Source organism: Tachypleus tridentatus, chromosome 9 (genome assembly GCF_004210375.1).
Source record: "Tachypleus tridentatus isolate NWPU-2018 chromosome 9, ASM421037v1, whole genome shotgun sequence".
Taxonomy (NCBI): Eukaryota; Metazoa; Arthropoda; class Merostomata; order Xiphosura; family Limulidae; genus Tachypleus; species Tachypleus tridentatus.
The window spans coordinates 79,421,326-79,709,683 of NC_134833.1; the positions used below are offsets into that span (position 1 = coordinate 79,421,326).

At 33.0% G+C, this 288,358-nt stretch overlaps 3 protein-coding genes and 1 long non-coding RNA gene across 5 annotated transcripts; 3 read left to right on the forward strand and 1 right to left on the reverse strand.

Moving 5' to 3' along the window:
* The first annotated feature begins 15,547 nt into the window (after nucleotides 1–15,547).
* On the forward strand, nucleotides 15,548–83,894 carry LOC143225578 (bestrophin-2a-like). 2 transcript variants are annotated; one of them, XM_076455275.1, is made up of 11 exons: nucleotides 15,548–16,419; nucleotides 29,008–29,113; nucleotides 54,056–54,292; nucleotides 56,195–56,329; nucleotides 56,825–56,991; nucleotides 65,066–65,223; nucleotides 65,588–65,665; nucleotides 71,048–71,204; nucleotides 73,653–73,729; nucleotides 81,722–81,879; nucleotides 82,598–83,894. In XM_076455275.1, exons 3-11 carry the CDS (start codon nucleotides 54,114–54,116, stop codon nucleotides 83,673–83,675), a joined length of 2,187 nt encoding a protein of 728 aa, XP_076311390.1. In that variant the 5' UTR covers nucleotides 15,548–16,419; nucleotides 29,008–29,113; nucleotides 54,056–54,113; the 3' UTR covers nucleotides 83,676–83,894. The 2 variants fall into 2 exon arrangements, with proteins under 2 accessions (XP_076311390.1, XP_076311389.1); XM_076455274.1 differs by lacking the exons at nucleotides 15,548–16,419; nucleotides 29,008–29,113 and adding an exon at nucleotides 30,590–30,922.
* An 18,510-nt stretch (nucleotides 83,895–102,404) lies between these two features.
* Nucleotides 102,405–191,379, forward strand: LOC143225579 (DENN domain-containing protein 5A-like). The gene is given in 31 exon segments (XM_076455277.1): nucleotides 102,405–102,641; nucleotides 116,821–116,930; nucleotides 118,846–119,016; nucleotides 123,183–123,506; nucleotides 123,508–123,559; nucleotides 127,664–127,789; nucleotides 130,194–130,378; nucleotides 131,091–131,395; nucleotides 131,397–131,434; nucleotides 145,802–146,007; nucleotides 147,566–147,751; nucleotides 148,283–148,379; nucleotides 151,708–151,867; nucleotides 152,556–152,646; nucleotides 153,138–153,173; nucleotides 154,469–154,594; nucleotides 155,480–155,632; nucleotides 156,703–156,799; nucleotides 160,593–160,628; nucleotides 161,395–161,499; nucleotides 166,926–167,055; nucleotides 169,736–169,864; nucleotides 173,131–173,252; nucleotides 173,757–173,902; nucleotides 176,881–176,999; nucleotides 177,330–177,427; nucleotides 177,955–178,026; nucleotides 187,539–187,621; nucleotides 188,133–188,256; nucleotides 188,444–188,633; nucleotides 189,215–191,379. Coding segments are annotated over 31 exon segments (4,101 nt in total). The 5' UTR covers nucleotides 102,405–102,541; the 3' UTR covers nucleotides 189,399–191,379.
* A 4,055-nt stretch (nucleotides 191,380–195,434) lies between these two features.
* Nucleotides 195,435–217,362, reverse strand: LOC143225580 (uncharacterized). Its single transcript, XR_013013934.1, has 2 exons — nucleotides 217,232–217,362; nucleotides 195,435–196,510 (listed from the first exon to the last, which is right to left on the reverse strand). It is a non-coding gene; the product is annotated as an uncharacterized LOC143225580 (long non-coding RNA).
* A 43,453-nt stretch (nucleotides 217,363–260,815) lies between these two features.
* LOC143225581 (uncharacterized) lies at nucleotides 260,816–264,202 on the forward strand. Its single transcript, XM_076455278.1, has 2 exons — nucleotides 260,816–262,351; nucleotides 263,158–264,202. Exon 1 carries the CDS (start codon nucleotides 261,664–261,666, stop codon nucleotides 262,330–262,332), a length of 669 nt encoding a protein of 222 aa, XP_076311393.1. The 5' UTR covers nucleotides 260,816–261,663; the 3' UTR covers nucleotides 262,333–262,351; nucleotides 263,158–264,202.
* The last annotated feature ends 24,156 nt before the right edge of the window (nucleotides 264,203–288,358 follow it).

Here is a 288,358-nt window from a genome sequence, read left to right on the forward strand (position 1 = left end):
TCTATCTAACAAAGTGTTCAAAAGCATGTGATATACCAAACTAAGAAGCTGAAATATTATCATGGAAGATAGTTAATTAGTTGGTAGTGGAATGTCGAGGTATCAGAAATTAATTTGAGTCGAAGATGAAATCTAGAACAATTTTTGTTCTGAGGAGTAAATATATGGTGATATAACTTTGAACTTCAAACCAACTATATGTGGATGAGTAACCAGAAACAAGAAATTGCCCTGTATTACTGATGTTTAAAGGCTACACAACTACACTACGCATTGTAACAGTTTTAACTCCAGGTTGTTTGTCGACAAATGAAGTATTGTAGAACTTCCGCCATGCTAGCTCTGAGGATCACCATGGAGACTCAAAAGACACAGGAAACTTAACATTCACGTGAGAGCAAGATGATATATGCTGCTCAATAAGTTTTTTAATGCCATTAAAATGCATGGTGTGATTCTGGATTCATGGACAAAAGAATGTTTTTAAGTTTGTTCATGACATCAGCCAATTCACTGTTTGTTATGTCTTTAAGAGTTTTCTCAAGCTAATTTGTGCTGGTTGTCAGATCATACACTACGACTAAAACAAACAACAACAGCGTAGACTTAATTTGTTTTATCTTCTGCAACAACTTCGATCAGTTCAGACGAATATATTATGATACGGAAGAATGATAATAATCTGATTCAGTATTATAGCATTTCCTCTATTGCAGTTTCCAAGCTGTGTTGAAACATGACTTACTAATGGCTTGAATTCACATTACACATAATTGGAGAACTCTTTCAATAATAATAATAATTTTTTATTAATATTTACCCTAGAAATCTGATTTCTATAATCTTATATAAGATTAATGAGAACACTATGTAACACAAATTTTGTTTCTGGGTAGTAAGTATTATTTTTTAATTGCTTATGCTCTAAAAGTACAGAAAATAGCCGTTATTCCCTTCAAACATAGCTTTTGTGACCTGGATAATGAAATTTAAAAATTAACCTACTTTCTATGTAAAAACGGACAAATTTGCACATTTTTATTTACATAAGGTCTGAATAAAACAACATATGAATCAAGATTTACATGTATTTATACTAAAGTTATACAAAAATGAACAAAATGTTTAGAAGTGAGTATTTTTTTTAGATTTGCGACTGTAATGTAAATCATTTTTACGTATCAGCCCCCAAATATAGTCTCCCATCATGCTTTTGTTCTACGCTCCTTGGTAGCGGCATTCAAAGTCCAATATATCTTGGTAGAAGCACTCGCCTTGCTTTCATGTTCTCCTTGAATTTATCAAGATGAGCGTCAAGGATATGGACTTTTAGGGATATCCCGCAGCCCATTTTGCTGTAGTTTTTCACATAATTTTCGGCCTTGTGATTGCCCAAGATGCCCCAAACAACTGCGACAAAGCTGCTCCAAGCTTTTTTTTCCTTCCTACTGAGCTTCTTGGGGAATTCTGTGCACTTCAAGATCTTTATTTGTGGTCCAACGAAGACACCAGCTTTGACTTTTGCCTCAGACAGCTGAGGGAAGAAGTCTCGAACGTACTTGAAGGCTGTAGGCTCCTTATCAAGAGCTATGACAAATTGTTTCATAAGATGCAATTTTATGTGCAATGGTGGGAACAACACCTTCTGGAAGTCCACTAGTGGCTCACACTTGACATTGAGCCTCCTCACAGAGAACTCGGTCCGTTTTGGCCATTGCTTGCTGTTGTAATGCGCTGCGGTGTTCTTGCTGTCTCAAAGGCAAAGATAACAGGGAAACTTGGTAAAGCCTCCGCTAACCTCCCAGCCATACTCATCATACTTCAAGGCTTCTAGCAAGGTCTTGACGCTGTTGTATTCCTCTTTGAGGTACACCGAATGAGCCAGGGTAAGAGACGGATACTTATTCTCGTTATGGAGCAGCACAGCTTTGATGCTTCTGGATGAGCTATCAATGAAAAGGCGCCACTCGTTCGGGTTACAGGCAATTCCAATTACCTCGCACAGACCAGATACATTATGGCAGAAGCAGGCATGCCGAAATATACCTTGTAGGCTTCACACGTTTTAGCAGATGCTGTCACAGAGTACTTTCTCGCTCCTGTCTTTATAAATTGGCCACATACATAGCAGAATGCGTCTGGAGAATGCATGCAGCTTCTTAATGCCATCTCTAATAAAATCAGCTAGGTCTATGTGTTTACTTAGGCAGCTAGAACTAAACTGAAGTGTTAAGTGTTGTGCTCCTGTATATATATTACTATGGAAAGTTTTAGAAAATTTTAAAAGGTTCTTGAAAATTCTCTTAAGGTCTACAACATTCTATAAATTTATTGTAAGTTCAAGAAAATTCTCTATCAGCTACTCAGCACTGAATCTACCTGGAATGTTCTGGAAAATGGGTCAGTTTTAAAATTTCATTACCCAGGTCACAAAAGCAAAGTCTGAAGATAAAAACAGGTCTTTTCCATTTATTTTAGGCATAAGCAATTGGGAAATAACACTTTCTGCCTAGGAACAAGAAAAAGTAATAATTTCGTTACATAGTGTAATTGTATTTCATTTGCTTAATGTGACGTACCTCATACCATAACGGTCGTTATTCACGAAAACTGATGATATATATACACACACACAGCGTCCAGGCCACTGTTATTTCTGTCGTGTCCCAGCTAGCTTGGTGATTGCTAGTATTGTGGTAAAGGCCCCATCGTTACAGGTTATGGTTGATGTAGCGTGGTTGACATATTATAATGTTTTACTAGCTGGAATACCCGTTCCTTGAACGGAAGTTATGTAAATTAATCATTAATGAAATATTATCTTATGACATGAAAAGATGCTTTCCTTATATTTTATTATACAAAACGCACAAACGCCCATTAAAACTGTGAAACCGCAATTTTGTATTTATCTCTGCACGGACCCATCAAACCTTCATGTTAAGTTTGGTGAAGGGCCGTCCACAGGAGGTGAGTTAGGGCAAAAAACGCCCATTACAACCGTAAAATACAAAATGCAAGATTCTAAATTTCTAAGCACACCCGAACGGGCATAATGAACATCCATACTAATTTTGGTAAAGTTTCATTCACACCCTGCAAAGTAGCTACATAAACATACAACAAACGGTATTGTTATATTTATATATATTCCACTTAATAGGTTTTTCACAATTGCTTGCTTAACGGATCACTAACAATTAGAATCGATTTTAAGCACAAATGACAGCACATCAAAATTCTTACCATGTTAGAATGTTTGCAACAGCGTACGGTGTATAAAGGAGAATTAGTATGCCAAAACCTTGATTGTTTACCTTCAGTTTAGAATAAAACCATTTATTTACATTGGTACTGTTATCGTTAGAATGCATTTTCCAGCGTTAAATATAATGTATATATAATTTTGCCATATGTTCCTTGCAAAGTTTTATCGAGATATTCATAACAGCCTCGCAGCTTTTAGTTATTGGCCTCGCTGAGATCAAAGTGTTGCACATACAAAAGAAATTGTTTTCACTACTACAGCTTGCCATTTTATAACTTGTTTCTGCCACATGTCGACATCGTAACCTACTTCTGTTGCCACCTTTTAGGCATCTTAACTTGTTCCTGTTGACACATCTTGATGTTTGATATTTTTGATGTAATTTAGTGGTGTAAGACTAGAGGGAAAGCAACTAGTCATCAACATCCACCGTGAACTCTTTGGCTACTCTTTTATCAACGAATAGTGGGATTAAAACGCCCCCACGGCTGAATGGGCGAACATGTTTGATGCGACGGAGATTCGAACCTGCGACCCTCAGATGACGAGTCGAACGTTTTAACCCACCTGGCCATGCCGGGCCACATCTTAACATCATAACCTGCTTCTGCAACCATAGTTTGATATCCTAACTTGCCTTTCGTTAATTCTTCGGTGCAGACTCTGACAATTAACATGTCTTTATTACTCCTCTTTGTAAATATTTATTAACCAAGCGGATAAGAGGTGTTCTAACTTCATTTAACTCATCGATGCCGCTTAACATGAAACCAAAATCGAGAGAAAAAAGACGCCTAAGGGATTTAGTGCTTGAACAAGTTAACAGCTGTGAAGTAATAATTAAGAGAACTGTCACTAAGATTTGCTATTGTGAAGAGTGGGAAGAGATGTTCAAATGATTTGTGTTGTTGATATAATATGAATATTTCTTGATCGTATTTTGTAATAATGTGTCTGAGTTTTCAACTGTGGAAATTGTTATATAAACAACGGTAATTGGTGACACTTAATTAAGGCCCGGCATGGCCAAGCGCGTAAGGCGCGCGACTCGTACTCCGAGGGTCGCGAGTTCGCGCCCTCGTCGCGCTAAACATGCTCGCCCTCCCAGCCGTGGGGGCGTTATAATGTGACGGTCAATCCCACTTTTCGTTGGTAAAAGAGTAGCCCAAGAGTTGGCGGTGGGTGGTGATGACTAGCTGCCTTCCCTCTAGTCTTACACTGCTAAATTAGGGACGGCTAGCACAGATAGCCCTCGAGTAGCTTTGTGCGAAATTCCAAAAAAACAAACAAAACAAACAGACACTTAATTAACCAAGACAATTGTAAAAGTATAAAGGTAATTGAAACATTCATAGGAAGTGGCGACAAACTCGAATGTGTTTGTGTGCGTGTGTAAAACTGTTGATCTTAGTGGAAGAAATAGTTGCTATTTGATAAGAGACCGTTTGACAAAGTTTAAAAGTTCTTTTTTTAACTAAGCAAGTCACTATGTGAACATTATTTCTATTTAGTGTTAGAGTTAAAAGGTAAATTATATTTTTTTAGATCAACGTAAACTTTAAACATAGCGTAAATGGGAATTAAAACAATAAAACAAGTGTTATCGAAATAGCAATTTTTTTTGTATACCCTCTTAGAAGTGAAACTTCAGCGAGTTCTTCAACTGAAATCAGGATCACTTAAGTAACTGAATTTTATGAATTAAAGTGTGTGTATTTTTCTCTTACAAAATAATTTTGTTTATTACTGTGTTATCATTTTTTGAGGTGGAGACCAAACATAGGAAATATTTTGTATGAAATAAACAGTTTGCCTAACATGTTAGGTATTTCAACATAGCGTGAAGGTCTCACATGTTAACTCTACTAACCCCAATATTACTGAAGAGGTCATTATCCTTAAAGGCTTATTAAACTAATTTTTATAAACCCTTTGTTTGAACACCAAACTGCTTATGGGTCCACTGATTCTGTTGATTGTTATCTCTTTAATTAGGGTTAGGTTCTTCTGTGAATTTTAAGTAAAAACATACATGATTTTGTCCAGTTTCTGTGGATAGGTTTTTGCTATGAGTATTGTAGCAGTAAAAAAATGTAAAATTATTCAACGGATGCATTATGCGGACCCTACCGGTAGTCATCAACATAAACACAACTTGGTAATTTGAAGGTTAAAGAATAACGGTGCACAAGTAGCTAAAACCGCAATCGCCAAGAGTGGGTGTAAAAACGTGTTTGGAAAGAGACAAGGCTGAAGCAATTGTTCAGCACAAAAATACTTCACTGGAAACTCACAAGCAAGAATTGTAATTGAAGTTTTCATCCTCAACGACACCTTCTGCAAACGTGGTCTAAACGGCCATGATCTCAATGCCCGACACCGTAACCACCAGGCCACATTCGGTCACCGAGACTAAATATAACTAAATAACCAGGTTTAGAGGAAATGAACATGATTAATAGTAACTGAGAAAAATATAATCAATTGGAATATTACGCGTTGTTTGGCTGGCGCTTTATTTGTGTCGTGGAGTAAGAACACTAGACAAACTTTACTAACTGGTGCTCTCACAGATCTCCAAGTCACAATTTAGGAAACTTTTTGTCAGCAAGGCTATAGCTCTCTAGAAGTTGGCCAGCCATACTGGAGAAACTGGGCAATAAAGCTATCTCTCTGCCCACTTGTCTCAACCGTGTAGGTAGGGGTTACGTGAGAGAATAGATACTGCTGTATACAATTTACCCAGGTAATTTAATAAGGAATGGAAGTCATCATAAAGGTTACATCTCTATTGCTGCTTTTTTACAGGGTCGTAAGAAATTTTATGGTTCACGTATACACCAAGTAAGGAACATACTTTTTTCCTTTTATCCCTAATCTTGATATTACTGTAGAATAATAGAATAATGTTAAAAATCGAAGAAAGGCATTCTAAACACACTCTATAGCAATAACTAATTTTTAATTACACGGATTATTATTATTTTCAAAAGAAACAATTAACATGGCGCAGGATTTAAGTGTTTGCAAGCTCAGTAGTTAAATAATCCCTTTAATTAAATCCCGAATAATTTCGTGGCCTTAATGGACTTTCTACAATTATATGAAGCCGATCTGAACGTTAACATTACTGATAACTTGTATATTAGGAGATGCTGACAGAGTGGCATAAATTTGTTACTGTTAAAGGCTTAAACAAACTTCTTTGTTTTTCGGATATACTAATAAACATTAGATAGAAAGCAAGTACCCGCAATTTGCAGATTCCAGGAGTTCGTTTTGCGCAAAATTAAACAGAATAAAGACAGAGAAGAGAAGAAGTACCGATATCAAAATGTGCGTCATCCGATGGGCCAGTGGACATTTTTGGCCTTATGACGCTACCATTCGGAGTTCAATTCCATGCGGTGGACAGAACCCAAATAGTAAATTATGTATGTATACGCTAAAAATTAAAACAAACTTGAGTGTGCAAATAAAATCAAATGTATTCAATGAATACGTCATCGCTCAGCTGGCAGACTTTTCATCCACAATGAGGCTATAACTGGCTACTGTGGTAGAAAGATTTGCGACAGCACAGGACAAGGACAGGAAAACAAAACAACTAAGTGCTAAACTTTCAACCCAAATAGAGGAACTAGTTTCGCATCCCGTAATCCGTAAATAGTCTACGTCAGTGATTATTCCAAATAAATTCATTCAAGGGAGATAAACAGTCATACTATATTATTACTAACTTGTACAAATTTTCATACTACCCCTTGGAATGAGTGTGATTCCATTCCAAGAGAGCATGACAAAGAAACAGGGCAAGGCAAGTCTAAGTCTATGTAACAAGCTTTATTTTTATGAGACTTTTGTACAATATACAAGATTAGTGCAACTGGTTTACAGAGATGTTATAGCTACATAAAAACTTCTACACTGAAATTTAGAAGTATATCTAAATAATCAGATATTCTATACTTATGGAAGAGGGGAATCAGCAATCATTTTAAATGGTTGTGGTTTGTTTGTTTGGCGCTAAGGACATAGTTGCACAATGGTCTATTTGCATTCACGGGCGTCTGCAGAAATATTTCCAGGGAAGGGCAAAGTAATGTGAAATGGTGAATTGAATAAAAAGTTTATGCACATATATTGAGTGAATAAAGAAAAAATTATGCTTCTCATATTATAGGGGGGAAGAAGTGTCCCATCTTACTCCTACCCTGCAGATACCCATGTTTGTACTGTGCCCACCACGTGTATCGAATCCAATTTTTAGCATTATAAGCTTTTAGATTGAGGGGTATATTTATTGTGATATTCAAAACTGGACCTGCACTAATGATATTATACTTTTGTAGTAAGTTTGAGGGCCTGGCATGGTTGGGGGGGGGGGTTAAGGCGTGCGACTCGTAATCTGAGGGTCGCGGGTTCTAATCCCGGACGCACCAAACATGCTCGCCCTTTCAGCCGTGGGAGTGTTATAATGTGACGGTCAATCCCACTATTCGTTGGTAAAAGAGTAGTCCAAGAGTTGGCGGTGGGTGGTGATGACTAGTTGCCTTCCCTCTAGTTTTACACTGCAAAATTAGGGACAGCTAGCGCAGATAGCCTTCGAATAGCTTTGCGCGAAATAAAAAAAAAACAAACAAACTAAGTTTGAGTACACGGGCCTTCAGAATGTTAATATATACATTCATTTTAAGCTATAAGTACGTATTAATTTTTGAGACCTCTCTTTTCTTTGCTCATTCTTGACGCCAAAGTTTTAAAGTTAAAGCTGAATTATTTCTCAAGTTACAATTTGACAAAAATGACTGTTTCTTGAAATGGTAATGCAAGAGGTGAACCTTTCATACTCACGGTTCACAGATATACTTGATAATTATTTAATTGCATTGCACCTACTGTCTAAGATATACAAAGTCATCTATATATTTATTTTTGTGTAAATGATGATACATTTAATATGTTTTAGATCAGTTTTGTAATTAAATTCGAAATCCAAGTCACTCTTGAAAACTGGTTCTGAGATTTTAATGTGCACTACAAGCAGCCACGTCATATAAATTGTCTAAATTACGTTTAAAACATTATAACTATGTGCTTTCTGCTGTTGCTTAGAAAATTCTTCCTTATACAGATAAAAGATAATGTTATATGTGTCGTCTCATCAGTATCAGTGCAATTATACAAACAAACACTAATAGAGAATATTCAGAATTTTGTGCAGATGGTCTTCACCAGAAGGAAAGATGTTGCGGTAGAGATCTTATGTATATTTCTCTCGTATTCAGCTTAACACAGGGCAATGGAAACATAAACAAAATATTAATACTTATTTTTTAAATAACAGCTATGTTGCCTAATAACGTTCTTTAGTAAGAGCTTTTTTGTCGGCATTATCAAACAGAAAAACAAAATCCTGGCAAAGGGTCAACGGCACGCACACAATTAAATAAAAAAGAAGGAAATATTCCTGGAACAGCAGCGAGAAACACCAAGCAACCAGGCACCATTTTATATGTATGTGTGTCTCGTGGCAGGTTCAAAAGGTCAATAGTGAGGAGTGTCTTTTTACTTCTCAGTTTCCACACAACAAAGACACCGCAAGCTGCCGAAAACACTGCTAGGTACTCTTCGTGGCTTTCCTTGGCACAATTCTTGTTATGTTTTATTTTGGGTTACAAAACATATTAGGTTTCAATAAAGGGGAGCAAAAGATATACAAATGACAGTCGTATATAATTTGAGGGTCTTTTCCATGTTTCAAAATATCACTGTATTTATTACCGTTGCCTTTTTTTTTTTCACTGTAATCTTTCTTTACTTTCTTTAGAAGAGGGATTATAAAATTACTTTGTTTTCTCAATTACTAAATGAAAGTCGTTTGTTTAAGGTATTTGGTTTCAAGAAAAGAGTTATCACTGTAATTGAACTTTTCTATTTGCAGAAAAGGATTTCTAGAGTAAGGTTTTATTTTTAAGAAAGAAGTAATGGTTGAGTCTAGTTTTCTGTTAATAGAGTGTGTTTATGTGTTTTCTTATAACAAAGCCACATCTGGCTACCTGCTATGTCTATCAAGGGAAATCAAACTCCTGATTTTATCATTGTAAATGCGAAGACTTACCGCTGTCATAACGGGACACCTGTTAACAGTGTGGCAGATTTTACTCTTATTATTTCGGGGAGCTCAGCAGATAGCCCGACGTGGCTTTGGTAAAAGGAAACACACACACACACATACTCTTATTAAAGGGGTAATGCTTGCAGTGTAGATTTTTATTTTCTTTCTGAATAAAATTTTTTTTGTTTTTTTTTACTTTTATGAAGAGTGATACTTACAGTGCAGTTTTTATTTCCTTCATAGGATAAAGTATTTATAGAATGAAGTTTTTCTTTACTATCTGGAAAAAACTGCTTTTAGAAGCCTTGTGGAATGACTACCTATGCTTTAATAATATTTATACTGGTGTGGCAGTGTAAAATATCAACACATAACTAGATTTTGGTGCTCTTAGTTTCCACATGATAAATTGTCAGTAATACTTTTTGTTTGTTTTTGAATTTTGCGCAAAGCTACATGAGGACTGTCTGCACTAGCCGTCCCTAATTTAACAGTGTAAGACCAGAGGGAAGGCAACTAGTCATCACCACCCACCGCCAACTCTTGGGCTACTCTGTTTCCAACGAATAGGGGGATTGACCGCACATTATAACGCCCCCACGGCTGAAAGGACGAGCATGTTTGGTGCGACGGGGATTCGAACCCGCGACCCTCAAATTACGGGTCATGCCAGGCCTAACGGCAAAACTTTAATAGTTGTCTTTAATTTCACTACTCCGAGTCGTTTTTCCATAATTATTTCCAACACTTCATATCATTAAAATCAAAAGTACTAGCCAGACACTGTATAGCTTTAACGATATATAAACATATGTACCTACTTAATCGAGATGCTCGTTCTACACCTTATTTTTTCAATCAGTAAACATTTGTGAACTTTATTAAGAAAGTTGAAGGACAGAGAATGATCGAGATCTTGTGACGACGAAAATAACAAATAAACGGAACTAAACGTCATCGTCTCGTATTACTTACTGGTGGCAAAGTAAAAGGAATTGTACACACGTGTTTCAAAACGTAACCATAGTATGCGAACATTTTCTAAGAAATAGAAGACAGTTTGGGCCTCCTTGATAAAATTACGAAGTCTAATATAATTAAACCAGTTAAACAAAAGTATAAAACAAATAAAAATAAATGAAATACCACAGTGTTTCCTCACACGAGACAATTTTAATGTAGACTGGCGCCAGCATTGTTTGACTTCTTCTGTTAGTTTACGGGTTTTGGAGACGTTGATTCAAAGTGTAAACGTCCAATTCCCTCTTTTCGCCAACGCTCCATCAGAACTTCAAAAGCCCAGCACTTCTTATGAAGAAATATAAGTTTATATAGAACTAAAAGGAAAATATTCATGTGAAATTGAATATTAGTATGTATTCTGATTATAATATTCCGCATAAAAAGCCATATTTTATCTTTATGTCCAGTTAATTAAAAAATGAAACAATTTTAGAATACAGAGCTCAAGGATTTTGTACACGAGTTAAGGATTACATGATGATTATAAAAACAGTGATTACCTATTGCTTATATCTAGCAGTTCAATTTTCACACGACTGATTGCTTTTATTAGGAGTAAAATGTTAAGTTAAGCGTTAATAAGTATGTAAAAAAAACACACACACTGAAATCTTATGAAAAATTGTGCAATTAAACAATCTACTAGAGCAAAACTTCACCTCCGTGGCTCTTAAATGATAAGAAAATGTCCAACACTATCGTCACTTTAGCCTATTTTTATGAATCTGTTTTTCTACTCTTATCTTATGAAGTGTTTATCTCCTTCAAAATCTTGTCTTATGAAGTGTTATCTCCTTCAAAATATTGCCTTATGAAGTGTTTATCTCCTTCAAAATCTTGTCTTATGAAGTGTTTATTTCCTTCAAAATCTTGTATTATGAAGTGTTTATCTCCTTCAAAATCTTGTCTTATGAAGTGTTATCTCCTTCAAAATATTGCCTCACGAAGTGTTTATCTCCTTCAAAATCTTGTCTTATGAGGTGTTTATCTCCTTCAAAATCTTGTCTTATGAAGTGTCATCTCCTTCAAAATATTGCCTTATGAAGTGTTTATCTCCTCCAAAATCTACAATTGAAATTTATATTTTTTTCCTCATGTATTAATGGATGTTTTCAGACGTAATAAGTCGCATTTCTCGTATATTTGTTTGTCGTGTATGTGGAGTTATTGTAATACACATAATAAACGTTTGACATATAAAATTCTTATAATTCAGGATAACTATTCCGGGATATCTTGAATAATTCTTACTCAACTATATATATATCCATTATTGTGTTATGATTAACAGAGAAACTAACTTCGATTCATAAAATGTACCTCCCATTAAAAAGAGAGAAGGATATCAGTGTTCTATTAATTAATGAAAAAAAATCAATTTAACTAATGATATACACACACATTTCATAGCACTTTATAAAATAAACTTCATTAGCCCTTACACACGGATAATGTTTTCAACTTTTAGCCTTAAGACAATACCAGTAGTTAGAATTTATTTTGTGCTCCACTCTGAGTGATAAAAATTCCGTGTAATCCTCTATACAATCAAAAGAAACTCGTTTGAAATAGTCATTTAATAACAATACCTAACCTGCGAATTCTTAGTGACCCCTATAAAGGAAGCTACGTGTAGTTTGTGAAACAATATTATCACTGTAGGACCCCTGGCCGTAAAAACAAACTGCCCTAGTTCACTTAATTTGTCTGGCTCCAAGCTCGTCATGAAGAGGACCACCTGTGATTCAGTGTGGAAGACTGGCCAATCACAAGCTAACTTTATTATAAAGCTAATATGTACAACTACATGGGTGGTCGCAGTTTATCTTCGGGTGAACGTAGTAAAATATTTTATGAATAATTGGTTGTGTTTGTTGGTTGAACGTATATTTCTTGTCATATGGAGTGAAACACAAAGTAATAACTGTAAATGTTAACACTATAATTACGACATGTACTTATATGAACACCATTCTCTCAAAGTGTTCAGCTTTTAATGACATGTACGAATTTGATTCAGTTTTAACTTGATTTATGGTTTTGAAATCAAGACTATGAATATGCTATAATGTGTAATAAAAGTTGCTGTGTGTTTAGAATTCCAAGAAAATAAAACGAAACTACATGGCATTTGAGTGGTTGAGAGGGTGATTTACGCCCTCATCGCTGTCAATAAATAAATGAAAAATAAGAATTTAGCATTTTAACATGCTATCCAGATTAACGTATTACCTGATTATTAAACTCTGCAGCTTAAACAATGAATTATTCCTGCAAAAACACTTTGTAAACGAGAGAAGACACATTTAATCATACAGTATTAAGAAATTTAAAGATCAAACTTCATGTCTGATATTGTATGTGACGCCTGTACATAAATCTATTAGAAGTTTATAAAAAGTAGTCCTTGTTCTTTAACCAGTCTCTTCAACTATTGATGTATAATATCATGAATAAAAATTAATTTGTTGATATTTTATAGTTTTTTAGTTAGAAGTAATTTGTACGCAAAGTTTAATGGTATGCAACACACAATTTTACCATGCAAGCACACTTTTAAACAAACAAACAGGACATTGTTTAAATGCTGAGCTATTGTATATGTTTTATAGTCTTCTTAGTAAACTCTTTTAATTTTTTCAGGGTTTTGATCAAAAATCGAATGTCACTGACATCTTATTCATTAAAAAATACATTACATTATAAAAAGCAACACTGGTATCGCTAACACTACAGTTGCTTCCCAATTTTTGACGTATTTGCAAAGCATTTTTCTTTTTCACGTCTCAGAACAACTAAACAGATATTGTGTTTCCTTGGGTTTCTTACCTATAACAATAAGCATTTTGATTTTATATAGCACAGATCTGTTCTGCACATTTACTAAAATAACGGATTTACACAGATCAGGATACGATACCCTCAGAAGTGATGGATTAATACTGCCAGCTGTCTGGTTGTTTGGTCTAACAACAACAACAAAATCCCATTACAGCAAACGTATGTCATTAGTTATCTCAGGATTTTTTTTTCTTCTATTGGAGGTGGAAGGGGTGTATTTTGTTTTTGTTTCTAGAAGGTTTGAATTCACGTATGTTTTAAACATCTATAAGAAAACAACATATTTGCCAGTTAGCTAATAAATCTCGACCAACTGTCAGAAGATTTGGATAATATTTCTTCCATGTATATTATTAACATCTTTCTGAACTATGAACGGACACTAATTGCCCGTTTATTGCTGTCAACAGCAACCAAACATGACCAGCTGCACAGCTGATGAAAATAAGTTCAACAGCTAATACAAGATGAAAATAAATCGACATAATTAATATTGATAAACGAGTTTTGACTTTTTACAACTCATGATAAATATATATATATATATATTTGTACTAAATTTACATCACTGAAACACTACTAAAAATATTACAATGTTAAAATCAAACAACTTATATTTAATATTATAACGGTGATTTTTGTTTATAATATGTTAAAATATAATAGTCATACTTAATAAGGCATGAGAAACCCGAAAATTATTTATTTTAATCACTTAAAAGGTCTGTTAGTTTATTCTTTGTTCTGTGTAAGTTGATGGTAGAACTTTATGAAAAAGAAAAAAAACAAACATTAGCATCATTTGGTTTGATGAAGAATTTGTGAGGATAGCTTCTCGATGCTGACAAGCAATTTGTACACAAAGACCCGGGCCATTCGTCGTAATCTCCTACATACAAGATTCAAAGTTCACCATGTGGTTTGGCGTTGCCAGGCAAGAGCTTAGATCCATAATTGACGTACGTCATTCTTTAATGAGTGTTTGGTGCTGATAGGAGAGCGGGTACGACAGTTCTCACAAGACGATAGAACTAAACATGACCTCTTGTAGACAAAAAAGAAAGAAAGGAGAGAGACGATAGAGCACGTGCTGCCTTTCAGCAATTCTCTATAAACAGGACGTTCAAAGAGCAACACTTCCCCCCTTCGTTCACCATTCCACGAGTCATGAGTAAAATATTGAAAAGAAAAGTTAGGTCAATATGGAATACAAGGAGACATTGTTATAAGTCTTTTGTAAAGAATTACTTTTAAGTTCAAGAAAGGATAGTTTTATTATGAAGCAAGTTTTATTTGTTTAAATCATTATACTTGAATTGCTTTCAAAATGGAAAACTTGTTTTAATAGATAGAGTAGGATTAGTTAAGGATATTTAAGATATATATCTTTTTTATTTGCTCATTGAAATATTTTTGTTGCATAACTACGAAATATAAGGGATATGAATGAACAGGAAACTTCAACATAAACATTCATTTGTAAACTTAATTTGCTTACAAACTAAAGCAAACTCAATAATGATCAGTGATGACGAGAAACCCACTTGTTGAGAAAATTTATATGCAAAAACGGCTCGTTTGGGCTGAGAAAAGTGTTTTATCAGCCCAAACGAGCCGTTTTTGCATATAAAACTCAATAATGAGCTAAAAAAGTATAATGAATTGTTTTAAAATAGCAATTTCTAATATAATGTCTCTGAAGTTTGTAGTATACCCTCATTTTGTGATAAATTCTCAGACAGAATTAATTTTATGATTTAATTAGCATTTTTCAGTATGTATGATACCAGGATAAGTTAGCCATCATAAAGAGCTATTAAAGTGAAAATCCGGATATTTTCACTTATCCACATTATCACTTTATTACACATATATCATTGCATTCATTTAGGTACAACATAAATTATATTAAGAATACAAAATTGATAAACAGAGTTATACCAGCTGCAAAAAATAAACAGATAAATTGAGACTGCTGTAATAGCACCCACACAAAAAGGCGTTCGTATACCATGTTCCGCCGGTATCTGCCAAACATAAATGAAGAACCAGCAGACTTCCAACACAAATTCAATAAGGGGGTGGGATTCAGATTCTTAAGCCCACATCATTCTGAGTCAACTACCATTCACTGTACACGGCCAGTTGTGGGCGTGCCAATAAACTTCCTTCGCGCCAGATACTTGTACAGCTAATACATCAAGGCAATAGATCTCATGATCACTATATAAAAAGGCTGAGTATGTTATATTAAAGCGATTTTGAATATGTAAATCAATAAAACCACGTGTCAAACATAGCCGATGTAGAAGTGCGGTGAAATAACGCATGTCAGGATTACACATTGTCATTGTTTATAGTTCTGTACTTAGTGTGATGCCACGGTAAATTGATGGATAATAGAAGGCTATGTTTTTGTTGTTTTGCTTGTTATTAAGCACAGAGCTACACAATTAGTTATTTGTGCTTCGTCCACAGCAAAAGCGAAACCTAATTTTTAGTGTTATAAGCCTGAGCCAACGAGAGAATGAAAGGTATGTAACAACCACTTCCGACACCAAATATTATTGTACTCGGATGAAAAAGATGTGTTTCAATCGAGAATTTCTAATTTTGAAAATGGGATTACCCTTTATACTTAATGGCGTAAGAAATCAATGTACTATGGATCAATTTCGGACCTCAAGATCACCGAGAAGGAGACCTGCAAGAAGTCGCACTCCAGAGACAGCAATCAAAGCGTGTTTCTTGTAACAAGTGAAAATATAAAAACACAAAAGTCAGCGACTAAGGTTATCCACGTGGTCCTATACGTACCGTTCTAAAGAAGGACCTCCTTCCATAAAATTGCCTCAAGTTACGGTTGCATAATTTGCTTCCGTAAAATATCCACTTAACTACCGTATACCTCGAACAGCTGGATTAAGGAAAGGGGTATAGCACATGGAATAGCTGAGATACCAGACGAGTCGGATGCTGGGAAATAGTCTTCTTAGTACACCAGATGAACTATGGAAAGCAGCTGAAAGGAGGGGTGTGTTTACAATAAAACAGCCTCACGATAGAGCCTCTTTGAATGAAACATGCACTACAGAGATATCGTCAATACACACTGTCGTGAAATAAAGCTTGACCAGAAGTGTCGACATATATGGAGTTCAAGGACATGGTGAGTCTCCAAATATAACGTATTCAACCTATTTATGAAATTATCCAATATTGGCATATGAAGGACATTCAATCAACTTCTACACTTAAAATCTTAAAAACTACAAACTCCATAAAAAACACCTACAAATCAGCTAAAATTTAGTTATCCAATTCCCAAGTAGCACTTGGTGTTTCTCTGGTTGGTAATGCATATAAATAGGTACAAATAAAAATAATAATTACTTTGCCACCAAAGCAGCCTGAAACTATGCATTATTACACATTCCATACCATTGTTTGGGAACAATATAATCGAATAGAATTTTTTTGAGTTGAATATGAAAATAATACATGAAGTAAATAATGATCATAAAATGCAAGTTAAGAAATAGTATACATGTTAACATCTGATATAAAAATGCACTGTTTCATTTAATATCTCTAAGATAAAGCTTTTTCTGTTGTAGTTTAGCAATTGTGTATAAATTATGAAGCGTTTATTTTTCTCCTTTTCAATCACGTCTAACATTTCGAACAATCAGCAAATCTATATGAAAATATAATGAAAAGTAACACTTTTTGTGTGCTTGATTCAAAGTTTAATATGACATGCACGCACACACATACATATATAATAAGCCTGGTGTGTAACGTCCAGTAATTGTTCTCTACAATAAGCACAATTAGGCATTGAAGAATTTCACCAACATATGAGTTAATCCTGCCATCTATTGACAAACTTGACAAATATTTGAATAATGTCTTTCATGTTTAAATATTTGTGATGAAGTAACATAAAACGTGATTGGATCATATCTTTTTTTTTTTTTTAAAGCTAAACTTTAGTCAGTAAGTAATTAGTTAGTTAACCATTAACAAATAGTAAATAAAAGGAGATATTACTCGTAGAGAATGTTTATGAGAAATTAAATGGTTTTAGGTTGCAACGAAAAAATGTAAACCAGTTGTTTTGAAATATATACTCATTTAATGATAATAAAAGTTTTGAGATATGCGATGCTTTTGGAGTGAGATTTAGTTGCAAAACATATCGCGATTTAAAAGTGTAAAAGAGGTGACGGCTAGAAAAATATGTTTCAGAATGCTTTTCTTAGTATAACATATTATGACTCGTGGTTACTGGGAGAAAAGTTTTCATTGCAAGTTAATTATTGCTGTTTAAACTGTTGGTAGAGTGAGGTTATTTATACAAAAAAGAAAAGAAAAGGTAACTGCGGATAATGGGAAAATTTTGGACCTGAAAAATAAATACCGAAAACAAGAAATACAGAAGTTAATAAAGGGCAGGTGGTTAAGACATTCGACTTGCAATCTGAGGGTCGCGGGTTCGAATCCCCATCACACCAATATGCTCGCCTTTTCAGCCGTGGTAGGTGTTATATTGTGACGGTCAATCTCACTATTCGTTGGTAAAAGAGTAGCCCAAGAGTTGGTGGTGGGTGGTGATGACTAGCTAGCTGCCTTCCCTCTTGTCTTACACTGCTAAATTAGGGAAGGCTCGTGTAGCTTTGCGCGAAATTCAAAACAAACTAAACCAGAAGTTAATTCAAGAGAAAACAGCATTTATGATATCTGTAACAGTTGAAGTTCTACCATGTGAACTATTTATAAACATTTTTAAAAACAAAAGAAATAAATGGTTCTGCATTACTATATCGTCTTGTCTGAATCTACTTTGAAGATGCCGTAAGATATAGTCAGAGTAACACAACACTTCTGATTGACTTAAGAAAGAGAACAGAATTTACCGCAGCGTTTTGATCGACGAAATACAGTGGATGGAGTTAGAGAAGTGCTTGGGATGGATGTAAGAAACTGGATAGTTGTTTGTTTTTTTTATTTTGCGCAAAGCTATACGCTACTAGGAACACGCTAGTCGTCCCTAATTTAGTAATGTAAGACTAGAGGGAAGGCAGCTAGTCATCACCACCCACCTTCAACTCCTGGACTACTCTTTCACCAACGAATAGTGGGATTGACTGTAACATTTTAACGTCCACACGGCTGAAAGTGCGAATATGTCTGATGTGACGGGGATTCGAATCTGTGATCCTGGGATTACGAGTTGAGCGCATAAAAATTGTTATTTCACAAAACTAGTTCAAAAAAGTTCATAATAAAGTGGTAACTAAGTATTAAAGTTCTAATGTTCAATATTGGAAAAGGTAGATGAAAAAGAAGTATGTTTGGATAAACAAAGTGTACTTCTCTCAAATTTTGCGAAGTAGCACATAAAAGAAAGTAAAAAAAAAAACCGTTCAAACGGGTCAAGAAATTACTGCTATTAAAAATATTAATAAAAGCCAGAGGTATTACTTCATTCTACGTTGTCTTAGATGTTGAGGAAATCGCAGCTTCTCAAAACAAAGACAAAAACTAAAAATGCACGTGCATTTAATTCAGGTGAAACAACTACACGAGGGCTATCTGTGCTAGCCGTACCTAATTTAGTAGTGTACGATTAGAGGGAAGGCAGTTAGTTATCACCACCCATCGCCAACTGTTGGGCTATTCATTTACCAACGAATAATGGGATTGATTGTACATAATTGCTTCCCCACAACTGAAAGGGTGAGCATGTTTGGTGTGACGGGAATTCGAACCCGCGCCCTTCAGATCACGAGTCGAGCGCCCTAACTACCTGGTCGGGCCGGGCACAAGGTGGAAAATTACACCAGTACTTGTGTTAAACGTAAGAAATGGGATAGGTTTATAGTAATGTGGTGGACGTAAGAAAGTAAACAGAATACCATTTATGCTGATGATGTACGTAATAAAATATTTGAAAGAGAAACGTTTCAAAGACAACTTTTTTTTTAAACATATAATCTTGGAAAGTTTCCCAAGGTTGAATTTGTGTTTATACTTGTAGTGTTTTCGAAGATATTAGAGAAACCACGCAAGTGATACTGGATAGTATAACGTAATGAATAATTCAGTGTTCTCATATTTCTAGTGTGAACAGTAGCTTTTGCTGTGCCTGTAGGTTCATATACTTTGGACTCATTTGTCAGTAATTCTTTATGTCATTTATGTTATCACAAGTACAGGTAAACTCAAATAAGTTCACAAGTTTACTGGATAATAAAGAACACGAGAACCCATAAAGAGCTATTTGACGTCATCCCAGATGTAATTTCCATCTTTTCTTGAACGAGTACATCTTTATCTTCCAAAATGCTCATCAGCATGAAAATGCTTACCAGAAATTTTGTTATCAAAACGGCTGAATGGGAAACTCGTTTATTTGTTTTTTTAATTTCGTGCAAAGCTACGCGAGGGTTCTCTGCGCTAGCATAATCTAGCGGTGTAAGACTAGAGGGAAAGCAGCTAGTCATCACCACCCACCGCCAACTCTTGGACTACTCTTTTACCAACGAATAGTGGGATTGACCGTAACTTTACAACGCCCCCACGGCTGAAATGGCGAGCATGTCTGATGTGAAGGGGATTCGAATCCGCGACTCTCTCGGATTACGAGTCGAGCGCCTTAACCACCTGACCATGCCGGGCCCTGAATAGTAAAACGACCAACCAAAGTTCCAGAAATATGGATTAGTATTATGCATAATCATTGCCAGAACCATGTACGTCTTAACTCTTTCTGAAGGAGACTGACATGATAATCAATTAGACTATTGTTGATGAATATAGATAGTTCAATAAACAACTCTAGGATGCTCAGACCGAAAACTTCGGTGCGAAATCTATTATACATGAAACAAGCATCAAGCAGAAAGATCATTTCAGCAAGTATCAGCTCCATATAGTTAATGACCAGAGATATATTGGTATCAGTGATATTTGTTTACTCTTTTATGACAATATCTTGTTCGAGAAAGAGAAAGACAAGAAATCAAAGCCAATTCGTATTAATAAGAAGTACGCCATGACTTCGTCAATCTTCCAAAAGCTGATGTTAAGAAGTATTTGAAGTAAGCGCATAATGTATTATAAAAGGCTGGTTATGTAGTTTTGTAGAAGAGATGAAACGGTTTGGTTTATTTTGAATTTTGCGCAAACCTGCACGAGGGCTATTTGCTCTAACCGTTCCTAGTTTAGCAGTGAAAGAATAGGGGGAAGGCAGCTAGTTATCACCACGCACCGTTAAATCTTGGCTACTCTTTTACCGACAAATAGTGGGATTGATCGTCACATTATAATGTTTCTATGGCCGAAGGGGTGAGTATGCTTGCTTGTACGGAGGTTCGAACCTGCAGCCTTAATATTGTGAGTAAAGCGCCTTAACTACTTGGCCATGCTGAACCGTTTACAACGAAAAACATCTGTTGAGGAACAACAATTAAAACAGTAATATATTGAAGTGGCACTTGGAAAATAAGTGCAAATCCACAATTAAAGTATCTAGAGGAAAGTGTTGTACTAAGGCAAGACCCTCGATCGCAAGTTGTTAAAACTTTGCATATAGTTATCATGATGGAAATAGAACATTAAACCAAAGATGTTTATTGTCGATAAAAACAAATTTAGACAACAGTACACACTGCTTCTTCAGTTTGTGTAATAAAATAATACAGTCACTTAGCAATAAACGAGTAGAAAATATAAAATGAGATTAAACAATCACCACTTGTGGTAAGCTACAAAGCCACAACACTAGAATGTTTTGCTTAAATGTTTACTTGTTAAATTGATGGTACCTTTGGACTTTAGTTAACTATGCAAAATACATTATTCGCATGACAATATAAACCTCACTGGCGAATTTGTCTATGAGTAGCAGTGGTCAGTCTATGAGATAGTAAAAATCATAAGATGTCAACACTGGAGATATGATGTTGTTATATAAAGAGAACAAAAATTATGTTCTCAAACTCAAGCTAACGATGGTAAAACCTATATATTATTGAAACAATATAACGTACTAATGGAATACAGAAACTTCACATTCACTTTCGTGGGTGAGCTACATTTCAAACTCCAATCCCACTACTTCCTGGTATGTGGTTGCCATCAAGCCCAATGTATCACCCAGGAGTCTTTTGAATATAAGAGAAGCGTTGATGCAATGTGCCGAAAAGAATATCGTATTCGAATGAATTTATAAAGTGAAGTTATTGTTATGACGACGATTTACTTAAATAAAGAAGATACCTGTATTCATCCTGCCATTAGTACTCAGTGACGTTACTGATGGCTTTCCTTGTTATTATTGACAATGAGCAGCAAAGTAAAACAATTCTTTCAACTCTCCTTCATGAGTTGTTGAAGGATTGACGAGCTTTAGAGGAAATGAAAGTACGGTCGATCACATTATGGTTCGTGAATTTGCAGTAGAATAGCTTTACTGTACAACACCAACCAGATCAGCAGTAGGGAAATGCAGATGAATGTTTTTATTAACAGTTGGTATCTTGTCTATGTGTAGAGTGTGTGAATCCTGAACAAAATTTTGTTGTAAAATTTGAAGTATCAGTTGTGATGATAAACCATACAAGTAGTATAAATACTATTAATGAATGTCTGTGAAAATATGTTTAAAAAAAAGTACAGAAAAGAGCAATTATATAACCCAGATATAGCCTGGGTCATACTTGCCTTGGAACAAGGTGAAGCAAGATATTTAAAAAATTGTAAGCATAGTACATAAGCATATAACCTCTAGTAATTGTTCATTCTATTTTGGGCAGAGGAAGGGGGTTATTTCAGCAATATAACCCATGGAAATATGTTACCCAAACTTTTATGCAATTAGCAATCCCAAAATCTCCAAGATCCGAGGATTTTTTAATGTTGAACAATACACGGGTCAATAGAACATCAAGGATTGTCAATGTCTATTCATTAAAGGCTAGGAAAACAAGAAACATTACTGAAATGAATATTGCATTTTACCACAGCAATGCAAATTTTAGAAATATCTTCGAATAGCCTCTCAAGTTATAGAATAAAAAGCGCAACACATAACTCAGTTTAATGTTCTGTTTTTCACTCCAGCTGATTAGACAGCACGAAAAATTAGGTGAAATTTTATTTCTCATACTTCTCAAAATCCAGTGCTTTATCTGTAGGGGCAACTCCACCATGTGTTACACATTACAGTTTAAAATGTCCTGAAACTGAATTAAATGGTATTTTTAAATTTAGAAGATAAATATTCGAAATGTGTTCAATTTATGATACAAGATTGATACACACAGTTTTCTTCTTTAATACAAATATTTTTTCATATACAAATAACAGCGCAATTTACAATAACAGTGATTACATATTATGATTAATCAATAAGGGTTTTACAAACTTACAAACAATATTGGTTACTCTGTCGGGTCTGAAACCTCCTTGGTATCTATCTTACCGAGGGATCACGGTGAACAAATTATTTGGAGGTGTTGCAGATCCAATTCACTTAACAGGTAGCTAGATAGCTCAGCGTTTTTCATTCTCTGCTGATCACATGTCGAGTTTTTTTCACTGCTGAAGTTAAATAATATCTTCGTAAAAATACTAATGTATGAGGTAAATCCGCTGAAGTTAAACGGTTTGTAATGTTCGAAATTTATAAACATTTCTGATCAAATATTTGAAGTTTGCTATTAATAAGCGTTATAACAACTACAGTTATAGCTTCCGAGGTTTATAGCACCCCAACTACAGCAAACCAATAATATATACTGTCTCTTGGCGCGTCGTATTGGTTATATTCATAAGTGTGAAAAGAGTTTCTAGAAATTTCAGCTTGCCTAACAATACAGACGATACACTAGCGTTTATGTGCACACGCATATTGTTGGTTCTAACACTCAAGAATCCTCTATAATTTTAGTGAATAGGCGCGAGTTTTGCAATACAGATATAACAGTATAAATTATATAAATTTTTACATATAAATTTGACTTGAAGCAAACATCAATATTAAAACAGATATATGATAGTAAATCTATCACACATGTCAGTAAACATGAGTATGATAAAAAAGTGTGCTGAAAGACTCCATTACTGATGGCACATACGAAACCTTTACTTTTAACTGTACATTGAAAATTATAAGAAAGTTTCTGTACAAACTTGTTATGTGGGTTTTACCAATCACCATCTTCTACTAAAGCTTGAATTCTATATTGTAACAAGTTCATTGATGTTTGAATTGAAGAATCATCGGCATTTATGAAGTTAATAGAAAATATTCATACTGGACAACTCTTCTAGCGCCATGTTGGGGAGAACATCAATGTCTAGAATATTTAATTAGTACAAATGAATTCTATCACAAGCACAGAAAGAAAGGAAGGCTTGACTAATGAATGGTCAGTGTAAGAATGGTTTCTCTGTATTGTTCATTCAAGCCTTCCATCCTTTTTGTGCTTGTGATAGAATTCATTTGTACTAATTCTTCTATGATAAACAAATTATTTTCGTCTTAATGGCTGACTTCTCAGTTTGCAGGAACAGCAACTGGACAAGTGAGTTAGGTGACTCAGATCTACAACTAATTTCAGCTGAAATTTCCCAGAATGCCACGTTGGTCTCTCTGCTGTATCCACCATCGAACCTCTAATTTTAGCGTTTTAAATACTGAATATTATTAAAATGAAATAAAGATGTAATATAAAGATAGATTAAAAAGAAAATGTTAAGTATATAGAACTAGAAGCGTAATAAAGAAATGTGTAAAATGATCATAACTAAACAATAAGCATACAGACACAGTAGGTGTAAAATGATCATAACTAAACAATAAGCATACAGACACAGTAGGTGTAAAATGATCATAACTAAACAATAAGCATACAGACACAGTAGGTGTAAAATGATCATAAATAAACAATAAGCATACAGACACAGTAGGTGTAAAATGATCATAACTAAACAATAAGCATACAGACACAGTAGGTGTAAAATGATCATAACTAAACAATAAGCATACAGACACAGTAGGTGTAAAATGATCATAACTAAACAATAAGCATACAGACACAGTAGGTGTAAAATGATCATAACTAAACAATAAGCATACAGACACAGTAGGTGTAAAATGATCATAACTAAACAATAAGCATACAGACACAGTAGGTGTAAAATGATCATAACTAAACAATAAGCATACAGACACAGTAGGTGTAAAATGATCATAACTAAACAATAAGCATACAGACACAGTAGGTGTAAAATGATCATAACTAAACAATAAGCATACAGACACAGTAGGTGTAAAATGATCATAACTAAACAATAAGCATACAGACACAGTAGGTGTAAAATGATCATAACTAAACAATAAGCATACAGACACAGTAGGTGTAAAAATCAAATACATCACACAACAGAAAGATAAAAAATATTTTTCTAACAGAGAATTTAGTTACTCTCGAGGTTTGTTTGTAATAAAGCACAGAGCTACATAATGGGCTATTTTTACTCTGCCCACCACGGGTATCGAAACTCGAAGTTTAACAGTGTGAGTCCGCAAACATACCACTATGGCACTCGGAGGCATTTACACTAGAAGATCGCTAACATAAGATGTAGGTTTATTCAAAAATAGTGAAAAATAATTAAGGTAGCAATAAAAGACTTTTTATTCTCGTCAAGAATTCTCTTGTGTTTGTTTGTTTGTTAGTACGACTGAAAGCAAGATTTCTCAAAAATAACTCAATGCATATAGATGAAAGTTGGTGTACCTTTAGAATGTTACCCAACTTAGAAGAGCTCAGTTTTCGGAAGGTTAAGGTCACAGTAAGATCACGAAAATCCAAAAACTCCCTAAGTGTTAATACTAGAATTGATTTTTAAAACTATTTTTACTTTATAGCTCAGTCAAAACTAATCAGATTTTGATGAAATGACAGACATATATAAAACATCATTACTCACTGTCCTGCCCAAAATGATCGTGCCTGTTGATAACAACAGACATTGACAAATTTTCGTATGTTTCGAGAGCCGAGTATGATCAAGGCTGTGTGGGGAATGTATACACTCTACTAAGTGCCCCTATGGCTTCATTTCTTTATCAGTGTTAGTTTTGAAAATGGGTCAATTCCTGTGAGAATTATATCTTTAATAAGATCACCAGGCTGGTTGAAGTGGTGGGCAATATGGAGGTCTTTTCTTTTTTGGTGATGATAGTAAATTAATGGGTGTTGAAATGCTCTTTAAGAGTCTTTTAGGTTTGTCCTACATACTTGTAATTGCATTTCTTACACCCTGTGTGGTATAAATGGTGTTTTATGTTGTGCAAGTAATTTCTTTAGAAATTTTAACGTGTTTTTGGTGATATCTGTCAGTAAAAAAAAAAGAACCATCGTATTATGGACTTGTATGTTCAACAACAGGCTTTATTACATGAATAACAACCATTCTGAGGAGGAGTTTAATTCTCTTTTGTATAAATGATGATATCTTCTGCTCTTCCAAAATGAGACAAAGTGAACTTCAGAAAAATATTTGTTTTAATCGACCATCAAGTTGCAGTAGGTGGAAATATGTTTTTTCAGAATATGCGAAACGTTCCTGAATTTCAAGTGATGAATAATAACAAGATATATTTTATTTGATTCTTTACTATTACACTGTTTAAAAATGGTTTGGTTTTCCTTTAAGTGTTGTTAGTTTTTACAATATCTCTATCAATTTCAGTAGATTTATTGCCTCGTTGTAAAACAGTTTGCTTCAGATCCTTGGCGTGTTTCCTGTCGTTTGTTTAATTAGAACAAGTTTTCTTAATCCAGAGAGCATGACTGCGAGTAACATCCAGTTTATTGTAGGTGGGGTGTCAAAATTTGTTAGGAAAATATTGTGGCCTCTTAGTAATTTTCTGTATAAGTCAATGTGTAAAACTCATTTAAACAAACAGTGACGTCAACAAAGTTAATTTGGATAGGGAGTAATTTAGTAATTTTGACTGTTTTGTGAAATCTTTTAGTATAAAGTCATTAAATGATTCAGAATCGGTTGTCCAAACAAACAAAATGTCATCTTATGTAACGTTTCCAAGTGTGGCTATGCTGTAAAAAGTGACTTATAAGTATTGCACAATTAGGAGCCATTTTGGTACCCATAGTAGTGCCATTAATCTGAAGGCAATGTTCGCAGTTGAATTTGAAGCTTAAAGATAAAATAAGAGTGAAACGATTGGTTACGTTTTGAAGTTCTGATTGACTGGAAAGGTTTAGGACGGATTTTAGAATTTCAAGTCTTTTATCGTGTTTAATATTAGTGTGCATGGAAGAAACAACCATTCTTAAAAAAATATTTTTAATATAAATTCCGTTGGCACTGATTTCTTCCATGGTATTCATGGCATGAACCATTCCCCTTATGTAATAAGAGAGAGTATAGAGAATATCTTTCATGTGGTGAAAATAAAATCACAAAGCTTCTTAAGAGCCATATTTATGTTAGAAATTATGGGTTGGCTGCAATTTGTGTATAAGATATACATTCTAGCTGGAGAAACCTACTTGGTTGTAAAGAACTGAAATATTTCTTTGTTAATTTTTTTGTTTTGGAGGAGTTTTTAAGTTTATTAGTGATGACGTTATTAAACTGAGTTGCGGGGTCCTGTGTAAGCTTCTTGTTCTCAAGTTGGCGACTAGCTCCAGCGATATAAACATCTTTGTTAAAAATAAGGGTGATGCCCCTTATCTTCTGGCTTTATTTTAATACTGTTATTAAATTTAAGATTCTGTAAAACAGTTCTTTCATTTTGATTCAGATTATTGTGATATTGTCTGGTGGATTTTAAGGATTTCAGAATTTCATTTCTGCTGTTTTAATATATATATATATCTGGTAACTGGTCAAAGAAACCTTTTTTTGTTAACTGGAGTATTTTGATTATGAGAAAGGTGAAATTTCCTGTGATAAAAAATCGCAGTCTAAGTTTTCTAGAGAATTCGTATAGGTCAGAAAGGAGTTTAGGTTAATTTACAAATTTGTTGTCTAGATACACGCTGAAACTTTAACTAAAAGGACTGAGTTCTGCATCTGAAAGAGTTATGTTTGAAAGATTAATTATATTGGAAACATTGAAAGGAAATCGATATTGATACTTGTAAGATTTATAAGTTGATATTGATACGTGTAAGATTTATAAGGTCATTGCTATTCTTTGCAATAAACGATTAAGTTTTTCAAATCTTTGTTTCAGATGCTGATTGTTATAAAATGAAGTTTCTATAGTTTCTTGTGGGTGCTTGCTACTATAATAGCTTTTTGTCAAAAAAGGGAAAGATTGGAAAAAATATCGCTAGAAGCGTTCCCAACTTTTGAATTAATGCTATTGCCAAGAGGCTAGTTTTACTATTGTTTTAAGTAAAGAATGAGTCAGTCTTGTTTTCAAATTTCTCATATTATTTTTCCAGTGAGGAATTGTAGAAGTGACAACAGTTAAAGATTTCCTTACCTAGGACATCAATGGAATTTTTACAGAGGTTCTTAGTAATATTCATGGGTTATAAAAAAGTGTTTTAAAGATTCTGGTGTCACTTGTTGTAGAAATTTTAGTGTTCAACCGAGGAAAAATATTTTGGGGTTCGATGCCTTGCGCTCCTATCAAAGGTAGGTTACAATATTTTCCTTGTGCGATATTACAGTGGTATACCCCTCAATATGGCTTGAAATTTAGTTTTCCTTTCATGTAATGGTTCTGATTTGGTTTGTTTAGAATGTCGCGCAAAACTACGCAAAATTAAGGGGAAAAATATGTTAGACAATAACTGGATGTTTTGAGAGCTACTAGGAAATGAATTCCAGTCACTTAACTTATTTAAATATATATTATCAGTGTTACTAGGGAATTCGAGTTATTCGACTAGTATGACGGCGTCAGAACAAAAGGTGGGTCTGGCATGGCCTAGCGCGTTAAGGCGTGCGCTTCGTAATCTGTGGGTCGCGGGTTCGTGCCCGAATAGCGCCAAAAACATGCTCGCCCTCCCAGCCGTGGGGGCGTTATAATGTGACGGTCAATCCCACTTTTCGTTGGTAAAAGAGTAGCCCAAGAGTTGGCGGTGGGTGGTGATGACTAGCTGCCTTCCCTCTAGTCTTACACTGCTAAATTAGGGACGGCTAGCACAGATAGCCCTCGAGTAGCTTTGTGCGAAATTCCAAAACAAACAAACAGAACAAAAGGGATCAGTACATTCTTCGCCCCCTCATAAATTTACGTAGTTTCATGAGTCCACCAACTTAAATTGAGTTTTTGCTCAATGTAATGACTCAACATAGACAAATTTTGGCTGTAAAATAAATGTATAAGCTGGAGATAGAGGTGAAAAAATAAGATAAAAGCTATTAAGGTGAAACATGGGACACGTAAGTTGGCAATTAAACTGTTTGTTTTCATATTTTGGTTCTCTTGTGTCAAAATAAACCTAAATTACAAAAATAGTTTCAATATTTTCTCGAGGAAGTATCCTCTCGGAACCACCTAGTTTCCGTTTGCCCTATTTAAGTACATTTATGAAAAAATTAATTCACTTCCATCTATACAACTCCCAACTCACACACACAGATAAAAGCTTCCAACGCTCAGAGTACGTTTTATCAGTTTCAATAGGATAGGTATTCCAGTTATTAATTTGTTTTAGTACTGAGTTTGTGTGTATTTGTGTTTTTCTAAAAGCAAAGCCACGTCGGACTACCTGCCGTATCCACCGAAGGAAATTGGACGCCTGATTTTAGTATTGCGAATCCGTAGACTTACCGTTGTCCCAGAGAGGTACTCTAAGGTTGGTACAAACAATAAGATATACAATATTATTTCATTTTCAATACGCCACGGTAGTGCGTGACAGTTTATTTAAGCGAACATAACTACACGAGATATTCTACAATATTAACTGGAAAATTTGCTTGTGATATAAAATTGCTTTGTCATTTTTAACATGTTTTGTATGTTGTTTTCAACAAATATTAATATAATAATATATTCAGTTTCAATTTTTTTTCTCGTTCAAAAATTAAGAATAACAAAACACAGCCGAATCCCAGGTGTGTCTTTATGTTATAATGACTGTTTGTTTGTATGGAACTAAGCACAAGGCCGCACAATGCCCGCCAGAGGTATCGAAGCTTGTTATCTAGAGGTGTGATGTGCTAGTGTGGGCCGTTATAATACATCTTGGAAACTAAACTCGATTTTAAGATTTTCTAAGTTTTTGTTTCTCGTATTTAATCTAAAAGAGTTAATCAAGGAAAAACATCATCCTTTACCAGCTTTAAAAGATTGGATAATATAATAACCGATTAAATTGAACTTTCCTAACCAAGTTAGGATTTGTTTGTTTGTGAATTTCGCGCAAAGCTACACGAGGGCTATCTGCGTTAGCCGTCTCTAATTTTGCAGTGTAAGACCAGAGGGAAGGCACCTAGTCATCACCACCAACTCATGGGTTACTATTTTACCAACGAATAGTGGGATTGACCGTCACATTATAATACCCCCACGGCTGAAAAAGCGAGCATGTTTGGTGCGATCGGGATTCGAATCCGCGACCCTAAGATTACGAGTTGAGCTCCTTAACCCACCTGGCCGTGTCGGGCCTTTAAGTTAGAAACTTCCAAATAAATAAAGGATAAATGATTTTTTTCACAAATCATTTCATATAAATGATTAAAGTGTTTCCACCGTAATAATCGTTTCTTTAAAGGTAAGCACAAAGCTACACATTGAGCCATCTGTGCTCTACATATCAAGGTTATTGAAATATGGTTTCTAGCGTTGTAAGTCCGCAGTCATCTCGTTGTGTCACTGGGGCTGTTATAATAAGGAACATCTTAACGTTTCGCTAATAGTATATTTTCAATAAATTCTACATTTAAATGTAAAGAAAATTTAAATATACTTTAACAAAGCGATCCTGTTTATTATTTTTGAATATTTATACACAGATTCCAGTTTTATTGGATGATACTCAGTAGTTTTGGAGTTGCAAAATTATAAGGGTGCTTTTTTCTCCCAGATGGCGTTATAAGATTTCAGTTTAAGCTGCCTCTGAAAATTTACATAACATTGTGTAAATGACAGATAAAACAAATAACACACACAGCTCTAATTTGATGTAAATATATATTATAAATTCACATTTATTCAACGGCTGTTTAACAAATGTTTTATTTGTGTTGTAAAATCATGTGCATGAACATGTCGGAGTTTCAACATGTATCTGTGACCTCTAGATTCCTGACGTCATACTTGGTGTCATTTTCGAAATTGAACCCAAGCGAAAGTACGTACGTCACACAACTATCACTTGTCGGCTGGTTTATAGGCTTAGTGCGTTGACGTGTAGTTTATTCTGTATTCGAGAAGTATTATCAATTTTACCTACCACATTGAAGTGAAAAATTCGTTAAACGTGCAAAATGAAAATTATTCATGTGTGTCTACGATGGAATTTACTTTAATAGTAACTTTTATCTGTTGATGGATTCACTATAAGTTTGGATGAAGTGTCTGTATATGTGCCCCTGTAAAGTATTTTATAGAGAAAATTTGGAGGTCGTGCCTGGCTCCTCAGATCTGACTACACATGCATGTAAGTAAAGTACATCGTTTCTTATTTCTTTTTATATATTACCATTCATATTTTGGGAGCGCAGTACAGAACGAATATGTAACGTGTGTTTCAGTGTATAAATAAATAGCTGATAACTTCTTGCGGACAATAAATCTTATGTTTGATTTTAAAGTTACGAAAAAATAGCTATTTTATTTAATTACCCTCATTTGTGAAATAATTATAAAATTTCTTACTAAGATGGAAGTAACACTAATACAAATTTTAAATAACGGATGTTAAAAGAAAACCAATATTTAATGACGTAAAACTATAAGGCTAGATAATTCTCCATTTTAAATACTTGTGTATTGTCAAACATCCATCGCAACCACTTTAACGTATTTTTATTCTATTTTAATAAACGTGTGAACTATTTGATGTAACTTCGTGACGAGACCAACTGGTAGATTGTATTAATGCAACTTGACTATTTTGCTTTGGATTTGATGTAAAATTGAAAATTGTATTAACCCTGACAATTTTTTCTTAAAAAATCATCAAATTCTTATGTTCATATAAAATATAATCCCTGTCGTAAAAGTGCCATAATCTAGCTTGTAAAAATTTCAGAATCGCTATCTTTCAATCTGTTAATTACTAGATTTTGCTAAAATTTAATAATTTAAATCGCTGAATGAGAAGTGTATCTTCCCAACTAGTCGCCAAAACGCAACTCGTATACGAATAAACAATAATATTAAATATACCAGGCATATAGAACTACGAAGAAAGAATATTCGTAGTCGCTGTTTTATAGCAGCTACAGCCTGTGGTTAAATATATTTTGAAATTAAATTCTTATTTGTTGTTGTATGCCCAACGTACTTGAAATCAAATGCGAAACTTGTACTTTAGTATACTGGAGGTTAAACCTCAAAATATCGGTGTCGTAGAGTACCAAAAAATAACCTAAGTCCAATTAGTACCTTTTTCTAGATAGTATTGGTTAAGTTTCAGTTGTTGGTTTACTGCCAACTTCAAAGAAGTCCTAGAAAGAACTGTTCCTGGTGTAGAAATTGAAATTTGACCCTGTTTTGTTTTTTTTCATTACAAAAGCTAATGTGCTCTTTATTCACTCAGTCTCCCTTAAAACTAAAATCAATTGACTACTTGAATGGTTTCAAGAGGATATCCAGGTTTTGCTGACTTGGTATGCTGGATTGATTGGGTTTTAGCAATTAGGCGTATATAAGGCACCTCGTGCCTTTCTTTTTATCTGTGTGGTTGAGGTACCCGTTTTTGTGCGGGTTATTAACTTTAAAAAAATTATGGTTGTATACCTTGATAAAAAGAAAACAAATCCTCAAATATTCTCACTTTCATAGTGTTGTTATTTATAACAACGCATTCATACGTATTCACTATTACCTCACCCGAAGCTTTCTATAAGGTTTAAGAACTCGCTATATGTACACTCAAAACGTGGTGTAAACTGCAACGGTCGGGGTGACTTTGTACTTGTGGGAAGAGGTACCAGAGGTAGGGGTGGTTTGTTGCTCTCTTGCAGCACCTTAGTGACCTCCCACACTGTTTCATGTTATTAAGTGACGATCATTGACCGCAGAAGGGCCGAAGTTGTAAGGTCACGGGTCAAAGTTAGAAATGGGTATAACTCAAGTAGCTCTTCAAATTAACCTTATGGTGCTTGTTGGAGTAGAAACTTCATTTGAGTTCGTATACGACTGCAATAGTGGTGGCCATGTTTTTAATAACACTCCTCAATAGACGATACTAGCGCATTCTTTTGTGATGCATAACTATTGTAAGACGTTAATGTGCCCTCTCCCCACGCTGCGTATATGGTGTTATAGAAAATTAATAACGTTTTTCCTGGTGTAAAGAAGTGTCGTCATCTGTAGTTAGGGTAAACTTACGACAAAGGTGTTAAATACTCAATAACAGTAATAATTAGGGATGATGATTGTCAACTTCCTCTCTCCATTAATATTGTCCCTTGTTCAAACAATCATTCCACATACTTTGAGATTTGCCCAGCGATGTTGAAATAGTTAAATACTGAACAAAGACAGAGACAAAAATATTTGTCATTTTATTGTATGTTCTCTGAAATAAGAAGCTATTGCAAATAGATTGATATTAATTTTATATGCCTATTACACTCCTGAATTCTGACTTGGAAATGTATACCTACGTCTGCACAGCAAAGAGCTATTACCTGATACCACTGCCTTGAACAAAACTGTCACCCCTACATGTATTAATGTGCATTGCACCAGCCTATAATGTAATTATCATTAGACTTTAACCCCCTCCCACCACTACCACCACCACCATTAGGAGGGTAACGCATCCTTAACGCTAGATTATCTCCATAGCATTCCCAAGAATGCTACATATGAGGGTAAGAGCTTCATTGAAAGTTTGAGTGCACAAAATCTTTACGAAAATGGCGCGAGGTGACAGCTCTTTGTTGTGACTATCTATTTAAGAGATTTTCAGATAAGGAAAATGTTTTTGATTTTTTATGATTTGTTTCTGCTCTTCATTGGTCCTGTAAATGAATTGGAACATGTTAGTTGTTATAGTTTCTGAATATGGTTCTGATTTTATGATACTTGCATATTTTCTATATTTTGGAGAAACCTGTTAAATAGTGTTGGGGTAGTTTGCTCTGTGGTAGAGATATTACCAGTAACTATAGGTTTCTTGTGAACTAATAATAATAATAATGAGTTACGTTTTGATCATCATATCTAAGAACAGAATACTTTTTGTTTTTCAATTTCTGTTCTAACTGTTGCTCGAAGTTGTCTGTTGAAGTGACACATGAACTATGGGATATTGTCTGTAGTGTACAGACATTATATAAATGCATACTATTAATGTATATGAACCGAACACTAGAAATTAGCGTTTTGATTGTGTTACTTTCAAAATGTTCTATATAAAGGATTCTGAGAACTGGTGATAGGGATTAGCCTATGGGTGCCATTTCTTGTGTTTATGCAGAACGTTGCCAGTTCTATTATTATGGAGATTGTTGTTTGGGTGGATTGCTTAGTTATATCACTTTAAAACACTGGGTACTCTGCCAATACCATTAAAGTTAGGTACATTATTGAATAGGTTAGATATATCAAAGTTTATCATTGTATCGTGAGGTAATCGTGGTTAATTTTATAATATCTAAAAAGTGGGAAATTCTAATGTAAGGTTATTTTACTACTGGTAATTTTATTCATATAAAGTTGTTCTAGCTAATGAAGGAAGTGGGTGAACCTCTGCACGTAGCTAAGAAAAAGCTGTCTAATGACAGAGCACAGATTTACTTATGGAGTTTAGGTAAATCATAGCTGTGCTCTGGTGTACTCTTAATGCTGGTTTCTGTTTCAAGTTTTAGTTGATGTTTCTTGAGAAATTGCTTATCCTGTGTTGGTTGTTAAATTCAGTTTAATCTTGCAGTGGCTATCTTTAACTACAGTTTGGAGCTTAATGATATATTCTTCTATTTCCGTGATTATTGTGGCACTACATATGCCTGCCGATAGGACTCGTCTGGTACTTTAAGTTATTTTCTAAAAGGGTAGTGTTATAGTTGTTAAAATTTTATTGCTTTCTGGAAAGCTAACTTTAATTTGATTCTCAATTTTATTTATTTTTCAAGTAGATGCAACTTCTGTAGTTTCAGCTATACTTAGTCGATGTTTGTGATGTTAAGTTAAATGTTCCTTTGCTTAATATACTTTAGATTTTGATAATGATCTACATAACTTTATTGCTGCATGTTAATTGTCTAGAGTTCAGAGGCTTGTTATTTAGACAAATGATGAATTTAGATTATATGAATATAGTATAGTAAAGTAGAGTAAAATAAGGTCTCAGCAGAATAAATATTTAGAATAAATATACTCTTCAAAAAAAGAAAGGCAAAATATGAGACACATTGTTAACAAGTTTATTCCGGGTAGTTCTGTATGACATGTGTGAAACTTTGCACATTCACTGCTGAACATCCAAAGTCTGCAAAGGCGAAGTCCACGCTCAGTAGGTGAAGTTTAACGTCACTCAACGTCAATAACGAGTATGCCCCCCGTGAGCATCAATAACTGCTTGGCATCTCCTGCCCATGGAAGCGATGAGATGACGAATCACGTCCTGTGGAATGGCTGTCCACTCAGCCTGCAAAGCTGCTGCAAGCTGAGGTAGAGTGCGGTTGAGGTTGTCGCCGTCGCAAAAGTCGGTCCAACTCGTCCCAAAGATGTTCGATGGAGTTTAAATCTGGTGATCTGGAGGGCCAGGGAAGAACGTTGATGTTGTGGTGTCTCAAGAAGACAGTGGTGAGTCGGGCTGTGTGAGGACGGGCGTTGTCATGTTGAAAAACGTTGTTGACGTTCACCATGATGGGTTGCACATGGGGCCTAAGAATCTCGTAGACGGTTGCGTACGATCTGATCGGAAATCCTACGCAGCCCTGGTATGGTTGAGGCAATAGACGTCGCAGTGGTGGTCCTATCCCGAAGGTGACGTAACTGGATGTTGCGATCTTGTGCGGACGTGGTCACACGAGGTCTGCCAGATCGTGGACGGTCACGAGTTGATCCATGTTGTTGGTGACGATTCCATAGCCTTGTGATGGTGCTTGGGTGGACATTCACAGCTCTGACAACATCTGATCGAGATTCGCCTGCTTCCAAGCGACCAATGGCGTTGTTGCGTTGTGCTTCAGTCAGTCTTGGCGTAACTGTATTGCGTGTCGGTGGCTTAACACTGAGCTATGGAAACCGAGAACCCGTCACTTTTATAGGGATTTTGCACATGTTGCACTTTCAGAACATGCAGATCTCTCAAATAAATTTCTTGGACACGCATGCGTTTTGGCGAAAATTCCAATGTTTTCCTGCGTTTTCAAAGTGCACAACTTTTATTGTCATTTTGGTTTGACAATCAGTGCCTTAACACGTGTAACATCACATACTCTGAGCTTGTAACGTTATTACATATATTTCTATTTAAAATAACAAAAATAACCCTTTTGCGTTTCTTTTTTTGAAGAGTATACTTTATATTTTTGTTCAAACACTTTTTATTTGTATATTTGCCTTTATTATTATCTGTTATTTTATTATTTTACAAAACATTTTTTAATCTGCCGTGTATTACAGATATGTATAATTTACCAGTATGACATAAATGGACCTGAATACAGAGGGTTGAATACATTATATTAGATGTTTTAAATCGGTAAATCATATGATTATCACATATATAAACTCGCTGTAGAACAGAAAATATCACAACTACATTTTGATAGTTTTGTGTTAGATAGGTGGTAGAATGCCACAACAAATGTATTAATATTTGGAACAGTGCAACAGATTATTTTGATAAGATATTCATACACTTGAATCATCATGTTTTGAAACTGGAGGTTTAGAATTTCCACGATTGAAATATTCTTCTACTTAACTGTTTTGATAAGCAGGAGTATGAACGAATTTAGGGCACGAAAATCCTGCAAAAATGACCAATAAAAAGTTGCATCGCAGCTGTGGTGAGCAAAGTTTAGCATTTTGTAACAGGTGATACTCCACAAATACAAAGGTGGAAGGAAGACTTCTGATATTTTCCACATAACAGTATGTAAAATAATCAAGATGGATATTCATTTGGAAAAGCAACACAAATCACGTGCACATAAGTATCTTCCAGAACATATTCAACTGTCACATACCCCAAATAGCTGGAGAATGAAATGGATATATGAAGACATACTGATCAGATTGCTAAATGTAGCATCAATGGATTTCTGTGCAATTAGGCTGTTGAAATGAACACTAAGAAACTGTCATTCTCACATCGCTGATGGATCACGGAAAGCTTGCAGGAAGGGTGCGTTTTGAACAAGAGTCTTACAACAGTGTATCCCGCAATGGAAATCACACTGCAGATTGAGCATGGAAATGTGCACTGTACAGATTTGGTGAGGTTCAAAATTCATATTAGTATAATTTAATCATCCTAAGTTAAGTAACAGTTTGATGCTATAACTTTAGGATTTGTTACTGCAGAGTTTATTTTAAACTTTTTTATTTGACTTTTTTTCTGTAAAGCGCGAGAAGGGCATTTTGTTAGACCATGTAAAGAAACTATACCTGAGGTAAGCACGTGGTAATAGAATGTCGTAAGTTCTATAAGTATTTTCATGAACGAAGAATTTTTGTAAGCAAGAGTAGAAACTTTGTTTTTGATCATTCCTTTGAAGTGAAATATTGATAAGTGGTTGTTGCAACTTGATCTCAAAAGATTAATTATTTCATGCAGAAACATAGATGATAAAAATGAATAATGGTGGTTATGAGCAGATTGTATTTCTCGAAGCTAACTGAGGTTGTCTCTGTGGTATTTGAAATGGTGTCCTGCGTTTAAAAGGATAGGTTTCTAATTTTAAATTTATAAATAAGCCCACTTGCATTTAGGCATGGTTTAGTTTCATGTAAAAAGAAATTAGCTTTGGGGCTGTAGCAACCTTTTTCCTTTCGCTAGTTACATACTTTTAAATATTTTTCACCTAGAGTATTTTTAACTATCGTAGGAGTTAATGAAACGTTATTCAGGACTCTTACTATATTTTCTCAAGTTATACTAGTCATTAAAGGTTTGGAAATACCAGGAACACAACTTTTGTTTGTTTTCTTATGGGATGACAAATTGACGTTGATATTACATGGACTGTAAGTGATCTACCCTATTTAAGTATATTGCTATTAACTTTCTGCCTACTTTGGAATTTCGAACTGAACGTCTTAAAACTTTGTTTTGTTAGTGTTGCTGTCCTGCATCTTGATCAATTCATCACATGTATTTTTGCTATAGATATTTGTATTACTTTCCCACAGCTTGTGTCTAATGTTACAAATGGGATTTCTTAAAGCTCGTTTACTAAAACATGAATTACAGATTCAGGTCTGTCTCGTATTACCACGGAGAGTAGTAAGGTGCCTGTAGTAAATGAAGGAAGTTCACCATGAAGAATTGTGCTGCCATAGAATGCAGCAGCCACCATCTCACTGTGACCTTACTGATATTTTGATCAATCATGAGCTTTTTTGGTAAGCCAATAATACTTACTAAGGGCAAATGTGGGAGGTAATAACATCATGCATCCTTGTATATCAGAGTATTTTACTAACGACTCTGCCAAATATTCATCACGATGCAAGTGCATTTTTTGTTGAGTTTGAATGGTCCAGCACTTGATAGTAAAATATTTGGATGAGGGATAATTGGATGACTGGGACACAGTTGTCATTATGTTGTTAAGCAGATTCGACCCTGTGGAAAACCAGGTAATTCATAGGGGCAAGTACAAGGCTCAAAGGCTAAGAACTTAACCACTTGCATGTTTTATCTCAGTAAACTGCATCAAAAGGTATTCCAAAATACATTATATGATCAAAAGTATGTGGACACTCGACTATCACACCCATATATGCTTGTTGAACATCTCATTCCAAAACCATGGCCATTAATATGGCCTGGGAAGGCTTTTCACTAGATATTGAAACGTGGCTGTGAGGATTCGCTCCTATTCACCCACAAAAGCATTTGTGAGGGAGAGCGAGAAGGCCTGGCTCGCAATCGGCGTTCCAGTTCATCCCAAAGATGTTCGATGGGGTTGAGGTTAGGGCTATGTGCAGCCCAGTGAAGTTCTTCCACACCAACCTCGGCAAACCATGTCTTTATGGACCTCGCTTTGTGCACGGGGGGCATTGTTATACTGAAACAAAAAAGGGCCTTCCCCAAACTATTGCCACAAAGTTGGAAGCACACAACTCTTTAAAATGTCATTGTATGCTGAAGCATTAAGATTTCCCTTCATTGGAACAAAAGGGCCTAGCCCAAACCGTGAAAAACAGCACCAGATCATAATTCATCCCCCACAAAACTTCACAGTTGGCACTATTCATTCAGGCAGGTAGCGTGCTCCTGGCATCCGCCAAACCCAGATTCATTTGTCAGACTGTCACATAGTGAAGCGTGATTCGTTACTCCAGAAAACGCGTTTCCATTGCTCCAGAGTCCAATGGCGGCGTGCTTTACATCACCCCAGTCGATGTTTGGCATTGCTCATGGTGATCTTAGGCTTGTATGTGCAGCTACTCGACCATAGAAACCCATTTCATGAAGCTCCTGACAAACAGTTCTTGTGCTAACGTTGTACTAAAGGCAGTTTGGAACTCGGTAGCGAATGTTGTAACTGTGGGCAGACGATTTTTACGCGTTACGCACTTCAACACTCGGCGGTTCCGTTCTGTGAGCTTGTGTGGCCTACCGCTTCGTGGCTGAGCTGTTGTTGCTCCTGAACGTTTCCACTTTACAATAACAGCACTTGCAGTTGACCGGAGTAGCTGTAACACAGCAAAAATTTGACAAACTGACTTGTTGGAAAGGTGGCATTCTATGACAGTGCCATGTTGAAAGTCACTGAGCACAGACCCATCCTATTACTAATGTTTGTCTATGGAGATTGCACAGCTGTATGCTTGATTTGACGCACCTTTTAATAATGGGTGTGGCTGAAATAGCTGAACCCACTAATAAGAAGGGGTGTCCACATGCTTTTAGCCATTTAGTGTACGTCATCTACTGTACACGATGAGATGTCCATGAAAAGGCTGCCAAGTGAACTCTGTATTACCAAATTGCTCTTGGGAACATTTTCTCTAACAGACTTAATTTCTATTGTGACTCCTGTTTAAAGTATTTATACGTAACCATATACTGGAGTGAAAGGACAGTTGTAGCTACTGACAGCCCCGAACATTGACTGCAGTATAATCTACTTTCATATGCTTCATGAAAACGGACACATTTCAAATATGACAACAGGGCTGCCCAAGTTAACTTGTCATGGTTAAACCATCCATGAAGCAGTAATTAGCTTCATGATTCGGGCATTGATATATTATGAATTGAATTACTGCAGAAATTATCACTTTTCTTGTACAGTATGAACTGCAGATCTGTGGAAAACCATTCCATATTGAGGAGATTGACCTTAACAACAAGTGGCAGAAAGAGTTCTAATATTCCATAGTTTCATGATGTACTATAAACTTAGTCGTGTGTAGTATTGCTTTATATTATTGTGATAAAACTAGTAAATACAATGATGTCTGGAAAGTAGGATGCATTTGTTTAAACGACTATACTTGTGTGGTGGTATTTGTCTAATTATGGATATTTACTTATTTAGTTTCTATCCAGAATTATCACTGACATGGTAACAGGTAGGAGTGATGAAAACCTAAAATAGTGTCGGTTTTACAGCCACTTTATCAGTCTGAGAGTTACGTATGAACGAAACACAGGGACATGAACTCAGTGAATTTGTTATGGAGTATGCTTATGTGTTTGTTTAATGATGGGTTTGACAACAATTATTGCATCATAACATAAAATAATTGATGCATGTTCTGTAAAACACCACTTGTGCAGGTTTCTTTGGGGAACCCCTCGGTGTGGATTCCTGTACATGGTGAGGGGACCTCCCAGGGATGGTTCTGTTTTGTCTGGTTACCTTCTTTGGGACCTAAACATTCACTCACGTGTTTGCCGTGCTTGGCGACCCGTGAAGGGGAGGAGAGGATCCTGGTGGTTGAGGGGTCCAACCCTAACACACCACTTTGGCCTTGAATTCCTGTAGACGGGCGGCCTTTGGGTGGGCCTCCTTGGGTCAATTGGCTGGTCCACTTGGGCTTGAGTCAACCAAGTACCAGTGTTGGAAGTTCTCAACGGGTGTTGTGGACATTGTGTCTGATGCTGGTGTTTGAGTATAGTGCTCATGAAACCCTGGCGTTGCTGCATTGTCCTTGCATGACATTGTAGTGCGTCTCCTCGCAGGGTTCCATGGTGGGTGGGGTCAGTGGGTACCGAAATTTTTCTTTTTCCCTATGGATCCTCCAAAAATTTTAAATAAAATAGTGAAAAAACAGTCAATAGTTAAACGACCACGTCTAGAAGACTGAGCAGCAATCTTCAACATCTGTAACACACGTACCCCATTTTATGATTTTACATTCTCTTTCAGAAAAATCTTTAGGGCAAATGTCCCCCTTTTTTTATTCAGAAGGAACTGGAGGGTCTTGCTGGCACTCCAAAGTCAGTAAAGAAGCTTCGATCTGGAGACATATTAGTTGAAACATCCACAACCCAACACAGTGAACTCCTCTTGAATTCAACGGCAATTGGGGATGTACCTATTGAGGTTACCCCTCATGCTACTTTGAATTCATCACGAGGAGTTATTGTTGAGAGGGATTTGAAGAACGTCCCCCGAATCAGAGATTCTTGCTGGTCTCTCCACTCAATGAGTTTCTGCAGTGAGGCGCATCTCCACTCGCAAAGATGGAGTTACACTGCCAACAAATACCCTTGTTTTGACATTTACATCATCACGTGCACCTGCCACCATCAAGGCAGGTTATCTAATTTGCAGGGTACGGCCATACCTTCCAAACTCTCTTCGATGTTTCCAGTGTCAGAGGTTCGGCCACTTGAAGACATCATATCGTGGTTCCCTGACATGTGCTCGTTGTGGTGGCAAGGACCACGATGCCTATGAATGTGACATGGATCCACATTGCGTCAACTGCAATGGTTCTCACCCTTCCTACTTTCATTTTTGCCCAAAATGGTTAGAGGAGAAAGAGGTGCAGCGTCTGAAAACGACTCATAACATTAGTTATTCTGAGGCTCGGAAATTGCTGCCTGCCACTCCATCTCGGACATATGCTGCTGCACTTCGTTCCACAACTACAGTGGGAGTGCAGACAGATCTCTGTGCCTCCAAGAGAATTGTTTTCTAAACAAATGAAAAGCCTTTTGACCTACATGGTTAAAAAGGTAGATGAATCGACTTCCACACCCATCTCTGTTCCTCCCATACATTCCAACAAACCTCAAGATCCACATCGTTTAGTTTCAAATACAGGCATTTCTTCTGATACATCTTTTTCTCCCACTCCAAGAGGCAAAACAATCATTCGTTTGTGTCCTCAGTTACTGGAATCCACTTCCAATAACAAAGACCTGCCCAATCGACCCAGGGCAGGATCCATGGAGGTTGATAGACCTCCTTCGACTGAGGACAGTAAGGAAAAGAGACGTGGTTGTAAACAGAAGGGTTCTCCAGCCACTTCGCCTACCTGTCATTAAACATGGCCACCTTGATACAATGGAACTGTCGAGGTTTACGTTCTAATTTGGATGATATAAAAACACTGATTGCTTCCTGCCATCCTGTATGTCTTTCCTTACAAGAAACATTTCTAAAACCTGCTGATACAGTCACAATTCGGCAGTTTTTTCTGTACAGAAATGACAGGCTGTGTGATGGACGAGTACATGGAGGGGTGGCACTGTTGGTTGATCACCATGTGCCCACCCTGTTTTTGTCACTCAACACACCCTTGGAGGCCGTAGCCATCCGTGTTTCCTTGGGTCATACCATCACTGTTTGTTCTCTCTACCTGTCCCCTGGAGGGACATATGATCAATCAGACTTTGATCCTCTCGTTGAACAGTTGCCGTCTCTCTTTCTACTCCTGGGGGACTTTAATGGACATCATCCCCTCTGGGGAAGTGCTGTTATTGATGGTAGGGGTCGCTCTGTAGAGCGTATGCTCTCTGATCACAACCTTTTTCTTTTCAATACTGGTTCTTCCACTTATTTTCATGCATCTAGTCAGTCCTTTACCGCTATTGATCTCTCAGAAAAATATTCTCCCATTTTTCATGGAGGGTTGATAATAATCCACTAGACAGTGGTCATTCTCCTTTACTTTTGAGAGAGACTGGTCGTGGTCGATGCCACCCTACCAGCGTGCCCCGGTGGAAGCTGGATCAGGCAGACTGGTCCACTTTTACTGCTCTCGCTGAACTTGATGGCTGATTCACGATGGCAGGATCAATAGACGACTGTGTGGTAGCTGTAACTGGCTGTATTATACAAGCAGCTGCTCAGTGTATTCCTAAAACCTCGACACGTTTTCCACGATATCCTCGTCCGTGGTGGAATCCTGCTTGCCATTTAGCACGGAAGGCTCAAAAATGGGCCTGGGATACTTTTTGTAGATATCCCACACTTTCGAACCGTGTCGCTTTCCAATGGGCCCGTGCATATGCTAGGTGGATAAGATGTCAAAGCCAGAAGGAATCTTGGATTAAGTTCACAACTAGCATATCTTCTACCACCAGTTCTAAGATCATATGGGACAGGATTCGAAAGGTCATTGGGCACTACAATTCTGTCCCCCCCTCTCGATCTTGCTCTCTGATGGTCAGGAGGCACCTGATGTCCGGAGAATTGCTGATACTCTAGGTGAAAGCTTTTGCCGGGTATCTAGCACTTTTGCTTGTTCCTCCACCTTCTTGGCCATCAAGACTCGGGCAGAGCGTTCACCTCTTTCGAACTGACTGTCTCTTTGACTATAATTGTCCCTTTACACTGGTGGAACTGAAAATGGCCCTTCATCGGTCTGGCAGTACATCTGTTGGACCTGATGATGTACACTATGACATGCTGCACCATCTATCTCCTGCTTCTCTTGATGTCCTTCTAATTGTCTTTAACCGGATCTGGCAGGAGAATGTTTTTCCTGATGCCTGGTGCCAGGCTATTATTTTACTTTTCTCTAAGCCAGGGAAGGATGCAAAGATTCCTTCAAACTACTATCCAATTGCTTTGACGAGCTGTCTCTGTAAGACCTTAGAAAGGATGCTTAATGCTCGTCTTGTTTCGTTCCTTGAATCAAAAAACCTCCTCTCGCCCACCCAGTGTGGGTTCTGACAACAGCTCTCCACCAGACCACCTAATTCGACTTGAAACATCAATCAGAGAAGCCTTTCTCAAATGCCAACATCTTGTGTCAGTATTCTTTGACATCGAGAAGGCTTATGACACAACATGGAGGTATGGCGTTTTGCGAGACCCCCATACATATGGGTTACGTGGCCATTTATCCATGTTTATTAAAAAATGTTTAATGGACAGGAGATTCCAAGTCGTGTGGGTTCGACACTTTCCCGTTCTTTTCTACAGGAACTTGGAGTCCCTCAGGGCTGTGTTTTGAGTGTCACACTTTTCAGTATAAAGATAAATGCCATCACTAAACAACTCCCTCTCACTGTTGCGAATGGGCTGTATATTGACGACTTTCACATCTCGTGTCAGTCGTCGAACATGAGATATATTGAGCGGCAACTACACACTGCCCTCAATCGTGTACTGAAGTGGAATATGGCGAACGGCTTTAATTTTTCTCTCTCTAAAACCGTTTGCATGCACTTTTGCCGCCAACGAGGTATTCACCCTGATCCTGAACTTCATATTGGTGAAGTTTCGCTGCCAGTGGTCCCTGAGACCAAGTTTTGGGGCTAATCTTTGACCGTAAGCTGACCTTTATACCACACTTAAAGTAGCTATGGGTCAAATGCACAAGAGCACTGAACATCCTCCATGTCCTCTCTACTGCCAGTTGGGGAGCAGATCGATGTTCTATGTTACAGGTATATTGTTTTCTTATTCGATCAAAACTCGACTACGGATCAATGGTCTATGGCTCTGCCAGACCCTCGGCCTTAAAGATGCTGAACCCCATTCATCACCAAGGACTTCGACTCTGCACTGGGTCTTTTCGCACCTCTCCAGTTCAAAGCTTATACGTTGAATCTCATGAACCTTCTCTGCACCTTTGCTGTTTGCAACTATCTTTACTATATTCTTTGAAACTTCGTTCCTTACCAAAGCATCCCATATGGGGATGTGTTTTCCTTCCTCAGTGGGCCGTACTTTTTCAGAACAGACTATCTTCCATTGCTCCTTTTGGCCTTCGCATCCAGGCGCAGTTGGATGAATTGGGTCTGTCCTTGAATAACATTTCAGAATCCACAGGTCAGCCCATCCCACCATGGCTTATTACAGCCCCCCAAATGTGACCTTTCTTTCAGTCATCTGAAAAAGGCAGATACTCCAGATTGGAAGTACCGTCTTTTATTTAATGAACATCTTTCAAACAATCATTCCATTCCAATTTATACAGATGGTTCCAAATCAGGTAATTCAGTGGGCTCTGCCATGGTTTGTTGTGGTTTGGTGGTTTTGTACAGAATCCCCTTTACAGCTTCTGTGTTCACTGCTGAACTGTACGCCATATCTCTTGCCCTGGATCATATTGAAGCTGAGCAGTACTCCAACTGCACTATTTATACTGACTCCCTTAGTTCTCTACTGGCCTTGGAATCGCTACATGTTGGCTCATACCCTGTTCTCACTGATTTTCAAAACCGACTGGCCCATTTCTCATTAACTGCTACTTCTATCCAGTTTTTCTGGATACCAGGCCATGTTGGTATTCGCAGGAATGAGCTTACAGACAACACGGTAGCGAAATCTATCTGCTCTGGCACTATCACCACTGTGCCTATTCCGTACATGGACTATGGTCATGTATTCAAGGTTCGGCTCCGTGCCAGCTGGCAGTCCACTTGGAGTGAGCAACGCGACAACAAGCTTTTCTAAATAAAACCCTTTATTGGGCTTTGGCCATCTAGCTTTCGTAAGGTTCGGAAGGAGGAAGTTGTTCTAACTAGACTATGCATTGGTCACAGTTTTTTAACTCATCGTTTTCTTTTATATGGAACTGTTGCGCCAGTGTGTAGTTTATGTAACACTCAAATCACTGTGAGCTACATTTTACTTTCTTGCCACCGTTACGACTCTCAACGACGGCACTATTTTAAACATGTTTTTTCCCAGGGTTTATCTGTCACATTGGACAGTGTTATTGGTCATGGTGACACTGTCCACCTTGATAAAGTTTTTAGTTTTTTTAATGACCATTAATCTTTTTAATCTCATTTAAGTGTTGGATATTTATTCATTACACCTTTTTAATTGTGGTTCCCTTTTCAAAGTTTCAATTTCTCTAGTTCAATTTGAAATTGGAAAATGGCCAGAACATTAAATAACTCGACACCAGGACTGGAAAGGCCAACTTCAGGTGGCTAACGCTGCTGTTTGAACTATCCGTTTGAACTACCCGTTAGTCGTCCTGGCGAGTTGTTATTCTAATTTTGCTGCATGTCTTTTAAACTTTTATTACTTTACCCTTAAACCGGAACCAGGACTGGAAAGATCAACTTCAGGTGACTGACGGTGGTTCTAGTACTTGTTTGTTAATCTTCCTGCCGGGTTATGATAATTACCATTCTGCTACAGGAAGTCTTTACAACTTTGTAGACTGGATGTCAACATCGGTTTTATGCAATTTTCTATTTTTAATTGCTGTTTTGTTTTTACCTTCGCTTACTTTTACAAATTTTACTACATTTACTTTACTTTTACCTTTTTACTGGACATTTGACTACTCATTATTACGATTTTGCTATGTGTCTTTTAAACCTTCTATTTTACATTTTGATAATGGCTGCTATGACGCATAACCCGGAACCAGGACTGCAAAGACCAACTTCAGGTGATTGATGGTGGTTCTTGAACTTACCTGTTAGTCTTCCTGGCGGGTTATGATCATTACCATTATGCTACAGAAAGTACTTTACAACTTACTTTACTCTGCTTTCTCTCAACATTGTAAAGTAGGTGTCAACATTGATTTTATGCTTTATCTGTTTTTCAATGATGTTTTGTTTTACCTTCATTTCCTTTTCTGTATTTTACTACATTTAATTTGTTTTTACCTTTTTACCGGACGTTTGGCGCAGATAGCCTAGCTGCTTTGTGCCATAAAACACTAAATCAATCAATCTTTGGGGAACCATATATATCGCTAATGCTGAAATCGAGTGGATGGTTAAGGATGATGGATCCTTATCTGTAATTATTTTCAGAAAAAAATAAAGGAATGAAAAAAGTGTATGGAGTTTAGATCTTTCAGTATGATATAATGTATTGATGTTTTCCCACTACTATATATGAACGAATGTCTGGATGTATCAGATGGCACTCAACATGCTAACAATGGATTCTACTCTCTAGCGAGCTTAACTGAATGAATGGAGTACTGAGTAGACCAAAAACTATTTTCAGCTTCCAGGAGGGATTGTGTGAATTTTGTTGCACATAACAATATGTAAGTTATGAGTGTAATGAATTTTACATTTAAAGATTACAATGCGAGAGAGAGATGTCATTTATTTAGATTATATTTTGATGTTTGGTCACATAATTTATGCCATTAGTCTGCAGCATAGGGTCAGATGTGGTATTAGTGTTTATCAAATGTTTGTCTATTGTTTCTTTATACAACTCAAAATGTACTGATTATGGATGATGCCACTTCGGCATTTTCGAGCATTTTGAGATATTCAGTAAATAATAAGTTCAAGATGGCTGCTAATACACAATAATAACCCATATTTTTCGTGCCATGAAAGATGCTGGAACAACTTTGTGTCTGTACCTAGATTTTGATACTCCTGACTTCAGCGTTACCATACGTCTTTTATTGTTTCTAATATGGTGACCAAAATGGCAAAAAAAACATCACTGTACCATAAAATCAGGATATCACTAAGAACTGGGGTTCTGTTCTGAGGTTTTCGATTGTAAGGAGCTCATTCATAGATATCGAAATGCAATTAAGGTGGGTTTAATCCCACTATACTGTTGCGCTTTGTTTATGAAACTTCCTCTGTACTATACAATAACGAACTTTCTATCGATATTACAGATTTCACTTCACCAAAAACAAAGTTAAAATGAAAAATACATGTGACAGTAGTCTAATAAATTTTTGATTTGCCACACTCTGCTGTGGACTGTTCGACAGCTTCAACTGTATAACCCAATAGGGCTTCCAGTTGAGCGGATATTCGCATAGAAACGGGAACAAATACATATAAAAGCTGAGCTTGATTACATGTTGTCAGAATAAGAGATGTTTGTGAATTATTTCCGCCGCAGTTACAGTTCTGTATTCTTTTAAATTTTGCTTTAGCATTTTATATTTCACTTGAATTAGACGTTAATGCAAGATAACAAAAAGGTTTTCGAGGAACGTACATATATAGGCTAATTTAACTCATTTTGCGCTCGACTATATCAAGTTTCGCCGTCAAGACCGCTGTGTTAGACTTTGTTTACATAAGACCTTATCCTCCTGAGTAGCTGCTTGAATTGGGCAAAGAAAGTCGCCGAAAAGAAATGAAATATTTTTTATAAATAAATATAAATAATTTTAAAACTTGTCCATATTGAGTGAAACCTTCTGATTAATGACTTAGTCTCTTTTATAAATTCGGCATGGTAAAAAAACGTTGCTTTATTGTACATTGGAATATGCCCAGTATGGTAATCTGAGTAAAACTGCGTGTGATGTTTTGCGAATCAAGAGAAATATAAAATTTAGTTTTGCAAATTACAAACTATGAATGTTGTTTTACAAAGGTAAGAATTTTTTAATTTTACACTTACTAGAGAAATGTTTGAAATCTCCAATGAAGACGGTCAGTGTAATAAGAATAAATAACTCGCTGTCATTTTAAAAACTGTTTTATATTTTTGTTCAACCACTTGCATTTGCTTCTTCACGTTTGGCAAATGTTGAAGAATTATAGTCTGCAAATACATTTGTTTTTGCAAAACACTTCCCGAATTTATTAGTTGTTTTATAAGTTAACGGTTTGGTTGGAATTTCGCGCAAAGCTACTCCTGGGTTATCTGTACTAGCCGTCCTTAATTTAGCAGTGTAAGACCAGAAAGAAGGCAGCTAGTCGTCACCGCCAACTCTTGGGCTACTCTTTTACCAACAAATAGATTGACCGTAACATTATAACGCCCCCACTGCTGAAAGGGCGAGCATTCGAACCCGCGACCCTCGGATTACGAGTCGAGTGCCTTAAGCCTATGGTAACGGTATTAGGGTTTTATCTTTTAAACACTACATTCTTTATTCACTCTTCAGGATTTTATTAAAAAAAACAACCAAAAAAACAATCAAACAATATACTGTTTCAATTGCACCATGTCCGCAGTTTACTGAATACCGCTAGTTTGTATATACGTATTAACATTTAACACCACAGCTCATCAAGCCGGCTAGCATACAACAAACACAGTGATAGGCGGAACGCTATTTATATAAGCCATTTGTTAGAAAAAAAATGGAGTTTGAAAAGTAACAACAAGCCTAAACCTATTGACTTGTGACAATTTATTATAATCACGCTCTGCTATCAAAAGGCATACACACCATAATGTTCTGAGTTTGTCTAGGATGAGTAGTTTATTAAATTACCTGTAGGACGTCGGTGTACCTGAATACTACAGCTGTTGATTGGTACTTTCTTTTGCTTTAGAAATTATGTTCTTCCTCCTATTCGTTAAAGAAATCCAAGATAGGGTACGAGATCTTTTCTATGGTATTTTTACGTCATGGTTTTTAATATAAAGTTTATAGTTTTGGGATGTCAAAACGGGCTCATATTTCTTGTGGCTCAAAATATAGTTGCAGTTACTAAGAAAGTATTGTTGAATATACAGTAAACATAACAAAAGACATGGCTGCTGTAATTAGACTTTGATCATGCACAAGTTTGCGCTCCAAATGACACTGATAGACTTTATCTGGTATTACTGAGAATTGAGTAGCGGCAATCTAGCTAGTATTGTTTCAACGATTGATTATTTCTTACTTTTTTTTTTGCATGGACATTTATTCGTTCTTTTCAATCTGAAATATATAGCTCTTAAGCCTCGCACTGAGTTTTTAACTGTTTTTGGTTCTATTTATAGAAATTTTGTATTTGACGTTGTAGCAGCCTTATTATAATAGCTATTTCGGAGTCATTTCACTACACTTTGATACATTTTGAACATGTTGCAGAAAAGATGTGGTATAAAGAAAGCAAAGGTTGATTAATAATAGGTATCTTGTTTAAGTGCTTTAATTCTAGAATTACTGAAGAAGGCCCCATCTAAACTTCATTGCTTTTTAAATGCTTTTAAAACTGTCCACACAACTAATTACTTGTAGATCTCTGACTTCTATTTGTTATAAGGTCCCGAATATCTTCATCACAAAAAATAGAACAAAAATACTGTTAATATTAATTGTTGCTGGAGTGTAAGTACTTCACATAGAAATTAAATGGTTTTATTATTATTACTTGCGTGTTACTTCCTCTTAATGTTGTTACAGAGGGAAAATAATTATTCGGTTATGACTTAAGTTGTCGGAGATAAACCAAAAACTTCTGATAGGTGGAAGTTTGTCTAATTCATTAGTTGAATTTATATCCTAAAAAGTATTGATGTTTGAGTAACCTACTAAATTTTCACAAAGACATAACTTTCTTACGCCTTATGGGACCTATAATTATCCACTAAATTGTAACCTCTTTGTTCCAGCTAACTTATCATTTACGAGGAAATTATAGAATAATTTTGATAACATTCAAAAGGCTTCTCAATCTTTTATACGTCCCTCAGAAGTCAAGGGGTGTTTCTACACTAGAATTTGTTAAATATTAAAAGTTCAATCGAGAGACTCCAAAAGAGGCTGGTTTTGTGATAACTACGAGACACGTTTTGCATTTGTTAATTTATAAAAATTTAAGTACAACATTCTCAACTCTTCGTATTAACTGGAATTAAGGTTTACCTGCTTAGAGCAAATTCAGTATATAATCGATAAAGTAAGATAAAGCAATATTAAACAATTGCTATCATCTTTTTATGTTCAGCTTTTAACTGAGATATGAAATATTTCACCTGCGATTCGGTTTGAAAGACTCAAGCATCACGATAAGTAGCAGTAGATGAGCAGACAGGAACACACTAAGAATCTACAGGCATAGTATTGGGTTGAGGAATAATTCGTGAGCGTTTTATCAAGTTAAAAAAATATATTCATAAATGAAACGCTTTCGCAAAATATTTCATGTCATTTGGTAGATAATTTTTTGCTCTAATAGATGGTGTGTTTGATTTTCATGTCTTTAATTTTTGCTTTCATTTTCAGCTCATTAAATGGAATGTCAAGTGGACAAAATCGAGCATTTTCGACACCATCTGCTTTTCGCATTTAATTTCTTGCAATTTCGTTTAAAACAATGCATACTATATACCTAGGTATTACATGAAATAAAGTATCATAATAAATGTTTTGGGTGTAATGTGTTCATGCATTGAAGTATTGTATAGTCTTGCATGTAATGCTTGAATGAAATTATTTAAAAACGCTCACGAATTATTCCTCAACCTAATATTATGCTCGGCTTGCGGCACAATATATAAGATGGTTCTCAACGGTTCCTGAATACATTGTGCTTGGCCATTAAACTCGCGATTTGCTGACGGATTTCAGTCACGTTACAACTTCAAAAGAGTGCGGAATAATATCATGTTAGACAATAAAAAATGTCCAAAACATTTCAAATTAAATTAAATATTAGATTGGATAGTTTCTTTAAGAAAATTCTCTCCTCACTAACTCGTGAGAGGAGCCTGTTAACTTTGTTTTTTGAAAAAAGATGTATTTAAATTGACTACAACGTCACATCGCACAATAGTATATTGTGTTCTTTGTCTTCGATTTCTCTCTGTGTGTTGGCAATGAATTTCGTAATTTGCAATGCCATATTAGTAAAGTTTTGCATTTTGTTTGCAGATTTTAATTTCTTACTGGGGGTAATTTGACACTTTTAAACGTAAATATTTTATGTAATGTGTATTTTGAAACGTATTTAAATATTATGCTTAAAGTACCTGCCAGTTTGTATAATTAATTCTGAGATATCAAAAGAAACTTTTTAGTTCGAAATTTATAATATTATTAAAGTGAACAAAAAAATTTCACTGGCATGAGAAGAACAATTTTATTTGCTTTTATATTCCAGTATTGAGATTTTTATTAACTTCAGATGGTTCTCATTTTAATTATTTCTGACCGTAGTTGAATTCTAATTGAGGTTATAATTTGAACCATGCATAGTAAGGTGGCTAGTACGTTTGGTTTTACCAGGTGGTTAGGTTGCTCGACTCGTAATCAGAGGGCCGCGGGTTCGAATTCTCGTCATACCAAACATGCTTGCCCTTTCAGCCGTGGGGGTGTTTATATGTGACGGTCAATCTCGCTATTTGTAGGTAAAATAATAGCTCAAGATTTAGTGGTGGGTGGTGATGACTAGCTGTCTTTCCTCTAGTCTTACACTGCTAAATTAAGGACTGCTAGCGCAATAGCCCTCGTGTAGCTTTGCGCGAAATTCAAAACAAATAAATGTGCTTGGCTGCCTACAGAAGGGTTCAATGTTCGAATCTGATGTCGCTGAGCATAAAACTTACTTTCTCCTGTCGGTATATTTTATAAGTTGGTTAATTCCGTTATTCGGTTCAAAGAGTCATCAGAAAAAAAACCAAAAAAACTCCTTGTAACAGTTAGGGCTGCGACGATTACGGACTTTTGTAACCGCTTAATCTTTGCCTCGTAACCGAACCGTAACCGGTTAATCGTGTAATCGTCACAGCCCTAGGAATTTGCGCGTGACGGCCGCACCGAACGTTAACAAAAACTCCTAAAGGCTTTCAACAACAACAACAACGAAAATTCAACCAAACAAAAAGGCAAGCAATTCGTAAAATTGCGATAGGCAAACATACCAATGTCAAGGTCAAATAATGGAATATTTACACGCAAATGTCGATAATCGTATTGTTTTCCCTCGTTTATTTTTCTCGGAAAAAAATCTTAGATTAACCGGTTGGGAAATCCGTAACCGGTTAAGAGCAGTAACCGAACCGTAACCGGTTAATCGTGCAATCGTAACAGCCCTAGTAACAGTAGAATTGAATGGCTGGGAGACCTTCCCTCTGGTCAATTGTTTAACATTCAGGAGGGGCTCTGTACCTGAACTCAAGGACTTCTGATCTAGTTGTTTACTCCATGTACACAAGGTGCTGTTCAGATTGAGAATTCAAACTCAAAGTTTTACTTTTTCTCAATGATGCTTAAGAATACTACGCAAGTAATTAATAATAAATAAAACTGAGGCGCTTATTATGTTACGAGGTTAAAAAAGACCCCTTAAAGCGATATTTTATTGCTACAAACATAAATTCAGATAATTCTGTTTATTAAATACGTATTTTCCTTAAGGCTTCATTAAACATGTTTTATGCTCCTCTATGTTCTAGTACTTTAGGTTTTGTTTGTATAATTTATAATTAGTACACAAAACTTCCGAGGATTAAATTTCATGACGTTTAGTGACGAATATAATTTTCTGAAGCCGCTCATGTACAGAATAGAAAAGATGGGTTCTATGTATTTTAGCTTTAGTGGGAATTAGTAGTAAGAGAATAATATACATCGATATTACAACTTCAGAATCAAAATTGTATATAAAATAAGAAAAAAATCTAAAGTATTTTTTCACAAATGCAAACAAGTTACATGAAAGTTTTATAACTTTAAGTTTCTGTTTTTGTTTTTCTATATTATAACTTAACTCATGTTGAGATTGTTTTCATTTGCGGTGGCGTAGGGCATAAAGTGGGTGATTTAGAAGCCCATTAACTAACAAATAATAGGTAAATGGAGAGACACAAGAATTTTACCTTTTAACTTGAGGATGACTCTACAAATAGAATTTAATTTTATGGGAAACTGTAAAATGATAGGCTAAAAAGAAAGCTGTTTTTGCTATATTTTTGTTTCATTTTTAGGACATTGTTTATAAATCAGTTTAATCTGGTATACATTCATTTGAGTTAAATATGAACTAGTTTATCATAATCCACTACATCATAGTGGATTTTTATATAAATTAATTTTTGATAAAATTCCAGTTCTAAATAAATGTTTAGTAAATAGATGCAACTAATAACTGCTCACTTATGGTACTTATGCAGCTATAAATATAGGCTTAATTCAGTAAGAACTTCAATTAAAATGTGTACAGCTGATTTCAGGTAATGTTAAAGAAAGTAAAAGAAGTCATGGTTAAGTAAAATGACCAAATAGTTTAAAATTTGATTGGAATAAGAATATATCTTGAGGTCTATAATAAATTGCAGGAAATTTTATTAATCATTTTGAATGTGCTAAAAACAATTTTGATTTTCCGCAGGAAATTTTATGGACTACTGTGCTACAATAAATAAACTGAGCGTGATTGCTGTACCAGAATGACGATCACTTATTCTCTGGAAGTCTCCAATGCTAGACTCTGCGGTTTTACCAACTTACTGTTAAGATGGAAGGGGAGCATGTATAAATATCTGTGGAGAGAAGTGATAATTTTCTTAATTTTTTATTATTCTCTTAGTGTACTATATCGATACTTACTGGCTCAAGCAGAAAAAAGGTAAAAAGTATAATAATTATTCACTTTTCAGCCGCAAGACTCTAGTTTTGAGTTATCATTTTGATTAACTTAGATTTCCTGCCATTACATCTGTTCTTTGATTTTTTGTTGTTGTTTTAAAGAAGTACTGTTGTCATTGAAATAACATTTCAATGTTATGTTTGATATGCTTGATTTATTAAAAGATTAACGGAAATATTAGTGGATACTGTTTATTGAACTCGTAATTCCTGTTGTGAACCATTGCAGGTCACGCAGATCCTAGATAGTGGTCGAACTTAGCACTGTTAACATTTAAGTAACTACAGTACAATTAGTTATATTTAGTGCTCACAAAAAAAAAAAAAGGACGGCAGTAAATATTTGCATTTTTTTCTTTTGAAAATGAGATTATATTTCTTCAATTGAATAAATCACTCTTGAATGGATTGTCATTTATGGAAGTCTTCTCCTGGTGGAAATTAAAACAACTATTGTAAATCTGTTAAAAGATAGACATTAAAAAGGCTATTTTAATTTTAGTAGGAAAACCGTGAACTAATTTTTAACTTTAGTCATTAGTTGTTCTTACTTAAAGTATATTTCTAAATTTATCGAGTTTTTATAAAATTAGCTCCAATTAATAAAACTGGGACATGTGTATGAAATTTCCAAGTTTTAAATTATCAAACAAATACCATCCCAATATGGTGATTTAGATGGTGCCCTACTTATAAACCATAATTAACAAGGTAAAGAAGAAACAAAAGCAGTGTTTGGGCTGTGTAAAATGAAATACATTATGCAAGATCAAAAGAATAATTGCAACCCCAGTGGAATACAAAGAAATTAAAATTGTTTATAAAGTTGTAAAAGTTGGAGATTTTATGTCCTAGAGAGAAAATGAGCATGTTTGTATTCTCAATAAATAACTGATTTCTTCAATACAATAGGAAGAAGTAAACTAATGCAATATTCACTGCATTTAGCTGAACGAAAATTATTTCTTCAACCAAACAGTTCAAGTTCTATAGGTTGCATTCGTTGATAGCTCAAAGTCATAAACAAAACTAAACAATCACTTGCAAGCTGTCTATTTTAGTGACAACCTGATTGTAGGTAAATTCACTGAGTTAAAAGCGCTGGCATATGGCATCGACACTCCTACTAGCATAACTTGGTTATTCAACACTAATCAAGATACTCGTGAAAGTTCTAGATGGCACACTCAACCACAATGCTGAAAGAAAATACAAGACCATAACGTGCTTTCACATCTTTAGTCATGACGGATGTAAAAATCTAAATTAAAATATTATAATCTAGCTCACAACAAAAACTTACCCTTTTTTATCTCTCAAGATTCTCGACAAAATTTAACATTCCTAAATTTAATTTGAGGGATTATGAATCAGTGTTTGCTTTGTATTTTTCCTACTCGGAGTCAAATTTAAAGCACTTCTAACAAATCATTACTAGCCAATTTAGAATGGGGAAACGTAACATGTTTATGATATTTAAGAAAATAAAGTTCATCAGATTGCCTTATAGGGTATGAGAAACATCATATTATAACATAATGAGTGAATGTATACAGTTCAATTATTTATTTTTACCAATAAATAAGAGAGGCTACATCAAACTTGGTGATATTTATAAGATGATTATCACTTTATGCACAGCAAGTACGCAGAAAACAATCATGGTGTTCCTCGCCTCCCTCATAAATGTTTAATGTTACATTGATCTGTATTAGTATGATACTGGTTTGAAACGTTTATATAGTTGATACTTGAAACCAGCACTACTTGTTTGTTTTTTTCAGCTATGTTTTTGTTGATTTATAAATTTGATAACTGCCTTTTAAGAATTTTTTTTGTTATAGGAAAAATGTAGTTATCAAATAATATGTAAACTTTTCAGGGTTTTTGAAGAAATATCAGTCTATTGTGCAGCTTTTACAGATCTCATTCCTCTTTCATTTGTTTTGGCTTTCTATGTCTCTCAAGTTGTAGCAAGATGGTGGGCTCAATATGAAGCAATTCCATGGCCTGATAGGTAAACTGTTTTCTCAGTATTACATGTTTCAGTTTTCTTAGAAAAGAGTAATAAATCATGCAAGAAACCAGAGCAATAAAATTTATTTTATAATACAATAAGCAAAATATATTTTGTTAAGAATGATTTAAGGAACTACAATCCAAACAGCAAAGCAAAAACACTATGAATTAACAGCACAGAAAGAAAAGCTGAATTTTTGGCATGAGTACAAAGATAAAGTAGTTTAATTTCTATAAATACCTGATACATTAAGTAGATTTTGAACATTATAAGTTAATTATAATAAAATAGGCAATAAGCAATATACTGCCAACATTCCTTTGTTCTTTAAGTTATAATCTTTGCAAATGTTCAGGCCATTTAATATTAAAAGGAGGGATATCTGATTTCATTTTGCTCTATTTACTATGTAATGTTTCCGCATTAACCATAGTAGATTATCTTTATTGTATTAAGTAAATATTGATGTAGTATTGAACTCTTGTATTCCAGAACAGCACTTATGATAGCCAGTTTTGTTCATGGTACTGATGAACGAAGTAGGATGATCAGGAGGACTTTAGGCAGGTACCTAATATTGATGCAAGTAATTACCTTTCAAGCTGTAAGTACAGCCATCAAAAAACGTTTCCCAACTGAAGATCACTTATTAGAAGCAGGCAAGTAATGTATAAAATATTTATGATAGAAATCATGTAAACTTAGAATTAGATATTTAAAATTGTATTTGTTATAATACCAGTTAAAATACTAATGAGCATTGTTTTCTACCTTTCACCCTTAATTTTCAACAATTTCCAGACGAAATGTGTTTCTAAAACCATCTAATTAAACCCAGTAAGTATTCAGCTGGTTTTAACAGGCTCAATGTAGTATAATTTTACCTATTTATCAAATATTTCAATTATTATTTATGGGAAAAATATTGCCTGTTTATTTTTTATTATTAAACTTGAAATGATGTGAGAAACCACATAAATACACTTTAAGGAATAACTCCTAGTTATGAAAGAGTTAATAGTCATAACAGTAAAACTCTGTTAAGTACCTAAGAATATCTTTGGTACGTTCAAAGTGAAAGTTTGAGCTACTGAATAAGTGCATAATAATTGAAGATTTGATCAAGATTTTGAACATAAATCTCTTATTCAATTGTGGTATTAAACACAATAATGAAACTGCTTAAAGTGAAATACAAAACAAGCACTCATTATTATAACAGTAAAACACATTGTACAATGTGTGTACTATTTTTTAACTTGCATGTGGTTACCACTTGCATTAGATCTTCTATATTCAATTGTTAAAGGTATCAGATTGCTCAAATCTGACATTCCTTAGTTTACAAGAAACATCTCTTATCCGGTAACTCACCACAACTTTACATGATGTGCACTTTTGCAGAAATATTCCACTTTGGCAGAACAGGTATCAATTCTTCAAAACCAATGCATACAAGATAGTAGGGGTAGCACTTGCATCATCCCTACATAATATAACGGGCACACAGTGTAATGGAATGTTAACAAACAAAAATTGGATAAATTAAACTCAACTGCTATGTGTTAAATCCTGCCTGTCAAAAATGTACAACTGTCAAATGCCAATATAAGTGTGAGTAACATTCTGATGTATTTCAGTCTGTTATGCAAGGTTTAGTGCATCGTGTACCTCAAAGTGCTAGTGAACATGAGATGTAATATCGGCTGAGAATCATTTTTCAATGGTTGATAACAATGGTACACAACACATTTTAACATGCAGAAGTACTCATACAAGTGCCATACACTACATGTATCTGTGCTATGTAGCTCGGTTGGAAATGGTTTATCTTCCTGTATGGCAAGAAGTGTTTCAGTTTCTTTTCCTGAAGCATTAATCATGGCATTTATTCACTCATATCTTCTATTTTGTCTTGCTGATCATAGCAAAAATATCAACTCCCATAATCCAAAAGTTCAATGAACAGGTAGTGTCTTATCATTCAGTAAGACAATCCAAGTGTTTCAGTTTTGTAGGTTTAGGAGATTAAAATATGTTTAAATCTCATTTCTATGCAAATGCTGTTGTCCAGCATGGTATCATTCTGATGAGGATTTTATTATTAAAGTTCATAAATCACTAATGCATATCCCACTCAGAGTGAATGTTTAACTATTTTAGTGGTGCCAAAAGTGTTATATGAAGACAAGTACATTCAATTCATTTTCTTGATTGTAAAGTATTTGGCTTTAGGAGCTGTGAGTGTGTGTTACAAGCTAATGCAATTACATGTTTTGTTTCATCTACAACCAACAACACTGATCTGATTCCACTCACTTGCTTTGGTGTTTAGCAGGGATTCACAATTCTGTGTATGCCAACATCAGGGCGTCTACTAAAATACAATTCAGTGACTGAAATGTTTAATTGCATTTTCGTTACTCCATCTGAAGTACATATCTGTTAGTAAGGGATCATGATGGTGAGGTTATCTTGGAGAAATTGGCTACAAACTGTCAGTGATATGATACAAAACCAACTAAACTACAGACATTGTTGGTCACAGGTTGAAGTCTATCTTGAATGTGTGCTATATTAGCAGGATCTGTCGAGATTTCTCTTCTACCCACAATATGACCCAAGATATTTACTTCCATGCACATGAGTTCCCAATTCCCAAATTTCAATTTTGAGTTTGTCATTTTTATTTGCTGAAATTCAGTTTTAATGATGTTAACCACAAACCTAAATGTTAATTAAATACCAAGATATCATGATGTAGATTTAGAAATCTTTCCCATTGCATGCATCCCATTGCATCACTTGCACACCATCTAACTTGTATACCTTGTCTAACTAATGCCTCAGATTTTCTTTTTTAATACATATATATGTTAATTTACAAACTAATAGAATTTACAATAATTGGTTTTACAAATGATGATCTATGTATAAACGTTTTTCAAACTTGCAAACAATATCGAGTCTTCTTTCTCATCTGGAACTTCTTTTATGTTATTGATGGTTCACAATGTGTGAGTTAATTTCAAATTGATGTTGGTAGCTAGCTCTATTCTAATTTTGCTAGTCACATGTCAAGTTATTCCACTGCTGAAGTTATGGTTTTGTAAAAATACTAATGTCCAATATCCATACGGTAAAGTTAAAAGATTTGTAATGTTTGAAATTTGTACATGCTCCTTGTCATATATTTGAAGATCCTGAATAACAGGTGTTAGTTATAGCTCCCAAGGTTTATAATGTTTCAAGTATAGCAAACCGATAATATATAGTCTCTTGGTGTGCCACATTGGTTACATTTATAGGCATGAGGAGAGCTTTTTAGAAATTTTGGTTTGCACAACTACACTAACAATAACTAGTGTTTGCATACACATTGTGAATTCCTACACTTAAGAATGTTGTACAAGTTTAGTGAATAAGTGAGAATTCCACAGTACTGATTTAACAGTCTTTGTTATGTATGTTTATTTATGACTTTTTCTTCCCTATACACCAATGCAATTTACTTTCATGCTACAGTCTGACAAACATTGGATAACTACTGTAGAACATCACTGTTCTAGTTACATTAGCAGAAATAGCCAATACGTGCCACAGTACATCTGTTACAAGGGTGCTGATGCAAGAACATGGTCGGTAATAACTACATTAATTCTTTATGCCAAATCCTCTGGACTTGATTGGAACATAGCTTCTTAATTCACAAAACAGAAGTTTAGTTGAATGGGTTACATAGTGGTTTCACTTGAAGTACCTGATATACTGTAAGATCAACCAATGTTATGGCTACTACTGTATCAACCAGGAATACTATTTCCCACCCCTGTACTCTAACAGGCACATACCAAGACCTGATCTTCCTGAAACATCTAAGGCAAATACCACTTTTTTTGATCAAAGCTGTTTATTGCACTTCCATGAGTCAGTAGCTAAGTGTAAGTTGAGATCCTCTAGCTTTCTGGAGCCACATCAGCAAGTATTCATTAACACTTATTAATTCCTCTGTACCTTTTTGTACCAATGATCAGAATCTGTGGTCTTGTCTTGCTTGTTACTCAGCAAGTTATGAACAGTTCACTTGAAATATGACCTAATGTTCCACAGGCAAAGTAATGCTCCATCTTTTTCTTCTTGTAGAAAGATTTAGTAGAAATATAGTTTGTATCATATAAACCATGGGAGAACCAAAATAACCCTTCTCATCACAGGGCTTCACAGTGGATGTGAACCTGATGGGACATGGAGGCTGGGGTTGGATGGTGTATTTGAGATAAAATCAATACAGCTGCTGCTTCAAGTTTCTTGTGATTGGCTCAAAATTGCTATTCACAGTTATAACATCACAACAGCATTTGCCTTAGTATGGGTGAAAAAATATTGAATATTAAGGTATTGGTACATCATTTCATTGGATAGAATTTTCATAAACTTGTGAGGATATTTTTATGATTTTCTGAGGTTTTTGCAGGATAAGTATTTCCATTTCCTTGACTGTATAAATAGTCAAGCTTTTTTTATTACCCTATAAGTTTCACCAAGTAGACTGCACTGTTTCTATCTGGATGATTTCTGGTGTAACTTAGTTGTGACTGTCCTGCATGATGATGATAATCTTCATTTAAGTGTTCGATAGAGTACAAGGTTGGCCAATTTAAGTTCAGAACCAGGTGTTGTACATCATGTTCTGGAGTTTTGCCATTTTAGAAAGCTACACTTTCTGAAACACATCGGAAAATGGTTCAAAACTTCTTTTTCTATTTCTTCTAAATGTGAGCAGAGTGATACATTTCACTTGGTTCAACAAGAACCATGATCATAGCAAGACATTCTTCTTCTCAAATTTCTGGCCATTACTTGACTGTACAATGTTCACAATGAACACTGCAGAGTATAGACTTTCAGGAATCTCAACACTAACAAACAGTAAGACACTGCAGAATGGAAACATGCATTCAGATCAGTTCTGCTTGACCCCAAATCCTCTGTGGTTACATGTTTATCCCTGAAATGTACTTCTTGACTTGGGAAGGGTTGCTGTACAATCCATCCATTTCACATTACATGTCTGCCATCTTACTTGTCTGTGAGATACTTGAAGTTGGTAGATGTTACTCGCCAATGGCACTTCTAGTCTCAATAGCATTTCCATTTGGCTTTATTAGAGTTAGATTTGTATTACTTTGGATGGAATAAGTATGGGATTTTATACAGATTTTCTCACCTGGTCTGAAATTTTATCAGGCACCACACATCCACAGTGATCCATATTTTTCCTCATATAAAGATCAGTTTTTAGGGAAAGAACAATGAGGAAAGTCCTCTACACCCAGCAGAAGACTTCTCAGAAATCCATTTTTTCCTTAGTAACTTACTCCATTTTGGTCATATCCTTCTAGTTGTAGAAAATGCCATTTTCTTTCAACCTAAAATCATTTTTACACTTCATCCATAAGAATTCAAGTAAAGGGCAGTATACACATTAGCAGATATAGCAAACTCTACAACAACAGTATCCTTTAGTTATGACACCAAATTTCCTCCTACCTAACTACTCTGATATATCCAGGTAACAGCTATTAAAAATGCTGAGCTACTGAACACAGAAAAACCTAAATTAATTAGGTTATTAATAAGTATCTGCTCTTTTTAGCCATTTTTGAGTGTATGAGGAAAAAAAGAGGAAATGTTAAGTGCCACATTTAAAATTGAAAACAAAGGAAAAATAACTTTCAAATATTGCTTAGTTGTATGCAGAAGTGCTCATTAAAGTTAGATTTATTGGCTACTTATTACTTTTACGTTTAGGACAAAGGCTTGTCTAAACTAAAGTATTTGCTCTATGCAGCTGGAATCAATAGTCTGTTCATCTAAGTAGCTCGAAATGTGTTTAGTGTGCAATTATAACCCCTTATTAATATAAAGGAACTAATATGACAGTTTTGTGAATTCCTAGGATGAGTTGTCTGAAGCAAAACAAGAACCTTAAGGAATTGCAACCCAAAGCTTTGAACTAGATACCAATTATTCAGAAGATAACCAAAGAAATGCTATCATTGTGTTGGCCAGTGAAGACATTATTTCTTCCATGACTGCAGAGGATGAAAAATCACTCAACACTGATGTTGGGAATTGATTTGAAAATTGTTATCACATGAACAATTTCCTAGTTTACACTTTGTACATATATATTTTATCAAAATCATTGGTTTTAAATTTGTAAAGCATGATGTTCAGGTGGCAAGCTCATCCTAGTTTCATGTCAGACAGAATAAGTTCCAAGAAATATGTCAGGCCTTCACATATTTATAATTATTTAACAACTGTCCATGTTGGCTGGGTTTGGTGACTGCAAACTTATGAGGACATCTGTTTTAATTATATTTGATTTACTATGTAAACATCTAGTGTTTCCTTAAACAAGGATGTGAATATACAAATGTTTTCTCCAAAATAATGGTGTAATAGTTTGTAATCAGTTATGAAAAATCATGATTGAAAGCTTCATAATTTTACTCTAATAACCAATCTATGATTATTCTGATCAGTAATCACACAAACACTAAAGGCCCAAAAGATAGGTTTTAAAAGTATTTTCTGAAAGTTTTATACACAAGATATATAAAGGTGGTAGTGGTATTACAGTGCATTAATTCTAAGAACATAAGAATGAATGCAAAAGAGAACATGTTTAGAATGCCAACCACACCACATTGAGTCAGTGAAAAGAAGAACCCATGTTTCAGCAGAGTCACTGAAGTAAAAAAGTTCATATGCTAATATTTATTGAATAGAAGCTAATTACTGCTTGCTCAGACACTATCTTCAAGAATGGAAAAGTGCAAGGATATGTGAAGCTAAGAGCTGAATAATGCAGGTTACAAAGAGTGATAGTTTTAAGCCATATAAAACCTGAAGGTCATCATCTGAGATCAAAAGATCCTCGACTCAGCATGATCTATTGGTTGTTGAAATATAAAAGGTGTGTGGTGTAAGGAATAAATTTACGGTGAGAATACAGAAATTGAATTGATTTTCTTGTAGATTTTCAATGTTGATTGATCAGTTCTCTGCTCACTGTATACCGGTAATTAGCTTAGAGTGTAAGAAGTTGATTTCCTGGTAGTTCCTTCACAAAATACAATAAATTCAAATGGCCTATGGAAGAAGTTTTGAAATGCTTTGACATTGTTATAATCATCAAATGAATTGAAAAAGAAGTGAAGTAAAAAGGCCTACTGGACAGGTATTAGTTCCCCAGAATATACAGGTTAAGTTGTATTGATCTTAGTAAGAGGTTTACTAAGTGTACTCATCTCATATTATTTGCAATTACTTCAGTCTTAAACACTTAAAAATATGTATAACTTTTTTATGACTGGACTGTTTAATGTTAAAAGGATATGAATGATTTCACTTGGCTACAGACATTTTAGATCTGCGGTAGGGGTGATTCCCACCTTGTACCTGTTCTTCTGGAGACAAAGGAGTTAGGAAGAAACAGAACTACACTGTAGTTTGTGATGTTGTGAGTGTATGTCCACTATAAGATGGTGGAAATAAATATCGTGGTATTAAAGATTATTTTAGAAAGTGATTAATGGCTAGTGTTATGTGTTGTACTAAGCCAAATATTTAAAACACTTGAATAGAAGCAGGTTAATCAGTTTTTGTGAAAATAAGGATAATGTATTTAATATCATTTTGAAGTACAGAAGATCGATGACTTTTGCTATGTGCAAAATTCTTGTAGTAAGAAGCAGCCAGTGATAGTCTGGCTTTTATTAAGGACTCGGGAACTTAATTTACAAAGGTGTAGGTATTTTTTTCTTTTTAAGGGCATGGGTTCATGTACATAAGAGAACTTTAACAATTGCTACTCAATTAATATCATCAATAAGAACAGAAAAAAGTACAAATGCATTCAAATGAATCAAATAAGTTTGAATTCAGATATAGTTTTACTCTTTGGCATTTTTATCATTTGATTTTTTTGTTACAGAGGTTCTTGGGAAAATTCCAATAAGTATGCCTGGTTCTGCAATTATTATTTTTAGACAAAGTGGTAGAATAGTACAACTTATAGGTTTTAAACCAAAATTTACTACTTCTGTTGATGAGATACTGCAATGCACCACCTAAAACAATGAACTGTATACTTCCAACTGATAGTGCCATTGAACTTTTTTTTTTGCAATCACTGAGAAAGAGGATTTATCAAATTCTAATAAGTATTATGCTGTTCATTTGGGGGAAAACAACTGACGTTGTTCATTGAATTTTCCCTGAAAAGCTGAAATCAGTGAACAACGTGGTGAAAAGAGACTATGATGTGAATGCCAGCAAGATTTCAGCATATAGAGAGGAAGTGTGGAAGAGAGGAAGCCTAAGGGCTTATGACACTAAAATATGTATTTTAAAACCTGTAGTTGGCACAGCAGAATTCATTGTGTAGCTTTGTGCTTGATAACAAACAAACAAAATACAGAGCATTGTTTCATGTGTAATAAAAATCAAATAAACTCAAACAGTTGTAGGAATAATTAATTGACTTAGTGATGTTGGTTAAAGTGTGAAAAACTCGTTAAAACTGTTGCAGATAATTGTGTTTGAAATCCTGTGGTACCATTCACGGTTTTTTTCATCTTTAGTGTTCAAGATGTTTCACAGAAGTTACATTGAGTTTTATAATGCAGTCTTATGCACAATTAGCAAATTATTTTATTTCAGGTCTAATGACAGAAGAAGAAAGGAAACAGTATGATAAATTGAAGAATCAGTTAGGTACGAAATGGTGGCTTCCTGCTCAGTGGTTTTCGGCTTTAACATTGAGAGCCCAAAAAGAAAGACGAATTAAAGATTCCATTCAGATGCAAGCTCTGTTAAATGTAAGTTGTTATATATGGAAATATCATAGTTGTACAGTGTCAAAGTTTTTAAGCTACATACATGTATAGTGCATATTTTAGACTAGTTTGAAATATTAATACAAACACAAAATAATGGAATGTTTAATCGTAAGTAAATTACTTGAAGTATCTTTAATCATATTCAGGATGAAGTATTTGAAGTTATGTGATTGTAATTGGATTATTTTAATACCTTTGTTTTGTTTGTCTTAAATGTGAGAACTTTTTCTTACACCATTTTTAATTTTTTATAATCTATATATTTTTAAATCCAATCTATTGGTTATAAAACAAATTTTTTACACTTGCACATTAGGATGTTTTTGATAGTTGTTTTTCACAGGAAATGCTGACATTTCGTGGTTTGTGTGGAACTATGTTGAGCTACGATTGGATAAGCTTACCACTAGCTTATACACAGGCAAGTATATAAGCACAGTTCCTTCTTTTTTTTTTTACAAATTCAATATTTAAATGATTAAAGAAAACATTAAGTATTTTAAATATGAAAGTAGAATTAGGCTATTGTAACAACGTGTAAATGAAAGAAAGATATATTTTTAAAGTAATCTTTTAAATGAAATTTGTGCTTTTATTACAGTATGAAATTGGGACGCTTTGTTGTTGTCTTTATAAAACTGAAAATATAATGTATGATAAAAGAATAGATAATCAAAAAGCAAAAATTTGATAAACTTTTGGAAGCAACTTTGTTTTTCAAGTGGTGCTTTTACTGAGGAAAATACATTTGTTGTTAAATGACAAGTATTTAGGTTCTGTAGTTATAAAAGATTTGAAATGTGTACTAAAATGTATCTATGATAATAACAAAATATGGTTGTAAATGTAGTTAACTGAATGTTGTTAAAATAATAGCTATTTTAAAAAACATTCAGCCAAAGTAATAATACAATATACTCAAAGTACCTTCACACCACACATTGCATCTACACAAATTTAATTTTGTACATATACAAATAAGCTATGTTTTACTCAAATTTATGAACTAAAAAAAAAAAATGGATGAAGAAGTATTTGTAAATTTGAGTTTTATGACTTCATCATGTATATTCAGATCTATATTTAACAATATAGGTTTGTAAGTTAATGAATTTTATTTTTATTTCATTATGGCTTTATCATTCATTTATTATTGCTTCTATTGTTTGGTTTTACTATGAAAGTTTTGTTACATTAAAGCACTAGTTCACCTTCTAGCTGATCACATTGATTTTAAGTAAGTTGTGATGTATTATGAGGACACCAGTTTCCCTTGTGGCATGACATACAGATATTATTATTGTTGTGAAACATTATATAAATTCATGGCTGCATAAGATGTATACTCATAATGACTGAATAAAAAGAAACAAAAAAACAATCCTGCCATGAGTGTCAACAAGTTTAGTTTGCAAGATATAGTTTTCTACTTTTGTTCTAGGAATTAAGAGTTAATATTTTTACAATGTGTATTTTGTATATTTTCTATGTATACAAAAACTTGTTTGTAAATAGTCGCACAGTATGTACAGATGGGTGACTGGCTTGATCAGTTATTGAGCATCAGAATAAGTGTCATGTAAAATAATTGATTAATCAAAATTAGGATTTCTGATTATTCCAACCATCCAAGTCTCATCTGAAAGTAATCTAATTGCATGTAACTGATTGAGTCTGAAAGATATCATATTTCACTACTAGTCTTGCTCCAACAATATATATACAAATGTGTATTGGTGCTTTAATATGTATGGAAGTATTCATTTTAAAACTATACTATATTTAGAAATGTCCTGCATGTTTAAAACCACTGTTTATGAACTTAACATGTACAGTGTTCAGCCATGCACACATAGCTGAATTCAGTCACCCTATACATGATTGTTTCAGGGAGCACATTTGTGCCACTGGAAATATTGACAACAAAGAAAATGCCACTGAACATTGCTTAAAAAAAATTAGGCCTAATCAGTGGGACACTTTATACAAGCAAAAGTTTAAAAACTTGTGAAAATGTTTTTGATAGAAAATATAATTATCAATCATTTAATTCAATCCACATGCCCTTCCATTAACAGGTACAGTGTCTGGCCCCTTAAACATTTTATTATTAATTTTATCATTTTGGTTTTATCTATTTTTATGTTGATCAATGATTCAACTGTTTGAATATACTTGTATCGCATACACTTTTACGTTAATTTGCTGTAGCTGTACTGTGTTTTTCGTTACTGTCATTTAAAATTAGTTTAGTAATCTGTGTTGTTCATAAACCCTTGATAAAGGGATACTCCAAAATGTTAGGTACAAGTAATCAAACATTTTTTCTGGAGTTTGTTGTTTTTACATAATTTTTCTATCCTTCAGTAAGCACTCGGATTTAAAGAACATAGTACTAATATTACTTGCATTTATTTAAAAGGGGACTGAGTTAAAACATTTAGAAAAACTTATCAGTAGGGCTTGAACTTAATACCCATGACTCCCAACACTATTCCAGTACTGGTTGCTCTGCTTTTTAACATAGCAGCATTCAAGTTGTATGTTTGTTTATTTTTAATATTTGAGGCACATTAATAACAACTTTGTTACATCTTTATGGCTTAATCAGTTTTCCAATTCTTACTGCTCTGTTATTAAAACTTAATAGTGTAAATATTGTATGCTTGTTTATAATATTTGAGGCAGATTGTTAACAAACTTGGTACACCTATTTTGACAGAATGTTTAACACCAAATTAATGGTGGATGATGTGATAGTCATATCATTAAAAAAACAAACTTGTATACATCTTATAAGTAATCAGAACAATAGGCTTGTAAATCTTCACCCATTCCTGTTACAATGGTTTCTGTGAAGGATGTGATGCTATCCATATTACCTGAGTGCTATTAATTATTTTATTGAAATGCATGTATGTAAAGAGTTTATTGCAGTTTACAATAATTATGTGCATATGCTAATGAAATGGTGTGCCATGTGTCTTTGTGTGTATAAATGAGTCATGACACCTATGGGTAACATTGCTAGTTTCTTTATATTTGCTTGGCAATTAAACAGAGGATGCCACCATGGATTCTTACCACTGATGGAATGTATTAATATGGTGAACTTAAGTTATGAAAACTCTTGAGAAAAGAAGCTGTGTTCTGCATTCTGTGGAAGCAAAGAATTTTACACAGAATAAATATTAGGACAAGGATGGACTCCAAAACCAAATTCCAAACCAATCCATAACTGTGTTTTTTTTTTTTTTAAATTGAATGATGTTTTCATAAATGAGAACATTCAAAGTTGTAAAGCTGTTGTGATGAAAGAGCTGATATGTGTTTGTGAGAATGTGCCATTAAGAAGATAATAAACAAGGAGTTGATGTAGCTGAAGCTTCAGAAGCTAAAAGTGCATGATTTTAACACCTCATTCTTACTCACTTAATGATTTATTTTTATGCATTGACATTTCTACTGATGTTTTGAAGATATTGTACAAATGATGGGTTTTCAAAATTAAAAGTTTGTATACTCTGGAAGGAATATAATTAAAGGTGTAAAAGATGAAACCTTTCTGTACAAAATACTATATTATGGCTTATTTTTTGTTAAATAATGAGCTTTCAGACAATTACTATTCAGAGTTTGGAAAAACAACTTTTTCATAAAGATAGTTATATATTTCATTTATTCTGCTTTGATAGCAGTTTTGTTTGTTCCCTTGTACAAATTCATTCATATCAGCAAATTGGTATTTAAAGATACACCTCTTTTTGCATGTGGCATTTTCACACCAGACAACAAAAAATTTGTAACTGGAGAAAATGCAATTGATTCTGGGTAATTTGATGCTGGTTTCTAAAATGTAGTCGGAATTTGTCCATCACCTCCTATATTTTAAATTATTGTAATATCTCAATATTTTATCAACACTGAAATATCATGCAATCAATTCAGTACAGTAGATTTATAGCGTGAGATTATGCTTGCGTGTACAGTTTAATGGGTAAAAGGCATACGGTTTTGATAAATTCAAACACTCATTGTATTAGTGTAAAATTCCAATCATGTTTTGTTATTTGTTCACAATATAGTTGTAGTGAATTGCATCACTTTTGCTTCATTCTTGCACTCATCTGCTCAGGCCAGGAATCCTGAATCCCTTATGTGCTAAGTTTTCTCAAATGTTTGGAAAGTCCCTAACTGAGCATAAAAGGGTTGAGTAAGATGCTTTTCTCCATCTCACTCACTTGACTGGTTATTTTGTCTTATTATGTACATAGTCGAAAAACAGTTTAATCTTTTTCCTAATATCTTATCCTCTTCATCTAGCAATTCTATTACTGTGACACCTCAACATAAGCTGTCTCATCTGATTTATGACTTATCTCTATCAAAGCAGCATGGAAAACTTTTTGGGTCTTGTTTACAACAATGCATTTTACTAACTCCAGGAACAAGTTTCAACTTACCAAAGTCAACATCAAATCCTTTCTTCTCACTACAGCATGCAAGATATTTGTTTCTGTACAAATGTTGGTGCACTATTGAAAGAATTTGGTATTGATAATCATCTTCAAGAAAGAAGACTGTTTATCAAACCTTCTGAAGTTTATCTGAAAGTTGAACCTTTGCACAATGTGAATACTAAGCCCTTGATTCTTGTTGTTCATGCTGGGAACATAAACTTCTCAAAGCATGTAGGCAATACATTTTTAAATGCAATTGTCAATGAGTAAATAACTATTATGGAAAATTATGTTCATAATATATAAGAATATTTTTAATAAATCTAGCATAAAAAAAAAAATAAGAGTGATTTATTAATTTTCAAGGTGTTTGGAATCAGCATCGTCAAATTTTTCAAAAACAGTTGCATTTTTTCAAGTAGCAGCAAAACAAACTTTATTTTTTTGGCTCAGTTTTATTTTGCTGTCTTAATTTAAAAGGGTACATAAATGTATACATATTTAAGACAGTTTGAGTATATATATAGGCAGTGTCCATTTGTGAAATTGGTAATGCTGTTATCCACTGGTGGACATTATTTGGTCCTTGTTCAAACTGATGAAGTAGTGATGTAGCAATTACTCTTCTATATTTCAAAATAATTGTTGAAAATATCCACAACTGCATACACCTATATAATGTCTGTTGTGGATAAAGAATGTGTTGGATTTCTTAAACAAATTAGATAAAATCCAAATACTGTTCTTCTTACAAACACTAACTGGCATCCTATAGAAGTCAATGTTTCAAGGTTTCTTACAATCTTGTATTGAGTTGGTAGAAACAAATGTCATGGCATTGGCTGTAACAGTTGTTAGAATGTCTGTGGTCAATCGATACAGGGATTTAAAAATTAGTTAAAGCAGACATAAACTCAAACATCTATCTGAAGCTCTTTCTGGATGTAAAATGACCTACCAATACATTTGTTATTATTGCTTACACTATATACTTTGGGTGTAAGAGCAGTGAGGTGCTGTGCACATTCAGCAACAGTAATCTTGTTTCTAGTACTGATATTGGACAATGAACATAGTCTTACAACGCTAGCTTTCAAACCTGATGACAATCAAGATTGTATAACAAACTGTTGATGGGTTACAGACAATATTGAAAATAATTATCTGATCAGTTTTATATATTCTAACATTTGTGATATAAGGTGAATGTAATGTATGTAAATAAGGGTAATGCAGAATAGATAACTCCTATCTTGTAGATTCATGTCCTTTTTAGAATAAAAAATCTTTACGAAGTCAAGAATTGCAGATTATTTCATCAAACAATATATATTTTATTACAGGTTGTCACTATAGCAACTTACACGTATTTTGTGGCTCAGCTCATGGGTCGGCAGTATTTGGATCCAGATATGGGCTATACAGGTTATATTATTGACTTGTATGTTCCTGTTTTTACACTACTACAATTTTTTTTCTATGTGGGCTGGCTAAAGGCAAGTCACTGTTATTATAGTTATGTCTGTGTGAAGTATTCAAATAAGGTATTACACGAGATTGTGTGTTAAGTCAATATCAAGTGAACAGTATTTATAAAGTAATATAACAGGCTCTCAGTGATTCATTAGTAAGCTTAAGATTTTGTAACACTAGATTTCAGGGTTAAATTCTAGTAGTGGACAGAGTTCAGACAACCCATTGTGTAGCTCTGTACTAACAGGAAAATATAATAGCCAATGTATACCCAAAAATGCATGTGGCATTGCAGGTTTTTCCATTTTCAAATAATGATATCCAGCTTCAGGAAAAATGTGATTGATGTGCATTCTATCTCTTTCTTTTATATTGTTTGTTGTAACAGCAATAGACAATAAAATTAATCATTGTCACTTGATCTTCAAATAAATGAATACCCTGCTGCACAAGCCTGATTGGTAATAAAAGTAGACAGTGTTAAGATAATCATCAAACTGTTATGATGCTTAAGATACTTACATTATATAATAATTTAAGATTTAGGAAAAAATGTTTGTCTATAAATAGTTTTTAAAGTAAAATTAACTTTTAAGAGAATTATTATAGGACTAAAGATGTAAATGAGAATTCCATAATTGAGGGCATTTTGTACAGTTGAACTTGTATGTAGTACATAAAAGGTACTTAAGGAAACAAAAATGATTAGAAATATGAACTCAAATAATTGCAAGAGTAGCTGTAGCCTGACATTTGGGTTGAGAACACTTAAATTTCTACAGAAGAAAGAGGTACATGTGGTAATACTTGCACACCACTGAAGCTATAGCAAATAGGTCACATGAAAGTGGTTTAAGTTAATGTCCAAGTTGAAACGGGGTTTTCTTCTAATGAATATTGCAAGGATCCCTTTGTTTATGAAAAAAATTATTAAAAGGCAAATAACTACTTCTTTGTTTTGGAAGCAGTGTAATATAATTTGATATTCCTTATTGATTTATAATCTTAATAGCTATATTTTATCATAAGTTAGCAGGGTGCCTATAATTGCTTGGATGAAAATGGTTTTACATATCCTGAGTGGTTTTGATTAAATAAACCTTATTAATCATAATTTTTTCTTTTTCAAATAAAAAATAACAACCAAAATGATTTCTTTTAACTAAATATTTTGATATAAAAATCAATAAAATAACAATGTGCAAAAATAAATAAAACTCTCATGAACTATTTTAAAGTAAAACGAGATATATTGCTTTTGCTTCTTTTGTATGATTTGCACAACATTTAAAATTTCCAAAAACAAATATCCTTACCTTATGGTGTGTGTCTCAATTTCTGCTGTGTTGACAAGGTTTGTTTGTGTATGTGCAGACATTATTATTGTTGTATTTAATGAAGAACTTCTTTATTCTCTTCTCATTGCAACACAATGTAAATAAATTTGCTGATACCAAAGGTTTTAATAAAGAAATAATATAACTTATTCTTGTGAGTACAGTACATGCAAATAAACAAAAGGTGTAGCTGAAGTAAGCCTACATAGGTGAAGGAGTGTTAGAACATCTTCAAGAGAAGAATCATAAATAATAGCCTATCAGATCACACATTACCCAAAAAATCCAGCTTCTTCAAATTGACACCAGTTTGTCATCCTGTTTACCAAAAATTGCTATATTGGTCACTTTGGTCTTCATGACCTTTAAACTCATGGCCATATTGCCCATGTCGCTTCCCACACAGTTATGTTTGTACTCCAAGTTTGGTGTTTATAGCTTTAAAGAAGTGGTCATGTATAAGGAATAGATTCACAGGGAAAAATATACATGCTTATGTGTATGTTTGCCATAACATATTAAATTTAAATAATATTCTAATTGAGTTGTTCCTAATGACTGAATTTGCATACTGTTTTGTTTTATTACAAGTAGAAATTTTTCACAAATACTTAAGTGTTATTACAAGTGTTAGCATGTTATTGTATGTTGACTTTTAATTAAACTGGTAAAAATATACATTATTTTCTCATGTAACAGTTAATTTTAATCATCTTAAATTTGTTGATGTATAAAACTAGAAAACTGTAGGTGGAATAATATTCTCTTGAATACACAACAAATGAACATTTAAGTTTTTAAAATAATTTATATATTCAGTTGAGGTTGGCAGGCCCTTAGGGTTTTTAAAAAAAATACAAGGAACAGTATTCATCATGTTTGAAACAAAGAGGTGTGTATTAATTGTCAAACAAACCAGTTGGATCTGTAGTAACTGCAGTTTGTATGTTTTACACCTAAAAGTTTGTTTTGAAGTAAGATTTAACAGCTCTTAAATTAATACATTTTCAATAAAATAAGTTCTTTAAAGTTCCTTTCCAAGTATTTCTTTTTTTGTTACTTGTCAAAATGAACTTTTAATTTCTTATGGTTTTAAATAAAAAAGATGATGTACTTACTATTTTTTTTCATAAGGTAGCAGAGGAGCTAATCAATCCATATGGAGAAGATGATGATGATTTTGAGTTGAACTGGACATTAGAAAGAAATATGCAGGTATTGCGTATTACTAATTAGAAAGGGCTGAGAAAACACTTTACATAGAAGGTCAAAACGTTGTTTGCTCTTCTATGTAAAGTGTTTTCTCAGCCCAAACGAGCCGTTTTTGCATATAAATTTCTCAACAAGTGGGTTTCTCGTCATCACTGATTACTAATTAGAAAGGTGTGTACATGTAGTTTCCAACAATTAAATTTGAGCAAGCTTTGATTTCTGATGTAATTACTCTGACAGCTTAGTGTATTAAATTTGTGTGTGTGTATTTGTTCATGGCTTTAAGTTATTTAATTTCTTGATGTAGGGTAAATGTTGTGCTAAAAGTTTCTTTTAAAGACTTCATTTTAGTGTAGAATTGTGCTGATGGAACAGATTAATGATCTTTGATATCCTTATTAGAAATTGAAATCATTACAAAAGTGTGTGTGTTTGGTAAAATTACTGGATAATTATTTCTAATAGGTTGTTTTTCAACAACCCTATGAATTATGTGTTAATCAAAGATACTAAACACTTTCAACTAGCGTAAACTTTTACATTTTGAAAATGAAAAAGCATTTGATAAAACATTATATCCCTTTCATTGCATGTGTTTTAACTTCTTGTTTTTTTACATTGTGCCTGTAATTTGCAAATTAAAATACCTTTGCTACACAGTATATTCCCATCAATATATGAATTGTAGTTCTCTAGAGATTTTTTTTTTCAATAATTGTTTCCTATCTTCTAGGCCAAAGGACAAAATTCATTTTGTCAATTTATATTTTATTTGTAACACATCATACTTATAAAAAATTAAGTTGCATCCAAATAATATTTAACACTTGGGTTTAAAGGGATTGGCAGTAAAAGATCCTTTGCTGGCTAATTGTGATGTTGATTAAATATAAGTTGTTTAGTGCTAGAAGGAAATCAAGGTAATGAGATTACACTGTCAGTTAGACAAAAAAAAAAGTGTTCGGTTAAATTCAAGAGCACTTTCTTAGTTCACTTCTGCTTGATTTTTTACTGTGACAAGCTTTCCAGAGATTCATCTTAAGAGATGGAAATCTGGTGAGGTATTCACTGATCCAGTAGCACTTGTCCTTTTGTACATGAAGGAATGCACACTGGCTTTTTTGTTGTTTATAAATAGTTTTTACTGTCATTTAAATGTGTACAATCTATTTATTTCTCACACAACTTAAAAGTCAGTGAAGTTATCAATTTCAAAACTCTCCTATTTCTTGCTTGAATCTGCTGTAAGAAAATCAGTTTAATATGAAAATATTACAAGTAGATGTTTTAGTACCATGTCATTAGGATTTATTGCAGAGGTTTTGTTGATGTACATACTGGCTGTTGTTTAATCTCTGGTGTTGAAAGAATTTGAAGGAAAATCTTTACTGAAAGGATAGCTTATTGTAGATGTGGAAGTTCTCACTATGACAAAAGAGCAAGGATAAACTGAGTCATCATTGTTGGATTTGGCACTGCCATGTTTGCAACCACCTGGGGAGGTCTCCACAGAACTTGCAAGGTGTTACCAACCAAAGCAATTCTGCTCTAACTCATTCCAGATCACTTATAATCAGTCGAGTATTAGGCATGCCCTTCACCAGTTATAGCTGTTTCTCTGGGAAGTAAAACAGAAGGTTCACACAAAAAATCATTAGCTTGTGTAACTAACAGTTGAAAGGAAATTATATAACTTTCTTTCTGAGCTACAGGCTAGTAAAGCTCAGTAGTTTGTGAACTACATTTTACAACTATAATTTGATCATCAAAGTTAGGACAGTCAGATAATTGAAAGAGTATTGACTAAAAGGATATTATGACCTTTTGCTTTATGTGCTATAAGTATGCACTACATTGTATAATTAGTGCTTTTCCCCCTCTTTATGGATAAATCAAAGTGCACATGTCACAATCTATTAGTGTTACATTGAGAATTTAATTACTTTATTATCAATGTATACAGACTTGCCATCAAAAGGCAGTTAATAAATTACATTTTAATATTATAAGTTTTAAACATAACTTTATAAGGAAGTATTTAACAAAAAATTCTGTCTCCTCTAGTATGAAATCTTTGACATTTGTTCTCTAGATCTACCTCTAAGTTACTTACCATTTTCTCAGAAGTGTGGGATTTAAGGTAAATTACTACTTACAGTATAGATATCAATAAAGCAAAGTCTAATTTTTATATCATTGAATCTTATTTTTTATAGTGTAAAAACAAGAAAATCGGACCAATTTGTCTCTTTCATATATTACCAATAATTCTCCGATTATTTCATCTGTATCATATTTAAAAGTTCTAATATGTCAAATGATTATAAAGCTATACTGATTTCAACACAAAGTATTGTCAATTTGAAAGCTTATTTCATGATATTCAGATCTAGCAGCAAATAAAATCAATTTAAATCTTTATTGTCTTATGCTAAAAAGCCAATTCTATTAAAATAGTTACAGCTAGAACATTACTTTGTAGGTAATATTTCAGTGCTCTTAGGTTCATATTTATACTAAATAAAAATTTTATTATTACCATCATTACTATAAAAAGCTTTAAACTGCACAGGCAGAATGACAGCAAAAAGAAAGAGGTCAAAAGTAAGTAATACATTTCTTGTTCTTCATATATCATATTTATTAGCATAAAAGTAGCTTAAATATAACAAATTAGCAACCTGTGTTAAATATAGTTAATTGATGTAATGAAAAATAATAAAATTCTTTACATGGTGTGCTTGCAAGCACATTCTGTGTTATATCATTCAATATACTAATGTGCTATACACTTGCTGAATAATTTACAGGATTATTAGTTATACATGGTTTAAAGAGCAATAAAATAAAAGTATAAAAGCATGTAAACTGTTACGAGCTTTAAAATATCTGAGAAGAACAATTTTAGTTTCCTTTTACAATCTGCAGTCATTTTAGAAAAGAAAATTATTTTTGTTATGGTGGTTACAAGGTTAGTCAAACTGATCAAGGCCATATAAAGTTAATTATTTATTATCCAGTCTTTATTATCCTGACATAAACTCCTCTTCAAGAGAAGTATTTATATTTTTGTTTACTATATTTAAAGACCATTATTAATTCACATACTAAATACTCTCAGGTATTTTTCACCAACATTTACAATTCCTTTGTCTCTCCTAGGTAGGGTCTCCAGTAGGGCTCCTCCTTAATGAGAATCTCTTGTGTTGCCTGAAATCTATTTCCTGATCTACTGCATACTGACACAGACTGATAAGAAGGAAGAGGAACAAAATTTACTAACACTTATATTTTTACCTTTGTATGTCTCATCTCAACTCAGTGCTATTAAGCATAGTTGGTTGTCATTTTCTAAGACAGAGTCACTGTCTTCTGGTTCCACTTTTCTGTAACATCCAGCTTTGTTTCAGTAGCTCTACCCAATAAGTATTCTTCTTTTCCAAAATACTTCTTCAACTGACTGGCATTGTAGATGTTGGTCATCCTATTTACTCTTGCTTTGTAATGCATTCTGCTGACCACTTCATGTATTGTAAAAGGTCCTTTACACTGCTGGGTGAATTTGGCTAGAGGTAGCAGAGTTAAGATTTTCTCTCCAGGCTCAAAATGTCAGCCATGACTTTATTATGCAAATACTTTGACTATTTTTGTGTTTAGTTTCCACAGTAGAACTGCTCTGACAGGTTTTATTCAATATTCCTTTCCCATCCTCTGTTTTATCAGTCTTTCCTCTGTCTTCTGCTCAACTTTCTCTTGAGCACTGTCCCAAAGTTTCTGCATTGAAATGTCTTTCTTCTACACCTACTTCAGCTCCCATGAACCTACATTCAGGATGTTACATTTCAAAACTTTTAAAAGGCTTAATATCTTACTTGCTCTTCTTTGTTTTAGCTCTTCTGGTGAGTGCATTTACTTCATTTTGTCTAATTCCTTATTTTTTACTAGCTGATGTGTTTCATATCATTAAGTTGTATAGTGGTTCCTGGATACACATGGCCTCAAGGTCTCTTACATAATATGGAGTATCCACCTTTATTTTTGCCAGGAGAAATTTTCCAGTGAAGTTTCTGGCTTAAGCAGGTTTTCTGGCTTACATAGTGAATATTCATTTCCTTAATTATACATAATTTTTTAGCAGAACATTTACACTTGCTTGGCACAAGAGAAATAAGACGTTTGTGAATGAAGCTATTATACTGTTTATGCTATATTTATTAGAATAAGAACAAAAATAGACTTTCAAAATATACACAAGTACACAAAATCTTAATCAAATTTATTTCAAGAAAGTGTCCAAAGAGAATGCCAATTCTATGGCTTTTTCCTGAAGTTCTTTTTTGCCCTTCATTTTTGCATACAATTTAATAGCATTAATATAACTTAACACTTGCAATGAAGTAGGTATTTCTATTTCCTCAGTATCTTTTCCATTTTGTTCATATTCTGAATATCTCACACTGTTACCATCTTGCAATTCTATTATAGATTTTAAATCAGTTTCATCAGTTTCTGTTAAAACATTCTTCTTAATGTTTACAAAACTTTTTGCATTCACAGTATCATATGCATCAATCTTCTCAGTTGGAATTTGTATTTCACTAGAATCATCATAGCAAACAACTTCACAATTTCCTCCATTATCAAGAATAAATTCACAGTTTCAAAAGCACTTTATTATGCGTTCATCTTTTATGCATTTGATTGAATGACTTAAAAGTGCAATTGCATCTAACACATCAATTTTTATGGTCATTTTAGATGCTCTCTTTCAATTGTCCATGTATGCAATAATGTGCTGAACATCAATTTTCTGTGTTTCAAACTGATGTTGTACATGGAGGTAGAAAGACTGAACGAACATTTGAAAGTTGAACTTTTAAGTGACAAGTTGCATTATCTAGAAAAAAATTAGAATTTTCCTATTTTCTTTTTCTATAATTTTGTTTAATTTAACTGCAAAAATAATGATTGCAGGAAAAGGAACAATATATTTAACTAATACTTACTGTAACAAGATATCCAAGAATTTATTAATATTTGAAGAAATTATAAATTAAATTAATATTTAATCAAAAACATTTTTTCTGCCTTACTAAGGTTCTAATCCTACATGTTTATAGATGAGGTAGGTTAAAGATAGTTTTCCATCCATGTTATGCATGTTCTACCATATACAAGGCCTTTTATAAGAGAAATCTTAAGATAATGCTGCAAAATTTTGAGACTTCTGGCTTGTACAGGTTTTAATGTATTTGTTTCCCTACTTAGTATCTGGGTGTTTTTTGTGGTTATATTGTGTTTGATTTACAGTTTTCAAAAACTTGAGGTTGTATTTTTATGTTCTTTGAACCTGCTTTCCATTTTTGTTTGTTTCTCTAATATAGAAGTATTGGCAGTTTTGTTGTATTTTATAAAAAAAAATGTTGGTGTTGTTTGGGGTAGTTTTTACCTGGTGTGAGCTTTAGTACCTGGTCTTTGAATAAATTTGGTGTTTACTGGAATGTTTTATTTTAAACTTTTGCCAAATGCTGTTTTTTTTTGGTTTTTTTTTCACTGATATTGGGAATGTATGGTATGCAGCAGTGTAAGGTTTTGTAGTTTGTTGTTTTTTGGAATTTATTATTGTTTGTTTGTTGTTAACTCTATTGTTGACTAAGTGTGTGCGTATAATTCTTTCAACAGATTTTGGAGGAAATTTTATCAGGTGAACATAGTTTTGTGGCCATGTTTATTTGGTTTATTAATATGTTAAGTTTTTTTTGTTTTTTTTTGTTTCATGTGCTGAGTCCCAGGAAATGTATAGTCTAATATGGGTGATTTGTTTTATGATTTATGTTTTGAATTGTGTATTGGTTCTTGTGATCTTTAGGTTGATAAATGCTATTTGGTTAGATTTTTCCAATTCACAGGTGAACTTGATGTTGGGGTGTATGGAGTTAACGTGGTTGAAAAAATTATGTATATCTTGTAGATGTGAATCCAGCAACTGTATCATCAACATACCTGTACCAGTATAGTTGTGGATGTAAGGCTGAATTAATTGCTGAAGATGTAACAGTTTGGGAAAAGTGCCTCTTCCCATCCATAGCAGCTACAAATTTACAACTCCAACTAAATTGAGTAAAGGAATATTGTCAAAAATATAGAATTAAAATGATACCAAAAAACAAAGTGATCTTCACCATATTAACCAAATATAAACAAAAAACAACAAAGGCTATATATAAATGGAATACTCCTTCAGACTGCTACATCCACCAAATTTCTAGGACTTAACTCGAAACTTACAGGATAAACCATCCATTTTTGTTGCTCATACTCTGATAATCCAAACTATCAAATTTTAATTGGATGTGCTTTACTGGACTGTAACTTCATGTACCAAATTTTAAAGCAAATCATTAAACAATACATGATATAAAATCTTCAATTTTTATTGAATTTCATCTTTTTCTCTGACATTATGGAAAATGTATTTGACAGAAAGAGGGGCTAAATTTCATTTTTTTTTTTTCAAACTTTGTAGACTGGTAGGTCTACCAGTCCAACAGATGTTACGTTTGGTCTAAATATGAGGCACATGTGCAAACTTGTTTATCAAAAACCTCTCAGTTTTGACCAATGATTTTTTGCATGCCTATACAGAAAGTCAAAGAAACTATTGGCCCAAAATTTTTACTATAATTTGAGAATAATGGTAGACCATTTTCAGCTTTTTGTCCATCATTATTAAGGATTGCTGATTTAGAGCCACAAAATTAATGTGTGAAAGCACATGCAAATACACAAGTATTGGTTAAGTATAAGTCTTTTCTGAATAATAGGGGAGCAATCCTACAGCTCATGTTGATTACTATTGCCATACATTGGGTGTCACTTTCTTATTTGCTATGGTTTGTTGGTGTGTATTGACAAAAGTTGTAATATCTAATGAAGAACACCTTAGGCCATGTATTTTGTTTTACCACCATCATGCCCCATGTAGAAAACAAAAACTGTGGCCTGAAAAATTAATGAATGAATATTTGCTGCAACATTCTTATTAATGGTTTAAGAGTAGCTACTGGTTTAGTTACCAGTTTTGATTTCTGTTTCTGACTGTACTTTTCACACCTAAGGTGTTTTTGATTAGGTTATTTTAACATTAATTTTTAGTGTTGAAATCCCCTTCACGTTTTTTTTTTTATTGTTAATAGAAAATTTCAAAGAAACTAAAGTCTGAGTGGACTTTTTAAAGAATGTTTATTCTATTATTCATGTTTATAATCAAACATACAACATTAAAATGTTAAGACATATGAAAAAGGTTTTATTTTCTAATTAACTTAGCTAAGTGAATAATTTACAAAACAGTGTTGGCACATGTTATGGAAATAAACACTAGTTTTTTTGGGGTCTTTTTATAGCACTTTGCATTGATTTTCAGTGATATAACACCTTTACATCGAGTAAGTTTAAATTTCATTTATACATGACTTTCATTTCACAAACATTCCTTAAATTTGAACTTTCTTTTTTTTCTTTTAGATTAAATTTTGCATTTACTCCTGTAGCAAGAACGTGTGGAACCTTGGAAAAACATTTCTATTCTTTAATGTTTCTAAACATTAAAGCTGGTGGAGCATTAGAAACCAATACTCTCAGCAGTTGTGATAACAATCATATAAATTGCATTTTTTTTTTTTTCATATTCTCTTATCTGTTCATTTTCAATTAGAAATCAAGAGTGTGTAAATATAAAGTTTTCATGTCTCATTTTCTTCCCCAGGTCACTGAGAGGTATCTCTTTTTTTTTTATTCTTAATACTGGAACTCAATGGGATTGAAATATTTTTATATCTGATTTTTGAATCCAAATTGGAGAAATCAAGAGAAATGGGCAGTTTACATGATTTCTTTTAAAAGTTCTAGGTGTTTCAGTTTCTATTCTCTAGTTTTGTTATCTTTTCTATTATATGAATAAATTCAGTTTCTAAGACTTCAACATTTTTTTAGATAGTTTTTCTTATTGTTGATCACCTTCATTCTCAACATCCAAGACTAAAACGTGATATCTTTTGGGAAGATTTAGAACCTCGATTACCTCACACTAAAGTATCTCAATTATACCAACGGTCATATAATCCCCAGATTGGTTCAGCTGCTAACCTTGAGTATGTATTGTATATATTTAGATGTATACGTTTATTTTACAACAAAATATAATAGATTTTGTAAGCCTATTGAGATAAATTTTATACATTTAAATCAAAATATATTAGATTTTATTACTTTCTTATATAAAGTATTATTTTAAAGCTATAGGAAAGTAAAGTATATGAATTATAATTCTGTTCTCCTACATTTTCTTTAAAGAAACTCAGATGAATGTTTATAATATGAAAACAATGAAATATACCTGTTTTTGGTGTTCTTTTATGATAGTTTGAATGAAATTATAAAAATTTGCTTTTAAGGTCAAAATAGTCTAATTGCTAAAAACAGTTCTATGTCTTAAATCATGTAATATTTCATGCTGAATTTTAAAAAGAATATTATTATTACAAAATTACCCATCATTTTTTAAATTATTCTGATTATTACAAATACATTCATGCTAATGTATAACTGTAAGAAGGTGTTTGATTTTAATTAGCACAAGTATTTAATACATGTGACATTTATGTAGTATAATCATCTTTTGTATAAAGTTTTTATAACTAACATTAAGGGTTGAAAATAATTTAGAAAAATGGTTGATAAAGTGAAATATCATTTTTGTTAAAAATTAGCACTCATTTAAAATGTTGTAAGACTGTTAATGATGAAGTGTTAGGACTTCTATAAAGTATATCTGATTTAGATTATACGTGAAGTAATTTTCTTGCCTAGGTTTGGTTCTAATGATGCATCATTTATACCTCTTGAAACAACAATTGAGCAAGATAGACAGGAGAACGTTTATAATACTCCAACAGAAGAACTTGCTGCACCATCTAGGTTTTTTAGAGACTTTTGGAGTGGCAGTTTACGTTTAAACTCACGAAGTCATAAGATCAGTGAATCAGGAGAGGGTGCAACATCAATTGCTAGTGGTAAGACTCACCAGAAGGGTGTACACCATATTACCAAGACAACCTTTGCAAAACATCAAGGCATTACTAGTGGTCAGTATGGTAGTACAGGAGAAACTTCAAGTGGTACTTTGGCTCAATTTCCAGCACCTTTAATATTAAAGTATCCTTTTAGTAATCTAAGTCAAAGAAGAAACAAGTTAAATAGGCTGAAGAATCAATATCAGAGATTAGAAACGAGCGACTCTGATTTGACAAGTAGTATGGATAACTCTGTTCCACGTGTTTTTATGAGACATGGTACTACTTTTGCTGGACCTAGTGCATTCACTGTATCCAATCCTTATTTTACAGCAGCAAATAGTGCACAAGGTAATTTTTCTGATAGTTTTTCTATGCTGCCGTCAGATAATTTGACACCTTCCTTGTCTGTCCCAAATTCACCTATGCCTCCAATTCCAGAAGAGTCATCAAGTACCATTTTTAATGATGAAAGTAGAATTCCTCTTATTCCTGTTTCATTAGAACAAATATCTGATGGAATGACACATACAAAAATGGCTCCCATTCTGGAGGAAAATTCTAGCTCAGAAACTGTTGTTGTAGTAGAGCAAGGAACATCCAAAATGTCAGAAGACCTGAATAATCTTCCTATAGTTCAACACTCTCCTGCAGAAGAAAATGTTTTAGAAAGTGAGGAAACAAAAGCATCACATTTTCACCTTGATAATAATGGTTCTAATATTTCATATGCTGTAGAAAGAAGTCCTATAGAGACACAAGAATATGAATCCTGTTGCTCAGTTGATTCAGAAAGCTCAGATTCTGACAATATAAAGATATCTGAAAGTAAAAGTAGCAACAAGATAGGTAAAGGTCACAGCAAGAAAAGATGAGTAAAGTCCACCAGTGAAAACTGGTCTTTAAAATTTTAAGCAGTTCATCAAGTAATATAGAGATCTATCTTTGGAGTTTGCAAGAACCTTTTAAATCATAATTTGTATAAAGCATAAACATGAGAAAATGTAGCTGAATTTTAAGATTGTAAACATGTTTTAAGAAAAAAAAATTCATCATTTATAATGAAAATAAAAAACTAGTTATAATGCAACAAATTTTCTTCACTTTATTTGTACCTCATTATTGCTAATTTGGCAGTTTTTAAATGATCAACACATGTAAGAGATTCAAAACATCACATGCCAAAATATTTTAACATGTTCATCATTGCATGATTAATAAGTTATTTTATTTGTTTATAATTAGGAGTTTAGATATAACATAAAATCTGTATTTTAAATATTGTAGCAACAAAAAAATAAAGTAATTTAAATTTAAGTGAATAGGTTTAGGATGTGATGTAACACTGTGCCTTAATATTAATTGCTTTTAATTTTTGTATTAATTTTATATTTCTAATGCATATAGAAATGGATGCTTTACATAAAATATTCAAATATTACATACACGTGAGTTCTGTTGACTTAGTTTTTAGTATAAGTTAGTTTGTTAGAAATGAAAATATTTCATTATATTAACAACTGAAAACCAGTTAAGTTCCGTTTTATTAATGTTATTTTTGTATTCATTTCACTCAAGATCATATTTTGTTGTGATTTGTATAATTTTACAGTAAATGAATTTTTGTTTTTGTGTGTGCATTATAACTAAAACTTCTTTATGAAATAAATTTAGTTTCTATGGTTCTCATATTTTGGTAGCATTACAGAAATATTTGTGAAAAAAAAACAGATGAATTTTTAGCATTGCCTTAATATATTGTTAATTTTTATAAAGTCATGAAAAATTGTTCACATACTGTAGCCAAACTCTACTACATATGTGCATTAATTACCTTTAATAAATGAGTTGTGGAAGAAAACTATGGCAATTTATGGTAACTATTTTATTGTACTACGCATTTCTGGTAGCATCCAATAAAGAAAAAGGGAGCTAACAAAAGTATAAAGTTTTTACTGATGTAATCAAAATATTAGTTATGGTAGTATGTCATGTGTCCAAAATACTTGCAGGTTGCACTGTGTGTTATTAACAGTAGTGATAGTTTAGCAATTTTTTATTTTCTGTTTCGCAGAGTGTAGTAATTAAAAATATCGTTCACTTTTAGTGGATGTCATCTACTAGACACTATTTCACATACCAAATTTCATTAAGAAATATACTGGATATTAAATATTTAATTTTGAGTAATTTTCTTCTCGCCAAAAGTGCGAAAAATTTATACGATAAAAAAGCAGACTTTTATGGATTTTGTTTTTTTTTTTCCAAATTGGCGATACTGATATATCTTTAATCTACAAATAGGCGTCATATTTGTTTAAAAATATAAGTCGCGTTATTCAACAAAACCGCGCACTTTTAATCAAAAATGTGAGTTAGCCTACGCAAAAGTCCCATATGCTATCAGTTTTAACTCTTTTTTTTTTTTTTTTTTTTTTTTTACTGCTATTTCACATAATAAAGTTAAATTACTTGTAGTGGTTGGGTGAGTTTGGCGTTTTATGGCGCAAAGCAACTAAGTAGGCTAAGTTAAAGTAGGCTATCTGCGCCTACTGTAAAGGAAGTTACTAACATCCTTTTATAGAGGAAAACGATCTACCATATATTTTAACGAATCTGGTTGGTTCTGTAAAATATAGGTCTGTTCCGAATAATAGGGTTGCGACCCTAAAGCTGATATTGATTAGAATCGAGTGTCAATTTTTCTTACTTGCTGTGGTTTGTTGATGTGTACTGATAAAAAATCATCTCGTCAGAAATACTTTAACCGTGAAAATAAAAAAGGTGCGGTGGAGAGGGTGGACTGAGAGTGTGACTTAAAGGAATTTAATTAAAATTGGTTGTCAAATTTTCACCATTGATAAGAATTTTACAACATATTCATTCATTAGTTAGCCAGGCCGTGATTGTTTTTAAAACTTTGGGTAGGATGGTGGGTAAAACAAAATACGCGATCTAGCTAACTGATGAATGAATATTTGTTTTAAATTTCTTATCAGCACTGTAAATGTAGCTAACGATTTGACCACCAACTTTAATTTCTTTAAATTGCACGCTCAATTCTTTTTTTGGCCACACATTTTTCACACCTATGGTGTTTTTTGCTAGATACCGACGACTAGACATAAATGTGGATCTTATATTGTAATATTGGTTTGTGATGTTCTCAGATTCACTTAATTTTTCTAAGAGTGAACAGTTTCCACAAAACTATAAGAGGTTTGACAGCTGACTTTGAAGGATCTGAAGAAACTAGAAACAGTGCGTGACAAAATAGAACATTTTTTATTCAGATAAAAAATGGTACCTGATGGAGAAATCTCTCAATGTATTAAGAAGTCCTTTCTCTCTAAAAATTGCTATAGAATATGTTTTTCGAAACTGAGAAACTACCATTTTAAATATATATAGAACAACAGTGCACATGTGACTCAGTTATTTTCAACAGTTTTTTTTATTGTAATTAAGCACAAATCTATGCAATGGGTTATTTGTGCTCTGTCCACCATGAATATTAAAACCTGGTTTCTAACGATGAGAATCCACAGATACACCGTTATGACACTGGAAAGCATTCCCATTAGAATATAAATGAGTTTATATCGTTGAAGAGTGACCAGACCTACCAGTGGAATTGACCCCTACTTATTCTTTGATTGATTGATTAGGCATCTGCAAACGAAAAACAGAGGACTTTCAAAACGTCATTCTAAACATTTTTTTTTTTTTTTTACAATAGGCCGTTTCCGTCCATTCCAGTTTGCTCATCAGATGTAGTTAAAAATGGAATAGACTATTAAAATAAAAATGAAAATAAACTTTATCCGAAAATTGACTAAAATGGCGTGATCGTAATTTTAAGGCATCACACACATGCTCAAAAGACTAAATATTGTACAGATTAAAAATAGTAAGATTACAACAGCATTTCTTATCTTTTTCAAATAAAAACTGAATCTGGCTGAAATTTGCCAAATCTGCTCTACACATTCCACTTTCTCTACGTAACTGACCAATCACAAATATCCAGAATTTTCTCTTCTTGTAACATTCATTGATCAGTATCACACATGCACAGTGTAAGTAAAAAAATAAAACCACTATCCCACAAAATAGTGGATAGTTTGAAAAACTAAGTCCTGTTACAAAAAGTAACATCTAGAGTTAAATTGGCCAAAATATCACCTAAATTTGGCGTATTTCAGATCAAATGCATAAAGTTTTAAAATTTAAGGAATATACTCCATCGAAGAATGAAGTATTGATATCCTCTGTTTTTGTGTGCGACAGTCTTGTCCTGTTGTAGTGATTCGTTCCTCATTTGCTCTTTGCAAGAGGCCTGGCATGGCCAAGCGCGTAAGGCGTGGGATTCGTAATCTGAGGTTCGCGCCCGCGTCGCGCTAAACATGCTCGCCCTCCCAGCCGTGGGGGTGTATAATGTGACGGTCAATCCCACTATTCGTTGGTAAAAGAGTAGCCCAAGAGTTGGCGGTGGGTGGTGATGACTAGCTGCCTTCCCTCTAGTCTTACACTGCTAAATTAGGGACGGCTAGCACAGATAGCCCTCGAGTAGCTTTGTGCGAAATTCCAAAACAAAACACAAATCTTTGCAAGAAAAATAAATTTAACTTTAATTGCATGAGTAAAGTGTTTTCTATGTCGCAAAATCAAACAATATCAGTTTTTCTTTGAGCGAGTCTGATTTAGTGGAACTCTGCATATTTTCCTTCAAATCTCATGATTGTAGCTTTAATACTTCTTATATTCATTTTCTTGCCTGATAGTGTTAAAAATTAATATAGAAACTATAAATTTATATGGAGTAAAAGATAATTTACCTCAAGCCATGTAATTAGATAAAACAAAAATCGGATTCTCAATATAATTTTGTATTTAAACAGAGAAAAAATATTCAATGTAGATATGTAATTTAGTTCAATATCCAGCCTCGTAATTATTCTGCTATACAACTGTTGATGAGGCCCGGCATGGCCAAGCGTGTTAAGGCGTGCAACTCGTAATCTAAGGGTCGCGGATTCGCATCCCCGTCGCAACGAACATGCTCATCCTTTCAGCCATGGGGGCATTATAATGTGACGGTCAATCGCACTATTCGTTGGTAAATGAGTAGCCCAAAGAGTTGGCGGTGGGTGGTGATGACTAGCTGCCTTCCCTCTCGTCTTACACTGCTAAATTAGGGACGGCTAGCACCGATAGCCCTCGAGTAGCTTTGTGCGAAATTCAAAAACAAACAAACAACTGTTGATACAATTTATAAGTTGTTTCCTTTGATATACTTTTCGAAATTAGTTGAAATTTAGACTAGTATTTAGAACTGAATAGAAATTCTAGTTTCTCTGGTTGTTCAAAAATACTAAATTATAAAGTTTGTAATTTTTCTAACAGAAATTTATTTCTTAAAAATACGATTACATTATCATGCCGTGGTAGTAAGAACTTTTAATTTCACTTTCCATAAGGCCGGTATGGCCTGGGGGATTAAGGCGTTTGCCTCTTAATCTAATTAAAAAAACACTTTCCTAAGTGATACAGAATATTTCGTTATTCAGATAATTGTAGTTCGACCATTCTTATAAGCTGGATGTGGGAAGGCTTTAAATTTGTACTAATTCTCTACCTTAGATAAAGATACATAGTATAATGCTCATTCTATACGGCTTATTCTTTCTTGACCCTGTTTTGTTTTTACCTTTGTTGAGTAAAATCTTGTTCATTCTTTGGGTTGATACAGACCCTGTACAAACTAGCATGCTTCGAATATCTTTGTTTGGAATTATAACTGTTACAGGTAATTAAAAATTGTGGGATATAGCAATAAGACGCTGGTCAGCCTTGAATGTGTGGTATTTCATTATTCTTATTTAAATTCAAGACTGACTAAAAATTGGAGATTTACAGTTTATGCTTCTTTAACGTGAGGAAGGATTCTGTTTGTTATATTTGTATGTGAACTTGTATTTTCTTCACTGCCCATGTTCATTCTATATTCTTCGTAAATATTTTGGAAGGTTCATTTTGTGAATGTTTATATCTGTTGGGCACCACTTTACCTTAGTATTAGTGGATGGCGTTGACTAATGACCTTCCCTTTGATCTATCACTTCATAATTAAGGACAACTAGTGCAGATAGTCCTTAAGTAGTTTTGCCCGAAATTCAAAAACAAGCAAACTATTACGAATAGATCCATCGTAAGGTTACGTCTAAAATATCTAAAGTACATCATTTCTATACTCACATTTTTCATAATTTACCTATTTTACAAGGACAGTGGTTTACCAGCACCCACTTCAACAGTTAGATTCATAGAAATCTATTGGTGCTACAGTTGGTGATTTGAATGGTACTTTTTTTTTTTTTTTTTATCTAAGAGCATGAATACTGTTTTATTTACCAATTACCTGAAAGATGTTATGGTTGAATGGTTATGTTTTGGGATCAGTTTGTTTACATGTGATTTGTACCACTTTTATATAAGGAGATCCTTTTTTCATTATATCGCATAATATTGCCTGAGAAACAAATAGATCTGCCACTGACTACGTGTTTATGAAATCTTATCTGTTATAAAATGGTACATTTTGCTTATAGTGCGTGGGGTACAAACTGTTGCAGAACTTTTTGTATGCAATCCTGGTGCCCAAAATGTACCCACATTTCTTTATTCTTCAACGTCATTAAGCACAAGGGATGTCTCTCTCCTGGAAATCCGAAATCCCCATCTGGACACATCTTTATGAATTGAATCTATGTATGTTATGCATTAGAAAGGCTGCTACATACCATTCCAGAATGAAGTCAGTTTTTGGCGACATTACACTACCTACAAAATGTCAAGCAATGGTAAATTGTTGGGCTGTGACTTTATATCGGCTGTAGTTGCCATGCGACATTCTGATAAATTCGTCGTTAATTTTATCTGGCGAGCATAGTTTTATGGCTGTGTTTATTTGGTTTCTTAGTATGTTGAGTTTTTGTTTTGTTTAATGTGCTCAGTCCCAAGGAACGTATAGTCCAGTATGGGTGATTTTTCGGTGGATTTCTGTTTTAAACGAATTAGACAAATTAAAACAATACTTAATCAACATCAATAAGTTTCCTCCACAAACCGTAGAAAACATTATACGCACACACCTACACAAAAAGCAAAATCAACTAACAAAAGTAAATATATCCCACGAATTAAAAAATTACGAAACCATACGAAACTGTATACCATATATTCCCGACATCAGCAGAAAAATAACCAACATTTGGCAAAAACTAGTAACAACATGTGACTTTCCAGTTAATACCAAATTTATTCAAAAACCAGGCACAAAATTAAAGTCTGTACTGTGTAAAAACTACACTGACAAACACTACACCAACATTATTTATAAAATACAATGTGACAACTGCCACGACATGTTAATTGGAGAAACAAGTAGAAAAATGGAAACCAGATTCAAAGAACACAAAGAGTCACCTTCACACGTTTTTGAACATTGCAAATCAAATAAACACAACATAACCATAGAAAACACCCAAATACTAAATAAAGAAACAAACATAAACAAACGCAAAATTGAAGAAGCCTTACTTATACAACAACTCAAGCCCAAAATAAACCAATAAAAAGGAACACCTTTATACTTACATTAATAAATATAATCAAACATCTAAGCACGTCCTCTACATTCCTACACTGCGTTACACAACCCCCTTCAAACATGTGGTCAGCTATCGGACAGTTACCTCTTTCTTCCTTTGCAAACCTGACGATGACCGAAGAAGGTCGAAACGTTGTTCGCTCCTCTGCATAAACATTTTTCTCAACCACAACCAGCCGTTTTACATATATATTTTTCTCTACAAGTGGGTTTTCTCGTCAGCACTGATTAGGTGTTTATTTATTTTGTATTTGGTTGTATTTATGTTGTCTCGTGTTTTAAAGCTCATTTGTTGTTTATATAATTGTTTTGGAGGGTAACTGATTAGTATTAGCGAAACATTGGATTAAGTATATACTTTCTTTATTAATGTTTATGGTGAAACATATTGTATACGCTGAATTTAGGAGGTGTTTTAGCATCTAATTATTGCTGAATTACATTTTTAAGTAGAAAGTTTGTTTTCGTTTTTCCAATGTACATGCTTTTCCCTGTGGAGCTTTGTATTGAAACTTGAAAGTTCGAGGAATGTTTACGTCTAGAAAATTTATTAAATGAATTGCGTGCCTTTCTGTGTATTGTTTGTTTGAAGAATAACGTTTGTTAGTGCACCCGCATAAAATATCGTTCTCACGTTCAAACCACAGGAAAGGTTTGTGCAATGATGTGTTTATATGTTGTTCAACATGATATAGAGAAGAGTGGGGTATTTTCATGTAAAACCATTTTCCCGCCAAGTATCAGACAAGGAAACCTGTAAATAACAGTGGATTCAATAAAGAAATAAAGGTAATGTTCTGCAGTTTATAATTTGACTGAGCAGATTAGATACATTTAAATGATACTGAAAACAATCTTTATTTAGATGCAACATTAAAACCGGCATGAACACCTTTGTAGGCAACAGGACGATTGCCTCTAATGGATTAGTGTATATTTTGCCAGCTTTCCATCCTTCAACATGAATTTCTATCAAATTAATCACGATGAAAGCCAAGTAGAACTAAACAAAGAAAGTGCACTCAGATTTTCAAACATCATTTCACTTTCAGTGTCAAAAGAAATTCATTATCTCGTAATATCTAATTTCTGGCAGCACTGACCAGTTATCAGTTTCAGTTGACATCATAGTTCGGTCTGCAAAGGATATTCCATTTTTGGTATGGGTAGTGAAAGCACTAATAGGGGAGCGAACAACGTTTCAACCTTCTTCAGTCATCGTCAGGTTCACCAGTCGTTTTTAAATATATAAATTTCTCTATAAGTGGGCTTTTTCGTCATTACGGATCAATAAGAATGAATAGTTACGTGAAACAATCCTTTAGGATAAATATGTCATTACCAATGAAATAAGGAATGTTGAATTTATCCAGTCTCTGAGAGAATAATTTCAATGCGGAAAAAGCGACAGTACAATGATCAAAGCAACTACACACAATATATTTGTTATATGTTATAATAAAAATTGTACTTTCGTATTTTAGACTGTACCCAGCCTTTTTATTTCATTCTTATGAATTCAGATATTTTGAGAAATGCAGTATTACTTCATAATAAAGATTTTGTTAAATCTACTGCTGTTCTGGGGATCATTTTCATCATTCTCGGAGTAATCAGTTAAGCCTGAATATATAACATACTTAAACCTATTGAGAGGTCGTTAGTGAATGGTTAATCATTACTATACACGACCTTTTGACAATGTTGTTTATATTATAATCTTTATATTTCATTTAGCTCTGTTTTGTAAGCTTATTGGGTATTTGTACACCCTTTACATAATACTGGTAAGAATAATACCATTAATTTTGTTTATTGTTGATATGAATTAACATTAGAGAAGATACAATATGGTACGCGGACATGCCACCTGTTTCATGCCTCCTTATTTAGTATAAAAAAATTTCAAATTTTCTGTACATTTTGAAACCACGAAGTTACGCTCGCACTAGTTACTTACAGAACTAGGTTAGTTAACCATAGTGTTATGCACTTTCTCAAGGAAACAAAAATAAAGATAAAAACACCAGATGGAAATCAGAACTGATCCTTTACATCTCTATTTTAGGTGATGCTCTTGGAATAACACATCCCTTGTTTTGAAATGAAAGTTCCTTAAGAATAATGGCATTGTTATTGTTAATATATAATGCTTCGTTTTCTCAGCGTGAAACAATTTACAGCTTCTTACTTTTCAACAACTTTATAACTGAAGCTCACTTAACATCACATCATTTCCAATAAAAGCAGCATACCTTACGCTTATCTTTAACATTAATTGGCGTTTAATTGCACATTAGAATAAAAGCTGTTTTACTGTGTGCAACTTGTTTGTAGCCTCTCTCTCTCTCTCTTTGCTTTCAATTCAATGAAATTAAAAGAAATTCAGATTTCTCATTCGTTATATATTATTTCGTGAGCCTCCATTCATCCTATAGAGTCTATTTAATTACTTGATAGCAAAGCAGAGAAACAGAGAATATTCTAACAGTCAAAACTACTATATATGATATTTTATAGCCTTATCGAATTTATTTAAATACGTTAAGGCATTTTAAACGTCTATCAATGTTATATCAATGTTGGAATCGTTGCATTATTTGATTTACATCAACAATATCATGAAGGAATTTTCAAGACACATTATTTAAACTAACTGATGATGTGAAGGTTTCGAGGATTACTGGTTGTGAGAACTGAGAAGAATACTGCTGCTTTACAAAAGAATTTAGATTATTTAGTAAGTTGGGCAAATAAATGGTAGTCGGAATATTATGATTTGAACTATGAGTATAAATTTGATGGGAACAATCTTAATAGTGTTATTGAAGAAAAGTATCTTGATGTTTTAGTTGATTGGTCACTTAAACCATCCAAATAATGTACTGTAACTAGTGGCAGGGCAAATGGGATTTTAAGTTGTATCTACAGAAATACTGAATATAAGTCTAAAGGGATCAAAATTTCATTGTACAGGAGTATATTTGGAGTAGTTTGTGGGTGTCTTACCTTAAGAAGGATATTGAACTGTTGAAAATGGTTTAGAGTAAGGATAACAGGATTATATCTAGGATGGAAAGGTTATCATAGAAGATAGATTAAAGTTCTATAATAGTTTTTTATTGAATTAAAAAGATAAGAAACCTGATTAAGGAGTTTAATGATTAGTATACGAGAAGTAGTAGATACAAATATAAATTTTCAGGTTAATAATCATCTTCAACTAGAACAGTTTCATTCTTATAACAGTATAGTTGCTCTTTGGAATGGATTGTTTTAAGATGTGGTGGATGCAGAATTTAACTTGTAAATGTTAGCTTTCTGCGTTTGGGGAATGGGATGGTCTAAACTGACTTTCTTGTTCTTAAATTACATGTATTATCTTTAACAAAGTTTTGGGTCCTTAATTTTATACCTTCATTCTGTCTCGTCAAAGTTATGTGATACAGATTTACACTGTTGGTAAGAGAAGCTTTAAATTCTTACACTTCATACAGTATTAACTTTCTTTTAATCGTATTTTGTATAGCCAATTAATAGTTCTTACCCATCATTTTATTAAAACTTACTTTTACAGTTATATTACTAATTCAGCATTTATGCTTATCATACATTATGATAAGCAAATGCAAAAAAAATCAACTTTTTAAAACTTATATCTATTGTTTATAATTGTGTTTGTTTGTTACTAAGAGCAAAATTACACAATGAGTAACTGTTCGGTGCCCACAACAGGTATCAAAATTGGTTTTAGCATTATAAGCCTTCAGACTAAAAGCTTAGTGGGGTGAGAGCATAAAAATGTGAGAAAAATTCAAAATGTACGATATTTCACAGGCATTGCTATTCCTTTGACAGGATATTTTCTCGATATCTTAAATTTTTCGGTAATTTAGATGTTGGTTTGCTAAAAGTAGCGTGTCATTATGTAATGATGACCACGAACTAATCTAGAAATTTTGCGTAGTAAGTATATGTTTTTACTCATAGCAAAGCCACTTTTGCCCATAGAGAGGAATCGAACCTCTGATTGTACTATGTAAATCCGAAGACTTACCGCTGTCCCACCAGGGGACGTGTGGTAAGTAGAAAATGAGAATGATATAAATGTTAGTTATACTTAGACAATGAGAATTAGCGCATTTGTGATTCAATGAATTTGTGAGTTAGTCACCTTATTTGTGTCTAATCAACCACCGAGGATATTCTACAAGGAAGATAATAAGTTAAGCATATGTACCATTAGTCTCGGAATCTATTAAAATAGTATTTGTGAAGTTAGGCATACAAATGAACTTAATCTGGATAGACTTAAGAAAGTATATTACGCTGATATAATAATAGGTTATCAAACAACGATTTATAAAGAATAAAGAAAAGTTCTATTGATAGCGGAAGATGTTTTCACCAAACATTGGCCTGTCGTCTTCGAGTATGATAAGTACTAAGCAATCTAATTATTCTACTACATTGTTTTCATACTGTAAAACCCAGGCTTTGTTTGCTGACACCTTCCTTCAGAACAACAAGCTTGACCACGTGTCCCAGTTGATAAGCGATCTAATTGGTATAGTTACAAAGACAATATGGATTAAACGTGACGGAAATGGCGTCAGTAGGTGACAGGACGTTGTTAGAGATCGTCTAATCAAGTGTATGAACGATGAATAGACTTATCAAATACGGATGCTGCTGCTGGGGCCATTATCGCAGTTTAGTGAGAACTCATTTACTTTTATAATCTCCATACTTTCTAAACAGCCTCGTTTAGTTTTGGGTTGATATAGGAGCAAAATTTCTCCCAAAGTATTTTGTGATCTGTTCATGTTGATAATATACTAAGACAGATAACTGAAAAATCACCTTTACGCATCTAACCTTGGTGTTCTAGACCAGGGGTTCCCTAACTTTTTAGACCTGCTGAGCTTCACATCATAAAGAAAAAACATTCCAGAGCCTTAATAAAATATACACTAAAAATAGGAACAATCGGTCACCAGCATTAGATGAAGTTTACTTCAAGCTTTTAAAATATAAATTTATTAAAAATATTAATATTTAAAGAAAAATTTTATTTCTACTTATTTGTTCAAAAATATCTGCTTGCAAAATCTATGTCAGTAAAAGTACAGTATACTTATTTATTTATTAGTGGCTAGAATGGGCTTGTTTTTGTTCGCAAAGTAGTTCAATATTTAAAGTTTTGGTTTTTACCTATAAGTGCAAATCATCTTCAATATTTAGCCTATTTCTAAATTTGGTCTTTGTAGCTGTATACAGTGAAAATGTTTGCTCACAAAGATATGCTGTTGGAAAACGCATCAAAATTTTTAAAGCTCTGTTACTTATTTGAGGATATTCCATGGCCATTTGAATCCAAAATTGTGTAATTTATTCCCCCTGAAATTTTGGTTTTAGGGTATAATCAGTTGACACTTCTATAAACTGTTCTTTCTCATTCAAAGACAAATCGTTGGTATTTGTAGAATCAATAAAGGGATTTTGAATCCACAGTAATATTTCTAAATGAGGAGGAAAGTGCTCCCCAATAGTTGTACACAAATCAGATACGTGCTGCAAGACTGAAACTTTTGCATCTTCACTTAAGGAAATTTCATTCATAAGTAAAAAAAAACACTGAGGTTTTCGAAGCAATCAAGTTCTTCCATAAATATACATTTACCACAAAGTTTTAGCTTACGTTAAATTGCTTCCATTTTACTCTGAGCTTTGAAGTACGTTATCCCGGTACCCTGCATTGTTGCATTCACTTCATTTAGGTAGGCAAATACGTCCGAAAGGTAAGCCACTTTCTGCATCCAGCATTGGTCCCTTAATTTGTATGCAAATTCAAAATAGCATTCAGATAAAAAGAAACCTATTTCCTAAAACCGGCCAAGCATTTTTTGTTTTTACGAGAAAGCCATCGGACTTCAATATGAAGCAACAAATTTTTATGCAAACTTCCCATATCCTCACAGAGTAAACTGAAGATCCTCTCATTGAGTGGTCTTGATTTTATAAAATTAACTATTTTTATTACATCACCCAATACCTCTTTTAAGTCTTTTGGCATTCGTTACATTGCAAGTGCATGACGATGAAAATAGCAGTGGATACTCTCGATGTCCGGGTTTTTCTTTTTTATGCGTGCCACTGCGCCTGAAAATTTTCCAATTATAGCTGCATCCGCATAAATGCAAATTCTTGAGCAAAGCTGCCATTGGATCTCATGTTCTTTCATAAATAAATCAATCAGTTTAAATATTTCTTCGCCTGTTGTTTGAGTAGTTAAAGGTTTGCAAATTAGCATGTCTTCTCCAAAACTAGCTTCTTGAATATAACGAACAAACACAAGCAACATCACATAACCTGAGACATCTGTTGATTCATCCATCCAAAACGAAAAAGTTGGACTCGCTTTTACTTGCCTTATTAACTCCGTTAAGCAATTTGCTGGCATATTCTTGATTCATCAAGAAACAGAGTTGTCAGAAAGGGGCACAGAGTTAATGTTTTTAAATAATTTCTCATCAATCGTGCACTCTACCAAATCTTTTGCGTATGGTTTTATCAAATTTTCTGCAACTGTATGAAGCAATAAGAGCACCTTTATTGTTCTCATGGATAAACAAACGAAATGTAGCTTTCCTTGCATTTAATTGCAAACACTTTATTTTGAAATACTCGGAAGTTGGACATTTTAATTGGGAGTTTCTGATTTCTAGATGCCATTTTAACTTTGCTGGATACAAACTACTGTTATTAAACAATGTTCCACATTCAACACACAACCCACTAGGTCCATCTTCATTACCTATCAGTGTGAAGCCATATCCAATAAAACTCTCATCATACTTTCTTATATTTCTTATTTCGGTACTTCTTGCATCATCCTGCGTTGAAGTGCTTGCACACGATGATAATACCGATTAATTCGTATTAGGCTTAGGACTAGAAAGATTTTTACTCGTGTCAAATTCATTACTGATATTTAGCCACTTATGCATGATGTGGATGACAACTAACTCTTAATTTGTCTAAAAACGCATTCTTATATCTTTGGCACTCCAAAAGTATTTTCACGGATATAAAATAGCTTCTTAATGAAAACTCGTTCAAGCACTTGAGATTTATCTTTCAACGACATGCTGACCTAAGATTAATGTTGCCATATGGATATCAGAAATAAAGATTTGTGGAAAAAAGGCTAGGTCGCCAGGATAATATATATTTTTTTCTAAGTTAAAAGGATGACCTATTATTTTTATATTTTTTTTGTTTTTTAACAGAAATTTTAAAGTCATATGCAGGCGTATGACTTCTTATAGCTCATTGGTACTAAGTATATCTAATTAAACTACAACGAATCTAACCTAAGCTAACAATTACCAATTATAATTGTCATAAATATAATTATATTTCATATAAATACACTTCGAAATTGAAACAGTTGATACTGTATCTAACTGAATCACAATGTTTCAAATTTGGGCAAGTTTCAGCACCGACATTATGTTTCATTTCGTTCAAGATTTAGCCGCTAATCCAGATCTGGCTTTTAAAAGACAGTTGGCATCACAACCCAGGGTTGACCGATGTTTCATACGAAAATTACAAGACTATCTTTTTCTCCAAAGACGCATGCGATCTTGAGATAGTGCCATATCTACTAGCAACCAGAAGTGCTACTCTCGAAGTTAATTGAGATTGTATTAACATTTTCACAGCTAGAACTTCCCATACGCTAAATAAAATCGTCTGGCGTTAGGCAGAATAAAATATTAAAAGGCCCAATACGCGATAAACATGTTATATTAAAGATATATTTTACTTTTTACTGTTTTATACAGCGTATTCTGATCCAGTCTTATAGTTTTATAGAAAAATATTAACATCCTAAAATTTCCTCGTGGAGCCCCAGATAACTATAGTGGAGCCCAAGGGCTCCCTGGAGCATAGTTTGAAAACCATGTTCTAGACGTTTACCAGTCAATAATACAAAACAAATAAATTTGTTTCATTCGTTTTTGTGCCAGAAACACATTTTAATATTTTGAGTATTGATGTAAACTTTGTACTGAAACCTTTATATAATATTAACATTTCATTACCTTACCGTAAAGAATCTCTAATAAAAGAAAAAAATAGGACATGTACAGTATCTCACGTGAATGTGGAAAGAAAGAAATAAGATAAACAGCACTTTTCTTATAAATAAAACGCCTAAGAACACTCAGGTCACGTGCGTAGAGGCGATTGTCTGTGTTTGAATTTCGCGCAAAGCTACACAAGGGCTATCTTCGTTAGCCGTCCCTAATGTTGCAGTGTAAGACTAGAAGGAAAGCAGCTAGTAATTACCACTCACCGCCAACTCTTGGGCTACTCTTTTACCAATGAATAGTGGGATTAATCGTCACATTATAACGCCCTCACAGCTGAAAGGGCAAGCATGTTTTTGTATGACAGGGTTTCGAACCCGTGACTTTCGGATTACGAGTCTAGCGTCTTAACCACCTGGCCATAACGGCCTCGTAGAGGTGATTTTCATGTTACCTGCCTTAACATCAATTATATGAAAGAGGTTACAAAATAATTTGGGATCAATTCTTCTCCCACACTAACCTCAAACCAAAAGATACAATTTCGAAACTATAGAAATCATCAAAGTAAATGACTTCTGACTAAACCGCGATAATTGCCTCAGGAAAATCAGTCCTATTTCTGAATGTCTATCCATTGCTCATACACTTGACTTTTACCTATATCCTGTCACTTGCTGTTACAATTTCCGTCACATTTAATCCTTATTGTCTTTTTAACGATGTATAAACTTTGAATTGCTTGGTACTGATCGTAAAAATGAAGAGGAACAAAATATTTCTGAACATTCCATGTTGTTTTCCATTCGAATATCTCATATCAAAATTCATACTAAGACACGTTAATCTACTGATCATATTGAAGAATATACCTCCCTGTGGCATAGCGGTATGTACGTGGACTTATGCTGTAGAAATCAGGTGGTGATACCTGTAGTGAGCAGAGCACGGTTAGCCCTTTGTGTAGCTTTGTGCTTAACAACAAAGAACAACAACTGAAGAAGTGAGACCAAGACTAGAAGTTGACTAAAGTTAGTCCAATATTTAAAAGAGGTGATAAATATTGTCCAGGCAATTACATGTCAGTTAGTCTTACATCAGTAGTTGAAAAGGTTTTGGAGAGAGTGATTAAAGATGCATTACAGAGTCATTTACTGCAATTTTATGTAGTATCAAAGAATCAGTATGGTTTCTTTAAGGATGTTACTGCAATAGTTGATGAAGGAAATACTGTGGATTTGGTTTACCTTGATATTCAGAAAGCATTTGATAAGGTGTCTCACAAAAAATGTTACAAAAATGTGAGTCTTGGAGAAATGTTATTAAATTGGATAGAAACTTGCCTGAATAGTAGAATTCAGAGAGTAGTGGTTAGACCTCACAGAATCATAGTTATAAGCAGTGTGCCTTAGGGTTGTGTGCAGGGTTTTTTGCTGTTTGTGATTTATATTAATGATACTGACTCTTGAATGACTAACAAAATGTTGAAGTTTGCAGATGACATTAAGATTTTTGGGGTGGCTAACTGTATCAAAGATAAGATGATTAATAGTTACAAGAAGATTTAAGTCGTTTGGTGCATTGAATAAATGATGTTTAACGAACCAAACTGTAAGGTGATGGATGTAGGTTGTTTCACAATTTAAATTGGAACACATTAAAATTGTGGTTGAAAAAAGATCTTGGTGTTGTGATTGGAAAATCATTTAAGTCGTATAAAAAGTGTATTATACCTAGCAATAGGGCTAATAGGATTTTGGGTAGCATCTATAGAAACACTAAATACGAGACAATGGCCTCATTTCAATGTTGTGTACAATTTTTGGCACCATTCCTCAATTAAGAATGATACTGAATTATTGGAAAAGGTTCAGAGAAAAGCCAATAGGATGATGGCATTGTACTATGAGGATAGACTGAAATATCTAAATTTGATTTATGTGGAGAGGAGTGGAGTCAGTGGGGATTTGATTGAGGTATTTAAGACTATTAATAATATTGATAATATAGACTGAGTGAAAACAATAGAACAAGGGGCCATAAATTCAAATTGTGGCAGCATGGAAGTCATCTGCAGTTTAGACAGTATTACTTTTCAACCACGGTGGTTAACTTTTGGAATGAACTGTATTCTAAATACATGTATAGTAAGAGGTAGTTACAGTTGGGAGCTAGAAGGGTAAATAAGCTCCTTTTTCTCCCTTTAAAATCTTATGAATTTAATAAATATGTAATGTATTCCATCAATAAAACTTTCCTTTATGCTTATAACTCGTTGTTTGTCTACCTGTTATTAACAAAGTGTTGTAATCTATGTTTTTCATATTTAGATTAGATATTCATTGTTTGAAGGAAACAATAATAATGATGATGTATTGTCTCAACAAAGTTCATGAAAGGTGAAATTTCTGTAGAGTTTAGTGATTTTATGCAGTACGCAGAGACAAGGGGAAAATATAAATATAAGATCCTGTGAAATATTCAAGAAATTGATTATTGATTAATCAGTGAGTGATTTGGTCAGTATTGTTAGTAAGAGTTAATCACATTGATTCTATTGATTGATTGATTAGACGAGAAGTTATGCAAGTTAGTATACGTAAACTTTCTCTTGAAGAGCTAGAGGGGATCTGATTAAGGTGTTTAATATATATGCAAAAACGGCTCGTTTGGGTTGAGAAAATATTTTACGTAGAGGAGCGAACAACGTTTCGACTTTCTTCGGTCATCGTCTCAACCCAAATTGTTAGAGAAATTTATAGTGCTGATGCATCATTTCCTGTTATATTCAGGGGCGTAGATTTTTTACACCCCATGGAGGGAATGATTTTTGCAACCACTTATGTGGACTGTTCAATTTGCAAATTGGTAATCTCTGATTACGTGAACCTGAAAGCTGTAAACATGTAGTCACAGAGTAATCTTGTTGCTACGATACTTGCATGCATACTTAGGCCTACTGACTAATACGAACTATCGCTTAGATCGAAAAGCTTAGAAGCACGCGTATATTAAAGATGTACATTTCGGCTACTGAAAAAGCCTATATCTATAATTATGTAATTCGTTTGGTAAGAACACGAGAATCACAAGAACAAACACACAATTTGTAGGCCAAACTGTAGGGGGGATGATTGTAAGCACCATACCCCCCACCTAAAATGTATACCCTCCATCCCTCCCCCCCAGGATCTACGCCCCTGGTTATATTTAATATCGCAGTTCCTGTTAAAAAATTGTTTGTAAACCCAGGCATATAGCTTGTGTCAAAGTAAATGTAGCCTATATCATTTTTAAAAAATTAAGTAATATCGTTATACTTACGTGGACTGGACCTGGCATTCATTTTACCACATAATTGAAAAGAACCTGCCCATTTATATAACTGCTAAAGTATATTATGTGGGCTTATCTCAAATGCATCTATTCAAAAAATGAATTATAATATTTTTATGTTCAAGGAACAAATAATGCGACACAGTAAACAGATACGAATTACTGCGTTGAAAACGTTTATCTTGCTGCGTGTTACAAGTTTAACAGCTTTTTATTAAAAATAAATAAAATCAAACAATCCGGATTTTGTGATGCTGACAATCACTTTTTTATTGCAGAAAAACATTGTGGAGTTTCTATATTTAGCTGTTTTTGTGTTTGTTCACTTTTACATTTCTATGGAAATAAACTTTACTTAAAGGTTTTTTTTAGTGATTGTTCCAAATTCCTGTATTAGAAAAAAGTGAAGGAAAAGTATTTGAGAAAATCAACCTTTTTATTTTTTTTACTTTCAACAAGTGTCAGCGCTATTATATCTAAAATCAGTGTGGAGATTAAATGCGCACAGGCCTTTGCTTGGTTAAATTTTCTTCATGGAATTAGTAGTTGTAGGATGTTTCTTGTTCTGCCTAACTTCTTAAGATGTTTTTCTCTGTTACGTAGCTTGTAACTTAAAGTGGTGTTTACAATTATGGATCTGGGGTCACTAAATTTTGATAAAAGATTCGCAGACTATTTTGTTATTTGTGGCCTAGATTTTACATCGGGGTTGGAGCCAGACCAACTTTCAGGTGAGGATACTGAGTATCTCACTATTCTAATATTAGTATTACTGTACCTGTATAGGTGGTTGGTCAGTTTTGTACATTCTTTATAATAACGTAAATTTATAATATTAGTTCTGTTAATTCACTAATAATAACAGGAACGATACTTGCACTTTTTCATAAATAGTATTATCTTGTCTTTTATGCTATGTAACTTAATTATTGCACATCGTTTATATAGTAACCCGTGTTGTTGAAATTCCCAACCTTGAGTTTGAAGTTTGGGTGTGACTAATTGGGTATTCACAATTTTTCTGATCAGACATTAGTACAAGAAAATTACACCAATATCAAGACATTGAAGTGTAGAGAAAGAAATATAAAGAACTGTTTTCCTAGTGAGAAAAAGGTGTGTGGAGTATCATGCCTTTTTGTTCTTAAGAGTGCCACTATATAAAATTAAAACTTGAAGTAAACTTTCGTAATTTCAAATTTTACTGTATGAAACTAATTTTTGTGTTATTAGTCAATGTGCCCTCCAGTGGCACAGTTGTATGTTTGTACTGCTAGAAACTGGGTTTTGATACTGGTGGTGGGCAGGGCATAGATAGCCCTTTGTGTATTTTTGTGCTTAACAACAAACAACAACAGTTAATGTTTTCCAAAAATGTAATTTAAGTTTTAATATTAATATACAGATACCACTAAAGTATAATTTGAAGCCCTGAATGTGTAGACTTGCAATCAGATATAGACATAATTTCTAATATTTAATGTTTATAATCATCTGAAGATCAAAGTTTCAATTCATTTCAACTCAACTTATAGTTAAAAAGTGGTAATGAGAAAGGTTATATAAATGAGCTTTATATTAGTTTGGAGTTTTGAATAACTGAAATTTGTTTTATTAATCTATATAATGATGCATTTGTGCTTTCATATTGAAGTAATCTTATATTCTTGACAGACCACATCAGTGCTCAAAAGTTAAATCTTGATGTGAAGTATAGGCCAATTGTCAGTATGTCTTGGTTTTTCATTCTGGCAAAACCAGTGGATTGCATCTTTGTGTATTTTCTTCAACTATTTATCAATTTAACTGGAAATCCTTTTTATCTTGGTATCACTGTTAAACTATTTTTCACCTTCATACCTGTCAGTTGTGGTGTTTTTTTACTTTATGCATGAAAAATGTTTGTTGTTGTCTTTTGCACTGAACTGATGGGTGTTAATTGGGCATTATTTTCTAAGTTATTGTTCCTTCACTTCAGGAAGCTGCAGTTTTATAATAATTTCAATGCCTTTGCACAGTCTGCCCTTCTCTTATCATACAGTGTTTTTCTAAATGGCCCGGCATAGCCAGGTGGTTAAAGCACTTGACTCATAATTTGAAGGCCATGGGTTCGAATCCCTACCACACCATGGTGGTGTTATGATGAGATGGTCAATCCTACTGTTTGTTGGTAAGAGTAGTCCAAGAGTTGGTGGTGGGTAGTGATGACTAGCTGCAAAATTAGGGACAACTAACCCAGATAGCCCTTGTGTAGCTTTGCATAAAATTGAAAACAAACCAAATCTTCCTGAACAGGAAACTAAAATATATACTTTAGAATTCCTTCAAACCATAAGCCTATTACAACTTCCTGTTTTGTCATGTGAGAACTAATACTAGATGCTTTTGCAGTCTTATGGGATTTTCTACTTAAAATTGGTAGTTTTTTTTTTTTTCAATAATTACTAATCATCAGTCTTATATTTCTTCTATTGTACTTTTGCCAGTAGTTGATGATTTTTGTATGCATAAATCTTTGCGTCCAATGATAGGTGTATGTTCCTATACAACTTATATGAGGCTATTTCTTAACTCTTATCAAATGCTTTTATTGTAGCAGGAAACAGAGAAGGCAGTGATTTTGAAGTTACCTGTTCATTTATGTGTTTGGAGGCTTAAATTTCTGTGTGTTTATGGGGAGTTAGTTAATGAATCAGCAGAATTTTCCAGGTTTCATTTCATCAGTTAACTTCCTTAATGATTTCTTGGACTGCTGCTTCTATAGTTTGTTGTTGAAAAAGTATTTTGAACAATTGTACTACCACACATTTCATTATCTTTACTTTACCCAAATTATGCCTTCAAAGGAGTTCAATCAACTTTGTATAATGTCTTCTTAGTGCCTTTTTTTAACTGAGTGTAATAAGGTTTTTTCCTTCTTTTTTTGCAGTCCAGCAGTCACATTCATTTTTGCATCTTTTGGTCTCATATCCACTTCATTGTGGAAAATCTTGCACAATATGATGGAAAAGGTGTTTTATTTAAAACTTGTGTATTAAAACTAAATTTAAATTTTACTATTTCATTCTTGTCTTCCTACATTTTGTTTAGTTATTGAAAACAAAATGATGTTTATGAATTTGGTTATGCATGTGGAATTTAAGGTTATGTATCACAACAGGTGATAATTGGTCATGATGTCCTAAGAGTGGAAGGCACGAGTCAGAAAGGTATATCACAGATAAAAACAATTTCTTTAATTTCAGAGAGTGTTGTTTAATCCAAATGGTAAAATTACTCATTCTAACGTATGCTTTTTAACTTGTGTAAATAGTAAATTATATTAATATTGTTATACCACACTTTATAAGAATTAATGTACTGCTGTTATCCATTCTTGAGGAAGTAATTTGCTTATGACTAAATTGTTTTAGGAGTTCTTTTTTCTTCTTAAGAAAGTGAAGAATTGTAAATTAAATTATTTATTGGGTCCATAAAAATATCCAAAAGGAACATTACAATAGGTGGTCATTGGCCATGATGTTCTATGAGTAGAAAGCATTAAGGGCCATAAATATACAATTCCAATTTACTATAGCCATTATAAAAATTACCATAAAATACATGAGAATGAAAGTTAACACATCATGACTAAGTTAAAATATTGCTAATGCTTACGTTTTAGGTGTTTACGTGTCTGATACCAGTGCTACAAAAAATGTATTAGTATAGTAGTTCCAAGTAGGTCTTGTGGAAGAAAGGGATATTGTTTTTGACCATTGACCATCATTAATGAAAGAAACCTTTCTGATTCAATTTTCAACAAATTCATGTTTATAGCAAAACAGTAAAGTATATTTTATAATAAATTAATTTTAGTGGTAAGGTGAACATATTTTCAACTCATAAAACTGTAATACTAAGATTTTCAAGTTTTAAAACTTGCACCCCTTCTCTTTTTTTTTGGTGGGGGGTGTTAAAAATGATGCAAGTGATATCGCCATGTGAAAAAGATATCTACATTATTGCTATTACAGACACCTCTCTGATGAGTGAATTTTGTCAAGTAGCTTTTGTTAGCCAGGAGTTTGTTGTAAAGTTCTGAGCAGTTGTCATTTATATACTCTCTTGAGTAAACATGCTTCACAACTTTAAAATTGAACATCAGTGATGAAAAGCACTTCCATTTACATTCAACTACTTCTGTTTTGATTTTGTGAGCATTTTTTATATTTTATTAAATTCTTGTTTTATTAAGTAGTGTAGTAGAGCAAATAAATAACAGATGGGAATTAATTATAAGTGTGAAGTAATGCATGTGGGTTATTATGATTTGAATTATAAGTAACCTTAACAATGTCATGGAAGAAAAGATTCTTGGTGTTCTGGTTGATTAGTCTCAAGTCATCTAAGAAGTGTGCTACTGTTGCAAGTGGTATGGCAAATTAAGTTTTACACTGATACAGAAATATTGAATATAAGTATAAAGAGGCTATAAATTCATTGTATAAGGTCACTGTTTTAGCTTCATGCAAATTAGGATAGTCTTCCACCAATAGAAGTGTGACAAATGTTCTTATCAAAACTGACTCACTTTATGGAATTGAACCCAGTATTTACTTCCTCATTTGACGTGATAGTGTTAAGGCCTAGTGCTTATTTTAGTCTTTTTTTTTCTGTAGTGCATTTTGATTATATTCATTTATTGATTTTCATTTTTCAAAGTATTGTTTATAATCCCAAAATGTTGAATTTTTTTTATTTGATTGTGAATTCTATTCCTCACTCACTTACCAGTGATTATTCAATATTTATGAATTCACAGTTTAATATTACAACTACAGTGGCTATAAGTGGTATCCCCAGTCAGTTACCTATGAGAACAGCTACAGGTGTAGTGATATTGGTGAAGGTAGTGTCAACCATAATCTACTGGGTTATGGTTTTTGTATATGGGCTAAGGGATCTTCCAATCTACAAGCAGTTTTACTGGGTTTTTTTATCTGTGGGTTTACTCTACATGTTATGGATCCTGCTCCATTGTGAGTGGTGCCTTTTCAGGTTTAACAATATCGAAAAGGTACAGTAAGTTTTGTAAGGTCTATCATGTCCACTGTTGAGATGGAATGTTTCACAAGACCATTTACAGGCTATTCCCCACAGCATATTGCATTATAAATATGTTCATACTAGAATGTACACTCACAGTCTAACATGAATAAGACAGATTGCTGTATGTCTCTACATTTTGTTTAATTGATGAATTGAGAATGGTACACTTTTCAAAGTAGGTTTTTCTGGTCATTTGATACATTCCTCCAGATTCTCCAAAGCATTTCTCTTTCCCTCTCCCCTCTTTCATTGGAGTATGGGAATCCTTATTATTACTTACTAGCTCCTAGCCACTGGGGTGATGAATCATGTAGGAATCCTCCTAAGTATGCACAAACCCAGTATATGTTATAGTAGTATTTTTCTGCATGTGTTGAAGGTGTGATTATCCTGCTACTGCATGTCAAGCTTTTACCAGTCTGGAATGGAGTTTTTTTCATCTATTTAGCAGTTTGCCCCTCCAGTTGGGAACCCTCTTTCCTACCACCAAAAACGTTGAAGGTAAGAATACTGTACTAATGAAATAATGCTTTCTAATCTTTATGAGTAAGAAGGTATATTTAATTAGTTGCACTCATTATTGAGTTGATTTTGTGTCACTCTAAGAAGGTAATTTGTTCTGATCAGAGGTTACACTTGTATTCTCTTTTCCTCAGAACATAGAGAAATCAGAGGGCTTTATCATGTCAATCACCTGAACAATCTTTTTCTTTTAATATCACTTATTATCCTTCTTTTCCCAAGAGTCCAGAAGGTAAGAGATCTTATCCTTTTATTATAAAATAACCCTGCCATTTCCATAATTATTGCAGTAGTTTTCCTCTGAATCCTTTCCAATAAGTTAGTAGCATTTCTCACCAAAACTGTATACTTCGTAGTGTTTTGTGTAAAGAAATATGTGGTGTAATTATATCTTTTGACTTCTAATCATATGTGTATTAATATGTTGTGAAATTTTTTTAGCTTTGTTATTAGCAACAGAACACTGATTTGATGGTGAGAATGAATTGTTCAGAACTATACCAAGATTCTGTTATCCAATCATGCTGTTGAATATATTCTTATCTATTTTAAACATGTGATCCATATTATGATAACCAGACTTATTCTGTGCCTCCTCAAAATTCTTATTACCACCACAAATGCTTAACTGTGAATTGCCTAAGAAGCTAATTAATGGAGCTTTAGTGTATGTTACGTATTAGTGTATGTGAATCAATTATACATATTCCAGCAGCTCGACACTTGAATAATACTTATTGCTAAACTGGCACTCACTTTTAAAGAATAAATGTTTTGTAGTAAGAAAAAAAAAGACGTTGTAATTCCCTTTTTGCTAGCTGCGTCAGTGTATTCAGCTTGTCCGTACTGTCTCACAAAAAGACTAATATTAGCTCCTTACACTTATTGTTTTTCTAATGAGAGGTAGTAAGTAACTCAGTTGCTTGGTATAATCATTTACCTATGAACATCAGTTACATTGATTGATGTCCCTTAAAATAATCAGTTCATTTTATATTAAAACTAAATCAATTAATGTCTTCAAAATAATCATCTAATCAAATTTAGTTTCCAATTATTATTGTTTTCAATTATTCCAGCCACCTAAGTAACCAAAATATTGCCATTAATGTTGTTCTCACTATTAGTGTCAATTAATTTTAAGGTGTTTAACTTAATTGAATAGTGTCATTGAATCATGAAAATAATCTGCTAATTAAGATTAATGTTTCCAGTTAATACTATGTTTTGATTATTCCAACTATCCAAGTCTCATGTGAGGATAATTTGTTAGTTAAATGTAACCAATTAACTTGCCCAGCAATTAATTGGTCACCACATTCCACTAATAGCTCATCTCTATTTCTAATAAGGACAAGCTGAATTAAATGAGTACATTATTATATTAAAATTAGGACTATGCCCAAGGTTTGTTTGATAGCCAGGAGTTTGAAGATTTATCAGTACAGATAAATAGTTAGTTTTATCATGTAACGTTCAAACAAAATTAGGTTTGTTTTTTCTTGTTAAAAGAAACAACTTCACAAAGTTGGAATGGTAATAACATGTTAAATATCACTTGCCTAGAAAATTTGGTCTTTTGATTTATATATACACATTACTTAAAAGTTTTCTTTAAAAAAAAACACCATCAAAACATTGTGGCAGCTCTTTCTTTGTGTTAAACCAAACCATTGGGTAATAAGTGAATACATTTAGTGTTTGCATTATTTTCAATAAAATGTAAGAATGCCTAGGATACAAGGCGTAAAGGAAGTGTTACATTAAACAGTGAATGCTTTTTTATAGCCTTACTGTCTTTCATTCAAGTTTTGTTATAGTTGGAGGCCTGTTTTTATTTTATAACCAAAGTTTTACAGGTGCTCTTTTCTGTTTTGATGGGTAGATATTAGTAGGATTATGAGGTACGTTTAATGAATCAACAGTTTTATTATATTAAAAAGACTGTCTGTTAATCTGCTTGGAGTAGTGACTGTTAAATAATAATTTGGTTTGTTTAAGTGAGCTTCAGTTTTTTATATTGACTGCAATAGGGTGCTCTTGTAAAGTATTGCACATAGCATCAAATAGTTTATATAAACAAAGTGCTTTTTTTTCAGGATATAAGAACATAATTATTGTTCTGTATATTATATTTGTTAACTACATGTAAATGTTTTAATTAACTTGTATAAACTGCTAATAGAATGAAAGATATTTCAATCAAATATGCACCAGTACCTATAGGTATGTCTCATTAATAATAAATTACACAAATTGTATTGTTGAAGATTCAAAGCTTTGTTCACTCGTGTGTTCCGAACTATTGGAGGTCAAAATCTACCCTTTGTTACAACCTTACTTCAAATTTTCTTTTCATTGAAAACAGCTGGTGTCACCTCCATATTCAATATGTACTGGAACTGTTAATAAACAGGGCAGATTTTTAGATTGTATATATGAGGAAAACATTTTCATGATAACATTTAATGTCAGTTAGTTTTGTCCTGTCTATTCAAAGGGGAATACAGAATCATCAGTGATTTTGGAGAACAAATTAGGTGTGTAGTGATAAACATAAAATGTTCTTAGAAGTTCTGGAAGATATGTATGTGCTTTTCAATGAGTTACTAATCAGAAAGTTTGAGTACAGATAACAGGTCAGGTATCATTCTCTTTGCTCAAATAAATTATTGAATTACTGATATTGTTTATACAAACGAGATATCACAGTAATAAGGACCTGAGTTAAAGCAACACATTCATTAGCTTTTGAACTATTTGTAACTGAAATGTTTGGGAATTATCGCTTTTTAAAATAGCCTAATTATCATCCAAATAATTTTGATGAATATGATTGGCAGTCTTGTTTAATGTTATTTTTTAAAAATAATTTTTATTTTGTTCTTTAATACATAACAGAAAGCCTGTGTTGATGAAATGTACCCATATTAAAGTTATCTGTATCTTGTAAGTCTGCTGTGTTTATTTTTGTTTAGTATTCCACGATAAATAAAGGATCTAAAAATACTGTTATAAGAAGTGCAAATTGTTTCTTCTATATTTTAGCATTTGTAAAATTTTAATGTAGAATTCATGTGGCATTTCATGCTCTGCCATACAATTTTAATGTTTTAAATTACAGTGGACACTAAACAGGAAGACAGTTTAGTTTAACTCTCATTCCAGAGTTGTTTTTATGGATTTTTGTAAATAGTGGTAAAGTTTTAGAAGTGTATGAGTGTCATAGCATTACCACAAAGGTAACTTAGCATTTTATTTTCTAAGAGTTTCATCTCAAATAATTTGAAGATCATTTCTCAACAATTTTACCTGCACAGCCTTACAGAAGTTTGTTTTCAGTTCTTTTACAGGACAGATAAGCTGACAAAAACCTGTGCAAATTTATAAGATCCTCTTTCTTGTTGAGAAAATATCTTTGATAATTAAAATGGTTGTTTCACTTCCTGATAAATCTTATATGAACCTGCAATTTTTTTCAGGTTTTGAAAGAATCTTAAATTTGTAGTTTGAAAAAAAATTTTTTTTATATATGTATATACTGCTTTTTACTGATGAGGTTGAATACTACAATGCAGCTCAAAAGACTTGTTTGCTATACTTGTCTCTACCTTGCAACTGTGAATGTTAAATTAATTTCATTTTTTGTCAGCAAAAATAAGAAAACCAGGGCTTTTTTTCTGGAATAGAAATATGTGAGAAGTGCCAATAGTTTCACATTTCGTTATAAAATACATACAGGGTGAAATGACATTTTATGAGGATTGTAAACTTATGGAATGCTTGCAGAGCAGTATTGTTATATTAATAGTAATAAAAAAAAGGTGTGCTAAAACATTTTATTACTTAAATTGTTAGAAGAGAGAAACTAAAGATCTAAACCTTCTAAACTGTCAGAAAAGGTGTTGGCAGTTGTATATTTTTGTAAAACCCCTTTTATTATGAATATTAACTATTTACTGACATTCTAGCTATTCCTTGACATTGGCTATGCTTATCTATGCATTGGGCTTGCCTACTCCAGATTTTATACCAGTACCACTTAAGTTCTCTTTGTATTATCTAATTTGCAAATCTCTCTACCCACATTAATGTGCCCTATATCCTTGTATTGTATGTAAACACCTCACTGAGGTAATGTAATCACTTTTTCTCAACAAAGCATTGGTCACAGTTTTCTGTGACAAAATTTTTCACATTGTTCCATCATGGATTGCAGTTTTTATGTCCCCTTGTGAATTTCTGTTTGATTATAATTTACTTTAAATAAATTAGATGTGATATTTGCATATATGAATTCCTGTATTACCATTGTTAGCACAGTGGCTAATTTGACTTTACCTATTCCTCCTTTATTTTCTAGCATGTCTATACAGTTGTGGGAAGATCTCTCAGTTGAGGCTATTCATGTTTTGATCTCTTGGGCATGTTTTCCCCTGTGGCTTCTGAAGTTGATTTTTTTTCTTGTTGATCCTAGTTATTATGGGGAGAATGTGGACTCTGTTATTCTTATGCTTTTCTTTACTAAGTTGACTTCTCCCATGTCTAATTTGGATCAAACACCTCCCACTCTTTTTCTTCAATTAGTCACTTGGTTTGTGAGATTTGGGGGCTTTTGTTTGTGCACTTTGAGTCCACTTCTCCCTTGTTGATGGAAAGGTGGGGGAACTATTCAGTTTCTTCTTCTTCCCCTCGTATTTTTGGTTTATGCTGGGAGAGTTACTGTTTTATTACCTGATTAGACAGAACCTGTATCCTCATTTGCCTTTGTGCATGATTTAGCTTTTCACATCCTGGTGAATGCATATTTTGTTTCCACAGACAAATTTTTTTTTTCTTGAATATGATGGATTTCAGGATGGTTCATGTGATCATTTTGAACCAATCACATTTTGTTTTTGTTTAATTCTCACATTTCCTCCTTGATGTTTCTTCCTTTTACCAAAAATTGTTGGCAGCATATCAGTGGTCCACCACTTCAACTTGCAAATGAATGATGTCTTCTGCTGACTTCTCTCTTGATAAAAATGGCTGCTTCTGTTCCTTATTTAAATACCTTAGTGGAAGAAGTTTTGTCTTCCTGCTGTAGCCTATTAATATTAAATATGGTTTCTTTTTATCATCACAGATGGGTTTATATTGCAAATTGATATCACCATTTGCTGTTTTGTTGTTGTTGATCTCTAGACCTTTAAGCACTAAATACCTTCAAACTTTAGTTTGAGAGCCATCCTCTTCAGGATGATTAACTTCACAGGTGTGTGTGTGTGGCAGGGGTCAGTCAGAGTGAGGTTACAACTATTGAGGGACACTTGGTATTCTTTCAACTGCAGGGTCCATAGGTATTTAGGGTATCAAAGTTCTTTTCATTCAGTATTCCACCTCTGTTATCCTTCCACCTGTGGTATTTTCACCCACACCTGAACAGTGTGAAGTGGATTTTCATTTCATGACTATCAGAGTTACTGATCATGAGGGTGGTAGTAACAGTTGGTCCTGCTTTTCTGGGATGTTATTCTTGTTTATTTGTTGTATCTAGAACAAGGGGAGATTGGTTGAGAACTGTTCTTATCTCAGCCTACTCTTTGATCTTTCTAGATCCACAATGGTGTCTTTTCTCACCCTTTATTGGCATTGTTAACCAGGTATGTGAATGTCTAAGTTTGATATTGTTGAGGCATTTCTCCAATTTTTGTAGTGAATTTAGCTTCTATGGTTCAAGAATCTAGCCTTTGGTTTAGTATCAGCTTCATATGTCTCATGGTGGTTTTTACAAGTTTTTCCCATGCTTTAAGTCTGGCTCAATCACCTCCCATCCAGCTCTAGGCTATGAAAGGGATAGTCAAGCTCTTACAGGAATATCTCTTGGGGTTTGCAGGCTTCCTTCAAATCTCAGTTTTGGGGATGAGGACACATGCTTTCCTTTCATGAGTTCTAGTCTAGCTAATGGATCTGTAAATTCAGTTCACTGGATCTTCCAATTTCTGTCATCAGGAGCTACATCTTAGTTTTTGAGTAGTGGTTGGTTTGGATCTATCTTACTAATAGTGTGCATCTGTGTGTGTGTAAATGTTTACTGCTCCTATGTCCCAAGTTTCTCTTCACAGATACTTTCCTTTAGGAATCTGTTGTGCATATTAAAGGTAAGCTAATTCAGGGTATATGAAAGGAAGCTGAATCTTCATTCTACATCAATAATTTAGATTTTCTTGTTGTTCACCAGACAATAATGCAAGGTCTATATTTTTTGCAGGAGAATATCCTCATGAGACATTTTATCAATTCTACCAACAACTCTTAAATTTATTGTCATGGAGATATGCGCTGCCAAGGCTGCTGTTTTAAAAATTTTGGTTCTTTCTGTGTGGGGCTTATTCCTGGAATGATGAATTTTTAGGTTGTTAATCTTAGCCTTCCTTTTCTCCTGACCAAATGGATTCTATTTTGTGAGGTTTTGTGATAGGTTTGCTCTCAATTTGGGTCTCTAATGATTGCTTTTGGCTACTCATTGATTCTCTTCTACAAGTTTTGGAGTATCAAATACCACACTCTTAGGCTTGGGTGATAGATGCATTTAGTTCTGATTGGATAGGATTCCATATGTTTGATTTGTCCCCAATTCATCTGTTACTCAGAGTTCTCATTATGTTTCTATCATTCTCAACTGGTTAATTGTCACTATACCCAGATTGGTTAGCCTGACCATGATTTCTTCTTTTACAGTTTCTTCAAGTCCACCTCTGCAAGGTGTCCAGCATGGCCAGGTGGTTAAGGCGTTCAACTCGTAATCTGAGGGTCACGGATTCGAATCCCTGTCACACCAAACATGCTTGCCCTTTCACCTTTGAGGGTATTATAATGTGATGGTCAATCCCACTATTTGTTGGTAAAAGAGTAACCCAAGAGTTGGCAGTGGGTGGTGATGACTTTTTGACTTCCCTCTAGTCTTACACTGCTAAATTAGGGATGGAAATTGCAGATAGCCCTCGTGTAACTTTGCATAAAATTAAAAATAAAAAACAAGAACAAAAAAACACTTCTGCATCTTCTTCTTTGGCTATCTTTATTGATGTATCTTCAATTTCACAGTCTGTACCAAGATTTTGCCAAGTTCATGGGGGTCTTGTGTCTAAAGCTGCCTGGGGTGTACCTCACAGGGAGTATGTACCCATTTTACCAAACATATCCACCATATTTCGTTTCAAGATAGTTTTCATTTGAGTCTAGCTTTGTTGTTTAGGTCACACAAGATTTCAAGTACTCTTAATTATTCTAAACATCTAAAGATTTTGAACTTGCAGTGCTTTCCAGCATTATTTTCAAATGGCCTCTTGAAATGCTTATCCAGGTTATTAGTGTGGTATTACGTGCCTTGTCTTTACAACCATCCAAGCCTTTAGCCTCATGTATCATGTTTTCATTAAGAGGTGTATTGTTGTTGATGCTGGCATGCTGATCTCATAAATTGAAGTTGTCATGCTTGTAGGACTCTGTCTTACCCCTTAGGCCCTGCTATACCACGACCTCCATGGCTGTTTTAACACCATCTACCAGATTGAAAGGGGGAGGGAATACTTTTGCCATTATCTTGTTTCTATTTTCCAAGGTCTCTTACATCTTGCTTTTCACTGCATCCCACTCTGTGATGAGTGCTGCCCAGAGAGGTGTGCTTTTATTCATTCAGTTTTGTACTAGCAACTATTTTGATCATGCATACTACTGGTTACAGCAAGCTCTGTAGAAATTAAGTGTTCTGTAACACCATCTAGGTACTTACTAGATAGTATTACCATATTATCAGGTAGTGCCACTCATGTACTATCATGAGGAAAGCTAAAGAGGATTCTACCTGTCTCTTCCAATTGTTCAATACACGGTCAGTTTGCTTTTAAAAATTTAGGGAACTTGGCCCACTCACTGCACTGTTTCCAGAGCATTGTTTGTCAGGACTCCCCAACACGCATTACCTCCTTAGGGAGTCCTTACTACACCCAGCTTACAGTCACAGGGGTGGTGGGCAAAGCCTTTTCCTCTAGAGTGTTAGGGTTTATTTCTCTACTAATGGAGAAAAGGGTAAAGTTGGGAGCCCTCCTACCTGGGTTTTTGGATGTTTTTTACAGATGTTGGTAGGAACAACACCAACCTTTGTGGAAGGAAGCATAATCATAATGGTAGTTCAGATTTGATGCAAAGCTATTTGGTTGAGGTCTTCATGGCTCTATTTTTTTTATCATAGTTAGTTTACTATGTTGTCCATGAAAGGAGGCCTGCTATCTTCTTATAATTCTGAACATAAAGTAGCTCCATCCCAGGTTCTTGGTTGAGCACAATGTTCCATGTACTCTATATAATTCCAGGAGCACTTGGTTGGACGCTGAGAATGAATGTTCGTTATTCCAGACTGGATGAGTTTTACATATATTTGGTGGAGCGAGGCATACACAGTCCTGTGATTCTAAGCCTGGAGTCTTTTCTTTCAAACTTCTTCAGGTGGAAATGAAAGTTTATCCACTTGGGTGTTGCTTCTTATAGTGATTTTAGTGGTCCATAATGCCTCAATCTGTAGCTACTTGTTGGGATACAATCAAAATTATATCTATATATAATACTGTGGTCCAATTGCCATCACTACCAACTTGGGATATAGGAACCAAGACTCCTTAATTCCAACCATGAGTTGTGGAACATTGGCTATCTGGTTGAGGCTGGGCTATAATGATGATTACTCATGTTACATTTCATTCTTTACACAGAAACTAGGTTTCATGTAAAGATCATACTTATTCTGGATGTACTGTGGTTCCCCCACTAATTTACCATTCTTATCTTGGTATACCCCTGTTTTGGAAGTTAACATTTTCCTAAACTGATGTATTTCCAATAGTGTGTAACTTCACTGGCTCTCTTCCACCATTCCTCCCCATTAAGAGCTGTTGTTACTGACTGGGACGGTACAAGTCTGAAAAACAAAACGATTATGTTATCTGAGTGAGGTGCTTATATACAGTACTAGCATAGAGGGCACATTGATTTTGGGTGGAGAGATTTGCAAATTAGATATTGCCAAGTGCATTTAAGTTTGATATAAAAGACTAAAGCAGGTGAGACCAATGCTAAGATAGGCAAAGCCTATGTTAAGTGGAAATAAGTGTTATTGGAAATACATTTTCAGTTTAGGAAAATGTTAACATCTATCAAATTTAACAAAACAGTCAATATTCACTATAAAGTTAATAATTTTATCAACCTCTGAGTATATACAGTTAAAACTGTAATATGATTTTTCTTTAATTGTAGGGGATAATCTGCACTGTACCCCTTTGGATAGGCCTTATAGAGCCAAAGTTTTGGCACACTACCCTGACAATGTGCCTTGGAACCCTTTTGATGAAAAAGCTGTTGGAATGGTAAGACACTATAATTGCACACTATCATTGTGAAAACAACTGAATAATAGTAAATACACAAAAATTAGATATTATATTAGCATGTATAGTAGGCTTAGCATGTGATGGCAAATTATGTAGATATGTATTTATTGAATAAATACTGTTGTCTAAATATTACGTTGCAACACCCTATTTCAGTGATAAATCATGTAACACTTTCATCACTGAAATTCCAGTTATTCTACAAATTATGAAAATAAAAGACACAAAAAAGGAAATTCTTTATCTTCATGATACAAACCTTTTACCCTCTTATTGCATACCTCAAATTTATGGATTTAAAAAAAAAAAAGTAGGTCTGGTCTGGGGGTGTACTGGAAACACTGGAAGTAGCCTTCCAGTATTATTATTATTATTATTTTTTTAACCTAGTGAAGTTAAACCCAAGGTGGCAGAGTTTGGAGCAGTTGATGAAATTGTCAATTTCAGCATTTGACATAATGTGGAAACACTAATGACAGCAAGTGTATCTTGGCTTCTTCAAATACTCTGTATGTTCCAGAGATTTGAATGGCATGTTGAAATACAGGAGTTAAGATCCAGTCATCCATTTATCTATTCTGCAAAGAATCTTCAAAGAGGATTACAGAAGTAAATAAGGTAGCAGAATAATAGAAGATCACTTCTGTAAGTCCAGTAAAGTCAAGATAACAAAGCATGGATTTCTTAATAACCACAAATATATTTTAATAGAAAATACAAATATTTTAAATCTGTTTTTCATTCTTTTCTACTCCAGAGAAGTTTCAGAAAAAATCAAGATTTCCTATTTTGTTTTTTAGGAAATAACATCATTATTCCTTGTTTCTTAGTTAAACCAGAAAATGCACAACCATATTTCTTACCCTGCAGAATAAGGAAAACCCTATGGAAAATGAATTTTAGAATCCATGTTGAAATGTACAGTTGAAGGCGGATTCATTAAGTAATGTAGATAGCTCAGAAGGTCTGACTGGTGGCAAAACCAGATATTTATTAGCAAACAGTGATGCCTTAGATAAATGCTTTAGAGTTGACAAAAATGAAGTAAATATTACAGCAATAAATGTATGTGTCAAAAGTGTTGGTCTGACCAGAATTTTTCATGACTTTATGGTGTAGAACAACAATTCATGCTAATGCTTCTTTCAGTACAACTTTACATAATTATAGTTGTTACAGTCAGGTTGTTTTAGATGAGTGTAAAGAGGTGAATATGTGCATTAGGAAGACTGGTATTTTTGCTGTTAGTTTTCATAAATTGTGTGCTACATGTATAATCTAGAATTATGTTAATTGAGAAGACTAAGATCATTCTGAAAGTAATACATCTTTGTAACAATATCCACCTATTTTCTGCTGTGACAGCAGTTTCAAAACCATGACAAGAATAACAATAAGTATAATAAGTGATTGGTACTGCAGCCTAGATACAAACAGTTGACCATCTTATGAGGATTACTATCAACATTGTAAAGAACAAGGATGGTGACAAACTGAATAAACCCAGTCAGTAGATTGTGGTTGTCTGGTCAGTGGCTTCACGTATCAGACTTTCGTTGTTTTACTCTAATTGAAATAAACATTTTAAGAGAGAGAGAGAGAAGGAAGAGACACAATTTATTAATAACTTGCAACTAGATCAGTTCAGTCTGCAAATGTTATTTAGAGTTAATGGTAACTGGCAAACATTTGCCAGTAGCCAAAAAAGTAAATTTTAGGCACGTAAGTGTGTATGATAATGTGTGGAGGAGTTCAGTTTAAATGCTAAACATGACTAAGGTACAAGTAAAATATTTTACATTTTGTGATCTGCAAATATTGTAGTTTTTGTTACTGTACATGGAGAAAATAAGTAAATTATTGTTATTTAATTTCTTTTAATCACCATCAGCTATGCCATCCTCGAGGCTTGTCTTTTAGGACACAGAGACATGCTCGTAGTTCATCTTTTCATTCATTTATTATCACTCGTGAAGATGGAACCCGAACCTATGGCCATGCCATTACTTTCTATGAAGAAGTTAGGGATAGACAGATTTGTGCTGCCATGCAAACACTACAGGTAATTTATAGCTTTTAACTCTAAAAATATCAAATTAGCCTAGTAAACCATCCTAATTAAGATAGCTTCTCTAGAAAGGTGTTTGAAATGCTGAGAAAATGTGTGCCATTAAAAAGTGCAAAGATATAATGTGTATGCATGTTTAAATTATTTTCACTAAACATTTCAATAAGTAAACATAAATTTTCTGAAGTTCCCCTACTCCTTTTATAGGCTTCATTAAGCAATATTCAATGAGTAAAATAAAATTATTTGATTCTGTTCTTTCTCAATTGCCCTGAAAAGAAAAGGAAGGAGCCATAATTTCTAACCCTTGTCATAAGCCTTGTCATAAAAAAGAATAACATTTTTTGTAGACTTTATACATACATTTTGAATAACAAAAAATTATAAACTACTTTACTGAAACTTCAAAAAGCACTGTAATTTATTAGGCTTTCTAACTAAATTGTATTTCAGTCTAAAAATGTCCAATTTATGTTCAAATTACATAGCAGAAATGTATAGCTTTTGATTGGTTATAGTTATTGGTATACAAAAATATGAATAGATAACACCATGTTACAAAATTTTTACTTTTTCTTGTTCTTGGGCAGAAAGTGTTATTTCCCAATTGCCTATACCTAAAGTAAATGGAAAAGACCTGTTTTTCTTTCAAACTTTGCTTTTGTGACCTGGGAGCATATAATGAAAACATGGTGGGAAACTATTTGGGGGCTGATACGTGAAAGTGATCTACATTACAGTCACAAATCTCGAAAAACTACTCACTTTTAAACATGTTTTTATAACTTTAATATAAATACATGTAAATATTGGTTCATATGCTGTTTTATTTAGACCTTATGCAAATGAAAATGTGCAAATTTGCCTGTTTTTACATAGAAAATAGGTTAATTTCTAAATTTCATTATCCAGGTCACAAAAGCAAAGTTTGAAGGGAATAATGGCCATTTTCTGTACTTTTACAACATAATCAATTAAGAAATAGCACATACTATCCAGGAACAAAATTTGTGTTACATGATGTAATTCTTCTCAAATGATGAAGTGTAGGTGGAGCAAATATGATGGATTAACTAAATATTGAGGTATCTCAGTATGTAGAAGAGATAGGATGTTCTTATTTTATATTCTAGCTTACCAGTATTGGAAATGTTTATGTTCTAATTTGTAAGAAACTATAGACATTGTAAAATTTGTTATCTAACCAAATCCAGCAGGCAACATCCAAAAATCAATATTTACACTTTTTTGAAATATTATGTACAGTTTGATGCCAAACTTTATTGATATACATTTATAACATAATAACTGAACAAAATTTTGAATGTAAGTCTACAAACATGATGACATGCCCTCTGACCCTTACCAATGTCCATAAGGTTAATGGTTTTCCTATTACTGTCATGATTTTTTCTTCCTGGCCATCATATGCTATTTCATTTTTTCATCTCCTTGCTTCTCTCTGTTCTTCTACCCTTCCAATAGGGATGTGGCATCTCTGCACACTTACCCTTCTTTCTTTTGAATCTTTAGCCTTTTGCTTCTTGTATCATCTCTCAATAATAAAAAAAAAAACAACCTTTTTTCCTCCTCCTTTTTGAATGTGGTCATCAACATTGTAATGTATGTCATTGATTCTTCCTGCATTCTTTTCTATTGCTCCTATATTCTTCTCTATCTTGATTGCACTTTTCTCCTTAAACCATTTGTAGCATGTTTAGGAGACAGTGCATTCAGTGCTGTAACTTTCCCATCTCTTTCTCACCTTTATTCTCACTCTGATCCTGATTGCCTGCTCTGTTTTGTCAGTGTGGTCTGTTATTATTTGGCCCATACCACCCCTTTTCATGGTTCCCATTCCCATATTTTCACTCATTGAAATTCCTTCCCTCTTTCACCAGTGATATTTTTCCCACTACCTGTTGTGGATGGCTTTGGCAACTTATGCTTGTGCTATATTCTTTGTTGAGTGAGGGTGTTTGTCAGTTCTTTCAGGTGAACTCTCATAAAATCAACACATTACTTTCTTTCTCCTTGACTGTTCCTCTTATTTTTTGTTGGAAGAGATTTTTCAGGCTGCCATGTGGAAAACCTCTCACTTTCATCACACAATGTCTTCATCATCTGGCTCTTTCTTCTTCATCAGGATACAAGCTACCTCCAGTTGCCATTGTACATGCGTCATGCTTGTGATTGAGTTTTTTTTTACTTTTCATCTTTGCTTACCAGAGTCCCTCTCATACCTCGCTAGATCCAACTTAGTGCAAATGTTGCATGCAGAGTATTGTTATTTTAAGTACATAATTAGTGAAGGGTCTTCAAGTCATGATATAGTGCTCTCTTAAGAAATGGGGTGTTCTGCAAAACTGCATGAAGTCTCCTTACATTGCATAATTTCCTAAACAAGGCTAACATGAACAAAGCAGGAAATGGATAGTTGTCTATCCTCCATGCCTAGTTGAATAAACTGATGCTGGGATTCTTTTAAAAACATGGATTTTATAGTCACTAATTGCATTGTTTTATGATGTTGCATTGCTTTGGGCTCTCCAGTGTAATCCCCTTTTTTTCTTCTAGTGGAGAATGGGATCCTAATCTCTTGTCACTTCGTAGTTACTGAGGTGGTGAACCATGAAGGATTCCTCCTGAATATAACCAGTTCCACTGAGTATAGAACAGCACAGTGGTGTTTGTTGGTTTTAAATGATAGGGACCTTCCTCCTGTGGTAGACTGGACAAAAAGTACCTGATGCTACATGGTTTTGAACTTGAGTTCACCAACTATGTACAGTTCACCCCTTCAACTGGACTTCCTCATCTTACCACTGCTGAGATATCAGGTTTCTTGGTGGTCTGATGTTGGATAGGTGCTGGAAAAGTAACATAAGCCCTCACTAATTAGGATGGTGGACCTTCCTCTTGTCACCAACCAGACAGAAATATGGATTTTGGTTTTGGACTATACTTATTTTCTGTCTGACTTAACAACATATCTCCAATTTGAGTAAAAAGTGTACCATGGTACAGATGAAGTGCAGTGTCTCAATGCTGTACCCCTATACTGTTCCATTGTGTAGGGTGTGGCACTCTATCATTTCCTTTCTGGTGCACTTCCTCTGGGGGGATCTCCTTGGTATCTTTTGCATCAGTTCCTTTATCACTTCAATGGAGGCTTCTAGCGACATGTTAGAGGAGGTAAAGTATTGTATTGAAAGTTAATATTTTCCAACACTGAACTTCAATATATTTCCAATAGATACCTTCATCTTCTCGCACTTCCCAACCATCCTCCCCACTTCTGGTGAGCCTCTTCTTGTCTTATCTCAAAACAATGGTTGAACAATCAGTATAGAAAGTGTCAGATGGATTAGGAGGGTGTGTTGCACTCATTTTGGTGAAGGGCTGTTGTCTGTATAGAAAAGGACAGAAATATCTTCTGGAAATGCATGTTTTTAGATGAGACTTTTAGGGCTGGTAGTAAGTGAAAATTGTATGTTTAGAGGACAGCATTGAATTGAGAAATCTGTCTGTGAGAGGAAGTATCTTTTGGAAATACAATTTCATCATTGAAAAATGCTAACTTTTCTGTTAGAATTTGGAATAATTCTAGAAAGATGAAAAATCTGATTTAGTTTTATTCTGTATTTTATTATAATGGTTACAAGATCAGTCAAATTATTGATGGAATCCATATAGAGTTAAATAGTTAAATGTAAAATTTAACTGGAAGAATATTTGATATTTGTTGAGTGGTTACACAAGTGTCATTTGCAGATAGAGAAAAGTATTTCTAATCTTAAAAAATGAAAATCACTTTGCATCCACAGTACTCAACACTGACAAATTTTGAATACAAAATAGTTATTAAAAATATTTTTTGTATTCAAGTAAGACTTGTTTACTGAACTGAAAATATTACAAATTTTGGGAGATAAATCTACCATCTGAAAGTTATAGTATGGAATTTCTGGTGTTTAATCTGAGACTATAAAGTCAGTGTAATCCTCTGATTGTGTATTTCCAGGAATACTATGTGAAATTTTGTTTTGCTGCAGTGAAAAAAGTTAATGAATTTGTGTAAAATAACAAATGTTTCATGCTTTCACTGTGTTTATAGAAGAACTTTACATCTAAATGTGTCTTTTTTTTTTGTTTTTAAGGCAATGCATCTTACAGAACTCAGTAGCAGTAGAGCTCAAGCAGTATTGGTGAATGGTGATTCTGGAGGTACTCATTCTTTACCTCGCTCCTTTAAACTAGGATCTCGACAACATTCTGCAAAGGACTCATTGTACGATGTTATAAGAGACACCCTTTATGTTACCAAGTGTATTTGTCTTATAACTCAATTACCTATAATTGTGGCATGCAGGAGGTTTCTTGAAGGTCTTTATAGTCTTGTGACATCACAAGATCCACCACAATTACCACTAGAGTGTTATGTGTATAATATCTTGTATGAGGTACCACTGCCACCACCTGGCCCGAAGTCTTAAATTTTCTTGCTATGGTCAATCAGTCATGTGCCAAAGACCAGGTGAGTAAAATTTTCATGTGTTTGCTGTCTGGTTAAATAAAACAGGCCTGTGAATTTAAACTTCATAAAAATGGATTTTCCATGATTCAGCTACACAGATTTTAAAAATAATAATAATTTTTTCTTTCTTCTGAGAATTTTTTTACAAATTAGAAAAAAAAAACACTTATCAAAGTACTGTTTTGTTTATTTACCACAATGAACATTTTTCGTTATTTTGTTTGGGTTCTAGAATGATCAATAAGAGATTGGTCCAAAGAAATCTACAGCCAGTGGTTGTCAACATTTTAAGCATAACAAAATATTAACCATTTTAAATGAAAGTGATTCACTTATGTGCAAGTGTATAGGCCATTTTGTGAAAAAGCTGTACACAATGGAGGAAAATGAATATCAATTTTTGGATTCAGCTTAAAGAAATTACTGTAGAACATACGAACATTTAAAGTGAATAAAACTGTCATAGACCTGTGTAATTCACCATTACCATGTGTTATGTTTGTTGACGCTCATTTCATGATAACAGATTAATCTGTCACTGAGAAAGACTGAAATGCTAACTGCATATTAAGTTTCATTTAATACAAGTAACTTTCTTCTATGTTCAAAAATAACATGGAAAACTAAGTTGCTGTTTTGCTGCATTTTCTTAAAATTTGGAAACGTTATGAATGTTTAAGCCATGAATGTATTTGAATGTTTGAATTTGTAATCTTTCAATTTTTATGACTTTTTAAACAATTTTTTTGTTATTCTGATTGTTTTCTTCTTTTTTTTTTAGGTTTTCTCCTAACTCACAGTAATTTATTTTAGGTTTTTGTGTGCCATTCAAAATATTAAAATCCTTTTGATTTTAGGAGAAAAATTTAGAGTAGTTCAGTGTTATTACTTACTTTAAGACTTCAGAATATTAATGTTCACTTTTAATCATTAAATTTTTCTTATTTTTCAGTATTTTATGAGTTTAATTGTTTTTTTTATACAGAAGTTCATCTATGAGATAGAAATTGTAAAAATTTTCATAATCTGCAAATATGTTTCCTGTTTAATTTTGTTAACTTGTGTTAAATTGTTTAACTCTGTTTTTTGTTGATTAATGAAATATATCTATTAGTTTTCTGTTTTGGATCTGAATTATTTTTCAAACTACAAATAGCACAGACATATGATTTCATTTAAGCACAGTTATGGGGAAGTTGAGAAAAGTTAAGATACAGAGCAGAGCTTAGAAAAATCTGCAGGTTATATATATTATATATATATATGTGTGTGTGTGTGTGTGTGTGTGTGTGTGTGTGTGTTGTTAGTAGGTGAATGGTAATTTTACCTTTATGTTTAAATTTTGTCCAACAATTTTCTTAATACCTGCACATACATTTACCATTTAATCTATGTATGCAGTATTATGAAGAAACTTTGAATAAAACATGCTGTACTTAATAACTAATTTTTAAGTTTTTTTTTTTTATCTAACTAATTGTATTAATAATTTGTGATTATTTGCAATTCCACTTTATTTAAACTGTTGTACAACATAGTAATCTGATTCTCAGAAGTAACTGGCACTAACATTTTACTTGACCTTGTGTATTTTATAAGTTCATTAAGGTAACAATTTTCTGGTCACTAATGAATCAGTGACTAATGATGTTTAAAGAAGTGTTCAATTTAGCTTTAAACTCTTTGCCTGCACCAGTGCTTGGTTTTTTTTACTAAGTATCAAGGCAAGTTATAAAATACAGAATTAAATGACCATCTTTTACTATTTGCTAAGGCATTTAGTATTTACTTAGGTAAATAATCATATGCACAAAATTGTTATTCACCCATGACACGCATGTGTTTGTATAATGGAAATAATTACAGAAACACACAAGTGATACACTTACAAGAATTAGAAACAATAAGTAACCACAAATAGATAATTATATTTAGTATTTATACAAAAAGTTAACAAAGGAAGTATGTGAGAAAAGTAAACAAGTTGTACAATGTTAGTGTTTTGTATGAGTCTTTTTTTTTCTTTCCTCTCAGAACACTATATCTTGTTTTCATACTACCATACACTATATCAGTAAATGATTATGGATTGCAGAGGTGCCAACCATTACGATTTGAGTGTAATCATTACGATTTTGGTGTATACATTACGACTATACGCTCATACAGACAAATATTACGACTTGTTGCAACTCCCAAATTATTGTATATTATATAGGCCTACACAATAAAGTGATAAATTGTTCCCTCAGGGCTTGAAAGGGGTGAAAAGAAAATTTCTAGTGAGATACAAATTTTGATAATAAATAAAAGACATAGTCCAAATGGCTACTTGCGATAATCATGTTTGTGCTTGAAATAATAAAAAATATTTGTATCTCCAATGTCTACCAATAGTTTAAGTGTGGTGCTTCTCTGTACTAGGTACGTGGGGGAATCCATAGTTACGTCATTAGTGCTTGTCAGCCAATCAGCGCTCACGTAGATGGGTATTTCTCGTTTTCTAAGCGGCATAGAAATACCAATGCGATCATTCACAAGATGGAAAAAAAGAGGCCTCATTCCTCAGATTGTCTTGTTTCTGGCAAATCTAAAAGGACTAAAACTGTGAATCAAAAATTTAGGAAAGAGTATAATGCAAAATACCTGGTCATTGCATCAAAAGTCAGTGACAGTCATGTGTTTTGTACAGTTTGTCACATCGACTTGTTTTCTGTGGCGCATGGTGGGATAAACAATTGTTCCAGACATACAAAATCGGCATCTCACCAACAAAAGGCTGAGGCAAAGACAAAAATGATGCAGATAACGATATTTATGAGTAAGAATTCAGAATATGAAAAAGAATTTCAACATAATTTTTTTTATTTATTTATTAAATACACAAAACACAGTTATAAATGAGCAATTTATAGCAATAATAAATAATAATAAAAATAATAATAAACAGCTTAGAGACATTGATCAGGCCTAGTAGCTGCAAATGTTAAAGGGCTCTGTCAACAATCATTATGTTCAGTCATTTGAAATAGTTGGCATCTCTGGGATTGTTCAAAATGCCCTGTATTTATTACTGTTCAATGCTCAATTAAGTTGTTTGGCTCTTGGTTTCATATAAGCCATACAGCCTCAGAAATGTTAATGAGATTTTGTGGAGGCCAAGCCATAATATGATGCACCATCAGCTTTCTTACCATCAGTAGATTGTTTCACTACCTCTGTTGTGTGCTTGTTATGATTTTTTTTGTTTGAAGATGAATTCCTGTTCATTTATTGGTATTTCTGAGGGAATGGGATGATGGATAAGAACTTGCAGTCAGTTTTGCAAATCAACATCATTTGCTGAGGTTAAATTTGTTGCCTTTCTGTGGCTTACAAGTAGTAGAATTTCATAGTTAAATGACAACAAAATGTCAAATTTACTCTTGAAATGGACCCCGTCACCTTCATATGTCTTTTAATTTTTTTCCTTTGGGGGGAAAGAGTAAGGAAACAAATAAACTTTGTGAACTGTGTCAAGAAGAAAACAAAACTGGGTTTCAGATGATGTATGAATAATTTTGAAAACTTAGAGGCAGAAAAATAAAATAAAAATGTGAAAACTTCAATATTGCAGTTTTTATCATCAACTTCAATAATCTTTTGTTCTGAAACAATTTTAACCAAAAAATAAGATTTAAAATTATTTTAACTCCTTGCATTTCTGTTTTTTGTATTGTTTTCTAAAATTTACAGGGTTAAAATTATAATTTTGTATTATTTCTTTATCCCAGACAATAATTAATAAAACTTATACTAAAAGAAAGTTTAAAACCTCAATATTTCAGGTATAATTTTATTTCAGAAAAAGTTTATGAGGAAACATCAATCACAATTTTTCAAAATCTGATGTTGCACACTTTATCCAGGTAATATCTGGTATACATGAATTGGAAAGAGTTAAGGATTTTGAAAAAAAAAAGAGGGGAGGTTTATGAATAATGAAAACATGAGGTTTGTACCTCTTGTAGTAATACTACAAATTTCTTTAAAGTTGTATTTTGTTTTCTTATAATAGTCCCAGACAGTCACATAATATTTCTATTATTTTTTCTTAACCTGCAGGTGCTGGTGAATTGCCTCTGTTTGAATACTCCTTACGGGAATTTTTTTACATATTAGGTGTGGTCAATGCAGTTAAACTTTTTTCTTGTGTGTTATTAGAAAACCAAGTATTACTTTGTTCCCAAGGTAAGATATTTGTTCTTGGTATTACAGCCAACATTAAATACTGATGTAAAAAAAACAACAAAAAACATGCACCATGGAACTGTACATACTATAACTTTTAATGTAGGGTATTTATTTTTGTGAAATGTGGCAAGCTTTTAGTCAAATTATAATTCTTTTTTCTTGCACAAAATTCAGATTTTTAATGAAGTATTTTGATAAAAAATTTGTTTGTGAACTTTACAGTTTTCACATTTCTTTTATGTAACATCTGGATCCTCCTAAGTGAATACTAAAATGTTTTTCATTAAAATTATGTACTTGACCTGCTATTTTTTCTACTCTAACACTGTACATGCTGAGTCCACTTGACTGAACTTGTAACTACCACAACAAATATGAAATAAATTTAAAATACACTTTTTTCAAGAGTGTGTGCATATTGTTACAGAGAAATACACACTATTTGTTCTTACAGCCAAACCTAATGTTATTGAAGTTTTTCAGTCTTCTAGGTTTATTGACTTACAGCCATCTTATATTACTGTCAAAGTGAATTATTACAGCTGATAAGCTTTGTGTAAACATATTAAGCTACTAGCACTTCAGTCAAAGTAGCATGCTGAAATTGAATCATATGCTCATGATATGGAATATTTTTTTATTTAATGTTTTTATTTAATTCTATGTATGTAATCTAATAAGTTTCTAATTTTGAAATTTTAGTTACTTTTATAACATTCAATAAGAAATATATATAAACAAAAAGTATATTAATATATATATGTTGATCTTGTACTTTTTTCTCTTGGAATCTTTATGAAAGCTAACCCTGTTTTTTGTATAGATGTTCTCATTTCTTTACTTAATTTTTATTTATTTTCAATATGCAATTCAGCACACAAAGTATTAACATGCAACAGAAAAACAACAATGTGCTAAACCTATTATAATTTTACTGTTTTTCCAATCAAGCTGTATATACATTAAAATATTTTCCTTACTTGGTAAAGGCAATCTCAGCAATAGCAAGCTATGAACTGAATATAGAATAACTCAAAACTGATCATGAGAATGAGCTAACCCCCATAAGAAAAGCTGTAAATTAAAATTTTTAATTCTGTTAGTTGTAAATAATGCAGTAAGAAATGTCAGAGAGAATTATTCATATTTTTAAAGACAACATAATAGGGTGGAGGACATGGCATGTGAGTTTCAGTTTATAGCACATAATCCACTAAAGCAACAGAGAAGGATGCTATAAGTATTTATTTTAGCTCAAAGTTGCCTAAGTTATAAGTATATAAATGTTAAGAAACTTAAAAAAATAATGTAGAGGTGAAAAGAAATTTAAAATATTCAACTTGGAGCAAGAAAGTATCACATGATACATAAAAGGTAAGAAATTAAAAGTTATTATACAATAACATTTGAATTATAAATCATATTTTGATTCTAACTTTATTGACATACATTAATAATAAAGTAGTTTGATTAAATTTTGAGTGTAACTCTTAATAAAATAAAACAGTTTTGACATTTTGTTCTTTGACCTATCCATTTGTAGAATTTTAGTTTTCATGATGTCACAAAAACCCTATAACCTGAGCACTTTCTAAAGGTGTACCTTTTTTAGTTCAGGGAATTCCCAGTTTGCCCCTGAAGAAGAATGGTCTGCCTTTCTGAAGTGCTCAGGTTAAGGAGCCAATTGAATGTATTCATGAAGAGTACACTTGTTTTGTAATTTTATATAACATGTTTAAGGCACTGATAGTAATTATTTCATTCATAAAATAATTTAAAAAAGAATATTCTTCTCTGTGTTGCTAAGAACTGAATTTTGTTCTTCTCTTACACCCATTCTTTCTTCCTTCCTTCCCAACTAAATCTTTGCCCCCTCCCTTTCCAAATAACAAATCCTAGAAATGTCACTGTTGACTCTATGCTGTAGATTTTCATAATGTTTTGCATTATATGTTGCACTAACTAAATGAAGCTAGTCCCTTAATATTTTTTTGCCATGTAATATCTTTCTGTGAATAGCAAATAATTTCCAATGGATTTTGTAAAATTTAACATAATTCATTTTTCATTAGTTTCAGTTGTTTCTTTCAGTATTTAAATTAGTTGGTATATATCCATATTCAAATTGACATTCAGTTTATTTCATATTTACTACATCAGATTCATACATTATCATGTTGTTTATTTATAATGTTTTAGGGTTTTCAAACCATATTTTAGCCTTAAAAGACTTAGTTGTGTAGACTTTGTTATTTATGTCCTTATTGGCACTAAGATTTTTTCCAGTTTTTAAAGTGGAATATATAGTATATTTTCCAATTTATCAATTATGTTAAAATTTACAATTCAGTGATTATTGTAGATAATTGTATATGTTTTTTTTTCCATTTACGTCTTTCAGAATACCACAAGTTGATGTTAGTGGCTGAGTGTGTTTCAATACTGTTGTTCCCTTTTACATGGCAACATGTGTATGTACCTATTCTTCCTGCCTCTCTTCAGCATTTTCTGGATGCTCCAGTTCCTTATGTCATGGGATTACAGCATAGCACAGAAGATAAATCACAACTATGTATACCTGGAGAGGTCAATTATTGTTTTTGATCTGAATTTTATATATTCTTTTACTGAGCAAAAATTATCTTTTTTAGAATTGATGAAATCCTTTTTTTTCAGATTGTGCTCTATAAATTAATTTTTATGTTAGACAACTTTTTCATACTTTGTTGCTAAATTTGAATTTCTTCTATGATGCAGTATTTTTAAATGTTTTCACACATATAATTTTGTTATGAAAAAAAGAAAAGAATTGAATGGTGTTATGGACTCTGTTTTTGTTTTGCAACTTTGCTCTAGTGGAAAACCTAATATGATAACCTAACATAACTGCTTATGAGACTTTTTTGGTATACTTCTCTTTAAGACACAGTTTTTTAAAATATCGATGGCAAATATAGCTACACTAAGAAAAACAGAACTGCAAAATTTTATTTAGAATTATTATACATTCAAATTATATTTGATTATACAAGAATTATTACCAGAAATGTTTTAGGTTGATCAAAGTAGACACTAAGTATATTTAAAAAGTCAAGTGTGCCTATAGTTAAGTGAAGTTTTAGCACTCTTCTAGGAACATGAGAAATACTCTGAACAGTATTGTGCAATTGGAAAAAAGCACTTGATAAATATGTTTTGTTGTTGTTGAAAAAAACATGAAAACGTTTTGTTAAACATTTCTCATTTGTATACTTTATTTACTGTGATCATTTAATTAGTTTCTTTATTTCTTTTATAGGCAAACTTGTGTTTTGTTGACATTGATAACCAGAACTTAGAAGTACCTGAAGATACTCCAACATTACCATATGAAACAAATTTAATAGGTGAAATATGTGATATATTTGATAAATTTGGTATTCCTCAGCCAGCAAAAGGTTTAGATAGAAACTTAAATGAAAGAGTTTCACACAGACAACAACATTCTCGGAAACTTTCATGGAGTTTTGAGAGTGGAGACTCTGGAATGAGCAGTTCAGACAACAGTGCTCGTAGCTCTTATACCAGTTTAGTCAGCACTCATAGTCATATTCTTCAGCAGAGCAGCCTTACAAAGGATAACAGCTATAGCAAAAAGAACAGGTAGTTATTTTAATTTCAAGAAATTGTGTATTTAAGTTATACCTTCTTGCACATGTTTTTATGAAAGAAATTTTCTAGTATTGGAAAATATTTTAATTTGCACTTGATAAAAGTTTTCAGACAATTTAGCTGTTATGTGTAAAATTTATAGCTCAATGAAAATATATTTTATAAACTAGCAAGTCATTATAATCATGTAGTGTAGTAAGTATTGAGTTAGTTTGACTTCTTTACACAGCTAGAAAGTGCTTGTTGCAGGATTAATTTCTGGAATGTTAAAAAATTTATAGAAATCAACTGTTAAACTGTACAGAAGAAGGGTTATTTAAAGATCTTAAGAGAGTCATAGAAAAGTTCAAGAAATATAGCAAACATTAACGTATTATTCTCACATGAGGTTGAAATTTATATCTTTAGCTTGTTTTTGTTGGAACTACCATTTGCTTAGTATTATAAATATATTCTGGTAGTTTTTATTTGCATGTCTTGGAGAAAAAATTAATTTATCAAAATCTTTTGGTGCATTTTTTGAGAATGTGATCTGAACATTTCTTACTTGAGAAATCAGTATCAAGATGATTAAGTAGTCATTTTTCTTTTTTGTTAGATATGCAGTAATCTCCCAATTTTCTATGTAAATAAGAAATTTCAATAGCTCTCAAACATGCATAATTTAACCCACAGACACTTTTGCTTGGACTGGAAAGTTTTGCATGAAACAAACTACTGCTAATATCATTTATTTACTCTACAATGATGTGAACATTGTAGTTCTTCCTCTGTTCAATCACATTAAAACTTTTCTTATAGCTGTGTTTCATTATTTAATGACCAAACCACTTATGTAGACATATAAAGTTGGCAACCATAGTCTGTACAAGAACTAAGAAAAATACAAGGGAAAATTTGAAAAATAAGAAATGGATAATATACTTACTTGGGATTGGAAATTTCTTAGCAGAAAGTAGTTATTCATTAGGATGGAGCAGAATAGTTCTTAAAAAAATCAACTAGTATATTTTTTACAGATGAAACTCCTTGAAGCTGTGCAGAAATGAACACCTGAACTTTTTTCCATTTTTCATGAAATATTTTAAGTATATGTTAAAAATGAAATAAGATGTCAATTAAAAGTTATTTTTGAGTTAAAATTCTTGATATAGAGTGTACGATGATTTAGAATTAAATTACCTTTTTAATTCTGAGTTATTGTACTTGAAAATATGTTGCACACAACAACTTACAAAACCCTAAACAAGCTGAAAACATTATTAATAGTATTTTTTTTCTCCCTAGAAATTCTGAAGAGATTACTAAAATATTACTTCATGACATTTATTATAAATCAAAAAATTACTTAACAGCAATTAATAGAACAGGATGTAGTGAAATAAATATTGGTAAAGCTTAACATGTTCTTTATGTATTTGAAGTGATCAATTGCACATTTATAAACAGAACATACACAACTATATTTAAGGAAATTAAGCATGTGGATACTATAGAAGTGTATTTAACATACAAAATTCAGTCAATTTCACAGCATGTGCCACTTCACATGTCAGAGATATAGGATAATAAAATTGTCATGTGTATAAAGTTATTATTCCAAAACATACATACTTTATCTCACACTACATCTGTTACACAACTATTACGGTTTCCTTCCATTGCCTATCTGTTATTTTTGACTTTTTCTCACTTGCTCCAGTCTTTTATTTACCACATAATTACCCTTGGCAATATCTGTCTCATGATACACTCCACCTATGTCAATGCACCCTCTATTCTGGTACTGTATATAAGCACTCATTCATATAATGTTATTACTTTTTATCAACAAAGCATTCACTAATCTGTTTCCCTGAACTATGTCCATTGGAGATATGTTTTGAGTATTCTTCAAGTTGATAAAGAATACTGCTTTGTGGGTGTTCTCCTTGTGATTACACAGTTCTGAGTTTGAGAGATGCTATAACCTGCTTTAACTTCCACCAAGCACAAATTCAAGAAAGTAAAGTGTGGTGTTACAAACCTAATAATTATACTTTGCAAACATAACACATTGTCTGTTTAAATTGCCAAATAAAGTCAGTCTGTTACTGAAAAATTTTTAGTCTATCTCGGGTAAAGCTGCAAATAGTTCAACTTATGAACTTGATAATGTAAACTACTCAAGTCAACATTTCATAATCTTAAAGTTTGCAGTTAAGGAAGGCTACAATGTTAACATTCTCTGGATCTAGTGAGGCCTGCTAGCATTTAAGATAAACTGCACTATTAAACATCATTTTTGCACAGGTGCTGGTTGTTGAAATTTCCAGATATTTGTGTGCAAGTCCACTAAGTTGTTCATATGTATCTTCCCAAAATCTCAAAAGGTTGACTTTTAGATCCAGAGATTGAGTAGCAATGTATCTTGTAACTTCCTTTTCAGCAGTCATTTCAGGAGATTTCTCCTTTGTGGACACTTTCTCTTTTGAATACACTAAAGTATCTTAAAATCAACATTTGTCTTTTTTTATTATAATTATTTTGTTTTTGTAGTTCTTAAATACTGTGAGTTTTGGTATTACATGAAGATGTCCTTATTCCAGAGGACTGACTTTTGTCATTCTCCTTTAATGACTGAGTGTTGTGTGTAAACAATACAATAACATAATATTTTATCATATTATACACTTTCTATTCTCATATTCTTTGAAGAATGGCATATTTAGGTCTGGTATTTAGAAAGCATGCTTTCATCAGAAGACTAACAGCAGCAGTTCATGTGTAACTATCTATCTTCAAGAATCTCGAGCATTGCTTACTTAATCTTTATTGTCACCCACGAATTGCCTTTTGCTAGTTTTTGCAGAATGTCAACAAAAGCAGCAGATTTATAACTGTATTCATGATTCTCAAGCATTGGTTTTTTTAATCCACATCACTTCTGAGTCACCTCTGTTTGTACTAGGAGGGATAAGGGGTTTAACTGGTGAATTGTAGGTAATAAAGTTAATATGGCTATATGAGAGAAACTACTGTATTATTGTGTTCTGCAAAAGGATCCAAAATGTTAACCTGCTTTTTCACATTAAAAAAAACGTTTTGTAATGATTTGTAATTCTGACATTATTATTTATCAGACCTTGATGCTCTCATTGAAATTTGCAATCTCCCTTTTCAATCCTGGGGGACTTAATTGACATCATCCCCTCTGGGTAAGTGCTGATAGTGATAGGAGGGGTTGCTTTATAGAGCATATGCTCTCTCATCACAAACTTTCTCTTTTCAATACTGGTTCTTCTTATTTTCATGCACCTATTCAGTTCTTTAGTGCTATTGATCACTCAATTTGCTTACCTTCACTATTCTCCCATATTTCTTGGAGGGTTGACAGTAATCCACGAGGCAGTGATAATTTTCCTGTAATTTTGAGAGATATTGGCTGTGGTCAGTGCCACTCGACTTGCGTGCCCTGGTGGAAGCTGGATCAAGTAAACTGGCCATCTTTCACAGCTCTTGCAGAACTTTATCTTGCCATCATCTGTAAGCCATCAGCAGATGACTGTGTGGCAGCAGTAACTAACTGTATTATACAAGCAGCTGCTCAATGTATTCCTAAAACCTTGAAACGTTTTCCATGATATCCTTGACCGTGGGGGAATCCTGCATGCCACATGGCACAGAAGGCTCAAAAACGGGCCTAGGATACTTTTCGTAGGTATCCCACACTCTTGCACCGCATCACTTTCCAGCAGGCCTGTGCACGTGCTCGGTGGGTAAGATGTCAAAGCCAAAAGAAATATTGGATTAAGTTTACAAACAGCATATTTTCTACCACCAGTTCCAAATTCACATGGGATAAGAATCTTGCTCTCTGATGTCCAGGAAGTAGCTGCTTCCCAGATCATTGCCGATACTCTAGGTGAAAGCTTTTCCCAGGTATCTAGCTCTTCTGCTTCTTCCTCCACCTTCTTAGCCATCAAGACTTGGGCAGAGCGATCACATCTTTCCTTTCAAGCTGATTATCTCTATGACTATAATTGTCCCTTTACACTGGTGGAACTCAAACTTGTTCCTTCGTCAGTCAGGCAGTACATTGGTTGGACCTCATGATGTACACTATGAAATGCTGTGCCATCTATATCCTGCTACTCTTACTGTTCTTCACTTGTTTTTAACAGGATCTAGCAAGAGAATGTTTTTCCTGATGTCTGGCATCGGGCTATTGTTCTACCTTTCTCTAAGCCTGGGAAGGATCCCAATTTTTTCTTCAAACTACTGCCCAATTGCTTTGACAAGCTGTCTCTGTAAGACCTCAGAGAGGATGGTTAATGCTCATCTTGTTTGGTTCCTTGAATCAAACAACCTCCTCTCGCCCACCCAGTGTAGGTTCTGATGACAGCATTCCACCATGGATCACCTGATTTGACTTGAAACGTTAATCAGAGAAGCCTTTCTCAAATGACATCTTGTATTAATATTCTTTGATATTGAATAAGCTTATGATACAACATGGAGGTATGACATTTTGTGAGACCTCCATATATATGGGTTACATGGCCATTTGCCCATTTTTTATTAAAAGTTTTTTAATTGACAAGAGATTCCAAGTGCATGTGGGTTCGACACTTTCCCGTTCTTTCCTACAGCAACTTGGAGTCTCTCATGGCTGTGCTTTGAGTGCCACACTTTTCAGTATAAAAATTAATGCCATCAGTGAACAACTCCCTCTTACTGTTGCAAACGGGCTCTGTGTTGAGGACTTTCACATCTCATGTCAGTCATCGAACATGAGGCATATTGAGTGGCAGCTACAGACTGCTCTTAATTGTTTACTGAAGTAGACCACAGCAAATGGCTGTAACTTCTCTCCCTCTAAAACTGTTTGCATGCACTTTTGTGTCAATGGGGTATTCATCCTGATTCTGAACTCCATATCAGTGAAGTTGTGCTACCTGTGATTCCTGAGACAATGTTCTTGGGGCTTATCTTTGACCATAAGCTGACCTTTATACCGCACATCAAGCACTATGGGTCAAATGTACAAGAGCACTGAACATCCTCTGTGTGTGGGGAGTGGACCAATGTTCTATGCTATAAATATATCATGCTCTTATTTGATCGAAACTCAACTATGGATCACTGGTCTATGTCTCTGCCGGAACCTTGGCCTTAAAGATGCTGGACAACATTCATCATGAAGGACTTCGGCTCAGCACTGGGGCTTTCCGCACTTTCACATTTCAGAGCTTATATGTAGTCTCAATAACCTTGTTTACACCTCTGCTGTTTGCAACTGTCTTTACTGTATGCTTCAAAACTTTGTTCCTTACCAGAGCATCACACCTGAGGTTGTGTTTTCATTCCTTAGTGGGCCATACTTTTTCAGAACAGATAATTTGCCATTGCTCCTTTTGGCCTTCGTATCCAGGCACAGTTGGATGAATTGGGTCTGTCCTTGGATAACATTGCCGTATCCACTGGTCAGCCCATCCAACCATGGCTTTTTACAGTCCCCAGATGTGACCTAAGTCATCTGAGAAAAGCAGATGCTCCTGTTTGGAAATACTGTCTGTTATTTGCTGAACATTTCTTGAATTCCTTCCATTCCTATTTATACAGATGGTTTGAAATCAGGTGACTGTGTGGGCTCTGCCATGTTTTGTTGTGGTACAGTGGATGCACACAGGATCCCCTCTACAGTGTTCAATGTTGAACTGTATGCCATTTCTCTTGCCCTGAATCTCATAGAAGCTGAGCAGTACTCAAATTGCACTATTTATACTGGCTCGCTTAGTTCTCTACTGGCCCTGGAATTACTTCATGTTAGTTCTCACCAATATTCAAAACCAATTGGCCCATTTCTCATTAACATCTACTTCTATCCAGTTTTTCTGGATACTGGGCCATGTTGGTATTCGTGGGAACGAGCTCGATTACACTGCAGCTAAATCTCTCAGCTCTGACACTATCACTGCTGTGCCTGTTCCATACATGGACTATGGTCCTGTATTGAAGGCTTGGCTTCATACCAGCTTGCAGTTAACTTGGAGTGAGCAACATAGAAACAAACTTTTCCAAATAAAACCCTGTATTGGACTTTGGCCGTCTTGCTTCCGTAATGATTGGAAAGAGGAAGTTGTTTGAACTAGATTATGCATTGGTCACAGATTTTTAACTCATCATTTTCTTTTATATCGAACCGATACACCAATTTGTCACCTGTGTAACACTCAGGCCACAATAAGCCAAATTTTGCTTTCTTGCCGTCGTTATGACTCTCAGTGACGGCACCATTTTAAATATTCTGTCCCAATGTTTGTCCATAACATTAGTGTTATTGTTGATGGTGACACTATCGACCTTGGAAATGTTTTTAGTTTTTTAAAGGCTATGAATCTTTTTAATGCTGTTTAAGCTTTTTAACTTATTCATTAGACCCTTTTTAATGTGATTCCCTTTTAAGAGTCCCAGTCTATCTAGTTTGATTTGAAATTAGTATATGACTGTAACATCAGATAACTTGAAACAAGGACAGGAAAGGCTAACTTCAAGTGACTGACGCTGCTCTTTAAACTACCCATTAGTCATCCTGGCAAGTTATTATTAAAATTTTCTACAAGTCTTTTAAAACTTTTATTATTTTTTGAAACGTCAAATAACTCAGAACCAGGATTGGAAAGGTGAACTTCATGCGACTGGTGGTTTTTGTACTTACCTGTTAGTCTTCCAAGTGAGATATGATAATTACAATTATGAAACAGAAAGTCTTTTACAACTTGTATTACTGTAGTTTTCCCTTACTGCTGTAGACTAGATCTAAATATTGGTTTTATGCTATTTATGTTTTTGTTTTAAACTTTGTTTTGTTTCACCTTAATTTCCTTAATGGATGTTTGGCACAGATATCATAGCTGCTTTATACCATAAAACACCAAATCAACCAACCAACTAACCCCTCTTTGTCATCTGTTGAAGGAGATTATTCAAGCTAGCATCTGGACCTCACCCAATATGTTTGTCTTCCATTATCTTCATCATACTGAGCTTTTGCTGTGTCAGGATTTTGGTGTGACTTAGTAAAGTTTTGTTCTTTTTCATCTGTTTTTCTCAGGAGACTTTCTTCCTTCTTTTTCACTTGAATCCCACTCTTTGGGGAGTAGTGTCTGGCCAGGTATTATTTTAACTTAAAATCTGCACTGTAAGTGACTTTGACTTCCATTTTCTCTTATCTATGGCACTGCATGGTTACTGTATATATGGGATATTCTATAAGATCTCTTGTAGCTGAATAACCTCACAATATTTGCTTCATAAATATCTGTTTTAGACTGTATCACCCATGGATTGCAAATGTAAAACAGAAGAGGATATCTGCCTTCAATCTACCATGCCTTGAGTGAATAACTAACTCGATATGGTCTGTTTTTCAAATATAGGGCACTGTAGTCACCTATTGCATTGTTTGTGGTGGAGACCTTCCTCCATACTATCCATTGCATTCTTATCCACCCCCTTCTTAGATTAGAGTACAGGAGTCCTTGGCACTTTCCATTACTGTTCATTTACTTGTACACTTGGGTTGATCTATTAACTTAATGTTTGATATGGCTTCCTTTCAAATGTTCTATACCAGCTGGAATTGATCCATTGCACATGCAGTTCACCTCTTTTTGTTGCGAGCCCTTATTATACTTTAGTGTGAACATTGGTTCCCAGAGCTGAGGCGTTGAATTTGAGTGAACTAATCAACTTATGCAAAAACTCAATACCTGGGTTATACACAAGGATCAACAACCTACAGCAATCAAAACTAGCCATCCAGCTTCTAGAGTGGATATTAATCCTTAATTCTTTAGCTGGAGTGGAAGATGGTATGATCTTCTTCCTACCATTGCATGGATGTGGGTACCCTGTAGAGGATGTTCTGATGCAGTTGACTTGCTGAGTACAGTTGGATGCATCCTAGCTGCTCAACACCTCACAATTTCACCATTGTGTCTTATGAATTATACACCAGGATGAAGAATCACATTGGCATACTATGCTACCATTGGTTAATAGATGACACATGAGAGAGATGTTGGAATGTAATAATTCTAATAAAGAGATAAGAATACCTCATCTAAGTATCTATTGCAAATATGTTTTCAGTATAGAAAAATTGTAACCTCTCAATTGGCATTCTAATGTACAGATGTGGTTTAATTCATTCCCCATCTGACTACAAGATTTTAATCATGCTTGGCGACAACGTTACATTAGTTTGAATTTCAAGTTTCGACTTTTTGTGTTTGATTTCCATTGTTTCTCCTTATTTGTTTCAGAAATGTTTCTGTTTCCAAATTCCACTTTGTTTATATGAATTTTAGATTTTATATCGCAGATGTTGAAATTCCTGCCATAAATAAAATACTATTCCTCAAGTTTCAGGGTCGATGATGTCTTGTGGAGAAGCACAGGCTTTAGTTCATGGGGAGTTTGTGTCTTATTTCCAGCTGACAGTTTTCCTTTCATGTGACAATTTTTGTAAAGAGGAATATAACTCCTTTGTGGAAATTATTTTTGTATGGTACTTTTCACCTCTTACCCCCTCGGTGTGGATTCCTGTACGTGGTGAGGCGACCTTCCAGGGAAGGTTCTGTTCTTTCATTTTACCTCCTCTGGGATCTAAACATCCACCCACGTGTTCACTGTGCATGGCAACCCGTGAAGGGGAGGAGAGGATCCTGGTGGTTGAAGGGTCCAACCCTAACACACTACTTTGGCCTTGAATTTCTGTAGATGGGTGGCCCCCTTGGGTCAACCAAGTACCAGTGTTGGATGTTCTCAACAGGTGTTGTGGACATTATATCTGATGCTGGTGTTTGGGTATAGAGCTCACAAAACCCTGGTGTTGCTGTAGTGTCCTTGTTTGACACTGTAGTGTGTCCCATCTTAGGGCTCCATGGTGAGTGGGGTCAGTGGGCACAAAAATTTCCCTTTCTTTATTATGGATACCCCAATTAAAAATAGTGAAAAAACAGTCTATAGGTAAACAACCACGTCTTGAAGATTCTGAGCAGCAATCCTCACCATCCGTACCACCTGTTGTACCTCATTTTCTTATATTGCACTCACTTTCAGACAAACCTTTAGGGCAAATGTCTCCCTTTTTCATACAAAAGGGACTAGAGGGACTTGCTGGCCCTCCACAGTCAGTTAAAAGCTTCAATCTGGTAACATGTTGGTGGAAACATCCACATCTCAACACAGTGAACTCCTGTTGCATTCAAAGGCTATTGGGGATATACCTATAGAGGTTACACCTCATGTTACTTTGAATTCATCATGAGGAGTTATTGTCAAGAGGGATTTGAAGAACATCCCAGAGCTGGAGATACTTGCTGGTTTCTCCACCCAGGGAGTTTCTGCAGTAAGGCGTATCTCCGCTCGCAAAGATGGAATTATAGTGCTGTTCAGTGTCCTCATTCTGACATTTACATCACCATGTCCACCTGACACCATCAAGGCAGGTTATCTTAATTGCAGAGTACAGCCATACATTCCAAACCCTCTCCAATGTTTCCACTGTCAACTGTTCAGACACTCGAAGATGTCATGTCATGGTTTTTTGAAGTGTGCTCCTTGCAGTAACAAGGACTATGATGCCTATGAGTGTGAAACAAACCCTCATTGCATCAATTGCATTGGCTCTCACCCATCCTATTTTCATTCTTGCCCTAAATTGTTGGAAGAAATAGAGGAGATTCCGAGTTTATGTGGGTTCGATACCTTTCTGTTCTTTTCTACAGGAACTTGGTGTCCCTCAGGGCTGTGTTTTGAGTGTCACACTTTAGAGTAAAAAATTAATGCCATCACTGAACAACTCCCTCTCACTGTTGCAAACGGGCTCTATGTCAACGACTTTCATGCCTTTTTCTGTCGTTGAACATGAGGTATATTGAGTGGCAGCTACAGACTGCCCTCAATCATTTACTGAAGTGGACCACAGCAAACAGCTTTACCTTTTCTCTCTTTAAAACCGTTTGCATGCACTTTTGCCACCAACGGGCTATTCACTCAGATCCTGATCCTGAACTCCGTATTGGTGAAGTTGTGCTGCCTGTGGTTTTTGAGACTAACTTCTTGGGGCTTATCTTTGACTGTAAGCTAACTTTCATACCACACATCAAGCAACTATGGGTAAAATGTACAAGAGCACTGAACATTCTCCGTGTCCTCTCTACCACAACTTGGGGAGCAGATCAACATTTTATGCTAAAGATATATTGTACTCTTATTTGATCGAAACTCAACTGTGGATCACTGGTCTATGGCTCTGCCAGACCATCGGCCTTAAAGATGCTAGACCCTATTCATCATCAAGGACTTTGGCTCTGCACTGGGGCTTTCTGCACTTCCCCAGTTCAGAGCATATACATAGTCTCATGAACCTTCTTTGCACCTCCGCTGTTTGTAACTGTCTTTACTGTATGCTTCTAAACTTCTTTCCTTACCAAAGCATCCCACCTGGGGTTGTGTTTTCCTTCGTCGATGGGCCGTGCTTTTTCAGACCAGACGGTCTGTCATTGCTCCTTATGGCCTAGTATCCAGGCACAGTTAAATGAATTGGGTCTGTCCTTGGATAACATTGCTGTATCCACTGGTCAGCCCATCTCACCATGGCTTCTTACAGTCCCCAGATGTGACTGTCATCTGAGAAAAGCAGACACTCTCAATTGGAAATACTGTCTGTTATTTGCTGAACATCTTTCGAACCATCCTTCCATTCATATTTATACAGATGGTTCGAAATCAGGTGACTGTGTGGGCTCTGCCATGGTTTGTTGTGGTTTGGTGGTTTTGTACAGAATCCCCTCTACAGCTTCTGTGTTCACTGCTGAACTGTGTGCCATTTCTCTTGCCCTGGATCACATAGAAGCTAAGTAGTACTCAAACTGCATGATTTGTACTGACTCACTTAGTTCTCTATTGGACCTGGAATTGCTTCATGTTGGTTCACACCCTGTTCTCGCCAATATTCAAAACCGACTGGCCCATTTCTCTTTAACATATACTTCTATCCAGTTTTTTTGGATACCGGGTATTTGAGGGAATGAGCTTGCCAACACTGTAGCTAAGTCTATCTGCTCTGTCACTATCATCGCTGTGCCTGTCCCATACATGGACTATGGTACTATATTCAAAGCTCGGCTCCATGCCAGCTGGCAGTCCACTTGGAGTGAGCAACGCGAAAACAAGCTTTTCCAAGTAAAACCCTATATTGGACTTTGGCCGTCTTGCTTCCATAAGGTTCGGAAAGAGGAAGTTGTTCTAACTAGAATACGCATTGGTCACAGTTTTTTAACTCATCCTTTTCTTTTATCTGGAACTGATACATCAATGGGTAGTCTGTGTAACACTTAGGTCACAATAAGCCACATTTTGCTTTCCTGTCATCATCGTTATGATTCACAACGACGGCACCATTTTAAGCATGTTCTGTCCCAAGGTTTGTCAATAACGTTAGACAGTGTTATTGGTGATGGTGACACTGTCCACCTTGATACTGTTTTTAGTTTTTTTAAAGGCCATTAATCTTTTTAATGCCATTTAAGTTTTTTAATATATACTTTACACCTTTTTAATGTGGCTCTCTTTTAAAAATCACAGTTCATCTAGTTCAATTTGAAATTAGAAACTAACTGTAAGTAACTCGAAACCAGGACTGGAAAGGCCAACTTCAGGTGACTGACAGTGGTTTTTGTACTTACTGTTAGTCTTCTTGGCAAGTTATGATTATTACAGTCACGCTACAGAAAGTCCTTTACAACTTGAATTACTGTAGTTTTTCTCTTGACATTGTAGACTAGATGTAAACATTAGTTTTATGCTATTTATTTATTTATTTTTTAACCTTGTTTGTTTTACATTAATTTCATTTTATGAATTTTACTGAATTTACTTGTTGATCTTGGTCTTGTGCAAGGTGCTTACACTGTTGTTTTTGAATGTATGGACCACAGTTGGCATAATCTGATGTATCCTAAGGTGCTGCCCATGGATATTTTTGTTCAAGCAAACTGCACTTGGTCTATTCATATTCAGTTACGATCCTTTAGCCCTTGCTGTGTATTCTTATATTTGATTGCAGGTATCTTCTTCAAATCTAACTATGATTCTCTCATGTTCTCATGTTTTTTACACATGTTGTCATCATTCATATTATTTGTTATCCATGTGTAGAATCAGTATTGCATGGCATGGTACTTATTTTATTGAGTTCTGGTCTGTGTATGTTACTTTGTTAATTGGCAAATAATTAGTGATGTCGAGAAAACCCACTTGTAGAGAAATATATATGCAAAAACGGCTTGTTTGGGTTGATAAAATATTTTACATAGAAGAGCGAACAACGTTTGTGTTCTTCTACGTAAAATATTTTCTCAACCCAAACGAGCCGTTTTTGCATATATAATTGGCAAATAGCATACCTATTTCAGAAGCAGTGCTATATCTCACAGGTATGCTTCTTTTATGATTGTGGCACACCTGTATTTTTTGTGGCAGTTGTTCTCTGTTTGTTTTATTACTTTTGCATCTTCACTGGCTCCTCCATCTTTGCAATGTGGAATTTTAGCTTTGAGTGAGAGGAGGGAGCACTATTTCAGAACTTAACACTAAAAATGTAGTTATTTTTTCTCACCCACTTTCTGCCCTTTCTTTCCATTGATTTGCTTATGTTTCTTGCTTGTATCTGGCTATCAGCAAAAGTGAAGATGGTACTGCAATAGTAGCAAAAGAAAAAGTTTACATGTAGAGGGCAGCACTGAAAAAAATAAGTAATCTTGTGAAAGGAGGAAAGTACTGTATCAGAAAGTGAGATTGTGCTGCAACAGTAGAGGGAGTTGCCTGCACTAGTATAGTGACATAGCATGATTGATGAAGAGTAGTCACATGATCACCACACGTTGCTGCAATTGAACAAAAAATGGAGGGGTATAAAAGATTGGAGTGCCATTGAAAAATATTAGCAATACTTAGAGAGCAAATCAAGATTGAGGTAGTTTTGGGTGATAGAAGGTAAGTATCTATCAGAAATAGATTTTTATTGTTATAAAGTACTAACGTTTTGAATGACGAATAAAAATTGAAATTGTTTTGAAGAAAAGAAGTATTTTTAATATTTTGTCAAACAATCTTGTAAAAAATTTTGGAAACTTTACATAGAAATATTGATAAAAACTGATTAAATTATACAAGTTTTTTAAGTTGCTACCATATAATATTAAGTTTGTTGAATAGGGAAGTTGTGCTGGTTGCTTGTAAATGTTATGGATATCGTTGACACTTCGTCTATGTCTGGAAAGTTAGTTTGTAGAGTGAAATGTGTGTACTTATAAATAAATCATATTCTAATTTTTTAAATTGATATCAATGTTCTAGAAAGTAATTATGCTCTTAATTTTGTTAATACAACTTTTATTTTGCATTAGTTTAGCTTTGTGGTTAAATGCAAATAAACAAAATGTTTGAGTGTGAAACTGTTTTTTGACTTTGTTACTCTGAACTATTGCTTTGATGGCTTGAGACAGGGTTTTACTGGTTTCATGATGACCTTTGAATTACTCAAGGCATTTCCTCTAAAACATACTGATCACATCTCTTTTTATAAATAAACTTTGAATACAGGTTTATGTATGTGAGTTTTCTCTGACTTTCATGTGATGACATTTAAAATAGTTATCTTGAAATCTTATCTTTTAACCTTGAATATTAAATATTGTATAGTTCATCTTAATTTTTTCATACCAAATTTTCTTGCCACTCATATACTATTTGTTTTGTTTACCAATTTTTTTCCTTTTTTTAACTGCTATTTTTAGTTACTTATGGTTTAAAAATTTATAAGCCTTTGTTTTTATAATTTTTAGTTTCAAGAATTGAGCCAGTCTGCATTTTGATATAAATATTGTGTTTGTTAACATTCAATTCTTGTTTGTTTACATTAATTGTTTAAATTGACAGTATACCAAATTGTGAAAAAGAACTTTTTTCAGATATTACTTGGGGTTTGATAGATTGTTTAGAATGAAATACTTAACTTCTGAAAGAGATGTTTGCCCAGTTTGATTTTGCTAACATTGATCTAATCAGTTAGCTACTTATCTACTTTTATAATGAGCTAAGTTTGATTTCTTTTTAACTTAATATACAAGCATAATTCTTTAATGTAAATACAAAAGATTCAAATCAATTTCACACACACACACACGCTCATGCACGTAATATGATAGATATTGTCTAAAGGTTTTCAAGTTTTGAAAGATTTGCACAAAGTAAATAGAACATTTATTCAAATACCTTTTATTTTATTGGACTTGTACATTTCAGGAGTTATAACATCTTTTGAAGACTTACAAAAACCAAAGAAGCATGATTCTGATAGAAGTAACAAATCAGCTATTAGTAAAGGACTAGGAAATGGACAACAGTATATGGAAGATCTTAAGTTTAATAATGCAATTCGTGAAGTCTTCCTGAATAGGTTCATTCAAATGTTCAACTCTTACGATCATTTTGTTATTCAGCCAAGTCAGGTTAGTTTTATTCATTATTCACTTAATTGATAAATCAATTAAGTATGTGCAAGTAAATTGTATCTGTTAAACTTATTGAATTTTTACAGTATTAGACACTGTCTGCTTTTGTGCATACCAATTTTATTTGGTTTCTATTTTGTATGTGAATTTGATTTTTATATTCATATACAATTTCCTTGTGAAAATAGTTTATATTTTTTATCTTAATGCCAACTTAGCAAGATTAGATAGAGAGAGAGAAAGAGAGAGATGGTTTGTGCTGGTGCTAGCAAACGTTGGGGGTGAGGGAAGTCTATGAATTCTAACCTTTGCTATTATTCTCATGTTTACTTTTTTGTTAGAAAGATGTGTCATAATATTTTTTTTCAAAACTTGTATATTTATGAAATTTGTAATTGTCACACACTATATCATTTAGTGATGTGTTGGTATTTTTGTATTCCTCATTTAATACTCCAAAATCACCATCTATGTTAAATATCTTCAGCAGACTTCTATTTATGATAAAAATGTATATCTTTCATAAAACAAATTTTGTTGAACATATCAGGTAAATTATTGCTTTCTTTTCTTTCTCACTTGGAGTGTTTTCAAGCAAGTAGGAAAATAGCTAATCCATAGAGAAGAAAAACTGAAAGTAAATATGGATAACTGTTTCAGTAGTCTAGCTAACTCTTTTAGTAAAATCCTTGTACAATGTACAGTTGTTTTGTTTTGTTTTTTACATTATTGCCAAATTGTATGATATTGTATCATAATGATAATATTTGTTGACTTTCTAATCTCTGCATCAGTACACTTGTATGTATGCACATAAAAAAAAGAGAAAACATTTCATTTTATTCCCAATTCAGAGAAATCAGAAACATTTTTTATGTTTACAAATAATGTAGAAGTTGGTATCACCAACAACAGCTGAACTTGTCAGTCTTATAATAAATTGGCAATTTGTGGCAGAATAAAAATTTCTCTTTCTCTGCTCATCATGCTTAGATTTTTCCACTACGTTAGAAATCAGTATGAACGCTTAAGAGAGAAAGTCTTAATAAACTACTTGAAACATGATTGGTGAAACCTTCTCTAAATTATTTGAAGCCATACAAAACTGCAACTGATTACATGAACAGTTTGTTTGGAACTATATACAAATAGCAAATTAACGTAGTGTTAGCATATATCTAATATTTAATTAAATCCTAGAATTAAGTCAACTATATCCAGATTCTCTGTGAGGAAAAATATTTTATTTCTGATGACATTCTCAAAATTCATTAAATACACAATTCAGTTGTTAGCAGACCATTTATATATTTTGTAGCAGATAAAACAGTGACTAGCTGGTTACCCTTCACCTCTTGTCTCTTCACATGAAGGCTAAATATTTTAATAACATCTGTTTTGACTGTCATATATAGCTATTGATTCTATACAATATATGTTTTTTTTTAATTTCCATTGTCCACTGTGTTTGTGTTTCTTCTAATTTCCAGTTACTGGGTTTTTGTTAGCATTGAAGGTTGTTTCAGATTGCTCAGTTTGATCTTTTTGTTTACAGCAAGATGTGGAACAGTGGATTAATTCAAGAGAAAGCATGCAGAACTTTGACAAAACCTCATTTCTCTCTGATCAACCAGAACCTCATCTTCCATTTCTTTCTCGTTTTATTGAGTCTCAAATGTTTGCTACTTTGATCGACAACAAAATTATGTCTCAGTGGGAGGAGCCAGATAGTTATTTAAAGGTTGTTTTTATTTTTACCTAAGATACCAATCATGCGTGATTGAACATTTATACATTAAAAAAAAGAAAAATGTAGATTAGTTTTTAAGGTTATGATGGACTTTTCAACATATATGTAAAAATTAAATGTTTTGACAAATTTGTATTTGTTTTCTTACATTAGAATGGAAAAATACTACGATCTTTAATTTATTTTATTACTGTGTAGTAGTTTTAATAATGTTTGAAAAGTGACCATAATTTGAATGAAATGTTACCTATATGCAAATCTCAAGAAAAGCATCAAGTCAAAGTTATAATATCTATGATGGTGAGTTTGCTTGTTTAAAATTGTTGCATCTTGTATGTGGCAAGACATTGTATTGAATTAAAAGTGTGTATCTAATCAGTAGGTATGTTTGCTGTGAAATCACAGCTTTATGTATCAAAGCAGTATTCTATGTATTGATGAAGCATAAATTTGAAGTTATTATAATTTCAATAGACATACTACATTTTAATTTCCATTACTTTATTTAACTTGGTTTCACAGGTGTTTGATTCACGAATAAAGTTGATTCGGGATAGGCACAGAGATTCTCTTATTAGAGCGCCTTGTTATGAACCATGTGCAACTTTCAGGGATACAGGTTGGTTGTACCATCAGTAAATTATTGTATATTTTGAAGAAACAGTTGTTTTGTAACTTAATTATATTAATTATTAGTAAAAGAATATTTAGTAAAATATAAGTTTTAAACCTCATATCTAATTGATTGGTAAAGTAGTAATGCATTGAAGATATTTAAACAAAATACTGAAAGTTGTAGATTTTGTTAAAAGATTAGGTTAAATTAAAAAAGTTTATCTTGCTTTAACATTTTCTAGCTCATAGAAAGTACATTATCATTTCTATATTTTCACGAAAATTCATAATTTACAAGTGTCACAATATTTTAAGCATTTCAAACTTAAAGCATGAAAATCATTGAAATCCATTTAACCTAAGTTTAATGTTTTCTAGTAAAATAAAGAACCACTATGTGATGTAGTGTTTAATTTGTATTTTACACAACACATATGTTTGTTCAACAGACTACACAGATTCTATAATTAAAGAATCATCAGAATCTCTCATTTGTTCTTATATAAGTGAACAAATTCAGTGGTCATTTGAGATGACAAGAAGTTCTGTTGGACAACCAAATGCTGTACAATTTAATGACTGATGTTACTTGTTGCACAACCAAATTATTTCAGGCTTCAAAGCTTCATGTATTGCCTTGTATGGACATTTCAGTATTGAATTGGAAAGATACAGTGGAATGCAAGCAATGTGAGAATGTTATTAAAGAAGTGATAATTCGCATGCTATTTTAATATTTCTCTTGAATGACTCTTTGATTTCTGAATATGTGCACACAACGGCTTCCATTTCTGAGGTATGTGTTTCAATCCACGAGTCCATATTGGCACAGAAACTTACAGAAACACACTACTTTTGGCTGTACACACCATACTACCAGGCTGAGTTCATAGTCTGTCTTCCAAGAGATCTGTAAAAAATGAATGGAAATTTCCTAAACATATGCACATTCTGGAAGAAATCTCTGCATTAGTAACTTCCCTATTCAAAATGCAATGTGCTACGTGTCATAGTTCAACAAATTGCTCACTGTGTGATAGGTTTTTCTGGGTGGAAGGTCATTATTCCATTGGAGAGGTGAAAAATTATCAGTCTCTTTCATTTGAAATATATAGATGTGGCTTCTGAGAAGAAATGTCTCCAATATTGAGAAAAAATAAATATGTGGACATTTTGAGTGTACTGAAAGTTGAGTTTCTGTGTGCGTGAAATAACTGCTACTGTGGTAAGACTTTTTGTCTTAGCCTATCCTGTAAGAATTGGGTGATAGGAATGGGTGCAACATATATGAAGATACAAATGAAGAAAATAGTAGTTTTGTATGTGCTATTACAGATGTAAACAAAGTCTTACTGTGTAAAGAACACAATGTACCCATGTTAACTTATTGCTAATGATAGTAAGGAAGTAAATTCTATGAACACCTGGTACATAACATTCAGCAAATTATTGTGTTATTTTTGCTTTGGTATTTTTGGGAGGTTCTGGTAGTGATTCTCTTACTGTATCCCACCATTTTACCTGAGCTGGCTTACTTCTGATAATTATTGAAATTGTTAAAAGATAGAACATTTGTATTAATGATGAGTATTTTGCAGTATTTCCAAGGTGTTTGAGCCACAAGTGAATATACAATGTGAAACTGTTAAAAGGCACTGCAATTATAAACTTCGTAGTTGCTTATTTTATGTTTTCATCTATCATTGCTGATGTGTGACAATCTCGGCAAACACTGTTAAAACTTGGAACAGTTTTAGGGGGGGGGAATGTTTACATATGGAGGGGCAAGCTCTTTTCTTTTTTTTTATGCAGGACAATCAAAGTCTGGTTATTAGTTGTACTCCAGACAACTATTCAAAATGTTTTGAATTTGTTCAGTGCATATTATTTGTCTCATAAAATAAATAATTGTCCTGTAAAGGGAGGTTTATATTCAACATTTAGGCTAATCATTTATATCTTTGCACAACCATGCTATTGTTTACTTGCTGCATTCCAAAAGGAAACTAATAACTAAATGTTTAGAAGCTATCATCTATATATGGAAGAATGGAATATCTATAGCAAACAGAGTGTGAGAAAGAAAATAATCTTAATATCCAGGTGATATTTTTATAATTTCTTTAGCTTTAGGAACTTAGGAACTGTAAAACAAAATGTGCACTTCTACAGTTTTTGGTGACACTAATTTTAGAAATTCTTATTTTGATCTTTTTTGAGCCAGAAATAAGTAACAAGCATTTAGAAAGATCAGGTGTTTGCAGTTGTGTTTTTTATGTTTACAGATTCACTTACATAAATGGGAAGATTAAATATTTCTATTTCTCAAATGAAAGTTACAGTTGGGAGACAGAAAGAAAATCAAAATTTGATTTAGCAGTTTTTTTGTTACGTAATGAAAAGGAAACTTTAAATAAATATCAGAACAAAAATTTAACTCTGAATGTCACAGTTATAGTATTATTTTAAAGGGTATTTTAAAGGAAAGTAAAACAGAAATTTTGAAATATAAATGTTGTCTTGTGCACTTACAAGAACAGGACAAAATATTACAATGTTGATAAAACTAGTTGGAAGTGATAAGTATTTTTACAACTTAACAATGAAAAATATTTTACCTGATTAGTTGTATTTTCATGTGACATAACCATATAAGTCTAAGTGACATTTAATTCATGGTGACATTGTTACTTGAATGCATGATAGGAGTTCTCAGTAAAACATTTTATGATAAGATTTTTACATTTCTTTTCACTTAAGTATTGTTTATATGTAGGGCTAGGCAATTAGTGGAATTTAATAATCATTTAATTGTGAGGCTAATTAATTGATTACTTTCAATTGATAAATTATTCTCATGTGAGACTTGGATAGTTGGAATAATCAAACACGTATTTTAATTACTCAATTGTTTTTATGAGTCATGACTAATTGATTAAGGTGAAGGATCTTCAGTTACTTGAAAATTGTAATGAAAATTTGTAATGGCAATCTTCTATTACTAAGATAATTTGAATAATGAAAAAACTGTTAATAACCAAATGCACTAATTTCAGTTTATTATTTTATGTGATATTAATCAATTTAATCTATGATTATAGGTAACTAGTATTGAGTACGTGATATAATTAAGTAACTATAATTTTACATTACAAACAAAAGCTTTTCTGTGAAATTAGTAATTAAAGAAAAAGTTCATCATGAAATCTTCTTTAAATATAATTTTTCACATTAATAAGTGTTTTCTAAAAGTTATTACTATCTAGTTAGCGACTGCAATGCTGATAAAACTCTGAAATGTTTTCAGTTTGTTGTTTATTGTTATATTTCAGAAGTTGTCATAGATAAACGGGCCTCAGTTGCTGATGTTACAGCTTCCTCACCTCGAGCCTTAGAAGTTTCATCAGAGGTAATAAGTAGAAGACGACACATTGTAGGCCACTTTCCTCCACTGGATGTCTCTGTATTGAATCGGGAGCCTGCCCATATTAGGTCAGTTTGATTTTTTTGCATTAATCAGAATATGATTTCAGATGTTAAAGAAACATGATCAGTGACTCTCTCTAATTTAAAATTGTTTTTGCTATATAATAATGTTTTTGCACATTGGAATTTTAAAATATTGTTTGGAAAGAAACTTTCAAAAGAAATACTTAAAAGGAGAAAATTTATTAGCAAGTAATATAATGTTATAGGATCTTAATGCTATGAATAAAGTGTAGCTCAGCAAATCTGAACACATACAGCTTTCCTTTTTTGTCAATGCTAGCAGCCTAACTTTGGCAATATATGATTTTGTTCGGGTTTGTTTATTATTCTAATTCTCGTTTTTATTTCTTTAGTTATTTTGATGCTTGGAAAACTTTTTTTTCTTCTTAAATATATTAACTTTCCTGATGTATTAGACTTTGTATGGAAACTGATTGAGGTGGATCCTTTACACTCAAATAGTGCTTTTCAGGTATTGCAGGAAGTGAATAAAAAAACAGATAAGACTGTCAAAAAGGCTTTTGATAGATGTGTAGAAATAACATGTGAAACTGTCACTTTTTATAGGAAAACATTTTTTTAAGATATGAAAAAAAACCTGTTAGGAAGATTAGTTTATTTCAAAGAAAAGTGTAAAATTTCTTAAGCACACCAGTTGTGAAAAATCATTTTTCTTATACCTATATTTTAGATCTAAGAAAAGATCTAATGCACAGTGGAAAAAAAAAGACAGACAAATGCAGCATGCAGAGCATCTTCAACTAAATACAGACCAAAAAGAGGTAACATTTGTAATTGTTGCTGTTGGAGAAGTAATTTAAGAGCTAATATTTTTTCCAGTTTTAGTTAATTTTAGAGATCTCAATTTTCTACACCAATTAATCATTTAATAATTAAGGTATCTGTAATGCTGTAAATTTTTATTTTATTTTACTCATAATAAAAAAAAATTTAATCAGTACATGTTGAATGTATTAATAAATTTTAATATATTTTAAGTATATTCCTTAATCACCTTTGAACTTTCTATTTTTTGTTTAGTATTCATAATATACTGTAGTTAAGAGATAGTTTTTGTACTGGAGTAAATGGATAAATCCTTCATATTATGTAATTGTTAAGCTCATAAACTAGATATCCCATTTTTTGTAAAATAGTAGATTTTATGAAATATTTCTTTTAATTTATTTTTGAAACATAGAATAAAATGTTTGGAATTATTAGCTATTTGATAACCAGATATTTCCATATACTTATTTATGTTTATGACTAGTACGAGGTAGCCGAGAAGCATGCCAGATTATGGAGAGTGAGTACTAAAAATTTAGTGTTAATGCACTCACTTCTCTGTTTTTGTCTAACTGCACTACCACTCTTGTTTCACTTTTGTTAATCACTTATTACTTAAATCTTTCTTTCTAACATATGTATTGAATTCACTAACCATTTCTCAAAATGATGTTTTGAAGTTTATTTAATTTACATAATTGAACTATAGGAAGTTTGTATTATATAAAAAGTATTTTTGCTGCAAGAGGAAAGAATTAAGCTGTCATTAAAATATAATCTTTATGGGAATCTGAAACATAAGTCAGTATTAACCATAGCTCTGTAACTGTAATTTAAATGATATCAAAGAAAATTTACTGATTTACGTATAGCAAACGTGTATTATGATAGCTTTAAGAGTTAGTTCTTGTAAGAATAATAATAACTGGTTTATCTATAACAAATGTGCATTATAATAGCTTCAATAGTTGTTTTCAGAATAACAACATTATGTAAATTAAAGTTGCAACTTGTTGGTTTATATATAAATAAAAAAAATATTAGTTTCAAATCTGTTGTCAAAATTATTATTTGTATATTGGAAGACATCTAAATAAAGTTTAGAAAATTACATTTTGTGTGGGAAAAATTCCAAACCATTTTTTCAGAAAGTGTTAAGGTGGCACATTTGTATTCAATGACAAATGCAACTTGTTTAAGCAAATACAAATCTCAGCATTTTCAACTATAATTAACAGTAGATGGATAACTTTCAAAGAAGGTTGTCATAACTTAGCACTAAGCTTTTGTCTTAATGAGTTAATTACATAGAAGATTGAAGTATATATATTGGTTGAGTCATGTAGTTTATTAAAGCACATTCATAGCAAGCAGGAGCTGATGTGTCAGTCAAACTGGTCTTGGTTTTGTCTTCACAAAACTTTAGGGGCAAGTGCAGCTCAATAGTTAATATGCCAGGCTATGGAACAGAGATTCTGAGATTTGTGACATGTTACTGCCTAAAAAGGAAAGAAAAAATTACACTATTTTGTGTGGCCAGGTGTGTCTAATAAGAATAATGGTCATATCCTGTTATTTTTTCTCACAAGCATAGTCCAAAAGTTAGCAGTACATGATGTTGACTAGCTGCCTTCCCTCTGGTCTATCACTTCAATATTAGGGATGGCTAGCCCTTGAGTAGCCTTGCACAAAATTCAATCAACAAATGTAATCCAATCAGGCACAGCTGACCCTTTAGACCCTTCAAGTATGATTTATATCTATATGTTTTGTGTATAAGAATGGGTAAAGTAAGTGTATGAATATTCTTTTTAGCGTTATATCCAAGAAGCTCGAAGCAAGTCAGTTCGCCATCCTAAACTTTCAGACATGTCTCCTGCCATTATTGCCCGAACAAACTGGAAATTTGTAGAGGCCTTACTTAAAGAATGCAAAATGAGAGTAAGTGAACTAGTAAGTCATTTCATTCTTTACCATAGTTTGTATTTTATATATATTTTAACAATGTGTTCAGTGTGTAATTTCAACTTAATGGGAAGTTTGCAAAGATGTGTTGGTGATAGTTATGAAAGCTATTTTAAGTTTAAAAGCCAAGTGTATTAGGTGTTTATATAATATTTTAAGGGAACATTTTTGAGAAACTTTGTGATCTTAAAAATATAAGATTCATATCATCAGATGAATAAAAGCCTAAAATGTTTTGGAATATTAACGTATTCTTATGATAGGGAAGAATTGAATTTTAACATGATTAAAGACAAAAAACTGAATAATTTAATAAGCATTTCACAGATCTCGTTAACAATGATCATTAGTTTAATAACAAATTCATAGAATTATTTAGTCTTGATTTTTTTTCTTTTGTGTGTGTGTGTGTAGAGCAGTTTTGTAAACTAATATGTACAATCCTGTTTTCTAATAAAACAATCAAACAATTATTTATTAAAAGTACATGATTTTGTATTTTCATATTTTAGCTGTACAGAATCAAAGTTTTTTGAATCAACTTACAAGGGTGTCTTATTGAACATTACAAAAAATACATATGTCAGAAAGGAATATATCATATCTTTTAACAATATGATTTTTCTTTGTATTGGCAAATCTTGTCATTCTATGCAAGGCATTTTTCTGGTGCCTATGTAATAAGTAGATGTAAGTATCAAGGTATGAAAAGCTGGTAAAAATTAAGTTTTTACATGTAAATTTCTTTTCCTCAAATATTTCTGCGGCTGTTTGCACTGGCAATATTTACACAGTAAACATATCATTTTTTCAGTTTATAGTATGTGAAAAATAATTTCCATTGAATGCACTTAACTTCAGACAAAAAGAATGCTGGTTGAAAAGATGGGACAAGAAGCAGTAGAACTAGGCCATGGAGAAATAAGTATTACAGGCCTGGAAGAGAATACAATGATAGCCAGTTTATGTGATCTCTTAGAACGTGTTTGGAGTCATGGTTTACAATCAAAGCAGGTGATTTTGCAATATAATTTGAAGCTTAATCAAAGCATGTGGACTGTTGAGTGTAAAGATATGATTTATAGTCAGTAAGATGTATAGGGAATAATGGCTTATAATCAAAGCATGTAGACTGTTGAACACAGAGACATGACTTACAGTCAAAGTAGCTGAGAAGTATGGAAAATAATGGCTTATAATCAAAACGCTCAGATTGTTGAGTATGTATTCATGGCTTATAGTCAAAGCAGAAAGTTGTTTTGTAGTGTCATGGTTTGTACAATCATTATATGTTGGTTATTGTGTGAAAATCATATCATATTTTATAATGTGAGAATTTGTGGTTTGATCAAATCAGTTAAGTTGTCTTATATGGGAAGTCACAGTCGGATGTCAAAGCAAGTGGGGTGTTGTATGTAAATTCTTTCATTGTAGTCAGATCAGGTAGAGGTTTTTATGTAATGACATGCTCATATCATGGTTTACAGTAAAAGATGTTTGTAATTTTTAGTTTCAAGCAAACTGTATCATTTAACACTGTAATTTTTAAAAATGGCACAGTTTTTAAATGTTTCTTAAGAAACGGAAATACTCCACTGAGTATGTGGTTTGCTGTCAGATAGTTACACTTCTTACCTGAGGAATTAACCTTTCTTTAACATTACTTTTAGATATCAATTAAACTAAATTAAACCCTTAGTTTATTCATGTTTCAAAACAGTATTCTGAAAGCAGTGGGATAATCAGTAAATACTTTTTCACTTGCACATTAATGGTAATGTTTTAAGAACTGTCTAAAAAAATTTGGGATTAAGTAATTTATATTTTTATTACCTAACTGAAAGATTATTCAAGACAGTATACAATAATAACAGCAAAATAATATATTATCCATGACCATGCAATTAATTTGATAAAACTCTCATTCCTTATTAGAATTGTTAAAGTACATTTAAAAGTAAGTATAGTTGGTAAGTTCCTGAATTACCCCTTTCTTTACATAAATCTTTAATTTATGCAACCTCCACTGAGATATATTTGTGAAATAATTGGTTGCCATGGTGTATTTAATTTTTCTCTTCTAGGGGAAATCTGCTTTGTGGTCCCATTTACTTAGCTACCTTGAAGTTGAAGAATGTAAAAATTCAGGAAAACCTATAGATCCTAATTTTCTTACACCTGGTAAGATATGTAGACATAAATGTGAAACATTTTTCAGTTATATTTGAAGTTATTTTTAATAATACAAAAGGTTTAAGATGAGATGATTTACCATTATTTTTTTAAGTTAGTATTAACTAAATGTTGTATTGTTTAAATATTTTCAAGTGACATTATTTCAATCAATCACGTGTTACTAGTTATTTAGTGTTGATATGGTGAAATAAAATGAAAACTGTGTGTGGTATGCCATCATATGTTCAGATTATTGTTTTAAAGTTTATTTTGTGATTTGATGATGATAAAAAAACAACAAAACAAAACATTTGGACTTTCTTCATGTATGTATTTTGGTTAAATGATAGTGTCTGCTTTGTTAACTAGCAATGTAAATAGAAATCCTTTTATGTTCTGAGTGATAACAGGGTGACTGTCCAGAAGGTTACCATAATCTTTAGATTTACGATGCTCTGAGTAGATATATTGTATCTCATTCTTGAATCAGTTAAACATCTGTAAATGGTAATTGAATCTTTTTCTATACTTTTTTTAAAAATGTTTGAATGATTTGACCAGTATCATGTTTAAGCAACATTTCATTTGTTTCCTCCAATAATGTGACAAATGCATAATAATTTATACATCATCTCAAAATTTTTAGGCCTTCTCTGAAAGTTGACAGCAATCATATTTCAGTTTCTTTCATTATAGATACTGAAACAGGTAACCCCAATTTTTTTGTTTTGGTAAATTTCTTTGTATCCCTAACCTTATTTGTGGTAAGGAAGTATTCTCTAATTAAATCTTGAAATTTTAATATTCTTCAAGTGATACCAAATGCACTCTAGCTATCTGTTAGTGGAATGTACAGTAGTATAGATTAACATTAAAGTAAATAAAGCAACAACATCAGAACATTAAGAAACATAATTTGTTTAAGTTGTGTCTGCACTGATACACTCAAACCCTTGTATATTGTTGAGCTTTGAAAGGAAATTACAAGTCCCATGGAATATCAGGCTTACACTATTTAGGTGATTAAACAACAGATTTTTAGGTTTAGATAAACAAACACAATAAGCGACAGTTTTCTGCAGTGTAGGTGTTTGTTGACTGTCATTGGAACTCTGATATGCAAAATATTCTTGCTTACAATTATTGTATATTTACATACTTATGTTTCAAAGAACCAAGTACTGTTTAGGTGATTAAAAACCTTAGTTAGACATCATTGCCTCTTTGTAATGCTGAAAAAAGGAGGACATACATTAAGCAGTGGAGATTGTCCCAAAAGAATCACTATAAATTGATGCTAGTTTGAGAGTAAATGTATTCAGCCAAGTTTAGTGTTTGAAATTTCTACCTATATTAAAAACTCATTATAATTACAAATATTATAGTAATTTTGTTATGAACTTCATACAGTTTAATATATATATTTTTTACTTTGTACAATGCAATCAATCTGCACAAAAAATGACTTTATAGGATTTTTTTCAGCAGCTTTCAAGAACAAAAATTTCCAAATAGGAAAACCAAAAACAATCTTTTAGCAAAATGTATCTTTAATATCTCAATGGCAATTTTTGAAATGTATGAATAAAATCAATTAAGCATGTGAGTGTCAGCTAAAAGGTCAAAATATGATATACAGGATTGAGCAGATTTCTGTGTCCTTTTTTCAGTTTATGTTTCTGTCATTTTAAGCATTTGTATGGATTTTGTATGGGTAACTTGTATTCAAAATTTTCACTTGCCATTTTGGCCTGGCATGGCCAAGTTGTTGAGGTGCTGAACTCGTAATCTGAGGGTCACGGGTTTGAAACCCCATCGCACAAAACATGCTCAGCTTTTCAGCTGTGGGGGCGTTATAATGTAATGGTCAGTCCCACTATTCGTTGGTAAAAGAGTAGCCCAAATGTTAGCGGTGGGTGGTGATAACTAACTGCATTCCCTCTAGTCTTAGACTGCTAAATTGGGGACAGCTAGCACAGATGGCCTTCATGTACCTTTGCGTGAAATACAGAAATAAACAAACACCATTTTTAAGTAACCCTACTATTTTGTACTGTTTTTTGCTGAAAAGATAATTCAATGTGATCTCAAGTTTTCATTTTAAAGCACAAAACAATATAACAGGTATTAGAGTAAAATCTCCCAAACTACTATAATTAATTTGGTTTTCTAACTAAGTTATAAATATGTTAAAACAAATTCCATTAATGTTCATAGCAACAACTGTTTTTGTGAATTGTTACCTCAGATAGCCACAAATAGACAATGATGAAATGTAAGTACTTCATAATACACTCCTTCTATTGACCATAAACATGTCTATTACACAAGTAAGTTTGCGAAAATGTGTGACTTCAAATGCGAAAAGAGATAGGAGGAGCTTCTCTGGTGGATTTTGTAAATTTATTGTTGTCTCAAGAAATTGAAAAAGTAGATGATTCAAATTTCATTTTCTGGGCTGCCACTATCTATATTTTGGTTTTTCTGATTGGTAAGACAATATGAAATCCATTTAAGGGCAAACAAAATGTGTATGGGAGATTTCGGAGTACCATACCATGTATGGAATAGGGAATGAGGAATGAGAATTTATTTAAATGTTTTATTTTAGAATTGATGAACTAAAACTTAGATAATATAACAATTTGAATTTTAAAATATATTTTAATGCCAAGTGTATTGACATAATTGATAATGAAGTTCTATACTTATGAATGTAACAATGACATGCACAATTTGATCCAATCATAGGCATGAGGTTAATTGATTTATTCATATTTTCAAAGTTTACACTATGCTATCAAAGATTATTTTGGAGAAGTATGCTAATTCTGTTGTGAATTCTTTTTGGAAGTTGATGAAAAAGAAAACTACAGAATCTATTTTTGGCATCATTATATATAGAGAAAATTAATAAATTTAACTGTGAGGACTTCAGGATGTGTGAACTGTGTTATCTACAATTTTCACAAACTTCTAATGTAGAGAGACATCTCACACTCAACTTTGTTCAAATAAAGTGGGTATATGAGAACTATCTGTGCTCTGAACTTTTTAAAGTCATGTAAAAGTGTGATCACACCTGACACAAATCATTGTTTAGCTGTTGTATTCTTGTTATTGAAATATTTGACTTAACATACTTGTAATAAATGAAATCAAATTTTATAATTTTTTTTTCTGCATATATGAGATACTACTACTACTACAAGTAATTCTTTCATTAAAAGTCTGACTATATTTATTAAACCATAGTTTTTGGTCTATTTATAGGGATGCTCTACATGAAGGGTAACGTTTCTTTTAATAGTTTTGAAGATTGTGTGAAAATGAATTGCAGAATGATTGTTTAACTTTTTGGCAGATTCTGTTATTGTGTAGTATTTTGTTTTAATCACATATTAAATAGTTTCTTAATTAAATGAACATGTATTGTTACCTATTAAATATAGAATACAGTTGTTAACCCTCTTAAGTTAAAAAGTAGTTTTCATGCTTCAAAATGCATTATACTTTTAACTTGTGTTGTTCATAAAAATTAGGCATGAAGTATTGAAAAATACAGAAAATCAGTTGAAGTTCTGTGATGACAACTATTTATGTATCAATTAAATAGAATTTACTTATTTAAAAATACATAGTTAAATAGAAGGTAGTATTTGGAATTAGTGTTGAGAATGTAAAGTATGCATTCTATAAGTCTTTTGTGTGTGACTGTCTGTCTGCAAAGTTTTATAATTCACTAATCTCTGCTTGTCTCCTGTTCTTCTTGCCTCCTGCTAACATGACAATTTCACAGCCTTGGCTTGGTGTGTGCTCAGGAAACGGATTGACTGTAGGTGGCTTGTTTTTCTTTTGTAACAATCACATCCATTTTAACTATATTTTAAGATGTACTGTATTTATTTGGGTACACTATAACTGGACATACTATTTTTTTTTCTAAATCTGTTTCATGCATGTAACTTAAGCTCTAAGAAATGGCATCTATAATTGTATGGAGTGATTTGTAGTGAAATGAACTCCAATACCACCATAAATTTTTCATTTTTTAAAATTTTTGTTAAAACTTTATTATCCAGTTCATGTGTTTCTGTATTTTTCACAGGCAGTCTATTTTGCAAGTAAAACTTTGTTACTATTCAATTATCAGGGTAAAGAATGTGAAAGTACAATTGTTTTAATATAATTACTGATGGTTTTAGAACACTATAAACATGTCAGAAAAACAAATATTTGAACAAAAACACGTGTGCAGTATTTCGAAAATATCTTGGAATGTGTGAACTTAAGTATGATAAAGCACTGTGGAAAATCTGATAAAATTAAAGTTTTCTGTTTATTAAAATCTCCTTGATAAATTATATTTTCATTAATAATTTTCAAATTATATATAATTCCTGTAAAGTAACTAAACAATAAGAGGTGAGAAATTGTGTTTTTTTAATGACACTTGTAACAAATGTGCATATACACTTGATTCCCACAAGCTTTTTGTTAATTTGTTTGTTTTGTTTGCATTTTTGGTCTTTTTTTGTTTTTTCCCCATTCTACTGTATCCTATGTTTTCTGTACAATCCTGCTCTCCTGCACCCTTTTAGTTCCAGTCCATCCACAGAACACACGAAGTTTTGGTCTGCCTGAATTTTTCTTGTCACTTAAAAGTGGGGCTTTCAGCACTATAGCTAGTCACCTTGCCAACTTTGGTAAGTTTTATATAACATGCCCAAAAGAAAAAGCCACCATACTTCATCTCTCTCTCTTTTTTGTTTTTTTTAAGTTTATTTGAATGTCACTGGTGATGAATTTTTAAAATTTGTAAATATTTTTATATTAAAATATATCTGTTAGAATTGGTTTAAACAAAATTACAAATGTAATAAAATATCAGAGTTTGTATTAAAAATGTGCAACTTTTTGGTTACCAAATTGTATTTGACTGTATAAAAGTGTTTTTATTGCTAAGTTAGGAAATCTTTGATCTTCACTGCCCAGCATCAGTAGTGTAGCATTGTTTAAGTGCTTTTAATATTACAATGATATCATATTTATCAAAGAGCTTGTTTTAAAAAACTGTAATAAATGCAATATGGCTTCCACTACATTGCTTTGGTAATTATAATATATATTTGTGACTGCAACTGAAACAATTAAAAATTCTCTTTCTGCCATTATAGAAAAGATACAGATGTTGTGAGTGCTCTTTTTTTTGTGATATTATGCCATGTCATCTGATATTGAAGTATTGATAGTAAACTTGAAATAAACAGAAATTTATACAAATGAATTTTGCTAATACACTTGTATTTTCTATTCATAACATATTCTGGAAACCAAATCTATTCAATCCACCACCACCTAAAAAAACTGCATTTTGTAAGTTACTGTTAAGGTGGCAAATGTTAGGGGTGAAAGAAAAAAGCAAAGATAGACAGCTATTTTGTTGTGAAACCAATACTTTTTGTAATACAATTGCCTTTATGATTATTTAATTCAATATATAATTAGTCAGTTTGTAAAAACTAGACCAGTTGTTTCCAAATTGAGTGTTGGGGAAAATTGCTAAAGCCATAACAAGATTTGCACTAAATGAAGAATAATTATGAACAGGAAAAAAAATATACAAAAAAGAATTGCATATGGCAACAGGGGGTTTTGGAGATCAAGGTAAATAAGTAAGGGTATTGTTATGAAAAATGCTTGGAAACCTTTAAACTAGACCTTCATCACTTATTTCTTAAGTATCAATTATGTAATGACTATATAACACCTTGAGATTGGTTAACATTATTCAAACTTGAAATTCTAGAATGCAGTTACTTTAAATTTGTAGGCATAAGTATCATTTAATGTTTTTCTGACGTACATGGAATGCTCAGCACTTTCCAGTTTTATCAGTTTTTTATTGCTTTTTTGTTAAACACTTGTGAACTTAAGTAAGGTTGATAGACATGTACATGTATATGTGTGTGTATTAATTATATACCTATCCAGGCATATACACTGGATCTATATGTATAAAAGTGAACAATTCACATATGTATAATATTTACATACGTAATGCGCATTTATATAGTATTCCAATATAAATATGTAACTATAGATTAAAATAAGTTGTAATTATACATTAAAATCATTCTATAAATAGATTAACTTTAGCTGATTTGACAGTTCGTTAATTCCTCACATAAAAATAATTATCCTGTGATTAGTGATGTCGAGAAACCCACTTGTTGAGAAATTTATATGCAAAAACGGCTCGTTTTGGTTGAGAAAATATTTTACATAGAAGAGCGAACAACATTTTGACCTTCTTCGAAGGTCCTTTGACCTTCTATGTAAAATATTTTCTCAACCCAAACGAGCCGTTTTTGCATATAAATATCCTGTGATTAGTTGTGTATAGATCTGTATGACTAATTGGATATTAATCTGTAATTGGGCCTCAGCAAACTTAACATATGTTTGTTTTCTAGTATGTTATGCATAAAATGTTTCCCTATTGTATCTTCATTAAAGATCTAAATCTCTGTGAGGTTTTGAGCCTGTTTTACTTCACCAAATATAGAAACCTAAATTAATTTAGGAATTTGAATAATGAATAATACTATGTCATTTTTGTGATATTCGCTATTAGATTTTATATTGTGGACCAGCTGTTTAACGATTATGTATATATGTTAAAGATTTCTTTTTCACTCAAAAATCATTAGCTGGATAATATTTTTGTGACTTTTTTTTTTGAGTTGCCCTGGTGCCAAAGTTGATTCATAATCTTTTATTTTTTAATACCTTTAAACACAAAGGACATCTATATTTTGTAAAATCTAAACCATGATCTGAACAAATCTATGAACTTAGTATATGAATATCTTGTATTGGAATGAGCTGTCATACATATTTCCCAAAAGCAGTTAATTTTTGATGGCATCACATTATTTCCCAGATAGTAAACAATGGCAAAATGTAGCTCTCTTGCCTTCTGTACCACTTCAACTATATATTGGCTGTGATTGCCGTGTAACTTGCTGATGTACATATTCAAATTAATTTAATATAGTGTGCTTAAGTAATATTTTGTTTCCAGTGAAAATGGTACTTCAAGCCTTTATAGTTTTATGTACTTTGTTTTCATGCTTGAACAAAAAAACTACTAATATATATTGGTGCTTACAAATGTACATTTTATTTTATAAATCAAACCAAAATGTAAATATGTAGTAACAGTTTTATTATTAGATAATCCATAGAGAAGGAGAGATAATGCAGTGACCTGGAAATATTTTAAGCTAGCAAACATTATTTATCTTTCAAGGCTACAAGTATATTTCACAAAATAAAAGTAATTATAGTTTGTAATCGTAACACATCTTTTCAATAAAGCTTTACATGTAAAAGGATTTGTAAGTTTTTTTCTAAAGTTCTCTTTATATCGGGTTGTGTTGCTTTATAGATCAAGTTTTTAATGTAACATTTAATTGCAACTTTATTCAAAGCTGGCCACTTGTTTCTCAGTTTCTATTGTGTAAAGAGTGTAAGGAAAACCAGTAATGTTAACAGCTTTTCATATAGTATGATTTATATGTTCATATGATTTTAACAATATGATTGTAACCCTAAGTGGTAAATTCTTCAAAAACAATTCCTTGAAAAACAGTTCTTCAAAACATATAATCATGTGTTCACTCAGTTGTCACATACCCCACTGACTGTATAATATTTGTTTTATTTTAACTCCTGTGACAGCAGAAACATGAAGCTAAGGCCACATGCAAGTCGAGTGATAATACTCTGTAATGTCAGTGACCTGATCCTCACTTGACAGCTGACCAAATGATGAAGTGATCTGTTGAGTGTATTATTTGATCTACCAGCTGTAGTATGACACTTTGCACTGTTCATATGCAGAAAAAAATGAAATTGACCAAAGCACAGTTTTACTATATTTTTGGGACAGAAATAAATAAAAATGGTTTTGATGTTTTAGCCTTTGCCATCATTGCTGGGGAGTGTTAGATAATATGAAATATCCAGAGAAATGTGTTTGAAAATGCTATTAACTAATTGTTAGTCACCGTTTATGAACAGTACATTGTGTGTGTATACTATACTGAGTAAAGTATTATTTTATTGGAAACTAGTTCCCCCAATATGTTAAATTTTGTTGAGAGTGAAGATGGTAAACCTAAGTTAGAGTTGGATATATATATATATATATATTTCTTAAAGGCAAACAAATGAAGGAAAAAGGTTATTAGAAATGTGAGCAAATTGAAAAAAAACAACAAAAGTCATATGGTAACAGTTGGTAATAAAGTCATTTGAAAGTTATTGTGAGCACATCCATTTTGGTGATGGTGCCTGTGTTGAAACTAAGAATGTAATGCTCAGCTAATGAAATGATTCAAAGAATACATGTGATGCACCTCATTATATTGTCTCACACACGTCTTTTGTCCTCAGCAAAGCTGAGACAGCTAAGTTGTCCTACATAGACAGCAAGAGAGAACTATTCAGAACTTATATTGGTAACAAAATTTAAGGTTAGCTACTCCAATTTCTCTTCTTCCAGAAGAATGCACTAAAACTGGAAGTGGAGAACAGTTTTTAATATTTGATTCTGGTGTGACGATTGAATATTGATTTTATGTGCAAGAAGGAACATACAGTTACTGGCAAGTTGTAATTATGTGTATGCTCATAGAATATTTAAGACTGTGCTGAATAGTTTTTAACAGTTATACGTGGCTGCAAGGAAACATCGCCATCCCTTTAATTTATGTATTGTTGCTGAATAAAAACTAACATACGAATATTAGACCTCTTAAAGAGATAAAGAAGTTAGTACCTGCTTTAAATCCCATAGTTATACTGAGGAATTTTGAAAATTTTGGATTTGTTGTGATAAATGTAATTAACATTAAATTTCCATGTATGTTTTCCATTTTCATTGTTGTATTTATCATACACATAAAATAAGTGAAAATATTCTAAAGCAAACATATAACACAGATGCAGATTTTGCTTTAAAGATTTGCACACTCTTTGCACTAACATTTATTCCTATAATTCACCTTAGAGGTTACTTTCTTATTGATTAAAACATGTTTCTACCTGAAGCTCAACCTGTGGTTGGTTTGTTTGAGGATAATTGGATTGAACATCCTGATCAAAAACAAAGTCACCAACCATCTGTATTTAAGCTTGAGATGTGGAACTGCTATGAAGGCATGCAGTGGTACTAGCTAAAAAAACTACAATTCTATTAAAGAGTAACATCTTGATTTTTTTGCAACAAGTTTCTGCAGTTCACACAAATATATGGAGTTCATTTCTATGATAAAGATGGAAAAATTTTGAATGAGCTGTATGTTGACCAACTTCTGAGTAGGCTCGAACCATTTACTGTACAGAGAAGTTAAAAAGGCTTGCCAAGTATGTTTCAACCGAGAAATGATGTGAATGATTACTTGTGAGATACTGCACATAACAAATTATTAATTATTACATGATTAAAATAAGTTAATAATACTGATTTTTTAAAAAATATTTTTAATGTTCTTGTACATTTGCCTATTGTAATGTCATGATGTAATAATATTTATATATGTATTTCCCTGTATATTAAATAATATTGGTTCATTTCACTGCAGAAGTTCATTGCAAGGTAAGTTATATGCCTTTTCGTAATAGCTTGTAATACATAAATTTATAGTTAAAATCAACTTAATAGGACATTGAATTAACTGTTACTTTGAAGAACTGATTTTCAAAAATATGTTTTTGAAGAATTTTCCTTAAACCGATTATAACAAATATTTTAATTTGGTTAAAGTTATCTGTCACTGTTTCTGATGATAATTGTTGAAAAGTGATCAAAAGCTTGTATTTCAAAGGAAATAAAATATGTGTAACTTGTCTTAAAAAATATCTGTTTCTTTAATCCTTCTTTTTAATTTTTTTTATGTGTACTTGGAATATTTTTAAAGTACATCTGTTAATCCAAGAATGTATAAGAAAGATATCTTGAAACTTGTCATTACTGTGCATTTATGTATATATGTATATTTATGTGAATTTTAATATGTATTAACATTATGTAAGATGTTAAATAAGTTAACCTTATTTGCAGACATATCAACTTTAGCTTTGGAGGGAGAATCATCATCGATTCGTAGGGAAAACAAAGACAAAAGAAGACCAAAAACACCTGACCTTCCAGCACTTAAACCCCTTCCTATATCATTGGTGTATGATGTTAAGTAAGTCATCAACAATGCATGTTTTTGAAAGTTTTATAATCTTCATTTTCCATGTTAAACTAACATTTTATTTAATACCTTGTATGTGATGTAAGAATTAATGTACTAACTTGTATATGTTTTGGCAGTGAGTCACCACAATAAATGATAGATGGTTTCATTTGTAAAATTTATAATTGTACATTTACAGTGATTTTTTTTATGTCCAAATGTGGCAAACTTTACAAAAACTTTAATTTTCTTCTGTACGTTTTAAGAGAATATGCATAATAAGAGTAATTGCGTATTAGTGTTGTTCTGTAAAGACTGTAGCAAAAAAGGTTGCCAGCTTCTTTGGTATATGTTTAAATTTAATCAGTTATTTTTTATCTCTATAGTTTATTGGTTTTCATTCTATTAGGAAAATATGTAATTATTAAGTAATGTAAATAATTGAGGCCAAAATTAGTTTGAAAGTTTTTATGGTTTAAACAGTATAAAGTCTTAACAGATACAAATGTGTGTTTGTGAAGCAAACAAATTTATTGGCTTTACTTGAATAATTAATGCATAATTTCTTAAGTATTACCAATATAATTTTTTTCTTCTTTGAATACTAGTTAAGTTGTAAAACAACCAGCTTGACTGTTATTTGTGTAGGGTTTGGGTTCATTTTTATGAACAAAGTTTATTATTATAGAAATTAATAATCTTACAGTAATTTTCCCAGTCAGAGAAGCTTTTCACTGGAAAGTTGAAGTATTAACTTCTATAAATGTAATAAAACTATTTTTGTTATTGCTGTTTTGTGATAAATCTGATGATTGTAAAGTTGTATAGAAAAATATCAGTCTGACTAAATGCATTGAAATTTCCAGTTGTCAACATTACAGAAATGCCAGCTGATCCTGCTTAGAAAACTTTTTCAAGTTTTTAATACATTCAAACTCTGAAAAATATATACTACATTACTAAAGGAATTGAGCTAGAATCTTATAAGAAAGTGTGATGTGTTCTTTCTCTGTGAATCCATCATAATTGGGAATAGATGCACACTTGATATCATTATTAATTACAGTTGTACTTTTATTACTAATGCCTACTTTAAATGTAATGATATTTGGGGATTATCTCTCCATTCTCTCTTTGAAACAAAGTGTTCTTGAGCAGTTAGATTGTATTAATTTCAGGACACTGGCTTGGCTAAGGACAAATGTTTGGATGTTATTTGTTTAAAACCACTGCAGGAAAGAATGGTATGTATGGCAAAGTGCTCTGTTATGCTAAAAGAGATAAAGTCCTTGTCTATGGGATACTGTTGTTTCTGACAGTATGTATTTTTCCTGAGTATTATAAGATAATTTGGTATGGTTTGTTTTGAATTTTGTGCAAAGCTACTCGAGGGCTATCTGCACTAGCTTTCCCTAATTTAGCAGTATAAAACTAGAGGGAAGGCAGCCAGTCATCACCACCCACTGCCAACTCTTGGGCTAGTCTTTTACTGATGAATAATGGGATTGACTGTCACAATATAATCCCCCCACAGCTGAAAGGGCGAGCATGTTTGGTGTGATGGGGATTTGAACCCTTGACCCTCAGATTAATTATAAGATAGAAAGATATTTATATCTGGTCCCCTGCTGGTACAGCGGTAAGCCTACAGAATTACAATGCTAAAATCAGGGGTTCGATTGTCCTCGGTAGACTCAGCAGATAGCCTGATGTGGCTTTGCTATAAGAAAACTCACATACATTTCTTAAAGCAAACAATTGCTGAAACAGGTACATAACATGCCAACCATTTTTTGTGACTTGAATTATTTAGTCATATTGAAAATTCTGTCCAGATTGTTGATAAATTTATTAATAAATGTATGAAAAGCAAATGGTATTGATAGTGGTGCAAAGAAAGAGATGCATTAAATAACCTACATAGGAAGTGGTTTTAGTTTTTTTTTAATTTTTTAACATTTAACAAAGCCTATCTCTGTCATGTGTGTAACTCATGTTTGAACTGTGGAAGCATTGGTAAAAAGTTGCATCATAATTGCCATGTTGAAGGTGAACAATAGAAATTATTCACAGCACAATTAAATTAAAATAATAGAACACTTCCAGGTGTAAAACAAACCACAAAAGATCAAGCAAGAGATGTATGAGTTTGTTAATGGACACTGTTTACTCTTCTAGATCTAAGTGATTTTTGCAAATGAGTTGCAAATAAAACTAAGCACTTGGTAAACTTCAAATGTCAAGGAGTTGTGGGATGTACACAAAAGACATGGGCTTTCAAAACATAATTATGAATCACTGTTAATGAGTGTTCTTTGTTTTTTTTTAAATGCTTAAATTTTAAATGTTACATAATTTGGCATTATTGTGTGTAATATGCATTTGTTTCTGTAGGTTTCATAACTAAATGTGTAGTGTCAATTGCTAAAATGTAACCTTAGTCGTTTGCATGGTAAATAATAAGTCTGTCTAGACTGCTTAAACTAGGAAAGCCTCTGGATTATTGGTGAAGATACAAATTTCCATTTTCTCCCTCTTTCTCTCTTACTACTTTATTATTATCCAACTCATTAATTTAGGATAATTGTTTAATAATTTTTTTTCAAATCTGTAAGTTAAACAGTTACATTGTTTTTAATAAATGATGTAAGGTTATGTATGTTTCATCTTGTGTGAATTTTGTCTTTAGGAATGTTCAAGCTATGACAGAAATAAAAACTGATATTGGTTATGCTAGAGCATGGGTGCGACTAGCAATGGAAAAGAAGCTCCTATCAAGACACTTAAAGAAACTGTTAGCCAATCAAGAATTACTCAGGTATCTTGTATTTCTAGAAAATTGTTCACATTAGCTACATACATTCAATTTGATTGGTGTTTCTCCAAAATAAGTAACATACTTGCTGTTCTGAGTTACATTTAACCTAATTAACTCGTCAGATGGATAACATGGTACCCAGAAAACCTAAGCATGCATTAAAAATGTACATTAATTTCTGATTGAAAAGGCTGTCTTGTTGAGATCTCAATGTTCCACTTTCCTTTAACCCTTATAATTATGGGCACCCCTCAACTGTGCATGTCACAAGAGTTAACTTTGTTACATTCATAATTTAAATAAGCAATCTTATTGCAACATTAAAGTTCAATGTTTATTTTATATTATCTAAGTTTTAATTCATTCATTTTTAAAAAAAAAACCTGAAAGAAAAATTCTTAAACTTTAGTTTGATGCACAAGTGCACAAAATTTTAACTTTTTGTCTCTGTAACTTAAGTAGTTTTTTTGTACATTCTACTTTTGTGTATAGACAGAAACTAAGTTAATTACTCTTTTCACACATTCCTCTTTCAAGCACATTATGGCATTTTAGTGGGAAAAAGAAATAGATTTTTGGAACTCTTGACATGCACTTGCAATTTCAAAGCTAGTTACACTTGGTTGAGTAAGATGTTTGTAACAAACAGAAAGACCACATTTTAAAATACTATTTCCCTACAGTTGTTGTAAAATAAGCATGAGGAATTTCATACAGAACTTGTTAAGTGCTCTTAGCATTGTTGCTCCTTGCTTTGACTCAGTGCTTTAGCATTGTTTCCCAACTAGAAATATGTTAGTTAGATAGACATTTAAATTTTACCTAGTTTTAGTTTTATATTTTAGTTAATTATGTTAGTTATGTATTAAAATGCATATTGAAAAGTTTAATATTTTTTTAAAATATAAGCCAAACTGCCTCAGTTTATCAAGTTCAGTGTAGTAGGCAAATATCCCAACATCCAGATTATAGCTAAAGTGTCACAATAAGTAATAATGCTAAAGGATAAGAAAGGAAAATTAAACATCAAAAAGAAACTTTTTCTGAAGAAAAGTAAAAACTAAAAACTAATGATATAAACTAAGAAGATATTTCAAGATTATTCAATGAAAAATTCAAAGGTATATACATTTTTTCCTATTTTCTGTTTTATATGTTCCAATGCATAATACATTGATTATAATACTTGAAATTTTCAAGAGTTTGATTGCAAATAACTGCAATAAGAAATAAATCTTTAATTAAAAGAATATCATTTTTTGTATAGAAAGTAATTGTAATCTTTAACAGAATTGTATTAGTTGTGATAAAGATATATTAAGAAAGCTCAGAGTTATTGTAAGTATTGTAAAACCTGTCATTTTCCATACAAGAAATAGCCTCAATCCTATAACTATAAGGTTAATATAGGGGTTGATATAGTATGCAGGACTTGGTTGAGTCTATATTGTTAACTGTGTGTGTGTGTGTATATATATATATTATTCATAATAGAATTGTTTAATATCACTTTTGTGAGAAATGTTTTCTAGAAGAACTCTTTCTAGAGTAACTGATATGCTATTGCTTAAAGTGCAGATCTTAGTTTTTCAAATTAATTGTTACTACTTAGTATGAAATATAGTGAAACCTCTCCAAACCAGCTGCCTCTGGAAGTAAAGAAATTCACTTTATAAGGTCACCAATTTTGTGAATTTGAAGTTTTGTTTAAGAATTGCCTTCTCTTGACAAACAGTACAAACACAATGCAAAATAATTAAGTGTAATTTACACCAGTAACATAATTAGATATAACTAGCACTTAAATTTACTTCTACTTCACTTTTAAAACCACTCATTTTAACAGCATTAAATTTGTATATTTACAAGCTGAAATACTTGTCCTTTGTCTGGGTTATAAATGTAAAAAATATGTGGGTGGATGTTCTGGTAAGTAACACAAAAATCATAACCTTCATGCAGTTTATTTACAACATAGCATTATCACAGTATTCACTATCATCCCACCAAAAGTATTGTATAAGCTTTAAGAACTCCCTGAGTATATACTTAAAGCATGGTGTACAATATGCAATGGTCAAAATGTCTTTGTAGGAAGAGATAGCGGCCAAAGTAGTGATGTAAGGGTGCTTTCCATACTCATCTCTTTCATTCACCACTGTTTCACATTATTAATTAATTGATGGTCATTGACTGTCAAAGTGTTACAAGCTAGAGTTCACAGTAGGAAATGGATATAACTCAAGAAATGGCTCTTCCTATCAATTTTATGGTGGCTGTTGTAGTAGAAACTGAGTTTATATAGTATTGCAGTAGTAGGGTTATTTTTTGCATTGCATTTCTCTATGGGGAGTGCTGGCATACTCTTTGAGATATATAAGATATCCGTGTGCTTTCCCCCACACTGTGTATGTAGTGTTATAGAAAATGTAATAAAGTTTTTGTTTTGTGTGTGAAAAGACATGACTCCATTCATGAATGTAATTATTGTTAACATACTTCAATGGCAATAAATTCTTAATAACAGTAATAATGGTGTGTGTGGGTGTGGAGATTGTGTCTCTCACCTCCCCTCTCCCCAAATTCCCTTATCTTTGGTTTTTTCCAAAGTCTTCTCTTAATATGTGCCATTGATATATCTTGGAAAGTAATAAAGGCTTCTTGAAAATGTCCAAAAGTTTGACATTGTTTGTAACTAGATAAGGCATAAAAAGCAGCCATGTTTAATTATTCATACTCATAGAATCCATACCCAATTTTAGTCTAATCCTTAAAGCAGAAACTCAAATGATGGAAAGAAGAGAAAATATGTTTTATAAATATGTCAAAACCATATTTTACTGCATTTAATATTTGTCAATTTTGAACATAAGTGTAATAGCAAAGCTGACTTATTTGCTTAGCTATGTAAAGTACTAACATATCAAAAGCTTAGCTCAAGACAAAAATGTAAAGATGGAAAACAAAGCAAAGAAAGGTGCAGTGAAAGGTTGTGCTTAATAACCTTACAGGATCACACATTTATATTATCTGTTTCATGAAATAGATATTTCAACAAGGTGAGGTTGAAAATTTGTGTATAAGAAGGAGATTGTAGTTAAAATGGTGTGGTTTCTTCTAAGTTATATAGAGGGTTCTTGCTGCTGTAGACTAACAGTAAATAAACAGTATTGACTGATTGTTGCTGACTCCTGTTCATGAATTGGAAGCTTGAGTTGAATATAATTTTTTGTCTACTCAGTCAGCTATTTCTTTTGTTGTTTTAGGAGCCTGTACAAAAGATATGCTTTCTTGCGCTGTGATGATGAGAAGGAACAGTTCCTTTATCATTTGCTCACTCTAAATGCTGTAGATTACAAGTCCTTCACCAACACTTTCACCTCGACTGGTAAGTCAGGATATACTTTTATTTTGTTACAGTTTGGAAGTACAATTACTAATGCATTTCTTTTAATATGTGACAATAATACAATTATTTAAATAATGAAAAGAATTGGAGTATCCTTATAGCTACTCACTTTCTTGTTATATGAAATTTATAATAGTCAAACAACTGATTAGATATTATTGCTCAAGTGTATTAGGATTCGTTTTTGTAATGTCATTTTAGTCTAGATAATTGCTTTAATAGATCAGTATCATTTCATGTGTTTTTGTCCATTTTTGCTGTAACATTGGATCACTGTGATCATGCAGATTAAGAAATACATTCTCGTTACTTGAACCCCCATTTTAGTATGTAACGGTATCAATGTATGTTAAATGCAATCACACATATTTATAGTATTAATTATTTCAGGTAGTAAACCATATTTGTAGAGTAATCAAAGTAGAAATTGTTTTTATAAGCCTAGTTTATTTAGATATAAGTTTAATGTTTCTTTTTGTTCAGTGATGCCGTATCGGGTAGTAATCTTCCCAAGCCGAAAGTTGAGTGCCTCAACCACCTCAGCAAACGCTTGGATCATTGTTTCTGGTATTTTAGGAGAAACTGGTTTGATTGAATTACCCAAGCAGAGTCTTGAGATTGTCTTCCAAGTGAGAAATTCGATAAAATTGGTTTATTTCTTCTAATCGTTTCTAGCTGGTTACTTTTGGTGTTTCTCTTTGCCACATAATATGAGACTTCATACATAGTTGTTAGCTGAGTCTCTTACTATGACAAGAAAGTTAGAACTTCACTAACAACATAATAATTAGTTGCTTCTACCAAGTAATATATTATGAGAGTCAAATTCCTTTTATTTCACACCCAGGTTGATAAAGCAGAGCATTGTGCAAGTTAGAATATTTTACTCATTTTTGCTGGTATCTATTTATTTAGTTTTTCTTTTCTTTTTACCAGTATCAAAATTAGTTATTCAAACATCATTCCATATGATAAAAAGTATTAATACAATAAGTGTTAAATTGACACATTGAAAATTCAGTTTGTTTGTTTTTACCAGGACACTCTTGAAGCAATAGTAACTGAAATTTGCTGTAAGTGTTCAGAAGTTTCAAATCATTATTAATATGTCTTATTTTAAGTGACTAGAAGAAAGTAAAATAATTTTCTTTGCATATCCAACATTATTGCAAATACATGTTAACCTCTGTTCAAATCTACTGAAGTTGTATAATTTTAATGACAGTCTGTGAAACTGTTTCTTAACTGATCAAGTAATTTTTTTATATTTTGTTAAAATTAGATATTTATTGAATGAAAATTTCTACTTTAGTCACACCCTGAGTTTATATCTAGAGTTAGCAACTAGTTTACTTGTCCGATTTTCATATTAACTGGCATAAGTCAGTATAAGTTGTACACCCTGTTTATGTATAACATGCAAAATCACTATAAGTTGTACACCCTGTTTATGTATAACATGCAAAATCACTATAATATGGAGGTATCTACTTGAAGATGATGTAAACTGCTGTTAATGAAAACATGCTACTGTACATTTATGTCAGTAACATCCCATTCCTTAAAACTGAGTTTTTAATCTGATGCATAGTCATCAATAATATGAAGTAATATTATGTGAGCCTTTCTCATAATATAGGCTTATATGTATATAAGTAAATAAGCTCAGTTAAATGTTAAACCATTCCCTATACAGTTTGAACAATTTGTAAAGGTCATGAATTATTAGCCTAAAATATCCACTCAGTGTTTAGTAATAAACAAAATCCAGAGGTTATGTACAGAATCCTATTAGCAGCTAATTTTAAGGCATGTGTTAAAGCTGTAGGTTTTTTATTTCTTGTTGGTTTTACTGATTTTTGTTAAAATCGTAGGTTATTTCACATTTGTTTATGTCAGTGATAGGTTTTATCGTTTGCTGATTTTATCAATTTCCATTACAGTTATAGGTTATTATTTCTTGTTGGTTTTATTAATTTCTGCTAGTTATAGGTTATCACTTCTATTGATTTTGTTGAGTTCTATAAATGTTTGCAATGATATTTATAACTTATAGAAAAGTTAAGAAACTTATAAAAGCTTACTTTATTTGTTTATCCTTTTTGTGATAGCATTTACAGAATAATGTGTTGAATTCTTTCAGCTTTGGTCTGGATAGTTTTTATATTAAGTTACTCTGTCTTTCTAAAATTTCCATAATGTCTTCTAAAGTTCTTTCAGTAGGCATATAGGTTGAAACTAGTGGAAATTAAATAATTTTACCAGAAGTAAAAAGTTAATTCCAACTTATTTGTTACTCTGTTCATCTGTTCTTTACCAAAAGCAGTCTGTTTCTCTGTAAATTTGAGGCTTATTGATCTAATAACTCATGATGACAAAAAACCCACTTGAAGTAAAAATATGCTCTAAAGATGGCTGATATGGATATTAAAACTTTAAGTTTTGAAGTTTTAATACCCATACCTGCTGTCTTTAGAATACATGGCCTGATAATTGTAAGACAACAACAAAATTGTTCTGTAAATAGGTATTATTATACTCACTGTTTAATTCTGAACAAAGTTTGAAAAGAAAAGGGTGAGAGATGTGTATGTATTAATTTGACAATATATTTTTGCATTATGTTTCATCTTATCTGTTATCTTACTAGTTTGATTTTCTCTATATTATCATTTATGGTATTGGTCCAACAGATGTCTATATTGTTGACAAATAAACTAAAGTCAGTTAATCTGTGGTTTGAGGTTCTTAAAATCTAAGTGTTAGCCCTTAAAAAAATGTGTTTGGAAAAGTCTTTGACTTTTTTATCCTGATAAGTGTATAAACCATGTAAGAAAATAGACTTCCAGATTTACCATTGGTGCAATAATTATAAAAAAAAAAAAAAGAGAGATAGTACTGGAGGTTTTATGTTCAAATTTATTGAAGTGAAATGGATATAAATCTATAAACGTGTTGGACAAAGCTGGGACAGCCCAAAATATTTTCACTGTACAATTACACAGAAGATACTTTTTCATTTATTTAATATTAGCAGAATATAAAGCAACTATATATATATATATATATTGGTTTTTATTTCTTAAAAGACAAGTTCCTATAATAAAACAGATTTTGATTTTGGGTGAAAAAAAAGTTAATTAATTACTTTCTTAATTTGTCAAGTCTGTGAGATAAGACAGAATTTGAATACTGAAGAGGAACTTTTTGATACAAAATTTTTCTCTAAATTTAAAAATGTGAACAGCTTTACAATGCTGTTTTTTTGTTGTATTTTTTCTAAACAATTAAAAGTGCAAAGTTTCAGTCTGTAGGATTCTTTTCAGGCAATGTGTAGCTAACAACATACATCTTTTAGTACTCAAAAATTTGTAATTTGGTCCGTGACTTAACTCTGCTATTTAATCAGGCCTACAGATGTTTGATTATATGGTTTTGGCAACATTTTATTTTTCATGAAAGATTGATAGTCTTATTTTATTTCTTGTAATAGTTTTGTGAATAGCATTTTATTTTTTTTATATAATATTCATACCTACGGAAGCTGAGAGAACTGAACTGTAAGATATGATAACTAAAATTTGTGTATTATATTTTGATGACGTAGCATAAAAATTTGGGGATCCTCACAACAGTAAGAATAGGACATGACAATACAGGAATATCTCCTAAGTGGATGGTAGAACATGTTGTGGTTCGAAATGAAATTACAGGGCATGCTTACAAGTAAGCATCTTTTTCTCATATGTTAATCGATTTTCCAAAATCTTGTTGATTATAGTATTTCTAAAGACTTATGCAAGTCTATGTATAATAAGACTTCATTGTAGTTGGTTTGGTGTTAGCAAATACTTAAAACAAATAGCATGCCAAAAAACTAATTGTGTTTGGAAGATAAATGTAGAGTGTAAGTGTGCCTTGGACAGGTAACAGATGTAGTATGAAATAAGCCATTGTGTGTGTGTGTGTGTGTGTGTGTGTGTGTGTGTAGAGTTACAAAATATTAGTTTTCCAACCAGCAAAGTTTTTAATATAAATTTTCTTTTTTAATAAAAGATTTCCTTGTGGAAGATGGCTTGGAAAAGGAGTGGATGATGGTAGTACAGAACGTCTCCTGGTGGGAGAGCTTGTTCCAGCTGATATAGATAATGAAGGTAAGTTACTTTTACCTACATCTTGCAGAGTTTAATCTCTCATATATCACAAGTTATCAATCATAGAAAAAGAAAGTTTGTTTTTTTATAATTACTGAAAAGCTGTTGACATATTTCAGCATGATTTAAGCTGTAGAAATGTGGAATGTTGGTTACGTGCTAGGTAAATAAAACTTATGTTTTACAACTTACCTGTTCTGTATAAATGTAAATCTTAAATATTTTGTTGTTGCAACTGATCAAACTACAACTATCCTTAAAAGTCTATACCTGGTCATTAACAGTAGTATATATTTTATTTTTTAAATGAGTAAATAACATATTATTTTTGAAATAATACAGTGATTTTGTATCTACAACTACAGAAGTAAAGAGTGTATTGTGTTAAAAAAGAATGGGTCTTTTGTTTATTTTTAATAATGGTAAAGTATTGAGATAGTTAATCTAAAATAACAGATATTAAACCAGACTGCTGGAATGTGTTTTTCTTTATTATGTACTAAAGAGGTACATTTTTCTTGTTTTAGAACTAACAGAGACTTGCAGAACACCACCACGGTGTAGATCACCTAGTGTTCCTAGGAGACCCAATGAGCAAAGTAAAAAATACCATTACACATTCTTAGTTAGGTGTTAAAGTTTTTATTCTCAGTAGTTTTTTTTTCTAGTGAAAGTATTGGTTTTGACGCACTTGGCTTTATCAAATGTGAAAACTTCATAGGCAGTGAAACTTCCAAAATGCTTTGTGTATAAATTTTAACAGAATGGATAAATTGGGATTTATTTATCGTATTATTGCTTTTAAATATAGATTTAAGTTGTGACTTTATAGGTGTTGTTGTAATAAAACATGAGAATATAGATTACAGTTTCCCAATATTAAGAACTTTACATTGAGAATAAAATCCCCACATTACTGGCTTCCCCAGTTTGTCTATTGAAAGCTTGGTGTTTGAATAGAATTCCATCTTTCATTATTATACCATTCCTTTAGTTAGCCTGTGAATACTACTTCTATGATTATTTTACAATATAGTAACATTTCGTTATTGAAAATTCAAGTTCCATTTGTTTTACCAGTAAGGGATTTTATTCTCCACTTATATTAGAGACAGCTTATTCTGTGATGTGACCATTAGTTGGATCAAGTGTTATGTCCACTTCCATCCCTGTCTTGTTTGATTTATTTTTTTCAAGTTTAGTAGCCAGTCCTACATAGCTTTTGTTTTCTAGAAATTAATTTTTTCTTGATACTTGTTTCTTTACATTATTTATAATATAGCATACATAGGTTACTAGGTTACAAAGTGTATTCTAAAGCTTTATAAATTTTACATAGAATAATAATAAAAGTTAGTAACAAATCCTGAAGACTTTTGCTCTATCCAGTTATAATAACATTATAGTTACTGCTGGAACAAGGTAAGTACTATACCTGTTGAAGAAAAATGATGATGAATGAAAGTAAGAATTTTTTTTTTCCTGTTTTTAATTTTGGAATATTCTGGATAGCTGAAAATTGAGAAATATGCCAGAGACAGAGTGACTATGCCAGGTAACTCTTCATATCTGACTTCTGGTTATCTGTATCTGTATTTTTTTCATTACTTCCTCATCTCATACATAACATAAAGACAGAAATTTTGCAGTGTACAAAGCACTGAATATTCTATACGTTACTAACATTTAATTCCTGTTTCTCACACCTTTCTTTTTAAGGAACACCAGATTTCTCTAAGAAAACTAACTTCAAAGGATAAATAACATCATTTGAGCAGAATTGTGAATGTTTTTCTTTTTCTCAGATTTTTCATAAAATAATAATAAAATAGGTAATCACTAGATCATGAAGACCGTTTTGTCCTATCAAGTAATGGTAAAATTATAGTTACTGCTAGAACTAGGTAGGTGCTAACTAGGAGTGTTGAAGAAAGATGTGAAAATAAGAAATCTCAGTTTTGACTTTTCACTGGTTTTCAATTTTGGGATAATCTGGATAAAGCAACTGTATCAGGTAGCTCTTCATATCTAGCTTCTGATGACGTTTAGAGTAGAAATTCCTGAGGACTTTTGTATTGTTTTAATCTGTACCATCCACACATAGAGGGTGCTAGTGCACTCTATGATAAAAAAAAATGTTTGCAACTTTGAACCTTAAACTATTTCATAAAGACTTTGGAAGAAATACACATTTTTTTTAATAAACATCGCTATGACGTAGCATTGAGTATGACCAATGGGTCTTGTTACACACACACAGTAAATAGGTGTATTACAATTGATGTGGCATTTAATTTGAAACAGGCTTAAACTAAAATTTAATTTATGGCTTATTACAGTAATGTCATATAACACCACATGTTTGTAGTGGTGAAGTTTGTAAATATGGAACTCTGTGATGAGAGATGGTGATTTGCTATCATAAGTTAAATGTTTGCAGTTAGTACTATGTATGCAGGAGTATTGTCAAATGTCAAAACAATAGACAAGACTTCACATTGTATGCTGTTAAAAGTTTAACATATATCAGTTCTTGGTATAATGTGTCATCAGTCTTTTTTTTTATTATTATTATTTACCTGAAATATGTACATCTGACATTAGTAATGTGTACATTTGTCTTTAAGAGTAAAATATCTATTTTACTTATGGGTTCATACTTCTGGGACACCCTGTAGTTTAGATCTTTTATTTAATTAAACATTCCAAAATAATAATTTCTAGTAATTATATTATAATTAAATGCTAGGTGTTAAAAGAACACTGTAGAGATATTACTGATCTAACTGTGCAAGAACTTGCAAAATGTATGTTATTTTCAATATTTGTTTTATAAACTATTAACTTAAAACTTTTTTAAACTATAAAATAATTTTACTACGAAGTATTAGAGATACAAAATTAAACAAAAGTTATTAGCAACTTACACTGGAATATATCACAGTATTTAATAAAAGTTGTTCTGAAAGAAAGTGGCTAAGAAATTGTACTACAGTTTTAACAGAATATAATGTTCTGGGACACCATGGAACCTATTGGTCCATTTCAGCTATCTCATCCTCTGAACTAAACTAAAATTATTAATAAATAAATAGAAAAAAAATCTTAAAGCCATCTCTTACTAAACTTTTTTTAAAACTCTTAAATTTATTAATTCCACAACATTAAAAGACATTCCATTCCAAAGGCAAGCGATCCTGTTAGAAAAATAACAGTCTTTGCTAAAGACATCTCCTATCCTGCCAAAATTTATATATATGTGCTCTAGTCCTACTATTCTCAATATTAAGTATGAAACAAGATGGTGCATCAACACTGTGTTACCTTTACAATCTTAACCACTTCAGTCAGATCCTTTCTAACTCTTCTGTTTTTCTGTAGAAAGCAATTTGATAAATTTTAGTCTCTCCTCATATGACAACTCCTCCATCCCAGTTGCTGTTCTAGTAACCCTTCTCCAAACCCTTTTCAGTAGTTCAATGTCCTTGTTAAGTTAAGGAGCCTAAGACTGAACACGATACTCCAAATATGACCTAACCAGTGACCTGTACTATAAAATTATAACTTTTTTAGACTTGTATTCTGTATATCTGTAGATACATTCTAAAATCCTCTTTGCCATACCATTAATAATGGCACACTGTTAGTTTGGCTTAAGAGACTGATCAACTATTATACCAAAATATTTCTTTTGTGACACTGTTAAGGTTATTCCCATCCAAATTATACTTATAATTCAAATTATGATGAGCCACATCTTGTATTTATTATAATTAAAACCCATCTGCCATTCATTTACCCAACTCACTGAATGATCTAAATATTTTTGTAATTCAGCAGCATTCTCAATATCATCAGCAAGTGTAAGTAATTTATTGACCCTTCCTTCATCTTTGGCATTGGTGTAAATCAAAAAGAGCATATGTCTTAAGACTAAGCCCTGAGGTACTCCACTCATAACATTAATCCATTTTGATTGAACTCTATTTGTAACAACCATCTACTTTCTTCCATCCAGCCACACTTTTATTCAATTTGCTAACTTCTTCCCCATACCTATATAGAATTTTTTTACAGTTCTTTTAGGTGGCACCTTGTCAAATATTTTTTGAAAATCCAGATTCATAAAATCTACATTCTTACTCTTATATACATAAGTAGTAACATTTTCAAAGCACTCCAAAAGATTTTTAACGTATGATATTCCCTTAGTGCATCCATGTTGACTATCAAATAAAATTCTAAACTTGTAAAATGGTTTTGCAAAACATCTTTTATCAGACTTTCCAAAACTTTTCACATTACTGATGTGAGACTGATGGATTTATAATTACTGGGACAATTTTTATCATCTCTCTTGGAAAGAGGAGTGACATCAGCTAACGTTCAGTCTTTTGGTACCTGCTTACTATTCAAGGATGTACAAAAAGTAGTTGTGAGTGAATTGCATATCCAATCTTTAACTGCCTTCAAAATCCTTTGGAAAATACTATCTGGCCCAGGAGCCTTATCATTTTTTAAACTTCCTAATTTTTCTTAACAAGCTCATCATTAATGCAGTCATTTTGTTTCCATTTGTCAACTGTTTAAGATGTAAAATACTACTTAAATCTTTATTTGTAGAAACTGAAGAAAAATCAAAATATAATGATCTAGCCATCTCATAATCATCAGATATGAGCATTCCTTTGTCATCCCTCGAGGTTCCTGTCCTCATCCTAACATTTTGTTTACCAATAAGGAATTAGAAGAAATCCTTTTAATTTTTACATTTTCAGCCAACCTTTCCTCATACATCTTTTTTTGACATCTTAATTTTCTGTTTCACTGACTTTCTTGATCTTTTATAATGTTTTACATTTCCTGTCATAACAGTCAATTGAAATTTCTTAAATTTGTTATGGTTTTCTCCAATTTTATCTTTTATACTCTTTGTGACCAACTTGGATTTTGTATTATCCTTTTCTTTCTATAAGGAATATGTTAATTTTGAATATTCAAACATTTATCGTTAAAAATTTTCTGTGCCTGATCAGTGTCTCCAAATAACTCAACTGCTCAATTCACAACAAATAATTTTTCTTGCATCCCTTCAGAATTTGTTCTTTTAAAATTTATAACCAAAATATCGTTATTCCTTATTTCCACATGCAGCATAACATCAAGTGTAATAAAGCAATAATCACTTGCACCCAAATGTTATCCAATTTCCACCCACTCTCTCATTTCTATAGTTGAAGTTCACAGTAAATCTAAACGACATTGTTTCTAGTAGATTTCTTGACTGATTGGTAAGAAAGCCATCTAGATAGTTTCCAAAAAACTTTTTCTCATTATTTAACTCTATACATCTGAAATTAAAATTACTCATGATTAGATTACAACTTCATTAACAGCTGAAATCTTAATCTTACTTTAAAGTTTCTCACTAATTTCATCAGTATCATCTGATGATTGGCTACAAATTCCCACTAAAAGCTTTTTTTCATTGTTTCTACTAATAGAAACCTGAATTGATTCAATATCCTAGCTGTTATTTTTGATATCCTCAACTTCAGTGTCACATTTTACGTGTAAAGCCACTCCTTCCTCTTTATTTAGTACTTTATTCCTATTAAATAACCTGTAACCATGTATTTCAAAGAAATTTCTGAAATCAGAACCATCTACATTTAGTCATGTTTTAGTTATTCCTATTATATCAAAATCCTCCTTCCCTACCAGTGCTTTAAAGTCATCTATTTTATTTCTTATACTTCTAGCATTACAATAGTAACAATTAAGCCTACCTTTAGAACTACTACTTTACTCATTTTCTATGCTAAACCTTTCTATGCTCAGTTTTCTCCATTTCATTTAGCCTGGCCCTTATCACTGTCTAGTTCTACTTTAAAACTTTCCTTACAGCTGAATTAATAGTCCTAGCAAACAACCCTTATCCTATTTAAATGTAAACTATCCATTCCAAAAAGCTTCCTTCTTCCATTGAACTGATTCCACAAGTTCAACCAGCCAATCTTCTCATCCTATATACTAACTAAGCCTAGCATTTAGCCCTAGTAACTTTCTTAAGTTCATCCTCGTAGTTAATTCTGGGCAGTATCCCTGACAAAATCAAGTGATGGCCCTTTTCTTGAAATGTCTTTATCAACCTTTGTACTTATTAGCTTGCCTGATCTACCTTTACCTACATCATTAGCTTCTATGTGCACAACACAAACTGCATCTTTGCTAGCCCACTTTATTATATTTAATGCTTTGTCAGTTATATCCTTTGCCTGTGCCTATGCAGTGTATATTGAAACTCTACATACAAATTGCACATTTTTACTACTAGCTTTCTTGAAAGTACATGCCATCCTGAGTTCCCAAATAAAACCCACTTCTAACAAGCTGTGAATGCTTAACTTGTACACTAGTTGTAGCTGTTGTATTTATACTTATAGCCTGTAAATAAATAGTCAGTATCAAATATCAGTAGCCTATTGTCAAAACTGTTACTGTTAATTAAACCTGACATTTAAGAACCAATCATGTTATTGTTTTATCACTATTTTGCCTTAATTACCTTTACCTTTAACTATGTAGAACTATATTAGAAGTGATAATAACAGTAATGTTAATAATACAGTGTATTTAGCTTGATTTATATTATAACCTACTTTTAATTATAAGCTGAATTTAAATTAATGTATCTATGTACAAGTAAACAAATTAATCCTTAAAACATGAGAAGATTGTATTTATTTAGTAAAATAATGTATTAGTCTGTTTTATGATTTACCAGTAAGCTGAATTATAGTTAAGCCTAAAATACCATTAACATACTAAGCCTAATTCAATGTTGTAGTACACCAATAAACTAAGTCAAAACTTTTACTGTCTTCCTTTTACTTTCATATCTTATTAAATCTAGTTATTCTGTTGTTATTCAATCCAAGTTACCACAAATCATAATATTAAATAAGTTTGAAAAATCAATGACGGCTTAACTTTTCAATGACTTTTCTCTTTCATTGCACCTGCATGATACAATTTGTGTATTTTGTAATTCTATGAGATTCAGGTGCATTGCAAAAAAAAATACTGAGTGAAATAGTTTGAGACTTCAGAACAACTGTTTAGAGAATATGTAGCATTTTCAAATAAGATGCTTGTTTTTATGTTGCAGCACCCCAGTAGCACAGTAGTATGTCTGTGTAATGACAGTGCCAGAAATCAGATTTTGATACCCATTGAGAGCAGATTATAGATAGATATTTGAATGTAGCTTTGTGCTTAACTACAAACAACAACAACAAAAAAAAATTGTTACATTTGTATGAATTTGCAGCTTGGAAATTTTGAAAATAATTTTATGGGATATATATTTTTTAAGAAACAATTAAAATGATTACATTTATTGTACATTTTAATTGTAAATTATTATTCCTTTCTACATTATTTTAAAACTTTTCTATGAAGTTTTTGTTTTATGGAACTGTAAATTTAATTTTCATTTGGATTTATAAACAAACAGTTTCACTGAACTGATTATCACTTGCTTACAATGAAAGTAAATTTACCATCCTAAATATTATAAGTAAACCAATTAGCCAACTGCTAATCATAATGTTGATCATTTTGATATTTTGCGTGTATGTAATAAGTTTTAAATCTGTTTTGGATTTATATGTATATATATATTCTTTACTTTTATTTTGGTGATTTACTTTTCTCGTTCAAGAGGTTACTTAGTCTGATAAGACTTAATTTCAAACAAGGCTTAAAACAGCAGCCATTTTGGCAAAATGAAACTAAACATACAAGAGTAAAATGATTTAATTTGGTCTGCTTTATCTTTTCCTCTCAACTTCAACATCATAGTGCAAATGAAGTACAAAATGATAAATGAAGCTTTGAAAAAAACAGAAGTGAAGTTGTAGTGGAAGTTTTCATGAACACCTTTTCATTTAGGAAAATATACAGTCAAATTAAGGATTTTATCACTTTGTTCCTATCTCTGTGTGAATCTCTGCTGAATTGGGAGCATTATCAGTTTTTAAAGAACATGATAAAGAGCATCCTATTCATGTGTAATATTCTCAAGTGCAGTAGTAAGGTGGGCCTTATTTTGCAACTTTTTATTTTCAGTACTTTCATCCTACTAATGTATTCCTATACTTACATTGAATGTTTGGGTACAATTTCAACAATATTTATCAAACTTTAGAGGTTGCTTAGTAATTTAGAAGGTTAAAACAAAAACTGCACATTTGCTCAATAAACATTATGTTCATTTTTTATTATCTGTTTATGCAAAACCTAGAATGCAAGATATAATAGTTGTAAGGATGTGGAAGTTCTTCCCAGTCTAGCTCTTCAATCTTTGCAGATGTAATCCTTGCTGTATGGGGCTGTGCATTATCCTGATATAACACAACATCTTTATGATTAATCAAAGCAGGCCTTCTTTTATTTCAGTGCAACATTCAAATCCTCTAACTGCTGACAATAGAAGTCTGATGTTATTCTCACTTTGAGTGGCAGCAACTCAAAGTGGATCACACCAACAATATCCCATCAAACACTTAAGACTTTCCTAGAGTGGTGGTCCATTTTTGGCTGTGCTTTAAGTCAGCTTATGTGCATTGAGCCATTGTCTGCAGCACTTAACATTTTTATAATGTATCCATTTTTCATCTCCAGTCACTAATGCGTCCAAAAAAGGTAAACTACATTCATGAGAGTGCAGAGAAGTGCAAATGTCCGCTCTTGCTCTAAAGTTGGCTTCTGTCAAATCATGGGGGACCATTTTTCAAGTTTTGACACCTTTCCAAGCTGTTTGAGATGACTGTGAACTGTTAAATGGGTTGAATTAATCTTCTGTGCTAGTTCTTCAACTGTTACAGCACAATCTTTGTCAAGTGCAGCCAGCAGCAAGTCATCATTAAACTCAACTGAACGACCTTAATGTGGCACATCACTTAAACTGTAACCACCTGATCTGAACTACTGAGACCACCTTCAACATTTTCTTTCATTCAGAGACTCTGCACCATAAACACTTTGAATGTTTCGTGTAGTTTTTGCAGCACTATTGCCTTTTTTAAACTCGTAAAGCATTATATGCCTAATGTGCTCCTCAGACACATCCATTTTCATAAGGGTTTATTTGATTAATGATCAGAGATAGTGTAGTTGGGTAAGTTTCTTTTATTTGTCTGAATATTTTTATACATGTCCTACCACATATTTTAGTCATCAAAGCCTTCTATAAAGACAGAAATGGTGATGCACTTTCTGTATTAAATTTTAGGACATTACTTATGGAATGATGTGATACAAGGAGAAAATATTGGTATTTTGTTCAAAACTATAATGGCTTTCATCCTAGGGGACCCTGAATGCCTTATCATACTCTGAAAAACCAAGAAAATTCACAAACATTGATGTTTTGGTTTCAGAGCATTCTGAAACCAACTCAGAAATCAGAATATGTGATTTAAAAAAATATATACACAAAATTCAGTAAGTAAAATATGTAATTGAGTAAATTTCAACTTTGAAGTATTTTATTTTAGCTGTAAAAATGAGTCCAAGTTTATTTTCTATATATTTTTAATTCATTGCTGCATTCATCTGGGTGTGGGTGTTAAATTATTGGAGTTTTCCCCTGTTTCTGCTTACATGTATCAGATTTTGTCATAATACAGTGGATATAGTATGGAAATAATTTAAAGATACATCTTTCAATGTTTTTTTATTTGATTTAATATTTATGACAATAATTGTGCTAGGTTGCAAATGTTTTCTTCTACATTTCTCTTAATATGTTTTTTACTGATGTCACCACAGATCTGTCTTATCTGGAATGAATTATTGTCTGGAAAGCCTTTTATTCAGTACCAAAATTTCTCAGCTGAGCTGACCTATTAGACCTTCAAATGTGTATGAAATGCTGTATTTAAATGTATATATGTAGTACAAATTATTAGGCTCTTTGGTCAATGCCATAACTCTGAAGGAAATATTTTTTTATACTGATATATTGAATTTGTATGTTACCAACTGGAATATAAGGAAAACTTGTTTTTACAGTTGTGATACACAAATACTGTTTGTTTTCTAGAGCTTACTGTGCCTGAGATACAGCAGATTTTGGGGGATGCAGTAAACAACATTGTGAAATATTTTTACAAGTCTGAAAAAGAGGTAAGCATAGTAATGTGCTAAAGTGTTCAATGTACATTTGTTATAGCTTGTTTTAAATCCTAAAATTTCAGTATGATTGAAAAATAATAATTGATGAGCATTGCTGAAACTGTTTGTACAGTGGAGGGGGGGGTGTACACCAATTTTAAGCTTAGCTAATTATGCATTGGTCATCTTGTAATAAAATTTTTTTCCCAAGTTCTTACATTGAGCTGTTGAAACAGCATAAGATGTGTTACTTTTACCTATAAGTACAGTTCAAAGGCTTGTTACCTTGAGTTGTATCTTATTTCACGTTATTGATGTAATAGTGAATGAGGTACAATTATTTATTTTTGTTTTAATTGTGAGTTTATTTAGTTTCTAGATTCTGATTTAAAATGCTACTAGAAGAAAATAAAAAATAAAACTCTTCATTATATCAGTTAGTTTTACATAGCTGACATTTTCATTTATATAGTTTAGTCCACCAGTTATTCTTTTAGTAATAATTTCTTCTACATGCATTTAGAGAGGAAGCATGACAATATTATTGTGTGGTGAGCTTGGATTAGTTTATTGTCTGGAACAAGTTTTTCTCTATGGGTTTAAAGCCACTCGATTCTTTAGACAAGTTTATCTCTGGGACTTCTTTGGTGAGTCATGTTTCTCTACATAACATTCTCAAATTAGATAAAGATGATTATTTAGCTCAGTTTCTATGTAGTGTTTTTGCTTTGTATATTTAATATACTAATATGTGATAAATAAAAGATAAATAATTCTTTGTAAACAATTATGTTAATCAGGAGTTTTATATTTAAAAAATTCTTAAACTTTCAGTGAAAGTTCGAGCACATTTTGGTAGCTTGCTTCATGAAGAATATAACACTGAAAGTTCAATACCATGGGAGTCTCATGAACATGTTTTTGTTATGAAATCATACTGCCATCTGGTTGATAAGATTGATAAAGCCTCTCATTCTGTAGGAAAAGATGGAAAGTTTCAGTTGTTTATTTGTTTTGCAGCCAGGTAGGATATTTACATGTATACTAATGATTTTTCAAGATGTTTTCATAGCTTCTGACATTCAGAGTATAGAATATCAACTTCATAATGATTTGTTCTATTTTGTATGTTTACAATTTGTCTAAAATTATTTGCTCATTATTGCTGAAGTATAGAAATACATGCTTGTTTTTTATAATTTTAGTTTTTACACCTTACACAAAAAACATTTACATTGAGTATGGTAGTTACATATACAAGCATTGAATTAAGTGAGAATTGTAATATTTTTGCACCAGAGCTTCAAATGGAAATATTTGATAAACCATTTTTTTACTCTTCTTTACTTAAAAGTGATTTTGATAAAGAAAACTGTTTTATAAGTTAAAAAAGAATTTGCTATTCTACATTTACTTTTGGAAAATATTTTTTGTTCTTGTTTTGCTTTAATTCCATGTAATGTTCTGTGTTCTCTTTAAACAATTGGTAATTGGTCATGAAAAATGTTTCAGATGTGCATAGTGCTAATAAGGCTAAAAATCTGAATTAAACTCGCAGTAAAAAATTCTAGTCTTATATGGTAGCATGTGATTTCATATTTACAGAGACCACCTGCTCCACAGAATGCTATTGCATATAGCATCTAGTACAATTACTGCTAGCATGTATGAAGAACAATCTTTCTTGCGAGATCCTAGCTTAATCACATTTCTGATCCAGATCTTGGAGAGCTTATCAGAGTTTAACATTACCTTAGAATCGTCCCTCACAAAAGGTATCGAGAGTTGATAGTATTATGGCTGAAGATTTCATATTTGAAAATTATTCAGTTAACAACTAATTCACTTTTTTTTATTATCCATATTAAATATTCTATCTTGGTGTGGCTCTAACTTTTTGGATAGTCAGAAAAATACAACTGAAATAATTTATTTTATTTTTTCATATAACTATATTGTCTCTTCTGTTTCTAATAGTTACTTTTTATTACAAAATATCCTTGTACAAAGAAAATAAATGTATGTGTATATGTATATTTACTGTCATGTATTTAACAATTCATAGTTCATTTTGTTATGCAAAATAAATACTCAGTTCTTTTATATTAAAGGATACTAAAAATGGATATTGAACTGCAACCTTTTCAGTTTTCAGATAAATAATTTTCCATTGTTATGAAGAGTTAACCAGGAATAGCATAATTTTATAATGTATTTTAATACATGATGTAAGAAGTTAACTGAGCTTTCTAAAACTTGGAACACAAGTTAAGCATAATCTCATTTCTAAGTGAAAAGATAATAATTTAGAAGAACTATATAATTTTTCTTTTTAAGACCCAATCAGGTAATTGATGTTAAAAGTTTTAAGTTTAAGAAATTATTTCAAATATTCTGTAAGATAGATGAAATGCAATTTATAGTTTGTGATACAACTTATGATGTTTTGTTATATAGGGTTTTATAAACTGACAGGAGATAGATTAACTTGTATTTATTATCAAAATATTCATATATCTATAACAGTTTAGTCTTTTCTTTATATTAAGAAATTAACGTGTCTATATCTATTAAAGTAAGAAAACTAGTGTAATTAAGTGACAGATAATTTTGTATGAAAGCCTTTTTTCTTAAATAATCATGAATTAGTAGGATTTTATGATGTGATTGTTTACTTTTTTTTTGTGAAGAAAAAATCAAAGATTTTTCTGTTATAACTGATAGTTCTTCCCAAGCAAAGTCTTAAAGTTTAAGATTGTGGTATGCTATATTTACAACTATATTTTATTTCATGAAACTCTTTATGAATAATGTGGAAGGATAAAAATAGTAGCTAAATGGGTTTGAATTTTTTTTCCATTTAAAAGTACATTTGTGATTATAGTGTTTTATGTAAGTCTGTTGTATATGTACATACTGGTGGTTTACATGTTTATTGTAGTGTTATATCTTGTTTGTTTTTATTATATCTGTACATAATAGTTGGTTGGATTTTTGTATCTTTAAGAAGGTAAATTACATATTAAGGTTTTGGGGGCTATAACTAAAACATTATTGTGCAATATTATACTTCAATTATTTTTTTAACAAACTGTATTACATTAAATTAGTAATGACGTTAAAATAACTGTACCAATCAAATCATTTCATTTATTTAGTGTATAGTGAAAAATACACAAATTTATTTGATAAAGAAACCAAACTCCTCAAACAAATATAGAGGGGTTAAAAATTTGTACAAAGTAGTAATGAATGACAAATAGAATATTTCTCAGCAGTTTCAATTAATGATTGTGTAGCTGGTCAAATATTTCTCAATTACGATGTTTGAAAGGAAACAAACAATATTCACACCAATAACGCATGTTGTGAGTTTTAGTAATCTCAGGAAGTCTGATGTGGAATGTTTTAAACATCAGTTATTGTGATTTATAGCGAGTGCACTTTCTGCTTTGGAGATATGTTATTGCCCATCTAGTTTTGTATGGTGAATTTCTTGTAACATATAGATACACAGTTTTTAACCTGATGTGTGAACTATTGAGGAATGAATAATTTGCTCTTTGATGAAAGATTTGTAGTAATTTATTTCAGGTAAACTGCTCTGCCTTGATGAACGTATTGTCAGTTACATTGGTTTTGGTTAGTTTTTTTATTATTATTGTATTTTTACATGTGTTTATTTCATTGGTTAGGGTGTTCAGTATTTGCTCCACTTAAAGCTCAAGCATAATTGTTGTTTCAAAATACCTATAAAATTTAAAAACTAATGGATTTCTTGTCTTCATTTGTACACACACACACACACACATGCAGTTTGTTATAAAGAAAAACAAGCCTAAAAAAAAAAAAAAACAACGCTGCACCAATTGAAAGAATTTCCCAGGGTACAAGCTATAATGTGGGATGTAAAATGTACCCTAGGCTTTGGAAGAGACTGCTTAAGTAGGACCTACATTGTGGTGGGGATACACCGTCTATCTGTTTTAACCTCCGTTCGCCAGTCTCGCCATAAATAAAGAAATAGCAACAGAAATTAAGAGAGCGAGATGTGGGTGCTCAAACCCACAACGTGCCACATCTGTATCACTATTCACTGTTTGCAGACAGTTGGGGAAGGTGACTGCTTTTCAAAGTAAAGAAGAAAAAAAAGGTACTCTCATTTGGGAGTAAGTACGTTAAATAAACTTAACGAACTTAGCATTCGGGCCCCTATTATGGTGATAAGACACTAATTAGTAGCCCAGATCTCGAGTTTCAAAAAATTCAAATGCTGTCGAAAAGTAATCAGTTTTGAAGGTATTATATGAAAGTACTTGGGTTTTATTTCCCGGAAAGGAGTCGAAGGACACTTATGCTAATCTCTTTTACGTACTCGCACTACTATCTTGTGTACATTATATTGTCTGTCTGTCTATCTGATGTTTGGTAAGAGACGCGTGACACTTCCGTTTGTACTGTCATGATGTCAGTAAATCGTCCCATGCCATGAATTAGGAGAAAAATTCTACACTGTAGGTTATAACGCAGCATGACATACCACTCCTAAAGCAGGAAATAAAAATTTTTATTGCTCTTAATTTTGATTTTATTTACTCTTGAAACAGATACGTTGATAAGTTAAAATAACTTTATAGTAATATGTGATGCTATCATCAAAATTTAGTGGTAACACGAAACCTTATGCACGCATTGTATTGAATAGAGGAATTTAAATATTTTTAAAAATAAAAGTAAATAGATGGCAGCATTAGTGCCTTTACTAAATAACATTCGTATCTAACGTTCGAGTGAATTAACTAATTTGTTTCAGTAGAATAAAATGAACATGCTGTTTGTATATCAGTGTAGAGAGAAGTAAAGTAACTTGAGTTTTCATTCTTGAATAAAGTATTTAGTTTTTCTTTCCATTCAAAATATTAAGTTACAACAATTAGTATGATGATGATATTGCACAGCCTTGTGGTATTCGATAGTGATTTGGCTTTAAAAAATGGTTATTTCCTCTCAGATAACGTACATTGCGAGTGTTAAAACGTTAAATTTGGAGTTTGAACACGCATCTACCCACACATTATTATCCATGAAAACATCCAAAGAATAGCATTATGGACTGGAGTGCTTGAAAAAAAAAAGGTAGTACGAGGTTTATACGTTTATTTATTTATAAAATGCAACTTTTGTTGCACTACTTATCCAGGAAATTCAGCAGAACTTGTTATATTTGCTACTCAATTAACTCGTACTTTTATTGTGCATTCACAGTTTAAAGCCCCACGCTAGTACAGCGGTATGTCTCCGGATTTACAACGCTAAAATCAGGGGTTCGATTCCCCTCGGTGGGCTTTGCTATAAGAAAACACACACACAGTTTAAAATGTGGAATTTCTTACAGATTCGAATCCTGGTCCTCATTTCGTATAGTCATTTTTTAATTCTTTTTTACAAAAAAATATGAAATTGTATTTTGTGTTTGTATAGTATAGATTTTATGTGATGGAATTCAGAAACGGAAATTCAGAATATTCGATATAGTGATTCAGAAGTATTCACTTTCTGCACGATCTTACAATTCCCATATTTGACCACGAGATACGTTTTATTAATTCACCAGAGAACTTTCTAGGCGCCCTACTTTTGCGTGGGTGGGATCTTAAGAAACAAATTTATTAAACAATAATAGAAGTTAGCCATCATATTAAGATATCAAAGTAGCAGTTCAGGAATAATTATACACAGCATTGTTTCTTAAATCAAACATAAATTCAACTGATTTTTTTTATTTAAATTTTCGGAATTACAACAGTTGCGGTTTTCTAAAGAGCAGCATTATCCATCATTTCTACGGTGTAAAAGTCTACTTTCCCCGAGGATGTGATTGACAAGTGACCATTTTCTTTCGCAAAGTACTTGTTAACATATTTAACGATCTATCTGATGTAGATGAAGTAACGAACTCAACCCATAATTAAGGGATTCTTGGAGACACACCTGAACTTGGAGACTTGATATTTGTTGGTACATTTTGCATCGCGAGATAACAGATACTCATCTTGAAAGTGAACTTAATGATAATACTTTTGTCATCCAAAGTGAATGAAAAAAACCACTACTTACAATGAACACTGGACAATTTTTTTCAAAAACATAACCAACAAGTGTTCAGTTTCTTTAGGTATTTTGCCGGGGATTCATTACATATTCCAACACACTGAATAATTGCAGTAAAAAAATAAACCTACAAGTGTAAATTCCAGACGTGTAATTACTTGCATGATATAAGGACTTTACAACGTCCTGTGTAAAATATGTTGCTGCTTTTTCTTTTTTACCAAAGGATGGCGATTTAATATTTCATTTTGACAGAAAAAAATGTCAATAAAGGGGGATGGACTACCCAAGTAGCCATTATAAGAATAAGGCTGTTTTTCCTAAGGCATAGGGATTAGATTATTGTTGGCACTTGTGATTAATGTGCACCTTCTAGAATGGTAGTTAATAAACACATTGCCATTTAATAGCAAATGTGGTGAGAAGAAAATACGTCTAAGTCCCACTTAAATTGTCAGAGTGAATTCAGCGCAATTACAATGAAGAGTTAGTTCAGGAGTTCTTTTAAAATCTAGTTTTTCGCAGCTAAATTAGGGGCTGCTAGTGCAGATAGCCCTGGTGTAGCTGTGCGTGAGATTCAAAACAAACAAATGTTTGAAAATTGTTTTACTTGTTTAATACAAGGCTTTGTTGTAAAGTTAGCTGTAAATATCACCTGCCGTAGAAGTTAATAATGATGGTGATAAAAACGGTTTTTAATTTCTTGTTTCATTTGGCGAATGCCTACACTAAGTGTTAACAATATTTAAATAAATAGTTAATTTCTTAACTTCGAATTATTTCACTCCATTTTTTTCTTAAAACGATCACTGTTCTTAAATCAGACTCTGTAGACAATGTGTGAAATATATAAGCGTTATTTTAGAGTTTTTACTTCCATGTATAAAATACGGTATGCATAATCTATACGCTTGTCTTACTAAAGCTGAGACGACAATGACTGATAATTCAAATGATGGCTTTGGTTTTGTTTGGTTTGTTTTTAATTTCGCGCAAAGCTACACGACAGCTATCTGTGCTAGCCGCTCCATAATTTAGCGATGTATGACTAGAGCGAAGGCAACTAGTTATCATCGCCAACTATTGGGCTACTCTTTCACCAACGGATAGTGGGATTGACCGTCATGTTATATTGCCTCCACAGCTGAAGGGGCGAACATGTTTGGTGTAACGAGAATTGTAACCTACGGCTCTCAGATAATGAGTCGAGTAATTTAACCAACTGGCCATGATGGGCTAAAATTATGTATTATCCATAAATATAACCTTATTTGTTAAAGAAATATAGTCCAATTGGTTTATTCGTCTGACTGACAGATACGGTTGTTCAGTTGTTTTTATTTAATATTTCAGATAAATACATTGAATACTCTAAAACACAGGCAAAAGATTAATTTTACTTTGTGCTTTATTAGAAACTTACCTAACTTGATTTACTAAAAACAGTTATCGAGACTTTATTCAAAGCATGTTGTTTATTTTTTGTTAAGCGCAAAGCTAAACAATAGATTTATTGTCAAACTTTAGAAAACTAAAATACGTTTTCTTTAATACGTTTTATACACAAATATTAGAATTTTTATCCAAAAGATAGTCTTTTGTATTCTAAAGATCTCGTTCCAATGCTATCTTGAAGCTATGTGATTAAGCGATTATAAAGAGTGTTTAGTTTACTGGCTTACTTTGTTTCTTTAATTTCAATAATTTCATACTATTTCTAATAAAAAACAAAGTTTAATAGTGTATTATATCACAAATTACATCTTGTTTCAATTTAAACAGGTCAGAATGTTAATTTTACTTACATAGAATGAAATAATGACTTATTGAGGAAATAAAAATATATATCTTGAAGCATTTTTGTGTGTTTTCTCCAAGCAATCTATTCTCATGCATGGAAAGCAATTAAAGACAAATGAACAAAACTGATGTACATAAGATGTTTACAAACGAGCATACAATCATATAAGAAGGCGTACGTTCTGACGTGGCATGTTGATTAGCACGTTCGAGTCGTGATCTGTGGGTTGAGGGATCGAAACCCGTCACTAAATATAATATTACAGTCAGTACCACTAGTAGTTTGGAAAGAATTGGCGGTGGGTGGTGTTAGCTTCCCGTCTGTTATTCTTAAATTAAGGATACTTAACTCAAACAGTCCTCAAGTTGTTTTGTGTGAAATTTAACAAACAATAAACAAAAGTGTACGCAAAAAAATGTTCACTCAATTATTTTTATTCAGCTTAAAACTTGCGTAAATTTGGAAAAATAAGAGTTATTAACTAATTTAAAGGTCAAATTTAGAAATGGGTGCTTTCTGTTAAGTAATATCTGCCTCAAGATACTTAATAACAATATGAAAAACAGCTCATTAGAAAGTATTTTCTGGTTGTAATTTAAGAAGTACTCAGTGAAAGTACTTGTACACAAAACAATAGTTAATGTAACTCTCACACTTACGTATATTTATTATGCGTAAATCATAAATGTTGGGTGCAACCTCTGTCACGTCATGTAGGTTTTCATATTTGTTTGTGCTTTACTTTCCTTATGGTTTATTGTACTAAATTGTCGAATTTTTGTAAACAAATACTAATATATGATACCATAACTACTGAAAGACCAAAGAAATATAAGTAATCAATTTGATAGTCAGGTATCGCGTATAATATTCAATTTCAATATCGACGGCCCGCCGCTAGTACAGCAGAAAGTCTACAGATTTACAACACCAAAATCAGGGGTTCGATTCCCCTCGGTGGGCTCGGCAGATAACCCGATGTGGCTTTGCTATAAAAAACAACAACAATATCTACGATCAGTGTCGCGAAATTACCTAAGTAGCGTGTTAATAGTTAAAACTTAAGTGCAAGAGTGACCTGGTAGACCACAACAGGGTGATATATGTCACAGTTAAAGCTTAAATTCCGTTTAATTTTATGCTGTTAAATGCGTCTATTGCTCACAGTTACTAAAACTTGTAAGAATAATTTTTATTTTTGAAAACTTTCAATGACAGTAACACAACAATGCATATTACAATAGACATTAGTAAAGGTGTAACTAAAGTATTTATAAAACTGTGCTTTGTGCTTAACAAAAATCAATCCAGAAATACTCGTGCTTAAAGAAATTGTATAGTAACTAACCTTAAAGTATTTATTGTAAATAAAATAAAAAGTAAAGGAAGCTGAATAAAAAATAACATTTTATTGTAGCGTCACCTAGTGTTAATTTATTTAAATTATTAATTTTCTCTTATAATTTAATAATTTGATTGTTAATAAATGCAAAGTTACGCAATGGGCTATCTGTGCTTTGTCCACCACAGGTGCCAAAACCCGATTTTTGTTGTTATAACCACTCAGACTTTGAACCACTGTTAGGCATATTTGAATAAATGTCACTTTTTTTATCTGTTTTAGATAAAGTACGAGGTAATACAAATATAGCAATGCTTTGTCTCGCACGATTTTTATGCGTGATAAAGTTACCATTAGTGAATAATTTTAGCACGTATGCCCAGAAGCTTCCATGGTCAGTCCCTCTTAATGTAATAATAATTTTTTTTGACCAGGTGAGGGTTTTGATTCAAAAATTTCTCGCAGTGCTATATAAATGGCTAATTGTGTAGGGTCGTCCCTACATTTGTACCGATAAACTAGATTCTAGAGTGAGGGTCTCTAACCAACAGCAATCCAGTTCTTGGGCTGCTCTTGTCTGACCAAATAATGTGATTCCACTACCGCTCCTATAGCACATCCATGGATGTTAAGTGGAAGTATTCAAAGTATCAGCAGCCTGAAGAGAATTACGATGATAAACAAGTTTAGAATAGATTCTTAACCTTTCATTCGTAACGTATGTAAGTTTGTCTGCCATCTCATGCGCAAACGTTCGCAAATTTTTGCGGCGGGCCATTCAAAAGTAGCGCTCAAAATTCTTGTATCATATGATGTCAACTGCAGACGAAGGGTTAAACTATCTCTAATTTTTACCCAGTTGTTAAATGATTTGTTGACAAGTACTACTTTATCACGTCGAAGAAGGATAGCACAAAAGCCACAAAAATTATATCCAATTTTGGTCTCTACAGCAAAAATGGGTATTTTTCAAGTCAAACTGTTTAAAATAGTTCTTACGTCCATGACAAAAAATGGTATGTACATGCTTATAAAGATAGGAATACTTTTCAGTGTTTGATAGATTATTAATAACTTGTCATTTTTATCAAGTGATTTTGTTGGTGTCAATAAATTATCAATGTCAATGCATGCCTCAGTGAATAAAGAAATCCTTTGACAAATCACTTACAAATCCATAATTGCTATAGAGCAGTGGGATAATGATGGTCCAAGAAGAATGTGGAACTGTCAGTGCTTGAAGCAGTTTAAGGTTCAATTAAACCAGTTTCCATACCATCAATGTCATCACCACTAGAATATAACTCACTACTGCCAACCTCACAAGCTGCATAATTATCACTAACTCCAGAGAAATACCGAGATGGTGACTGAATTGTGTCATTAGCAATTTTAAAGAGGCGACTAGTACATAGCTTTATCATAACATTATAGTTTACATGATACATAAAACGTATGGTAAATATTGTTGTTGTATTCATCTGTATGTGTGTGTGTATATGTAGCGAGAGCCGAATTATAATATCATGCATAGGTATTCATGGTTTAAATACGAATTTTGTATTATAAAATACCAAACATATGTCTAGCACGATATATGATAGCTATTCTATGTTAAGGCTATATTAGCTACCAAAGCAGCAAAGCTAAGTCGGTGGTCATTTACCAGTCTTTTTTTTCAGCTCAGCATGACCAGGCGGTTAGGGCGCTGTACTCGTAATCTGAGAGTCACAGGTTCGAATCCGCGTTAAAACATTATCGCCTTTTCAGACATGGGGACGTAATAAAGTGAGATAAATATCATTATTCGTTGGTAAAAGAGCAACCCAAGGGTTGGCCGTGGTTGGTTAGGACTAGCTCCCCTCTCTCTAGTTTTACACTGCTAAATTAAGAACGGCTGGCGCAGATAGCCCTTATGAGGCTCTGCGCGAAATTCAAAACAAACTGTTTGTATAATGCAAATTTCGTTTATACAGGCAAGTGAGAAAGTAAACACGACAAAATGATTTGTTTATTTGAAACTAAACATAAAGATATACAATGGACTATCTGTGCTTTGCCCAATACAGGTATTTAATCCCGGTTTCTAGCGTTATAAGTCCGTTCTACAACTGTTGGTTTGTGCATTTTAGCGAAAAGTTACACATCAGATTTTCGTCTATTTGTTCCCCATCGGGAAACTACGAAACTAACCTGCCTCAACCTTGATTTCTACAATAACTGTATAAGCAAATAAACAGAAAAAAATCGAAAACATTTTAATCCTACTTTTCTATGTAATAAAGGTTTTGTACATCAGTTTCTTAAAGTAAAGATGAAGACATGAAACTTCTTTTCCTTTGTTTTTGTACGTTACACATACTTTTTCTGTACGTCAGTCACTTAAGAAAGTAAAAGATTATATTTATTTTTAATTTCTATAACGTATCTGTAAAAGTAACACTCGTATAAGTAGCTTTATTAAATTAATTAACTTTGTCCCGAACTCGAAAGAAATAGGTACAGAAACCTTTATGTCTAGATACAAGCACGTTGAATTAAAATCGTAAATTTTGTAGTATAAGTACATATTATGAAGCATAAACGTCGAGTCGACAGTATCGGTGCCAGTTTTTACGATCGTCTGCACCTCCATAAATCAACCATTTTAAAAGACTGAGATAACGAAGCTATTGTTGAACTACTTCTATTGTTCCTTAAATACGTATACATTCTATAGTATTCCATTGAACTAAATGTCTGATGAATTTTGTACTTAAAGAATTAAGCGCACTTAATTCGGGATTATTCTATACAGAGGCCATTGTCATGAGAACTATTTTCTTTTGTTTGAAACCTGAGAGAATAGAAAGTACGAAACACGATTTTGGCGCATTTAATCCTGTGATACACAAAAAATTATGATCGCCCTTGGGCCAAAAGCGTTTATAAAATATGCAAATCTCTGTTTACTGCTATTCTATAAGAAAGTTTTGTTTTGACTATTTTACTTTGAATAAACATATTTAAAAATTAAATGTTTTGATAAAGTTTCCTTAAAATTAGTTTTCAATTATTTGCGAGTTTCTTAAAACCACTAAATGACAATGATATTAGCTACTCTTAAAATATTATGACACAACCTAGGGGCAAAACTAAGCCTGAAACAATATTCATTAAGAAGTAGAGGGCTGGTAGTTACCCAGACAATGAACAATATATCTCACAGTACAGGAAAGGTAGCTGATAAGACAGTGAATAACGTACCTCGCAGTAAAATAGAAGTAGCTATTGGAACAATGGATAATGTAACTCAGTGTTACCATAGCGTGCGGTCTACACATATCATTCACCACCGCTTTAACTTTCGTTTAATTGAAGAGGGCGTCAGTTATTATAAATAGCACTTTTAAAGTAATAAAGTACAAAATGCCATTACAAACGTTTTTTTTTGTTTTATTTTTTTAGAAAACGTATTCGGAATAAAATAAGTTCAACAATCAAAACTAGCGCAGTTATAACCTAAATTTAAGGCACTTTTTTGGAACAAACGACTTATTAAATCATTATTAATAGCTGAACAAAAACTTGGATCGATATAAACCATTTAACAATAAATTATGTTTCAGAGAATCATTAAAACGGTGGCGATGATAATAGTAGCACCTCAAAACTCACAGGAGAGACATTTAGTTTGTTTGTTGTTCATGGAAAACGTACATAATGGGCTATCTGTAATAGGCCAATCACCTGCATTGGTTTGTTTTGAATTTCGCGCAAAACTACACGAGGGCTATCTGCGCTAGCCGCCCCCAATTTAGTAGTGTAAGACTAGAGGGAGTGCAGCTGGTTATCACCACCCACCGCCAACTCTTGGGCTACTCTTTTACTAACGAATAGTGGGATTGACCATCACATTATAATACCCTCACGGTTGAAAGAATGAGAATGTTTGGTGTGAGGGGGATTCGAATCCGCGACCCTCAGATTACGAGTCGAGTGCCTTAACCACCTAGCCATGTCGGGTCACGTGTATTGGAACCTGATGTTTAGCGTTATAAGCTTTCAGATTTTCATCTAATTTTCATCCTTGAATGTCATTGTAATATTTTTTATCAATTTCTAAGTATTAATTGTAAGTATAGGTTTTATACGTTCGCATAAAAAAAATGCTTAATAGGAGTAATGCTAATTTTATCTGAATATTAGAAGACTGTGTGACTATTTAATGAGGCTAATGAAGTGTTTAAGACAAATGAGCAGGCAGTATCGATACCAGAATTTTTATCTTGAATGACTATTAAAATCGCAAACCTGAACAATTGATTAGTTGGTTTAGTTGACCGAATTTAACAATTTTCGTGGTAAAATGAGTGTGCAGAGAGTACTGGTATCGCTTGTAGAAAATGATAACTCTTCAAAAAAAAACAACTGTTGATGCATGATTGTAGCAATAAAGCACAGACAACTTAGCAGACAATAACGATGTTGTCACATAACAATTATATAATCAGACAACTTGGCACAGACTAATCACCAACACTACTGATAGAACATAACAACTATGGAGGAATAATTGAGTAGACGATATTGTTGGTAGCACACAACAATTTTATATCAATAAGCAGATGATACTATTAATCGAATACAACTCTAAACGACGCTCGTGTATTCTCAACAATAATGTCTCCGAGCACCTGATTTGTATTTTAAGTCAACTATAAATAACGGACCAGATGATATTATTAACAAAACCAAGATGTTTGAAAACTGCCCAAATTAATAATTTGTTTATAAGAGTTTCCAACTTCTTACAACTGAGCTGACGACATTTTCTATAGAACTTCACAATGCTACATAACTAAAGAGAAAATGCTTTTAACAGAACTTGAGAAACAGAATAATTTAGTACGTTGTATAAGTAAAGGTTCTTCACAAGTCTAAACGATTACAATAGCTAACACTGTTAAAAATACAAAAATAAAACTCTTTAGATGTATGATTAGCTAACAAGTGATTATTGTAAATACGTGTTTATCAACTCTGAACAACTAAACAAGGGATTTTAATAGAGACTAACAACTCTGAACAGTGTTACCAACTCCTGGTATCTCTGAACGTGTAAATAAAATAAATTGTTTACTACACAGGCACAAAAATAATTCCACAGATATTAAGATCGACAGTAAATTGATTGGCAATACAATCCGTTTCTCTCTCTCTCACAATGTTTATGGTTCCTTCCTCGCTTATAAAAGTGATTGTCTTTAGAATGTTAACTATTCTTCTATTTAGCTACGTTTAGCAATAGAATGCTTTAAAACTGAGCTACTAATAAGTTACATCTTAGTTGTTAAGGTAAACACTTAAAACTGAGCTACTAATATGTTACATGTTAGTTGTTAAGGTAACCACTTCTCACTTCTAAGATCAGAACTTTTGGAGTCCATTATGGGTTTATTATCAGACATAAAAATTCATAACACTCAGCTAATATAATAACATTTTTATACTTTGCTTCCATAACAGTTATTTTAGTTCTTAATATTTTATAGTGCACCAACCAATTTTTATTAAGTTGATTTAAATCAAAAGATGATTTAGTAAAATGTGATAAAAGCACTTCTGGGCAGAGTAAGTGCTGCTATTCACCTTCCAGACATAGACACTTTACTAAGGTGTAACCAGATAAACCAGCATTCCCTGCGACTTTGCTTAATGGTTATCGAAACTCCAATCCCAATTTTCCTAGACAAAACCACCCTTATGGGTCCTACCTTTTTAACCTAGAGTAAGGTCCGTTGTGTTACAGAGGCCTGCATCTCACGAGAGCTACCGAGATCAAGCCACGTGCCACGCGACAGGTGATTTTCGTTAGTATTTTAGATTACCCACCCCTGCTCAACACTGACACCATGAATGACACAAGCCACCCACATTTTTGTGCTTATTACAGAAAAAAAAGAACAAATGTAAGGTGGATCCAATAATCCACTTCCTGTAGCTCAGGAACTTTGAATGATAAAGCACAAATAAAGAATCTGTTAACTTAACATAACTAAATTTCAATGTCAAATCGTAGTTGCAAAGTAAAGCATCTATAATCAGTTGCTATTGAATAAAATAGCCTAGCATTGGTAGTCTTACGTATGTATAATTTCCACACCAAATACAAATCCTTATTTACTTAACTGCTTGTACAATGTTAGCTGTTGTTACTCTTTATTTCTGAATTTTCGCGCAAAGCTATACAAAGGGCTATTTGCAAAGATTTGTTTTTATTTTGACTTGATTGAAAGGCTAGAAGAAAAGACAACGAGCCAGCATGAATTCTTGGAAACATATTCACGAGAAATATCTATTAATCTCGCCTGACTCTGTCGCTGTTTTGTGTGTTGTTTTGAATAAATGCTACTGATTTCAACTACATCAAAACCTCAGGTTAAATCTCTGATTAATAATTGTTTTCTTATATCGGTGCTATATTCTTCTATTCTTAGAAGTTCATCTCCAGATTTAAATCTTGACTGTTTTAGAAAGTATTTTATTGATCTAAAAAAGGCGGTTCAAGAGCTGACGTGAAAACAAAAACAAATCAACATCAAAACACGAAGCCTCTGACTTCTGTAGCTATGTTTAATTCTATCCTACAATGTTGTGCTAATACGTTTCTGAAGGCTAAACTAAACTATGAAATACTGGCTTCATTATACCTACAATATTAGTAACCGAACATTATACCTGGCGGTGCATGTAAGAAGCTTGAGGAGTCTTAGCCTCCTCCTGGTAAATCGTCCCTCAGGGGGCATCATTCTCACCAAATCAAAAATATCACGGTATACACACAGAGAGCGACGGATATAGATCGAAAGAGGGTGTTTGTGAGCCAGTGAAAATAATTTATTGATTCAGGAGCACGAACTGATTCTTCCCAATTTTGCAACCCACACACGTCATGGAAAAAAACCAACCAAAACAAAAAGGCCCGTTTCACCCGTATGATTATATCAATGAAAGTGAACGTCATAGCAGACTATGTAGAAATTACCTTTCAGATCATGAGAATAATGTTGATCGAATATAAATGTAAATACTGTCAATGGATCTTTTGTTTTGATGAATAATGGTAAGGTTTAATATCATTGATATGTTGCATTAACTGTAACCGATCGCACATAAAATAATTTGTTTTTTATCTTTTCGTTGGATTTGTACAAAAAATGATTATATCATCACAGTCACCATTTTTCTTATTCAGTATTAAGTAAAATTTTCAAATGTTATTTTCAAACTTTCTCAGTAAATCGTTAATGGCACAGTAAAACTTAAAATCAGTTAATAATTTGTTTCAAACTTTATACAAAGAGTTTCTTTAACCGACAACAACAAAAATAGTACAGCAAGTTATCTTCCGATTTATCGCTTTTATACCAACATAAATAAACTTTGAAATTTTCAGACTTTCTACTTACATATTTCTTTAAAAAATATTAACTGTTATTAAAAGTTAAACATTTTTCATTAAAATTTACGTTCCAAAACACATGTTCCACGTGGGATAAAGGTTAGTTTATTAATTTAAAATACTAAAATCCACAGTTCGATTCCCTGAGGTGGACACAACAATGTGGCTTTGCTCTGAAATGAACTAAGCCACACGAACAATAACTAAGAAAATTGAGGAATTTTACTTTTGACTGTCAAAGGATAAGTCGTGTATAAAAAAGATAGGCCTTTCACTTAGTAAGTGTTTTTCCATACATGCATAAATATACTTAAAAACTAAAAGGTTTTTGTACAAAAGCTTAGGCACTAACAGAGGTGAAAGATAAGTAACATTTACGTCGGTTTTAATTATACCTTTTTTTCATCAGCATTCATTAAACATTCCATATCTTTATGTCCTAATTTTTGTTCTCTTATTCACATGAAGAGTCAGACAGAGCCAGTGATACCTGAACTGGTGTCCTAAGTAAAAATATAGGCTGCATCTCTACTTATATTGGAGCTCCTTCGGAGTTAATGCTTTAGCGGCAACGGGCTTAAACACCCTCCTATGCTTCCTATCTTTAATGTTCGGCCTAGTAAAGAGTCTTATTCTTTAGCCCTTCCTTATCAGTGTGGTATTCAGGTACACTGATTATTTGTTTTGAATTTTCGAGCAAAGCTACACGAGGACTATCTGCGCTAGCCATCCCTAATTTAGCAGTGTAAGACAAGAGGGAAGGCAGCTAGTTATCACTACTCACCGCCAACTCTTGGGCTACTCTTTTACCAACGAATAGTGGGATTAGCCGTCATATAATATCGTCCCCGAGGCTGAAAAGGCGAGTATGTTTGATATGACGGGGATTCGATCCCGCAACCCTAAGATTATGATTCTAGTGCCCTAACCACCTGGCCGTGCCAAGCCAGATACACTGATATCCCTCAGATAGCTACAAGTATGTGCAAAACTATTTCAGTAAATGTTATGCAGATAATAAATTGGGTTTCAATACTTGCAGTTGGCAGAGCACCGATAGCTCATTATGTGTATTTGTACTTAACAAAAAGAAAATATTTATTTACACGTAACGTAATTCTTTATTTGCTAGCCGGTTTGTAACTGAAATACATAATCCGTATAGTGCCGGGAAAATTAAAATACCAGACTTTCAGCTCAGAAATACGGTCCTATAGCAGTATCCCAAAACCATAGATTATGTACCTGAAGTATATTCACATCATAAACTATACAATTATTTGCTCTTCCCCTTGGAACGAGTATTATCCCACTCTAGAAGGGCACAGCATAGAAATTAGACCAAGCGAGTACAAGCATATGAATCTATCATTGAAATATGTGATGTATCTGTGAGAAGAGAGTTAACGTTAGTTTACGACCAGCTTGTATGGATGAGTTAATGTGGAACATCTGCTCAAAATTGCAGGACGTTAATAATATTCAGTGTTTATGGAAGGGTGAAATATGATGATGTTTTAAATCAGCACATATGTAACAGTAGTTGACATATTAAAAAACCTTTATATTCTAGTTTCCTTATCCGCAAAGATGAGCAATAATGATATATCAAAAATGTTTATATTTTAGTTCCTCACCATTATTACACGTGTTTGATATACATTCAATAGCTTTTGTGCTCTAACTCCTCTCTATTATCACAAACAAATGTTAAGTATAATATTAGAGAAATTTATACTCTATTCATTTCAGTAACCACATTTGAAGAGAACTTTACACTAAGCATCTCAGCGGCACAGCGGTATGTCTGCGGACTCACACCGCTAGAGACCGAGATTCGATACCCGTGGTGGGCAGAGCACAGATAGCCCATTGTATAGCTTTGTGCTTAATTCCAAACAAACAAACAAAAATTTTTCACTAAAGCTTCCATTCAAACTTACGAACTATGTTTTAACAAATTCGAGATTTTTTTGTTTCTTCGTTGAAAGTTAAGCACAAAATTACACAAAGATTTGTCTGTGCTCTGCCCACTAATGTTTCGAAATTCAGTTCTTATCTTCGTAAGTTTGCAGACGAACCATTTGGTGGGAGAGCCAACTATAAGAACTTGTTTACAGACACACGAGAATTGTAATTAACGAGAAGAATGTTTTTTCATCAAACCTACTTACACTGCGAACAAATAGGTAGTGTAAAAATTAAACTGAATTATTAGAACCTCAACCTAATATGTGTTTTGTGACAGTTGAGATCACTTTTGCTGAAGTAATAATTTGGACAGGATTTTGGAAGCTGTCTTGTTTCAATTGCAGCCCATTCACATAGGACTACGCTGTGAAGTTCACAGATGTCAGTAGAGGATTACTCGGGCAATTAGTTTACAGATTTTAGTAGAGTAGAGGATTATGGTTATGGGTATGCAGTTAGTTCACAGACATTGATAGAGTATTATGGTGGTAACTGTTATGTTTAATTTCATTCAGAAGGTGCTCAGTTTAACAAAAATCTAGTGCCTATACTGGCCAAAGAAAGTTAGTGAAGTCTTTGTCATGTTCCTTGAACTAATTACAAGGAATTCAGGCACAATGTATTATTGCTTTATCAGCTTAGAAGAGCTTTTGATCCTCATAAAAGGAACGTTCATTTGTACTCTGAATGTGTTTGCCCTTCTGAAAACTTCTAAGAGAATGCATATCACGAGAAGTTTTCTATACTGTTACACTAATTGGTTTTCTCTTTAAAAACAAAATAAAAACCCAAACAGGGTCAATGAATAGTATGGTTTGCTGTATAATTTTTACTATACCACTAATCTAAAAGAAAGTGAAATACAGGTCACTAAACAATATCACATGCTTCTAGCTATTTATTGTCTAGAGTTTGAAAACATAGCTTTAAACTTAATCACGCTGGTCAGCTCCACGTTTTGGCAACATCTTTCGTAATATAATGTTGGAGATAATCAAATCCTGACCGTTCGTATATACAGACGTTGATAATATTTATCTTTGAATAGTCGGTCGAAGAAACAAAATTTTAATGATGTTCCTGAATGTCAGAAACCATCTATAATATCTCTTTGAATGTTAGGAAAATCCTAGTTCCTACCCATTGTCTTGAAGAATAATTATGCCATGCCAATATTTTTGCATTTGAGGCTTTAAAAAATTTATGTGAAAAAGTGACTCAGTAGTGAGATTATCTCATGCATACAAAATGTGATGATATCCAAGACTTTCTACACACGTTTTTTGTGAGCAAAAATTATAGAATATTATGCATGAATCACTTAGTGGTAGATAGATAAATATCCCAGTTTGTTAAGGCACTCGACTCGTAATCTGAGGGTCCTGGGTTAGAATCCCCGTCACGCCAAGCATGTTAGCCCTTTCAGCCGTAGGCGCGTTATAATGTCACGGTCAATTCCACTATTCGTTGGTAAAAGAGTAGCCCAAGAGTTGGCGGTGGGTGGTGATGACTAGCTGCCTTCCCTCTAGTATTACACTGCTAAATTAGGGAAGGTTAGCGCAGATATCCTTCGTGTAGCTTTGCGCGAAATTCAAAACAAAAAACAAGATAAATATCAGGGGTCCAGTAAGCATTAAATTGTATGTATACAGCAAAACATTAAGAATTTGTAATTAACATCGTATCTTTATGTGTACAAGGTAGTTACGTTTCACAGTGATTTAGTAAAATTTATACTGTGTGCTGTAGAAAGGTTCCCACATTCCTTTTACAACTTAATATTTCAGCTTAAAAGTTACATACGTTTTAGTTCATAACAACTCCAACTTCTATCGTCACTTCTAAAACAAGAAAGGCTTAACGGTGTTTCTAAATGCGAAAATTAAAACATAAAAATTACTGGTAAATAGACACTAAGCCCACTGTTCCTAATTTCAGGCGACTGATAAGAGGGAAACCAGACAGCCAGCAGCACCCTACCACCCTTCACTCACATTAAAGGATTGGTTGTCACTCTTAAGCTACGGAGCTACATTTTAAGCTACGGAGAACGTTTTATGGAATTGTTTGGATTTAAATCCAGATTCCAGTTTCGAAATCCATAGCTACATGTACAGTCCGCGTCAAACCTTTTTGAAACTGTATGAGAAAGCTTATGAATTAAAGCAAATAAGAATATGTAATGATAAACCAACCACACCATATCTACTAAATTCAGTGCTGACAAGACCTTTCACCCAATACCAGGCTTCATTAGAACTGCTGAAATAGGACATCCTTTGTATTGTATAAACAACAGGTGTAATAATCGGAAATAGATTAAGTGAGTGACATACAATTATTGTAAATTTTATTTACAAATCATAAATACGGTAAAGATCAATAACACAAAATTACTTATTTATTTATATTTAATACCAGTTTATTTATTTTGTTATTATGCACAAAGCTACACAAAGGGCTATCTGTGGTCTGCCAACAAGGGGTTTAAAACTGAGTTTTTAGTAGTATAAGTCCACAGACATACCACTGTGCCACTGGGGTGCTGTTTAACGCCAATTATTCATTATTATTTGGATTGAACTGAGCAAAATCCCACACCCAGAAATATTTACATATACAACAGACGTGTAGTTTGCAGCTTATTCCATATGTGCCAGAAATATAATTAATCGCATCAGGGAATATATTGTTTTGACTCATTACTAGAAACAAGTTGCTCTGAATATATATATATATATAAATAACAAAATAATAAAACGATTAAAAAACCAATGACAATCTTTACAGTTTGCTTGAGAAAACAACAACAAAAAACAAATGTAATAAATTACTAAATATTATCAAGAAGTCTGGACAGTAGCAGAACAATGTGTGTGTGTGATAGGTTTTGATTCCAGTAATAGCTTGGTTTAACTTGTAAAACGATTAATATATTTAGGAATGTTTTCTTTGCAGTTCCGTAAGTCACGAAATTCCTTTGACATAGCACCGATTCTCACGTGCAACCAATCAAGCTGTCTCTAATTAAATTAATTACGAAAACAGATAACAAATAATCACCTAATAATTAGAGGGAAGCGAGTCCTTCCTGACACTAAGTCCCGGTAGGTCAGTCGCCGTAGGCGAATCCTCTTTGAACTCACTATCTAGTTTATATGGTCAAATGGTGTCAGCGAAAAGGAAATCACCGAGCAGAAGACGTAATTGTCTTTCACACGTCAACAAAACCTATTCTCTTTTGCTAAGGCAAAATTTCTCGGTATGAGGAGTAGGGGAGGGGGGCTAGTTGTACACGCCTCTGAACACGAGAACCTCTTGTTTTTCACAGCTAATGGTTGATTAACAGTATCTAATGATAACCTTCAAATGGATCGGAGTTTATAATCAATTTGGAGATGAGATATCACGAACCTGTGTTTCACGTGACAGAGTAGAACAGAACATGTGAATACGACTGAAAAACTTCTATAATAAGATAGTGAAATAAATATATGTGTAAGATATTATGTAATGCCACTCAACAAATAACCTCGAATTAAAAGTGACGATTATAGAAAATTATATAGGTTATTTATTAACTTGTGTAAGAATGAAATATCTTGACGCTGCTCCGTGCCCATTAAGACGTAAATGGATTGAAATTACGCACACTCGAATATTCACAGTTTCACATAAGCGGTAGAGCAATGGTTTAAAAAACAAAATTTTCCAAAGAATAACTTTTTTGTGTGGATCAGCGAGAACTGTCACAATGTTTAGCGAAGAAAACTTATATAAACAATAATTATACATGTTGGAAAGTTGTAAAAAGCAGAAAAGTAAGGTGTGTATCTAAGAACGGCTGGTATGGGTATTAACACTTTTAATTTGTTCTTAACCTGAAGATAACCTAGGAAGGTCAAAACATTGTTCTCTCCTTATTAATAAAAGTGTTAATACCCCTACCAGCCGTTCTGAGAAACATTTTTATTTCAAGTGGTTTTTTCGTCGTCAAGAATAAAAGTAAGGTAGTTGAATGATCATATATAAAAAAGTATAATTGCAAAATATGAAACAGGAATTATGAATGTTCAAGTGCTCATATTTTTACTAGTTTTCTTTTTGTTAAACTACATTAGGATTCTGAGGTTTGAAATGATGGCGACCCAGTCTTTTTTTTCTTTTGCACACTGAAAAGCTAATACAAACAATCCTTACAATCCTTCTGGTAATTCATATATTTAATCCAAACTAATAGTTTGGTAGTTCAAATTCTGATCTAAAATCATGTTTGTTAAAACACTAAACACAATCGAAGGTTAATTTGTTAAAATGTCAACAATGAATAATAATAGTAAAAGGTGTTTAAACTCTAACATTAAATGAGTTTTATGGTTCTTAAAATGTCCATACTATACAAATGTCTGCTAGCTTAGATGTCGAGCCAAAATAAATACTTTAATAATTGTCATTTTGACGCCAAACAAGTTTTTCTTATAACCAAACGTTTAACGTCAAATAATCATTCTCGCGAAATAAGAAGTCTTATGGACGTTAGTATACTAAATAGGTATGATATGACACCATAGTAAATTTGATAATAATTAACGGTTTTCTGGTAACCAGAATGTATTATAGTATGTACAATTTGTAAAGGTAGATGTGTGTGTGTGTTTTCTTATAGCAAAATCACATGGGGCTATCTGCTGAGCTCACCAAGGGGAATCGAAAACCTGATCTTAGAAAGGTAGATGTATTTAAAATTATATCGAGGTTCTAAGAAACCTTGTAAACATCAAGCGTTATACAATTCACAAACAATAAGCCAGTTTCCACTATTTAACATTATACAGAGAGTGTTTTGTCAGCTTATACATTATGTATCACAAGACACTTGACGTGACATTAACAATTGATGTGAAAGATGTATCAGAAACACCTTATAGATTGCAACCTAACTAGTCTGACGGAATTTAATAATGGCACACAACATGCAGATATATACAGCAAGGTTGAAGTGCTGTTGTACACTATTTTTATACAGCAAGGTTGAAGTGCTGTTGTACACTATTTTTGAAAACCTTTATTGAAGCATTAAAGAAGGATGTGTTTTAATCTCAATATCCTGCCGTTTAACCAATCACATTTTGCCAGCTTAGGACTTAAGCACCCTAAGCCTTCTTTTGCAAGATCATACTGAAGTTTAAACTAATTTCATACTCATGGATATCCAATTTCTGATGACCGAAATATCCAAAAGATTTCCAGTTCAGTTTATAGAATGTTTCTTGAACTGAATCAGTGGTTTTATAATTAGAAATGTTTGTCTTTAAACAGACAATATGCACTTATGGAAACAAGCATTACTGATAAGACTATACAAAATCAAGCCAAATTAGCAACACTATCTTTTCTTAGTTTTATAAATGCAGAACAATAGACGACTTGTTAACATCTAAGCCTAGCAGGGTAACATACCTACACGTGCAGTGCAACCTCTCGAAACTTGTCGCTTTGCTTGACTTATTTTCTAAAGACAACATAAGAATGTGAGTTATTTAAGAAACAATGGAAATGTATTTATATTAATTAACGTACATGCAATTTACGTATGTGGCTATATCATTATTTCTTTCTAATGAATCATGCACATGGTTTCAGACTAATCACATGTTCGAGTGTACATATATATGGTATAGATCACAGTGAATCGCTAAAGGCAGATTTTATTTTTGGGCTTTGTGGTACTCACAAGAATTAAGAAATACAAAGAAAATTACTCAATCTCTAGTTATCAAAGTACTTTGTTGTTTTACATACACGAACACAAAATAACAATATAGTATTTTTAAAAATATATGTTTTTTTGGTCACATGCAATGACAAACCTAGTATGTTACAAAATGCCAGGAAAGATGAATTCAATGGGATTGAATACGCCTTTCTGTACCTTTGGTAGCACAGAATGGCAAACCTATCCTTAGGACAATTTATATAGTTCTATAGTTCCGACAAACACAGTGGACGTGAACAAACATGCTATGTCTTTAGTGGCGTAGAATGGCAAACCATATAGGCCAAGTTACATGTGCGCATGGTTACGAAAGAAAACGAACTCAAATGTATCTATGGTTACACTGAATACAAAATGTAGTAGCATCAAACTTTATCCACTGAGGATACGTTCAGTTGACTTGATAATGAAATACTGTTTTCATTTCTTTGAATGTATTAGTAGTTAAAAACTATTTATATGAAAAACCACAATTAGTGATTTCTTGCAAACACTACATTTTACGTTTTAATATCTGACCACAAACATGATACCTTTAGAGCAGTTTAAATTATTTTATAAACTCTTATTATTGGATACGTGTTTTAATTAAACTAGATAAAAATTAATTTGCTAATAATTATTTTTAGTTTCATTATGATTTTGTACCAAACCCATTACCTCTTGGTAGAGCACGCTTCGCTAGCTTAAGATTTATACGTGATTGTATTAAACCTATTACCTATTGGTAGATTACACTTCTCCAGCTTAATTTTTGTACACGATTGTATTAAACCTATTATCTAGTAGTAGATCACGCTTCGCTAGCTTAATATTTCTACATGATTGTATAAAACCTATTATTACTTATTAGTAGATCATGCTTTGCCAGCATAAGATTTATACATGATTGTATTAAACCTATTAGTAAATCACGCTTTCCCAGCTTAATATTTATACATGAGTGTATTAAACCCATTACTTATTGGTCGATCACTTTAAACTTTCTGCTTGGATGGATGTCAACCAATTACGTCATAACTTATTAACATGTGACTTTACTCTGGTACTTTTGATTTTTTACTCCATAAAAGTGTGTAATTTCCCTAGAATTTACCTTTTATATTATTTTTCCTGTAGCCGTTTCTATAATTATTTCTATCGCTGTAAGTAGCGTTTTAAACTAGCTTATTGTAAGTGATAACGTATCCGACATGAAATGCTCTGGTACTGAGCAAAATGCTACATCGACAGTTTTTAGAAACTTGTTTTGAATTACTAAAATGAGATATTAATAATCTTATTGAAATTAGTATAAATCTTTTTGTGTTGTAATATTTCACCTACCATCATATCAGGATATGAGGATAAATGAATATTCATCGAGAAATAAAGTGAATACAGGTTATTCAAGTTTCATGGAATTATATATGTTAAAAAACGACAATCTTGAACTTCGTTCCAAAAATAAGGCCTGAATAATGCTAAGAACATTTAAAACCATGAAGGTACGTTTTAGAAGCTAAAAAAAAATACTGAATTTGAGATTACTGGATATTTTACGAAAGATTTCTGGGATCGTGGGAGTACATCTGTAATGTTTGTTAATTTCATTAAGGCTACTCAAAAAAATTAAACACACTATTAAAATATTAGCCTTGAGTAAGATAACGTGCTTATGTTGTTGCTAATGAGTTTCTTGATGATGCAACATGGCTGCAAAGAAAGCAGAGATTAAGCCCTGTAAATTGTTCATAAAAACAACAACAAAAGAATTGCGTGATTAATTACGCAGTAGCCTTTAGTTTCCCACGAACTTTTAAATTAGTGTCATGCATAGGGGCAGAAACGGGAAGGCAAGAATCCAACCTCTAAAACACGTATAACTGGTGAGGTACGTTTCTCGTGAAAGGAAAAAAAATAAACCACTAGGACACCACTTGAAACACTGCTGTGTGCGAGGCACGTCCATAATTTAAAACAGCAAAATGGAAAAGAAAACAATAAACAAGCATTGATTTTAATAAACTTTGTTGACAATAACAACATTAGATTGTAACAACTTTTATACACCAGTCACGATCACGTGATATGGAGTCAACAGTAAATATGATTTGTACTGATAATGACATGGATTTATGGAGTTCTTACTTGACATATTTCAGATTTACAATAGCTATTATATGATATAATCGAAATGCTGTCAATAATTCAATTTAAAACGTTTGTAGTTATTGAAATTTGGTATAAATCCCTACACTGTGTTATTAATAGAAGAAGTAACTCAAGGCAAACAGTTTACATTTGGCACACATTTCAATTTTATTCAAATGAATGAAGGCACAATTGAACGAATGGGTCAGTAGCAAAATACGTGAAGCTGATACCAAATGTGAATGACTTTAGTGTCAAGCGTAGCACGGGTGTCTTTCTTTCTGAGGAACAGCTCATGTGATGTCACTTAAAATAGTGAAAAGTATAGCATCATTTATGATATTACTCTATAAGTCTAACATTACTGTGTACTTTTTATGATTTTTAATAAACTGTGGACTTCACTTGTATATCCGAGAAACTTGGACATTTTTATCTCTAATAAATCTTTCAAAGTTCAACAATGAAGCTCAAAAACGGTTGTTTTATTACTTTTTCAGGTTGTAAGGTAACAAAAGTTGTTACATGATGATATTTAAGAAATGGTAAAGAGTACACCAGTACATTCAGTTTCAAAATTACTTTGTTTCATAATGTATTCGCCCAACCTTTCCTAACATTCAACTGATAAATTAAAAAGAAGGAAACCAGCCAACTAACAGTTACCACCAACTCTTAATTGACTCCTGTCTGACCTTAGGGCGGAATTTGACCGCCACTTTTTATCGTAAGCCACAGCCCCAAGGTGCAGACCATATTACTGCAGCATGGAGAGAAATGCCACAAACCTTTGGATTCAAGGTTCAAACACGCTAACTATTACGCAACGATCGGCAGTAAAAGTATTAAATACGGGTACTTCTTGTACAATATGAAAGGTTTGTATGAACTAAATATTTCTATAATTTCGTTGACACAATTCTTATTTTTCTATTGCTATTACCAAATAAAATGTAGTTTCTTATTTTTCAAACATAACAAAACTGGATTTTTTTTCACAATTATAAATACAGATTACGTGCAATTATATACTTAACGTTTGAGAAAGGAGTGAAATAAACAAAATCCATAAATACCATATTATTAAAACACTTTATTTTACACTTGCGCAGTAATTTATGATCCTTAAACAAACTCGATTAAGTTTGTTTTTATTGTAAGCTCTGATGTTTAAGGAGTATTTCAGATTTTGTTGTTATATGTGTATATATATATATACACACTACAAATGTATAAAAGTTTTAAGCCTCAGGCTGTGAGAACGTGACATAAAAATGGACCTGTGAACAGAGTATATTTTTTCAATAGCTCCTTATCATACCAGAAGTTCCGATCGTGGAATTTTTATGCTTTATTTGAACTTACTTGATTTATTCGAGGGGTCGTGTAGTCATTTCGTCTAAATGATTGCTTTTTGTTTATCAAATAACGAGAGGAATTTATCTCGGACGAACAACTGATAAATCTTCAGGCGATCATTATTTACCTCAGTAAATTTATCTTTGGGCTGCGAACGAACGACTGGTATCATTTGCAGGTACAAAACTACAGGCAGCCTGGATGCCAGAAAACCGTAACTTGCTGACCGAGTTTTAGTGATAGGTGTGTTTATAGCTATTTGTACGGTTTTAGTGATAGGTGCGCTTATAGCTATTAATATGACTTCCTTGCATGTAAAACTGAGTCACAATATAACTACTGTCTCTGGCCAGTAAACAACAGAAGTATTACATTGGCGTTACAAAAGTTCTCGGGTGATAGCATCAGTTCGTATTCCCTGGCTATAAAATAAAAAAACAAAACAAAAAACACACACACACACACACACACAAACAGACCATGTTAGAGTAAGAGTAAACTTTTTAAACAGACATTCTGGAAAAAATATAACATTAAACTGGAGTTGTGTAAGTGAATGGCAGTTTTTATAACAATATCAGATAACATAACAGTTACAGACTGAAGCATATATTGTTATGAACAGTTTCTTGTTGTTTCTACCAATCATGTTGTTCCCCATCTCAATGGCTCAGCGAAAATGTCAGAGTTTATAACGCTAAAAAATGTAGGTTTTGATACCCATGGTGGGCACAACACAGATAGCATAATGTGTTAACTTTGTGTTTAACAACAAATAATCAAACTAATTATGTTTGATTATCAATTTACCTCAAGTATAACGATTTGTCAGTATGTAATTCGGTTACTGAGTGCTTAAAGAATACTCACGTTTAAGTTTTGGGGATTAACCTGTAATGTGCATTTGAAGAACGAACTTTGAACGTGCAATATGTAAAGTGCTGTCATCAAAAGTGGCTCAGCGAAAGTCCGAAGGTTTATGATTATAAAGATCGCGTTTCGCCACCCGCCGTGGTCAGAGCACACGTAATCCACCATGTAGCTTTTTGCTTAATAACAAATAAACAAACAAACAAACATGTCATAAAAATTAAACTACAATATTTTCATTGTGGAAAAACTTGAACTGAAACATTACAGTGGAGTTAAATTAATGAAAAAGAAATAAGTAATAATTAATTTATGTATAAAATATGTGTAAAGATTACCATCATAGATGTTCGTCTCCAGCTGAAATATATCTGATAACAAAAAGATTATAATACCTAGCAGCTTGTGGTGCATTTTCAACTACTTAGTGCTATTAAAATAAGGAAGTTGTAGATTTTAACTACAAAAGAGTAAGTTATTTTAATTTGTTCTTGATCCATCTTTGGTTTTCAGATAAAGAAAATGTTTAGAGGTACGTAAGCTAAATGATAACAAGCCGACAAAGTGACTAAACTGGTAGTTTCTGAGACTACATATATATATATTAGTTAATAACTTCAGTATTTTTTTTTCTTGGACAATAAATTATAGCCTTCTAAAATTGGGTTAAATCATATGTTGCTTTTGAGAAGTTTGGCAAGAAGCGTACGTAATCAGTTCTTTTACACATTAAAGAGGCGAAGAAAAGAAAGTATATAAATAATAAAACCTAAGATGCTTTCCTCACATTAAAGTTTCCTACTATATAAACTTACCGTATAACAGTTATAATCTGTACGAGCAAGGAATGGTATTGGAGGCATCACGCCCGCTGTTTACCCTCTAGCCCTTTCAAATTGAAAATTTCTCTCTGGATCCTTTAATTGAGGACTACTCAGTAATTAGATTAGCGTTCTAAAGTGGCCCTCAAGTAGCCCAGCTGTCTGCGTGCCTGTCCACACCCACGTGAAAATGCTGTGATTTCAGGCTGCACAAAGCGTGATAATAAAACACACGTGAGGAAAACGGATCTTGGAACTGATGGCAGTGGTCTTTTTGTTCTATATTCTCATACGCTTTCATTAGACCTATATATTTTTATTTCACAGTTTTGTCCATGACAGATACCCTTGGGTATAGTCAGATATCTGTATCAACATAGAAAACTACCTAACTTTTGTGATTATCTCCACTGTTTAATTTACATGCTTTTATAGAGAAATTACAAATGGTTAAAGATTGTGAACTATACTTTATCTGCAGTTCTATATTTATAAACAATCGTAAGCTTTGCTCATGTATAAAACCATTTTTTTAATGCTTTTACATTCAGTTTCAGAAGTTTATTTAAGAAAAATTGTTTATGTATTCTAATTGGATATTTTAAACCATAATTAAACTGGAAATGAAAAAATCGCATAATGTTCTCGATATCTTGACAAACAAACACGTTAACCCAATGAAACGTCGTATTCTTTCTTTATCAAAATTTTTAAAAGACGTGTGTGTTTGCGTTTTCTCATAGCAAAGCTACATCGAGCTATCTGCTGAGTTTACTGAGGGGAATCGAATCCCTGATTTTAGTGTTGTAAATCCATAGGCTTATCGCTGTACCGGCGGGAGACATTTAAAAGATGTATTGTAGCTCGAGACTTGTTTAAACTAGAGATACAAAATGGTGTAATAATATCAATGCTTTCCTTGTTTATAATAATATCTTGTTTCCTCTTTATTTATCAGAAGTTTAAGAATATAATTCCATTTTCTGATTTCTACAGAATTCGTTTGCTATTTATTATTATACTCTGCCACGTTGCTTTGATCGAACATTCTGTGATATTTAAAGCAGAACCAGTACTACTAGACTAGGCTCGGCATGACCAGATGGTTAAGGCACTCGACTCGTAATTTGTGGGTCGCGGATTCAAATCCCCATCACACCAAACATGGGGCGTTATAATGTGACGGTCAATTCTACTATTTGTTGGTAAAAGAGTATCCCAAGAGTTGGCGGTGGGTGGTAATGACTAGCTGCTTTACCTCTTGTCTTATACTGCTAAATAGCCCTCGTGCAGCTTTGCACGAAATTCAAAACAAACAAACAAACTACTGAACTATGAATTACATCACACAATATATTATGTTTTACTAAGAGTTTCGTGGAAATTAGATACAAAACAATCTTCAGTTTCTAGCATAATGGCGCTATTACTTAGCTTCAGAAAGCCATTTCATTTCTTACACGTAATATGTAATAAAGAGGAATGCTAGACGCATACTGATGATTCTCAGGGCTCTTGATAATTGCTTATGTTTTTTGGATAAAGTGCTTAAAAATATTTAATATTTGGATTGCCAAAATTTATGCTTAAAAACAGATTATTCAACTTTATTCTCTATTTATTTTTATGTCAAATGCTGCAGAAGTTTGTTTGATTTTATTATGCGTGCACCACCTGCCCAAAGATAGTCAGACATGAATAACTTAGTAGGCTCAATTAATGTTAATAGAACGGGGCCGTGTAAGATGTGAGACTTCGAAGAAAAAATATTATAAAGTTGGCAAGCAGTGTGTAGATAATTTGCATTGTTTTCTTTAATCTGAATTTATTATGTTTCTAAAGTAAATGATCCAATATATATATCTTTATATTATTATTTTTAATACATTTGTTTTCTATAAATTATCACAGGTGGCGGTGTAGCTTTCGGTTGCACTTGAGCAGAAAAAGAGCTCTTTTTTTTTTACACATCTATAGGATACTTATTGCGTTCTTTATCGTAAATAAAAATCAATCAAAGAATTTTACTAATATTTAAGATGAACTGCAATAAGTTGTTTTTTATTATTAAAAATTAAAAAAATTAAAAGGGATGGCATCCAGAGTTATTTATTACGCTAAACAGAATTATGTTCCACACTCAAGTAAAAATTTTAATTGTTTCTATATTTATCATTACAAAGTATGCGATTCAATAACAAAAAAAAACAACAAAAACACCTGTTATTTTACTTGTATAATGTAAAAGTAAAACAAGAACCTTCAAACTTCTTACTTAGGTATTTATCATGTTAATACTTATTTGAACAGTAAATCTAATGTACTGCATCTTAAAATATAGAAATGAATTTTCTAGATATGTAGTCTATAAAACATTCTATTTCTGGTTTGTTTTAAGAAAGTAAAATATATACTGACTGGCACGAATAACCTTGATCCCATATGCGAAAATGGTTTAGTTAGTTGGATAATTTATGGATTTCTATATACGAATAAGTTAATATGTATGATTATTTTATAGTTTTAATTGTTGCATTGGATCTATCAACGTGGATAACAAAATTAAACAGGTAATTCAGTTATATAAAATAAACGATTTGATACTTTCGACGAAAAGTTCTTGGTTAATTATGATATCTCGTGATTCATAAATACCTGAAATCACGTGCTTAATTAGTGCTTTTTTACTCTGGGATCATGCGTTTCAAAGTTGTTTTGAGATTACATACATCACTATTGTACGTTTTCCATATGTATATATATGATGTCATGTGATTTACGGCCAGCTAATATCACGTACCTAGCCCGTGCTTCACTACTCTGTAACTCTTCTTGGGAGAATTTGTTTCAAAGTTGTTTCGAGATTACACGCGTCATTATTCTACTAAGATTATGTACTGCACGTATAATATCGCGTGATTCACAACAGTCTAAAATCACGTGCTTAGTCTGTGCTTCGAAATTCAATAATTCCTCTGGAAGTACGTGTTTCATAGTTGTTTTGAGATTACACGCGTCATTATTCTATTGAGATCACTTGCTTCACGGATACCTGATATCACGTGATTCTCTGTAATAACACATTTTAAGAAACACACTCTTATTCCAAACAGTAGCTATAAAGTAGCAAGGAGATTTTCAGTTGACAAATTTCTTTAAACGCTAATAAATCTGTAACTCGAACAATTGTAAACAAAACGAAAAAAAAAAAAAAACTAATAAATTTATGTCTCAGTGTCGGTAAGTAAATTAAACACTCGAGTTTTTACAAGTTTTTACTAGTAAATTTTGTTGCGTGACTTGTAGCCATTGTATTATGTACTTAGTTTGGGATTTCCAAACAGTGTAATTTTGAATGCAACTTTGTAAATATTTATATAAAAATTGTTATTGCCAAAATTGAAATTATTTTTTCGCGATGATGAACCTTGCGATTGTGCCACGTTTTAATAGAGAAACTAAGAAAACATCTTCAGGGTCAGGAAATATTTTTTCTCGATGTTTACGTTGTTTTGAAAAGTGAATATTATCGTAAAATATTTTGATACAGTGTATAAAAAACATTGAAACTGAAGTAGCCTGAATTTTTAAAAACTTTGCTGGATAACTCAGTCGGAACTTTAATCTCACATTGGAAGTTGGGATTCAGTTTCTCTTTAATTCTATTATTTCCCGGTTTAGATTTGAACACGAAAGTTGCTGGTTGTCGCACCCTCAGGCAAGTGCTGTATTAACCTGATTAAAGAACGCTTAAGGATCACTTAGATAAAATAATTAATAGGTTTAATGACTCAAGTTGAAACATTCTGATATCAGGCTTCATGGGAAAAGAAAAAAAAAAGATGCTTCCTTGCAGTTTTATATTTTTTCTTTCTTTGGAGAGGAGGGAGGTCGTTGACTTTTTCATACATAAGTGTCAATACTGGGAGGAAAAAGGTTGTTGGAAAAGGTATTTATTCAACCAATAATTTCCTTTGTTTCTTAGGAATATTTTCGTAATTAAATGTTGTAAGTGCAACTCGATACTTATATAAATAATGGACATCAAAGTATTGCAGAAAAGGAAAGTGTAAAATGTTTTTAGAGAGAAGGCAGATTTAGCATAAACAAAGGAAAAATAGTATATAAATTCATAGACTGTAGAAGTGTTTCAAAATATTCAAGATATGACTTTTGGCTACGATACAGTGAAAACCATCTTTCCAGCTTCTATTTGCTTTTAATATATGCTCCCAGTGACAAAGCGGTATGTTTTCGGTCTTACAAGGCTAGAAATCGGTTTTCGATACCCACAGCGGGCAGAGCTTAGAAGCCCATTATCTAACTTTGTGGTTGATTATAACCAAACAAACCTTTAATATGTTTAGGAAAGTAAAAACAAAGCACGTGTAGAATGAACATGTTTGGCAAACCACGTTAAGAAAACTTAAATCTTTCAATAGGTGGATCTTTCTTCAAGAGACAAAAAACAACATAATACACACACATATATATATACATAACTGCCTTATTATATAGCATATTTCCTTGGTTCTAGTTAAGAGTTGTCACTGGTCACCATTAAACACAAATAATACTTTGCTGATTATCGTCTTTGTTTCATTTAACTTAAAATAAGCAACTATCGAACTTTGCAACTAGATCCATTTGCTTTGTGCGTATAGGTTTGCAGCTTGTTTCAAAATCTCTGTGAATGAGTATGCAACAATTCTAGGGACACTACAACAGACTGAGCCTGTTCTTTCTGTTGACTTCTTTAAATAAATTATTTTACACCTGGCTAACTTTCCTCTTCAGAGAAGTACTATAATTTTATTGTAATTCAAAGGAATTTATGAAGAAAATGCAAGTGAGTGCTAATTTAAAATATATTATTTCTTTCACAGTTATAAAAAATATTAAAATTTAATTATTCAAAGTAAGGTTTAAATCTTCTTAGCTTTCCACAACAAAAACTAGCTTAGACTTACTCTTCAGTATGCAGTGTGTGATGTTTGAAAACTTATATTAATCCCGTGACATTTTTTTTCTCTAAAGTTAGACTCTATGTAGTATGAAAGGTTTGTTCTTTTCTGATATTTTTCTTTTCCCAGAGTAATTTTTTGCTGATGATTTCTTCTAACCTAAGTCGGTTTCAAGTGCATTTCGTGATGTGTTTGTTTGTACTGAATTTCTCGCAAAGCTGCACGAGGGATATTTGCATAAGTTGTACCTAATTTAGCAGTGTAAAACTTGAGGGAAGGTAGTGTAATGGATATATCATTATATGCTTATTTTAATACCTACGTTTGTTTTACTTTGATGTATGTGACGTATATTGTTGGGTATGTATTGCGTAAGTCCCGCCCGTTCTCTAAATTTGAAGAAGATTGTTGAGGACAAGAATTAACAGTATATGTTTTGTGAAAACACTAGCGTGTCTTCGAATATTGTTGAACGTTCTAGAATATCGTCTAATTGGCATAAAAGCTTACCGAGAGACAGTAAAGAATATTATTGGTCAGCGGTAGTTAATATATTATAAGCTATAATTGTAATTAGAGCTTATTAATCGGAAATCTACAGAATGTATAGATTTCGAACATACGAACCTTTCGACTTCAAGAATATTCAATGTCTTTCTCGGTAAAAAGTGAGCTTGTAAACCATTTAGGCCAAATAAGACCAGAGCTGGCTAGTATTCTTCTCAAGTGAAGTATATCTGTGTATCGATATAAAAGTAACTTATGACTCGTGGGCCTGAACCATTGATAAAATATTCAGTCTCAGACCAGATAAAAGACTGAATATTGTATGTAAGTTTGTAATTTGTTTTGTATATAAATAATTGTTTGTATTATCTATTTGTAATAACCGTTATTATAAATGATCTTGTTGTTTGTGTATTAAATATATTTATGTTAAGAAAAAAATATATATGTATTAATCTTGTTGTCAAATATCATGAATTTAATACATATCGTCATTTAAATTAAAAGTAAAATTTCCAACTATTTCATATCGTAATACGTCATATATATATATAACATACTAAATCGGAGTCCGAGATAAATTCTAATACGTAACAGTAGATAGTCATCACCACCAACCGCCAACTCTTGGGCTACTCTTTTACCAGCGAATAGTGGGATTGATCGATACATTATAACGCCCTCACGGCTGAATGGGCGAGAGTATGTTTGACGTGACTGGCATTCAAACCCTCTACCGTCAGATTATGAATTGAAGACCTTAACCACCTGGTCATGCTAGGCCTGATTCTGTGGAAGCAACATGTTTGCTTGGTTTGTTTGGAAAATAGACGAGGAGCTAGGAATCGTCTGATTGTGAACAAACATTCAATCAGAAAAAAAAAAAGACTTATTTAACAGTTTCAACTTAAACTGAACATCTGCTTAGTACTGGTTCTTTCCAACAATAAGAAATGGAATTATTTTTAAATATTTTTATATTTTCAGTCTATACTTATCCAAACTGTCTCATCAGAATGATTCTCAGAGTATTCAGTTTTATTTTTCAAATTTATTAGCAGTGGATATATTTGAGGCAGAAAACATATGTTTGGTACATTGTTATTATTCGTGTAGGTTTTCGGTCAAAATTATTGTTAAATTAACAATGTGATATAAGTAGGATGTTTCAGTTTAATAAAGATGAAACAGATTGGCGTTATTCAAAAGTGATAAGTGCCGTCAGGAATATAATTTTAGGTTTAAAACATACAATAAACATTGTGTTTCAATGCATAAGTTGCCTTTTAATGGATTTGTTATTTGAAACAATTTAATTTTACAATAATATCGTGTCATGAGAATAATTCTACTTGCCGAAAAACTTATTCATTACTTTGGGGTCGAGAGTACAGGGTAAGTGGTGTTGATTTGCTGCTTTCCCTCTAGTTTATTAGCTCAAAATTTCGAGAAATTTTGAGATAAATATCGATAAGTCCGTTATAACTTCCAAAAGATATACAACTGTTTTTACATTTGAAGTTTTAAGAGATTTTTAAAGACAGTCATACGTTTAATTTTTATTACCGCAAAATATGAAAGAAACAAAACAGCAAACATGAGTAAAACTTGCCTTTCGTAGTCTCATTTCTTAATATAAACGTGACTATAGATAGTAATTTATTTTATGTTTAGTCTTGAAGGTTATTTAATGGAATAAAAATCAACAAACGCTCATATGCTACTCCTTTAGCAGAAAAAATTGAAAACATAACTGAAAAAATACAATGTACGATTTACAAGTTTAGAAATGTAAGTATATTTAGTACTGGATAATACAGGTGTAAGGAATCAATGTTTAGTGTTGAAAATCTTACGATAAGCTAGCGAATCTTTTTATTGTTGAATACTACTCGTGTAGCTATTTAAACTATAGTCAGCATATACATACGTAGGAGATGGGGGTTTAATGAAAGCCCTTATCTCTGTGATGTGAAACAAATTATGCGTATATAATTATAGCATAGTTGTTTATAGTATTTAACGTTTTTTACATAGTCTAATTTCTTCTGATGAAGTATTAGCATATTTTTTGGCTTGAAATAGTCGCATGATCTCAAACCTCCGTAGTATTAGGATAATTTGTATATTGATTGTGCTTCGCACAATATGTGTTGGTTTTTGATTTCGCAAATTATAACCATCCTCTTTCAAACATTCTGTATATGGGCCTGATTAGTTATGATTAGCTAGCTTGTTTAAGAGTAAAGCCACAATGGGAAGTCCACTGTCCACTACGAGGAATCGAATCCTGGATTTTAGCGTTGTAAGTCTGTAGCAAGTGAAGTGTTTAAAATTTAAAAACATGCAGTATGAGAAGAGCTCAATGTTGGATAGTACGTATGTGGTTAATGAAGTGTTCAGCATTGGAAAGTGTGCGCGTATTTAGTGAAGTGTGAAATATCCCTTTTAACAACTAAAATTTCCTTTGGGCTAAACACTGCTTGTTCACTCGGTTCTTTGCTTCAGCGTATATGCTAATGGTTCTTTCGAGTGAGGGTTCAAGGCTAGACCTAATACGTGCGAATTATTATATTGGTTCATTTTTTTTATCATTGTCAACTAATATGTGTAGAAAAATAAGTTCAGTTCAGTATTAAATAATATATTTAATAATATAGCTATTCAATGTAATAATATATTTCACTCCAGTATTTCTAGAACAAATAATACAGAAAACTGTGTTCACAAGAACCATATTTGAACCAGTTGTTTATTGTTAACATGCAATTAATCAGAGGAAGCAGTTGGTACTTACTTTTTACAGTTCTCTTTAATCAAGTATGATAGTGTTTATGAACATAAAATTGCACACAATAAATATTTTTTGAACGAAATTCAAACGACAGTTTTTTCAGGATTTATTAATATTGCAGTAAAAAGCTTTTACTAGACCTGTACTTGGGTTGTGCACTTGAAAAGTTTGTTTACTTTGTGGGTCTTTGGCTACTCCTTTCGAAGACAGGTGAAACGTAAGCGGTTAAAACTTAGCATACGGGTTGACCTTAAGACCCAGTTAAAACTCTCTGAATTTCAAGGTCCAAGACCAAGGACACACGGTAGAACGTGCTTTACGTGGATGGTACACTTGTTCTGAGAACATAACAGCGTAAAACATGCCATTCATCACCTTAACAATATCTACTCCAAGAAATTGCTTTGAATTATTATACGTAAACCATAATGCAGCAACATTTCATAAGCGGTTACTTTAAGATGATTGGATAAGAATAGTGATCCGTCGCTAAACTATCTACTAATTAAAGGCATTGTTGAGGGAGTGTATGTCAAAATATGTTGATATTTTTCACACAGCAACCCAAGAATAGTTTGGATGTATATTTGATAATGTGTTTGGTATTTAAACTATCTACTAATTAAAGACATTGTTGAGGGACTGCATGTCAAAATATGTTGATATTTTTCACACAGCAAAATTGAATTTACGATTAATATTGTGTTCAGTGTTCACAGGTCTTCAAATTGTCTTGGTTATACTTATTTGCTGCGAGGGAAGCTCTGTATTGAAGCTTATGACATCTATATTTCTTAATAAAGAAAAAACATACCCAACAACTTTCAATACTTCATTTAAAGTTATTACTGTTTATTAGCAAATCTCATAAATTAACTCAAGGATCAATACACATACGTGATGATATCAATTTTGCTTGCAGTATTTCTTAAAATGTGTTTTCTTGTTTTTTGAATTTTTCGCAAAGCTACTCGACGGCTATCTGCGCTAGCCGTCCCTAATTTAGCAGTGTAAGACTGGAGGGAAGGCAGCTAGTCATCACCACCAGTTCTTGGGCTACTCTTTTACCAACGAATAGTGGGATTGCCCGTAACATTATAACGTCTCCACGGCTGAAAGGGCGAGCATGTTTGGTGCGACGGGGATTCGAACCCGCGCTCCTCGTATTACGGGTCATTACTTAAAACTGTGTTCGTCAAGATAAATGCTTCAAAGAGTTAAAGGTTGCCCGTGGCTTAGTGAATATCATATCTAAAGCTCATGTTTTAATGATACAAAAACGTGGTCTGTACTTTGGGGCCGTGATTACAATAAAAGAGTAAAACTTAAATACTACTATTCGGCCAGATAAGAGTTGGTTGAGGGTGTGATTGAGAGGCTACGTTACTTGTAACCTATTAGTTCAAACTAATGGACTGTTGTGTACGTAAAATTATTATAAAACTAACACCGGTCGTTTTTATCTCAGGAAATCTTCTAACGTAACAAAACAGTGAACCACTATTTGGATTTCTGGAACCGCCTAGAAGGAGACAGGATGCCAGTTGTGTGTGTGTGTGTGAAGTGGTAACAACTGATTTGTTATAAGACCAAAAGCTATAACTTATTTTTAAAAAATGTGTTCTGCGAATTATTTAACAGGCGCGTTTCAAGGATTTGCTTTTTAAGCGAAAATAATAGAAGTTGCTATTAGCAAAATACTTATTATAATGATAGGCTTGACTTAATACGTCTGGGAATTTGAAAATCCAAGAAAACCTTTTCTCAACCTATAGCAACACCTGAGCTATATAACCACCAGCTAAACGTATTGACTACAAAAAGTGTGAAAACCGACGTTGAACGATCAACTGACCCAACGTTTCTATCAAATAATAAATATCTTGAGAAAAGAGGGAAAAAACCTGTTTGCTAGTAATAGAAACTCCTGTGGTAAAGAGATAAAAATCTGTCAGATTTGATTCAAGGGAAAAGTTAACGATGAAACAAACCTTTACTAGAAAATTCATAGTAAATACACGTCTACCAAGTATCTTTAAATAGACCGCTGTGGCACTCAAAGCCACCTGGAAACCACAGTTACGCAAGAAGGATTCTATCACGTGCACACAAATATTAAAGCCATGAGGCGACTTTTGGTAACTACTTACGCTGCACTCTCGCGCGGCATAAAAGATAAACAACTATATAACTTGAAAGCAATAAGAGAAAAAAATCTGTTGTATTTTAATAGAAAAAAATATTTTAAAACATTTGTCAGACGCCTTGCTTTGAAACAAACTTCTGGAGACAGACAGGGTTATTGTAAATCACCAAATGCCAATGTGTATCAGGCATCCAGGCGAAATACACCATTCTTTCTGTAAAGGGTATTTCTGAAATACATGTAAAATACCTAGAATTAAGTAATTTTCAAAGAATATCATCTTATTCTAACTTATTACTTACTTGAATCAAAATGTAATTAATATATTTTATTTCAACTTGAATCGTTTAAGCTCGTTCAACCAAATAAAACACAGTCTCAGGTACTTCAAATGTCTTAAGTTAGTTACACTTCGGCTGGTGTATAAGAAGTCTTTAACTAAGTTAATTTTCGGTTCGTGTTTGTAAAGCATCTTAATACAAATGACACTTGATAAACAACTTTTGCAATAAACTCTACAATTAAACTGTTCCGCAGGCTAACAGTCTTTATCTTTTCTTTTGACAAGTTCAAAAAATGTTCTGCCATAATAAAACTTTTACGTGAATATAGATAATTATATTTCTCTTCTCTTATTTACTGCATATATAAATTTACCAGATTTCTTGATATGTCCTTCACACAGTTTACATGTCCTTCAATAGCAGAACGTGTGGCCAAAGTGTATTAGAAACAAGTTTAGTTTTGTGAAGGATTTTTTAAGAATTATTATATTGCTGACGACATAATTAAAACTAGACATAGAAAACATGTTATATATTTTTATTTATTTGTTTTTATGTTTTTACTTAAAAACAAACAAACAAATAAGAAATGAAATTGTTGTCGAGAAGTTCTGAAATCCGGATTCGTAGCTTCTTTTGGGTTATTGTAAAAATTTAGTAAAAGTGTAAGATATATATTGCTTTAACAGGTTTAGGGAAGCCCCTCGCTAGTACAGCGGTAAGTTTACAGATTTATAATGCTAAAATCAGGGGTTCTATTCCACTCGGTGGGCTCAGCAGACAGCTCAATGTGACTTTGCTATAAGAAACACACACACTTGAGGGAAAAGAAATAAGTGATTACCGGTAAATAATGATTAAAAGATGGCGTTAGATGTAGGATGTTTAATATGTTTTTGTTTTTTTTTACTTACAAGTGCGTAAGAATTTGCTTTTATGCCTAGGCTGGGCATAGCCTAGTAGTTTGTGTTTCGGTTTGTTTGTTTTTTGAATTTCGCACAAAGCTAGTCGAGGGCTATTTGTGCTAGCCGTCCCTAATTTAGCAGTGTAAGACAAGAGAGAAGGCAGCTAATCATCACCACCCACCGCCAACTCTTGGGCTACTATTTTATCAACGAATAGTGGTATTGACCGTCACATTATAACGCCCTCACGGCTGAAAGGACGAACATGTTTGGCGTGACGGGGATGCGAACCCTCAGATTACGAGTCGCACGCCTTAACACGCTTGGCCATGCTGGGCCTTGCGTTTCGGGCTGTCTATCTTAAGGTTTAAGTCTATAATATGCTGCGGAACACGCTTCGCACTTTCAGCTGTTGGTGTTCTAGTAAAGTAATTGTCAGTCTCATTATTCGGTTGAAGGTATCCATCTAGGCGACGGGTGTAACTGTTAATGTACCTACCTACGCTTTAGTTTACTCGTAAATCGCATAGGTATTAACATAATTTCCTCAAGGTCGAAGACAACCTGGAGGTGTCAGCTATTATAACCACTCGCACCATTGTATAGTACTGTGTTGTCTGTCAGTCAGTCACTAGTCACTAAAATGTTCCCATGTTGTAATTTATACAGTCTGATGTCAGTGAAACGTGTGAATGTCATGAATCACGAGAAGAATTATGCACTCTGCAAGCTACAACACCGCATGACATAAGAACTTCAAAAGTAAGAAATGAAAATATTTGTTGCTCTTAATTTTGATTTTATTTGTTCTTGAGACGGAACAATTTCGGGTACACTGTGGAAGTACATCTGGTATGCATTGTATTTCGTAACCATATATATATATCTGTTACTGCTACTTTTAAAAGATATTTAATAAAAAAAGAACCACTGGACATTGAACAGGATAATTTATATAGAAATATTCTCGTAATTCGAAGCTCTGTGCAAATGTCATTTCTTTGTGATGGGATTTGTATAGCAAGCGTTAGGCTATCTTGGAATCTGCTAATAAGTGTTTTGTATTGTTGAAATACGTATAACAACTTTATTGTATTGACGCTGTTAAACGAAACTGAAGCTTGGTTTCGATTATTTATTCAGTAACTAGTTCAGATGTTAAGTTACTACACTGAACATTATGGTTTGATATATATTAGTAACCCTAAACTTATTGTAACACAGTTTTATACTGAACAGCAAAATCCATATTAGAATCTTGTAGGAGCTGTAGTTTAGAGCAAAGTCACATCTTACAAGTCTGCTAACCTCAGTGAAAAGTAGATGCTACTCTGTGAATTTTAATGTAATTTAAGATGGAAAATTGCATACGTGGCCTAATTTTGTTTCTTTATGTTTCGCTATTCAAAGTTTTAACTGTGTCTAGCAAACACTGAACATTTTTGATTACTTATTACTACTAATGTCAGGCAGTAAAGTTCCAAGTTTTTCACCACAACATGTCATTATAAATTTTGTACTAAAGCCTTATAATTTGTCATTAAATGAGGTTGATATTTTGCCCTAAATATATGTCGTTAATCTGTTGGTACAATAGATATTGAAAATTCAAACGGATTCTATTTTAAGTCTCAGCTTCTGCTTTAAAAATATCTTCCGATTCAGATCAATCTTGAATTGCCACCAAATATTTCCTTGAGGAATTATTTTCCAGCGCGTGCGGGCAGCGACAGAATGAGTACATGCCTCCACGTGCAAAGAGGACTTCTGTCTTGGCCCTGGCGCGTGCCGACCCGTCGTCAGTAGCACCTGGTGCTTGTCTAACTCAGAAAAGAAATTGGTAGTTACCAAGGTCGCAAACCCGTATGGGGTTCATGTATAAAACCATTTTAGAAGGCAAGCTAACAGGTATTTACGACCAATGTCAACTCATACCAAGTAACTGGATATCAAATACAAGTCTAATCAAATATATTAGCTGGAGAGGAACTGGAGAAAGTAACTTGTTTAATTAGACGCTAAATTATTAAAAGGAAATTGTCGGTATAGATCATTTTAAAAGCTTCATGGTGGAACAGGCTAGTAACCTCACTAAAATATCATTTTCAGCAGGTTTCCTTTTTGACAAATGCATGTTTTAACTGACTAGTTATAAAAAATTAATTAAATCCGTACGTTGACAATTTACTGTAAACAGACTAGAGTTTAATAATCTTTGTGTGACTTGTTGATCTTTGCACAAGAGGGAAATTTGGGGATTCAGAATTCTGTATTGCTACACGTAGAATTAAGATATAACGCACTAAATGAGACACAGCTCATAAACTGATAAGCTGAGAAAAAAACAACTCAAAACTGAAAACTCATTGAAATATTAAAGATATTTTATAAATTCGAAAAATTAAGCAGAAATTTAGAGTTGTTACAAACTGAAAAGAAGATGATGCTGCGAAGTAAAAATCGATAACAAATCGAAAGACCATCCGAAATTGAAAGGGCGCTTAAACTGAGAAGCAATTCTAGAGTTTGAAAAATACCGAAAATGCAAAATAGAAGTTAAAGAGTTGGAAATCACTCGAAATGGAAAACCCTTAAGAAATGAAAAAGTCCTGATATTTTGAAAGGTCTCTCCAATAATAATAAAGAGAAAAAACATTAAGAGACAGATAAAGGGCCTTATTGTGTAATGGGTAACTCAGCAATTGTATTATAATAGGTACAGGAGCTTTAAGAATTTAAATATATTGTTAAGGAATTTTAAGATGTGAAAGATAGTTCAGAAAGTAAAGTTTAGGAGGCGAAACATATCCGAATAGATTTAGAAGTCGAAAGTTATTTCATGAACTTAAAAACCACCTAGGAGTTGAACAAATAGGGAAATTAGCGCCGCCTGTGAGGAAACTGAATATCATTTAATTTATGGAGAAACCAATTACATATGGAAACAAATCACAAAAGTAAATATGGTCAAATAAATGAAGTACTGAAACTCTTGAATTTGATTGCTTAACATATGTTTTATTAGCAAAGGAATGAATACGTAATATTAGGTTTGTCTGTAACACAATTTATACTGGTGAAAACAGTTGCTTCTACAATGTTGTGTACATAGCAGCATGATACTTATACCAGTGGAGTTCAAAACTCAGCAGGGATGTACAGTAACGATGTGGTTGTTTCTTCTAAGAAGACTTGGGCGTTTTAAGGGTGCCGTGTGGAACGCCCTCTTAACCTTGATTTTTAGCTTCTTTGGTGTGGTACCCTATCAACAACTTCTATTTTTATTATCTTAAATTCAGACATAACTTATGAAATTAGTACTAAGTTGTAGTAATGCTACAGTTTATTGTAGCTTTATATATGTAAAAACGGCTGGTTTGGGTTGAGAAAGTTGTAGAGGAACGAACAACGTTTCGATCTTATTGTAGCTTTAGCTCGTTCAAGATTTTGCATGTTTAAAAAGTTCTGCGAAGAGATCTCGGTGTTTGAAACTTTGTGATTGGCATTACAGTTTTAAAGTAATATTCAAGAATTTGTAGCATGTTATAAACATTTGAGAAAATATTCAAAATTAAATTTATTAGGTGTCATTTGGTGATTACACTGTATTACGTCATTCTTTGTATCGTTAGTACAGAAGATTAATCATACTTAATATAAACTAGTTGCGTATATTAATATAGTAGTGCTATTGACAACAAATTCAGAGATTGACATATTTGGGCAGAGAATCATCGATATTATCACAATGTAATGTCAACATTGTACACTTTTCATTCCATTGGAAATATATTTATATAACGAGTTTGTTTATTGAGTGGCATTATATTTTTTTTAAAAAAAACTTTTCGTAATTTCTATTAGCATAGAACGTCTAGGACAACAACTGGCTTCGAACCACATTACGGAGGATCACTCTTACTTACAAACGAAGTCTGTGGTTACGAAAAAGAACCTTCCGACACAAAATCTCATTGCTATGAATCTAGGCATATGTTTTGGTACAAGAAACATTGTAATAAATAAGGATAAAACAAAGTATAACAATTCAAAAGTTCACAACTTTCCAACCACACTTCGAAATCGACATTTGTTTTCATGAGAAGATAGCTGAAGAAATTGAAAACACCGTGATACCATTCTACCACAAAGTCTTTCGATGCAAAGACAGGTTTCGTATCTTTGTGTTAAATTGATTCCTTTATTTATTTGTTTTCCTGACATCATGAGAGACCTTCGAGGCAGAAATGTTTGTCTTTCATCTGTTCAAACATGATCTTAAAAGTTGATATCTAAGTAACAGTGGAAAACCTACGGAATTTTTATCAAACTTTATGGAATTTACTTGCTGAAAATTGAATCTGTTGAGTAACAGTGGGTACTCGGACATTAAACTAAGCGCAATCAATCTTTCTTCCACAAAACTCATTGAGACACTTTCAAAAGTTTCTGAGAAAGAAAGGTAAAATACCACTATTTAGGATTACTGCTGCTCTAAAACCAAGAAAACTTTAATCTCTAGTTAAATAACAACTAAGAATTTTTTTTATTCAACTTTGCTCTTGACAGTGAAATTTTTATGTCAATCTCCTCTGCTTCCAAGTTAAATATTTTTTCAACTAAATAACACCTTATGCATAAAATGGTCTAATCGAGCTGGTGAGAGACTTAAATTTTGAACTTATTAATGATGTTATTTTTATTCGAGTTTGTTACTGTGAACTGCTTGTTTCTTTTTTTGGAATTAAGTACAAAGTTACATAATGGGCTATCTATGCTCTGGCCACCACGGGTATCGAAACCCAGTTTCTAGCGTTGTAAGTCTGCAGGCGTATCGCAGTTACTGTGAAGCTCAATAAAACACGTGAAATTCTTTTTATTACTATAGAATGCCTGAGTCTGCTATAAGGGTTTAAAGGCCCCCTTCATATTACACTTCTCAAGTCCCTCTAATATTCCCAGTTACTTCTACAGCTACCTCAAGGAAAGTTCACACCTGAATAAAAGATATCATGATACTAGCCTTCAGTACCTAATCGTCTTCTTTAAGTTTGGTCCAACAAGCTTTTGATTAGAGGTATGAGCATAGTTTCAAACATGGCATCTCAGGGATCCCGAAGATGACCAAAAACACAAAATTCGCTACCAGATGCGAGTTCAACGACCCTAAAAACTTACTCCTAAACTCTCAACATGCCTGAGCCGCCTTCAAGGCACATTGTTGCTCCCTTTGGCACCCCTTTGCAAGGAGGCTACGCTATATAGCTAAAGACATTCGCCGGGCTATCTCGAGTCCGGTTGTCAACAAACAAACAAACGCACAATGTGAATGTATCTAGAATTCAAGAGTCGTAAATCAGTACGAAATCACGAAAATTTTAAATTTATTGATTTCGTAATGAATAACAATAAAAATCTTTTTTTACTTCATCTTTATCATTTCGATGTTAGCTACTAATTGAATTCTTCCTATTTAACAAAGAGCGGAAGTAAAATACACGTTTGAAATGAGTCAAGTGTTTTCATTCAATTTTTGAAGTTACTTGTGTTAAAATTCTCTTTCCTGCAGTTGAATAACAAGCTTAAGTTATTTCATTAATCTTCAAATTTTCTAAAACGAAGCAACATGGAAGTTTATATATGTAAAAACGGCTGGTATGGGTTGAGAAAATATATTTTTCTCTACAAGTGGTTTTCTCGTCATCATGGAACATGGAAGTTTACGTATTTAACTTTGACTTCAAAGATGCGTGAAATTCACGATGTTATTTATATTCAACAGTGTTAATCTGTAACTTGGTGGTGTTCTTAATGCTGTTTACTTTTAACTGTGATGCTCTGTAGCTGAATAAATGTGCAGTACTCTTACATTCAACCTATTCAGTTAAAAATTAGATATAATGTTTGGAAATTAATGAGGCTTGTTCCTCTTGGTGTTATATAGTAGTACTAGAATTTAATAACGACTCTTCTAGAGAAGGTGTCTCTGACTTTGTGATAAATTCAAAAATAAACAAACAGCACGCACTCCAGTTGTTTTAAAATAACATATTCAAAATAAGTTAAATGTATGTAAAACAAATTCTTTACACTATAGAGCTAATAGGCATATCATAAACACTATATATGTAATTATTTTTTCTTGTTAAAAGTCCATTTAGGCCTATTCATTTGCTTTAGAATTTTAGTTGACAAGCTGGACAACTCTTCTCTTTCTATCCTACCAGTATTGCTTGTAAAATTCATTTACAAGTATAGCGTGAGTACACAGACTTGTAATTCTGTAATTTTGGTATTCGCTTACTTTAAAATAATCTTTAATTCTACATATCAATTTCAATATACACATTGACTGAACTTTTAAGTATTTAATAGAAACATTTTTTAACTGCAAATTATAATGCTCGTGATTGTGGAGAAAAATAACTGTGTACATTTGTGGAAATATATTGTTGGTTCAAACAATTATGAATAAATTTGTTTTTAACTGTACGTGAAACTCAATATCATCAGGGGTGGTTAGGTGTTATGATATTCTTTCAGTAAACCAATAAATGTACTGTTTATCTTATAAGCTTTATGGGCTATGATATGTTTTTCACCTTTGAAAGTCCCATTTTGCATTAGAATAATAGTCTTCATTATTCTTAATGTTCTACTGTAAAGTAAATATTATGTTATTATACCTACTTTAAACAATACAAAAACGTGTGTTTGAAGATAATTAAGTTGTCGTATGTGTATATTCTATAATAAATACATTTGAATTCTTCCAGACTAACATTAGAACAGATTAGCCAGTGTTGGTATTAATCAAGGTTTCATAACAGCCCCATCTATCTGATCACATATCCTTTGACTCGTTTGTTTATTTTGTTGTTCTTAAGCACAAAGCTTTTGTTTGTTTTTGAATTTCGCACAAAGCTACTCGAGGGCTATCTGTGCTAACCGTCCCTAATTTAGCAGTGTAAGACTAGAGGGAAGGCAGCTAGCTAGTCATCACCACCCACCGCCAACTCTTGAGCTACTCATTTACCAACGAATAGTGGGATTGACCGTAACTTTATAACGCCCCCACGGCTGAAAGGACGAGCATGTCTGGCGCGACGGGGATGCGAACCCACGCCCCTCAGATTACGAGTCGCACGCCATAACATGTTTGGCCATGCCGGGCCAAGCACAAAGTTACACAATGAACTATCTTTGTTTACAGCTGATTAGGGATTATACCTCTTGATTAACCAAAAGTGTGGATGTTTCGAAGCTAAGTCCAATAACTTACTAAATAATTCCTCAAACAAATATTTTGATTTTCCTTGTTATAAACAATATAAACAACTAAATCAAGTTTTTCGTCTGAAGGTATATTGCAAAAAATTGTTAATATAAAAAAATAATGCAAAAACAACAACATTATTTCAAAAATGTAAATTTTATATTTTTCTAGAAAATTGCTTAAAATACCAAATTCATTACCAGCTAATGGCTTAATATATTTCATGTGCTAATTCATGATTGTCTACAATAATAAAAGAAATAATTGGTCTTATAAATGATTCTTTACTTAAAGTATCTTCACGTGATCCTCGGTCGGAACAAGTTATAATCAATGTCATTTAGTATTATAGACTGTTATTTATTATATAGAATATAATAAATTAAGTTACAATGATTTTATTTTGCTTTAGACAAATAAAATTCAATATAACGAATTCTATCTTTTTCGTCATCTGCAGGACATCCTGTTTTAGAATAGCAAAGTTTAATTGTCTCAAGCAGAATAACATCATTGTAACTTAGTTTATTATATTCTATACATTTAATGCTCCTACCATTAAATTAGTATCATTATTGGAATTCTTGGTGTGCAATAAAATGATGACCCAGAATTTGAAAGAGAATAAAAAAGTAAACTCTTTTGCTTTCGTATGAGTAGGTTTTTGTAATATTCTTCAATATTCGACATTGATGCTTAAAAACTATCACTGTTTTTTTGAAGATGAATAACATTTTTGAAATTATTAGTATCAATTTTTGGTGAATTAAAGTTAAGTATATTGCTTGTTGTAACTAAGAACAAAGCAACACAAGTATTGAATCCTGGTTTTTAGCCTTGTAAGTACGCATACATTCTACTGTGGCAGTGGGAAAAGGGTCTAAAGTTGAGTAAAAATTTGGAAATTATTTATATTGGATTCAATTCACCTTTTGAAAGAAAGTAAAATTTGACTTTACTGTTTTAAATGATGTGAATTTCTTGTATGAACCACAAAAATAATTTTTATTTAATTTTGAAACTGAGCATGCCAATCGTTTTCTAATGATTAACATTTCAAATTTCAGCTCAAAATCTCCAAGGTTCGAGTCTCGAAGCCACTGAACATGCTTTTTATTTTCAGATATGAGCATTTTATAAAAGAGACTGCATTTCGTTATTTAGTTCTAGTGGTCGAGAAAGCCTTTGTGGCAGTAAGCTTTGATAGCTGGCTGCCCTTCTTCTGGTCATCAGCTTACTTTAGGGCTGTATCTTAATCCTAGGATCACTGACCTCGACTTCTATCTCATAAGTTACATAAGGTGCCGTTCAACTTGAAAATGTGAAATATGGAAATTTTGTAAAACCCTTACAGTCTTTGCACAATAATGAAATTCTTTGCATTCAACTTTGTGTTTAGAAATCGACTAATGTTTCATTTATAACAATGGGTAACAATAATCATTTTGGTATTGAGGAAAACTTCAAGTAAATTGTTCGCTCTAGTATTTGGTGGAAACTAAAATATTCTTACTATTTATCTTTTCTGTTGAAAATCCGAGAAATAATTGTGAAAATTCTTCTTGGTATTCTTCTGTGCTCCCATAAAATTGGATAGTAATAAATAAATCCTTCATATAAACCTTACTGCTTCTTTGAAAAATTAATAATTATATGAAATGTTTTATATTCAACTGATCTAAAGTGAACTATGGAAATGTGTAAGAGTTGATAAATTATTGATGTTTGTTTATTTTGTTGTTTTTTTTAATTTCGCGCAAAGCTACTCGAGGGGCTATGGCGCTAGCCGTCCCTAATTTAGCAGTGTAAGACTAGAGGGAAGGCAGCTAGTCATCACCACCTACCGCCAACTCTTGGGCTACTCTTTTACTAACGAATAGTGGGATTGACCGTCACTTTATAACGCCCTCACGTCTGAAAGGGCGAACATGTTTGGCGTGACGGGGATGCGAATCCGCGACCCGCAGATTACGAGTCGCACGCCTTAACCCACCTGGCCATGTCGGGTGTAAATTATTGATAAAACTCTTGATTTAACTCTTTGAGTTAACTACGAGTGTCAATAATTAAAATGCTTTTATTTTACTTTACTATTATAAATATTAGTGACTATTGTTATATGACAGATTGTTGTTGTCTTGGATTTAAGTAACAGCACTAAATGTGCCAAGTATTAACGTGTGCAAAATATATAGTAATAAAGGATTAGAATATATATTAAGGTACTTTTTGTTATCTGTTAAAATTAAATAGCTATTGTAGTCTTGCTAAATAATTTCAGAAAATGCTGAACTAAATCCTGAACTACATTAAAAATCTAATAAAGTATTTGGAAAAGTTTTGTAGAGTCATTACCAAAAGAGATTTGAAAAGTGGAAAAGCACTGGATCAGTTATGTTCCTAGAGGACAAATATACCTTCTCACATCATTACAAATTGTTCTGAACTATCTAGAGTTCACGAAGATAACGATTTGAGACGGAAATAAGATACTAGAAAATAAATGGTTATGAGAGAAATTAGTAACGTATTAAGTAAAAATTATAGATGTAATAACAAAAATAGCTGAAACTTTGTAAAATAGTATTAAGTTAATTTACGTAATTTAGTATAAACGATAAACGAGTAACAGTAAAAAAAATAAATATGAAAATTATATTTGACTAGATAAATTAATCTCCTAGGGATTTAAAATGTTCGTGAAATACTGCTTGTAACATTTTTCTTAACAAAACTTTAATCAATTACTAGTGGTATGGAACAACAATACTTTGGCGAAGCAATAATGAATTCGTTCATAATATCGTTATAAATAACAGAGGAATCTTAGATTATTGCATTTTTAAATATCAGGGAAAAATAAACTTTACTAAACAGTTAAAACTAACGAGGAATAAGATAAATAGAAAAAGAGATCAAGTCTTACTGCTGGAAATTCGAGACACACTGCAAACGTGAGACATGAAAATATATGACAAATAATAATAATAACGTGTATTCTATTAAAAATATGACAGAGGGTGAAATAGGAAACATGCAAGTGTGAATAGAATGAAAATTAACATAAAATCTCTGTAGATTAAAGAGAAGAAAATGAAATCGTTATCAGCGAATATTGGTATAGTTTGAATTTCTCGCCCAAAGGATTACTTGTTCGAGCTGTCCTAATTTAGCAATGGGAAGGCAGCTAATGAACACCATCTACCGCCAGTTCTTGAGATACTCTTCCACAAACAAATATTGGAATTTGCAGTCACCTTATAATGTACAAAGGCTGGATGACGGGAATTCGAACCCGTACCCCGCAGATTGAAAGTTGAACATCCTAACAATCATCAGGTTGATGGTGGGCTTTGTAGTGAATAATGATTGTTTGAAAATATATATTACAAACAACTGTGGAATGTAATATTTATTGAAGACCTCGCTGGTTGAAAAAAAGTGTATAATTATTACACGTTTTAACTTGAGGTAATTTCAGAAAATATATTTTAAATAAAGCATTCATTTATAAATTTTGCCAAGGCTTTCAGCTCTGTTCAGCCAATAGGTTTATGTAACAAAGCGATTAAGAACGTTGTTAATGAAAAGCTTTAATAATTAACAAAATGTATTTGCAAACAATTAAGATCTTGTTGGGGAAACGAATATTTAGAGTTCTATCAATAGCCAGAAATTGAGTTTTCATGTGAACTGTATTTCATATTGGCTGATTTGTCTCTTTCTAACGATCACTCTCTTCTTATTGACATTGAAAAAAAAGTATGCTCTGTATTCGACTTTGTTGACATAACCAAATATAAAAACAAAGATTTATTCTTTTTCAGCTTTCTTGCTTCAAAAATAAGTGACAGTTCATAACGTCAGTTTTTAATAACGTTCATAACCGTCCCTAATTTCATACTGTTATACCAGCGAAGCTGTAGGTAGTCAACTTTACCCACCGCCAACTGTTGGTCTTCTCTCGTGTGATCGGATACTGTAATCTGACTGTCACTCTTAGAACACAAAATATTAAGCTATTGCTCTAAAATAGAGTGACGATTTTTTTTAATGATTTGCTCTGTACCTTAGTAAAGGTTTGTTGTTTTCAAGCTATCTAACGTTAATGAGAACCTCTTAACTTTGATTTGCGCTTCTAAGACTTGCTGCAATAATGTAGTTATTTGTATACAATTTTGGTGGTCCTAAGTTTCAACAAAATGTTTAACATTGTTTGAACCTAACTTGTGTTTTTCTGCAACTGGATGAAAGTCAAACTTTCTCAAAGTCAACTTCATTACCCTGAAGGTGAACTACAATAAAAACTTGTTCTAAAGTCGTGTAACAATCACGAAATTATTTTGTTATTTGCTTAAGTTTGCTTTTATTTAACATTATTATTCTGAAAATCAGTTAGCAACGTGAAATAGGAATAAAATTTACACGCAACCATAACGTGATGAAAGCTGATAACTGAAAGAAACAACAAAAACCTTTCGTATCTTTGGTTCTACGAAAGTCGTTTTAGGCTAAACCAATGAATTGTGTTTCTTTAGACGAAGAGTTTTATCCATTTTTATCGATATAAAATGCTTGTATTCAGCTTTATGGCTATACATTACTAAATAACATTAAAATTTCTGTACTTCCAGTGACTCTTTAAAACATATAAAACTAGCAACTGTTACCATATTCAAAGTTCCTGCTTTAAAGTGAATTAAAACTCGAACACGTTTGGATATTCATATTCGCTGCTATAAATACGAGATGTAGAATAGTTTTCAAACCTTTCTATTACAAAACTTAATACATCTTGTGAACTTACTTTTGAACACGTTGAAATCAAAAGAAGATACTAAGTACTCTTACTAACTGTTTCATTCTCAAGTGGTTCTCTGTAGTTAAGATATACATTCACAACCTTACTAGTGTGAATCATTCTCAATTTTCCAAAATCATTGGCGAATGACGTGTTAATTAATGTCTAGCTTTAAGCTACGACTTGGACATTCCATTCAGTTGGGCTGACAAAAGACATACATTTACAAACACTGAAAGATCTTGGCTTCTTTCATAATAATTTACTCCTGTCTCTGCAAACACTAAAAGATACTTTAGAAGTAATCACAAAATACATTTGACATTCTAAAGAAAGATATGTGTGAGAATTTAAACTGACAGGCTTCTGTTTTAATGCCTGATTAGCATTTCTTCAACTGGTCAGAGCCAAAAAAAAAAAAGGCAGAAGACGTGAAAGTGGTGCGTCACGCAACAACTGGTCATCTAAAACGAGGTTTAGTTCGTCTCAATTTTAGCACTAATTTTAATTAAATATCATGATTAGTTTAAAACTTTTGCTTAAAATCTGATGTTTTGGAAAAAACTAACATTAGTGGACCTTTATAGGATATCGTGTGTCATTATAAACAACTTTATACACAAAGCACTAGCGTAAAATATTATGTGATTTTAAAATAGTCTGACTGCAGAAAATATCACATTCTACCAGAAAATTTATTAATAGTACTTGTCGAGAAAGAGTAGTCACCCTGTTAATAAACCGAACAGTGCAGTTGATAATATATTCTTCGAGTGTGAGCTGAATGTACGTATTGAGCTATATCGGATAGGTTTGCAAAAAGAAAATTTGACTAGGATATAGAATTACTTAGCGATATCTAAAACGCTTGCTTAATGCAACTATGTTAAGTAAAATAAACAGACTGGACAGAATGAACAGTTTTTAATAAAACAATGAAAAACAGTGAGTAACCTGCTTGGTTACGGACGGTTGCTTCTTTATCAAGTCACAAACCAGTGTCAGGGTCTGAGGAGACATGGAATAAAGCTAACTAAATGAGAGGTTTCTATCTAAACCGAAACCTCGAGTTTATGTAGCGTGACTGCAGTACCACGTGATTGAACATTTTTATCAAATATTGGTAAAGTTATGATATCTGGATATTATTTGTGTAGTCAGAGAAGAACTGTGCCCCAACCTTACATAACGTCACATGTAACAATGTTCTCCGCGGGTGGCAATAGGTATCAACTAATTTTGAGAATTACAAAAAAAAAATAAAGGTAATTGAAATAAGACTGTCTCAACGATGTTATTGCCTATGCATTATGTGAAACACTACACCTTGTCATAAAAGCGAATGAATTTAGAATCAAATATAAAACTACACAGAGAAATAAACGTATGGTATGTTTCTATACTATAAAGGCTCTATAAACAATAGATAATTGTGATACATATATTGATGAGAATTATAAAATGATTTTGAAAACCAATTTTATTCTGCGTTGAAACAAATGTTCGATAACTGAGAAATAAGTGACACCATTGTTTTAACATGAATTCAAATCCTAACTAAATCTCATAATAGATTTTAGCTGTAATTGAAAAAACATTGCTGAAACTGTTACATAATGGGCTTTGTACGTATTGTTATGTCGTTATTAGTTTTGACACATTTGTTGACTTTCAGAATCTTTAGTAAGGTTTGAGGGGTTATAGCTATAAACAAAATTTAATCATATGCTTCGTTATGCCTTAAAAGACTCAGAGCTCGGGCCCATAGGTGCGGGAATTTTCGGCTTTTCAATATGATGTCGATCATGATTTTCTGTTCTGATTTTCAAGACACCAACTGAGAGATCCGGAGAACCGTCTTCTAGAATCGGAGCAATGGCCCCGCCCTGTGTGCCAGTCAGTGCCTTGCGACGTCTCTGAATTTAGTAACAACGAAATACGGATAATGAGTATTATAAATTGGATTAAAAAGTTGTGTTTTAACGAAACCTTAAACCACGAATAGCACAACAATAGACTGTACAAGGACACTGTTCAACATCGCCTTATCTTTCTTAATATTCTTAGTGTCCAGTGGCGCCTGTAATTATAATATTAAAATGTTTAACTTGTCTAACATTGCATTCAACGTGCAAAACATGAAATAAAAAACACTATAAAACACAATTAGTTTGTTTTATGGGGAAGTTTCACTACGGCTATTTGACACTTATCTAAGTATTTTAAGGTAACACGTATACCTGCCTGGAGAGAGGACACACCTTATATTTTCTTTTCTCTCCTTAAGGCAGCATATACATCTGACTGAGAAAAGTGGGCACTCCTAATGTTTTCTGAAGATGGTACATATATCGGTCTTGGGAGGGTATGGGTAATTCTAAAATTTTTCTTTAGGTGTTACATATACTTAGATGGGGTGCGTAACGGATTTAATGTTAGATATTTTGTTTAATATCTTTGTTTGTTTCAGTTTAATATATGTTTAGAAATGCACGTAACTTATATTGTTAAATGCGTATTGCGAAAGTTCTGCCTATCTCATAAATTTGTAGAAGAATCTCGTGTGAGAATCAACAATTTGTTTTACGAAAGCGCTAGCGTATCGTATTTTCGAATATTGATGCCAACGGAACTTTCGAGAACCTCACCCTAAATGTTTATAAATCGACGCGCCAAGAGACACTTTAATATTATTGTTGGTTTATTACAGTTAGTATACTATAAACTTAAGAAACTATAACGGTAATTAACGTTTATTAATCGTAAAACTACACATATATGACCAGGAACGTTTATAGGTTTCGAACTTTATGAACTGTTCAACTTTAAAAAATTAACTTCAGACTTTAGTATTTTTAAAAGGACATTAAATAATTTCGTCTGAAAAAAACCCCAAAAAACTCAAGAAGATAACTAGCTCCCCGTCAAGTGAAGGTACCTTTGTATATCTACACAGAATTAATTCGTTCATCGTGAATCGTCGATAAAATATTTAGTTCCAGACCAGATAGAATATTCAGTAGAAGTTGTAAAACTTTTGTATATAAATCATTATTTGTGATAAATATTTATAATAATAATTTTGGAAGATTTCATTCATTTATAAATATATCTTAATCAGAACAGCAAATATTATATAAATCACTGTTGAACTTTGTTATGATGTGACTATTCTGTAAAACAGTAATAAATAGTAATTTATTCTTTTCTAATTGAATTAATTTATTAATCTAAAATGGAACATAATATGTATTTCTTCAAAATTATTTGTAGTAATCAAATTATCGAAATGTAAATGTGTTATTATATTGTATTAAATTAAGATTTTTCCGTATATATATATATGTATATATATTATCTTATAGTTTTAAATAAACTCGTTAATAGTAATACTATCTGCTGCTTTGTTACACAAAATTAAATTTCTCCATTTATTTATTATTAAACTTAAAAAAAACAAACAGAATTAAGGTAAGCCTTTTTTCTCCCTCTCAGATTGCTCATTTACTTTGATAGGTAATCATATATGAATGACATATTAAAATAAAACAACATTTGGAAAGTTCCTCTCCAGGCAGGTGTATGCACTATCGTAAAAAGATTTTTAAACTTCAAATTACATACATACTCGGTTAATCATTATGAATAGCCGTAGCCGAATAGGGGAACGCCGTAGGTATTAGCTGAACAGTATGACTGCTATGAATCTTAATAAATTTATTCTGAGTCAATGTTTCTCAAATGATGAAATTCAAATGAATTTAATTTTAACAGACAGTTGTTTCAGTTCAAGGGAAAATGAAAATCCACAATTACGAAGATAATTTATCCTGCTTGCTCCGTGTTGGAATGTGCACACGAATTTAGACAAAGTTTCTGTAGAGAGCCCAAATTCAGGAAAAGCAATGATTCAAACTTTGAAATTCGTATGCTAACAAATGCTCGAGAAAAAGTGTGCTTCAAACTTTAGACAATTTACATCGTTTTTGAAAAAAACAACAACATTTGGCCCATGGTACTATGATTTTAATTCACAAATTACGGTTCTGCAATTTGCAACATTACACATGTTTGTTGCCATAATCCAGGGTTTTATTCAGAAGAATTATAGATATTGTTACCTATTACAATTTATCTAGGGGATAAATTGTCGACTTATTATATTACGTACGTTAGGTATTACGATTTCAAATAGCAAGAAATTTTAATTTTAATTTAGGAGTTAATTGAATTTGGACATGTATCAAATTTATGATATTTACCAAAATGACTGATACACAGAATTTTCTTTTTTAACACAAATATGTTTTAATATGCAAACAACAATATGATTTATAATAACTTTTATTACAAATATTAGTTTGTATACAAACGTATTACAAACTTACAAACTATACTGAGTTTTCTATTTGGTCTAGAACTGAATATTTTATTGACGGTCCAGGTTCACGACGAGCAAATTAATTTTGAGTTGATATTGTTATACCTCGCTTAAGCTAGCGCTGTCTTTTGTTGGCTGGCTTCACACCTTTTCAAGCTGACTTTTGACCAAAAAAGATATCTAATATTCTTGTAGAAATACTAATGTCCAAAGCTAATTCACTAAATTTGCACAGCTCGTAATGCTTCAAATCTATTAACGTTCCTGTTCAAATTCTGTAGTTTTCTAATTAATAAGCATTAATTACAATTATAATTTCCAAGGCTTATATTATACTCACTGTAACTGGCCAATAATATTCTGTCTCTTGGTGTGTCGATTTATACTAATTACGCGAGATTCTCGAACATTCAACGACGTTCGAAAACACGCTAGCGTTTTTGTAAAACAAATATTGTTGATTCTTAACCTCGAGAATCTTTCACAAACTTAGAGAACAGGTGGGACTTTCGCAATACACATCCAACAACACACGTCACATGCATAAAAACTTCTGAAACAAATGTCGGTATTAAGATAAAAAAATAACATTAAATCTATTTCACCACCCTCCTTAAAGAATTGTTTTGTCTTTTTTGTTTTTGGATTTCACGCAAAGCTACTCAAGGGCTTTCTGCGCTAGCCGTCCCTAATTTAATAATGTAAGACTAGAAGGAAGGCAGCTAGTCATCACCAACCACCGCCAACTATTGGGCTAATCTTTTACCTACGAATAGTGGGATTAACCGTTACATTAGAACGCCCCCACGGCTGAAAGAGCGAACATGTTTGGTGCAACGGGGATTCGAACCCGCGATCCTCAGATTACGAATCGAACGCCTTAACCCACCTGACCATGCCGGGCTCCTTAAAGAATTAAAATTTGTCTGTCGCCAATTTTTGACTAATCTATTTTATGTGTATATAGAGAGATTGACAACACTGTCAAAAATTATATAATTTCAAAAATCAGGACAATATGTAACACAATCAATACAAATAACCTTGTGACAATAAAATTACATAGTACTTGAAAGCGCATCAGCAGTGATGTTATCAAACCCTTTGACATGTATTATCTTCAAATCATATTCTTGTAATGTTAAATTCCGTTTGATTAAAATAAAACATTAGTGGATGGTGATCAGTATAAATAACAATAGATCGTTGAGATACAGATGCATACACATTGAAATGTTCTTAAACTAACACTAAAGCCAATGTTTCTTTTTCCACAGTTGAATAGTTTTTTTTTGGTAAGAGTTAAACTTTTTTATAAAAATAAAAAATAAGGTATTCAATACCTCTGTCGTCTGATGGTAATAGAATGGCAACAGCACTACAATCGCTGGCATCAACAGTTAATTTGGTAGGCTTATCAAGTCAGGTTCCATCAATACAGGATAAGTGCACAATAAGGATTTGATCTTTTCAAAAGCAGATTGGCATGTTTCAGATCACTTGAACTTTGATTTATCTTCAATAGATTTGTTAATGGTACAGTGACGTCAGTAAAATCTCTACAAAATTTTCTGTAATAATCAGCTATTCCCAAAAATCTCATCAAACTTTTCTTCATTGTAGATCTGGGTGATTCACAATGCGATCAACTTGAATTGGATCAACATTTAACAATATACTTTACATGCGTTGAACAGAAACAAACGTAGATATTAAAACAAATACATAATAGTAAATCTGTTACAATATGTAAGTGTCAGAACTTAAATTAAGTAATTATTCAGATTTGCATAGATAATAATCATAGATTGAAATAAATATTTAATGTAATTTGCATTTACAAAAACCTCGGTTTAAGTGACTACTCTCTTTAGCATGCACCTAAATCAGGAGATGAATTAATTGTTTTGATCGTACATGAACATTATAAGTTAAGACTAAAAATATATTATCATTAAAATCGACTCAAATATCAGAGATAAAATATTTATTTTGATTGATGTATATAAATTTATCAGGTATTCAATCTCAGTTACGTACCAAAATAACAGGAGCTAATCATTTATTAATATATCTAATAACAAGAATTTAAAATCAAATATTTGCTCATAAAAATGTTTTGTTCTTTGCTTTATTTTCAAACTTGTTAAAAAATAACATTAAGTTTAATTAATTTGTTTTATTGTGACTTTTATAAAACAATATTAGAGTTGAGTACGCTATATCAAAATGATTTTGAATATGCAAATCAGCAAATCGCATAAAACTACAGCCGTAATAAAGTCATGGTGTAACAGCATATATGTAGGTTATAGGATGATGCTAAATATTCATCACTTCATGAAGGCTATATAATTGCTTTTCCGAGCGTAAATATTCATGTACTCGTAAAATAAAAATGTGTCCAAATCCGAGATTTAGTTTTCAAAGACGGGGGTATTTCTGCTACTTAATGGCTTTGAATATGAACCAACTACGGGCGTCAAAGCTATTCATAAAGAGGACTGCAACACATATTACCATCAACCACGGTAACAAAGTGTGAGAAGCCACAACACGTATGTCAGTGGCAAAAACCATCTACGTGTCACGGAGAACAGCACATGAATAAGCAACACATGTCAGGCATATGCAAAGAAGAAACTTCCACAATATATCTGTTCGGTCATCGCATATCTCAAGTAGCTGGAAAATAAAACGAATAGTTATACTCTTTCAAAATGTCTGTGCATTTATATGCGATTAGAATGTTAAAGCAGATGGTGGGAAACCATTGTCCTCGAACCTTAAACTGATTACTCTATGTAACACAAATTTTGTTCCTGGATAGTATGTGTTATTTCTTAATTGCTTATATTGTAAAAGTGCGGAAAATGGCTATTATTACCTTCAAACTTTGCTTTTGTGACCTGGATAATGAAATTTAGAAATTAACTTATTTTATATGTAAAAACGGGCAAATTTGCACATTTTAATTTACATAAGATCTGAATAAAACAACATATGAATCAAGATTTAATGTATTTATACTAAAGTTATACAAAAATGAACAAAAATGTTTAGAAGTGAGTAGTTTTTCGAGATTTGCAACTTTCACGTATCAGCCCCCAAATATAGTCTCCCATCAAGATCTCGTTATACGCTCCCAGGTCACAAAAGTAAAGTTTGAAGAGAAAAATAGGTCTTTTTCATTTACTTTAGGCATAAGCAATTGGGAAATGACACTTTCTGTCCAGGAACAAGAAAAAGTAAAAAAAATATTACACAGTGTTATATTGTAGATAGCATAGCAACTAAGGAGGGTCGGTGTGCTTGCTTTGAAAGGAGCCCTTTTTGCATTGTAAACTACTCTACACATATATTTTCAAGATGCACGGTCATCAGATAGAGTAGGACCTCACACATGATAGATAACCAAGTTGTGAGGCTTCAAAATCATTTTAATGTAACTTACTTTGCCTCTGTAATAGCAAGAACTTTGTAAGAGGATAAACGCACCTGTACAGAGATTTTATCTAATTTAAATTTTCAGTGCAGCAATAAACATATACATTTGTATTTTACACTATTAAAGCATTGTCATAATAACCTCAACCAACGACTGTTCTAGATAATTTAATGCTTAATTGTGATCTATGGTTCAAAATATTGCTTTGGTTTGTTTTGAATTTCGCGCAAAGCTGCATGATGGCTATCTGTGCTAGTCGTCCCTAATTTAGCAGTGATAGACTAGAGGGAAGATAACTAGTCATCGCTACCCACTGCCAACTCTTGGGCTACTTCTTTACCAACGAATACTGGAATTACTCGTAATTTTATAAAGCTTTCACTGCTGAAAGTATAATCATGTTAAGAGACGGGGAGTCGAGCGCTTTAGCCATCAAACCCGGTTTCAAAGAAGTTTGTAGTTTGTTAGATATTACATGGTGTTCAACAAGACATTTTTTAAAAATCTACTATGCGTATTGTTGACGTTGTTATTTGCTATGATTCTTTTAAGTTGCACATATTTTCTGAAAAACTGCACACGTTTAACAATCACGGGAATGCTCTGATGTTTCTATAATATACATTTTAAACAACTATACTAGTTTATAGCTAACATGCGAAATAGATGTTGTCTAAAGAATGAAACAAAATGTATTGTTATAATGCCAGCAATAATCCTATATAGAAAAACTGGCGTTTCTTCTTGGAACTCTTGCTTTGCATGCAAACATTTTCTGTAGTTCAGTTCAATGACTGGTCGGAAACATGATTTTTGTTGTTAACAAAAGGTAATGTGAAAGAAAAATAACTTCACGTTTCTTGTCAGCTTCGGAAAGCGAAGCTAAATACAAGAAAGTTTTATAACTGTGATTTGCCTTGATGTTTGCAAAATAATTAACGAACATTATTTATGTTTAGTGCAACAGTACTGAGTACAGTATATTTTGTGATTGTAAAGCTGTAAACAGTAGATATTGTCTCAAATATCTAAAGTTCGAGTTCGAGGAGCTTACTCATTTTCTGAATAAGAAATATTAATGCTGACAATTTCAGATATCATCAAAGATACAATTAATAAAATTTAGTAATATTCCCCGTCGCACCAAACATGCTCGTCCTTTCAGTCGTGGGGGCGTTATAATGTGACTATAATATAATTCCACTATTCGTTGGTAAAAGAGTAGCCCTAGAGTTGGCGGTTGGTAGTGATGACTAGCTGCCTTCCCTCTAGTCTTACACTACTAAATTAGGGACGACTAGTGCAGATAGCCCTTGAGTAGCTTTGCGCGAAATTTAAAAAACAAACAGTAATATTCCATTTCTACGAGATGTTTCAAGAGTATTTGCTAGTTGTAAAGAAGGATCACACATAGACCATAATTCACGAATAAAGCGTGTTCGGACATCATCTGACGATTGACGTTCCATTTCCCTCAAAAATGTGGTGTGCAATTGGGGGGCATGCTCATCACCCCATGTTTCGGGTGTTATTTTTAAAGTTAACCTTAACTTGAATAGGAGTAGAGACTCTTGAATTAAAACTAAATAACATTTAGTTGTTTTGAATTTGATGGTAAAGAAAGGAGAACTGAACAGGATATAAGGTTTTTGACGCTTACTTTGTCGAGACATGGACACTCTTGTACAGATATAACCATTAAACTTTTAAATTTTGATATAAAAACGTATATTATCCCAGACAGATTGCAACTAGTATTAGTACTTTTATCAACGTCGTAAACTACAGAAACCGCTGGAGCTGAAGAAGTAATGATGTGGCAGCAAAATTTATATAATACGATATTTATATAATACAATATTTATATAATATTTATATAATACAATATTTATATAATATTTATATAATACAATATTTATATAATATTTATATAATACAATATTTATGTAATACAATATTTATATAATATTTATATAATACAATATTTATGTAATACAATATTTATGTAATATTTATATAATACAATATTTATGTAATACAATGTTTATGTAATACAATATTTATATAATACAATATTTATATAATACAATATTTATGTAATATTTATATAATACAATATTTATGTAATACAATATTTATGTAATACAATATTTATATAATACAATGTTTATGTAATACAATATTTATATAATACAATATTTATGTAATACAATATTTATATAATACAATATTTATGTAATACAATATTTATATAATCTTCATATATGTATACATATATAAGATGACATAGTTATAATCATGTCTTGTGATTTCATCCAGGCCAAAGGACAAATCGGCGTAGAATCTGAAATATATTGGTGTTAAGAACCATTAGACAGTGGTTATCTGCTTTCTATAGATAGTTCATCTGCACATTTCCCCAGCAGCTGTTTCCTAAAGTAAAAGTTCAATAGCTTGTTACATTATTGTAAAGGCAAGAGAAATATGTGACATATGCGTAGGAACATTCATTGGTAAGAAGATGTGGTGGTCCGATGAAAGTAGAGATTTCTAGATGAGGCAGAAGAAGTGATGGATGTCTCAGAACCCAAATAAATTTACTGAACTGCAACATAAGACAAGATAGTTTTTCCTTAAGAGTTGATACACTCAAGGCTGTCTCCGAGGCTTATTTGAGTCTAGGTGCTTCCATTGTTATTCTTGTCTTTGGAAAATTATTGTCGTATTTATGGCTGATATCTGATGTTTGGGATTTAGTGATTGAAAAAGCAATAGAATCGTGCATGAAGCTGACACACTTATACAAATATGATAAATTATTTTTATTATTTTGAGGAATTTAAGGAAGTTAATTTCAATAAGAGTGCAACAGACCGTGTCCTAACTGAGTTATCCCTTTCACAGTAATCAGAATTCGACTATCTCCAATCATACCATGTGAAGAACGTTATAAAAAACTACAGAATGGTAGTCGGAAACTTGGCTGAAAATTGCCTGTTTCAACCGCAAACACGAAAAGATGTTTTAATTAGTGATAAAACACAAACTCTACCTAACGAATGTCCAGAAGCATCGTGAAACTGCTTGATCTTAAGAATAAAAAATATAATATTTATATAATCTTAATCATCTCGCACTAGCTCGCGTATACCTAAGTTATCACCTGGTTGTGTAACCACTTTCAAAAACAAAAAAAGGCGAATATTTTTAAGCCATCCTATTTATAACAATGGACCAAACAGGATTTAGTCGTATTTCAGTTATATTTCATCCATACAGACCAAGGTTATAATTTATAACGACATATTTTAAAATGTTTTAAAAATACACGAAAACTTCAAGAAAGCGTTAATCTTAAAGATATTTCAGCAATGTCACTTTTAATTTGTCATAGTCCATCTTCTGACCTCATGCCTGCATATATTTGTAGTTTTTCCTGTGAGACCTTTGTTACAGTTACGACTTCAGGCGAATATTTCATATCTTTTCAGTAAAGCATTCGTGCAATCTTTCTCTTCATCGGATTTGAACAGCTTTGGCCTGCTGGTCCAGACTACATTATCATTATTTATGTTAGGTGAGCTTACCAGTTTCAATGTGTGCTCTTATTCTCTCTATTTGCAACCTCCTCCTCTCTATTCTTTTCTTCTATCACATTTTGTGCCCGTATTTTTTCTCTCTCTAACTCCGGTCTTTTCTTTCTCTCATTATCTTTTCTCTTCTTTTTGTCTTTCTCTCTTTGCGCTCTTATTCCTCTTCCCTCTATTTACAGCCTTTCATTTTTACTTATTTACTTCTTTTCCTTTCTTCTCTTAGTATTATTTCTCTCTTTTCTACATTCCATCTCTTATATCTCTAGTTCTTGTTTTTTAACAAACTCGCGTAGTTCACTGTCTTTTAATCCAAGACGCTCACATCTTTCAATCCATTTTTAAAATCTATTGACATGGTTATTTAGAGTAACTGTAAATTTTACACTATTTTTGCCACAACCATAGATGTGCACGTATAGACCTCCTTATTCTCACTGTTATTCACATATTTTCTCATCACCGTTTACCACTTTATAATCCTGGCTGACGCCGAATGCCAAGGTTTTAATATGACTGGGTTAGTATTCTTCTGTAGTAGGTGTTTGTGATTTGTTCGTGATTAATTTGAAGAATAAATTGACAACATACAGTCAACTTGTTTTAAAATAGTATATTGAAAACAAGTCAAATGTATGTACAAAGTTCTTTATACTATATGATATTTCAGTTTCATCTAAAAGTATAATTATATTTTCTTATCAACAGTGCACTTAGATTAATTCACTTATTTTTGAATCCAACTGACAAGACAAACTATTTTTCCCTGTATTGTTTCTTATTGTACAGTCTGTAACAGATTCACTTAAATTACTTTGTGGCTTACCACAGCTGTATTTCGCACGTTAAATAAATATCTCCTTTTTTCGTAAAAATCTAGGTTCAATTACTTTAAAACACCTTTGACAAGACAAATTATTATCCTTATCTTTATTAAACTGTGAAACTCACTTTAAAATATTGCCATTACCATTAACTTATTTTTTTCTGATTGAACTTTACATAACTTCTTCTCGCTCGGTTACCTATATTTATATATTGTTCACTGAGGCCTCAAACTTTCTATAAACTACGCGAGCGACGTTATAATGTAAAAATACTTCTTTTAAGATAATGAAAAAAAATATACTGAAGATTCGAGTAACGTGGCGGTAACAATATTACGACAGTTGAACAACACACATAACGTACGACTTTTACTGAGTTATGTAACCAAACTTGTCATAACCATTGTATTTAAAATAATTACTGTTAACTCTCTTGTTAAGTAAAGTGAACAGTCACTAATTATTAAATCACTTGATAAATTAAATAATACCGCTTCCAGTAAACAATAATTGTATATGGAACGTAGACACATGTGTAGGAACATTCATTGGTAGGAAAGTGTTGCAGCCTAATCAAAGGTGAGATTTGCAGAAGAGAAATATAAGAAAATGATGGATGTTTCAGAACCCAAATAAATTTACTGAACCGCAACATAAGGCAAGATAGTTTTTCCTTAAGAGTTGATACACCCAAGGCTGTCTCCAAGGCTTATTTGAGTCTAGGTGCTTTCATTGTTATTCTTGTCTTTGAAAAATTAGTGTCCGTATTTGTGGCTAACATCTGATGTTTGGGATTTAGTTCCTAAAAAAGCAATAAAATCGTGCATGAAGCTGACACATTTGTCCAAATATGATAAATTATTTTTATTATTTTGAGGAATATAAAGAAGTTAGTTTCAATAACAGTGCAACTGACCGTGTCCTAATTGAGTTATCCTTTTCGCAGCAAATAGAAATCGACTATCTTCAATCATAACAAGTGAAGAACGTTATAAAAAACTGCCGAATGGTAGTCGGAAACTTGGCTGAAAGTTGCCTGTTTCAACTACAAACACAAGAGAAATGATGGATGTTTCAAAACCTAAATACATTTACTGAACCTCATAATAAGGCAAGATAGTTGTTTCTTAAGAGCTGATGCACCCAAAGTGGTCGCCGAGGTTTATCTGAATTTTGACTTGGGAAACGATCTGTAATATTTTCAAAACCTGTCATCGATTCGGTTCGATGGATAAGCAGGTGCGATAGTAATTCATCTCCTATTTCAAAGATAGTTTATATGGCATGAGGAGCTCAATGTTTCTTCTTTCAGCATACACTTTATTATCGGCTGCTACTGAGGGCAACTCTCAACGCAAAATGTTACAGATCATTTACCATTTGACCAGTTTTTGCTTCCTCCCCTCAGAACCCCAAACTATTGCCTTTGAACAACCCAGTTTTCTGTTAAACATAAAAGGCTTTTATACTTCGTCGACGCTTGAGTATAAACTGAAGGAACGAATATCATAGTAATAGTTCGAACTTTATTTAGATATAGATTTTCACTAATTTTATTCCTACGTGTTTTTTAATCTATTTAAAGTTGTATACAATTTAGTGATGATTCAACGTTCGAGCTAAAAGAGTCTAATGGTAGCAGTTTTAACGGCCCGGCATGGCCAAGCGTGTTAAGGCGTGCGACTTGTAATCTGTGGGTCGCGGGTTCACATCTCCGTTGCGCCAAACATGCTCGCCCTTTCAGTCGTAGGGGCGTTATAATGTGATGGTCAATCCCACTATTCGTTGGTAAAAGAGTAGCCCAAGAGTGGGCGGTGGGTGGAGATGACTAGCTGCCGTCCCTCTAGTCTTACACTACTGAATTAGGGACGTCTAGCACAGATAGCCCTCGAATAGCTTTGTGCGAAAAATAAACAATCAGTTTTAATTTTAACTGAAGTTTACATGTATTGTGGTCAACGTGAGAATAATCAATTAATTAAATATGGATATATATATATATATATTTATGTGTGTGTGTGTGTATGTGTATAATGTGATAGCCCTAAAGGATAGAATATATTTTTAAAATTATTGAAGTTACCACCTGAGAATAATTAACTCTTATAAAATCTCAAATCAATCAGTTTATTATTATTAGTCTATTTTTCACGATTAGTACACAGTCTTCGAATTGTTTGTTTGTTTTGTTATTATGCATAAATCTACACAAAGGGGTAAGTATGCTCTGCACACCAGGGACATCGAAACCCAATTTTCTAACAAGTCCGCAGACATGCCAACGTGCCATTAGGGACAACCATGAATCAAAAATAATATACTAAATTTTTACTTTACATTTCAGGATCCTCTGCATAGAAACTTTACAGTTAGTTGAAGGTTTTTATATTAATTATTGACAGGAAACTATTTGGCTTTATAACCTTCAACACCTTGTTCTAAATGCAGCACTTGATGTTGTTAAGTCTAATTAATTACTCAGTTCCTTGAAGTTTTATCTTCAGTTTGGATAGGTGGCTCTTCTCATAAAAAAATGGCATGTATTCCAAGAAATGCTAACTTATTTACTTATGCATAAGAAGTCACTGTTGTTTTCAGTTATCGTCTCTTAAGGAACAGGATAAGAATAAGACTTCAGAGAATGCACGAGGAATACGAAGCACCTAAAGCCGGTACAAACATATCCACACACTTCTAACAGTTACTGCAATTATTGTCCTGTTTAAAGTACAAGCAGCATGTTAAAATAGAGGTGAGAAGCCGCAGGGGATCTAGGGAACAGCTGAACACTTTATGATAGTAACTAGCAGCTGTCTAGATCACATACCCTCTTTCCTCCTATCAAGCAAACAGTGATGCAGGTTTTTCGTGTTGAAGAACCACCTATTTGACGGCGCGAGTATTCACAACACAGCTAGCATATGATACCGACAATATATTTAAAATTTAACAGCATAAAAGCAAAACGACACCCTGGTGAAGCAAGAGCCTCATCATATATTTAATCTTTATTTACATTATCGATGTTTGCACTCGTACGGGAGAAGCAGAGTTGCAAATAACACACTGAAAGCTGTTTGTTCGCATGTCTGTTTCTCTGACTTTCTGACCACTAGTAAATAAACAAAGAGAAAACTGCAAAATGTTCGAAATATATCTTCAAGATGAAGATATAGACACAAACTACATATATATTTGGTTTACAAACTTGAGAAATGTGACGAGTAAAAACCACTAAATTCAGCAAGAGGCAATTCTTTAGATATAGAATATTTTAAAAGTCAAAGAATGAGACAGGCATTGGAAGGCAAAACGCAACTTGTATTTGTCTTCTAGAGGTCAGTTATAAGAATAGCCACTAAATATTGACACGTTGGTGTACATATAATTATATTGTTTCTAACACTCTTCAAAAGGAGTTACACTTTGAAATAAAACGATGTCACCGTGTACATTCCATCTCAAGTGAGAACTAAAGAAAGAATAACTGTATAGCCATCAAATCAACTTATTTTCCGGGCTGTTTTATAGAAACAGGATTTTTGCGACCAAGACGTAAAAGAGAAAAAAATAATGAAGGACATCTCCCTCTCGATTTAGAATTGAGGTTAAAATGTTTATACAAAGGTTTGCTTAGTAGTGAAAGCAATTCTCAAGTTGATATTTGTGAATATTTACAAATAAATCTCCGATTTACGAGCTGATAATCCGAATGGATTTATGTTGTTTCGGATGTTCGCACAAGTTTACACAACGGTTTTTTGCAGGTAATCAACAGTATTAGAAGCCAGCTTTTGGATTACCATCTTCAAATAACGGTCATTGTTATGTCGTACCCCTGACTTGTTTTTATTCAGTGCAACGTGTTAAGTATTATAATTTATATTGGATGAGTCTCGGATTTATTATATTACGAATTACCATTTCAAATAGCTGAATATTTTAATTTTAATTTAGAAGTTGATTTATTATATTTACCAACAAGATTGATACACACAGGTTTGTTTCTTAACATAAATATAGTGTAATATATACAAACAATAATACAACTTATGACAGCGATTATTACAAGTAGTTATTACAAATAATGGTTTATACACAAAAATTTTACAAACTTAAAAACAATACGGAGTCTTCTGTCTGGTCTTGAACTGAATATTTTATCGACTGCTTATGGAAAGGGAATTAATTCTATGTTGTTTCACAGGAACACTTCCCTTGGCGGGAATGCTAGCTAACTTATTCTTTTTTGGTCTTACGTATGTTTTTCACAGCTGAAGGTATACAATGTCTTCGTAGAAATTACTAATGTCCGAAGTTAATTCCATGAAGTTGAACGGTTCGTAGTGTTCGAAATCTACTTGGCCAAATATCTGTAGTTTTCCAATTAATAAGCGTTTATCACAATTACAACTTTCGAAGTTTATAGTTTACTTACTTTGGTGCCTAACGATGGCTACCTTTTAAATTCATTAAGCGAAATTCTCGAAAATTCAGTTTGGCAATAATACTGGTAATCACTAGTATTTTACGTACGTACATCGTACATTATTCATTCTTTGAATCCAATATAGACACTGCATTGTATATAGAAGTGTCGTGTGTTAATTGACGTTAACATTTCTGTGCTTTGAACAGAGTACCATGACGTCAGAAATTTAAGAACCACAGTTTTTTTGCACAAACTTCTAAGGCATTGGCAATTCAACCAGCATCTCCTTAAACAAAATATGTCAAGTTAACATATTAAAATATGTTAAATATGACAAAATATGTCAGACAATGTCATCGTCTCTTTCCTGAAGATATGATTAGCCTAACAGCAGCGTATAGGGTTGAAACGTAAAAAACATAAAGATCCTGATTGATTTAACACTGTATTATAATGTTTTGAGATGTGTCAACATGTAATTAATTCACTCGTCGTGAACCGTGGATAAAATATTCAGTTCCAGAGCAGATAGAAGAATTAGTATTATGTATTGTTGTAAGTTTGTAAAACCTTTGTACATAAACTATTATTTGTAATAACTGTTATTATAAATTGTATTGTTGTTTGTGTATTGAAACACATTTGTGTTAAGAAAGTGAATTGTGTGTGTCAATCTTGTTGATAAATATAATAAATTTGATACAAATCGACGCTCACTTAACTTCTAAACTTGAATTTAAAAGTTTCAGCTATTTGAAATCGTAATACATAACATACTTTACGTACACTTAATATTCAATAATAACTGTGATACACAAATAGTTCAATAAAATTGTGTCACGCTTACTTTGAATCCAGTATAGGAACTGCGCGATACAGATATTGCAAAAGAACTGCTTAGCATTATATCTCCCTTTTTTTTCTTTAATAGAAGAATAGCTAGCTATGCGACACAATTTATGGTTTACACAAAGATAAATGTGACACGTTATGTATGATAACAAAAGTACGGCATATTTATAGTTATTTTGCTTCGTAGAATGTGTGATGTACTAAGCCTGTATCACACAAACATTTGTCTTTGACAAATAACCTGAAGTTTATGTTTAGATATGTGTTTTTTGTGCTGGAAAGAAGTTATGCAAATTCGTGTTTAATAAAAGGTCATCTTAGGACATGAAAAGTTGCTTCCTTTATAGGTAATAAATAAACGCCCATAAAAGTCGTAAAACGTAAAAAAAACAACAAATAATTTATATGTATCTTCCCATGAATCAATCAAACCTTCATAACAAATTTGGCGAAGACCCATCAGCAGTAGGTGAAATAGTGGTAAAAAACGCAAAAACAGTAATAAAAACTGCAAATTGCAAGGCTGAAAGTATGTAGGTTTCTCCTCATGAACTCAATAGACCTTCGTACCACGTTTGGTGAAGATCTATCTACAGGAGGCGAAGTAGTAGTAAAAAACAACAAGAAACCAAAATACCCATAAAAGCTGCTAAAAGCAAAACTGAAATTTCAATGACCTGTTTGACTGTAAGACAAAACATACAACAAAGTTAAAGTGAAACAGTTAGTTACCCAAGAATCAAACGTTCCATTTCTAAAAGTTAACAGGTAAAAAAATCCTATGGAAGTAATAGTACCCATAAATTTACGGGATTACACTGTTTATTAGAAGTATTTTATTTGCAAGCAGATAATCTTAAGAATCAATTTATTAAAATAATGGATATATTAGGGTTTTGCTTATGCATTATGTCCCTAAATATACTTGCTACTGAGTATACACTTTATTGTTCCATACCTCATTCCCCTCCCTCATTACCACTCCCGTTAATAGCCTCAGACATAGTAAAGGACGTTTCTTTTATGGGATTTAGCGAGTGAAAAATCACTAGAGTTATGAATGATATTTTCACTCTTTCTCACACTGGACACTTTTTTTTATTTCATAGAATATAAGGAATTCAGTTTGAAAAATAGTGTAACACACCGTGTCTCAACTGGGTAAACCATTTTACAGTAATCAGAATTCAATTATCTACAGCGATACCACGTGAAGGACATTATAAAAAACTGTCGAACAGTAGTCGAAAACTAATCTGAAAAATGACTGTTTCAACTGAAAATACGGAAACATGTCTTTATTAGTATTGAGAACACAAACAGTAAATAATGAATGACTGGAAAGGAGTGAGATTCCCATTTCATTCTTCTCTGTTAGTGAATGCTAAAAATAGGGAGACATTGCGGGTAAAGTTCTTGAGAAACTTTCTATAATCGAACAACACACCTTCTAGTCTTTAGTAGAGCTTATCCTGTCGGGCGCCGACTGGTAAGGTGGTTAGTGCGCATGACTCGTAATCTGAGGGTCGCGGAATCAGATCCCCATCACATCAAACCTGCTAGCCCTTTCTTCCTTGAAGGCATTATAATGTGACGGTAAATCCCACTACTCGTTGGTAAAAGTAGACCAAGCATTAGCGGTGGGTGGAGATGACCAACTGTTTTCCCTCTAATCTTACTCTGCTAGATCAGGAACGGCTAGCACAGATAACCTTCGTGTAGATTTGCCCGAAATTCAAAAGCCAACAAACAAACCTAGCCTGTCAAGTCTATGTGGTCCAACGTAATGGTAGACGGAGGCCTCATAAAGTGGCTAGCTAGTGCAGTGGCTCATCAGTAATCGTGAGGACTAATAACACTGAAAACCTAGTTTTGATAAGTGGTGGGCACAGCACAGACAGCTTAATAAAAACAAACATATGCCTCCCTCCCTACTAGTGCAGCAGCAAGTCTGAAGCGGTTTATAACACCAGAAACCAAATTTTGATACTACTGGTGGGCACAACATAGATTGCCCATTCTGTGGCTTTGAACTTAATTACAAACAAACAAATGAAAGCTTCTGCAATACCTACACACTCTCAACAAAATCTAAATTTGATCTTCATTTATTCATAGATCATTTACAAATACAAACAATTTAACCTACGACTTACTTTTAAACACAGAATTTGATATTAATTTTTATGTAATTTCTACTGCAAAACATATAAGTACACTAGTTTCACATAAAATCATAAGATGGCGCTGTTTGGGCATGAACCAACGCTTTAACTAGATACTAGAAAAGAGCTCGAAAAAACATACACACACACATACACATAAAAAAGAAGAAGAAGGAAAACGGGCCAGCCCTGGTTGGCGCGTGTCACTATGACAAGCGAAAGGCTCGTGCTGGGCGCGTGCCGTAATGACATTGAAATAGTTGACGGCTGGCGTCTATTCCTATGGCACACGGCCTTGGCAAGTGGCCAACATGTGCTTTTGATGACAGGTTTTTGTGAGATTCTAACCATGACGAATTTTAAGAAAAATCGCCATTTCAAAAATATACTAAAAAGCTGTCGCACAAAGTTTCAAGGAGATCGCTTTTTACGTATATTTTCTATCTTAACATTTCTCCGTTTGATACAAATAATGGTCTCTAGTCCACCGTTTCCGACCTTTCTTCTTTCATAAAAGGCATTTGTTCGTAAACCATACGGATAATGAAAAGAGAAGATAAAATGTTTTAACTGTTGTCGTAACTGAGTCGACATCCTTGGCTTTAGCTAGACGCGAAATGGAGTCTGAGCCCCTGAGGCACTGTCGTGTTGTTAGTTGCGCCGCTGTCAGGGCCACGCGTCCCGCACACGAAATTTGTAGAATGAGAGAATACAGTGTACAATGGCAGCTGTTAGGAGGAGGAGCTTAGTATTCATGAGATGAAGGTTTTTTAACGGGAAGAGGTCTCGGACGACACACTTTTCCACGGTCCTACAGTAGGGATTTTCACTACTTCTTCTAACATTCGAATGAAGTGGTTTTGACTTCGACTAACGTGAGTTTGTTCGGTAGCATCCACGAGGTGTGAACGTAATTTTTTACCACAAGAAATAGACTTAAACACTATACCTATATAAGACACCGAATTTTCTTTGACATCGAGCAAGAATTTCGCCATTTCTTTGTTTTTTATTCGATATACTCTTTTAAACTTTTACATCATCAATACTGAGTATGCGGAATGAAAACCCTTCCGATTTTTTACGCTGCAAGCGTCGGAATTCGTGCGGGGCACTGGGATTCCTGCTGCAGCCGTGTCGACCAGCAGCAGTAGCTAGAAGAAATGAGCGCGAGAGAAACCGCGTGCGGCTCGTGAACATGGGTTTTGCTACGCTTCGACAGCACGTGCCAAATGGTACCAAGAACAGAAAGATGAGCAAAGTGGAAACGTTGCGATCTGCTGTGGAATACATCAAACAACTACAGGATCTTCTGACTCATCAGGACGAGAGTGACTACTATGATGAAACGTTGCTAACTATACCAACAACAGAAGCTGGACGTGATACTACCTGTTCCACTTTGACCTGTAGCCTGCTACCGACCTATCCTTCATCAGCAGTTTCATCCTGTATTCCTTCAGAAACTACTCCACTTTCCGCGTCTCATCTAGCAACTGAGACAACGCCAATCAATGTTAATTTCCAGCAGGGTACCTTATCTCCAACCGGGAGCACTGACTATGAAACTCCATCCTCACCGGGTAGCACAACTAATGACATCTTATTGTCAACGCTCAGCACCAGAGATTGCTACCCTAAAGGGACAACAAGCTATTCTGGTATAGCTGAGCTTAACTACGAAGACGAGGATTTTATTAAATTCGCCAATTGGTTTGTTTGAAGTTTTGAATACTTGTTCGGTGAGAATGCTTTTTTTTTTTTTGGCAGACAAACATTGTGAATTTCCACCTTTTAAACTACAGAAAATATTTGAGTTTTATTACTTTAATTTCTCATTACTCTTTGCTGTCCAATGACTTATTTAAAGACTAATAATTAACCATCACTCTTACACTTTTTGCATTTTTAAACTTTACTTACAAAACGATTGCTCACAATAATTCCATTTTTGTCTTCAAACGAAATTAATGATATAGTAATATACCATCAGTAATATATATCTTATTCAGTATATGCCACTATAAATTAATGATATAGTAATATACCATCAGTAATTTTTTTCTTATTCAGTATATGCCACTATAAATTAATGATATAGTAATATACCATCAGTAATATATATCTTATTTAGTATATGTCACTACAAACTAATGAATTAACATTAAAACTGTAACTAAGATGAACAAACAGTACATAAACTGAGCTAACCTAAAATATAAGAATATGTATAGTTCTGATAGTTTTGTTCTATACAATTCAGTAAATGTTTTACATGTATGTTATGTGTTAGATAAAAGTAAAGAACAATACTTGGTTCATCTAGGACATCTTTGAACAGATTACATAGATAACTATGACACTTAATACTTAAACGTATTTATTTTTATAAAATATCTATAAATGAATTATTATACTTACTGGTTGTGTGATACAGGAAGTCCGACACGACTCCGTATAAAAAAGTCAAATATAACGAAAATTTCGTTTGTTAGGCTTTATAAAACGATCTCTTATTTACTGTGCGATTTTTTTTCACACTTTTTAGCTACTCATTCTCACGTGCCTGTGTTGAAAACATGGAACATCCTGGTCTGCAGTGAAAGTTGGTCATTCATCTGTGACAAAGACACCGACCGATCTGTCATGAAAGAACCGCTGTATTTGTGATAAAATTATTCACAACTAGAGAAACTTGTGTACAACACGAACTTTCTCAGAACGTATTTGTATTCGTTGCATTTGTCGATTTATAGCGTAGATTTATATTCGTTGCTGTCTGATAACGCTTAATAAGCTTGTCGGATAAATAAAATAAAGTATCAGTAAGAGTTATACTTCTGTTTATATACAGAAGTAATTGAGATTTGAATCAAAACAATATGTTGAAATATTCAAAAGTTTTGTTTTCATAATATAAAAAGGGTTACATGCTTTTCACTACGTAATGGTATTTATGAACTAAAAGTATTACTACATTTGCTTAAAAGCATTCCTACCTTTAATCTCCAATACATTTGATTCAAAACTGATGAGAAAACCGTTATAATCCGCTGTTTGTTTTACGATTGCTAGGTCTCTAACGGAAACAGAGAGTCAGTAGTCAAGTTCTTAATGTTGTTTTCTTCGGGTCTCTAAATAAGTATATAACGTATTATATAGAGGTTATTTGACCTTCCCTCATAGTGACACATCGGTGTATGCGGACTTACAATGCTAGAAACCTGGTTTTGCCACCCGTGATGGGCAGAGCACAGATAGCCCATCGTGTAAGTTTGTGCTTAACTTCAAACAAACAATATGTTGCTTGCAGCAGTTTCGACCAGCTAATACAACAATCTTTAACAGCCAGAAAATATTCAAAACGTAGGCCTAAAGTTCTATGTATTTTTATACACTTTTCCGAATTATTTACTACCAAGTGAAGCTACTTACACTACTTAAAATAAATGTGTGTGGTTTTATGTGTATTGTTATGTAAATAACTGGTATTAATTGCTTTTAAATCGAGCCAAAAGTGTATTTCAGAAAATTCCGGGACTGGTATATTTATAAAGTATGTTTCAAATGGCGAAAAATAATGTAAATATATTTCAAACGAATGTTCTGTTTTAATAGTTTGTTTTTAAATAAAACTTGAAATATTTTTTTATCTTTATGTATATTTTAACATGTTGGTATTTAGTTTTTCTTTCACATAGTCAGAATCCTGTTATTACACAAATGAAATACATTTCTAAACCAAATGTTAAAATGTGTTTCGATTGGATTAACAAAACAAAACAAAATACAAAACCTAAGAAGAAGAATATTACAAACTGAAGTATTGACAATGTCAGTATTGAGTCTGTCTTTAAAAATAGTAAACCGAATTTGTTTACGACATGCTATTACTGACAGTGTAACTAAGAGTTCTACTAAACTGAAGTTACATACATGGTACTGATGATATACTAGTACTAAGAGAATCACTAAGAGCCATAGTAAACTTTGTTGATAACAGGTACTGACAACATACTAGCATGACAGTATTACTAAGAGTTCTAGTAAATCGTTGTTAGATAACAGTTTCTGACGATATACTGGAACTGGCAATAACACTGAGATCTGTAGTATACCAGTTAATAACGATGTGCCAGTGCTGAAAGCATCGCTAAGAGGTATAGTGGTTATACACTAGGTACTGAGACAATGCTAAACTGAGTGTCTTTAAGAGTTAGTAAACAAAAGCTGTATACTGGATACCGGCGACGTTTCAGAATTGTCAGTATCATTAATAGTTAGTAAAACGAAACTATATAAAAAAAACAACAATGAATAAATACTGACGATTACAATAAGTGTTCATATATCAATAATAAATACTGACGATTACAATAAGTGTTCATATATCAATAATAAATACTGGTACTTACAACATATCTTTACTGACAATTTTACTAAAAAGAGGTTCATTTATGTTATACATTGTTTATTATGCATGCATCCCATGTAAGAGTAACGACAATGACGTTAAACCATAGTTACTAATAACGTGTAAGTACTAAGTATGTTACTCATAGTTACTTACAATATGTTAGTACTAAATAGGTATAGTTACTACACTGATATTATACAACAGTTACTACAGTCCAACCTGTCTAAGGTGGAATCGCACAGGACCGAGTAAAATTTCCGGTTTAAGCAGGCTTTCTGGCTTAGACAATGAACATGCATTTCCTTAATAATATATAACTATAATTTTTGAGCGGAACGTTATACTCGCTTGACTCATGGGAAGTAAAACGTTTGTGAATAAAGTTATTATACTGTTTATGGTATATTTATTAGAATAAGAACAAAAATAGACATTTAAAATATACATAAGTACTCAAAACCTTAATCAAATTTATTTGAAGAAAGTGCCCAATTTCAACTGTTTCGTTTTTTTAATGGACTTTCTCATGCGGTTAAAAGAGAACGTCAGTTCTACGGCCTTTCCATGAGGTTCATTTCCCCCCTTAGTTTTTCCATACAATTTGATAGCGTTAATATAACTTAAAACTTGCGATGAAGTAGGAATTTTTATTTCCTCCCTATCTTTTCCATTTTGTTCATCTTCTGAATCTCTCCCACTGTTACCATCTTGAGATCCTATTATAGATTTTAAATCAATTTCATCAGTTTCTGTTAAAACATTCTTATCAACATTCACAGAACTTTCCGCGTTCACAAAATCGTCTGCATCAATCAGAGTTTGTATTTCATAAGAATCGTCATAACAAACAACTTCTCCACAATCTCCGCCATTACCAAGAATAAATCCACAGTTTCGAAAGCACTTTATTACGCATTCATCTTTTACGCATTTGTAAGTCATTCAATCAAATGCGTAAAAGATGAATGCGTAATAAAGTGCTTTCGAAACTGTGGATTTATTCTTGCTCATTTTCATGCTCAATTTTCATGCTCATTTCAGATGCTTTCTTACAGTCGTCCATGTTTGCAACAATATGCTGAAGCATCAGTTTTTTGTATTTCAATTTTATACACTGTGTAATTCCATTATCTAGTGGCAGCAGAACTGATATTGTACATGGAGGTAGAAAGACTAAACGAACATTTGAAAGTTGAACTTTTGGGTGAGAAGTTGAATTATCTAGAAAAATTAGAATATTCCTATTTTATTGTTTCATTCTTTTGTTTAATTTGTTTAAAATTCCTCGAATATAGTACTGTCATCCACGTTTTATTATTCGCTTTTCACTCCATAGGAAGTTGATCCTTCCTTAAAATTTTGAAACAAACAGCACGGATTTTCACTTTTACCCATTACCATGGTTTTTCTAATTTTTCATCACCAAATGCGACCAAAAGCATAGTCAGTCGTTTTTTCGAATAGCGACCTTCGGAATAATGACAGCAGAAAAAAGAACAGAATATATTCAACCAATACTTACTGTAACAAAATGTTCGAGAATTTATTAATATTTAAACAAATTATTAATTAAACAATAATTTATTAATATTTAAACATATTATTAATTAAATAAGAATTTATTAATATTTAAGGAAATTATTAATTAAATAAGAATTTATTAATATTTAAGGAAATTATTAATTAAAGAAGAAATTAATATTTAATGGGAAACATTTTTTTCCACCTTACTCAGGTTCTAATCCTACTTGTTGATAGATGAGGTAGGTGAAAGATAGTTTTCCGTTCGCGTTACGCATGTCCTGCCATATAGAGGGCCTTTTATAAGAGAAATTGTAAGATAATGCTGAAAATTTTTTATATTTCCGGCTTAGACAGGTTTTACTGTAACAGCGTATCAGTACTAAATATGCTACTTATAATAACTACAATTACTACACTGACGTTATACAATAGTTGCAACATGTCAGTACTAATATGTTACTTATAGTAACTACAGTTACTAAGATGACGTTATACAACAGGTACTGACAACGCGTCAGTACTAAATATTTTACTTATATTAATTACACTGATGTTATACAATAGGTACTTACAAAGGGTCATTACGAAATGTTACTAAGCGTAATTACTCTAACGTTATTGAGTGGATACTAACCACATATTAGTAATGCCCAAACATTAAAAATAATCACATTGGAGTAATGAAGGGAAACCGTTACTTAGACTATTACTATATTCTGCAATAGGTAGTGACGTGTGAAGTACTGACAATGTCACTCACTAACAGTTGTTACATTGACATTATATTCATGATACTAATGTTGTATCAATAATATCAGTATTATTAAAAGTATATACACTGACACGTCGGTACTAACTATGTTAGTAAGACTATGTACACACACTGTCAATAAACATAGGTACACTTTATGAGGACGGTTAAGCACATTGACAGCGAGAAGCGAAATGTCAGTTCTAACACTTTCGATAAGAGTTTGTATACCGATTATACGCTTCATTATTAGTGAATTGTAATGTCTGAATAATGTGCAGTTACTTAACTCTTTGCCATATAAGTATCTTGAAATATGATAGGAATTTAAAATACCATTAATTCTTTTTACAACAACTTCAGAAGAAAGAACACACGGTAAAACTGGATTCTCAATTACTAACATTTCAAAGGAAAAGTACTTTTATTCATTATAAGATTATTTTTATTATCAACAACAAAGTCTTTGGGTTGCGAAATAACAGAAAATGGTGGCCTGAAGGTATAAAAACAATCTCATTATATTACTGAACGTCTCAGTACAGCTCTGAAATTATATGAATATGAATTTAGATGATGTTAGAAATAGTGTCTATTAAAGATGGAGAAATATGCTAGAGGCTGTAAGGAATATAACTTTGTAGAACGTGGAGATATTCTATAGGCTGTAAAAATATAATTCTAAGGAATTTGAAGTTATTCTAAAAGCTGAAGGAACGAAACTTGAAATAATTTACCGATAAACTAGAGAGAGAGGCTGAAGAAATTTCAACATTAATAATTTACCAATGCACTATGAGCTGCAGAAAATAAATATATATTTTTAGAGAATGTGGAAGTATTCTTGATGCTATAGGGAAGTTACAGGACTGGCATAAACAAGCTTCGTTATAAACGTATTTGTAGTGGCAAAATCATTAAACCTACAGCAATACCAGTTTGTGCAGGTGTATGAATACACATGAGGAATACATTTACGAGATAAAAAAGAAAAGAAAAAGAAACCAAAAAGAAATAGGCCAACTTCGCTCCGTATAGGTATGGAGTCGAACCCCGGATCTTAGTAATTTAAATATTAAACTCTAACGCTGATCCATCGGCAACGAAATAGAAACATGGTAAACCTGATTTCATCTGAAGACTGCAGTAGTATCAGTGTATAAATAATCAATATGTCCTTGGACGCTTAGTCTACTGCAATAACAGATTCTAGATGAGGTAGTGGACATAGAGCAGCACGAAAAATACCTTTAACTGATATGTGTTTCGCTAATATGTTAACATAGAATAGTTGTAACAGTCTTACTAACTGATGGGTGAGAGAATCATTTCAAACATAAGTTCTTATTTTAAATTAAAATTCCGAATAACATGAGGCGATAAGGAAAACAGTTTAAAGTTTGTTTTTTTCCAGTTTTAGTAACTTACAAAGTTTAGATCTTGTAGTTATTCTACACCAAATTTACTGTGTGCTACTTTTATTTATTCTATAGAACGTGAAGATGCTGTAGTGAATATGACTTGTTGAATGTATTCAAGAGTATATTCTTTAGTATTCAAGAAACTGTATAGGGACATAACTTCATAGGATGTGGAAGTATTCAAGAGACTATATGTGGAACGTGACTTTATTGTGTTACGAAGATGTATTTAAAATACTGTATATGGATCATGACTCTATAGAATGTGAAAATATTCAAATGTATGTATCTGAAACACGAATCTATAGGATGTGTAGGTATTTAAGATATCTTATAGGAAACATGACTCTATAGGATGTGAAAGTATTCAAAAGAGTGTAAGAGAGCATGACTATACAAGATGTGGAATTATTCAAGAGACTGTAATTATTACAATTTCATACAAAAAATATATACAATTATAAGATTATAGATAATGTACAATCATAAAAAATAAATAAATTATTATACAAAATATACTCTTGAAGATTATAGTAATAGCGTTCCTTACGGCTCCGGATTATGTCTTAAGTTATAAATAAACGATTAAGATGACCAAATATATTATTCTGAAAACTATAAAAACGTTCCCCTCATAGCTTAGTGGTATGAATGAGGTTTATAACCCTAAAAAAAGTTTCGATATAAATGGTATCCCATAGTTCTGTTCCCAGCTGGGAAAGCTTTACGTCTACGAATTTATACCGCTAAAATCAGGGGTTCTATTCCCCCCGGTGGAAACAGCAGATAACTCAATGTGCTACAAGAAAAACACATGCCTCGTAGTTTTCCTTTGCGCTTAATAAGAAATCAACGAACGAACTATAATAACATGCATTCTTTACGAGTGATTTAGCAATTCTAAAGGATTTGGAATGTATATTTGTCAATGAAACACTGAAATTAATCTATAAGTTGATGTTATGTATTTTCTGAGGATGAAGTGATGAATTTAAACTTTAGTTGATGTAAAATGTATTTTAAAAGGGTACAGGATAAAAATGGCTTGTAAAGGATATAGATGTATTTTATACCAGTTAGGTAGAAGGTTATGATGAAGGAATGCACTTCTGAACAATTTATAAAGATTATTTTAGAAACTGAATTAGTTATTTGTCTACACAGTTAACGGATTTCTTAGCCGCGACATAGCAGTCCACAAAAGGGCATTGAGTTTTATTCAAGTACAAAAATTCAGCTTATAGCTCCATCTCTTGACAGATTTGAAATCCAATTACAGTCGCGGCTATTTAGGATTCCTTCTTGTTTTTCAAGAATGTACCGAAACACATTAATTAGTTCAGAATAGATTATAACAAAGATCTGTTTGGCTTTTCTTAATCGCAAAACTACACAACGGGTTTTCTGTGTTGTGTCCACAGGAAGACATGATTTATTAGACTCGACCTTAAATTATATACATCAAATTTACTTATATTTCATTCTATTAAATATTATACCACTTTTCCGAACTACGTATTCCCATACAGCGTTTGATGCAAAGTTACCTTTAACCCTGAAGGAGAGGCTGACCTAGTTCCTTAACACAGCTGTTTATCTGTAATAAAAAAAATCCCTTCTTATAATCGCTACATAATCATAGCTTCATAGCGTCTATAGATTAATATAAAAACGAGAAGTATACTTCAGAAATACTAACAGAAAAAAAAGTTCCCATACAGCGCCATTTTTATTATTAGATGGATCCATTTTGACCTTGAAAAACATAAATACACCCCTAGAGACAAAGAAAACTGTTTTTAATAGACAAAAAAACCGTTGGTTCTCTTCCTTCTGTTACGTATTATAATTTATCTCAGTCGAGTCTCCGATTTATTATGTTACGTACGTTACGTATTACGAGTTCAAATATACGGAATTTTTTATTTAATTTTAGCAATTAATTAAATTTTGATATTTGGCAACAAAATTTATGCACACAATTTTCTTTCTTAACACAAATATATTTTAATATACAAAAAACAGCCAAAACAACAAAAACAATACAATTTATAATAACGGTTATTACAAATAATTATTTATATATAAACATTTTACAAACTCACAAAAAATATTCATCCTTCTGTCTTGTCTGGAACTGAATGTTTTATCGATGGTGCAGGTCCACGAAGTGCAAATTACTTATCTGTTTACACACAGATACACTTGATTTGACCCGAATGCTAGTCAGCTCTATTCTTTACACTTGAGGTTTTAATGCTGAAGATACTTTTCGTAGAAATACTAATATCCGAAGTTAATTCACTGAAGTTCCACCGTTTGTAATGTTCGAATTTTATAAACGTTCTTGGTCAAATTCTGTAATTTTCCAGTTAATAAGCGTTAATCACAATTATAGCTTCCAAGGTTTATAGTATACTGACTGTAGCAACCAAGCGATATTCTAATACTGTCTTTCGGTTAGCTTCTATACCAATTAGCCAAAATTCTTGAACGTTTAACAATATTCGGAGACACGCTAGTGTTTTCGCAAAACATATATTCTTGATTCTTGCTCTCGAGCATCTTTTACACATTTATAGAGCAGGTGGAATTTACTAAACACAAATTCAACAATATACATCACATAGTGACAATATATGTGGTAGGAGTAAGATCTACTCTGCCAAATAAGGATGTATCTTTATTGTTGGGAAACGATTTGGCTTGGAAAAAGTTGTTGCCGAATCCAAAATGATTAGCTAGTCGATCTCTGATTAATCTAAGGATGATTGTTGTTGTTGAGGAGAATTCAGACGTGTTTCCCTCGTGTGCTGTGACTCGAGCTCAGGTTAAGAAATTAAGCCAAAAAGAGATGATAGATACGTGTTGCCATTATAGATTTGTCTCAGATACTTTATGGTTCTGGCAGGGAAATTGTGAATAATTGTCTTACTGACAATTTATATGTGAGTGAAAATGATGAACGTGAGGAACCTGATTCAGCTGGTGAAGCTTCGTTTGCTAGAAGTAAATTGATCGATGAGCAAGAAAAAACTCTGCAGATCTCTTCACTTTGTAAATATGTACTACCGAAAGATGAACTAAAGAAAGTCCCAAACGGTTATTTATTAAAATATGGTGTGCACTTGAGAAAATGGAAACCACCAAATGTACCAGTTTCAGAAGACTGGGCTGTAGTTTATCAAATAGTTGTTCTAGAAACATATCATTCTGATATATTGAAAGTGGCCCATGAACTCCCCATGAGAGGTCACTTAAGTGTTAACAAGACATGTGAAAAAATTACGAAATATTTTCTTTGACAAATATTAGGCAAGATATTTCCCAAATTTGTAAAACTTGTCATACTAATCAGTTGATCGGAAAACTTAACCAGAAAATTCACGTCTGTCCTTTGAAATTTATCCCAGCTTTCGAAGAACCTTTCACTCATGAGATTATTGTCTGGGTTTAACTTTAGGAAAAATAGATCAGAGAACTACTATTTGTTGACTATCATGCGTGCATTCACTCAATTTCTTGAAGCTATACCCTTAAGAAACATTTAAGTAAAAAATATCCCGAGACTTTGATTAATTTCTTTACTTTTAGTGGCTTTTCAATAAAATTCAGTCTGATCAGGGATCAAATTTTATGTCTGGGTTATTTCAACACGTTCTTTACCAGCTCGGTACTAAACAGGTCAAATCTAGCGTGTACCAAGGTGTTCTTGAAAGATTTCATTCTAGCTTGAAAAACAAGATGCGGACTTACCTCGATAATGAGAAAGATTGGGATGAAGGAGCTAATTTATTATTACTTATTTACGTGAGTCATTTAAGGAGTCGTTAGGACTTAGCCCGTTCGTGTTGGTGTTTAACCATTTATTGTATGATCCTTTGAAGTTGCTGAAGGAACAATGGTTGGAAAATGACCTGAAAGAAATGAACTTACTGGATTACTTTTCCAGGTTCGGTCCAGGATATTAGTTGCTTGTGAATTGGCTAATCCCAAGCTAGAATGAAAAATGTGGCGTCATGGGTTCGAATCTGGCTACAAGAGAATAAAAATGTCCATATCATTCTTTATGTTTACTAAACTACATAAATAAATTTCTTTCTTTAAATGAAATTAATATTATCCATTAATACCAGTAATAATTAACTACAAATGTATTTTAACATTTTCTACTTTCCAGTTAAGTGTTTTGCTTCATACTTATAAAATTACCCCATTAGTTTTTATAAATATCAGATAAAATAGGTCCAGTCTATTGTGAAAGAAGACATTTATTAACACAGGAAACAGATAAGGTTGTAGATAGATACTAACATGTAAAAACTGTTGATTACAGATTAAGTCAGAGATATACACACACTGAGAAACAGACACACACACACACATATATGGTAAACGAAACGTTCATCATGTTTCTATGACTTCGAATAACGTTATACGGTATAAATCAGTGACACTTAAAGATTATATATATCATTTCATGAAACTTACATAGTATTTACACCATAATCAAATAACTCAAGAAAATCATGGGTGGTCTATAAAGTGTGCACGACCTCGTAAAAGTAAGTTTTTCTAGTATGTTTGAATAACAACCAATGCTAAAAAACAGACTGAAATTATTGAAACAAAACTGGACGTAATTATTAGCTTCTTCACATTACAAGGTTATGCACGAATTAACGTATGCATTGTTAAATGGCCTCCACGTCTTCGAATCTCCGTCACACCAAACACAATCGCCCTTTCATCCATGGGGGGGGGGGCGTTATAATGTGACGGTCAGTCGCACTATGCGTTGGTAAAAGAATAGCCCAAAAGTTGGCGGCGAGTAGTGATGACTAGCTGCCTTCTCTCTAGTCTTACACTGCTAAATTAGGAACGGCTAGCGCAGATAGCCCTCGTGTAGCTTTGTGCGAAATTCAAAACCCAGTCCTTTACGTCTTACATCCTATGACTGTATACATTGGTCCTAATGCTAACAATAGTCTTTACTATAGGATAACAACAAACTGACAGCAAGATACAAGTGACAAATCTTTATTAACACAAACAAACAAATAATAAACTAGATGTATGGATCTATATCTGTCTTTTTAAATGTCTTCTGTCGTCTAGCTATTGAAAATAAAAATTTAAATGGATTATGTACATTAGACGAAACTTTCACCTTTTTAAATGCAACTATCATTCCACTCGTGATTCACCATAGAGTATAATTAACTACCTGTTTCTATTCGCCGTCGGATCGGGAAGAGTACGCCGAGAGAGAAAAAAGGAGGTCGGGCACGGCCAGGTGATTCGTACTGTGAGGGTCGTCCAATCCCCGTCGCACCAAACATGCTCGTTCTTTCAGCCGTGGGGGCGTTATAATGTTACAGTCAATCCCATTATTCGTTGATAAAAGATTAGCCCAAGAATTGGCGGTGGGTGGCGAACTAGCTGCCTTTCTTTTAGTCTTACACTGCTAAATTAGGGACGAAGAGCTCGAATAGCCATCGTGTAGCTTTGCGCGGAATTAAAAAACAAACAAACAAAGAAACAAAACTTAATTAACAATTACCAGAAAAGTGAATGATATTTTAACTCGTTGTGGTAATTCGTTAGGCGAGGGGTAAATAAACTGGATTTTCTTTCCTGTACGGTGTCGATGAGAACTAACACGTCCTTATAATCACAGTTTAATGTTAGTTTCGTTGACAGTATTTATTAAAATTAATAAAATATGTTATTTATTTATTAATTCTTAACTATATGTTGTTATTATGCAATGCTTATTATTGTGAATATTTCGTTTTGTTCGATTACTATATGTCTATGTCACTACCTTGTTCAAATTGTGAATACAAGGGAACATTGCACGAAAATGCGCTCCGCACTTTGGGGCCATACGTGGATGTGTTATAGGAGCAACAGCCAAATCCAAATACTCGGTCAGACAAGAGTGGCCCAAGAGTTAATGGTGAGTTCTGTTGTTTAGCTATCTTACTTGTTCTCTATCGGTTGAAAATTATTGACGGTTATTTGTATAAACTCTTTTATATAGCTTACAAAATCTCGCACGATATTACTGGGATTATGGCCGTAAATATTGCTAACAATGAAGGTATATTTGTTACGAATCAGTTCATTCTAATCATAATATGTATATATTATGATTTTGTATACATTCATTTAGAACGGATATTGAATTAACTCTATTAAAAACAAGATTAATTCATAGGTGTGATCTATGTGAGTCACACTATTACAGAGTGACAGTTGCTATATGATACTAGTTTAGTACAGTAATAAATTCCTTCATGAAAAGAGGTTAAAAGGTGAAGGCTCTTATCTTCACTGATCCTTTCAAGGATGTTTTGTGTGAACAATACCTTCAGGTGACTCTGATGGTCTTAAAGCTTCTGTGCGTACTTTAATTTGTGACACTACAACTGCATTATACTGAGCTAGTGTGACGTTCCTAGAAATATGACATTTTGAAAAGCTTATTAGTTTATGAGAACTGCTGGTTGACCACATCCTCCCAACACCATTAATGCATGTCTTTATTTTAATCTGATACGGTTAACCTACTAATTTTCTAACTGTGGACACTAATTAATAATTAGGCATTCCCTCGTTAGGATTAAATGAAGAAAGGAAAATGACAATTGATATACATAAAGCAAATGGAAAGAGAACAATCCAACGAGAGCAATACCAGTAACAATCCTTGTTACTGGTATTTCAGGATCGTCAGTTCAGACGTATACAGTTTCGTGTCTTGTAGGTAGAATATGAGTCGCGAGTTATATGAAAAGAACATCAGCCACAAGTCATGCGAATAAAGTATTAGTTAAGAGTTTCGAAACGGTTGACAAGAAAGAAAAGAAAGGTCCACCAACTGCCAGCAGTTGAGGCTTTTATCAGATCGAATAATGAGATTTAACCACGTAGATATAATCCAGTCACGGTCACGTAGTGCGTAGCGTAAGTGCTTTTAGCACTAACGGGATGCTAACTAGGGAACCTTAAATACATTGTCTTGAAAGCTAATCACTTGTCCGCCTCACAAGTGGAGTTATCGTATATAGTAATCTGCATTAAAAAAGGGCATTTCTCTGTAATACGAAATACAAAAAATGTGATGTTGCTATTAAATACATAGCTTATGAAAACTCATAAACTTAAATTCAAGAAAAGAAAAAGATATTTTGATATATAAACGAATAAACACGTTCTTTTCTGTGTTTACATGGTTTATGGACAAATGGTTTGTTTTAAATTCCGCGCAAAGCTACTCGAGGGCTATCTGCGCTAGCCGTCCCTAATTTAGCAGTGTAAGACTAGGGGGAAGGCAGCTTGTCATCATCACCCATTGCCAGCTCTCGGGCCACTCTTTTGCCAACGAATAGTGGGATTGACCGCCACATTATAACGCCTCTACAGCTGAAAGGGGGAGCATGTTTGGTGCGACGTGGATTCGAACCCGCGACTCTCAGATTACGAGTCGAACGTCTTAACCCACCTGGCCATGTCGGGTCGTGTCAGTAGAAAATGAGAAATAGTGAAATCTGTTGCTAAAACTTACAGAAAAGAAACTGAAGCCAGAGGTATGATACGAGGTCTGTTCAAAAAATACGCGGACTGTTTGAATTGCGCGGCTCCAGTTGGTTCCAGGGGAATCCGCTTGGTGTCGCTAGGTTTGCACAAATCAGCTGATTACGACGCAATTTCCCGATTGCAGATATCTTCATTTATGTATTAGCTACGTGGTTTTAAGTGAAGTGCGATTTTTTCGTTTGGCGGATTTCAGAATGAATGACCTGAAGGAGCAACGACTTGCTGTGAAATTTTGTGTTAAACTTGAAAAATCTGCTACTGAAACTTTTGCTGTGCTTAACACGGCTTACGGTGATGTTGCTATGAAGCGTACGGCATGTTTCAAGTGGTATGAACGTTTTAAGGATGGTCGACAGTCCATTGAAGATGATGAGCGTCCTGGACGTCTTTCCACGTCAACTGACGACCCAAACGTCGACAAAATCAACACCCTGGTGCGGGCAAATTGACGTCTGACTGTCAGGGAGTTTGCTGAAGAGTGTGGGATATCAGTTGGATCTTATTTCGAGATTTTGACCAAAAACTTGAAGATGCACCGCGTTGCTGCGAGATTCAGCCCTCAGAACTCGTGAGTTTTTGGCCAAACACTCGATCACTGTTCTTCTCCACCCCCCCTACTCACCTGACCTTGCTCCTTGCGATTTTTTCTTGTTCCCCAAACTCAAAAGACCCTTGAAAGGAAGAAGATTTGAGACGATTTCCGAGATTAAGGCAAATGCGACGAAGGAGCTGGAGGACATTACAAAAGAAGCGTACCAGGACTGTTTCAACAAGTGGAAACACCGTTGGGATAAGTGTGTGCGTTGGGGAGGAGAGTACTTTGAAGGGGTCCCAGACCTGTAACTTCTAAATAAAGTACATTTTGTTTTATGACGTCAGTCCGCGTATGTTTTGAACAGACCTCGTATTACAGAACAAACAAGTTGTATTCCTGTGATAACAAGTTAAAGTTTAATTAGAATAAAATTTTAATTGAGAATGAAAGTACAATGGATAATCTTAAACTAATTTTATTTATTTGTGAATTAATTTTAACATACTTAATTTATACATGAGTATCGTATGTTCGCACAAGTGTAAAATATATGTATTTAGTTTAGATTATTCACGTTCAGTTAAAAAAAGGTATTTGTTTGTTTTTTTTTGTAGATTCTCAGTAAAATTATGTATTGAATAGTGACCTTTGTTGTCACGAAACCGGTTTAAGAAATTAATAAAGAAAAAAAGTAGAATAATTAGGCTAATATTCTAGTGTTATATATATATTATATTGAATATAGCAAACGTACTGTAACTGTGCGATGTACGAAAATATATACATTTTTCATTTAGTAAGCTAAAACAAAATATTTATTATTTTATTCCACTATATTGGATCCGTGTTGTTGTACTTTATTTCCTTTTTTCTGAACTAAAAAAACATTGTTTGTTATATAGACATTTATAAACACATTTCCACCGCCTTCTCACCAGAAACAAGTTTTTGACCGGCGTGACACTGAACACATCAAACCTGCTTCATAGCTAGCAGGCATAAAAGTGGGATGATTATGAATATTGAAGATCCTTGGAGAAAATATTTCAGAAGACAATCCACAGTATATTGGACAGCGAGTGAATGACATATAGAGAGCGTTTCGTAACACAGTTTGAGCAGCATCTGACGAGGATGGGAATGAACCACTGACGTTCATAAGTCAACCATTTACAACGGTTTATTCAACCCAGCAGTACGGAAGCAACGAAAGCGCGTAAAGGATTGACACTTGCAGAAGTTGTTGGATAGGTATAGAATGTCGCTATCTTCGAGATTCGAATTAAATTATTTCCGTTTCAAAAAAAGGTAGGAAAAATTCTGACTGTATTCTTTACGATATTAAGCCTAACTTTCGTTAACGACACACCTTAATCATAAAAAATAACTCATTGTTACGAAATCATTCATTTTTATTCTTGTTTTCTTATAAAAGCTCAAGTATGTTTATCATGTTGAAAGATTATTAGTTTTTGTAATAATACTCGGTAAGCACGTCGCAGGTGGTCGCTTTTTACGACTATGAATTTCATGACAGAGTGGCTCTTAAGCCTACGATGTTTGATTTCATGGTAAAAACATTTTCAGTAGTCGTACTACTAAAACATGGCTAGTATCGTCATTTATTTATACAGACATAAGCAACACCAAAAATATAACTGTTCTTTGGTTGTTGTTTATGGGATTTAAATAGAAATCTGACTTTATATTAAACTCTTTGAGTATTTGATTTTACTAATTTTAGCTTACTGTAACTTATCTTTGAGTCTGAAACATTACGTACAGGGGCTTAGGCATAAAAAATGGCGCTAACTTTGGTAAAAAAAGAATATCAATTGTGACGTTATATTTGGGGGCATGTTCTCTCGTAAAATGTTTTAATTTTAACTGAAAATGAGACACTTTAATGGTATCTGTGATTGTTTTTACACTTCTTAAAATACGTTTTATGCACATGTAGATATAATTTAGGAGATTCAGTTTCACTCAAGAACTCCCAATCACGTTTTTACACACTTTTGTAAAGCCATGTGATCAATAGTTTTTAATTTCCTTTTGCCTTTAGGTTATTTATCCATACTTTATCAAATACTTAGTTTAAAACGAAGATTGCTGTTGAATCTGTTAGTGTATTGTACTCGGTGAAAAAAATATTAGAATTAAGAAAGCAGTGGATATGGTGTATTTTTATTTAAAACTCTCTCTAGAATGGAATAATTAGTTCCATACATCAATCACTAGTACTGTTAACAGAATAAACCCAGTTATAGTAAATAAAATTTACTTTGTTATTTGGACAAAAAAAAAAGAACAAAACGCAAAAACACAACGAAAAAGTTCTCAAACCTTTTGTTGTTTCTTTCACGATACAAAATAAATTGTTTTTTTCAATGTATTTCACCAGTACTTTTGTTTAAATTTTATCCTAGCACCACTCCATTATTGTAAAATTATGGAAATCGGTGTTTATGGCGTTACTGCAGGTAATAAAAACTAATTTTGTCATGTTAATATCATGAAATTGGTATCATATGCAGACAAAACGGTCAACAGAGATTAGCTTTGGAAAAAAGAAATTGGATATATTACAATAGAATATAGATTTTTAACAGTGACCTTGCTGTAAACACAGGTGTGAATTTGACATCTGGTGGCGTAAGATATACTTCAGTAAAAAGTTGTTTCATTCGAGACGTAGCTGTTCGGAAACAGTTGTTGAAATAAGTATATAATCACATCGAACGGTTGAAGTTGGCATCGAACCACAAACAACGAAATTGGAACGTTGGAAATGTGTGATCTTTACAGGTTAATCCAAGGCCGAATTATTTGTAACAATAAATGACAGTTTGTTCGGCGATAAAGAGAACAATAGCAACAATTAAGCTTGGTTTGGTAACACTACAAAGTTAGGGCTGCATGTTGGCAAATTGTGTTGGCGATACTCACTCCCAAAATCGATGACTGATAAGATCTTGACTCATCATGTTATTCTCTCAGGAACAAGATCCTTTGAAGAGGGATTCATTTTTCAGTTAAACAAGATGCAGAAGATGTAGTGAAATGATATCGTGATTCTAAAGAGGGCGATGTAACCATGGCTTGTTCCGAACATTCTTTATGTTGTATAGGTTTATGTAGAAACAGAGGAAATAAAATGGTGCCTAATTAATGTTTCAGTTGCTGGAAGTAATGCAGGACACTTGAAACAATCCTGCATTGATAAACCGTATGGCAACATGAAAACAACATATAATACTTTGTACAAACCTAAACTCCAGCATGTGGAATAAAAGTGCACTGTAAAACTTCTTTTTAAATTCTCTTTTATTTTTTGTATTTTCAACGATAATGTCTTGTACCGTTAATAAATCCTTTTTTTTTTTGGTAGCCATTGTTTGTGACTTTTGTATATATACTGTTTTTATCTGTGTTTCTGTTACTGTTTCTATGACCATGTGATCGACGTTGTAAATATCTGTAACACCTTTATAGAATAGCTGAACATTTAGAATTTGGTGTGATTGTGACCCGTGAAAAAAAATGTTACTTAATAGGCAAGCACTGACTCATTTATATTATGATTACATTACCTGAATCATCATTCTGTGAAAAAGGAGTTATTAGAATTGCTCTTTGCAGCATTGTCAAAAGTTCAATGAACCCTATCTCCCATTCAACGTGAGGTTGTAAAAAACATTTTTTCTTTGTTTTTCTACATGTAGTAGATCAAACTGTAGTTTCTTTGTATAAATCTGGAAATCATGCTTGTGCAGTCAGAAACAGCTAAATCTTTATTGTTAAGTAATAAATATCTACAAATTCGATTAAGTAACACATCAATAGTTGTTGTACACCATACTTTTAATATATACAGTTATGTGAAAAAGTTAGTACACCCTATGAAAGCCTGTGTATTTTTGTAACATTTTGGATATATAGATATTTAATCTCAATTTTAACAATACTGAGAGATTATAGGAATATAACTAAACAATTAAAACTGAAGAAAAGACTTTTCAAGATCTTCTGTAAATGTAATTCTACAAAAATGCATATTCTAACTGAGGAAAAAGTTAGGACACCCCCACATTTATTCCCACTTAAAATGGCTCAACTTACACACAGGTGTATCACACCAGGTGCACATGATTAGAAGATCGTTACTCAGCATTTTAAATGAGGCTTGCTCTATTTAAATCTCAGAGATTTAGTTTGGTGTGCCCCTGACTGTTGAAGTGAGAGTGAGCACCATGTGAGAGCAAAAGAGCTGTATGAGGCCTTCAGGAAGAAAATTGTAGCAGCTTATGAGTCTGGTAAGGGATTTAAAAAGATCATAAAAGATTTTGAAATCAGCCATTCCACTGTCCGGAAAAATAGTTAACAAGTGGAGGGCTTTCAAAACAACTGCCAACATACCCAGGTCTGATCGTCCAAGCAAGTTCAACCCCAGAGCAAACCGCAAGATGCTATAAGAGGTTTCCAAACACCCTAAGATGTCATCACGGACCTACAGCAGGCTCTGGCTGCTGTTGATGGGAAAGTGCATACCTCTACAATCAGAAAGAGACTGCACATGTTTAACTTGCATGGGAGGTGTGCAAGGAGAAAATCTTTGCTCTCTAAGAGAAACATCAAGGCCAGACTGAAGTTTGCCAGAGAGAATGTAGACAAAGACCAGGACTTCTGGAATAATGTTCTTTGGACAGATGAGTTCAAAATTGAATTATTTGGACACCAGAACAGAGGACATGTTTGGCGTAAACCAAATATAGCATTCGAGGAAAAGAACCCCACACCAACTGTGAAGCATGGTTTGGGGCTACTTTGCTGCAGCAGGACCTGGACAGCTCACAATAATAGAATCCACCATGAAATCTACTGTGTATCAGAGGGTGCTTGAGGATCATGTGAGACCATCTGTAAGAAAATTAAAGCTGAAGCGGAACTGGACCCTACAACACGACAATGACCCAAAACATACCAGTAAATCCATCAAGGACTGGCTGAAAACTAAGAAATGGAGAGTCCTGGAATGGCCGAGTCAAAGCCCAGATCTTAATCCCATTGAGATGCTGTAGGGTGACTTGAAACTGGCTGTACATGCAAGAAACCTCTCAAACATCTCACAGCTGAAAGAATTCTGCATTGAGGAGTGGGGCAAACTTTCTTCAGACCAATGTCAGAGACTGGTAAATGGCTACAAGAAGCGTTTTACTGCAGTTATTTCAGCCAAAGGGGGGTAACACCTGCTATTAGTGGGTAGGGTGTCCTACCTTTTTCCTCAGTTAGAATATGCATTTTTGTAGGATTAGATTTACAGAGGATCTTGCTAAGTCTTTTCTTCAGTTTTAATTGTTTAGTTATATTCCTATAATCTCTCTTGTTGAAATTGAGATTAAATATGTATATATCCAAAAATGTTACAAAAATACACAGGCTTTCATAGGGTGTCCTAACTTTTCCACTTGACTGTATATAACGTTCAAACACTTTTATCATATTATGCCACTTTTAACAAATGGGTTCCCGCTCCTAGTCGTCCCCAGAGGGAAAGCAGTAAGTTTAAGGACTCACAACGCTAAAACATGGGGCTCGATTCCCAGTGGTAGACTCAGCAAACAGCCAGTTATGGCTTTGATATAAATGCGAAACAAAACAAAATACTCCTAGTACTCCAATAAAAAACATTAATCTCATTTTAGAAAAGTATTTTATTTGCATATGAAATGTAACTGGTAGACTGGAATCTCAATCAACAGGCCATGTCATGCCTTTATTTCTTAACAGGAGCAAGACTTGAATAATACTGATGTGTATTCAAAATCTTATGTACATTTGAAAAGAAACCTGGATGTTGTTGTTTTTCAAACAAAAAATAACGTCACAATATCAGTGTATTAAGTTTAAACATAACTCTAACAGGCCTGGCATGGCCAAGAAGTAAGGACACTCTATCCGCAATCTGAGAATCACTGTTTCGAATCCCAGTCACACAAACATGTTGGCCGTGTGGACGTTATAATATTACGACCAATCTCACTATTCGTTGGTAAAATAATATGCCAAAATTGGCGGCGGGTAATGATGTCTAGCTGCCTTTTTTCTAGTCTTTCACTACTAAATCAGGTACGGCTAGCGCAGGTAGCTCTCGTGTAAGTTTGCGCGAAATTTAAAACAAACGAAATCAGTATAACAAGAGCCATCATAAGTGCTTGAAACGGTACTAAAGAATTAGAATGCGAAATATACGTAGCTATGAAGCTAATCACTTTATCGAAAGCAAGAGAATAACATTAGCAATAAATGCTTTTCATTAAGTGTATCATCTGATACAACACTCGTTCCTTGTGATGTTCTGTAAAATTGTTATAATTGAATTACTGAATGAACGTAATAAACGTTTTGACTCATTTTAGGTCAACAAACTGTTATTATTTCAAAAAAAACCTACATCATGGACCTTTTACGTTTGACCGATGTACAGATAAAATCCCAAATTTTAATGTTGTAAACCCTCAAACTTATAGCTAAGCCACAGTTTTATACTGGATCGAAGGAGTTGTTGTAATAGCTAAGTATATGAAACTTAAAACACTGTTTTTTCTATGTATATTGTATATAACGGAATAAGATTTTCTTTCTAAACTCGATGGTCTGGCAGTAGCTGGTAGTTAGGGTTCTCGAATCGAAATCTGAGGATTGTGAGTTCCAATCCTATCACCGAACATGCTATGATATAACGTTCGATCCTACTTTCTCTGGTTAAGAGTCCAAGAATTGGCAGTTGGTGTATCCAGTTAGCATATCACTTGGAAGTTAGTAAATGAATAACGTAAACAGCCCTCGAGTAGCTTTGCGCAAAATACTACAAATAAAAAACAAGGCTGAGCTCGACCTTACATAAAGGATAGGTAAGGCATTTAATTTTTCTAAAATTATTCCGAATATTCCTGGCAAAAATTCTTTTGTGAATCTTAAATCATTTTCTTTGTATCGATGTATAGTTAATGCCAAGAAATTAATGTGGAAAATATAAATATCTGTATAAACAATCAGAGAGAAGGATAACTAAAGAGTCGCTAGAATTGAGCAAAGTGACACTTCTGTTTCATTTTTAACCACATTTTAAAGGTGATGTCAAACATTTTGAAACTTTATTTTATACTGTAATGTTTGTTCATCCTAACAAACTTCTGACAAAGAATATTTTATTTTTATCACAATTTCTTGAATAACGAATATAAGGCTGTTTTCCAATAAATAATTCCACATGTAAATCGTATGAAACAACCTAACACAAGTAAACAAAATGTTGAATATACGATATTTTCAAAACAGAGGTCTTAAAGCACGACTTATAAGAGTTTTATTCAGAGTTTTGTTGGTATATGATTCACCGTTACGTACACAGTTCATTTCACAGTTATTGTCACGGCTGATAAAAGAAAAAGAGTCTCAACATGTTTGCCGGAGGACTTTGGCAGAGTTGTTATCATAAAAAAACAGACAAGCCTTTCAAATAGGTATAATACTTACTCACAAATGGATTTAAAATTGCTCCGAAACATACACTTTGCTAGAGATCAGACTAAGGCATCCACTTTGACTGTTGATGGACTAGAAAAACGATACCTATCATACCACTGTCCATCGGTTCTCTTATTCTTTGCAATTCGTATTATTATAGTAATGGACAACTCTCCCCTGAAACAAGAAAGTAAAAACCAAGAAATTAGTGTTTCCAGCAAAACCTGGCCTTATCAAACCAGCACTTACTGGTCACGTGCTACAATTCTGATTTTGAATTCAAAGTTAGGTTTTTCTTTATTGCGCAACTTTTTGTTTTTTTTTAGCTTTGAAGTAAATAAAAAAACCACATCATGGGGTAGGGCCTCAGGGGAATTAATGTTAGCGTATTGAAAGGAACTGGTTGATGTACAGAACTGACGACCACAAATTACCTTATAATAACCCTATAACCAGCATATGAAGTATAGCATATCTCCACCTATGGTTTTGCTAGTCAAACTTTCTCATGTTCTTTAAAATTGATGTAGTACACTCTGTCTTAAGAATAATGTTACGAAATGGTATTGTGCAATCTATGTTATCAATAAGTTTACGTGTTAGTGTAGTACACTCTTATATTAAGAATTAGATTATGAATTGGTGTGGTATACTTTATTTAAAGAATACGGCTACGAATCGGTGAGGACACTCTCTTTAAGAATGAGATTACGAATCGGTGTAACACACTGTATGTTAAAACAAGTTTACAAATTGGCGTTATACACTATGTAATGAATAAGGTTACGAATTTACGTAAGGCACTTTATATTGAGAATAAGGTTGCAAATTCGTGTAGTACACTTTATGTTAGGAATAGCATTACAAATCAATGTAGTACACTCGTTGCTTAGAACAAAGTTACGAATTCGTTTCGTACACTCTAGGTTAAGATGGTAGAAGGTCAAAATTTAAAAGCATCTGGTTATATTGTTATGATTTTAACTAGCTTGTAACAGTGAAATTCCAGTCATATAGGTATGAAATTATATTATTCAATCTTGTTTTTTTCATTAGGATATATTTTAATGTAAAGATACACCAAAGAAAGTTGCTAATTTCATACTAAACGTTGTTCACATATATTTCAATATCATTTTGTCTTTCATTTCCCATCAGTTTCAAGATAACTTTAAGTAAAATAAATAAATAATAAAAAGCACCTCAGGTGTGATAAAAAATGTGGCCAATGAAAAGATTATCCGTGCGACTTCAATGAATGAAATTCAAACTGGCGACTAAACTGATAGCTTAGCATTAGGCCCTGCATGGCCAGGTGATTAAGGCACTCGACTCGAAATCTAAGTGTCGCGGGTTCGAATCCTCGTCACATGAAACATGCTCGCCCTTTCAGCCGTGGGGCGTTATAATTTTTGCGGTCAATTCCACTATTCGGTGGCAAAAGATTGGCCCAAGAGTTGGCGGTGGGTGGTGATGACTAGCTGCCTTCTCTCTACGCTGCTCAATTAGGGACGGCTAAAGCAGATAGCCCTCGTGTAGCTATGCGCGAAATTCAAAACAAAACAAACCAAAAGCTTAGCATTAATGAGAATTTTACAGCCACTATTCATTTATTAGGCTGAATTTTTTACTGAACTTGGGACGCGACGTTGGTTAGAATAAAATGCGACCTAACTAAATAATGAATCAATATTTCCTATAAAGTGTTATCAATGCTATAAGTAGAGCTACTTATATGGCCGCCAATTTTGATTTCTTTCCTTTAATTCGCACATTTACTCCTTTTTTTGGCTGGACGCACATATGCCAGTATCAAGACTTTTTGTCAGTATACACCAAGTAAGAGAGTGATGCTTCACAGTAAACAACATTAGCAACTTTAGAACCACAATACTATTATTTGGAACAGAGCTATATTCTTTAAAATACATGGTGATAATTTTTTGTTTCTAAAGTGTTAATAACTTCCTTTATAGTAATGCCATGGAATCTAGTTTAATAGCTCCATGTCATCACCAGTATGCACTGGACGCAACCATATCAAGCATGATTATTTACTCTAATTCCTTAAGCTAATATCACGTGTAGCTAAACTCTCTCTAACTGTAAGTAAGTTTATAAAATTTAGCAAATCTGTGTTTAAAAACTGACGATAAATAATGAATGATAACTGTTCACTCAATGATTCATTTGTAAACTTGAGCAAAAAACTGATAATGTGGTTTGCTTGGCCAAACCAATAGTTTTGCTGCTTTAAATTGGTCGTCTTTAATCCGATAAATAAGAAGCTAAAATCGATCCACCTTGACTCTTAGGTAAACCTGTAGTAAATTTCAGCCTAGTAACTCACGTAACTTTTTCCGCAGGCGAGTTATCCTATTCAATTTGCAAACTTCTAATAAAAAGTAGTTTATTTTGCTAGTTTTTTAATACAAATAAATCTGGTGAAATTTAATTATTTTTCCTCCAACAAATCGTTTTGTATTTAATTTCAACAAGTCAGTAAGTCATCTGTATGTCTTAATTGAAAGCCTAATAATTTTTTTTACCAATTTGAAACAATTACAAATGAATTAAAGTTCGTACAAAAATAATGATTTTTTTTTCCAATTTTTGCTCTTGTTTCGACAAAAACGTGAATATGTGGAAACAGATTATGCAATATAAGAGAAAAGAAAATATTTATCTTCGTGATCAGAAAATACGTGAGAAAACGCAAAACTGTTTATCATTAAAAATATGTTTGTTTGTTTTTTGAATTTCCCACAAAGCTACGAGAGGGCTATCTGTGCTGGCCGTCCCTGATTTAGCAGTGTAAGACTAGAGGGAAGGCAGCTAGTCATCACCACTCACCGCCAACTCTTGGGTTACTGTTTTACCAACGAATAGTGGTATTGACCGTCACATTATAACGCCCCTACGGCTGAAAGGGCGAGCATGTTTGGCGCGACGGGGATGCGAACCCGCAACATTTAGATTACGAGTCGAGTGCCTTAATCACCTGGCCATGCCGGGCCTGTTAAAAATAAATTAGCGTAAGTGTACGGAAGATGTAGAAAATAGCTGTCGATGAGAAGGTTTATTATATACGCAGAAATAGTCTCCCGGTTTCTTACTGGTAAGCTTTAGAGCTTATATGCTGCAGACATAACACATTCTGTAGCTTCGCACATAAAAATACAAGACAAAACCGAAATTAGCAATGGTAAGGCCGCTGTTGGCGAAGTCATGAATAATAAGTTAATGGCTATTTAAAAAACTACAGATGCACCCTTGACACTGTCTTAGGAAAACTGGTTGACCAAGCTGCCAAAGTATTCCACTATTCGTTGGCAAAAGAGTAGCCCAAGAATTGGCAGTGGGTGGTGATGACTAGCTGCCTTTCCTCTAGTCTTACACTACTAAATAAGGGACGGCTAGCACAGATAGCCCTCGAGTAGCTTTGTGCGAAATTCACAAACAAACAAACAAACAAGTCGTCAGACGCAGTGCCTATGGATTTCTGTGTGATTAACTGTTGAAATATGCGCTAAAAATCCATCCTCCTCGTATACTAGAATAATTATGGTAAACTAAAAAGAAAGTGTGGCGTAGTTTAAACATTACACCTATGGACGGAGTCTTTTACAATGGAAACCACGCTTTAAGATTATTCCTTAGGTGCAAGGTCATCAGATAGAGCATGATAAAACGTGGTGGTATGGACTATATCATACTCAAACTTTCTAGAAGAAGAGGGAAGATGCGAGAGGTCATCTAGAACTGTTAAAGTTGTTCTTACTCAGCTCTTCCCTGGCATAGCTTTATCATTTCAATAATATTCTGTTCATTAAACTATTTCTTTTAAAAAAAAATTGCGTGAAAAGTATTGTCAGTCTGTGTAAAAATCGATGTCAAACTTGCAACCTTGGTATGATAAAAAGGAATTGAAGAAGACACAGCTGCATGCTTTAAGGGTTTATAACG

Excerpts from the sequence above, each read along its gene's own strand:
- LOC143225578 (XM_076455275.1), top strand. The coding sequence starts at position 54,114 with ATGACGATCACTTATTCTCTGGAAGTCTCCAATGCTAGACTCTGCGGT. Across the intron at positions 65,224-65,587 it reads AGATGCAAGCTCTGTTAAAT|GAAATGCTGACATTTCGTGG; the intron begins GTAAGTTGTTAT and ends TGTTTTTCACAG. Across the intron at positions 65,666-71,047 it reads TACCACTAGCTTATACACAG|GTTGTCACTATAGCAACTTA; the intron begins GCAAGTATATAA and ends ATTTTATTACAG.
- LOC143225581 (XM_076455278.1), top strand. The coding sequence starts at position 261,664 with ATGCGGAATGAAAACCCTTCCGATTTTTTACGCTGCAAGCGTCGGAAT.